This window comes from Tursiops truncatus, chromosome 9 (assembly GCF_011762595.2).
Source record: "Tursiops truncatus isolate mTurTru1 chromosome 9, mTurTru1.mat.Y, whole genome shotgun sequence".
Lineage (NCBI taxonomy): Eukaryota > Metazoa > Chordata > Mammalia > Artiodactyla > Delphinidae > Tursiops > Tursiops truncatus.
Window position 1 is genome coordinate 7,900,934 of NC_047042.1, and position 288,358 is coordinate 8,189,291.

Sequence of the window (288,358 nt, forward strand, 5' to 3'; positions counted from 1 at the left end):
ACTAGAGAAAGCCCTCACACAGAAACGAAAACCCAACACAGCCAAAACTAAATAAATTAATTAATTAAATAAAAAAAAAAGAGTCATGTACCTCAATGTTCATTGCAGCACTATTTACAATAGCCAGGACATGGAAGCAACCTAATTGTCCATGGACAGATGGATGGATAAAGAAGATGTGGAACATATATACAATGGAATATTACTCAGCCATAAAAAGAAATGAAATTGAGTTATTTGTAGTGAGGTAGGTGGACCTACAGTCTGTCATACAAAGTCAAGTAAGTCACAAAGAGAAAAACAAATACCCTATGCTAACACATATATATGAATCTAAATTTAAAAAAATGGTTCTCATGAACGTAAGGGCAGGACAGGAATAAAGACATAGATGTAGAGAATGGACTTGAGGACACAGGGAGGTGGAAGGGTAAGCTGGGATGAAATGAGAGAGTAGCATTGCCACATATACACTACCAAATGTAAAATAGATAGCTAGTGGGAAGCAGCTGCATAACACAGGGAGATCAGCTTGGTCCTTTGTGGCCACCTAGAGGGGTGGGATAAGGAGGGCAGGAGGGAGACGCAAGAGGGAGAGTGTGTGGGGATATATGTATACATATAGCTGGTTCACTTTGTTATACAGCAGGAACTAACACAACATTTTAAAGCAATTATACTCCAGTAAACATGTTTAAAAAAAATGTAAATCCTAATCTTAGGCTATATGTAAAAATGAATTCCTGTGAATCAAAAACTTAAATAAAAACTAAAAGACTCATAAAAAAAACACACAAACAAAAAAAACCAAAATGAGGGCAATTACAACTATATAGGATAATGTTTCTATATTATGTTGCAAGTTAATATAAATATGGTATACATTTGGATAAGTTAATAGTTATATTAACCTATTATGCATATCATGAATCTTCCATGGTAGGTGCCTGTTTTTGTCAGCTGAGGCTGCAGTAACAGCGGATCATAGACTGGGCGGTGGGTGTGCTATCTTGTTTGGACGGGGATGACAAATTATACTCAGAGACTAAGATCATCTTTACCAATGGTTCAGTTAACATAGATTAGCTGTGGGAGTTATAATTTCACAAACAAATAGCACATAGGATAATGTCTCAATAAGCCAATAAAGAGAAAATATGTTCCCAAAAGATAATAGGTAAATTCCACTATTTTTTCCAGGCAAGGGGATATGAATAAAGTCCAAATTTAGTTTGAGGTGTACATTTTCTAGGAGTTATGGTTTCACGGGTGAGGCAGCTTTCGCAACTGAGAGCTTAGGTCTAGCTGGCAGAGCAAAAATAAAAGTCCGTTGTTGCTAGAGCACATTGCTAGGGAATGAGGACCTGGTTTTGGTGGGCAGGCTAGGCTGCTCAGAGAGGTTATTACTTCAGGGACTCTTGCACTGGTTGCCACTGCCCAGGAGGTGTGCCTCGCCCAGACAGGATCCAATGTCCCTTTTCCTCCTGAGACTGCTGCACTGGTTTAACACCACTGCTGACCAAGAGTAGCCTGGCCACGGCAGTAACAAGTGTCTCAATGTCTTAGGAGAGCTAGACCAGCCAAGAGTAGATTTTGCCCCAAACGAAACTCTCCGTGTTTATAATCTAAATGTGTCCCTTGCTACAGTTGCTTCTCCATGAGTTTTTATCAACAAGCCCCCAGCAGGGCCCCTCAGCAGCTGAGCTACTGAGTGCATATCAGTGACAACAGATGAGATGATGACATTCTGACACAGATGACTTCATTCTTATATCAAGACAACTTCACTTCTAAAAACAGGTCTTTTGTTTTTGTCATAAACAAGTGGCTTAAAACAACTTCACTTGAGTCATAAACGGGTGGGTTTGAAATCATATCAAACCAATACACCACAGGGACTTCAAAAGCAGATACTGATTTCTCACAGGTCCTTTGTGATCTGGGCCCTTTGGTGTGAGGTTTTTCCTGCTGGGTTCCCATCCCCTTTGTGATGTGGGCCCTTTGGTGTGAGGTGGTGAGGAGAGGAAGTCCCAGCTCCAGGCACAGCGGGGTCAGTTCCTGGTGGCGGCTGTCTTCCTGGCTTGCAGAGGGCCACCTTCTCCCTGTGTTTTCATGGGGAACAGAGCTCTGGTCTCTTTCTCTATTATAAGGGCACTAATCCATCACGGGGATCCCATGCTCATGATCTCATCTAAACCCAATCACCTCCCCTAACACAATCCCTCTGAGGGTTAAGGCTTCAACATATAAACGTTGAGAGGGCACAAACATTCAGCCCATAACAATAGGTGTAGACCAGGAGTCAGGACTTTGAGATTCCTAAGCATCTTCACACATATTCAGATCTCCTAGAAATCTAAATAACACTGGGTGTGGCAGGTCTAGGGGGACTTGAAAGGGTTTGAAAAACTGCGCTTCTGGGCCCACTTCCTCCAGGGAAGACCATACCCTCCAACCCTGGGTGAGGGCCCACTCACCTAGATCAGGCACTGGCAAAAACATGGGGACTTTGTTCCTTCCCCACCCCTACCATCTCCTCCCCCCTCCCCTTCCCATCCCTTCCTCCCTCTCCCTCTCCTGCCTATCCTCTTCCCTCCCTCCTTACCTCACCCCTCCATTCAGTGGACACTTCTCCTTCCCTTTTCCCTCCTCCTCCTCCCAACTCCTTCTCCTTCACCAGATTCATACTCAGGATCCTAAAACTGAAAGGCATTCTTCACATCTGGTGGTGACATTCCATATGGAGGGAGGGAAATCTGCTCTCAACAACCACAGCAGCTCTAGGGTCAGAGCAGCCTCACTTGGAAACAGGCAAGGCTTTGGCTTGGTTATGTCTGGCATTGGAGGCAAACAGTTTATATTCCCATCACATCCCGGCTATTACTTGTCATTTTACATTTTTTTAATAGCTATCAACATTGTACTAGGAGTTCTAGCCAGGGAAATTAGGCAAGAAAATGAAATTAAAAGGTATACAGAATAAAAAGAAATTTTTATATATTTAAAAGCCCTAAGGAATCAAATAAAAAATTGGCTAGAACTAATGAACAAGTTCCCTAAGGTTACAGGATACAAGTTACCATACAAAAGTCTATTTCATTTTTGTACCTTAGCAATGGTCAATGAAAAAATTAAATTAAGAAAACAATTCCATTTATAACAGTATCAAAAATAATCAAGCTTTTAGGAATATATTTAATGAAGGAAGTGCAAGGCCTATACACTGAAAACTATAAAATGTCAAAATAAATGAAAGAAGATCTAAATACATGTAAAAACATCCTGCATTCATGGATTAGAAGATTCAATAACGTTAAGATGACAGTACTCTCCATGTTGCTTTCCAGATTCAACACAATCCTCCACAAAACACCAGCTGCCTTTTGAATAAATTGACCAGCTTATCCAAATTCCAAATGAAATTGCAAGGAATCCAATCCAGCCCAAACAATCTTGGGAGAAAAAAATTGGAGGGCTCACACTTCTCAATTTCAAAACTTCATACAAGCCATAAGACAGTGTGATACTGGCATGAGGCTAGACATACAAAACAATGAACAGAATTGACAACCCAGAAATAAATCCTTGCATATAGGTCAAATGATTTTCAACCAGAGCACAGAGACAATTAAATGGCATAACAATAGTCTTATCAACAAATGACGCTGGGACAACTGGACATCCCCATGCAAAAAAAGGATTTAGGTTCTATCTTACGCCATACACAAAAATTAACTCTACATGGATCATAGATGAAAATGCAGGAGCTAAACATGTAAAATTCTTAGGAAAAAGGATAAGAGTAAATCTTCATGGACTTAAGTTAGGCAAGGATTTCTTAGATTAAAACACCAAAAGCACAAGTGAAAAATTTTAAAAATAGGTAAATTTGATGTCATTAAAATTTAAAACTTTGTCCTTCAATGGATACCATCAAAAAAATAAAAAGACAGAATAGAAGAAAATATTTACAAAATCACACATCTGATAAGGGACTTGTATATATATTTTTACAATTCCATCAGATTTTTAAAAATGCCTGAGACGTTTACATGTGAATTATTTTTCTAATGTTAGAATGCGGTGAAGATTTTATTTAAATTTTTTACTTTTAAATTATTTTTACTTATCTTTTTACTGTGGGGAAATATTCTGCTATTTTATTGATGATTTTTTTCTTCTGCTTTTTTCTGTTTCTGCAGAGATTCTAATTATTGTTAGCTTGCTTATAGTCTTTCTACATCATTCTCATCAGTGCTATCCCTTTGATTTCTGCATTTTAAAAGAGATCGATTCTGTATTAATAATCATAGCTAAGATTTGTTATTGTGAATTTATGGTGTGCCAGATACTGGGCTAAGCTCTTAAAGCATTTATTTATTTATTTAAGCATTTATTTACTCCTTATCATAAATATATAGACAAGGAGCACTTTATCTTATTTTGCAGATAAGGAAGCTGAAACAAAGCACAGATAAATTCTTTGCCAAATAATGCAGTCAGTGACAGGGATTTGAGCACATGAAATTTGCCTTTAGAATCTGTACACTTGCTCACACTTGCTGATTATAGCATTACCCTTGGATCAACAAGAAACTGGAGTTTTACTAGAGTATGGATCTTTCTTCCTACTGCCTGATATGTTCGTTTTGTTTTCTTGTATTCCTGTCTTATCATCACCAGCATCTTTTATGACATGAGCTAGCTCTGGCATACTTCATCATCCACCTTTTAATATCTGTTGATAAGTAAGGTAGATAAATCCAATAATTTGCTTCCATCTCCACAATAAAAACTTTTTAGATTGTTCTCTTTTACTTCTCTTTAGGGCAATGGTTTTCTTGGATTAATCATATTTTGAGTCCCCATTCTGATATTAAATATATTTATCTAAATATCAAGGCTGAAAGTTTATCACTTGACTTGCACTGTGGTGGGAGTTATCTGTGTTGCTCAGGAAACCACAGCAGTATAGAAGCCCATAGACTGAGACCTTGATTCTGCAAGACTTCATGAGAAGGATTCTACCCAAAGTGAGTTTTCTATTTGTTTATATAGTTTTTCTGTCCCTTATTTACACACTTAATCACTTAAGACCAAAAATACGCTTTTTTAAAATCTAATTTTTATTTTATATTGGAGTATAATTCATTTACTATGTTGTGCTAGTTTCAGGTGTACAGCAAAGTGATTCAGTTATACATATACCTATATCCATTCTTGTCCATATTTTTTTCCCAGATAGGTTATTACAGAATATTGACTAGAGTTCCCTGTGCTATATAGTAGGTCCTTGCTGATTAACTATTTTATATATAGTAGTGTATGTTAATACCAAACTCCTAGTATATCCCTCTCCCCCTGCACCTTTCCCCTTTGGTAACCATACATTTGCTTTCCAAGTCTGTGAGTCTGTTTCTGTTTTGTAAATAACTTCATTTGTAACATTCTTTTAGATCCACATATAAGTGATATCATATGATACTTGTCTTTCTCTGTCTGACTTACTTCACTTAGTATGATAATCTCTAGGTCCATCCATGTTGCTGCAAATGGCATTATTTCATTCTCTTTTATGGCTGAGTAATATTCCATTGGATATAAGTCCATAGCAGCACTATTTACAATAGCACGAAAGCAACCTAAATGTCCTTTGACAGAAATGGTTAAAAAAGATGTGGTACATATATATATAAATACAGTTTTAAATTTAATTCCCTTCTGAAGGCTGCTCATCATACTGAAGTGTCAGAAAGCTGTCTTCAATTATTGGCCTGCCTTGTAATTTGGACAAATTTGAACCTTCATTCACTGCAAAGGCTGGTTTGCCTTCCATTGATATCTTGATCTCTCACGTGGGGAAAAGCGTAGCTGCAGCCTCTTAGTTGAGAATTTTTAATATTCAGCTAAGGATATCAGAAGGTGGGGTATTGAGTTACGGCTCACAGACAATTGTAGATCATTTAGCTGCTTATTTCATAGTCTTGGGTTGTCCAATGTCCATTGCTAATCGCACACATAGTCAAGTGTGTTCTTCCCTGGTACTAAACCCCCTGATTCCAGGTAGCTGAGGAGTTAGTTTTCAAAGGAAACTGGCCTGACCAAAAGACCAATTTTCTCCTCAGGGCAGGTAAAAAAACCACCAAACCTGCCTTGGGAGTTGCCCACTCCTTCAGATACTCACTTTGTTTCCTATATCAAACTCTGCAATACTGAAATAATAACAAGTGTACCGCAGGTGGTTATGAAAATAAAATTTTAAAAATATTTATAAAGTTCCCAGCATAGTTTCTAACTTGCGAAAATAAACAAGGGAAATCTATTATTTGATGGTTATTACCATCCAATAAATTAACTTAAAAGGAAACTGAAAAAGAACTATTAGTATGGAGCCTTGACTGAATTAGTTACTGAATCCTTCATAAATCAACTAAAACCTGACAACCAATACAAATGATTTAAGATCATACAACATAAATCCATACCAAGGCAACAAATGTTTGTAGTGGCATCCCCTGCACTTAGCTGTCATTTTATCTTTTCTAATCATATGCATATGCATTGGGTAAAATTGTCTTAATGGGAGACTGATCTCTTTTTCACAATTTTTCAAAACCAAGGTGGGTCTGTCTTGAGGCTCCCGGGGGGTAACTGTGGAATTCCAGGTATGACAAAGCTTCCTCTCAGTCCTGTAATTCCTTCAACTTAGCTACCACTGTCGCGACCAATGTTTTCACACCATGCTTTATAATTTACTATACAGTTTCTTATTTAATTCTTGCAACATCCCTCTGAGATGCATATGTGTACCTGTATCTTTCATATGAGAAAACTGAGACTCAGAGACATTTTGAGTTTGTCAATAAGTGAGGATAATTATCAACAAAAGCCAATACATGAGGGAGCCAAAATTTAAATTCAGTTCTGGCTGACTCCAAAGCTTATGCTCTTACATATTCCTTATTTCCTTTCCAAGGTCAGTTAATTACACATGCTCTCAATTATCCTAAAATCACCTGCTCTTATGTCCTGTACCAGGAACACAGCACTGAATCCATGGCTCTTCCTACTATCTGACTCCCCATGGTAGGAAGTGACCACTTGTCTTAGGTCTGGACTTCATATGCTGAAGTTCAGGAAATCAAATTGTAAGTTGATTTACAGGTAAGCAAGCTCCAGGTGAGTGACTCAGACTAACAAAGTTTTCAGGATCTGACTCACCTACTACAATGTTGTCATTAATGGCATGTCATTAATGGCAACAAGCATTTTCTTCCTGTGGGTACCAATCCCCTTTCTTCACACATGGAACTGTTCTCAGTGGGGATGGCCACCGAAACTCCAGTGCAAAGGCCGTTTGCCGAAATTGGCATCTGAGTGAAGAGATCTGCATTTCCTCAAAGTATATGTGTGGACATCTCTGAAAGTCACACAAATAAACCTTTTCTAATATTTCAGAAAATAACCTTAGAGTCAGGGTTGTTTAGATACTACTTATAACCTTGGGAAGTTTTGGTGTAAACAAAATAAACCAGAATTATTTCACTAAAACTTTATAGAGACAACAAAAAACCCCAGGAGTGATAAATAACATCTAACTTTTACAAAGTGGGCCAGGTGTGATTCTAGACACTTGATATATACTACCTCATTTAATCCTTATAACAATGCTGGATTGTAGTCATTTTATTAACAAGGAGACTGAGGTAGAGGAGCATTAAATGATTTGTCTAAGAGCACACAGTAGTGGGAGAGAGAATTTGAAGCTTGGTGGTTAATGCCAGGGCTCTTAATGTTAATCTCTACATTGTGTCACTCCAGGGATGGAATTAACAACGGGTGAAAAAGAAGATATACAGACGGCAACATACACATATGAAAAGATACCTAATCGTAAGTTAACATTAGGAAATTGGAAATTAAAACAACAATGAGATACACACCCATTAAAAGGGCTAAAAAATTGCCTACCTCAAATGCTGGGAAGGATACAAAGTAACAGAAACATTCATTCATTGGTAGTGGGAATGCAAAACGAAGGATATTTGGTTGTTTCTTGCAAAAGCAAACTGGTACCATTTGATGTAATAATTGCACTACTATCAATCTACTCAGGTGCTTTGAAAACTTTGTCCACAGAAAAACATACATAGGACTATTTATAGCAGGTTTGTTCATAATCACCCCAGTAGAAGCAATCAAATATGAATGCATAAAGAAACTGTGGTATATCCATACAATTGAATACAGCTCATCAATAAAAAGAAATGAGTTTCAAGCCACAAAAGAAATGGATGACTCTTAGATGCATATTCTTAAGTGAAAGGAGCTAGTCTGAAAAGGGCACATACCCTGTAAGTTCAATTAATCACATTGTAGAAAAGGCAAAACTATAAAGAGAGTAAAAAGACCCATGTTTTCCAGAAGTTCTTGGGAAGGGCTGGAGGGAAAAATCAGTAAGCACAGGGAGTTTTGAGGTGAAGAAACTATTCTGTATGATACTGTAATGGGGGATATATGACATTACACATTTGTCAAAATCCATGTAACTTTACAACACAAGGAATGAACCTTAAAAGAAGCAAATAAAAAAAACCACCACCACCAGTTTGTATGTTGAAGGATACAGACAAGAATGCGTACTGTGAAAAAAGAACCTAATTTTATTGTGAATATATAAAGCATCCTCGCCAGAGGGGGTGAGGAAAAAGGTACTGACCCAAGTGACTTTGGAAATTATGGGTTGTAAGACTAAAGACCAAATAATCTTCACAAAAGCATTGAACTCTCTTGATAAAGTTATTTCCCACATGGGAGTGTGTTAACAATTCTGATACTGGTATACATGTATGTTTTAACTGAACAATTAAGAAAAAGGGGGATGGATAGTGTGACCCAAATTTCTTACAGTTAGGGTGAGTGGGCAAGCAAGCAGAGGAGGCTAGAATGATACACACAGTAATATATAAGAGTTGGGGAAATCTGTAAGAATCATACTTAATTGTATACTGATGGTTAAATATAAAAAAAAAGTGTGTGTGTGTGTGTGTGTGTATGTGCGTGTGTGTATGCATGAATAAGTACTCACATATTCATTTGCTCTGTCAGCTGTGAGGGCCTAAAAGAAATGACACTCCAGTAGCAATGCATACACCTAATGCTCAGACCTTGATTTCTAAAATCATTCTTCAATAAAAGGAGCCAGATTTCCTTGAAGAAAAGGCTGGATCTAAGATTTTAGAACTGGGATAGGAAATATACAAGATAAACCTGGAGCATCTGATGGTGCCAGGAAGCAGGGAAATGTTAAGACAGAACAAAACATAAAACAACCCTTTATTGATGGGAGTATATCAAAGAGACAAAGAAACCAACTGAAAATCTTCCAGTGGCCAGTGCTGCAACAATTTGAATAACAAAATAAAGTAGTACTGGATTGTGAATTAAACCTTTCCAATTATAAATCAATTGGAAATGTTTAAAATCAATTGGATTATGTGATGATTAGTTTAATAATGTCAACTTGACTGACCACTGTGTGCCCAGACATTTGGCCAAACTTTATTCTGGGTGTGTCTGTAACTGTGTTTCTGGATAGTATTAACATGTGAATCAGTAACTAAGTGGATTGCCATCTCTGATGTGCATGGGCATCATCTAATCAGTTGAAGACCAAAATTGTTTCCTGGGTAGCTTTGAACAAAAAGGCTGAGTAAGAGGGAACTCCTCCTGCCTGACTGGGTCTTTTTCTGCCTTTGTACTCAGACTGAAACATTGTTTCACACACACACATAGCCCCATTTCTCCTAGACTTTAGCTCCTGGAAACCATCACTCTACTCTGTTTCTATGATGTCAGATTTTTAATTTTTTTTATTTCTACTTTTAAAAATAAATTTATTTATTTATTTTTGGCTGCGTTGGGTCTTCGTTGCTGCACGCAGGCTTTCTCTAGTTGCGGCAAGCAGGGGCTACTCTTCGTTGTGGTTCACGGGCTTCTCACTGCAGTGGCTTCTCTTGTTGCAGAGCATGGGCTCTAGGCGCACAGGTTTCAGCAGTTGTGGCACGTGGGCTCAGTAGTCATGGCTCGCAGGCTCTAGAGCACAGGCTCAGTAGTTGTGGCGCACGGGCTTAGTTGCTCCGTAGTATGTGGGATCTTCCTGGACCAGGGCTCGAACCCATGTCCCCTGCATTGGCAGGCAGATTCTTAACCACTGCACCACCAGGGAAGTCTGAGGTCAGCTTCTTTAGATTCCACATATAAGTAATATCATATAGTACTTGTCTTTCTCTGTCTAATTTCACTTAGTATAATGCCCTCAAGTTCCCTTCATGTTATCTCAAATGGCAGGATTTTCTTCTTTTTTATGGCTGAATAATATTCTATAGTGTGTGTGAATATATATATGTGTGTATATATGTATATATATATTCTTTATCCATTAATCCATTGTTTTCATATCTTGGTTATTATGAAGAATGCTGCAATGAACATGGGAGTACAAATATTTCTTTGAGATCCTGATTTTATTTCCTTTGGTTATATACCCAAAAGCGAGATTGCTGGATCATATGGTAGTTCTATTTTTTTTTTTGTTTTTTGAGGAACCTCCATACTTTTTTCCACAGTGGCTGCCCCAATATTGGTTCTCACCAACAGTGCACAAGTGTTCTCTTTTCTCCACATCCTTGCCAATGCTTGTTATCTCTTGTCCTTTTGACAGTAACCTTTCTATTCTGGCCTCACAAAATGTGTTTGACAGTGTTCCCTCCTCTTCAAGCTTTGGAAGAATTTGAGAAGGACTGACATCGATTCTTCTTTAAATGTTTTGTAGTGAAGCTATCTGGCCTTGGGCTTTTCTGTGTTGGGAAGTTTTCAATTACTGATTCAATCTTCTTATTTGTCATTTGTCAGTTCAGATTTTCTGTTTCATCATGTTTTAGTCTTGGTAGGTTGTTTTCTATGTTTCTAGAAATGTATTCATTTCTTCTAGGTTGTCTCATGTTTTGGCATGGAATTGTTCATAGCAGTGTCTTATGATCCTTTGTATTTCTGTGGTATCAGTTGTAATGTTCCCTCTTTCATTTCTGATGTTATTTATTTGAGTCTTCAATGGTTTTTTTTTCTTAGTCTAGCTAAAGTTTTGTCAATTTTGTTTATCTTTTCAAAAGCCAATTCTTAGTTTTGTTGAACCTACCTGCTGTTTTTATGGCCTCTAGTGTTCATTTATCTTTTTCTCTGATCTTTGTTATTTCCTTCCTCATGCTAAATTTGGACTTAGTTTGCTGTTGTTTCTTTTTTGGGGGTCCTTGAGGTATAAACTTAGGTTGTTTATTTAAGATCTTTCTTGTTTCTTAATGTAGGCATTTATCACTATGAACTTCCTCTAAGAACTGCTTTTGCTGCATCCTGTAAGTTTTGGTATGTTGCTATTTTTGTTTGTTTCAAGATTTTAAAAATTTCCCTTTTGATTTGTCTTTGACCCATTGGTTGTTCAGAAATTGTTTAATTTCCACACATTTGTGAATTTTTCAGTTTTTCTCCTCTTACTGATTTTTAGTTACATATCGTTGTTGGAAAATATACTTAATATGATTTCAAACTTCTTAAATTTCCTGAGACTTGTTTTGTAACCTAACACATGATCTATCCTTGAGAATATTCCGTGTGCATTTGAGAAGACTGTAAACTCTTTTTGAAGGTAATTTCAGCAATTGTTGAGGAGTGATTAAATATTCATCAATCAAAGGGGAGCCAATAAGCATTATGTCCCTCTACCCTTCCTCACTTGTCATCGCTTGTAGTTGATACATCTTGCAGAACCTCTGTACCATAATTTACCTCTCATTCTCATCCTCACCTACTCAGAAACTCTTTCAATATTAGGTAAAATTCTTCGCGGTAATTCCCTGAATATTTGATTTTGACAAATATGCTCTTTGGATTCAGCAAAACAAACTGAGAGTAGATTTACTACTTAATAAATGTTACAGAAAACTGTTGGCAGGCATTTGATATTTACAGACCTTTATTTTGGTACATTTATGTCTCAGGACAACTCATGACCTTGTGCCAAAAGTACTGAATGTCCACATTCTAAAGAGCATATGAATGATTTGGGGTCACTGCTTATTTTTGCATATTAGGATTTAGAAATTTCACGGAGTGGCAGTATCCATTGTGTATTCAATATTCAAAGTCACCTCTCTATAGAAATTATAAGAGTTGTGGTAGATAATCCTAACGTTATTGCCTCTATTGGCTACCATTCCTGCCTAACCGTTAGGATTCTCATCAGTGATTTGGAAGAATAAGTGAAATTTCCTCAGCATGTAAATATCATGCATATATTCCACAATATTACATACCAAGTTTAGGGTCATGATTAGACCAAAATGGTAGCCATGTCAGGAGAGGGAGTTAGCAGTATGAAACTTATAACATCTCTATGAGAACTTTTCAACATAGATGCTTTTCTACACACATTCTCAGATGTGGATGCAATGTTTTTCCTTTTGGGGTTTGCACATTTTACTTTTTGTTTAATTTTTTTCTTCCAGTTTTACTGACATACAGCACTGTATAAGTCTAAGGTGTACAGCAGAGTGATTTGACTTACATACATCACGAAATGATTATCACAGTCATCTTCACAATCATGAAATAAATATATCACAAGAAAAAATATATTTTTCAATTTTAAAAGCGATATTGGGGAAAATGTAAATTTACATGTAAAAGATCAGGACAAGATTTTTGGGACCCCATTCCCTTATTCATTTCCTAATTTATTTATTTTATTTTGCTTTATTCCTCCTTGTCACATAAGGAATAAAAGGCTAGTCTATTTAAACAAATCCTCACGTGGAAAACAACTGGGAAGTATGGAAAAAATATATATCTGGTAATTTGAAACAGAATCTTTCTTCATATGTTTCTGTGGGCCTAGATTTACTACACTTATCTATAGTAGTATATCTAGAATCACACTATATACAAAAATTATTTTGAAGATTTCTTACAACCTTATAATAGAAGATTTCTTCCAGTACCCAATAGTGAGGAACGTCTTTTAGAGCCATACTTGAGAGGGGGTGGGCACACTATATACAACCTAATAATATATAATGTAATATCTGGTTCTGATTCTGCCACAAATGAAGTAAAATTCAGCTAAATGGTGAAAGGAAGGAGGCCACTTCTAGCAGACAGTCAGAAAAGACCTCTTTGAGAAGATATTTGAACAGAAGAATAAATAATAATTCTCCTGATATCGTGGGGGGAAGCATTCCAGGAAGACAAAATATAAGTGCAAAGATGTGAGGCAAGAACCAGCCTGGACGATCAAGGGATGGCTTGGAGTGGCCGGAGTACAGGGAGATGGAGGTGGTTTAGGCAGATGTAGTCAGAGATGGTCAAATACCAGACCACAAGAGTTCTAGTGACCAAGGAAAGACTTTAGATTCCTTCCTAAGAGTAGGCAATATTGAAAGATTTAAAAAGAGAAGTGATGTAACTTGAGTTTGTTTTTAAAACATCACACTAGCTGCTTTGTGGAGAATAAGAATAGAAAATTGAAAAAAATAGTAGAAGCAGCGTGATCAGTAATGGTGACTGATTTGTCTAGGATGCTATTGGTGGAGGCGATGCAAAAGATCAAGTTCTGGAGGTACATATAGTAGAGCCAAATTGTCTTGCTGACAACTGAATGTGGGAGATGAGATTGAGAGAAATCACAGATTTTTTCTAGAACTTTTGATCTGAACAACCAGACAATAGTTATGTTTTGTCACTGAGATAAAATGACTAGTAGAAGAGAAATTTTAGGGAAAAATCAGATATTCAATTTTGGAAGGGTTTATTTTGAGATGGTTTTAAACATTTAAATGGAAACAGTGGGATAAGCTTGGAGACCAGGAAAAGGGCAGGTACTAGAGATATAAAAATGGAAGTCATCAATATGGTATACATAAGGCACACTTTGCCATATTCTTGACCATACAATTTAAAAAGAAAATGTCGGTAATATGAGTATAACAGGATCATTGTAGAAAGTTAGAAAATGAAGATAAGCATTAATGAAAAACTAAAAATCACCTAGTTGATATTTTTTCCAAAAACTAAGTCATTTCAAAATTAGCTGCCTTGCTTCTCCTTCTCCTTCTTCTTCTTCTTAATTTAAAATGTACCTATGTGATTTTAAAAACATTTTTATTGAAATATAGTTGATTTACAATGTTGTGCTAGTTTCAGGTGTACAGCAAAGTGATTCAGATATATATAGGTGTGTATATATATATATATATATATATATATATATAATTTTCCATTATAGGTTATTACAAGATATTGAGTATAGTTCCCTGTGCTATACAGTAGGTCCTTGTTGGTTATTATTTTATATATAATGGTGAGTATATTTTAATCCCAAACTCTTAATTATATGATTTTTTAAATTGTGGAAAATTGAAAAACTCTAAGAAGTAAACAAAGTAGGATAATGAATCCCTGTATACCTTTCTCTCAGCTTCAACATTTAATGATGTGCTGTCATTCCCTTTTCATTTATGTCTCTTGTCCTTCCCATTGTTTACTTTTTGGTTTATGAAATATAATTTACATAGACTAAACTCACCACACTTCTGCAAGTTTGGCAAATGGTGTGGGGAACCTTCCTACCTCTTTTGGGATCTGATATCAGGCCAACATTTTGCAAGGATGCCTACTTTAATGACTCCACCCAAAGTGGAGCCACCCTAGTAAAGCATTTATATCTCCCTTACCCTACTTGGGTTCTGACTCTCCTCACCCAGAAGCCCTCCTACATAGATACATGCCTCAATCTGTTCTCACAACTAACACCCAGAGTCAGGAAGCTCACGTGGGTGGTGCCCCCCACCTCACTCAGCCCTGAACACACATCCAGGACCCTCTCCTATGTGGGTACCCCTACCCAACCCAGTTCTCACACCCACATCCAGGACCCACTCCCACGTGGGAGTCCCCCACCCCTGAGCTCTGACACCTGCTCTGTTTCATCATTCTTCCTCTCCTGCATCTGGTAGCATGGATGCCTTCCCACTGTGTCCTACTTAATGGCTTTAGGAACTGATTTTTTCAGGAGAGGATGAGGAAGAGGGAAAGGAATAGAAGAAGATTGCCCATTACCTTTTGAATAATTTTTCCATTTTTGAGAAAATACCATCAGTATGACCCCTATGTCTCCTGCAGCCTTGTTTTATTGAGATATCATTGACATACAGCACTGTATAAATTTGGGTTATATAGCACAGATTTGACTTACTTATATCATGCAATGATTAGCATAATAAATTGGTTAACATCAATTATCTCATATAGATACAAAATGTATATATACAATTCCATTTTATAAAACTCATATACCTCACCTCTCTTGCAGTTGGAACGAAAGCATAGAACCAGCACTCAAAAGTCTTGTGTTCCCACACAAAACTTGCACATAAAAAATGTGAGGGCACAAGAGTTATGAGGTATTTCCATTTTTAGAGTATGTGTTTGAGTTGTGGTGGATGCAATAGCATTATGTCTAAAAAACGTACATATCTTAATTAAAAATACTCTGTTCCTAAAAAATGTTAACCGTCATTTGAGTTTCAGAGAGTCGTAATCTTTTTGCTGGTGGAGGGTCTTGCCACGATGTTCACAGCTGCTGACTGATCAGGGTGCCAGTTGCTGAAGGTCGGGGTGGCCGTGGCAGTTTCTTAAAATAAGACAGTAGTAAAGTTTACTACACTGACTGACGCTTCCTTTCATGATTGATTTCTCTGTAGTATGTAATGCTGTTTATAGCATTTTACCCACCGTAGAACTTCTTTCAAAATTGGACTCAATCCTCTCAAAACCTACCACTGATTTATCAACTAAGTTTATGGAATATTCTAAATCCTTTATTGTCATTTCAACAATCTTCATAGCATCTTCACCAGGAGGAGGTACCATCTCAAGGAACCACTTTATTTGCTCATTCATAAGAAGCAACTCCTCAACCATTAAAGTTTTATCATGAGATGGCAGCAATTCAGTCCCATCTTCAGGCTCCACTTCTAATTCTAGCTCTCTTGCTGTTTCCACCACATCTGCAGTTACTTCCTCCACTGAAGTCTTCAACTCAAAGTCATCCATGAAGTTCAGAATCAACTACTTCCAAATTCCTGTTAATGTTGTTATTTTGACCTCTTCCCATGAATTACAAATGTTCTTAATGACATCTAAAATGTTGAATTCTTTCCAGAAGGTTTTCAATTCATTTTACCCAGATCCATCAGAATAATCACTATCTATGACAGCTATAGCCTTACAAATTATATTTCTGAAATAATTGGACTTCTAAGTTAAAATTACTCCTTGATCCAATGGCTACAGAATAGATGTTGCATTAGCAGGCATCTCAAGAATCTCATTGTATATATTCATAAGAGCTCTTGGGTGACCAGGTGGATTGTCAATGAGCAGAGATATTTTGAAAGAATTTTTTTTTTTTCTGAGCAGTAGGTCTCATCAGTGGGCTTAAAATATTCAGTAAATCATTCTGTAAAAAGATGGGCTGTCATCCAGGCATTGTTGTTCCATTGATAGAGCATAGGCAGAATAGATTTAGCATAATTTTAGAGTGTCCTAGGATGTTCAGAATGATAAATGAGCCTTGTTTTGAGCTTTAAGTCACCAGCTGCATTAACTCCTAACAAGAGCCTCAGCCTGTCCTTTGAAGTTTTGAAGTCAGTCATTGACTTCTCTCCAGCTATGAAAGTCCTAAATGGCATCTTCTTCCAATATAAGGCTGTTTCATCTACAGTGAAAATCTACTTTTTAATGTAGTCACCTCTGTGAATTATTTTAGGTAGATCTTCTGGATAACTTGCTGCAGCTTCTACATTAGCATTTGCTACTTCACCTTGCACTTTTATGTTATGAAGATGGCTTTTTTCTTTAAGCCTCATGAACCAACTTTGTTAGCTTCAAAGTTTTCTTCTGCAGCTTCCTCACTTCTCTCAGCCTTCTTAGAACTGAAAAGACTTAAGATCTTGCTCTGGATTAGGTTTTGGCTTAAGGTAATGTTGTAGTGGGTCTGCTCTATCCAGACCACTCAGCAATCTCAGCAATAAGATTGTTTCACTTTCTTATCATTCATAAGTTCACTACAGTAACACCTTTAATGTCCTTCAAGAACTTTTCCTTTGTATTTACAACTTGTCTAACTATTTGGTGCGAGAGGACTACCTTTGGGCCTGTCTTGGCTTTCGACATGCCTTCCTCACTAAACTTAATCATTGCTAGCTTTTTAATCAAAGTGAGAGGTGTGCAACCCTTCCTTTCACTTGAACACTCAGGGCTCATTGAAGCATTATTAACTGGTCTAATTTCAATACTGTTGTGTCTTAGGAAATACGGAAGCCCAAGGATAGGGAGATAGTCAGGGGAATGGCCAATCAGGGGAGCCATCAGAACACACAAAACATTCATCCATTAAGTTCACTGTCTTATATGTGCTTGGTGTGTGACTCCTCCAAACATTTACAATAGTAACATCAAAGATTACTGATCAATGATAAGATGCTCAACACCACTAATTTTTAGGGAAATGCAAATTAAAACTACAATGAGATATCATCTCACACCAATCAGAATGGCCATCATCAAAAACTCTATAAACAATAAACGTTGGAGAGGGTGTGGAGAAAAGGGAACCCTCTTGCACTGTTGGGGGAATGTAAACTGATACAGCCACTGTAGAGAACAATATGGAGATTCCTTAAAAAACTAAAAATAGAGCTACCATGTGACTCAGCAATCCCACTCCTGGGCATACACCCAGAGAAAACCATAATTCAAAAAGACACATGCACTCCAATGTTCATTGAAGCACTATTTACAATAGCCAAGACATGGAAACAACCTAAATGTCCATCCACAGAGGAATGGATAAAGAAGATGTGGTACATATATACAATGGAATATTACTCAGCCATAAAAGGAATGAAATTGGGTCATTTGTAGAAACGTGAGTGGACCTAGAGACTGTCACACAGAGTGAAGTAAGTCAGAAAGAGAAAAAAAATTGTATATTAATGCATATATGTGAAATCTGAAAAAAATTGGTATAGACAATCTTATTTAGAAAGTAGAAATAGAGACACAGATGTGGAGAAAAATCATGTGAATACCAAGAGGGAAGGGGGTGGTGGGATGAATTGGGAGATTGGGATTGACATATATACCCTACTGATACTATGTATGAAATAGGTAACTAATAAGAACCTACTGTATAGCACAGGAAACTATTCAATTCTCTGTGGTGACCTAAATGGGAAGGAAATCCAAAAAAAGGGGATATGTGTATATGTATAGCTGATTCACTTTGCTGTACAGTAGAAAGTAACACAACATTGTAAAGCAACTATACTCCAATTAAAATTTAAAAAAATAAAATAAAAGCTTATTGTAAACATAAAAAAAAGATACATGCACCCCAATGTTCATTGCAGCACTACTTACAATAGCTGGGACATGGAAGCAACCTAAATGTCCATCAAATGAGGAATGGATAAAGAAGATGTGGTACATATGTACAACGGATTATTACTCAGCCATGAAAAAGAATGGAAATAATGCCATTAGCAGCAACATGGATGGACCTAGAGATTATCATACTAAGTGAAGTAAGTCAGACACAGAAAGACAAATATCACACTATATCGCTTATATGCAGAATATAAAAAAATGATACAAAATAACTTATTTACAAAAAGAAATAGAGTCACAGGTGTAGAAAACAAACTTAGGAGAGGGATCGATTGGGAGATAGGGATTGACATATACACATTACTATATATAAAATAAGTAACTAATAAAGGCCTACCATATAGCTCAGGGAACACTACTCAGTACTCTGTAATGACCTATATGGGAAAAGAATTTTAAAAAGAGTGGATATATGTATATGTATAACTGATTCACTTTGCTGAAACTAACACAACATTGTAACTCAACTATATTCCAATTAAAAAAATTTTTAATAAAATAAAATAAAATGAAAAAAAGATACTGATCACAAACCCCATAACAAATATAATAATAATGAAAAGTTTTGAAATATTGTGAGAATTATCAGAATGTGAAGCAGAGACACAAAGTGAGCAATTGTTGTTGGAAAATTTGTACTGACAGCCTTTGTTGACATGGGGTTGCCACAAACCTTTAGCTTCTAAAAAAAAATGCCATGTCTGTGAAGCACGATAAAATGAAGGGCAATAAAATTAGATATGCCTGTAAACAGTCCCTCCTGTAAACTTGCATAGAGCATTGTGTGTGGATGAGGTGTTTACATGTTTTTTTTCACGAGTTCCTTGAGGCCCTATGTCTTATTTATTGCTGTATCCTTGAAATATCTCACAGAACTGCTTGGCTCAGCAAATGCTCCGTTAAAATGTTTGTTGCATTGAGTAGACAGAAGAAAATAGTGGAAAAAGTTGCCTTCTGTCGAAGAAAGAAGCCATGCATTCATAAATAACTAAGGCAATAGGAGACAGCAAAAATGACTTAGTGGTGTGCTGATACTCATGTACTAAACACATATGGTATATATTACACGTGTTTTGTACCATGAGAAAGGGGGAAGTTCATTTAATAAACATTCACTAACCACATACTCAGTACCAGACAGAATGCCAGGAATAAATCAGGCATGATCCTTGCCACCCTGGAACGTGGCAGGAGAGGTTAATCAATCCTTGACCTCATTCGACAAATGCTCTCCGAGTAACAGTGTGGAGGACGTCCATGGATATGTTCTCACCTCAGGGAATTCATATTCTTACGGTTTCAGTGGTTATTACTGGCAAATGCTTCATGCTAGAGGCAAGATTTATGATGACCTTGATATGTTTTGAAGAGTTGTAAATAGGACTTTTTATTATTAGTATTATTATGATTCAGAATGAACCAACACAGAGGTTCTTTAGGATGGAGTTCTAGAGCCGGAGGAAACACAACCCCCAGAGGGACTGGAAGTGGGAAAGTTGGGCCAACACTAATGCAAGCGTTGTTAGGAGGAGCATGTGATAGTCAAGGGCATGAAATGACCGTGTGGGTCTTCGGGGCTATTGTGGGTTCTGGGATCTAGAGGAGCTGTGATAAAAGAATGCCATCGGGGGCTTCCCTGGTGGCGCAGTTGTTGAGAGTCCGCCTGCCGATGCAGGGGACACGGGTTCGTGCCCCGGTCCAGGAAGCTCCCACATGCCGCGGAGCGGCTGGGCCCACGAGCCATGGCCGCTGAGCCTGCGTGTCCGGAGCCTGTGCTCCACAACGGGAGAGGCCACAACAGTGAGAGGCCTGCGTACCGGAAAAAAAAAAAAAAAAAAAAGAATGCCTTCAGGACATTATTCTTCTTGTTTTATGGCCTGGGCTTCACACATGAGCAGCGTCCTGTGTGTGAAATCGTGACATTATGAGCCAGAAGAACTTGTCTGAAACAAACAAAATAATAGCCTCTGAAAAAACATCCTGACCAGCTGCAGCTTGTGGTTATATAACCTGAGTGGAATAAGCCTGGTAGACTACAGGGTCTTAGAACTGGGAAGCTGGAGCAGCAGCCTAGGGGTATACGGATCTGCCGTAGGACAAAGAGCTTCTTTGCATGTCAGAGAAGGTCCCCCTGACCAGTCCCCTGCCTTTTCCTCCAACCTCATCTCTCATAGCAACAGACCATATTCTAAGCTTTGACCATGCCCAGTTGTTTCAGTTCCCCAAGATCACTGTGCTATTTCTACTGGAGAACCTCTGGCCAAACCTCTCCAGGAGCCACCTTCCCATGTCATAACCGTGACACTCCTATTGGACATTTAAACTAAGTTTTTTTCTCTAAAGTCCTTTTCTGACAATCCAAGGAAGGACTGATGATGACACATTTGTGCACTCATTTTTATCCTGTATGGAATTATATCATTGGCTTTGTGATACCCTATTGCAACTATTTGCTTTTCCATGCTCTCTCTCGGCTTCTACATGTCAGCAGTGACGACATATCATATGCATTTTTATAATCCCAACAATTAGCACAAGGCCTGGACATCTAGAAATCTCTGTTATTTTTTGTTGTTTAAATGAATGAATGAGTCACAGCTTGGATGATAGTTTTTTGTTTGGACCGTATACAGAATTCCTAGATGAGGTTGTTTATAGAAGTCCAGGGCTCAATAGAGTTCTAGTGTTTTGAGGAAATTTACTGATACTTTGGAAAAGAGAATCGGGCATGCAATAAGACTTTCACGCCTCGATGGAGAATTGCTTCATTTTAGATGGACAAACAACATTATCAAATTTATATGACTTGATTACTTTGATTTCTGTGGCTCAACACATTAAAAAGAATGACCTCTAAAAAAATTTATGGATAAGTGGATAACTTCAGGGAAAAATATGATACCTCGTGTTTGGAGGAGGATTGCCAGGGAGCATTAAAAAGTGTAGCACAAAGGGAAAAATTGTAGTTGCACCACTTCTTGCCCTGTTGTAAGCAAATTAGCTTTAATGATATCCTGTTTTTCTTACAGAAAATACAGGATCTCCCATGGCAGGGCTGAATGCCAATGCAGACAAATGATCAGCACATAGGAAGCAAGTTGTTCCACTCACTTCAAGTAACTTCTCTTATTTCAGTGAATAGAGGAAAAATAAAAAAAATCAAACTAGCACAGTGTGTACCTAGAGAGACAAGCAGCTGAGTAGTAGTACCAGCAACAGAAATTGTACAATGAAGCAATGACAGTGTAAAAAATTAAAGGATACCACGCTATACAGCTATTCAGAAATTATTAGGAGGATCGCACGGTTTTCCAGCCAAACATTTGCAAGTCACTGTCACATGTAAAACTGTTATAAAAACTGTGCTTATTATGAGACCCTTTGAGAAAGGATCTCTGTACAGAGGAAAACTGACTGAAGGATGACTTTCACATCCCCCTGGGGCCTTCCTCATTTCAGACCAGACTTACATGTGGACCTGAGCAGGCCAGCTGCCCCATGGTTCCCCCAGTCCTACAGGGGGCTTCTGTTCCTGGAATATCTACCAGCAGTACCCCATCCCTCATCTCTTCCATGCAGTCCTATGGAAACTTTATGGTATTTATAAATATTTTACTTATTTATTGGTTTTAGGCAAAATCAAAATGTCTCTGCTGCAAAAACCACTGGGTGAAGTCAGCTGCGTCTGGGTATGAACTCCTCAATGGACTCTTTTGAAGTCAGGGTCTACTTCTCCTGCCTCAGACACCCAGCCCTGCCCTCTGCACACCTGATTTCAGAACTTCCACTACCTCCATGCAACCATGTCTGGGCCATCGTGCTGGGCCCCAGCTCTGAAGGAGGGTAGGCTCACACGTCTGTCATTCTTTTGATGACCATCCCAAATCATTTGAAGAAGAAATCAGGATACAGATAATAATAAAAGATGTAGACCTTTCTTCACTGCTTATATTTTTAAGATAAATAATGGTTTTCAAACTTATAAGTGAAGGTGTAATTCTGAGTAAGTCAATTTTATCAGTTAATGTTATTCTAGACACCACGCATATACAGTTGACCCTTGAACAACACGGGTTTGAACTGCAGGGGTCCACTTACACGCGAGTTTTGTTTTCAAAGATACATACTACAGTACTACCCAATCAGTGGTTGGTTGAATTCATGGATGTGGAAATTTGGATATGGAGGGCAGACTGTAAAGTTATACCTGGATTTTCAGCTGCAGGGAGGGTTGATGTCCCAGCGCCTACCTTGTTCAAGGGTCAACTGTACTGCATTTATTTATCTCACAGTTATTTTATTACAGACACAATTTTAAATGCGAGCTTGTAAATGAGGGTCCAACGAGCCACATCACATTTTAAGGAACGAATCTCTTTTCTCCCCCAATTTAAGTAAGCAGAATTATAAAGTTCCAGAACTTCTCAGTTGTCAGTATATTCTCTTTCAGCATGCCTGGCCCTGGGATCCCACGCATGTTTCCCCAGACATTCTGTGATCGGTCATCCTTAATTCTGTGATTGTAATATGCTACCTTCACTATTACATATTTAATCAGTTTCCTTAAAACAACAACAAAACTTTTTATTGTGAAGTGAATCCCACATATTGAAAGGTTTAAAAAATAAACAGTCAAAAAAAATGCCAGAAGTACAGATCAATAAATCATCACAGAGAAACACCCATGTAACCATCACCTAAGTAAATGCTCAGAACATGGCCCATTGTGGCCCTGGATCACTACTCCCTCTATTCTGAGTTCTTCTCCTGTAGTGCTGCTTTTCTTATTTTCAAACTTTGTTTCCCTTGAGTCATACAGGGTGCATTATTTTATGTCTGGTTTCTTTCACTTAATATTATGTCTCTGGGTCTCATCCAAATTACCCCACACAGAAGCAGTCTGTTCACTTTCATGACTAAATACTATCCTATTGTATGTATATACCACTATCTATTCTACAAATATCTGTAGACATCTGTGTTGATTTGGGTTTGGAGTCATAAAAAAACCTTCAATTACCATTTTTTACATGTCTTCTGATGCAAATGTGCATACTTTTCTCTTGGGCACGTACCTACTAGAAGTGGAATTGCTAAGACATAGTAATCATATATTTTCATATTGAATAGTTAATGCCTAACTGTTTTCCAAAGATTCTGTGTTAATTTGTATTCTATCCAAATTTCCTTTATTCTTTTATTGAAAACTGCTTTTTCTTTGTTTAATGCTTATTTACCATTTATAATTTACACCTCTGTAATTTTAACTGGAGAATTATATATGCTGAAATTACAAAAAGTTTGCAAAATAAATAGTTGTGACATTTTATCCTGTATGTATGAAAATCAAAATTCAAGGAAGGAAAAAGAATATCCAGGGACTGTCTTTCGATTGAACAGATTTCATCTTCCCAGCTAGATTTTATAATTCTTGTACTTCTTAGTAGCCTCTGATACTCTAATACTGTGTGAAATAGTATGTGAGTACATTAGATGTTTTCAGTGTGGGACTTTGTTTGCTCTGACCTTACAAGCTCCTCTGTGCATAGAATATATAGAACGTATCTTCCAATTCTATACACACAACACAGTTTGGTTGCTTACCATATAATTTTGAGGGGCTTTTCAGCTGCTATTACTAACAGTATTTTTTTTCACCTACCCACTGTCTATTTTCCAATGTGAAAAACCCAAACTCCCGAAACTGTGGTAAAAGCAATTTTAAACATTTCCTTCAGATTTGTTTCTTCCATGTACATATTTTTTGTTATGTTGTTATGTTGGCTATGGAAAAATAATAAAGTATTTTTTAAAGTGGTTTTAGGATTTATTCAATTAAGAGCAGTTGAAAAGTGGTTTCAATGCTGAGAATACTTATAAAGACAATTCAATTCTGCTTAAATACAGGCAAATTTTAGATTTTATTTTCACATTAGCATTAAATACTACAAAGAAACTATTTATAGTGCAAAGAACCTATTGAGAAAGTTTATCATTTTCAATTATGTAGCATGTTTGCTTTGACTTCTGTTCTACTAGAACTCAGTCTCTCTGATGTGAAGACAGTGATCACTGGCAATAAATAGAGGGATGACTATTGAAAACAAAATGGTTTAATAAAACTCACTGTTATAAGCACTGAGTCCTGTAATGATGAGTGGGAGCCAAGTGTTAAAACCTTATAAATGAGGTTTCAGCTCTGACATGCAAAGAGCTCAGAAGTCATCATTCTCATCCTTACACAAGAAAAAGCCGAGCAAATTACAAATGAATGACTTTGCTTGGACCAATCAAAGAATCTTGACCACAGGGTGAGCCACTACCCTGAAATCTGGAGAGACAGGTGAATACAGAGAGCCACACCTGATATCTGCCTACCTGGAAGCTACTGGAGCCATACTGGGACATAAAAGGTAATTTTGAACAATTGCTGAAATCTGAGCTATTGTGAAAGTGAGAAAACTCTGCGGCCAGTTTTGGGGGTCCCTTACATTTTCATCAGTTTCGCTTCCAGGAAACATATTAGATTCTCATGGTACAGAGCCAAGAAAACTACTCTCCTGTATCTATCAGAGAGAAGTGTGAAGTAGTCAGAGACTACCTCACACTAAACATCTTATGCCCTCTCTAGCCTTCCTGTCTCGGCTGAGGGGGAAACAAAAGTAGGAAACACTAGTGATGGTCACAGTCCAGGGACAGGGACACATTAAAGACTGAGATTTATTATAAGGTTATTTATTATTTATTTTGAGATTATATATTATTTCATTATATATGAAATAGATAAACCCACTGCCACAGTGGAGACTTTAACACCCATTTGACAGTGTTAATAGATCAAGCAGTTCTACAATTTCTAAGAATATAGTCAACCAAATAGCACCATCAGTCAACCGGACCTGATTGACATTTATAGACTATGCCATCCAACAACAGCAAAATACACATTCTTCTCAAGCTTACATGGCACAGTCACCTAGATAGACCACATTCTGAGCCATAAAACACATCTCAACACATGTAAAATAAAGAAATAAAATAAAGTATATTCTCAGACCACAGTGGAATGAAAGTAGAAATCATTAACAGAAAGATAACTGGCAAATATACAAATATTTGGAAATTAAACAACATATGGTTTAACAAAGAGGTCTCAAGAGAAACACACCTTTTTTTTTACCTAAATGAAAGTGAAAATATAACTTGTTGAAATTGATGGAATGCAGTGAAAGCAATGCTTAGGGGGAAATTTATAGCTTTATATGTACATATTAAAAAATAATAAATATTTATGATCAATAATCTAAGCTTCCACTTTAGAAAACTAGAGAAAGAATAGCAATTTCAACTTTAAAGCAAGCAGAATAAGAGAAATAATGAAAGTTATAGCAGAAATCAATAAAATTGAAAACAAGAAATCAATTCAGAATATCAGCAAAATCATAGTCCTTTGAAAATATCAATAAAATTGACATAGCCCTAGCCAGGAGAGTCAAGAAAACATGAAAGAAAGCACAAATTGCCAATATCAGAAACAAAAGAGGGTCATCACTACTGATTCCATACACATCAAAAATATAACAAAGAGATATTATGCACTACTCTATTCCTACAAATTTGATTACTTAAGTGAAATTGGACAAATTCCTTGAAAGGCACAAGTACCAAAATTCATAAAGGAAAACACAGATCATCTGAATAGGGCAACGTTTATTAAAGAAATTGAATCAATAATTAATGATCTTTGATAAACGAAGCAGCAATCTAGATATTTCCACTTGTGAATTCTACCAAATATTTAAGGAAGAAATGATTCCAATACTCTATAATCTCTTCCAGACAATACAAGCAGAGGAAACGCTTCCAAACTCATATTATGAAACCATCATTACCTTAGCAAAGAAAACAGATAAAGACATTAAAAGAAAACTACAGACCAATATCTTTCCTGAACAAATAAGAGCAAATTGAATCCAGAAAGGTATAAAAAGAATTATATACCATGACCAAATGGGACATATTCCAGATTTCCAATGCTGATTTAATATTAAAAAATCAACTGTTGTAACCCACTGTATCAACAAGGTAAAGAAGAAAACTCATAAGATCATATTAATTGATATATTAGGAGCATTTGGCAAAATCCAGCAACCATTCATGATATTTTTTATAGCAATTCTCAGTGAACTAGAAATAGAAGTGGAGTTCTTCAAGTTGATTTTAAAAATCTACAAAAACCCTACAACTAACATCATATTTTATTGTAAAAAACTGGATGCTTGCCCTTAAGACTGAGAAAAAGACAAGGATGTCCCATCTCAACACTGTCTTCAATTTCTTACTGGAGAAACTAGATAGTGCAACAAGACAAGAAAAGGAAATAAAAATTCACATATTGGAAAGAAAGATATAAAACTGGTTTTTTTCCACATATGACATGATTGTCTATGTAGAAAACACAAAATAATTGACTTTTCTATGTATTTGTTTGGCTAAAAAGTTCGTTCAGGATTTTCCGTAACATCTTACTGAATAATTGGAATTCGAAATTAGAAATGGAATACCATTTACAATGCACCAAACAATGAAATACTTAAGTGTAAATCTAGCAAAATACGTACAGGAACTATATGCAGCAAACTAAAACCTGATGAAAAAATCAGAGAAGACCTAAATAAATGGAAGGATATTCTATGTTTATGGTTGGGAGAATCAATTTTGTTAAGATGTCAATTCTTTCTTCCACATTGATCTGTGAGTTCAATGTACTCCCAATTAAAATCTCATAAATCTATTTTATAAATATTGAAAAGCATTTTAAACTTTATATGAAAAAGCACAAAACCCCAAATATCCAATACTATACTGAAGATAAAGAACAAAGTTTTAGAATTCACATTAGCCTATTTCAAGACTTACTATAAAGCTCTACTAATTATAACAACATGGTAGTAATAAAAAGTAAATACATAGATCAAAAGCACAGACTATAGAGCTCAGAAATAGGATATCTGGCAAATGAACAGAGGTGATTCAATGGAGAATTTATAGTCTTTTCAAATGGTGTTGCTGGAACAATTGGACACCCACATGGAAAAAAAATGTATCTAGGCACACACCTTACACATTTTGCAAAATTTAACTTAAACTTGATCATAGACTTAAAGGTAATATGAAATCCTGTAAAACTTCTTGAAGACAACACAGGAGAAAATCTAGGTGGCATTGAGTTTGGCACTGAGTTTTTGATAGAGCAACAATACTACAATACATGAATTTAAAAGTGAAAAAGTTGGACTTCATTAAAATTAAAAACTTTGGTTTTGAAGAAGACACTGTTAATTAAATGAACATAAGCCACAGAATGGGAAAATATATTTGCAGCACATATATCAGGTGAAAAAGTGTATCTGAAATATACTAGAATTCTTAAAACTCAACAATAAGAAAACAAAAAAGAATGTTTTAAAAATGGGCAAAGATCTGAGCTAACACCTCATCAATGAAGATATTCAAATCGCAAGCAAGCATATGAAAAGATGCTCAATGTCATTTGTCATTTGGGGTTTACTTCAGTAAACAGTAATTAGATACCACTACAAAACTATTAGAAGGTCTAAAATTAAAATAAACAAACAAATCCCCCCCAAAATGACACTGCCAATTGATGATGAGGTTGCAGAGCAATATGAATTGTCATTCGTTGCTGGTGGGAATATAAACTGATGCAGCCACTTTGGTAGTTTCAGTCAAAGCTAAACATACCATATGATCCAGAAATCACACTCCTAGGGATTTACCCAATGAGTTGCAAATTTCTGTCCACACAGAAACATGCACCCAAATGTTTATTGCAGCTTTATTCATAATCCTTCCAAATTGGAAGCGACTAAGATGTCCTTCAATAGGTGAATGAATAAATAAATTGTGGTATATCATGCAGTGGAGGTTGTTCAGCAATAAAAAGAAATGAGCTATCAAGTCATGAAAAGACCTGGATTAACCTTAACTATACATTGCTAAGTGGAAGAAGTCAGTGTGAAAAGGCTAGATACTCTGTGACTCTGATTATAGGGCATTCTGGAAAAGGTGAACCTATAGAGACAGTAAACTATCAGTGGTTGGCAGGGGTTGGGGGTAGTACTGAATAGATGAAGCACAGTGAATTTTCAGGGCAGTAAAGCTATATTACATGATACTGTAATGGTCAAAACTTGACATCACTTATTTGTTAAAACACAGAAGTTTATAGCAGAAAGAGTGAACTTTAAAGTGGCAGCCAGATTTCTCACTGTTGGAGTGGGAATTTACAGGTAAGTAAGCAAAGGTAGCTAAATGATTTATGTAGTAAAGAATTAAGATGTCAATATAAACTCATGTTTAGCTTAATATAGATATGGATATTTACATATAGAAATACCTATAGATGTGTGTATATACACAGTACTATACACACACACATTTCCTTGGTCTATCAGACATGAGGGTCTAGAAGCAATGACACCCCAGTAACAGCAAACCTCAGGATCTTGGTTTTGTTTAAGGGCAAGTAATAAGAATAGACTGAAACTGGCTTTAAATAAAAGGTCATTATTCCAAGCCTTTGAGAGACTCAGTTGGTGTGTGTTGGCATGAGTACACCAGGAGGATCTCCACTCTGTTGTGGGGTGTGCTCTGAAATCAGATGACCTGTGTTTTAATTCCAAATTTTCTGTATTTTAACTGTTTGACTTTGAAGCATTTGCAGAACCTCTCTAAGCCTCACTGCAAATTGAAACTATAGCAGTGTCTGTGGTGTATGGCTACTGTGAACGCCATATGTGCTTATGGCAGTACATAGGATTCCTCATCCCACAGTCACTGAGCAGGTGCCTCAGTGAAGGGCTGGATGACCATGGTCAGAAACACAGATAAACGACTCCTGCTCTGATGGTCAGGTAAGTACTTCATAATATTATGTTTATTAATATTAAGTGATACGGTCTGAATGTTTGGGTCCCCTCCAAATTCTTATGTTGGATTCCTAATACCCAGTGTTCGGAGATGGGGCCTTTGAGAGGTGATTGGGTCATGAGGGTGGAGCCCTCAGGATTGGGGTTAATGCTTTTACAAAATTGGCTCTACAGAGCTCCCTAGCCCCTTCTACTACACAAGGACACCGCAAGAACTCAGAAAGCAGTCTGAAACCTAGAAGAGGGTGCTCACCAGAGCCCAACCATGCTGGCACCCTGAGCTCAGACTCTCAGCCTCCAGGACTGTGAGAAATAAGTGTTGCTCAGTCCCCTAGTCTGTGGTATTTTGTTAGAGCAGCTCAAATTGGACTAAGGTGGTGTTTTAAAATTTATTAGATTCCTTTTTACTGTTTGAGAAACATTACCACTTGTCCTAGTAATTGAATGCAATGACCGTTAATTAAGCCTTTACAACATGGTTTGACGACGTACAGAATATAAACACATAAATGAAATGGTCCTCAGAGAGCTCGAAACTTGCTAAGGAAATAAAATATTAAGAGACTAGAAGCCTGAGTGTATGAACTTTTAAGATATTTGAGCTGCAAGGAATTGGAAATCCAAATTAAACTGGTTTCATGGTGATGAGTTTTGTTGTTTCCCATAAGCAGGCGTCCTGATGCTAGGTGTGGAGTTTTCCTTCCAGGGCTTTCCTTCCACTGCCCTGCTGAGCTCCTGCCTTTAGGCTGAGAATAAAACAATTATAGCAGTTTCAGAGCTCACATCAAGGCAACACTACTCCCAGAAGAACAGAGGCTATCTTTTTTTTTTCTATTTTTATTTTATATTGGAGTATAGTTGATTTACCATATTGTGTTAGTTTCAGGTGTACAGCAAAGTGATTCAGTCATATATATACTGCTATCCATTCTTTTTCAGATTCTTTTCCCAGATAGGTTATTATAGAATATTGAGTAGAGTTGCCTGTGCTATACAGTAGATCCTTGCTGATTATCTATTTTATATATAGTAGTGTATATATGTTAATCACAAACTCCTAGTTTATCCCTTCTCCCCACCTCTCCCCTTGGTAATCATAAGGTTGTTTTTGAAGTCTGTGAGTCTGTTTTTGTTTTGTAATTAAGTTCATTTGTATCATTTTTTTTAGATTCCACTTATAAGTGATATTATATTATATTTGTCTTTCTCTGTCTGGCTTTCTTCACTTAGCGTGATAATCTCTAGGTCCATCCATGTTGCTTCAAATGGCATTATTTCATTCTTTTCTTATGGCTGAGTAATATTCCATTGTATATATGTACCACATCTTCTTTATCAATTCCTCTGTCGATGGACATTTAGGTTGCTTCCATGTCCTGGCTATTGTAAACAGTGCTGCAATGAACATTGGGGTGAATGTATCTTTTTGTATTATGATTTTCTCAGGGTATATGCTCAGTAGTGGGATTGCTGGGTCATATGGTAGCTCTATTTTTAGTTTTTTAAGGAACCTCCATATTGTTCATAGTGGTTGTACCAATTTACATTCCCATCAACAGTGTAGCAGGGTTCTCTTTTCTCCATACCCTCTCCAGCATTTATTGTTTGTAGACTTTTTGATGATGGCCATTTTGACCAGTGTGAGGTGATACCTCATTTATTCAGAACAAGAAACATTTTCTCAGACTACTCAGAATCTTCCCCTTTCAATTCATTGCCAGATTTTATCAGTGTGCCCTTTCCTGGACAGCCCCCATCTCCAGGGGAAATCCAAGCAGAAAGAGGCTTCAGCTGGCCCTTCTTGGGCAATGCACAGCATCACGTGATTGGGGATGTCACAGTAACAGAGCCCACTGGCAGGAGTGTCCAGACTTCATGGCCTGCTGAGAGTGGGAGCAGCCTGCTCCTTAGGATATAGGATACCCAGCATTCATAACTTCATGCTGCTCCTCATTTCACATTAAAAATGTCCACCTCCAAGTGAACATATTCACTTTCTAGTCTAATGGAGAGTTCCAAAGTCTCATCCAGTTTTGGCATCCAAAAAACCAAGTTGATAATCTGGCTTATGAGACCCCACTGTCATGTTAGAGCTTCGTGTTGGGTTCCCCAACCTGCAAACCCAGCATGTCTGGTGTTGAAAGAACAAGTAGCAGCAAGAAAATTACTCTGATATCAGACAACACGAGAAACAACATACTCCGGTCAGTGACTTGCTGCCGTCTCCTTGCCTCATCGCAGAGTAGACGTGAGTTCTGTTTACTCCGAGAATCTCCACTGCCCGGTGGCCTGTGTGGCCCAGCTCTGTCCTGGGAGGGCTCCCTTGGCCTATTGGGCTCTGCCAAGGGGTCTGATGACCTCCTGAGTTCATCTTAATAGCCTGGCCTTGTTGGTCAGTGCACGGGGCTGACAATGGTGCTGGGCTGGGGCTCGCCTTAGGAGTCACACAAGCAAGGCTTGGATGGCTTTGGCCCTGTGAAGCCTTAAAATGCTTTGTGTTTGCTTCTAGGTAACCAGACACCTTGTCTAGCCTCTCTTTTGAGTCTGGGAATGTTTGTCTCTCAGCAGCAAGCTGTAGCGATCTATCCCTTTAGAATTAAGTTCAATAGACTCTACTTTCTTCTTGCTATTGTTTTACCAAAGAGCCTGGAGTCAGGACCAGTCTAAGTGATATCTTCTTAAAGAGCCTGACTGGTCCTCTGACAGTAGACAATGACCAGTAGGAAGGGCTTGCAAGGGGTCAGATTTGATTCCTGCTCAATCCCATCTCCTGCTAAAATATAATTAATTTAATTGGAGTATAATTGCTTTACAATGGTGTGTTGTTAGTTTCTGCTGTATAACAAAGTAAATCAGCTATACATATACATATATCCCCATATCCCCTCCCTCTTGTGTCTCCCTCTCACCCTCCCTATCCCACCCCTCTAGGTGGTCACAGAGCACCAAGCTGATCTCCCTGTGCTATGCGGCTGCTTCCCACTAGCTATCTATTTTACATTTGGTAGTGTACATATGTCCATGCCACTCTCTCACTTTGTCCCTGCTTACCCTTCCCCCTGCCCGTGTCCTCAAGTCCATTCTCTCTGTCTGCATCTTTGTTCCTGTCCTGCCCCTAGATTCTTCAGAACCTTTTTTTTTTTTTTTAAGATTCCATATATATGTGTTAGCCTACAATATTTGTTTTTCTCTTTCTGACTTACTTCACTCTGTATGACAGTCTCTAGGTCCATCCACCTCACTACAAATAACTCAATTTTGTTTGTTTTTATGGCTGAGTAATATTCCATCTAACATGAAATTTTACTAAGGACCAAGAGTGGTGTTTTACTAACCCTGAAAGCCTTCTAATTACTTAGCTTTCTGTCTTTCTTGAAAAATAAATTCCACTGGCAAGGAGGTCTTTCTTAGTCTTTCTTTCCTTTTTGCCTTCAGATATACCATCTTCAGTCCAAAGTTGGCTCTTTCTTTGTATAATCTTAGTGAAGGCTACAGCTAGGCAATACACGCTAATGACAACATTGAACTTTACCTGAGCCCCTGTGCCCCCGGAAAGCATGTGACTCCCGCTACCCTGCCCTCTCATGTTCCCAAATGAGACCATCTCTATCCTTCCTCATGACTCTGATAAGATTCACAGATGGCTCCCGTCTGCCTGCCTTAAAACCCTCATTTGTTTATTATTGGTTGTTCTCCCTGTTGCAATTGCCTCAACACTATCATCTCCTCATTGTCTGGCACAGTTTGTCTTCACTCTAACAGCCCGAGACGTTCCCACTACATTCCCGAATGCAGCAGCGCTTTGTTTGGCACACGGTACAATGCTTCAATCTGTTTCCCAAGCTAGAAGGAGCTTACTGTCCCCGGCCTGTCTCCTCCATTCAGTTAGCTTGACATTTTAGAGTGTATTAAGTCAGCATCTTCAAAGCCCAGTTTTAAATTCTATGTCGACATTGGGGTTTTGAGTAGCAAGTAATAGAAACTCAAAGGTAAATTGGAGTAAGTGATAAAAGATATTTATGAGTTTATCATTTGGGAATCCAAGATAGAGATGCCTCAGGATGCTGTCAGCCAGGGGCTCCAGGAATGATTAAACTTGGAGGTCTACCTTCTTGTCTGGAGTCTTGTCTTGACTTCCTTCGAGTCTTGACTAGCAGAAAGATGCTCTGTGTCACATCTGTAGAGGTAAACAAAGACCAAGCAAATAAGAAATAGCAAAGGCTATTTATTCAGAGCTTGTTATAGCAAGGCAGCCAGCCACCATCATTTGTGTTCTGGCAAATACTCAAAGGCAGATAGGGGAGGGGGATAACTTTATAGTGGAAAAAGGAGAAGGCTCAGGGCTGCCCTGATGGAGGCTGTGGCCCTGGAGAAGCTGGGGCGGCTACTAGAAGTGGGGTACCCCATGTGATTGGTTCAGGGTGCATACTTCTGTCTCTCTGCTTGGTCCTAAATTGGAACTCAGGACCAAAATTAGGAAATTTTCAGTTACGAATCGAGTCCTGGTCACGTGGGATTGTCACAGGGGTTATTGTTCAGCTTCCTGGATTGTCACTAGAGACAGAGACTTCCTACAAGTCTGACTCGTAGATAACAGGCTGACTTCTGGGGCTGGTTACTGTAGATAATAGGTTGGTTACCTGGGCTGGTTGCTGCAGGTTGTGAGTCAGAGTTCTATTTGTATATATTGTCTGGCCATCGTCCATTTGCATATTTAGTTTCTCTTATCTCTACATGACAGCAGGTGGAGAGAGAGGGAAGGAGGAGGAGAAAAAGGAAGGGGACAGGAGCACAGGACAGGAGAAGAGGAGAGGAAGGGAAGAGAGTGGGAGGGAAGGGGAAAAAACCAAAGAGTAATTTTGCTAGAGGCCATGGAAAATATCTTCCTGCATTGATTTGGCTTCAGTTGGTTTGCTAGCCAATTCCCAAGCCCTCTGATGAGGGGCAGGGTGGCTTATATTTACATTCATCCTGCGGCGGGGTCTGAGAAAGAGATTGTACTTTCCTGAGCAAACAGGCTGCATGGGGTCAGGGTACATAGCTGAACAACAGAAGAAAAAACAAAAATTGTCCTAACATTTTGCCTTTCTAGACAGTTTTTAAACTTGTACATGTTAAATAACTCAACTTTAAAACTCTGTCATCAACCACCTGGAACAATTTTGGATAGGAAAAGGTGTCATGTCTAGTTTCCCATTTTCAGAGGAAGTCCCCCTAGCACTGTTACACATGGAAGCATTTCAATTTCTAAATATAACGGCTTGTTACTATTTACATATGGGGTGATCCATGGGACTCTGGGACACACAGATTTTTCTCATGAAACAATAGATGTTGCCTAAGGCTTCTGAAGTTCCTCCACATTTATTTTGTTGTTACAAGTTTTGATAAAAAAAAATCCTGTAAATAATCAAATCCCTTGCAAAATACTTTGGTAAACTTAAGACTCCCTTGTTAAATCTTTCCTTATTTGTGCTAAAAAAAATTATAAAGGACACAATTACTATTAATGGACTTTACTGTGTTACTATTTACACTTTTTTAAAAAATAAACTTATTTTATTTATTTTTGGCTGCTTTGGTTCTTTGTTGCTGTGTGGGGGCTTTCTCTAGTTGCAGCGAGTGGGGACTACTCTTCGTTGCAGTGTGTGGGCTTCTCATTGCGGTGGCCTCTCCCATTGTGGAGCACGGGCTCCAGGCATGCGGGCTTCAGTAGTTGTGGCACGCGGGCTCAGTAGTTGTGGTTTGCGGGCTCTAGAGTGCAGGCTCAGTAGTTGTGGCGCACGGGCTTAGTTGTTCGCGGCATGTGGGACCTTCCCAGACCAGGGCTTGAACCCGTGTCGCCTGCATTGTAGGCGGATTCTTAACCACTGTGCCACCAGGGAAGCCCACTATCTAGATATTTTAATAAAAGTATTTTGATCATGGAAATGAGTGTTATCTTATTCCTTTGTATATTCACTAGTTTAGAAAACTAGTTAATGACCAGCATCAACAACTAAAATATAGGTTTCTCTTTAATAATATCTAAAAATAAAAGAAAAAAATTATTCTTAAAAAGAATTGGAAAATAATTTCAAATCTGCATACCAATTACAACTTAGGGATAATATAACTATTTCCGTGGCTGTATTTAGGGAGATAGCTGATTCCAACTCTAAGCAGTAAGGCATGTACATATAACATAAAAAAGCACAGCATGAAGTTGAGACATTCAAGTGGTGTATATTTATCAAAAATTATTTCCAAGCTTAATGTTATTTGGAGACCATAACATGTTTATCTTCCGCCCACCACACGCAGATGTGTGCATTCACGATATACATAAAACAGATGGAAAATAAAAATAAATGCTGAGTTTCTGGCTTTGTCTTATGTGTCAAATTGCTCCCAGATGCACACACAGGCCTCGGCTGGCTTTCCCCAGAATGAGTATGGTAATTTGCTGTCATCAGCTATGCTCTGTGTTAAGGATCATCCAGAATGTCTTCCTTACTCCTTCTATCCCTCTAAGACCAATCTCTGCCCCCCCTTCTTTACTACAACCAAGAATACTTCTGAAATTCTTTTTAAACCTGTTATCTTAAAGAAGCACTAAATTTAATATTTCTAGATCATCTATAATTTGCCAGGGGCTGTAGTAGCTGAAGGGGTTTTAGAGACAAAATAAACACAGCACATGTCCTCTGGGACCAGTGTGTGGGGTGTGTGTGTGTCTTGGTGCACAGGGTAAGTTTTGTGAGCCACATCAGGGCATAGAGAACAAACGGTCCTGGAGGCTGGCCCCTGAGTGTTGGGAGTCACTGGAGGGTTTTAATTCTGAGAGAAAATAGAGATGAGGGAAGAAACCAAGTTTAGAGAGAAATGTAGGAAATATTCATTCATTGGTTCACCCATACCTTCAACAGATGTTAGGGATAAGCGCCAACTAGTGTAGTCAGAGAGAATGTCATTCTGAGACTGGAAGGCTCAGAGATACCAGGACAAATATTGAAGACACATCTTGAGCAGCCGAGAGTCCGCCCTGGGAAACCTTGTTTGTAAAACAGTGGGAGATGGTCCAAGGGCTGTGCACATAATGGGCTGTGGACGGTCCAGAGAGAGATAATAAATGTGAATAAGAGGAAGATCTTCATGCAAGAAAGGTCCAGTAAGTAGAATGTTAATGGGTGGGATAGATGATTTTACTGAAAGAAAATTTGCCTCAGAACAACTTGGCTAACTGTAATAGGACCTAGAGATATTGGATTAAAAGTAAATTATACTCCAATAAAGATGTTAAAAAAAATTAAAAAAAAATAAGTTGGTCAAAATAACAAATTCCGTTTGATTGCTATTTTGGAACATTAAGATCTTCTCTATTACTGTATGTTTTAATTCATTAATTCCTTTATTCCACCTTTATCTATTGAATGCCCACTAAGTGCCAGACCCTGTGTGGCCGAAACTCGGCCTCTGTTCACTGGTGTCAAATAGAAATGCGGAGACAGAGTTTTGGGTGAAGTAGAAAAGAGCAGCTTTTATTGCTTTGCCAAGCAAAGGGGGCCACAGCAGGTTCATGCACTCAATTAACCTGATCTGCCCTGCAGGGGATAGTGAGGAGTCATATAGTGCTCAAGGAACAGGGCGTGGTCAGCTCATGAGCATTCTTCTGATTGGTTGGTGGTGAGGTAATCGGGAGTCAGCACCATCAACCTTCTGGTTCCAACCGGTCTGGGGTCTCCGTGCTTGTGGGAAGCATACAGTTAACTTCTCCCACCTGGTGTCTGCAAAATAGCTCAAAGGACATGGCTCAGAATATTATCTACAGCCCTTGAGGAGGAACTAAAGTTCCTTGACGTCGTTTAATGGCTAAAGTATTATTATTTTATCTTGCTTGACTGACTTTCTGCATTTCTCCCTTCTCTGATTAAATTTATCCTTTGACTGAAGTTTTTCTACAGACGAAAGGCAGGCAGAGGACATGGGTGGAGTCTCTTCTGGGAAAGCTTCATAGGGCCTGCTCGGTTACACCTGTTCTAGGCCTGGGGGACACATTCATAGATAAAAGAGACTACCTGCTTTCATAAAATGAATTTTAGGCAGGAAGAGAATATGTAAGTAAGATTTGATATAAAGTGTTTTTGTATTTGTTACTTCATCAGCTAGAAAAAAGGAATTAAGAGAAATGAATGAGTACTCATCACACAGTAATTATATGCCAACCCTAGTGACTTTATTTATGTTTTCGTGGTTTACGTTCAGTAAATCTAAGGTGTAGGTTCTATTATGCTGACTTACAGTAGAAGAAACTAAGCTAAGCCTCAGATAGGCGTATTAATCTAGAAACCATTATCATTAAATGAAAGCTCATCAGGGTCACTGGGAAGGATCAACGCAAGACAATGGGGGAGCAGGAAGGCACCGCTTACAATGGAAACAGAACTGTGAGTTAACCCAGGAATCAAGGTAACACAGGGCCTGCAAAAATATTACAGAGAAAATTGATAATATGTTACTAAAGATATTAAAGAATATTACAATTAATATTGAGATCATCCATATTCAAGTATGGGAAGAGCCAAAGTCACCAAGATATTACTGGTGGCTAATCCATCTGTGATCTAAACATTTCCAAATGAGTAACAGGAATTAGTATACATGCATTCTAGAACACACTTAGGATAGTAATACTCCAAGAAGAGACCAAAAGTTTATGAAAGAGATGCACAAGGAAGGTGGACTTAACCTGACATATATCAAGATCATCTTAAGGCCATAATAAGATTAACTTAGAGACTGACACATGCATCAGTGAAGCAGAGAACCAAGAAAAAGATTGTATAAATGGATAAATATATATATATATATGTAATCTATACCTCTAAAATTTTTCATAGAAAATATAGTAATATATTTTATGATCTTCTGTAAAGGAAAGGACGTCTTAGACAGAGTAGAAAAAGCACAACTCATAAAGAAAGAGAAGGAAAAATTAGTCTAGACCAAAAACTAATACTTCTTTTTGAAAGACATGCTGTAAAGAAAGTGAAAAATAGCAGGTAGCTGTTGGGGAAAAGATATTACAACATATGTAATAAGCTGGTAAGTATCCAGAATGTTAAAATAACTCATGGAAATTAATTGGAAAACAAACAGAAAACCTCACAGATAAATTGTTGAAATATGAACAAGAAGTTCACGTGGGAGGAATTCTGAGTGACTCACAAACATCTGAAAAGTCCTCAGTCTCGCTAGCAATCAGGGACATGGAAACTCTGCCAGCATTGAGAAACATCTCCCCCAACTTAGACTGGCAAAAAGACAGCAATAAGGTAATAACAAATGCTGCTGAAGATATCGTTAGTTATTCTGCTTGCTCGAGGGCCCACGGGTTGGTACACTTTGGGAGAGCAATTTAGAAGAATCCAGAAAGTTTGAAGGGCAGATACCCTAAGCCAGGCACTTCTGTTCCTAGAGGCATCCTCCAGTGAGTCTTGTTCACAGCAGCCCTGATGTTGAGTGTTAACGTTGTCTGTAAACTGTAAACCTTGGGAATAATCCAAACATCCATTGGTGGAGAATGCTTCTGTGTTGGGTATTAAGAAAGCACAGGGTTCCTTGACGCCCCATGCTTATCCATCATGTGGCATTTGTCTCCTTGTGACCAGAGCCACGTCATTCAATGAAGGTCCGTCTCCCCAGGACAGCACGTAGGACGGCTTGGGAGGGCCATACGCCCCCGAGTAGACACGGCTTATTTCAGGGTGGAGTAACACGGAGTCTACCGTGTTACTGCCTACTTGATGGTTTTGCGTTTTGGAAAGCAGGTGGTGGGCAGGTTAGGAATGTGGAAGAGACAAGATAGTGAACTCAGTTTAGAAGTGCTGCTCTTGATGGGCCCGGGCATCTCATGGGAGATTTCCAACAAGCATGGAGTTTGTGGGTTTGGAGCTCAGCAAAAGAGCCTGAGACACAAGTTAAGTGTGGGAATCACTAACACACAAGGTGGGGTGGGGCGGGTATGGATGGTCATTAGAAGCCATAGTTTGAAAACAATTGCAAGGCATATTAACTTTTGTGATTGTGTCCTGAGGGAGATGTCTGTGCAATTTAGACAAGTCTTCGGGTTTTACACTTTTGGTCACAGACTAATAAGGTTTGATTTCCTTCCATCTTCTCTCCCTCCTACCATCCTTTGCAAATACCTGGCCATGTAAAGGCCAAGTGCTGTGATGTGCAAAGGCCAAGTGCTGTGATGTGCCCAGACTCTGCAAAAGGTGAGCAAGGCTTTGAAAAACCAAAGAAATATATTCTCAAGTTCCACTTTTCCTCTACCCATACACCCCTCAGACTCAATGACAAAGAAAGGAGTTTGGTGATTTGAGTAACCAACAAGAACAAAAGGAAATTAAACTGGTTATAACTGAATTTGAAGTTATGTGAATCAGGTACATTTACTGGGAAAAAGAAATATTTTGAACATGAAGTTTCATACTAAAAAACATTCATAAAGAGTCAAATTTTTATACTCCTGAAAGTGAAGGAAAATGCAAAGGATTTTAATTTTTCCACCTGTGTGTTGATGTCTGAGTGTGATGCATAAGGCAGTATATAATAAGATTCACATAAGTGAGGGTACCAACTCTATGTGTATGTTCTGTGTATGGAGGAATGTCTTTTCCATTGTCCCATGAAATGCTGGTGGCATATCAGGAATAACACGTACATCTGAGTCCAAGTGGACGTTAGAGCTATCATTTTGCAACTATCGTTTTAAGCCTTTAAATGCAAGACATGATACCTTAACGAATCCTGAATATCTCCCATCAAATTCTCAGTCTTACTGTTGTTAAATATTAACACCAATACTATGAATCACATTTTAGAATTTAAAAACACTTTTAACTGCCCCATCCTCATGAAAATCTGAAAAGGTAGGTAGAACTATTTTTATGGATTTTAGAAACACTATATAAATACTTGAAAAAGTTGGGTCACCTTCCAGAGTTCCTATCCAGGGTGAATGTGCAAGCAGGGTTACAACCCACATCTTCAGATTCCAAGTGCCTCCCACCATCCATGAAGCCTCCTAGCATCCTCAAAGTGTTGCCTATAGCAGCTTCCACTGGAAAAACGTCTTGAAAATCTTCCAGTCAAAATATATCCCATATGCTGATTATTGTCATATAATGTGACAGCCCTCAAATTATGAACCAAATTATGTCACCAAAACTTCAGGTATTCATCAGTTCCTTAGGTCTCCAAAATAATTTTCTTGAAAAATATTCAAATAATAGTTAGATGCTGACAGAGGCCAGTGAAGTACCTCATTTGTCATAATCTTGAGAAAAAGAAAAGTTTCAATAGGGGTGAAAACAAACCCATTCAAACACTCCCTGGTTGAGTGCTGTATCCAGAAAGACTTGACTGATGTAATCCAAGGAGCTTTCATTCACGCACCCCAAGGGCTCCCTCTGCGGTGGTGCCTCAGGACAAGTGGGACATGTTGAGGAAGACCCAGGTAGAGGAAAGAGCCCAGGTCTGGCAATCAGGAGATCCAGCTTCCAAGCCCACCTGTCCAGGTGCCCATGGGTAAATCACTTTCCTTCTCAGAAATTTGTTAGTTTGTTGATTGTCCACAAGATTCATAGATCAAGAGTTAGAATTATATGAATTTTGGGAACCAGACCTTAATGTGTCTATCTTCCCAGCAAATAGTGGTGTGCCTACCAAGGGGGATGAAAACTCCACTCCATTGTAGGCTGGGTACCACAGTAGGTGTTTGCTTATGTGATGGATGATGTCATTTGATATTCCCTCTCTCTATCTCTTTTACTCTCTCTCCTCCCTCTTTTTTGAGAACTCAAACATCACATACAGAGGAGGCACTCAACTCACAACGCTCTCCTGGGTTATCTGGGCTTCCAGAGGGCAGCCCATAGGACCGTTGCCAACCATTTGATCTCAAGTGTCTTGAGTGCCTGAGGGTAACAAACTGCAACAAGCTCACGACCAGGTCCCTTCCTTCCAGTCATCCCAGGATCCTGGGGTACGGAGACACTGTTTTGAGTCTAAACATCCTAAATTAAGTGTTTTGAGCTGTTCAAATTTTATTCCATTTAAATAACACCTTCAGCTAAGGGCATTGTGAGGGAAAGCACATGTGAACACAGCCTCTGATTACACAGTAGAGGCGGCACACTGGGATGCCATTGTCTACTCTTCCAACTGTTCATTTTTTACATAAATGGTAAGTGATATATGCATTCAAACATGGAGATTTTTATGACAGGGCCCAGGATGGAGGTTGCTTTGGTGCAATCTAAGTGTGTTGGTAGAGTTGGGAAAATATAAATATATATATGAAGTATATGTGACATATATTTTATTCATTAATACTTATAAGTACTTTTCAGTAAGTTTTCTTATGAAAATTGTCCCTGATTCACCTCATATTTTAACAGAAATGCATCCAACTAAAGCGTACAGGGCAATGGGAATATCCAGATATATAACATCTTATTCTTGAGGCTATTAAAATAAAAAAGTAATAATGTCAGTGTTTGGAGTATTTCCTAAATGCCAGACCCTGTGCAAAGTGCTCTGTCTGTGTCGTTACTGATCCCACACAACTATGCAGGTCGATATTTTTATCCCTGCTGTTGAAGAGGAGAACCTTGAGCCAGATGTACAAATATAAATACAGAATGCCAAATTAAATTTGTTTTTTGGGTTTTTTTTTTGCTTTTCTTTTTAAAAAATTTTTAATTGGAGTATAGTTGATTTACTATATAGTTAGTTATATACTATATATATACTATATATATAGTTATATATATATATATATAACTATATATATAGTTATATACTATATATAACAACTATATAGTTATAGTTGATTTAATGTTGTGTTAATTTCTGCTGTACAGCAAAGTGATTCAGTTATATATTCTTGTTTATATTCTTTTCCACCATGGTTTATCACAGGATATTGAATATAATTTCCTGTGCTATACATTAGGACCTTGTTGTTTATCCATTCTACATATAATAGTTTGCATCTGCTAAGTCCAAACTCCCAATCCATCCCTCCCTAACCTCCCATTAAACTTGAATTTCAGAAAAACAACAGATCACTTTTTTAATATAAAAACGTCCCATGCTGTATTGGGGACATACAGAAAAATACTGTTTTGTTTTTGGTCTGAGATTTAAATTACCTGGAGTCCTATATTTGATCTGGCAACCTACGCTCAGGACCACAATTTGAGTTTCTCTCCCTCATATCACTCAGCTTGCTTTAGTGAAAAATCGAGATTTGACCTGTGTTTGCCTGATTCTAAAACCCATTCTTTTTTTACTTTCCAGCCTATTTTCCTTTAAAATGGAAATAAATCAATACAAATCTGAGATGTAGATAGAGAAAAAACCTGGTCCTGTGACAACATTTCTGTTTTTGCATTTCAATGGTTAAAATAACCCACATCTTTGGTCTTTAGTTTCTGAAGTTGAAAGCTGCCCGTGGGCTTCATTCCATTTTTTTCTTCACTTTATCTATGAGGTCACTATCTTTCACATTCAAAGTTAACTCCAGATGTCCTTTTCTTTTCCTTTAAACCATGAAATAATATTATGCTTTTCTATTAGCCTTTGATGATTACATCAGAACCAATGGATTTTCTGAAAATGAGAGATTCAGTACAAGGATGATTCAGTACAAGGTACTGAAAAGGTAGGTAGAACTGGTGTGGTCCTGGCCACACCAGGGTTTATGGGCTATAAATGTCTGTCCTCTGGTGGGGAGTTGGTGAGGCCCCTGCAGTGAATCTTTGAGACCAGTTTCCTGGTGCCCTATGCTAGGAAAGTCATCCTGTCCAGTTGGCTGGAAGGTAACTGTGGTTCTTACTTTGGATGCAGCAAAAACAACAACAGCAGGAATCTTGCCTCTTCTAAGTTTGAATTTTAAATCTTTTAAAGTAAATTTTAGGGTAATTTTATTTAACTGGATTAAACCTTCTCAAGTCTGACCTTTTTCTTTTTATCTATTTTCTCCCATGTCTCAACATAGACTTCTGATGTTCCTGTGAATCTTGCTTTATGGAGGATGAAATGGTGTTGATAAAAGTATTTTACCTGATGGGTTTTGCACAGATCTGTGGCTATAGACTGAATTGTGTCCCACCATTCCCCAAATTCATATGTCAAAGCCCTGACCCCCAGTGTGACTGTATCTGGAGATAGGACCTTGAGGATATCATTTGGTTAAATGTAGTCATAGGATGGGGCTCTCATCTGATAAAATTGGTGTCTTTATAAGAAGAGACACCAAGAGGGCTTGCTCTCTCTCCTTCTCTGTCCACCAAGTGAGGACACAGTGAGAAGGTGGCCATCTGCAAGCAGGGGAGAAAACTCTCACCAGTAACCCAACTGAATTGTCACCTTGATCTGGATTTCACTAGCGCCCAGAACTGTGAAAAATAGGCTTCTGTTGTTTAAGCCACCAGTTTATGGAATTTTGTTATGGCAGCCCAAGCAGACTAACATAACTGTCCTTTTAGCTGGCATGCCATACTCCCAATAAAAATAGGTTCTTGGCATTTTGTCTTATTTATGGCTTATATGCTTATCCAACAGTCTTACCCTTAGGTTGTATCTCTATTTAAGACCAAATTGATATACTTCTTTACTCATTTTATTTATTCCTTTCTCTTTTGTTTCTTCTTTTCTCCAAGAAATGTTTATTGAGTCTCTGTTTACTATTAGGTGCTACATTTGGTTATGGCTTAAGCTATATCAAAGAATAGGATCTATCATTTATGAAACACAACAAAAACCATATTCTGTGTTATATGTTCCACATGAGTAATTAATTTATTCTTCTCAATAACCTAGAAAGAGATATGTATCATAACCCCTTTTTACTGGTGATAAAACCGAGATCCATTGTCTCAAAAATAGCATTTATTGGATCCAGAATAAGAACCTGATGCAAATGACTCAAAGTACCCCTGTGGCCCTGGAATGGACTAACATCCAGACAAAAAACAACGCTCCAGAAAGGAGAGGAAAAAATCCAAAACAGAGAGAGAGAAGAAGAATTTTCATAATTCCTTTTTATCTTTCCACCTAAATCTCCAGACGGGACGAAGAGGGAAGGAGAAAGAAGAGAGGAGATTTGTTGTGTCCTCCCCAGGGGTCCTGTGTCCTGTGTGAATCCTACCAGAGGAGACCACAAAAAGGGCTGGTGGAGCCAACATCACCAAACCCAATTCTGCTTTGCACAACCTTGTTCATATCACCTCTTCTTTTCTCTGTCTTCCAAAATCTCTCCATCCACTTGAACACTTCCTCTGACTTTTGTTTCCCAATTTAGTCTTTCCAGGCAATTCCTTCCCCTTCTCTCTCTGCTCCCTACAATGAACAATGATCCGTTGCCTTGTCTTCCAAGCTCCTTTCTGAATTCCCTTCCCATTTGAACTGGGGAGATAGGAATGCATCATAGACATAGGGTAGGTGGCCAACCATGGGAATGGCCAGATGTGGAAGCTGGGTGGGAGCTGGAAGAGGACAGGGGTTCTTTGTCTGCATGTGCCTCTGAACATGTGCATTTCCACAGCTCAATGTATTGGCCTAGATTCTGACATCTGGTTAACCCTCTTGTCTCTGCCACTTCCAGTCACTTAGGGCTCACTGTAGACTCTTCCTTTTCCTTTGGACAGTTCTTTTTCCCTTGGGTCAGTCTCTAATACCACTCCTGACAAGAGGAAAAATAAATAAAATCAATAATGCTGTACTTTCAGTGAAAGAATGCCAAATACCAGATACAGCCTCCTGAAATAATTTTTTGTATTAACTGAGCCTTATCCTCTTTCCATCCTTTCCACTCTTTCACTACTTTGTCATACTTAAATCTTTAAACATATTGTGCAATAAGTATTACAAGAATTCCCATTTTTCAGATGAGGGAACTGGACAATAAAGCAAATGATTAATGCAGCAGACTCAGGTTTTGAAACCCAGGCTGTCTGATTTTGCAATAGTGTACCCTAACTACAAGAAAATGTACTCATTTGGTCTTGTGTCCCTGTCCCAGAAGATTCTAACTTGGAAATTATAGTAGCATCTACCACTCTCCTCTCGCAAATAATAACAGTTTCCCTGCCACTAGTGTGTGAGCCAATGCAAGGCTTATTTTCCTGATTTATAAAATTGGGATAAGAAAACAGATCCTACACGGTTACTTTGAGTTGAGAGTTAAAAATGTATGTGAAAGTGCTGTTGCAACCTGTAAGTCATCCACCCACTGAGGGTGAAACACCAGATCTTTCTTCATTCAAACATTACCCATGTGGATTTGTGAAAAAGAAAGAATGACTTCATCCTGTTCAATCACTGTTAGGCTTGATGGGATAGTAGATAAAAAGAAGTAAAAAAGGATTTGTTGTGTAAGAAGTATGCATTTCCTCTTTATGGTTATTAATTTGTCTGCTTCTTTCTGTGCAGACACTTAACTGTTTAGTCAGACCACACATAAATCATTGTGTCACTGCTTGGGTTCCTGCAAATATGGGGCTGATGGCTTGGCTTGCCTTTTACCTGGCTCTCTAACTTTAGAAGGCTACGTCTATGTGCAGGGTAGAATATACAACTAGAACATGGAGGTATCACTGACTTATTTCTGGCACCAGGCCTCTAACTGGAAAAACTGAAAATTATTAGGAGGTTTCAGTGCTTTAAAAGCATATAAAGTCATAAGTTACTCAATTCTGAATCTAGGGACAACAATATACTTGGGTATATATTAAATCCTAACTCACTTCTTCCCATTTACCTTTCTTAGTCCCAAATAAACGTGATCATCATAATTATTATTTATAAGAACATGGAATGAGTTGCCTTGGATCAAGTGAATTTTTCAGCACCACATATTTTCAGAGAGTCTGGGTGATACAAGTTTAAGTTGTTCTGCAGATGTGTCCTGCAGTTCAGCCCAATGTACAGAGTTGCTTTAAGATGTTAACTGGGCCACGGTGCCAAGCAGCCACTACAACCTAAAAGTGAGCCTGTAGCACTGAATCCAACTGGACTTACTCAACCCTTAGCTCTTGGCCACTTGTCTTCTCCACATACTCCCCACATTCCAACCTGCTCTCAATTATTCTGGCTAAAGCTCTCAAAAATTATTTCATCAGTTATGAACAATCTCATCAGTACTTTGCATCACAACAGTGAACTTCCATCCTTTCTCTGTGGTTTCTATTGTGGTCAGGTCCTCTGTCCCGAGTGATGTTTCTCCCTATAAAGTCTACTGTAGGCAATGTCCCCCACTCCTACATGGGTCCTTCTCCACTGGGTGACTAGGACCCTAAAAGCAGGACCCACACAGACTTTAGGACCCATAATTCTAGATCAGCTGCATTATTAACTCTTGTGCTTTCACTTATATGAGGGAGAACTTTCCCTCCAAGGACAAGAGCAGACCTGCTAGGAAGAACTGGAAGCCTACCTCTTCAACTGACAGCTGAGTGACATTGGTAACTTATGTGATGAATCTGGTATATGATTTTCTAATTTGCAAAATAATGTTCATTACACCTACAACCTAAAGTTGTGTAATATAATAAGGAACAGAGGAAGAGGTCAATGGGGATGAGGAAGTCAAACGACACTTTTTTAAAAAATAAATTTATTTATTTATTTATTTATTTTTGGCTGTGTTGGGTCTTTGTTGCTGTGCACAGGCTTTCTCTTTAGTTGCGGTGAGCAAGGGCTACTCTTCGTTGTGGTGCGTGGGTTTCTCATTGCTGTGGCTTCTCTTTGTTGTGGAGCATGGGCTCTAGGCGCACTGGCTTCAGTAGTTGTGGCATGTGGGCTCGGTAGTTGTGGCTCACGGGCTTATTTGCTCCAGGGCATGTGGGGTCTTCCCGGACCAGGGATTGAACCCGTATCCCCTGCATTGGCAGGCAGATTCTTAACCACTGTGCCACCAGGAAAGTCCCAAATGACACTTTTTTTCACATATATTTCTTGCATCTCTGAGCAGTCGCGGCGATTCCAGAGGGCACAGACCATGCCTTATGCGATTAGGCATTCCCAGTAACCAATGCAATCTTGGGGAGAAGACACAGTCATACACTCAAAATATGTCTGCTGTTGCCTCAAGCTACCTGTTGAGCCATTGCTTAGCAGGAACAAGGGATCTGTTTCTTCTTTATGCCGAGGATTCCATATACTGGCCCCTCATTCTTCTAGCATCCATGGCTGCTTGGTCATGTTTCCTTGGATCCACCAAGGGCTTTATACTTAGCTACACAACAATAGTGACACAGCTTGTTCGCAGAGTCTCAAAGACTTAGACTACCCACCTACATCAGAAATGGCATAAATGGTGCAAGTACAATTAATTTTAGCCTTTCTCTCCCCCTGCCTGCCAAGTCTTCATACTTGGTCAGATAAGTGTTATTTTTTTTCTCCCACACTCCTTCACTCTATCAGTTATTTTGTTATTGCCAACCCCCTTCTTTGGGCACCTCTGATTAACATTTAGAGAATGCAAAATGATAGAGAGGGTGAAATCAAATTCCTCTGAAAAATGGCATCAACAGCAGAAGAAAAACAACATTCAAGGACCTACAGATCCATGGCTCGGAGAAGCTGCAGTAAGGGATGGGCTGGACAGAGAAACGCCAGGCAGGAGGCAGTGTCTGGGGTCGTGTTCCCAGGGATGCAGAAGCAATCCATGAACTTCCCTTCCCTTTATGTACCTGGATTGCCTTTCTGTTCTTCAAGCACTTGGATAAGAATTGGGAATTTTGTTTGGAGGAAGCTTCCTGAAAGTTCTTCACTGGTCAAGTTTAGCGTCAGTAGTCTCTGGAATGATACAGAGGAGAAGCCCCAAATGTACTTCTGATGACTTCCGTGTGATGGGGCCATTCCCATGGCAGCATCAGCCAAGGTCCTGCTGAGACTGGAGAGCTTCTTCCTGGGCTCCCCCTGACAGAAGTTCAGCTCAGGAGCTGGAGTCTGTATTTCAAAGCACAAGATGTGCAACAGCAAGATATACCGCCCTCAATGAGCCACGTGTCTCCTTATTCCACGTGATGCAGGCAGACAGGCACGAGTCCTGCTTTCACTTTGCAGACCTTTCTTCTCTCCTATTTTGTCCCCTCTTCTGTTAAAATGAGGCTAATAGTACTTTTCCTGGCCTTCCTTTACCTCCTCTACCCCAGAGTTTACAGTTCCGCCTTCTGGATGACTTCTGTGACATGACAAGTGTGGTCGGCATACCTTCCCCCCTAAAAAGACTTTGTGCTCCTCGATGGAGGAAATGGTCCTCATTCCCTCATTATCCCCGGGGCCCACCATGCTCACTCTGTAGGTGCTAACGTGTCCTCCCTTCCTGTCCCCATTTCTACCCACTGAGGGGCAAGAAACCTGAGAAATATATTCTGCACCTTGCTGAGTGTAAGCTCTCTAAAATGTCACCACCACATCTGTGGGTACGACAAAGCTGAGTTTATTTATTCTTTACCATGAAAAGTAATACCCACCTCAACTGGGTCTTGATGCACCTTGGAGGAGAATGCATCAAGGGATACATTATTGAGACTTTATTGTCTAGGGTAAGACAGGTTTTTTCATGCAGGAGGCTGGTCAAGGTTGGTCAAGAGTCAGGACACGATAGTTTGGGATGGGTGGGCACAGCAGGAAGAGGTGTTAGCAGGAAGGGGTTCAAAGAGTCTTGGATAAAAACTATCAGAGGATGTTTTATTGAAGAGAGGTCTTCCAGGAAGCTCCTGGACTGGAGAAAAAGTTATTTTCAGCATGAATCTTTCTGAGTAAGAGTTTCCTGGAATAATAAACGTGTGCTGATGAAGACGGCGTGTCAGTTGTATTCCTGTAGAAAGGATGCTGTGTGGGGTATGTAGATCCAGTCCTCAGCTCTCACACTGTACCTGCATCGTGGAGGAAAACTCCAAACAAGGTGCCTTCCTGGGAGCCACAGGGATTTGTTTTACTCAGGTAATTGAATACACTTGACAGTAAATGATTAATATTCCCAGTGAAAATGAACCATGAACAGCCAATGACTGTAATTTCTTTTATATTTTGCTCAAAGATGAAGAGGTTAGGGAGAGGGTAGGAAGGTAAAAGAAAAATCAACATATTTTGCTTGAAATGAGATACTGATTATCTTTCTATATTGTAAACCCAGTCACGTTGTTCCCTTATGTGAAGACCCTGCTTCACATACCATGACCATCACCATTTTCCAAGCTCAAGCAAAGGCACTGGGGCTCCTTCACCACCTGCCTTTGCAAGTTTGCAGCTCAGCCTCAAACAGCTTCCCCAACAGGATGATGTGCTTCAGATGCGACTTCCTACATCTCCAAGTTGCAGGATATAATCGTCTAGTACGTGGCTCCTGTTCCTTCTGCTGGGATATCCTTTTCAACGATCCTCACACTTTCCTGTGAAGTACAGCTTAACCCCTCCCTCTGCCAGACCCCCTCACATTTGTACAGATTTGCATCACAACCCTAAGGGTACATTAATGGGTATTTCACGTATCTCCTCAGACACGGGAGGCTGATCTCCTAGAGCGAACAGATTGTCTCATTCATTTCAGTAGCTCAGCCTGTTGAAAAGGAAATGATCGTTGCTCTGGACCTTGAAATGTGATCGAGAGTTGGCCATGAAAAAAGGGGTGGGAATGTACATTTGATATGGATTCATCAGTGTGTGCAAAGGCAAGAGACTGAGCCCTTAGGGAAGAGTGGATGGCTGGAGGAACATTGAATATGTGAAGGAGTAACTGACAAAACAAATAGGGGCTTGATTTTGTAGAACTGTATAATAACATGCTAAAACTTTCAGTATTTGGCCTGTAAGGAAACAAAGAACTACCATGGAAACAAAAACAACAGTTTTTTAAAGTGATTTTCCCCTTTGCAACTTAAGGATAATGAAGTGGCTTGTTTACGAAATTATCAAGTCAACAACAACATCCTTGACTGAGGCTAATGTATGCTAAGGAATGAAATAATGGTGAATCACAGGGCCATTTTCAGAATTTCTTGCCCAGTCTTCTAACAGCCATAATCTTCACGATAACAATGTTAGCTACTGTTAATGGAATCCTAATTCTGTGTTAGCTCTCGTGTCAGGCACTGATATTACAAGATTAAAAAATGCAAGGTCCCCGGCTGTGGAATTTAAAAAGCACTGTGTGGTCATGAAAATAATCCACGTGGGACACAAGCTAGAGATCCTTTAATCCCATGCTGGAGACGTGGAGACGGCAGCCTAGGATTCATGCCTGAATCTCGAGGTCCAGCAGCGCCTGAGCACAGGGACACAGGCCAAGAATGGCCTGATGGTCAAACAGAGGGGTGGACCAAGGTACAGGGTGCATTTGGAAGCGGCAGTTCTGTGTGGGTGGGAAAGTCTATGTAGAGGAAAGACAGGTTTGGCCAACTTGTAAAAGAGAAGGGGCTGCTCTGTTAAGAAGTTTGGGCTTTACCCCATGAGTCTGTGCTTTTCAATTGCTTGTCATGACCCAGGGTGAGTCATGAAAAGAAGTTATTAGGCCGTAACAAGTTTTAAGAGGAAAGAGAATGCAATAGAATAAAGTAGACTGGAATAGAAGATGTCAAAGATCTTTGCAAATGGTCAGCCTGAAAACATTGTTTTGTCAGTTTTGTTTTCGTTTCTACACCTCGCTGTTTCCATATCTGCATGTTTCTATTTTTGTGTGTTGCCACGTCTGTATGCTACCATGTCCACAAGTTTCTGCATCTGTGTGCTTTCTTGTTGGTGTGTTTCCCACGTGTTTCCTTGTCTGCATGTATCAGTTTCCATGTCTGCACATTTCCTGTGTCTGTATGTTTCCAGCTCTGCATTTTCAGTGTCTGTATGTGTTTCCACCTCTGCATTTTCCTGTGTTTGCATGTTTCCCATGTCTTCATGTTTCCTGTGTCTGTGTCTTTCCACACCTTTGTGTTTTCACATCTGCTTTTTTCCATGTCTGTGTGTTTCAGTTTCCATGTCTGCATGTTTCCATGGGAGCGTTTCCTGTGTCCGCACGTTTCCATTTCTACATGTTTCCACATCTATGTGTTTCCCATGGTATGCATGTTTCCACATCTACATTTTCCCATGTCTGTGTGTTTCCACATCTGTGTGCATCCTGTTTCTGAGTGTTTCTGCATCTGTGTGTTTCCATGTCTGCATTTCCACGTCTGTGTGCTCCTGCACTTGAGCGTGCAAGTGTTGGTGAAGATCATTTGGAAGCCACTTGGGAAGGAAACTGGAACTCGTAAAAAGGGTTTTCAATGATACAGGAAGAGCCATAACCAGACCTGCACTTTAGGAAAACCACTTTCCCTGCTCTGTACAAATGGCAGACATTTTGAAGATTATTAATGTATCCTTGGTTTTAAAATAGATACACAATCTAGATGAAACCTTCTTAATTCAAGAGGCCCTGCCCCAGTAGTTAGTGGTGATGGGTGGTTCCTGCCTCAACTGCCTTCCTTCAGCTTCAAAGGCACTGCAGTGAACCACTCTGTAGTGACTTAAGGTCATAAGAACCTGTAAAACACTGATTTCAACTTGGGTTGGCCATTGAAGAGTCAGTTTTAAAATATCTTTTTTTCCCACGTGATGACTGACTGGCTGGTCCATCACCATCTGCCTAATATGATTCTTTCCGTGAGACAGATATACTTGTCAATCGAGGAAGAGAAACACAATACTAACTACCTCTAAAGATGTCAAATTCCTTCTTGTGATTAATTCATATTATTCAGGCAGACCTTATGACACTTTTCAACTTTTAGTTTGAACTGAAATTACAGTAAAGTCACAATCTGGATCAGAACTGTAACTCTCTTAGGGTTCAGACTACTCGGAACTTCACTGCATTCACTCATTTATTTAGTCATTCAGGAGACATCTACTGAATGCCTTCCATATGTCAGCTGTTATTGTCTATAGAGATATAGCGATAAACAAAGAGTGGCAGAAAGTACATTGTTAAATGGAAATATGTATTTTTCAGATGATGGTAAAAGGCTCTGGAGAAATGAAAAGCAGTCTGAGGGTTAGGGAGTGCTGCATCTGGGGTGTGGTGCAGAATGGCTGTTCTAGATATAGAATAGATGTGTTCAGAGGTGTCCTTATTCCTAAGTTGACATTTGAACAGACGCTTAAGAGGCAGAGGTAAAGCTTCTGAGGCCACAGTGGTTCAGGGGAAGAGAAAAGCAAGTATGAATGTCCCAAGTGAGGCAGGGGGCTCCTGAGGAACAGCTGCACACCTATAGCAGACAGAGGGGCCATCTGAGGACAGAAAGTTGCAGAGGAGCTCGGGTAGTGTAGCTGGGGCCTTGGCAAGCAGGCCCTTCCATGTTCTGATGCTGAGAACGTGGCGTAACTAGGAGACCATACATTTCCTTCTCAGTCTGAAATTCTAGCACACTTTATTTTCATTCATTTCTTATCAGATAAAACCAACACAGTATATTTGAACGCACTGATTATTTTGGGGGTATCCAGGGGGACATTAGTTTTCCAGGTCCAGGACTAGGTGTGAAGAATCAAAGTTTTCTGTGATGGGAAAGAATGCCATGCAGGGATACATTTTCCATGCAAATTCACAAAGGCAGATTTGACATTTAATCCTTACAACGGTAATAGTCTAACACAGTTCTATTCACTTTTTCCATGGAAAGCATACAAAATTGTATAGAAATATCCCTAGTCCAGATAAATGGTCTTTGTAATAAACTCCACTTCAGGAATTTAGGAAGAATCAAGCAATACTTATAAGAACGAGATAAGAAGAGGATGGGTTACGGTTTCAAGTGAAACTTCCCTAGAATTGTTTTGTTTTTCACTTTGTATGTGAGTTAGCAAGGTGGTTCAGAACATTGCAGGAACCATTTCTTTAAAATATGTGCTTAGGGAGGGTGGGATTCCAGAAAGCCAGATGTTAATACTAAATCGCCTTGACCTTGACCTAACCAGGAAAAAAACAAACCAAAGCGAGACCTGTGTGGAAGACCCCCCCTAAGCCTCAGCCCTCCTAGCTAGAAGAACATCTAGAAACCCACTGTGATTAGAGTCACCCCCTTGTGGACTAGAGGTTTCCCTCTTGGCCAGGGTGGGTGCATTGGCTTCCTGCCCCTTGACCTGGAGGAGAGCTCTCCAAGAAGACTTGAGCTCTAGTGTGGTCTCTCTGGGGAGCCAGATGGAGATTGTGTGGGAGCCTGGCCTGGTTCCCCAGCATCAGCTCTATCATCTTTAGCAGGTTACCAAACACCTGCTCTCCAGAGAGCCACAGGAAACACAAGTATCACCACATACACGCACACACATGCACATATATACACACATCACACATATACACACTTGTACACCCACACACTCACGTATACACATACACACATACAGACACATATTACACACATACAGACATGCACATGCATCCAGCACACACACACATCACAACATCATACACACATCCACATACCTCACACACACTTGTGTACACACACACCATACACATACACATACAAACACACATCCACACAAAAAAATATTCATTGCAGTTAGTTCTGCGTTGTGTTCACAGCATATACTGGACAAAGTGTTCAGGCTGGGCAGGACAGAGGCTGGGATTCTGCTTTTTGTCCTCATGGAGGGGAGGAGGATGTAGGGACAAGGAACTGGGTGACACCTGTGTTTTGACACAACATCTAGGATGAGTAACACCATTTTAGACTCTAAGCCCTGAGCCTGGTCTAACCTCATCACTGCTGTTTTTATGAGCTTAGCAGTAAAGGCGCTAAAACTCTACCCACAGAATAATCACTAAGTTGTAAGATCCCACAACTGACAATAAGTAGAAAGCAAAATCAAAGTTTCAGACCTCTTCAACATCCTGTGGATGAAGAGAATCTGGGTGGCTTCATCCCCACGTTTTTATTTATGTGATTATATAACCATTTAACTTGTACTTGTGGCAGAAATGGTGCCAAGTTACAGTGATCAAAAAGACAGATACCATCTCCTGTAACCTATGGCCTGTGGGGACTGAAATCCTCTCTGTCTGACAGTGTGTGTCTCTTTGCATTTAAACCATACACTCACGTCTATCACCTCGTCAGGCCCTCGTGGGGAAGGTGAGAGTCAAGTCAATTTACACAGGCCATAACTGGAAAGGCTAAGATTCCACTGACAAATTCAGATATGCTTCACCCTAAACTTTGTGCTGAGATGGCACAAAAGGAGAGTGTCTCATTTGTACCTGTGGATTTTAATTTGTGGAGGTGCCTGGGTGAGGACATGGAAAGGCCAACGCTATTAAAAGAAAAATGTGTGACTTACATTTCCTAAGAGGTGGGAGCATGCCATGCCACACAGGGCCACATGGTGGAAGAGCCAGTGTCAGTCAGGAGGCAGAAGGAGTGAGGAGAGAGAATAAGAGCTGTTATTGGAGTTTCCTGGGAAAGATAAGGCAGTCAGAGTAAACAATTTAGGATTGGCGAGTCTGAATCATTTCAGAGGGCTTCGGGCCATAGTGGTGGTCTCTGGTTGTCTGGTACCTGGTCCTGGGATGATTTAGGGTAGGGGAATATTGGCTTGGTGTGAGAGAGTTGGCTAAGTAGATGGTGGGTGCTCAGATCAGCCTGTCTGTACAGGAATGACAAGTTCTGTTTGTCTGTGGCAAGTTGGAGCATGAAGACAGATGTGAACACTTAGGCCCTGTGATTAACTGGATAACAAATAGACATACAAAAATCTAAGAAAAACACAGAACTGAAAGTAATGAATTTGGGGGGAAAAAAATGGTCTTTTCAGTTTGGAACTATAGGTGCCTGACGGCCACACAGAGGGTGGTACCAGAAGGCATCTAGAAATGTAGGTGTGGAGGTCAGAGCCCAAGAGATGGAGATGTGGGTGGGGAAGTAATCTGCTTACAACATTGCCTGAGATGGACTGGCTCTAGAACAACCCTGATGGGAGGAAGAAGTGCGGCTTTAATTGTGGAACTCAGCCCTACAGTGCTTTTTTCCAGGTCCTCTAACATTTCTGTGGCTCTTCTGTAAAATGTCTGGGAGGTCAGCAAGGCTTCTGTCAGTGTTTATTGTCCTTGTCCAGCAAACATCATGCTACATAATGTCCTACTAAAACTAAATGTACAATATTTAGGAAACTTGGAAAAACTTACCAGAATGCAGAAATCCCTAAAAATGTTTATTTCTCAATTTGGACACACTAGGCACATGCTGCCTTCATATTTATTTTGGTCTAACTTTCAACATATAGGGATTGATGTTGCTACTGAGGAAATGTACAACAGGAGGAAACTGAAGGCAAGTGAAAAAGGTGCATTTGTATGACCAACATGCTCAGGGTCAACTCCAGGAGATGGACATTCTCAGGGTACACTTGTACCATGATCTGCCATCCAGAATTCTGAAGGTGCTATAGGACCAGGACTCCCCCTGCCTTAGACACTGTTGGATTCACTCTGCTTCATTCTTATTCTCCTGCTGTCCTCTCCTAGACACAATGCTGGTTCTCTCACCTGTACTTAAGTTATGGTTCCCAAAGTTGATGACAAATTATACCTGATGTTTTCAATTAGGCTTGCTGCTCCATGTTTCAGAACAAAAGAGGTGTAACAACAACTACAAAAACTGGGCTCCAGCCCTATTTGCAGATTCCTTCTAAATTTTCTTCCTACTTGCTCTTAAAAATAGTTGTGAGCTTCAGCCTATTTTCATATCCTCCCATGAAAACTTGCAATTTTTTTTTACTCTTTAATCCTCTGCCTCATATATGCAGCATTATTCTTCTGTACTTGGTTACCAGTCAGGAGATTCTTTCAAAATTTTTTCACAAACACAGTAAGTTAAGCAAAATGGGAAGACAAGAGAAAGATGTAGCAGATAAAGGAGCAAGATAAAAACCCACCAGACCAAACAAATGAAGAGGAAATAGGCAGTCTACCTGAAAAAGAATTCAGAGTAATGATAGTAAAGATGATCCAAAATCTTGGAAATAGAATGGCGAAAATACAAGAAACATTTGACAATGAGCTAGAAGAACTAAAGAGCAAACAAACCCAAACAATTAAGAAAATGGTAATAGGACCATATCTATCAATAATTACCTTAAATGTAAATGGATTAAATTCTCCAACTAAAAGACATAGACTGGCTGAATGGATACAAAAACAAGACCCTTATATATGCTGTCTACAAGAGACCCACTTCAGACCTAGGAACACATACAGACTGAAAGTGAGGGGATGGAAAAAGATATTCCATGCAAATGGAAATCAAAAGAACGCTGGAGTAGCAATTCTCATATCAGACAACATACATAGACTTTAAAGTAAAAGCTATTACAAGAGACAAAGAAGGACACTACATAATGATCAAGGGATCAATCCAAGAAGAAGATATAACCATTGTAAATATTTATGCACCCAACATAGGAGCACCTCAATACATAAGGCAAATACTAACAGCCATAAAAGGGGAAATCAGCAGTAACACAATCGTAGTAGGGGACTTTAACTCCCCACTCTCACCAATGGACAGATCAACCAAAATGAAAATAAATAAGGAAACACAAGCTTTAAATAATACATTAAACAAGATGGACTTAATTGATATTTATAGGGCATTCCATCCAAAAACAACAGCATACACTTTCTTCTCAAGTGCTCATGGAACACTCTCCAGGATAGATCACATCTTGGGTCACAGATCAAGCCTTGGTAAATCTAAGAAAATTGAAATCATATCAAGTATCTTTTCCAACCACAACGCTATGAGACTAGATATCAATTACAGGAAAAAAAATGTAAAATATACAAACACATGGAGGCTAAACAATGTGCTACTAAATAACCAAGAGATCACTGAAGAAATGCAAGAGGAAATCAAGAAATACTGAGAAAAAATGATGATGAAAACACGACAGCCCAAAACTTATGGGATGCAGCAAAAGCAGTTCTAGGAAGGAAGTTTATAGCAGTACAATCCTACCTCAAGACACAAGAAAAATCTCAAATAAATAACCTAACCTTACACCTAAAGCAATTAGAGAAAGAAGAACAAAAAACCCCAAAGTTAGCAGAAGGAAAGAAACCATAAAGATCAGATCAGAAATACATGAAAAAGAAATGAAGGAAACAATAGCAAAGATCAATAAAACTAAAAGCTGGTTCTTTGAGAAGATTAACAAAATTGATAAACCATTAGCCAGACTCATCAAGAAAAAAAGGGAGAAGACTCAAATCAGTAGAATTAGAAATGAAAAAGGAGAAGTAACAACTGACACTGCAGAAATACACAGGATCATGAGAGATTACTACAAGCAACTATATGCCAATAAAATGGACAACCTGGAAGAAATGGACAAATTCTTAGAAAAGCATAACCCTCCAAGACTGAACCAGGAAGAAATAGAAAATACAAACAGACCAATCACAAGCACTGAAATTGAAAATATGATTAAAAATCTTTCAACAAACAAAAGTCCAGGAGCATATGGCCTCACAGGCAAATTCTATCAAACATTTAGAGAAGAGCTAAGACCTATCCTTCTCAAACTCTTCCAAAATATAGCAGAGGGAGGAACACTCACAAACTCATTCTATGAGGCCGCCACCACTCTGATACCAAAACCAGACAAAGATGTTACAAAAAAAGAAAACCACAGGTCAATATCTCTGATGAACATAGATGCCAAAATCCTCAAAAAAAAAAAAAATACTAGCAAACAGAATCCAGCAGCACGTTAAAAGGATCATACACCATGATCAAGTGAGGTTTATCCCAGGAATGCAAGGTTTCTTCAATACACATAAATCAATCAATGTGATACACCATATTAACAAACTGAAGGATAAAAACCATATAATCATCTCAATAGATGCAGAAATAGCTTTCAACTAAATTCAACACACATTTATGATAAAAACCCTCCAGAAGGTAAGCATAGAGGGAACTTACCTCAACATAATAAAGGCCATATGTGACAAACCCACAGCCAGCATGGTTCTCAAAGGTGAAAAACTGAAACCATTTCCACTAAGATCAGGAACAAGACAAGGTTGTCCACTCTCACCACAATTATTCCACATAGTTTGGGAAGTTTCGTCTCCACAGCAGAGATGAAAAAGAAATAAAAGGAATCCAAATCAGAAAAGAATGTTTGCAGATGACATGTTTGCAGATGACATGATACTATACATAGAGAATCCTAAAGATACTACCAGAAAGCTACTAGAGCTAATCAATAAATTTGGTAAAGTAGCAGGATACAAAATTAATGCACAGAAATTTCTTGCATTCCTATACACTCGGGTCAAAGAGGTCACTCCTGAACGTGAGTCTACACACTGTGTCATCCATAGAGAAATGCTGGCTAGCTGAAAACTATCACCTGAACTTAACGTTTTGCAGGATGTGATTAAAACTATCAACCACATTAAAGTACATGCCCTTAACTCACGTCTGTTTGCGCAGCTCTGTGAGGAGATGGACACAGGGCACACACATCTTCTCTTATACACAGAAGTGAGATGGCTTTTTAAAGGTAGATCACTGGCCAGAGTTTTTCAGTTGCAAGAGCTGCTCCAGAGATTTAGAAAAACAGTCACCACTGGCAGCACATTTCAGTGGCACAGAATGGATCGCAAAACTTGCTTACTTGTGTGACCTATTTAACCTGCTCAGTGAACTCATTCTGTCACTTCAAGGGAGAATGACACTGTGTTCAAGTTGGCAGATAAAGTGGCTGCATTCAAAGCCAAAATGGAATTATGGGGCAATGAGTGAACACTGAGATTTTTGACATGTTTCAAACATTAGCAGAGATTTTGAGAGACTGAGCCAGCGCCTTCTTTTTCCCAGCTGGTTCTTGATCACCTATTTCTGCTTTCAAAAGAGTTTGAGCATTACTTCCCAACCACAAAAGACTCCCAAACTGGGAAGGAATGGATCTGCCACTCATTTATGAATATGCCAGGTGAATCAACTTTGTCCGTGCTAGAGGAGGATCAAGTACTTGAGATCGCAAATGACAGTGGCCTTAAAAGTATGTTTGAGACAACTTCAAATCTCTATGCATTCTGGATTAAAGTCAAGACAGAATATCCTGAGATTGCCACAAATGCACTGAAAAACCTGCTTCTATTTCCAACATCCTATCTTTATGAAGCAGGGTTTTCTGCAGTGACAGCAACAAAAACAAGATTACGGAGTAGGCTGCATATAAGCAACACACTTTGGGTGTCACTGTCTCCCATCAGCCCTAGATGGGGCCATCTAGTTGCAGGAAAACGAGCTCAGGGCTCCCACTGATTCTACATTATGGTGAGTTGTATAATTATTTCATTATATATTACAATGTAATAATAATAGAAATAAAGTGCACAATAAATGTAATGCACTTGACTCATCCTGAAACCATCACCCCCACCCCTGGTCCATGGAAGAATTGTCTTCCATGAAACTCGTCCCTGGTGCCAAAAAGGTTGGGGACCACTGCTATAGGAAGACACCAATTCAACATCCAGAGCAACCACTGTGACAACTATACGAAGAGATACACTCAAAAACATATGTAAATCAAAATAGTTCTAAAAATATTAAGTAACTAACAGGAAAGGAGAAACTGAGGAGTGAGAATGAGAGAAAACAAATAGAAGGCAAATAATAAAATAAAAGAATTAACGATTTTCATATCAAAAATTACCTTAGAGCTTCCCTGGCGGTGGTGCAGTGATTGAGAGTCTGCCTGCCGATGCAGGGTACACAGGTTCATGTCCCGGTCCGGGAGGGTCCCACATGCTGTGGAGCGGCTGGGCCTGTGAGCCATGGCCGCTGAGCCTGCGCGTCCGGAGCCTGTGCTCTGCAGTGGGAGAGGCCACAGCAGTGAGAGGCCCGCATACTGAAAAAAAAAAAAAAAAAATTACCTTAAATGTAAATGGTCTAAATGTACTAACCAAAGAACAGAAAGATTAAAACAACACACACAAAAAAACCAAAACAAAACAATAAAAACTCCTCACCTATAGTCCATTTAAACTCACTTCAAATTCAACAACAGAGGTAATGGAAAGTAAAACAATAATAATAAAAAAAAAAGATATGCCATGCAAACATTACTCAAATCAGAGCAGGAGTGGCTATATTAATACAGGATAAAGTAGACTTCACAAAAAATAAAATTACTAAGACAAAGAGGCACATTACACATGAAAGAATGAATCCACCAGGAAAATATGACAATCCAAATGTGTACACACCAAGCATCAGAGCCTCAAAATACATGAAACATAAAAGGATAGAACTGAAAGAAGAAATAGACAAATCCACAATGACAGTTGGAAAACTGAACATCTTCCTCTCAGAAGTTGATAGAACTACTAGACAGAAAATCAACAGGAATACAGAAGGTATGAATAACAAAATCAACGAACAAGATTTAATCAAAATAAAAACATGACACTCAACAACAGCAGACATCTTTTTCCAGGATTTACCAAAATAGACCATATTTTGAGCCATAAAACAAATCTCAACACATTTAATATAATTGAAATACTGCAGAATGTGCTCTCTGACCACAATGGAATCACACTAGAAATCAATAGCAGAAAGAAAACCAGGAAAATCTCTAAACATGTGGAGATTAAACAATGCACTTATAAATAATCTATGGCTCAAAGATGAATTATCAAATAAAATTTTAAAAGAGAGGAATGAAAACAAAGCATATCAAAATTTGTGGGATGCAGCTAAAGCAGTATGACATAGAAATTTGTAGCATTACATGCTCACATTAGAAATTAGGAAAATCTCAAATTAATGACATAAGTTCCTACCTCAAGAAACAAGAAAAACAAACAAATAAAATAAACTAAAAGCAAGCAGAAGGAAGGAAATAATAAAGATAAAGCCAGAAATTAATAACATGAAAAACAGAAAAAAAATAGAGAGAAAGCAATGAAACAAAGAGCTGGTTCTTTAATAAGATTAATAAAATTGACAAACCTCTAGCAAAACTTACAAAGAAAAAAGAGAAATGACATAAATCAGGAATGAAAGAGAACTATCAGTAGTGACTCTTCAGAAATTAAAAGGATAATAAAAGAACACTGTGATGTATATCATGATACTTCCAGTATACTTGAAGATGCAAACTATCAAAAGGAGAAATAGACAAACTGAATATGCATGTGTCTATTAAAATTAAATCAATAGTTAATAATTCTTTTTTAAAAAGCATCAGTTTCAGATGGTTTTACTGGTGAATCCTTTCACACATTTAAGAAAGAAACAGTATGAATATTACAATATTGCTTTTAGAAAGTTGAACTAGAGGAAGCACTTTTTTAACTCGTTCCATGAAACCAGCGTTATACTAATACCAACACAAAATGAGAACATTATAAAAATATAAAACTACACACCAAAGTTTCTCATGAGCATAGGTGTAAATACAAATTGGTAAATTAAATATAACAATGTATAAAAAGAATTATATGTCATGACCAAGTGGGATTTATTCCAGGAATGCAAGTCTGGTTCAACATTTAAAAACTGTCAATGTAATCTACCTCATCAACAGGCTAAAGAAAAAAAAAAAACACATGATCATATCAGTTGATGCAGAAACAGTATTTGACAAAATTTAAAATCCATTCATGATGAAAATTTTCAGCAAGTAAGGACTAAGGGGGAATTATTTCAACTTGATCAAGAGTATTTACAAAAATCTATACCCAAAATTATACTTAATGATGAACAACTGAATGTTTTTTCCTAAGATTGGGAATAAGACAAGTTGTCTGCTATCATCAATATAGTACTGGACACTGCAATAAGGCAAGCAAAAGAAATAAAGGCATATATAATGGAACATTAGAAATAGAACATATCTCTATTTGCAGATGACATGATTGTTTAATCAGAAAAATTATTCAAACTCTATAAAAATACACCTAGAAAATCCATTATATTTCTATACACCAGTACATGGGCACCAAGATAAAAAATATATATAATTGCATGTATAATCACCTCTCCCCAATGTAAATCTAACAAAACACATCACTACTTTGATACTGAAAACTACAAAGTGGTGATGAAAAAAATCAAAATACATCTAAATAAATGGAGATACATGTTTATTGACTAGAAGACTCAATATACTAAAGATGTAAATTCCCCCAAAATTGATCTGTAGACAATGCTATTCATACCAAAATCTCAGAAGGGGCTTTTGTAGAGAGAGATGAGTAGAAAAATTTATACTGAAAGACATAGGCACTCTTGACCTGGAAGATTACAGTGGGAGAATCACTGTACTCAATATTAAGGCTTACTAGACAGCTGTAATATTTCAGACAATGTAGTGTTGGAGCAGTGATGACTGGGAAGAAAGAATGGAAGGGTGTCCAAGTTGATTCTGATGCACAACCATTAGCTACACCCTGAAGTCAAAATGACCTATTATGACATTCTGCATTTTGACAGCTGATTCTGACCTTCCTTAACACTCTGCCTCTTGCCCCTCACTCCACAGGCCCTAGCTCAGACTGGGACACCATACACTTGTATCTTGGTGAGGTGCACACACCTTCCCTCCATCCTCGTTTCTGGTTGGAGATCCATTCCACATTGAGGAAACTGGAGGTCCTTCAAAGACCCACCCTGGATATTGCGTCCTCTATAGAGTCTTATTTTGAATGCCTTAAGAAGGCAGTGATGACTTGCCCTGTGTTTTTACTCAATAAGCAGAAACTATTTTTTGAGTGTTTCTTACTGTATCTCCCTATTTTTGTATTGTAAACAACACAAAGAACACGCTGTCTGATGGAGAGGCATCCAACTGATCTGGTCATTTGGGTGTGGAGTGATAAGTGACAAAAGAAGGCTAAGGGAGCCACAGAAGTGTCTCTTCACTGGTCCAGAGGATCAGGGAGGACCAATGAGAATTCTACAGCTCCCACTAAAACATGCTCCATTTTTCTGTTAAAGTGGCTCTGTCTCTACTAGTGAGTTCCTCAAAGGTATGGCTTTTGTTTATTTTCATCTTGGCATCCCTAATGCTTACAATATTTCCTGGAACCTGGTAGGTTCCTGAAGGACTCACATGTATTTGTTGAAGCAACGTGGAATCACTTGGTAATTGGACATTCTGGATTGAAGACCTGAAGGTTGGAAGGCAGCACCTGGAGCCAGCACCATTGGGTGTTCTGGAAAATCCCAGCATCTGTTTCTCAAGTCTGCCTGTACCACAGCAACTGCAAGCTGACCACATCCAACACTGATATCTGTAGCTGTGGGGAACTTTTTACTCCTACTGTCTTCCTGTAAAATCCTATAAAACATTTCATTAGGTTCTGAGTTTTCTCTCTGGGGCTGCACGACACCAGCCCAGCTCTCTTTGATATAACAGCCCTTAAACTATTTTAAGAAAACTATTTGGAGTTTCCTCCTGTCCAGGCCATACTCCCTTAAGTCCCTAATAATTGTTTGTGTGGACCAAAAGGAAAACAAATTAAAACATGAAGGCTTTATTTTTTTGACATATGTTCAAATAAGAAACATGGTGTAACTGTACTACTCTTATGGGTCGTTTCCAGGGAATTCCTGCTAATTCACAGGAATGTCACCCTACAGTGACCTTTTTGGTGGTTTGGTAATTAAACTTTCTTACACAGAGCCAAGAAAATTTTACATTATCCTACTTTCTACTGTTACAGTGTGACCTTGAGGTCCCAGAGCTGAACTAGAGTAGCATTCCTTATTCTTGTCCTGGCTGTGTTAGAAAAAAATTTCAGAGATAACAGGGCCCCATACTCTCATTTTACAAATGAGGAATACAAATTTCTGGAAGGTTAAGAGACTGGAGGTAACTAAACGAGGACTCTGTTAATAATCTGTAATACTGAATGTGACTCCTATCTTCCCCATCACACCACTGAGCCTCCATGAAAGGGAGTTCATCCTGTCTCATATAAATATGTGAAAACAATTAAAGTACCTCTGTATACTTATATTACATTAAAAATGGTCATCAAAATGCTATTTTCTTAAATAACTTTGACAAGTTGAGTTAGGAAATTTATAGGTTTATGGTATGATAATTTAAGATGAAAAAGTGATGTTGAAAGCTATATAAATTATTTGATTTTGGAGCCTTACAAAGGCTGTTGACCTGCATTATATTTGCACTACTACCCTCTTAATTTTAAAATTAACTCAAGCCAGACTGAGATTTCCTCTATCTTTTTTATACTAAAGTCAAACACATTGGACCATGACTGTTATTTACTTTTATTGTTTGTTTGTTTTGGATTATTTTTGTTTTGTTTCTTTTTCTCTTTTTCCAAGAATTAGATAGTCTATACCCAGTTTTAAAACTCACACTAGGGCTGTATATTCATGATAAAATTTGTGCCTTATTGAAATATATTGAAACTGAAATTCATACTGGTTTATAAAGCGAAACGATTGAAACTGTGATGTTAATATGCAAATGCATAGAAAAATGAATCTTTCCCAAATCTCCAGTCTTCTGGGTTCACCTTTGCTCCAAGGGCCAGATGAAATTACAGGAGTCCTGACACCACTTATCTGTGGAATGTCCTCAGGGCATCTCATTTTTTCCCCTGGGTTCCCAACCAGGTCAGACATTTACTTTCTCCTAGGGATCCCTGTGCCCCCTCCCCCTGCAGACCAGGGCTGAATTGGTGTTTGATGACCCCTGTGCCTACTGCCTGCTCCAGAAACCTCTATTTGCCTTCGAGCGAGAACACAAGTGTGGTCTAAACTCATTCCACAAGCTGTCACCAGTTCAAAGTTGTTCAGTATAGAAAATGTAGGAACAGCATGGACATTATTTTTAAAAATTAATTAAATTAAAGTAGCCATTATAGATAAATGGTCTTGAGGTCAGACATCACAATGGCTATAATTTTCAGTCACAGTATCTGTAGGGGAACCATTTCAACAATGTCCGTCTGTATCCCTGATCTTTTCAAGCTCATCCTCTACCAGTGGAGTGAATTCCCTTACCTCTCCTTTTCACTGGTTCTCAAATATTCTTAGAACTCCTTTCTCTGGGATCTAGCCAGAGGGAACTCCCAAATTAATATATATGATCTCTCTCAGTCCCTGTGTCCAAAGAGGTCATTCTTTTTCTTCAGCTTATGTAGTGTCAGTTTCTTTTTAGACCAGCTAAGATTTTTGCTCTTCTACTAACTTTTTTCCCTAAGTAAAAGCAATTTCCTCCCTTAGATGAATTTTATCATTCCCCAAGGATAGGAAAGCAGCTGGAACATACATAAATATAAATTAAAAAGATATAAATTTAAAATATTAAATTAAATTAAATAACCACTATAGCCTTGAGGTCAGACGTTACAATGCAAATATATATAAATGTTTTCTTCTTACTAATTTGGAAGCTGCAACTACCTGCCACTGTGGCTAACATGCTCCCAATTTCACACTCGGAGCCACTTCTGGTCATTTATAGCATCCTTTCCCACTAAGTCTGAATATGGTCTTAATAAAACTATCCAAGCTGTCATGCTCAAATAACCAAGGATATAAGACTTTTTCACCAACCGGATCTCAGTCTTTTTCTGGATTGTCTTTGTGACCCAGTGCTTAATTTGATGCTGGCAGATTTCTTTACGTGTTAGTGTTTCCCTAAGGTTTATGCTATTCAATTTCCCAGGAAACTATTACTCATCAGCTTTCTTTCCAATTACTGTTAAACTTATTTCCACACTCCTATCTTCCCCAAGGATCTATGTCTGTGTTATTCAATATGGTAGGAAAAAAACATAACCAATACACTCTAAATTTGTCATTGCAAAATGCATGATAACTTGACATTTACTGTAATGGTGATTAGTTTTGGTTTACTTCATGTGGTCATCTCATTCTCAGGCTAAGAGTTTGGACTGGGTGATGGGCTGGCCACTCATCTCAAGTCCAGGGTGGAGGAAGGCAGGGAACTCCCAGGGACAATCTTGGAGATGGAGTAGATGAAGGAGATGCTACCAATCAGGAGGCCCCTGGAATCAGTGCTCAATCCTGGATCGTAGAATCATTTTCATCACTGCTTTAGTCATGGTAGCAATATAATGCCAGTCAGTTTAGATCTGGATGGTCTGTGTAGTGGGATCCCTGACACTCCCGTCTGTCTAAGTGCATAGCCTTGACTCATTTTTTATTTAATCTTATAATAGGGAGATTGAAAGTTTTGACTTAGTAATCCATCACTGCACCACGGTGGGGTGTGACTGTCCATCATCACCCCTGCTCATACTTCTCTGCTGGGTGGTTAACACCATAACCACGCATCAAAGCCCTCAATGTAGGAACATTTTGCTGCTCCTTGACCTTAATGACCTATTTTCTATTATTTAGTTTTTCAATTTCAAATTTATGAGATTGGTTTGCTTCTTAGAATCAATATTTATATTTAGTATGGCAATGCTTTTTATTTCATTAAAAGTTTTTATAAATGAGCTAGTCTTTTGACACTGATGGCATTTCAGAATTAAAATGATTTCTGATTTTCCTTGTTTTCAAACTTAATTCTCACATTTGTCTTCTATATGTTCTCATATCCATTGTTCTCATCCAGACATTCTTCTCATCTAGGATAATGAAAATAATACACTCCTGGTTAGGGAGCTCCTGGTTCACTGCCTCTTTTTGGTCCACTTCCAAATGCTGTCTCAGGCTTCTTCTCACGTGAGTTCTTCTGGGAAAACTGGACCAAAATATGCATTCTTAGTGGGAGCTATATTTTCCCCAATGAGGAAAAATTGGTTCTTAGGTGCTAAAACAAATCCTACATATATGCATACAATATGAAAAGAGGTATACAGTGTATCTGTGGCATTAAGTTTTGGGAAGGAGCTATTAGTAAAACATACCTATAGGGATTCCTTAGGGGGCAATAATAATGATAACAATAATGATAATACAGAAATGCTACTCCAGAAAATGTCACTTGAAATACAGATAAATCATGACAAAACTATAGCCAATTGATTTATCCCATTGCACTTATGGGCAGTTTTCTGCATTGGGTTGTTAGCTCTTCTTCACTGGGATGGGCACAATCTTGCTATCTTGTTTCTCTCAGTATTTTTTGTAGTGAGTCTATGTCCAGCAATGTTTGCAGAAGGAAAGAGGCTGATAAAAGCTTGCTGTACAATACTTTCTCCAGTATATACTCTTCCATTCTCCTATTTTTAAACTCCTAATTTATTTTATATTTTTAAACTTTTCTCTTTTTCTTTAAAACTAGGGCTGCTAAAACATATCTATAAAACCAATGACAAGAGTATATTAAGGAGTATATATTGGTCAACTTTGTGAAATACTGCTAACAGGTCACATAAAATGAGAACAGAATTGACCATCAGGGTTTAGCAACACACAAGTCATCAGTGTCCTTTCCAAGAGCACTTTCACTGAAGTAGTGGAAGTGAAAGCCTAATTAAAATGGTATAAGAGAGAATGGGAAGAAAGAAATACCAGTTTATAATCCTGCCAACAATATATGAGATCCTGCCTAGAATGACAGAAATAGTCATGTCTTTTGCCCAGCCTCACTCAAGTTATAACCATCCTCAACTTTTCTATTTATGTTATCTTCCATATTTAGTCAGAAACTCTTCTATTAATATCATCTGCATTTGGTAACTATTTAAAAAAGTTTTTTTTAATTCAAGTATAGTTGATTTACAATGTTGTGTTTGTTTCAGGTGTACAGAAAAGTGATTTTTTTTTTCTGTCCTCTCTAATCACTCTGTATTTTTTACCAGTTCCTCCTCTTCTTGACCTTTTAATGTTTGAATGATCCAAGAGTCAGCTCTTGGTTCTATTTTCTTCTCTACCTACAGTCACTTCCTTATAGTGTTATCCACGATACTCTAACCTTTCCCAAATTTATATCTCCAGCTCACAACTCACTCTCAGATGCCAAACTTCTCTCTCAGAGAATAAAACTGTATATTTGACATCTTTACTTGGATGCCAAATAGTTATTTTAAACTTGTATGAACACATTCAAAACTATGTTCCTAATTTTTCTTCAACAAACTGTTTTCTTGTCAGACTTGTCATTCAAGTGATGGCACCTCAAACTTCTGCTTGCTCAGGCTAAAAGTCTTGGGGTTATCTTTGACTTCTGTTTGTATTTACACACCACATACATTCTCTCAGAAAATCTTTTTCTGCTTAATCTTCAAGTGCAGGTATCCTCCACTTTCTGAAATTTCACTTTTATGAATGACCTCTATTAGTAGGAATTGGCTTTTTTTGTGAAAGCAAAAATCCTCTTTGAATTTCTTTTGGTTAGTGAAAACAGGTATTAAATTCTTTCTTTAATGAATTTTCAATGGAATTAAATTCCTCCTTGTCCCTGATCAAAAAAAAAATATATATATATATATATAGAGAGAGAGAGAGAGAGAGAGAGAGACTGCTTACCTCAAAATAGCAGAATGAACATTCTTCTCAAGTGCACATGGAGCATTCTCCAGCAGAGACATTATACTGGGCCTTGGGCTTCCCTGGTGGTGCAGTGGTTGAGAGTCTGCCTGCTGATGCAGGGGACACGGGTTCGTGCCCCGGTCCAGGAAGATCCCACATGCCGCGGAGCGGCTGGGCCCGTGAGCCATGGCCGCTGAGCCTGCGCGTCCGGAGCCTGTGCTCCACAACGGGAGAGGCCACAACAGTGAGAGGCCCGTGTACCGCAACAAAAAAAAAAAAAGTGTACTGTGCCTTAACAAACTTCAATACATTTAAAAGAATTAAAATAATACAAAGTATGTTCTCTAATCAGAATGGAGAGAAAAACATCAACAACATAAAGAAGTTTGGGGGAATTTAAAAATATAGAAATTAAACAATACATGCCTAAATAGCCAATGTGTCAAAGAAAAAAATCACAGTGGAAATTAGAAAATACTTTGAGATGAATGAAATGAATACACAGCATGCCAAAACTTGTGAGATGCAGCTAAGCAATGCCTAGAGAGTCATTTATAACTGTAAACACCCATATTTAAAAAATAAAAAGTCAGAAATTTATAACCAAAACTACCATAGGGCACCAGGAAAAGTGGAACAAACTAAAACTAAAGCAAGCAGGAAGATGGAAATATAGAATAGAGTGGACAATAGTGAAATAGAGGATAGAAGCATAGTAGAAGATCAACAAAATAAAAGGGTGATTCTTTGAAAAGATCAACGAAACTGGCAAACTTATAGCTGTACTGACCTGATCAAGGAAAAGAGAGGAGAGAGTTCAAATTACTGAAAAGTGAGAATTTAAAAAGAATACTATTACTGACCTTACAAAAATGAACAGTATTACAAGGAATAGTATGAACACCTTCATGCCAACAAATTAGATAAACTAGTTGAAATGGAAAAATTCTTAAAGAGATACAAAACATTGAAACTGATTCAAGAAGAAATTGAAAATGTGAATATATAAGATGTTAAGTTAGTAGTAGAAACTTACCTACACACAAAAGCATCAGTCTCGATGGCTTTACCGGTGAATTTTACCAAGGCTTTAAAGAATAGTTAATACCTATTTTTCACAAACTCTTTCAAAAATTAGACAAGAAATATTTCACAACTCATTCTATCAGCCCAGTATTTCCTTGATACCAAACCATACAAAGACAGCACAAAAAAAAGAAAACTACAGGGCAACGTATACATGAACATAGATCCAAAAATTCATAACAAAATACTAGCAAACCAAAATCAACAACATAGATAAAGGATGGCAAAGTAGGATTTACCCCAGGAACACAATGTTGGTCAAATATTTGAAAATAATTAATGTAAAACATTATATCAGTAGAATAAGGGACAAAATCACATTATTTTCTCAATAGATTACAAAAAATAACAAAAAGCATTTGCCCAAATCCAATAGACTTTTATGATAAAAACACTCAACAAATTACAAATAGAAAGGAACCTCCTTAACCTGATAAGGGACATTATGAAAAACTCATAGCTGACATCATACTTATGGTGAGAAAAACTGAGTGTTTTCCCCTAATATTAGGAACAAAATAAGCTCACCACTTCTATTCATCATATTGGAGTTTTTGCCAGAACAATTAGGCAAGAAAAGGAAATAAAAGGCATTTATATTGAAAGGAAAGAAGTAAAACTATCTCTATCTTGAGATAATGTATATATATAAATCCTAAAGAATACACTAAAAAACTATATAACTAATAAATGAGTTCAGCAAGCTTGCAGAATACAAGATCAATACACAAAATGAATTGTACTTCTATGCACTTGAACAATTTGAGAAAGAAATTAAGATAATTTCATTCATAGCATCAAAACAAATGAAAAACTTAGGAAAATATTTAATAAAACAAGTGCTTCATGTGTACTCTGAAAACTAAAAATACTGTTGAAAGAAATTAAAGAAGATCTCAACAAATAAGAAAGCGTCTCACGTTCATGTATTGGAAGGCTGAACATCATTAAGATGTCAGTATTCCACAAACTGATATAAAGATTCAGTGCAATCTGTATCAGAATCCCAGCTAACTCCTTTATAGAAACTAACAGACTGATTCTAAAATTTATATGAAATTTCATTGGACCCAGAATTGTTAAGACAATCTTGAAAAAAAAAAGAACAAATATAGGAGACTCACACTTCTGGGTATCAAAACTTATTATAAAGCAAGGGTAATCATGAGAGTGTGGTACTGGTACTGGCACAATGATAGACTAGTAGATCTATGGACTAGAATTGAGAGTCCAGAAATAAGCCCATATATGTATGGTCAACTGATTTTCAATTAGGGTGACAAGAGCATTAAATAGGGAAATGATAGTCTTCTCAAAAGTGATGCCAGAGAAAACTGGATATCCATATGCAAAAGAATGAAGTTGGACCTTTACCTCAAACCGTATTAAAAAATTAACTCAAAATGGATCACAGACTTAGATTTAATAACAAAAACTATAAAACTCTTACAAAAAACACAGGAGTAAAATCCTCATGGGGTCTTAATTTTGGCAAAAGATATCCCCTCAAAAGCACAAGCAAAAAAAAGAAAAAAGTTGATGAGTTGGAATTCATCAAAATTTAAAACTTTGTGCTTCAAAAGACATCATCAAGGAAGTGAAAAGACAATTCAGAGAACTGAAGGAAATATTTGCAACTCATATACCTGATAAAAGACTTGTATCTAGAAAAATAAAACCATTTACAATTCAATAATAAAAAGACAACCCAGTTTAAAAATGGGGAACAGATTTGAATAGACATTTCTCTAAGGAAGACATAACAAATAGCCAATAAACACAAGAAAAGTGTCAGTGAGGATTTGGGGGAATTAGAACCCTAATATACTGCTGGTGGGAATATAAAATGGTGCAGTCACTTTGGAAAACCATCTGGCAGTTTTTCAAAGGGTTAAACATAGAGATACCATTTGAACCAGCAGCTTCACTCCTAGATGTATACCCAAGAGAAATGAAAACATGTCCACACAGAAACTTGTCCATGAGTGTTCACGGGAGGATTATTCATAATATCCTACAAGTAGAAATAACCCAAAAGCCCATCAAGTGATGAATGGATATCTATACAATGGAATGTTATTTGACAATAAACAGGAATGAAGTAATTGATACATACTACAACATGGATAAAGCTTGAAATCATTATAGTAAGTGAAAAATGTCAGTCACAAGAGACCACATATGATTCCACTTATATAAGATGTCCAGAATAACCAAATCTATAGAGACAAAGTACATTAGTGGCTGCCTACCTATGGCTTGGAATAGGATGATGTGGTGTGAAGGACAGGTAGTGACTGGTAATGGGTACAGGGTATCTTTTGGAGGTGATGAAAATTTTCTAAAATTGATTGTGGTACTGGTTGCACAACTCTGAATATACTACCTTTGTACCGTTTTACAACCTTTGAATTGTACACCGTATGGGTTAATTGTACAGAATGTGAATTATACATTTCAATAAAGCTCCAATTAAAATGACAAGGGTCAAATTTTGGGATATAGTAATAGCTGCTAGAAACAGTCTTGGTAGCTAGCATTCATCTGGAATGCTCAGAACTGTATGTTGAATTGCCATCATTTCTTCAGTTGTAGAGACAAATGAGTAATCTGTGGTCACCCAGGGTGAAGGAAGAGCATCAGTATGTTTACAAAGACAGTATCTTCTTATTCCTTTGTTTCTGCACCAGATGAGCCCCTTAGGAACCTAAATTTCAGGGACAGAGTTGTCTCAACAAGAAAGAGGAGCCTCTGCAGTAAGGGGAAGGCGTCCCTGGACCAGGACTGAGGCACAAGCCTTCAGCTCTGGCTCTTACACAGATGATGGGACCCTGAGCAGTGATGAAAAACTCACTGTCTGATTCTACACCTAGAAAATGTAAGAATTGAGCTAAATATTCTCTAGAGTCCCTTCCAACCATGAAAATCTTGAAAGAGTAACCTACTAATTTTCTGAGAATCCACACTCCACTTCCCACTCCGCTGCACGGGATGTTGGTACGTACTTTCTGTGGCCCTCTGACATAGCATTGATACTTTGCTGTTGACATTCTGGCATTTAGTTTATTAAAATGTAGTGTGGTTTTAAAGCTAAATATTGCCGTGTGACTCACATGCTGAACCCTTCATTTAATTTCACTCCATAAAAAAAAATGTTAGCTTCCTGCCCCCCTTCCTTTTCTGTAACCAAAATTCCTTCCATATAAGATAGTAGAGAAGAGAGCATCTAACCATCTCGAGATTTGGTCTCCTGAGAGGCAAAGAACTTTTAAAATGATAAACAGCTTTTAATTCATAGGCACCATGCTTTCTGAGAAACTATACATTGCAAGTTTTTTCAAGGACGATGTCTCCTTCATATGGGTGAGCCAAGGAGTTTAGCTTACAGACTAAAGCAGAGGAACAACTGACAAATGTTCTCTAGTTTGAACATGGAGGGGTGACATTTTTGCTTGGCTCAAGGCTCAACTGAAAAATCTGAAAAACATTTTCACGGGACAGCTCAAAGAACGTCACTTACACAACAACACTTCTGTGAACTTTTTATATGCTCCAGGTCCAATCCTAAAACGATGTTATATGGGCTTTGTAACAGATGTAAGCCAGACTTGGAGAAGTGACAGAGACCTGTGGGCTTGTGCTTAAGGCCTCAAAGCCAATTCCCTTCTTAGAAGTTCACTAATCACAGAAGGCAGTTTTAGCAAACAGACAAAGGAACAATCATGTATTTTGCAAATAGCAACTTGCAGCAACTGAATAGCATCTCTGTCCTTGAATTGAAATTTCTGAATATTATTAATAGAAATAACAGGAAGAGATTGTTTTTGTACTGCTTTTCTCTTAGAACTACAACTCCTGAACCTTGGAAGCTCAGTTTGAATTATATCTCCTTAGGTATACGATAAATAATTACAAACCCTTCGTCCTCCTCTGAAAGGAGAAACTAAACTTGCCTGTCTTGTAATTCTAATTAAACCAGAAAGAAAGCAATATATTCTTGTTTAAAAATAGTACCAATCTTTCCATCTTTCTATTTCTTCAAGAGGAGACTGGCATGCCAAGTTTCTTATCACTCTCCTTTAAGATCACTCCTTTTTGAATTTATGAGACAGATAGAATAGCAGGTTTATCCAGTTGAGACTGGAGTTTCTCTTGCACAGGCTTATACTTTTCCAGGACTGGTCTGATCACACTGGCCGAGGAGCCTGTCCTTATGCAGAAGTCAGGCTTTTTGTGCCAGTTGAGGTCTTGTGTGAATATATCTGATTGGGGCCTGGAAATCACGTGAGCCCCTAGGTGATGCCGAGAGTCAGAGTTGAATGGCATCCACTTATGTGAATGAACTCAGAACCACAGATGTGGCAGGGATCTAGAAATCACCTGGTTGACCAACTCCCATTCTCTCTGAAACCTTTTTAAAATCTTACTTCATATACACAAATAAATACTAGTGTCTTTATTTCATTTAATTACCCTTGTACTGAATTCAGTTTTTTCTGAGGCATGTGCCCTGACCTTTCCTCACAGTCCCACAGTCCCAGTAGCCTTTCCCCTAATTTTGCAACTGTTTTCAGTTGTTTGTTTGCTCGTGTTTCATGAGCAGAACGTTGGGTTTTGTTTTGTGATACTATCACGTCATAGTGAGCACAGCCCATATTAGTTTAGTGCCTTTATCGTAAGGATAGAGAGCTTGTTCTTACCAGTAGAAACACACCCTCCCCATCATTTTTTACTATATGGTACTAGCTTCATTATTATTGATGTTTTAATTTTATGAGCTTCAGTTGTAACTTGGAAGGCCTGCATTTTTTTCTAGTTGGCCATTTCTGATACACCTAATTATCCAGTTCCTTGTACAGTGTATATTGTCTCACTAGTGTTAGCAATGACAGGATAAGGATATTTCCTTTATATGCCCTCATTCTCTCCCTTCTATTACCCAAATTTACATTTAACTTTGTACCTTGAAGTCTATGTATTCCACTGTGACTTTATTCATTTTAAGTGACAAATATATTATACTTCCTATTATAAAAGAAGAAATCATTTTACATCTTTCTCATTTATGCTTCCAAATTTAAATGGACATAATAATTATACATATTTAAGTCTATGACACTTCCTTTCTGTTCTTCAACCATAACTCCCACATTTGTTTTAGTCCTAGTGCTACAGTCAAATAAACTCAATGTTCCAATTCCGATCTTCTACTGCGTTTTACCTTCATTACTTAGGTGGCTGAAGTTTATCCTACTGCATTTTTTTCAAGAAGGACTCAGGAGTTCCGCATTCCCTGAATTCTCTCATGTTCAAAACTAGTCAAAATACTTAGCTTGATCCCTAGAAGACTTTGTAAGTGTTGTTCCCTGTCTCCCAAAAGTCAGTGTATCTGGGAAATCTGAGGTCAGTGTTACTCTCCCCTTAGATTACTTTATCCTTCAGGATGGTCATGTTAATCCTTTACACCTGAACAAGGATTCTAGGGTATATTTCCATGTTGATCATGGAAAAGATGAAGTCTGAGAAGTAGCAGGAGGTCAGATCATGTCAGTTATTTTATACCATCTAGAATAAAGGTTTTGATTAAGAAAATCATGGGAAGCCCTAGACGGCTTGGAGCTGAGTTGTGACATCATCCAGCTGTGAAATTGGACCCAGTTCAGCGTTCTGAGGGCACATTCATCTAGGTCTGGATTCACACCAGGCTCAAACACAGGGGGTCTGATCTGCAATGCACGCAGGACCGTAGGAGCTCTTCATTGTTGTCTTAAATACAGGAACACACTCAAAGAGCATAGCGACGGTGTTCTGCATTGCTTATTTTTAACTTTTATTTTGAAACAATTATAGGTCCACAAGAAATTGTTTAAAAAAATATACAAGGAGGTCTTGTGTACCCTTCGCCCAGTTTCTACCAGTGGTATCATCTTCCACAACTGGAGTGCAATATCAAAACTACAAAGCTCCTTTGATTTCCACCCAACTTTGTGCAGCCCCCGTGTTGATGAGTCATAGTTCATAGTATGGATGGTCCATCACAGTTTCTTTAACCATTCTTGTTGGAAAACAGTGGCTTGTTTCGAGTTTGGGCAGTGATAAATAAAGCTGCTGTGAACATTTGTGTACGTATTTTTGTGTGAATGTAAGTTCACATTTTTCTGGGTTAAATGCCTAAGATTACAACTGCTAACTTATACATCTAGTTTTATAAGAAACTGCCGTACTGTTTTCCAGACATTTATTTGTCTGTTGTTTCCAAGGACTTGGCCCATTTCTTTTCAAGGGGTAGAGTTAATGCGTACAGAGCTGTCTGTAGTATTTTCATATTATCCTTTTAGTTTCTCCAGGATCTGTAGTGATCTCCCCGTTCCATTCCTGCTATTGATTTGTGTCTTTTCTCTTTTTATTTTTTTCAGTCTTGCTAGAGATGTATCAATTTTACTGATTTATTTTAAGAATCAGCTTTTTCTTTCATTGATCTTCTCTATTGTTTTCCACTTCTCAATTTTGTTGATTTCTGCTTTTCTTTATTACTTCCTCCCTTCTGCTCAGTTGAGTTTATTTGCTCTTTTCTTTCCAGTTTCTTAAGGTAAAAATTTAGGTTATCTTGGTTCCTTTTCTCATTTCTAATGTAAGCATCAATAAAATTAATTTGCCTTTCAGCACTGCTTTAGTTGTGAGTCATGAATGTTTTCTATATTGTATTTTTTATTTTTATTCACTTCTACGTATTTTTTTAAACAAAAAACCTGATTTTTAAAAAATTGAAGTATAGTTGATTTACAATGTTGTGTCAAGCTCTGCTGTACAGCAAACTGACTCAGTTATACACATGTATACAGTCTTTTTTTATATTCTTTTCCATTATGGTTTATCACAGGATATTGAGTACAGTTCCCTGTGCTATACAGTGCTATTCATTAGGACCTTGTTGTTTAGTCATTCTAAACGTAATAGTGTGCGTCTACCAACCCCAAACTCCCAGTCCATCCCTCTCCCTCCCCCACCTTTAGGCAACCACAAATCTGTTCTCTATGTCTATGAGTCTGTTTGTTTTGTACATAGGTTCATTTATGCCATATTTTAGATTCCACATATAAGTGATACCATATGGTACTTGTCTTTCTCTTTCTGACTTACTTCACTTAGTATGATAATCTCTAGATGCATCCATGTTGCTGCGAATGGCATTATTTCATTCTTTTTTTATGGCTGAGTATACACAATGGAATACTACTCAGCAGTTCTATGTATTTTTAAAATTTCCTTTGACATTTCTTCATTGGTCCATTGGTTATTTAGAACCATATTGTTTAGAACTGTATTGTTTACTTTACAGGTTTTTGGAGATTCTCCAGTCATCCTTCCATTATTGATTTCGAGTTTGAATTCACTGTGGTCAGAGACTCTTCCTGTATTATTTCAATCCTTTTAAATTTGTTGAGACTTGTTACATGGCCTAGGATATTTACTACCTTAATGAATATTCTGTGGGCACTTGTAAAAAAAAATGTTCTGCTGTTGTTGAGTGGAGTGCCCCATATATGTCAGTTAGATTCTGTTGGTTGATTGTGCTGTCCATATCTTCAAATTCTCACTAATTTTTTGTCTAGTAGCTGTGTCAGTTGCTCAGAAGGTTGTGCTGAAGTCTGCATCTATAATTGTGGATTTTCTATTTCTTCTGTAAAGATAGTTTTGCCAGATATATAAATTATGCAGTTGGCAGTTTTTTGTTTCAGCACTTGAAAAATATTTTGCCACTTCTTTCTGCATCCATGGTTTCAGATGAGATACCTTGTCATTTGAATTGGTGTCCCCTACAGGTAATTTGCTACTTCTCACTGGTTGCGTTTAAAGTTTTTTTGTTCACTTGTTTTTAGTTTTCAGAATTTTAATTATGATATACCTACGCAAGCTTTTCTTGTCTTTTTGTTTTTTGAGATTTTTTTTTTAACATCCTTATTGGAGTAAAATTACTTTACATCACTGTGTTAGTTTCTGGTGTATAACAAAGTGAATCAGCTATATGTACACATATACCCTCCCCTCTAGGTGGTCACAAAGCACTGAACGGATCTCCCTGTGCTATGTGGCTGCTTCCCACTAGCTATCTATTTTACATTTGGTAGTGTATATATGTCAATGATACTCTCTCACTTCATCCCAGCTTACCCTTCCCCCTCCCCATGTCCTCAAGTCCATTCTCTACGTCTGCGTCTTTATTCCCGTCCTGCCCCTAGGTCCATCAGAACTATTTTTTTAATTCCATATATATGTGTTAGCATATGGTATTTGTTTTTCTCTTTCTGACCTACTTCACTCTGTATGACAAACTCTAGGTCCATCCACCTCACTACAAATGACTCATTTTTGTTTCTTTTTATGACTGAGTAATATTCCATTGTATATATGTGCCACATCTTCTTTATTCTTTCATCTGTTGATGGACACTTAGGTTGCTTCTATGTCATGGCTATTGTAAATAGTGCTGCAATGAACATTGTGGTACATGTTTCTTTTTCAATTATGGTTTTCTCTGGGTGTATGCCCAGTAGTGGAATTGCTGGGTCATATGGTAGTTCTATTTGTAGGCTTTTTAAGGAACCTTCATACTCTTCTCCATAGTGGTTGTATTAATTTACATTCCCACCAACAGTGCAAGATGGTTCCCTTTTCTCCACACCCTCTTCAGCATTTATTGTTTGTAGATTTTTTGATGATGGGCATTCTGAGTGGTGTGAGGTGATTGCTCATTGTGGTTTCAATTTGCATTTCTCTAATGATTAGTGATGTTGAGCATCCTTTCATGTGTTTGTTGGCAATCTGTATATCTTCTCTGGAGAAAGGTCTGTTTAGGTCTTCCACTTATTTTAGTATTGGTTGTTTGTTTTCTTGATATTGAGCTGCACGAGCTGCTTGTATATGTTGGAGATTAATCCTTGGTCAGTTGCTTCATTTGCAAATATTTTCTCCCATTCTGAGGGTTGCCTTTTCATCTTGTTTATGGTTTCCTTTGCTGTGTAAAAGTTTTTAAATTTCATTCGGTCCCATTGTTTATTTTTGTTTTTATTTCCATTTCTCTAGGAGGTGGGTCAAAAAAGATCTTTCTGTGATTTATGTAAAAGAGGGTTCTGCCTATATTTTCCTCTAAGGGTTTTATAACGTCTGGCCTTACATTTAGATATTTAATCAACTTTGAGTTTATTTTTGTGTATGGTGTTAGGAAGTGTTCTAATTTCATTCTTTTAGATGTAGCTCTCCAGTTTTCCCAGCACCACTTATTGAAGAGGCTCTCTTTTCTCCATTGTATATACTTGCCTCCTTTATCAAAGGTAAGGTGACCATATGTGTGTGGGTTTATCTCTGGGCTTTCTATCTTGTTCCATTTATCTATATTTCTGGTTTTTTGCCAGTACCATACTGTCTTGATTACTGTACCTTTGTAGTATAGTCTGAACTCTGGGAGCCTGATTCTTCCAGCTCCGTTTTTCTTTCTCAAGACTGCTTTGGTAATTCGTGGTCTTTTGTGTTCCCATAAAGATTGTGAAATTTTTTGGTCTAGTTCTGTGAAAAATGCCATTGGTAGTTTGATAGGGATTGCACTGAATCTGAAGTTTGCTTTGGGTAGTATAGACATTCTCACAATGTCGATTCTTCCAATCCAAGAACGTGGTATATCTCCCCATCTGTTGGTATCATCTTTAATTTCTTTCATCAATGTCTTATACTTTTCTGCATACAGGTCTTTTGTCTCCTTAGGTTGGTTTATTCCTAGGTATTTTATTCTTTTTGTTGCAATGGTAAATGAGAGTGTTTCTTTAATTTCTCTTTCAGATTTTTCATCGTTAGTGTATAGGAATGCAAGAGACTTCTGCGTGTTAATTTTGTATCCTGCTACTTTACCAAATTCATTGATTAGCTCCAGTAGTTTTCTGGTAGCATCTTTAGGATTCTCTGTGTATAGTGTCATGTCATCTGCAAAGAGGGACAGTTTTACTTCTTCTTTTCCAATTTGGATTCCTTTTATTTCTCTTTCATCTCTGATTGCTATGGAGACAAAAACTTCCAAATCTATGTTGAATAACAGTGGTGAGAGTGGGTACGCTTGTCTCTTTCCGGATCTTAGTGGAAATGGTTTCAGTTTTTCACCATTGAGAATGATGTTGGCTGTGGGTTTGTCATATATGGCCTTTATTATGGTGAGGTAAGTTCCCTCTATGCCCACTTTCTGGAGGGTTCTTATCATAAATGGGTGTTGAATTTTGTCTAAAGCTTTCACTGCATCTATTGAGATGATTATATGGTTTTTCTCCTTCAATTTGTTAATATGTTGTACACATTGACTGATTTGTGTATATTGAAGAATTCTTACATTCCTGGGATAAAATCTACTTGATCATGGTGTATGATCCTTTTAATGTGCTGCAGAATTCTGTTTGCTAGTATTTTGTTGAGGATTTTGGCATCTATATTCATCAGTGATGTTGGCCTGTAATTTTCTTTTTTTGTGACACCTTTGTATGGTTTTGGTGTCAGGGTGATGGTGGCCTCATAGAATGAGTTTGGGAGTGTTCTCCCTCTGCTATATTTTGAAAGAGTTTGAGAAGGATAGGTGTTAGCTATTCTCTAAATATTTGATAGAATTCACCTGTGAAGCCATCTGGTCCTGGACTTTTGTGTGCTGGAAGATTTTTAATCAGTTTCAATTTCAGTGCTTGTGATCAGTCTGTTCATATTTTTTATTTCTTCCTGGTTCAGTCTCAGAAAGTTATGCTTTTCTACGAATTTGTCCATTTCTTCTAGGCTGTCCGTTTTATTGGCATATAATTGCTTGTAGTAATCTCTCATGATCCTTTGTATTTCTGCAGTGTCAGTTGTTACTTCTCCTTTTTCATTTCTAATTCTGTTGATTTGAGTCTTCTCCCTTTTTTTCTTGATGAGTCTGGCTATTGGTTTATCAATTGTTTTTATCTTCTCAGTGATAAACTCCAGGAAGCACAGAGAGTCCCGTACAGGATAAATACAAGGTGAAACACAACAAGACACTTATTAATCAAACTATCAAAAATTCAATACAGGGCTTTCCTGGTGGTGCAGTGGTTGAAAGTCCACCTACCGATGCAGGGGACATGGGTTCGTGCCCCAGTCTGGGAAGATCCCACATGCGGTAGAGCAGCTAGGCCCGTGAGCCATGGCCGCTGAGCCTGTGCTCCGCAATGGGAGAGGCCACAACAGTGAGAGGTCCACACACCGCAAAAAAAAAAAAAATTCAATATAAAGAAAAAGGAAAATATATTAAAAGCAGCAAGGGAAAAGCAACAAATAACATACAAGAGAATCCCCATAAGGTTAACAGCTGATCTTTCAGCAGAAACTCTCCAAGCCAGAAGGGAGAGGAGGGACATATTTAAAGTGATGAAAGGGAAAATCCTACAACCAAGATTACTCTACCCAGCAAGGATCTCATTCAGATTCAACGGAGAATTTAAAACCTTTACAGACAAGCAAAAGCTAAGAGAATTCAGCACCACCGAACCAGCTTTACAACAAATGCTAAAGGAACTTCTCTAGGTAAGAAACACAAGAGAAGGAAAAGACCTACAATAACAAACCCCAAACAATTAAGAAAATGGTAATAGGAACATACATATTGATAATTACCTTAAATGTAAATGGATTAAATGCCCCAACTAAAGATATAGACTGGCTGAATGGATACAAAAACAAAGCTGTATATATGCTGTATACAAGAGACCCACTTCAGACCTAGGAACACATACAGACTGAAAGTGAGGGATGGAAAAAGATATTTCATGCAAATGAAAATCAAAAGAATGTTGGAGTAGCAATTCTCATGTCAGACAACATAGACTTTAAAATAAAGACCATTACAGGGAAGAAGAAGGACACTACATAATGATCAAGGGATCAAACCAAAAATATTTAACAGTTGTAAATATTTGTGCACCCAATATATGAGCCCCTCATTACATAAGGCAAATGCTAACAGCCCTGAAAGGGGAAATCGACAGTAACATAATAATGGTAGGGGACTCTAACACCCCACTTTAAACAATGGACAGATCATCCAAAATGAAAATAAATAAGGAAACACAAGCTTTAAATGAAACATTACACAAGATGGACTTAACTGATATTTATTAGACATTCCATCTAAAATCAACAGAATACACTTTCTTCTCAAGTCTTCATGGAACATTCTCCAGGATAGATCATATCTTGGGTCACAAATGAAGCCTCGGTAAATTTAAGAAAATTGAAATTGTATCAAGCATCTTTTCCAACAACAACACTATGAGACTAGATATCAATTACAGGAAAGAAAAACTGTAAAAAGTACAAACATATGGAAGCTAAACAATACACTACTAAATAACAAGTGATCAGTGAAGAAATCAAAAAATACCTAGAAACAAATGGCAGTGAAATCACGATGACCCAAAACCTATCAGATGCAGCAAAAGCAGTTCCAAGAGGGAAGTTTATAGCAATACAATCCTACCTCAGGAAACAAGAAAAATCTCAAATAAACAACGTAACATTACACCTAAAGCATTTATAGAAAGAAGAACAAAAAAATCTTAAAGTTAGCAGAAGAAAAGAAATCATAAAAATCAGATCAGAAATAAATGAAGGAACAATAGCAAAGATCAGTAAAACTAAAGCTGGTTCTTTGAGAAGATAAGCTTTTCTTTTGATTTAGCCTGATTAGGACCTGTTCAGCTTCTTGGAAATGTAAACTTATGACTTTTCTGTGTTTGCGAAGTTGTCACCCATTATTTCTTCAAATACTCTCTCAGCCCCACTCATTTTCTCCTGTCTTTGTGGCATTACAAAGGCACAAAGTTTAGGCTTTATCTTAGTGCCCCATAGGTCCTTGAGTTTCTATTCATTTATGTTTCATTATTTTTTTTCTCTCTGTGTTCAGCTGGGTGAATTCTACTGATCCATCTTCAGGTTTACTATTTCTATCCTCTGTCATCTCCACTCTACTACTAGCCCTATCCAGCAAATTTAATTGTTTTTTGTTATCATATTTTTCAGTTCTACAATGTCATTTGGTTCTTTTCTACAAATTCTATATCTTGTTGAGATTTTTCTCTTTTACATTTGTTCCAAGACAATTTGTAATTGATTGTTGAATACGCTTTTTACCAATTCTTCTTTTAAATCCTTGTCATCACATTTTACAACTCTGTCATCAATTAACTTAGCTTTAGTGCCCAGATCATCTCATTGCCCAACATCAGGTGTAGCCAAGACTCCCTGGACCTGAGTCATTATTTGACATATGAGGCAAGGAATGTATGACTATCACATTTGACAAAAGATGAGACTGAAGTTCAGAGTGGTGAAGTGATATGCTCCCCAAAACCCATCTAGTGGCAAAAATCATACTAATAGTTGTTATTGATTAATCAGTTCTCAGGCCCTGAATATGACTGTTACATGTCATCTTAAGAAAATCATTTCAGAGGTGGGAAAACTGCAACGCTAGCAGTAGCCTTGTTGATACCACTACTATTCTCATTTTATAGAGGAGGAGGCCAAAGCTCAGAGAATAAGTAGTAGATTAAAACCCAGAGAGGCTGGCTCTAGAGCTTACCCTCTATGCTGGGGCATCAATCTAATAATATCCCATAGATAACTCTTTTCCCCATAACCCATGTGTCAGTGGACATGCACTGACTGATTCTGAGTGTATACATGTGAATGACACATATTTCCCTTGCCAACCTGTTCTCAGTTGAGCTTCTCTAATCGGGGAGAAATGACAATCTTTACTTCAATATTGTTTTCATTGGAAATTCTAACAAGAATGAAGAAAAGCTTTCTGTGACCTTCCTTCCACCCAAGGTATCCGGTCTTCCAAATGTGTTACTATGGGGCTTCTTGACCAGGGTCGGTGGGTAGAGGTTTTTGGGGGGGTGGGGAATGCCATGTCTCTAAAATTGTAGAAGACAAATGACATCATTAATCTCACTAAGGTCTAACTGCAATTTAGCATTTCATTCCCTTTAAATATAGACAAAAGAAAAACACAGTAGTATCAACAATGCCAGTCACCACAATGTCACCACAATTGAAAGTAGATATATTTTTACATCTGATGAGTTTTGTTACAAAGATCTCAACTACATAATTGCTACTTTGAAATTATCTGCCATTACTCGACACACCTCTAGGTATTATGTTGTACACACATATATTGACTTTATACAAATTCTGAGATGATCTCTTTATTTCAATAGAGTTAATTTCCATTGTAACGCCATGTATTTTGTTTTATGTGTTTAAACCCATTATTCTGAGAGGTGTCCCCAGGCTTTCCCAGACTAACAAAACTGGGTTCAGTGGAATGAATACAGTTAGTAGGAAAAATTCAGATTAAAAAATAAATCTCAATCTCTGTGAATTTACTGGTGTGATCATCTGAAAATCAGATTTTTCTGCCATATCTCTCTCAAGTGCCTGTTTCATCGGGAGCTTGTCAAATCATACGTATTAATTTGATTTAATATTCTAAAATGTCTTATATTTTAAAAGTAGTATTTTATATTTTGAAAAAGAGAGAAGAAAGGATTAAAATAGTATGAACAAATAAAATTGGTTTTTATATAGACTTTAAGCTTAGTTTCTAGGAAATTTGCTTCGGTGCTTACAGTAAGCTTAGTGTGACAGATGAGTGGAACATGAACTTGGAACCACATCATTTACTGGTCATTTATCTAGTAACGTTTAACCTTTGTCTTCACCTTAGCATTTTGAGCTTCCATACCTCTGGATGGGACCAAGCCCATGACTGGTTGATGGTAAGACTGCAAAAACCCAAGTGTACTGCAGGGCATTTTAGGACAGGAGTGACCTTAGCGCCATACATGTGCTATCAGCAGTGAAGATGGGAACCCGCAGAATGGTGGGGAATGCACTTGACCCAGTCCTGCTAATGGCGTCAGGAATGGATAAAAAGTCTGGTGACTGGGGCTTCCCTGGTGGCGCAGTGGTTGAGAGTGCGCCTGCCGATGCAGGGGACGCGGGTTCGTGCCCCGGTCCGGGAAGATCCCACATGCCGCGGAGCGGCTGGGCCCGTGAGCCATAACCGCTGAGCCTGCACGTCTGGAGTCTGTGCTCTGCAACAGGAGAGGCCACAACAGTGAGAGGCCCGTGTACCGCAAAAAAAAAAAAAAAAAAAAAAAGTCTGGTGTCAGTCCAGAGTTCTTCCTACTTTTCATGTTGAGGATAAAAATAATTTTACCAGGGTCAACGAAGAGCTGTAGGATTGATTTTGTTTGACCTTGGTGTTGGAGCCCTCTGAGGTTTCAGGAAACAAATAACCTAGAAACTTCTGACTTAGCAGTTACGTAGCGGCCACTAGCCAAAGCTCACCTACCATCGTTGTGAGCTGGGCAGTTGCCACATTTGCTGAGTCCTGAATGGGGCTGAAGTGGACTGGAGTTCATCAGCCTACCTTTAATTTGGGATGAAGATTACTGAGGTTGGGGGATAGGAAATGAAAAGCAAATAGAAAGCAGCCCTCTTTTCAAGAAAATATTCCTTTGCTCTGTGTTTAGATACTTCCCTTTACTCTGCTCCTCTCTCTGTATTTTTAGTCAAGGTGTGCCCTGTCCTTAGATCTGAGGTATGCTCAAATAATATGTCACCAATAATTAACAAAAGGTAAAGCTCAAATTATTTGTATCTCAATGTATTGGAACACACTCAAGGTGGATGTCGCTCTAGCTCATGTCCTATTTAAGAAGCTTTTTAATGATGAGCTCCACCTCTGATTTGATGAAATGTGGAATCTTCTCTCTCTACCACCTCTTCCCAGACAGTCTTCTGTGGACCTCTTCCCGCCATGTTCTTGGAGGGTGGGAGAGAATCATCTTGCAGGATCTGTGTGCTGGGCTAATGCTGGAGATGTGCCACCTCCTTAGGGACTCTGGGTGCACACTGTGTACAAAGCCCTGATGGGGCTTGTTCATTCCATAATTTCTGTGGGACACGTTTGACCCAAAACAAATTTTTAGTAGTGCATCTTCTGGCATCTTGTGGGTATGTTCTGCAGAGCACACAATAGGAAACATCCTTCTCTCTGAGTATCTGGGTTTACATCAGTCTTGTCCCATAATGAGGTGGGAAGAAGAGATGCAAATATTGGGGAGAAATTTACATTGTTAATAGGCATCCTGCTTGGAAATGTACATGTATTCACAATCCCATTTAATTCAGATAAGGAATTTGGGAAAGAAAGCCATATTATCTCCTTTCTCTCTCCTTCCCTTTTTGGGATCAGCATTGGCAATTTGGGTGATTTTGAAATCAGATCATTTTGACTGCAATATCACTAAGGCAAATTGGATGCAGGTTAAGTTATAATTATAACTTATAATCTGGACTGCACTTGTTCAGAGAGGCTGACACATCAACTCAGTCAAGCACTCTGATTCTTCCAATTCATATTTGGAGAAACATTGTCATATGTTTCATTAATAATCACTTACCAAATTGTCCTAAGATGCTCAAAAGCAGGGACCGGGTCTTACGGTCATGCCTGGCATGGCAAGATGCAGTCATTGTAGTGGCACAGTCAACTGTCCCTTCACATACACACTTGGATTGAAGCATTCATTGAGTCTCAGGTTTTACAAAGATAGATGCAACTAACAAGCTATCCATTGCATCCATCACTATGAATGTTGATCCCTTGCACAGCATCCTTTGGAGAAGGTTCTGTTCATCTCAGTAGGAAACACTCCATGGCAGGGAAATGTAGTCTCCTGAAGCAGACAGCTGTGTGTTTCATTGATCTGCCTTCATGGGAGAAAACAACACTGGTTTTAAAGGTGAAACACCAGCATTTATGGTCCAGCTCCTCCACTAATTGCCTGCATAGTTCGAGGCAAGTTAATGTAATATCTTTGAGTTTTGATGATTAGCTCAGAAAATCATCCCTGAAGTGAAAATTGTAGCAAGCACTTCCCAGTTGTCAGAGGATCAAATGATGCACACAGAGAACAGCTATGAAAAAACTGGTAAAGAGCATTTTCGAGGTAGATCGTAATTACTAAGATGAATTTGTGGGTGATCCTCATTAATATTCCCTCCATGTTAAAATTCCTTTCTTCTTAGCCATGCATGGCAAATAGGTCTAATTTCACTGGCTACCTGAAACAGTGGTCTGGAAGTTTCTTAATCCACATCAATGGGAAAATTGTTACAAGCAATGGAAGTATTTAAAGAGACGGTAGAAGGTTTTCTATTAGGACAATTATAGAAAACAAGGTTAGATATCTAATGAAGTTCCTTTTCAGTTGACACTTGATTCTATGAAGGCAAAGACTGCATTCCATGAATGCAAAGAAAATCCCCAGGCAGCATTTGTGTCAGAGTGAAGGGATGCTGTCTCTCCCCGTGGAAAAATTTTCCACTATTCCTCTGATTAGCTGGTGCCCCTTCTCCCCTCAAGCTTCAGTGTGACCATCATTTCCATGCTGCAGCTTAAAATAAGACTGCAGGAAATTCAGCACTCTCTTGAGGATTCATGTTTTCTTGTGCCTGAGGTGTTCATTCTCAAAAAGGGTTTGATGCTACTGCAAAAATATTGCAGAAATCTGTCAAAGAAACATCTGAGTATGCAAGCCTTAAGGTTTTGTTCTTCAGAATCTTCATCAACCAGTTGTGTCCAGCACTTTAATAGTGCCTGATGGTTGCATGTTTTAGTTTGCTAGCATGAGTGATCAGTAAACAAGATAGAGTTCACAAAGTTTAATGTTATTAAACTGCTTTCTAAACAGTCCTCTTATTTACGAGAAATTACTAATCTGGTCGGCACCCAGCATTTATCGTATAATCCACAGTGTTTAAAAATGACTGTCACAGCCTCATCTGAAAAAAATGAACTGCCTGAAATATATTAAAGAGAATTTTTTTCTTTGATGTTCAGCTGTAGCTAAAAGAATGTTGAATCATGAATGTTTAAGAATGATTTTGGAACAATTATGGAAGTTGTCAAGACCAAACCTTACAATTTTTCCAAAGAGACCTTTCAATTTAGAAACACGATCTTGTTGCCTGTTTCCACTCAGTTGCCCAATTATAAAGTTGTGGTCCTCTATATTCTCCGAATTGCACCATGAGCTTCCTTCCTTGCAAGGTAGCCTTTATTTCCAGAGGTGATTCACACATCAGTGGAAATTGTCTTCCTCTCTCTGAATGTCATTCAGAAAGGGAGAGGGTTGGACCACGTGGAGCCCCTGCAGCTCCAACATTCTCATGGTTTTTCCCAGCGATGCAGATAAACGCAGATCTTAGCTCAGAGCGGATATACAGAAACATCTACAGGCACTCACACAAGCAATTTTTGTTATTCCAGAGTTGGGTTAAAGTCTGATCAAGTTCTAAGTTGTTTGTAAAAGATCTTGGGCTTTGGGAGAAAAGCCGAAGAGCTTTCCTGGTACAGCTGATCAGTGGTGACTGCCATTCATCCCAACACAGGCCCCAGGACAGTGTTGGGTGGTGCCACCTCCCACAGCCCAGGCCCAGGGCTGAAGACAGATTTCCTGCATGGCCGTCTGAGTCAGATCCCATCCTGGAAATAGCCCCTCTACCACATCGCAATCCTCTCACATTCTCTGCCTCCCAAGGCTCAAAGCCCTCATTCTGTACTAACTGGGGCTCCAACATCCTTTACTTGCACCATTAGAGGAGCAGCCAGACTGGCTTCCCTGTTCTCAGTCTTGGGCCCACAAATCTAGCCTCTACTGAGTAACTGAAGTGATTTATATAAATTGAACATCTGACCATTTCCTCCTCCTGTTATATAAAAGCTCCAGGGTTTCCCTTTCCCACAGGACCAAGGCCATGTTCTGGGCACGTGCCTGCGGCCCCTCATGGTATCCTTCATTCATCTAACTCTGCAGGGCCACCGCTTCTCCTGCAGCATTGCGAGGAGAGTCAATAGAGAGGATGGTCAAAGCCTGGGAACTTGGGAAATAATGTTATTTGTTAGTTTAATTTACCTATTGCTTTTTTAAAGAGCATATGTAATGAAACCTGAACACAATTATTGCCTGGCTACAAATGGAGTGGGAGTTGGTAGAATGAACCTGAGAATGTAGCTTCAAATCCAGACTTCCCCCATTTACTAGCTGTGCAGCTTCTGCCGAAACTCTTATCATCCCTAAGCCTGTGTTTCCACATTCACCCAGTGGTGATGACACCAGCATCTGCCACCAGGGATGTTTGAGACTTCAGATGCACAAAACAGACAACAAATGTGGGTTCTCATGTTGCTATCACTTCTCTTCTCTTCTTTTATTTATGATAAGGAATACAAGCCAGTGAAATCCTTTGAAACCAAACATACATGTTATGAAGCTTCGAGCATCCTGATAGATACACCCCCAAAAGAAAAATGCATGAGTTATGTTGTTCATGATGGTTAGTCAAATTTTTTAGGAAAATGAACTTCCCTCACTGGTAAATACCCATATCGGAAGCTTTTGCAGAAAATGCAGAGCTGTTCTGCATGGAAATACTCTTCTACTCATGATTAAAATTGAGACTGAATGATAAACTGTGGAAGTGAGAAGGCCATTCATTGGGCTGGGCTGGGCTGGGGTGCGGGGATGGACTAATACCCTCTGCCCCATAGCTGTCCAGTGCTCTGTCTGGCCCCAGGGTGAGGTTTTGAGGCCGCAAAGTGAAATGAGACACAGTGAGCCTCCAGGGTGTGAGCTCAGGTAAGAGCAGCTTGCTTAACCAGGACCCACAGATGATTTTTTTAGCATACAATTTTTTTCCCTAAGAAGCTGCTATAACTAATCTACTGTTTATTGTGTTTGAACCATCTGCCTGTCACTCATGCAATATGAGAGAGACAGGGTGTGTGCATGCACATGTGTGTGTGTAACTGTAGCCAGAAACTCTGCCAGCTGCCCTCCATCAGTCAGTCATTATAACTGAAGCTTCATGTCATCAGTTATATCATTCAACCTGTTCAAATTAAATTCTGCTAAAATGACATCATCATAATGGAGCTCAAGGAAGGAAAACAAGTATGAACAAAAGTTCTTGTGCATGCCTCACGTCACGCAAGATGCTGTTCTTCATGCACACACACAGCCCCAAAGTCAAGACGACATTTCTGTGGCCGTGCATCTGGGGGGGTTCCAGCTACCCGAGAAAATTCTCGGGACTCCACCTCTGGTGAGTGCCCACTGAGATGACAATAAACCCTCACCATAAATGAGCCATGAGAGCCACTTTGCAGGGCGATATTCTTCTGTCACTGAAGTCTCAGAATCCACGAGGGGACAACACACTTCTGGGCCTGGAGGGGCTGAATGGGGAGGTGGGCCTAAGGGAGGTTTGGGAGAACTCACTCCAGGAAAGAACTGGAGGAGCAGATGGGCAGTGCAGTGGGTGTTTGGTTCCTCACCAGCCAAGATGTCACTCTTTTTTGAGACCAGAATCCAGAGTAAGAACTTTCTAGATTTCTGGAACTTGGCAACTTCTCCATCTTCACTGGCAGTTGTATATGTACTGATGAGATACAGTTGTTATCTGTAGTGAGTTAGCTACCTGGCTTCTTCCTCTCTGATATGCTCAGTGGTTTATTTTGCCCTCAGTATCCCCAGAATGTACTTTCTCCTTATCTCTTTCATGTAATCTCCTATTTATCCTTCAAAGTCTAGTTAACACTGTGATTCTGTGTAATATCTTTTGTTTAAACATCTTCATCCTTCCCTAGAACATGCTGGGTTTTCTCCCAGAGCCCTAATGCCTTTCTATATTTACTCTCTTAAAAACTTACTGCACTGGATTGGATGCTTTTAATGTTCTTCCCCTTCTTGTGCCAACCATCTCCCTGCAAACCCCTTGCCCCGCAAAGCAGGATGCTCACTTCCCTTGGTAGAAACCTGGAGGAAAGTGACTAACTTAGATCACCACTGACATCACCTTCAACCCTCAGGACCAAACAGTCCCCGAGGGAGGTACAAAAATGCATTTTGATTAAGATATGAAGGTTGAGATTTAGAAAATAGAAATATGCAAAAATCACAACTATTTATAACCCAATCACCTGAGAAGAACATCACTGCAATATCTATAGCTAACTAGATAATATCTTGAAATATCAACAATGATGTCCTGTTCTTTCCTTTCTGTGTATCATCCTTCCCTGGTGGTTCAGGGCAGCAAGAGGCAGCAAGAGGCTTTATGTACCATCATGGAGACAGGGTTGGAAACAGTTGAGACATTGGGCCAAATGCTTGTCTTTTATTCCCAGAGTTGATTCTTAAAGCATAGATCTGAAATCCACAGTTCTCAGTGACAGACAAATGGGCTTTTTGAGAGATAGTTTTTATTTTTCAAAAAAATTTAAATTGAAGTATAGTTGATTTACAATGTTGTGAGAATTTCTGCTGTACAGCAAAGTTATCCAAGAAGTTAAAGGTTTAAAAGACTTTGTCTAAAGAAGCTATACCATGAATGAGAGAATGAATATAGTAGGGTGCAAATGAAGTTTTTCCTTTACCTGTCTTATAATATCTGCATATTGCAACTTTCATAAGTTGCATAAAAAAGAAACACACATAAGCTGAAAAGTATAATAATGTAATGAACACAAATAAACCCACCACTGGACACAATAAATAGCACATCACTCACACCATGCCTTTGTATAGGTACCCCTCCCTTACTGACCTGCTGCCTGCAGCACAGTCAGCCACTCTTTCTCCACTTCCATTGTGTTGCTCTGAAGAAAGAATTTATCACATGTCTCTTTTACTACACAGGTGGCAGCGGGTAGAAGAATACTACCCACTCAGCTCCACTGTAACTGGGTGGGGGAACCTGTGGGGTTTTGTTGGTATTTGGCTGGAGTAGGGCAGATACTGTCAAAAAAGTTTTCTATTGTTAAGCCACTGTCTTAGTCAGCTCAAGCTTCTATAACAGAATACCATAGACTGGGTGGATTAAACAACAAACATTTATTTCTCTCAGTTCTAGAAGCTAGAGCTTCTAGATCAATGTGCTGGAAGATTTGGTACATGGTGAGGGCTCACTTCCTGGCCTGCAGACAACCACCTTCCCAGTGTGTCCTCACATGGAGGAGAAAGGGATCACTCTCTCCTGTGTTATAAGAGCACTAATCCCATTTCTGAAGCCTCCATTTTCAAGACCAAATCACCTCCCTAGAGCTCTACCTCCTAATACCATTGCATTGGCGATTATGGCTTCAACATATGAATTTTGCCGGGGCACGTTCAGTCCATAGCAAAAGAAAACAGACATTTTAAGGAGCTTTGTTTTCGGTGTGTGCCCATTGGCAGTTCCAGATTGAAGGCTCCTGCTGTTCTCCATCTAGGAAATGTTAGAGGCAAGAAGAACTTGCCATCTGGACCCCTCAAAGGCAAGTTCTATCGCTGAATTTTTTTCCTGCTCATGAGTCATTCATCACTGTTTCTTTATATAGCTGGTAATTTTTTGTTGAAAACTAGATATGGTAGGTAATATATTATAGTAAGCCTGGACACTAAGACCCGTCACAATGTTTGTTGTTGTTTCTTGTTTGTTGACTTGGCTGAGTGAGTTCAGCGAAGCTGACTACCCAGTGTGCAGGGGTTAATGCTGCTCCTTGAGCTGAAACCTTAGCCATGGGCATGGTCTCTGAACTGAGATGACAGTGGCTTCAGCTGGGCTCTGGTCCCTGACTCACCACTAAGTGTCTGGCTGGCCTGCCTCTATTGTCTCGTGTTCACCTATTAGCCTCCACTAATTGCTAGCTGACTACTACATTGTTTTCAACACATCCTGGGCTACAACTTTTTTTTTTTCACAGCCTGATCCGATTAAAGTTGGGCTCTTTGCAGGGACAGGGTGTTCACAGTTCCTGAAGCTTGTTTCAATGCCTGGAGGGCAATTCTTTTTCTGGATTTCTTTGCTAAATATCTAGCTGGACTACCATTTCACCTGATGCTGCTAGCATCATGCGTCTCCAGCCTCCTCTTAATTGCTCACCACTAAGATCTCTGTTGTTTTTGACAATATCCATAGGCATGAACTTCCTCACACACTATCCCAAATAAAGTCAGTCCCTGTAGGGAATGCTGCAGAGCTCTCTGTTCTTATAGCCTGCCTCTTCCCCTGAGCAGACCTCTGTGCCAGTGAACTGGGCCAGAGGCAGGAGTGGCCCACTTCTCCTTGAGTGATGCCTCTGATCTTTTCAAGTTGCCCCTCCCAACACAAAGCTTCCACCCTATGAGTAAGAAGAGCTGAAGGAGATCCAGGCCTGGCATTGTTAGACCATTGCACTTGGATAGATCTGCAACCCTGAAAGTGCGGATGGTGGATAAAGAGAGCTCTCATTCTCTTGGCTACACCCACCTGGAAGGAAGCTTCTATACCCAGAAGCTCAGGGAGATGATGGATGCCAGGAGACAACTGTATCTCTAGGCAAGAAGCTGGGGGAGTGGGACCCCTGTCTCCCTGGTCACTCCATGTGGACTTCAGTAGTTGTGGCACACGGGCTCAGTAGTTGTGGCTCACAGGCTCTAGAGTGTAGGCTCAGTAGCTGTGGTGCACAGGCTTAGTTGCTCCACAGCATGTGGGATCTTCCCACACCAGGGCTCGAACCCATGCCCCCTGCATTGGCAGGTGGATTCTTAACCATTGTGCCACCAGGGAAGTCCCTGCCTTTGTTTTTTTTTTAATTTTGCTGACATCTTCTTTTTATGCCTTCTATAATTCTATCATTTCTCTCTCAGCATATGAATTTCATTTTAGATGATGAAGATGATGATGATGGTTATTGTTAGTTGCCTTAGCATTTGCAATGTACATTTACAATATACCTATAACACATGGGTAGTGCAGGTACTTTATAACAGAAGATTCCTAATTCCTCCTTACTGTCTTTTATAACATTATCACTAATTTCATTTATCCATAAGCTATAACAAGCTAGTATTATTCTTTTGAGCAAACTGCTTTCTTTTAGACCAATTAAGAATACAAAATTTTTAAAAATTATTTTACCATGATTTCTTCCCTTCCTAATGCTCTTTCCTTCTTTATGTAGATACAAGTTTCTGACCTTTATGATTTTCCTTCTCTCTGAAGAACTTCTTTTAACATATCCTATAAGGTGGGTCTATGTGACAAATTCCCTCAATTTTTGCTTGATCAAGTCTTTATTTTTTCTTCCCTTTGTTTCTTCAAGAAAGTGTGTAGACACCTCTAGCTTTGGACCCTGGATTTTTTTTTTTTTTTTTTTTTTTTATGGTACATGTTGCCTCTCACTGTTGTGGCCTCTCCCGTTGCGGAGCACAGGCTCCAGACGCGCAGGCCCAGCGGCCATGGCTCACGGGCCCAGCCGCTCTGCGGCATGTGGGATCTTCCCGGACTGGGGCACGAACCCGTGTCCCCTGCATTGGCAGGTGGATTCTCAACCACTGCGCCACCAGGGAAGCCCTGGACCCCGGATTTTTAAGTGTCAAGTCAGTTCACCCTGGGTCTCTGGCTATTCATCACTTGCAGTTTAAGTACTGGTTCCAGTTGTGGCCTTCTGCTTGCAGTAAGCTGTGATTCTTGCTAACCACTTCTTTCCACTTTTCCAGGCAATTAGGCCTGTGATGGATGAGGAAGTGTTAGCAATGTTCAGTTTGGTTTTTTTTTGTTTGTTATTGTATAGGCCTGAGTGATAACTTCTAAGCTCATTACATGTCAGACTGGAAACTGGAATTCCATACATTACTTCTTAATTTTTATGTGTTAAAGTATAGAATCATTATCTTTTGTGATTTTTTTATTCTTTAAAAATTAAAATGTCCTTGTTTATCTCATATGTTGATATTTTTCCTTTTAAAAAATTTAGAAGTGTTTCATATTTTTTCATATTCAGTTCCAAAACAATCTGGATGATAAGTATTAGGAGAGATTTATTTAAAAAATTGATTTTAATTATAAAGTGAAAATATAATTTGGGAAGCAGCTATGGAAATACTTTAAGTATTTCTTTCAACATTACTTTTATGGCAATATGATTGATGAGGTTCATGCTTAGAATTTCATTAAAACCACAGCAAAGTTTGGGAAGTTTGAAAAAGCATAATTCCTCCCTCTTACCTAAAAGTTCTCTTCTATTACTGCCCACAACTCTCTGCAACCTTCCCAATTCTTACCTTCTGCATGTTGCTGGTGGTTGTGTCTGTCTTTGACTTTCACTCTCTGTGGCTCGTATGGAAATTAATGGGCATTTAAACACTTATAAATTCCCAGTGTTAAACTGAATGCTTTTGATATTGCCAAATGTCTGCAGATGGTTATTAGCCATATTAATTTCTCTCTGAATATCTCCTTTCTTCTTAAAAGTTGCATCACATTGTCACAGTTTGAGGTCTCATTACAGTGACAGAGAACTTGTCTCAATGTGTTTGCTCAAGATATTTAACGTAATTAACTTGTATTTTCTTTGGTTACAATGACCAGTTACTAAAACCTACAATAAAAGTCCCCCAAACATAATCCAAAGTGTTTGTGAAATGATTGAGATAACTGTACTGCTCATTTGTTTTCTGATTCAGTTATTTTGACCATTCAAACAGACCACATGGGCAACTGATCTTCCTCTTTGCTAATCAGTTTGAAGTGAGATGGCATGAAGTACATTATTCTCTGAAAATAATTTTGGTTTGTTCATTTCAGCCTTTTAAAAAGACATAGGAAAGAGGCATCAGCATCATTGGTGTTTCATACCACATTGTCCCCCTGCTTTAGACTCCTTTCTCCCAAAGCCATCCACACACAAAGGCAGACACAGGCCTGTACTGTAGGGTTTTGGCAAGCTCTGGCGCAACTAGCCTGGTTTCCTCAGTTATAATCTAATGCATTGTGAGGAATAAATGAGATGACATGGGCACAGTTACAGAGGTGACCCCACAGTCTCCTGTGTTTCTTCTCCATATGACTGCCAGGCACTCAGCCTTGTGCTCATTTGTTATTTAGGGAATATCTAAAATGTTTCATGTGCTCAGAGAATAGACCCAATTTCTTTTGATATGAGCAATGTTCATAAGGTTTAATATGGCAAAGGAAAACTGCATTATGGACTGTAAACTGAAAGCTTGTGCTTTGACAACTATCAAGCCTAAGAGTAAGAATAAGGCCACTGGATTGGGTGATCGAATTTCAAATTATGGCTGAGTCATTTACTGGCTGTGTATACTTGAGAAAATTTCTTAATCTCTTTAGATTCAATTTTGTTACTTATAAATTGAATTAATTTCCCTTCCCATCTTTTGTCTAAAATTATATAAAAACATTTCTGGAACTGGTATAGTACCCAGCTCATGCTAAATACTCAAAATATTGGTCTTGTTATTATCAAATTGTTAATAGAAGCAATTATAATAATCATCATAATTTTTTCCGGTAATATATAAGAGAATGGGAATTACTAATCAAACTTTATTCTCTAAAGGATTAGACCAACAATTTTATATTTTATCAAACTACAATTATTGTAAAATGAAGATAAATTAATCATGGGGATCCAAATTCAGCAGAAATATATTAAAATGTAAATTCTAACATAAAGGCTAGAATCACATCACTTTAAGATACATAAGGAGAAAACACATTCTTTTCATTTAAAACAATCCATAATATTTGCTAGAAAACTTTGACAAACTTAAATTTGTACTTCTGAATAAAAAGTTGGCAAGAATTGATTCAAAACAATACTTGGCTTTTGAGCTTATAGTAGAAGTATCCATAGACTGGGAATTGGAACAAACCGGTTTTTAGTCTGTTTATGTCTGACTTTTGTCAAGCTACTTAAATTTTGATGATTTGTATTCTTTAACCTTTTATGAAGACAAATTTTTCTCTATTTGCTGCACAGAAAAGCTTTGGATAAACAAAGGAGAAAGCAAGTTACAGTTTGTCCTTGGACTCTGCTGTGAGGCACAGAGCAGAATTTCAAAGCTGCACTTATTATTTCAGGTCATATTCTAAAATATCCTAAAGGACAATAACAGAATGGTAATCTGAGACCAAAAGAATGAAGGACTTTCCCTACAGAGTCTTACTTTCCAGTCCTCATACTGAATTATATTAATCATTCTATCTTCAAGGTCACTGATTCTTTCTTCAGCCTGCTCAAATATGCTATCTAACCTCTCTAGTTAAGTTTTGATTTCAGTTCTTGTACTTTTCAGCTCTGGAATTTGTATTTGGTTCCTGTTTATCATTTCTCTTTATTGATATTCTCAATTTGTTCCAACATCACTCTCTTGATTTTCTTTAATTTTTTGGTCAATAGTTGTCTTTAGCTCTTTGAACATATTTTAAGACAGTTGATTTAAAAGTCTGTGTCTAGTAAATCTAATGTTTGTGCTTCTTCAGGGACTGTTTGTGTTAATTTCTCTTTTCCTGTGAATGGGCCATACCTTCCAGTTTCTTTGTACACCTTGTAATTTTTGACAAAATTTGGGTGTGTTGAATATTATAAGGTAGCAACTCTGGAAACCATGTTCTCCCCCTTCCACAGGGTTTGCTGTTGTTGATTGTTGAAGTTATAGTCTCTCATGTGTTTAGTGACTTTTCCAAAATATTTTTTGCTAAGATTATATTCCTTGTTGTATGTGGTCACTGAAGTCCCTGTTCTGTTATCTTTAGTAGTCAGCAGTGACTTGGTAGAGAGTTAATGAAATGCCTGGAGTCTAAAAGAAAAAAAATTTTCTCCCAATCTCAGATTGGCTCTGAGCTGGACACTCCTTCAATGTTGAGCCAAGCCATGTATATCCCTACATTAGCCTTCACTTCCTGCCTGCATGGAGCCCAGAGGGTAGACAGAGGTACATGCCTAAGGTCTACTCAGTTCTTTTCTGAGCATGCATCCAGCCCTGAGCATGTATGTTTCACTTCAGACTTCCCAATATTCATTCCTGATTCCTTTGTTCCCCCAAAGAGTCCTCCTCATCAGCCTCCTGTTTCCTAGGCTTCTGGTAATTTCTGCTGCTTGCCGTACCCACTATCTTTGCCCCTGATACTTATGGGTACTATATGTCTTAAAGGCTTTCATTAGACGACACCTGGAAAACCACTCCAGCCCAAGACCCTGGGGCATGGGGGGAACTAGGGGAGTAAACTAATGCACCACAATATGCTGTAACTGAGACTTAGATGCCTCTTTCTTCTTTAAGCTCTCCCTTAGCGGTTGTAAGGTTTTCTTTAGATCTCAGAGTTCTGTAAGAGTTGATTCTGTCAGCTTTTGGCAGCTTCATTGCTGCTTCAGGGGAGGGATTGATTCTTGGAGCTTCCTACTCCACTATTTATATGATGTCATTTCCTCTTCACTTTCAAGGACTAGTGTATTACTGGAAAATCTGATTCTTTAATAAATCTAATTCATGAAATAACAGTTAATGTGAGTTCCCAGGCTCAATTTATACACATTTCATACTTTTCTATCAAGTGAATCAGAATATGTAAAGCTATAATTTATGCATTAATTGAAATTTTGAGCAGGTCAGAACCTTAGAATCCATCTTGCTGAAATCAGATTACTTACAAGATGCGGAAACTGAGAGCTGACAGGAAAGTAAATCATCTCTTGATACTTTGGATGCTGGTACTAATTTCCCTTCTCTTGTGGCATAATGTTCTCTGCCAACCACACGAGTAGTATATAACACAGACCATGAGAAAAATATGTGACAGCCTTTGTCTTTTTTGAATATATGGAGGAAAACTAGGGGCAATAATGATGAGAAGATAGAGGAAAAATCATTTATGTACCTCAGAAGCCATGAGAGCCAACCAAACCTGTAATGAAAATAGCCTAAATGAAGACAACAATAGAAGCTTTTAAAAGAATTATTAAGTTGTTCGTCTTGGTTTTCCAAAATGACATAATGCCGCGGTTGGTGGAAATCTCTTTTGTTTTGCTCTTTGAAGAATGGATGTACGGCTTTTATATTGTCTGTGGTGGCAACAAATCATTACCTTAAAATAATGATTTGGAACTAATAAGTTTATTTATTTACTAAGTAATGGCTACAGCATCATAAAAAGAAAGCTATTATGTAAAAGACAAAAGAAGTTCCCCCATGCTGCTTAAATGTGGTATAATTAATAATTATTAACATGTCATTCAAAAGCAGAACATACTTGTAAACAGCTGTTACAACCTATAGAGCTGCCTCCATTTGGAGTTCCTAATTATCTTCTAACAACCATTAAAAAAGGAGGTGGAGATGCTTATGCAGATTTAGTGACAAAAATACGTAGACTTGTAAAGAGTGATTCTGATAAAGTAACAAAGATAATATCTGGAACTGATGATAGAAACTAAGCCTATGTTATATTTATATTTCTACGTTTGGTTGGCTTATTCATTTATGTTTGCATTCATTTATTAAATGTTTAGTAAGCACTGTACTGGGAATTTCAAATTCAAGAATAAGTTCGATGTCATTTTTGTCCAAGGCAGCCCATAGAATAAACAATTGCAATCAATAAATGTGTCTTCAAACCAAAGGTGATGTGCTAAATTGCCTGTTCTTGACTGGGCCTCATTACCCTCTCCTTCTGCCTTCCAAAACAAAACTGGGAATTGCACCGCCCAATATTTCCTTCAACCTGTGGCTCTGCACTTGAGAGCACCAATGGAAGGCGCTCCCCTAAGGTGTGAACAGAGAGATCATTATTCTCCAGGGGCCAACGTGCAGGGGCAGGTGTCTTCCCAGCACATTCTCAAGGACCATGTGCTTTGCTATTGTAGCCCAAGGAAGGTGGTGGGAGTTCCCTATGTGTGGGAAGCCTACAGGTTCCCAGTGAGTTCCTGAGAACCAATCACTTTCACTTTCACTTTGACCTTCACTCTCCCAGCTCTCCACTTGAACCCTAATCTCTGTTCTGAATCGACAGGGATGATGCATTTCTGTTTATAAACCACCCCTTATTTAAAGAGACTGTTAATTTAACAAAATGGCTAACTTGGGAGATCCAGAGAAGGAATGCTTGGGAGATCCAGAGAAGGAATGACAAACGTGACATTTGATCTAGACTTTGAAGAGTTTCTAGAAAGAGAAGAGAAGTGGATAATGGCTCCAGGTGGTAGAGACTGTGTGAAATTCATGGCCTCTCAAAAGAGCAAGGGGTTTTGAGTGACTGAAGAATAGTGTGCAAGGGCATCCTGGAGAAAAAGCCTGCAAAGCTGAGCTTGCCCAAGATCATAAAGTATCTCAAGTGCTAAGACAGGCAGTTGAGGTCTTTCCTTGGGAACATATGATCAGAAATGCATTTTGAAGACTTTGCAATTGTTCATGTTCAGATGTGTTGGTTACAAGAATTAGCAAAATTAGAATACATTATGCCCAGTTAAATTTGAATTTCAGTTAAAAAAATAATTTTTATTAAAAGTATATCCCATTCAACATCGATGACACTAGAAATTGTTTGTTGTTTACCTAAAATTCAAATATAACTGGGCGTCCTGCCAACCTTTTACATAATTAGGGCCTTTATGTGGCCTGGATTCCCCAAAACCAGGGATAACAGATTCTTCAATTGTTTGCTGTAGTTATAGATCATGTTGATCAGTCATCTTTTGGCTTTGAAATTGTTTCTCCGTGGACCTCAAGTCAAGAAAAAAAGAAAGGTGGATTTGTTGTTTGCCTTAGTTTGTTTCCGTTGCTAACAAATTACTATAGATTGAGTGGTTTATAAACAATAAACATTTACTTCCCACAGTTCTGGAAGCTGGAGTTCCAAGATCAAGGTGGCAGCACATTTCCTGTCTCATGACAGCCCTTTTTCAGATTTATAGATGACCACCTTCTTGCTGTGTCCTCACATGGGGGAAGGGTCAGGGGATCTCTCTGTGGTGTCTTTTATTAGGGCATTAATCCCATTCATGAGGGCTCCACCCTCACGATCTAATCACCTCCCCATCTCCTAATACCATTATATTGGGGGTTAGGTTTCAACATATGAATGTTAGGGGGACACAGACATTCAGCCTATAGCATAGGCTTGCCTGGGAAACACTGGTTAAAACCTAAGTTCAAGGCAATAGACTGTGATGTAGGAGAAGTCAACCTTTGAACCTGTCTTCTCCCATCATCCTTCCTTCTCCTAATAATCAGTAATTGCTTACAATCTGGGTTATCTTGCCCATAGATTACTTATTAAATAATCACCAGGTGAAGAAATAGTTGTAGTTAATTTATTAAAAAATACAAACGCATACACCCAGGAGCTCTATGATTTTAGGTAACTTTCTTAATGTCTCTAAATACCAATCTTATAATATACACACTAGGCCAGTACTTGTGGTCATTATTTGTTGTTTTATATAAACAATACCTATTTCCCATCCTTTCGGTAACAACAGCAAGATTTTGCTTTAGAGGAACCACCAATTAATTCCCTATGCTAAAATTTACAGTTTGATTAAGACTGTCTTTTTCCCAGCTCCAAGGTGAGCCTTCATTGGCTGAAGTAAGTCACTTTATCCTATGCTTTTGGCCATGAGGAGGGTTCTGGGATGGGCATAGTGCCCAGTTAGGATCAACAAGGTATGAATAGAGGTTTACTGCATTTCCAGAAAAGAAGAGGTTCCTCAACCCACCTTCCATGTGAAGTTGGGAGGCTGTAGTCCCAGTGGCTATTGGCAGCCACTTTATAACCATGAGGGCAGATCCTGCCTAATGTTGCAGCCAATCCGGGGGAAAAGGAGCAGAGACATTGAGGGGGAGGAGAACTTGTGTCCCACTCACTTTCTTTGAGTGCTAGGTCAAGGCTTAGGTGAAGCCCCCTAGACCATTTTGTTCTCTGACCTAATGGTTTTCCAGTTTTACTTGGGTGACTTGGAGTCCAGTTTTTGTCTCTTGAAGTAGAAGTATCCAATCTCCCAGATACGTGGGAGTAGTCGTATCTGCCTTGCTTTTCTTTAATTGTTCGAAACAAATAAGATGTTACCCCCTTAAAGAGTAATTCTTTTTCTTAGTATAAATAATTATTTTAAAATATAAATTTGTTTTTGAAATACAGCACATTTGATATGGTTTCCAAAGATATTCACTTACACTTTAAATGTGTCATTTCTCCTCTTTATGAAAAGTTTAAATTGGATATATGGATACATTAAAGGGCACTCTAAACCTTAAAATAATATAGGAATGGATAATACTCTTCATTTATTTTGCAAATTGTTAATAACTATGCTATATGCAAGGTCGTGTGCTGGGTGTTCCAGCTATAGGGTTGAACAGGGCAGATAGACTTTGAAACACTACCTAAAATATATCACATTAAAAGGGCGAAGGATAGAGTACAATGGTAGATTGGACAAAAACATCAGCAGAATGTGGATTTTTACAAATGTGAATGAGATGCAGATGGTCAGGCCATTCAGGAAACCGCAGGTCATGACTGGGACTTTTCCTTAGGGCACACCTGGACATGTGTTAGCAGAACACTGCTGCTTCATGAAGGCACCCACCCTCGGGGCAGAGATAGAGCTATGCCAGCCCAAGACAGACGGGCATGACTGCATTCTAGGACAGTAACATTGCCCAGCAGAATCCACCTGGGTAATTGCATGAGTCAAAACTGACTCGTCAGGCTTCCCTGGTGGCGCAGTGGTTGGGAGTCCGCCTGCCGATGCAGGGGACACGGGTTCGTGCCCCGGTCCGGGAAGATCCCACATGCCGCGGAGCGGCTGGGCCCGTGAGCCATGGCCGCTGAGCCTATGCGTCCGGAGCCTGTGCTCCGCAACGGGAGAGGCCACAACAGTGAGAGGCCCGCGTACCGCAAAACAACAACAACAACAACAGAACAACAAAAAAACTGACTCGTCCATGACTGGCTCTGGTTACAAGAAATTAACCTTTTTGAGTTAATCAAACAGTACCCCAGTCTGGCCCATGGGTTAGGGCATTCTCCATCATGCTTTAACTTCATCATGTTTTTCTTCTTCTTCCTTTTTTTTTTTTTAAATAAATTTATTTATTTATTTATCTTTGGCTGCATTGGTCTTCGTTGCTGCGTGCGGGCTTTCTCTACTCTTCATTGCGGTGCGCGGGCTTCTAGTTACGGTGGCTTCTCTTGTTGCAGAGCACGGGCTCTAGGCGCGCAGGCTTCAGTAGCTGTGGTGCACAGGCTTAATTGCTCCGTGGCATGTGGGATCTTCCCGGACCAGGGATCGAACCCGTGTCCCCTGCGTTGGCAGGCAGATTTTCAACCACTGCGCCACCAGGGAAGTCCCTGTTTTTCTTTCTTTAATGTGGCCTGAGAAATTACAAGGAACACAGCCCCCAAACATGAGGAACCATGGATAGCTTCCATGGTTATTTTTGAATTAAATTATTTTTATTAAATAATTAAATTAAATTAAATTAAATTAATTATTTTTGAATTAAAAAGAAATATAGCACAAAGTCTGCCATGGTTTTCTGCTTGTTTCTTACAACAAGTGGGGGAAAAAAATCAACCACACAGAATTATTTGATCCTCTCCTAGCTTGGCACACATCATTTACAAATGTCTGTACCCCTGTCCTTCCAACCTGGCCTGCCAACTTTTTTTAAAGGAGAAGAAGAAGGAAAATAAAGTAAAGAAGATTGTCCCATTCTGCTTTAATATTTAAATTATGGCCACAAAGACAAACTTTACCAACTGCATGCCCTTCCTTCCTGCAATGCTCAGAACACTGGAATAGTCAAGGCCTGGGATGTTCTACCCAGACCCAAGCCAAACACTCAGAAACACCATTTTCACAAGGGCTTTGCTGGAAAGCCTTGATATGAACAAGCCTGTTGGAACACTTTACTAAGGTCAAATGATTGACAGCAGCGATTGTGAAGCTGACCATGTTTCAGAACATTCATCTTCCCCAGGGATATTTTTGAACATGTAGTACATGGTTAGTGGGATGACTGAGTTCATGTTGAGCTTGAATGTTTCAGTAAATACATGAAGTTATGTGGCCGTGTCTGTAACACTTGAGATAAATGAGTTAAGTGACCCCCACTGCCCCGACTTTGCCCGCAATCAACAGGACACACACTCTGAGAAAGTATCTGTGATGGTTCTGGTCAATAGGCAAATGGTAATTGAGATGCTAAGACGCCAGAAGGCATGCAATGATTAGGTAGAGAGGAAACATGCATGAAAACTGTTAAAACTAAACCTCAGGAAAGCCAGATTTAGTGGTTGGGAGACTCCTCCCCAGGGCAGGGGTTGCCCATGTTTCTGCTCATCTTGTGAGCACCCATAGCTTTTTCTGGGGACTGCCTTTCCAAGAAGGTACATCGAGGGAACAGCCTAGGAAGATAGAGACTGTTTTGCCTGAAGCAAAGGGAAGGTTTGCCTACTGATCAGTGTGTCAAATATAATGTCTCCCCCAGGGCAGAGGGCAGCTGGTTTCTAGTCTATTATAAAAGATTGGGGTTCCCTCATCTTGGGGCTTTTCAACTATGATGCAAGCAGGCCATGTGTGCAGCACGCACCTAGATTGTTTGCCTTTACCCTGTGGGACTTTTGGGGGGAGTAAGGAGAATAGCTGCACGCCTGAATCACAGGGAAAATAAATATTCCTTATCTGGTCATAGCATCATGAAGACTATAGGCTATTAGAATGTTTATTCCAGGAACATCCAGGCTTAGTCAGTGTGTGACTAGGCAAGACCTTGCAGTGCTACATCTCTAGGTATCTGTGAGGTAGACATCATGGAGATTGGGTTTTCCAGGTCCCAGAAAATTCCATTACCAGTCATGCTGTTGAACCAAACTCCTCATCTCCTTCCTGATGAGCAGGCAGGCCTAGAAATGCTTGTACAATTCATCTGGTCCCTGGTATTTGTCAGCTGGGTGCAAAGGCCGTGGCTAGTAGGATAACCTTGCCAGCATGATACCTTCAGAGAGCACTGGACCAGAGTCTGTGACAGCCATTGGCCCTCTGCCACTCACTTGGATAACATTTGTAGGTTTAGATCTTGGGGGAATCTATTCTCCTCACTTGGCTTCTGTTTCTATCTGAAAGTCTTTCTGAGATCTGTGGTTTTCAAAACCACCTTGAGTTGCAGAATTATTTATTCAAGCAAAATCGAATGTGAGGTATGACCCCAGAGAGCTGAGGAACAGACGTGGCCTGGCAGGTGGGATCCTGACTCTTCCTTTCCTGCCTCTGCTTGGTCTTGACTTCTCCTTGTGATGTGTGCCTGGAGAAAGTGTCAGAGCACCACAATGCAAGGGCACTCAGGGCATTGCTCGAAAGGACTAGACGTCCCCAGAGGGTCCTTCAGGCTCTGACAGTGTCTGCTTTGCAGATACACGAATCCCATGAGAAAATGAGAGTGCACAGTTTGTCTGGGGGATCCATGTGGTTTTTAAGAAAGAAGACTGACATCCATCAGGCTGAAAAGCCATGAGTCGTTCATGGGAATCAAGTTCTAATTTGGAGGTAGGCTACTAATATTTCTCATATTTTAAGTTGTACTATTTAAGGGTTTTCTCCCTGCCCTTTCATGCATCCCTGAATTTCTCTCCTTGGACCATAGGGCTCTTCCCCTAACTAGACAAGAAGCTTAATTCCCTGGGGGGAGGAAACTGTCAGACAGACGCAGCCAACGTTGGGTGTTTATAATCAAGGGTCTCAACCTCCGTAAGATTTTGAAGGATGTAAGACACAGTTTATTTTTCTCCTTCTTCGAATAAATGAAAATCTCACAAGCTAAGGGAGGGAGGACAACTGAGGCTTGGGTAGGAACTGCTCACTCATGGCAGAGTGCAGCCTGGCTCTGTCTGACAGGAATGGTTCCTGTCTGTCCCCAGGGCTGTGCTTTGTGCTCACCTTATAAGGATGATCCATGGTCAGTGACCAAAGGTAATTAAATGGCCCAGGAATGAAGTGTTTTTGCTCTGGGCACGTGGAAAGGTAAAGGTGGAGCTTCATACCCCACCCTACCAGTATGGGAGTGACAGAACCCGGCAGAGCCCCACGTGGTGCAGCAGTCACAGGGGCGCCCACTCCTGCACTCCCCCGGCTCTCATGTCACATGGTGCATTTTCAGGGTTGAGGCTCAGTCTTCAACAAGCCGCCCACCATCACACTGGCTGGAAAGGTTCTTGTCCTTCCCACCTCCTTCTGCTCCTGTCACTGCTCTTGCTTCAGTTCTTGCATAGTTGGTTATTTTTTGAGCCAACAGTGTCTCACTCGCAAGTGATGGGGATGCAGCCAGGGAGGAAGGTCCAGGGGATCACTGAGACATGGATGGTCTGTCAGCACGCCGCGCCCTGGCGGCTCCCATGTCTTTGCTCTCACGCTAAGATGCCTTTGTGTGCACGTCTCTCCTTCAAAATCATACGGTAAGGCTCAATCTTGCCTCTTTGGGAGACTTTCACCTCTAGGCAGAATAAAGGTCGTATAGGTTGTTCAAAACTGCTAACTGCACCTCTCTCTGTGCCAGGCTCTGGACTGATGGGGAAGGAGGAAAGTGATGCACCCCTGGCTGAAGAAGCTCCCAGACCGGAGGAAGGTGGTGGAACACAGGCATCCTGCTACACTCTAAATAGTTTTCTTTTAAAAATCAATATTTCTCTTTTTACTCTTTGTGCATGGTGCATAAGAGAATAGAGGAGTTGAATGTCTCTAGTTCCTAAACATCAGGGGGAAGGCATTTGGGCGTGAGTGTCAGGGAGCTCTCCCGGTTTTCTTCACTCTTTTTCTACATTGCAATGAAATATAAGACTAGTATAAAAGAAAGTATGTGACCTATGTGCATAGTTCAAAGGCCAACAACATCCCTTCATCACTGACGACGCCTTTGAAACTCTGCTGGTTGCTTCTGCCCCCAAGAGTTAGCTACCCTCTTGGATTTTGTGTTAATTCTCTTCATTCTTTTAAACATATCTCCATTTTATTTGTATACTTTTGTAAACAATAGATTATTTAGTTTTGTCTGTTTTTTATTTTCCGTTATATAAATCATGTCTTCCTGTATGTCTTCTTTGTGCCGACATCTACTCTTCATTATTAATTGCTTTAGATTCAATTATGGTGACACTACATTCACTTTTCAATGATAGATTATCCAGTTATATGTGTCTGCATCAGGGTCTTCTCCTCCCAACTGCAGATGGACATTGGGGTGCTTCCCGTTTTGCTAATATGGGCCATGTCCCTGGACATGCACTTATGACACTTTCTCTAGAAGGCATGCCTGGAGGTGCACATGCTGAGCCATGGGATAGGCACACCCTCCACCCTAAGCCTCATTTTAAGCGATGCTAGTTACTGGTGTGGATGCATCCTGTGTGCCAGCCGAGACCTCAGCCAGAGAGCTCACCATCCATTCCCGAGACTGTGAGTGCTGGGTAGCATCCTGCCATGTGACTCCTCCCTGATCTCAGCCTTCTTCCTGCATACCTCCCATTCCCTTTCCATTCCCTTTCCCTTCTCTCAGTCCCTTTGACTCCATTTCAGACTTGCCCTCTCTGAATGGCGTCTCTGGGTCGGTTCCTCAGGTGAGTGACTTTGGATCCGGTACGTCTTCAGGACTCTGTCTTGCCGTGGGTTCCACATTCTATAGAAAAAAGAGATAAGGAGTTCTCCCACCGTTGTTGTGACTCAGACCCTGCAAACCTGCAGCCTAAGAAAGGTCCCATTTATTGGTGAATCCACTTGCCTTGGTCAATAATTTTAACATACAGTAATTTCCCCAAAAATCTTCAGTTATCAGAATCTATGGTTTGATGCTGAGGAAGGAATCCGCTAGAGCTCTTTTAGGTGAAGGGACAGAATAAAAATAAGTATCTCTCCACAACAAGTTAGACTTAAGCTGTCTTTGGAATCATTGAGTAAATCAAAGGCAGACTCAGAGGAAACCACATGACCCATGGAAAAACAAGCTCCACTTACCTCTCCCCTCCGGGACTGTTGGGGTTTTCCAAGGCAAGAACTGACCACTTGTGAAATGTCTTAACTTTGAAGTTCAAGGATGGATGGAATGCCAGTCCAAGGTGGCATGGCTCTGGGGGTGAAGGAAATTGATATATAAAGAATGGGAAGCCTTTCTATGGCAATTGCTCGTCTTTTTTCTTCTGTTGTGTGTTTTGTAATCATGTTTTGTAGCACAGTATGTGCTTAGGCTGATCTTGGGCTGCAGGAGACTCACGCAAGCCTCCACACAGCATGTAGAATGCAGCACAGGAACCACGGGAAAGGCCCCCGAAGGGATAGAATGTGTCACGAGGCCTTTTACAAAAGGCCATAGAAGTTGACTGGGGAGGAAGGACTGCCTATCAGTGGATGGAGAGGTGGGAGCCAGTAGAATTTTCCAATAAAGATTAAACCCACTCAAGCTCCATTTAGCCCTGATACAAATAGGCTAATGATTTACCCCAGCCATCCTTCTGAGACCCTTGGAAATGGAATGTGGTTTTGGTCCTACTCATTCATTTGATTTTTTCAATGGCAAAGAAATTAAATTAACACTGAGAAGTGGTAGCCTAGTTCTCATATCCTTTTATGCACCAGGATCGGATCCCTATCTCTCCAACCAGCCTTGCCCATGGGGGGCACTGGGGATTGTCTTACTCATGGTCATGAAGCATGGTTCGGTCCTAAAGTCAATGCAAGGGGAGAGATCAACCCAGTTAAGGGGTTTCAAAGTTTGACGTGCTATAAAATAAGTTGGCCTGCAATCACTGCCATGCTGGGAGGCTCTTGAAGACACAACTCTTCCCTCTTTGGACACCAGTGTCCAGAAGCTTCCAGAAGGCACTAATTAACCACATTTTTAAATAAAGAAAACTGAAATTTACATCTGATAGAACAATCTGGCTTCAGGGTCCCACTTGGAAGCACTGGGCAGTGCTGGAGCAATTTAAGGGAGATTTATAACTTATTCAGCTTTAGACTTTTCCTAGTCTTCACAGAAGATGTCAAAAAGCCATTCATTAATTCTTTCTACTAAGTTAGTGGAGGCTCTGCCTCACAAAGACTATCAGCAAAGCAGAAACAAAAGGTTTGGTTGAAAAGTATGTAAAATTTTCACTTGTTTTCTCAACTCAATCTGAGAAACTGGTTGGAATTGCCCACCTAATGGGTTTTCTGGCACACATTTCAGATTCTTTGTTTCAGGAAGACCAAATCAGGAGATGGTTTGCTTTGCTTTCTCTGTAATTACTACTACAATTGACATATTTCCTGGATCAAACATCGGACCATGTTGTCTTAAAAGTATGTGTTACTGTGAGAATGCAGCCCAATAACTGAATGGAATAGAAAAAGAGCAGAACTCTGAGGAAAGAACACTGAAGGGGAGACCACGCTTCTGAGAGTCTAACCCTCTCCTTGCCGGAACCAGTGTCAGCATGCCCCTCCCTGCTGTCAGCCCAAGTCTCAGACTCTGTCAAATGAGGATGATATGCCAGGTGATTTCCGGGGTTCCTCCTGAAGGGGACATTCTGCCATTCTAAAAGAAAGATTATTTTATTTTAAATTTTTATCCCAACACTATTTGCCTTGAAATGACCCAATTACTATTAATGAAGGCTTATAATTTAAAGAAGAAAACCTAACTTTGTTTGAGTTCAGTTTTCATTAATTTAGAGCCAGCACATGCCATGTACTATCAAGAGGCATGTTAATAATCAAGGAAGAATAATAAAATTTCCAATTTAAGTTAGTATTTCACTTAAACAAACATCCAGTGAGCACTGACTATGTACCAGGAGCCACATATTCTAGAAAAAATAAATAAGCATTAAGCACAGCTCTTTGAAGAAATGCATATCTTTACTCATATCCACTTGTCACATACCAACTACGATATAATAAGCTAAGGAATTTTTTTTACATCTTTACTGGAGTATAATTGCTTTACAGTGGTGTGAGTCTCTGCTTTATAACAAAGTGAATCAGCTATACATATACATATAACTCCATATCTCCTCCCTCTTGTGTCTCGCTCCCACCCTCCCTATCCCACCCCTCTAGGTGGTCACAAAGCACTGAGCTGATCTCCCTGTGCTATGTGGCTGCTTCCCACTAGCTATCTATTTTACATTCGGTAGTGTATATATGTCCATGCCTCTCTCTCACTTTGTCCCATCTTACCCTTCCCCTTCCCCATGTCCTCAAGTCCATTCTCTATGTCTGCATGTTTATTCCTGCCCTGCCTCTAGGTTCTGCAGAATTATTATTATTTTTTAGATTCCATATATATGTGTTAGCATACGATATTTATTTTTCTCTTTCTGACTTACGTCACTCTGTATGACAGACTCTAGGTCCATACACATCACTACAAATAACTCAATTTCATTTCTTTTTATGGCTGAGTAATATTCCATTGTATATATGTGTCACATCTTCTTTATCCATTCCTCTGTCGATGGACACTTAGGTTGCGTCCATGTCCTGGCTATTGTAAATAGAGCTGCAATGGACATTGTGGTACATGACTCTTTTCAATTATGGTTTTCTCAGGGTATATGCCCAGTAGTGGGATTGTTGGGTTGTATGGGATTTTTATTTTTAGTTTTTTAGGGAACCTCCATACTGTTCTCCATAGTGGCTGTATCAATTTACATTCCCACCAGCAGTGCAAGACTGTTCCCTTTTTTCCACACCCTCTCCAGCATTTATTGCTTGTAGATTTTTTGATGGTGGTCATTCTGACTGGTGTGAGATGACACCTCATTGTAGTTTTTTGTTTGTTTGCTTGTTTTTTTTGCGGTATGCGGGCCTCTCACTGTTGCGGCCTCTCCAGTTGCGGAGCATAGGCTCCGGATGCGCAGGCTCAGTGGCCATGGCTCACGGGCCCAGCCACTCCGTGGCATGTGGGATCTTCCCGGACCGGGGCACGAACCCGTGTCCCCTGCATTGGCAGGTGGACTCTCAACCACTCTGCCACCAGGGAAGCCCCTCATTGTAGTTTCGATTTGCATTTCTCTAAGATTAGTGATGTTGAGCATTCTTTCATGTGTTTGTTGGCAGTCTGTATATCTTCTTTGGAGATATGTCTGTTTAGGTCTTCTGCCCATTTTTGGATTGGATTGTTTGTTGTTTGGATATTGAGCTGCATGAGCTGCTGTAAATTTTGGAGATTAATCCTTTGTCAGTTGCTTCATTTGCAAATATTTTCTCCCATTCTGAGAGTTGTCTTTTCGTCTTGTTTATGGCTTCAGCTAAGGAATTTATAATCAAGTTTTATTCCACTTCACTGTGTCTAGAGAATATTAAAATGGATTTTCACTGGGAAAAATTTCTTCCCCCTCAATCCCAGATGGATTGAGAGGAGGGGCTGGTCAGGTCCTTTGGGGTCTGAAAATCATCCAATTTGAGGCTGATCATGAAGGAAAAGATTGTGGAACTATGAATATAAAGTTAAGTACAAAAACAAATATTTCAGTAGGGTAAGGGTAAAATTACCACAAATTAAAAAACAAACAAACAAAAAAAACTTTAAAGATGACAAGTACCACAAACATCACAAAGTCCAGAAAATAACATAGTATTCCTTCTGACATAACCCTAGAATAGCTTTATTCCATATTGTTATTTGAGACTCTAACCACTTAGTCACATGCATTATTTTTCCACAGAGGGAATAGAATGACAATTCAGACTTTTATCTAAAAAGTTTGATCAAAATTTGATTTCAATTACTGGATAGTTTGAAAGTGTTTCTCTTAGCTGCACAACTGCTTGTGGTCAATTTTATATAAATTTTCGGCATTGTTGTCAAACATGGTAAAATGTCTGCCAAGTATATTTACATCTGAGTAGTAAGAGTTCAGAGTTATTAGTTTTCTTATGCAATAATTGATTTTAAACAGTCTTTAATTGATTACTCTTATTAACTGGAGAAGTGCAAGTGCAGCATATAATTTTTGCAGGATTGAACAACATTGTATAATCCGATTACCCTTATACTACATGCATTAAATTTATAATGAAAATGCAAAAGTTTTGCCACTGGGATACTTGCATCTTTAGCCTGTTTGGCCATATTGGGACAATTTTGTATGACCTTTTATCTCAAATTCCCAGACGTCCTCAGGACAAGATGCTTCAGATCTGACCTGTTAGATGCATATAAATCATGAAGCATTCAAACAGAGACCTACATCCTGTGTAGGTCTGTGCCCTATAGACAGGATTCTGATCAATTCTGTTTTGTATGAGTTACCATCATAATGAAAAAAATCATCTTAGCACAATTATAAACATGTAGGCTTTGTTCTTGAGTCTATCCTTTCCAGGAGAGAGCTTCCTAAGATCTGGTGAGAACTTAACTTTCTGCTCATCGTGATACATTTCATGGTTGAAAGAATTCCCCTCAGACAAGCTTCTGAATCTATATATTTCAAACAGTTTCCTTCTACTACCCACGTGCTTCCAGTGTTGAGTGCTGTAGGACACCAATTACATCATGATAAGACGTGCTGTATCTTCGGGTCAAAATTCTGGGTGAGTTGGCACTGTGGGAAGGAGTATTTCTCAAAGCTATTTCCACACAGGGCACAGGAAGGGGAAGGGGTAAAATCCCAGATCCTTAACCCAGCAATGCAGCAGGAGTGAAGGGCCAGGGATGCTCATTATCTATCACCTGAGGAGCAGCACAGTGGGGACAAATAAGGAGGAGGGTCGCGTGCCTGCTCAAGTTCTAAGAAATGAGCTAGTGTGGGGTGTGGCATGTGTTTGGTACTGGGACTTCTGATCCATCCTTCCAGAGTAGCTGGAACTTGGGAAAATGGCTTCCTGAGTTAGTGGATAGAGATGTGTCTCTAGTGAGCTGTTGCTTTTGAAGAGAAGGTTCACAATGACTTGGTGTGATGATTAAAGAGAGTGATGTTATACAGAGAGGTGGATGGGGGAAACCTCTCTCTTCATCCTTCATGTAGGTGAACTGCTCTGAACTGGTCATGGAATGACATGCACTGAAGCAAATGGATTCCACTGGGACTTCCAGGACATGGAGTGAGGGACCTCCTGATCGTATAACAGTCCACAACTTGAGGCCAAGGGATATCCTGCTGAGAATGTGATTCCAGCTTTCACAAGGCAATACTAACTGGATATGATCTCTTGGAATGAGTAAATTACTTGGTGTGGTTCTTGAGATTATCATGGAAGGGTGACACCATTGATGGGAGGTCTTTATGCATAAGCTAAAGGTGTGGGATAATATAATTTGCATATTAAGAAAGTGTTCTAATTTTGTACCTCCTAGGTGAAATGATGCTTACATGTGGCATTATTTGTGAATTACCACATGAGTAGTGATGGATCTGTTCAATGCCAATAACAAGGGTCTACCATGGACAGGGACTTCCATGAACTAATTAATAAACCCACAATGATCCTATGAAATGGGGATTGTCTCCATTTTATCAATTACAAACATAAGGCTGAGAGAAGTAGCTTTCTCGAGCTGTGTTGCCTTCTGACTCAAACTTTAGGGCTCCTTCCACTATGAAGGTGAACAGCATCTCTTGCCTATATACATGGAGCATGATACAATCCCTAGAATAATTTTCTGTGATGACCTCCTTTGCAATTGAATATGCACTATGCTAGTACGTACAATTATGTAGTTCTATATTTGCAATCAGAATACTTAACTGAAAAAAAATCCTTTCCATCTGATGAACAAGTGATTTTTACAGGTAGTTGAAAGTTTTCTAGATTGAATTACTAAATATCAAAAAGACAGCTCACTGACCCATCTTCAGGCCACACCTACCACGTCTCTAAATGATATGCAGCATTTTGATTTAATGGAGGAGAATTCTGTCATGAAGGATGACACTCATCATCACTCAATGGTCATGGTAACAGTTAAATATGCCCACTGATCTGAAAAGATCCCTATAAACCCAGAAAGCCCCATAGCAACCCAGGACACATACAAGGAAACCTAAGGTAAAGAGTTGGTATCTGCAAAGGCCGAGAGAAGCCTGTCCTACATCTACTCTCTAGGTAGGAGCTTTTATCCACCTCCTGGGTTCTTCTGGGGCTCTTTACGTTCTGGAGTCGTGTGGAAATCTGGAAATTCTTAGGTCGTTTTGACCTTTCTCAGAAGGAAACAAGCAAGCTGGCAGGACGCTTGCTGCTGTGATCTCCAGCCTGTTTCATAATACTGACTTCCTAGAGAGAACATCTTCTCTGACCATAAATTTCGCTTGGTTTTGTAGGAATCATGGCAATTATGCTCTTGATTCCTGTATGCAGTGTATTCTCAGGAAGGCCCCTCCATGTCTGTGCAAATAAAGCTGCAATACTGTAATAGCTAAATGTACGATTTTCCTGAAATTTGTGATTAGTCTGAATTTCAGGACTGAATTTCATGTCAGTAATAGCCTTTCCTACCAAGGTAAATTTGGCCGCCAGTTATAAACTTGCTGGTACAAACACTCTGGAGAAGCCTTCACTTTTGTTTCTGTTGTTGATATCAACAACAGAAGTTTCCAGTAAGAGCAAAAGGTAAAAACGTCAAGTTAAAGAGAGGTCCCTGGGGAGATTGGCTAGCGCAGGGCTGATGAACATTTCCCGTAAAGGGACTGAGAGTAGATATTTTAGGATTTGTGGGCCTTAAGGTCACTGTCACAACCACTTGACTCTGATGCTGTAGCACGAAACAGCCATAGATGATACATAAAGGATGGGCATGGCTGTGTTTTAATAAAACTTTATTTACAAAAGCTCCCCCCATGCAGTCCCCTTTCCCCCTGATTCTCCACTTAAGAATTCTGCATTACAGTTGGCTGGTTCAGAGGCACAAGGCCTATGACACATCCCTCCCTCCAACTCCAAAACCCTGCCAAGAAATCTGAGAGCAGTTCCCTAAGTCCTCAGTGCTGAAAGCAGGAGGCCACAGTTGCCAAGCAGCTGATACTTCGCTTTACCCAGAGCCACAGCCCACAGAGGGTAAGGGCTGCCCGCACTCAACAGGGAGCTCTTCTTCCTGTAACCTTTATTACATCACCCATAGTAAGAGGTTGAGAGCTTTGCTCTGGGGGATAAAACACAGGTAAAGGCTGAAGGACCCCAGCAGGACTAATCCAGCATAAAGGTATCGAGCCTGAAATATTTTATGTAGCTCTTATCCTAAAAGAAATCCTACTCTTAATCTTCACATCTCATTTGCTCAAAAATACATCTATCTGTTAATATATGCTATTTTTATGGGGATGTAATGTACAGCATGGTGACTATAGTTGATAACACTGTATTGCCTATTTTAAAGTTGTGAAGAGGGTAAATCTTAAAAGCTCTCATCACAGGAAAAAATATTCTGTATGTGTGGTGATGGATGTTAGCTAGATTTACTATGGTGATCATTTGGCAACATATACAAATATCGAGTCATAATGGTGTACATCTGAAACTAATATAAAATTTATGGTCAAAAACCTAAATTTCAGGCTTCCCTGGTGGCGCAGTGGTTGAGAGTCCGCCTGCCGATGCAGGGGACACGGGTTCGTGCCCCGGTCCAGGAAGATCCCACATGCCCGCAGAGCGGCTGGGCCCGTGAGCCATGGCCGCTGAGCCTGCGTGTCCGGAGCCTGTGCTCCGCAACGGGAGAGGCCACAACAATGAGAGGCCCACGTACCACAAAAACAAAACAAAACAAAACAAAAAAACCCCCTAAATTTCATATAAGTAACAACATTTCCTACAAAGTAACTTACCATGCTGGTCAAGAAAATAGAAGAAAAGAGGGGGAGCAAATAAAGAGTACAGGGTCTTAAAATCAATCACTGCTTTTTTCTCATTTTAAATATAATACATGACATTGGCTAAAATTAGGGAAATATAGAAAAACAGAATGATTATAATAAAAAAATAATAATTTACCTTACAGTGATCCATACTAACATTATATTGATTCCTCCCAGTTTTTTAGCTACCTAAATGCATCTTTATTATTTTGCTTTTTCTACATACATTGATAACATATCTATTGCCTTTTGTTACTGAAAGAATAGTGATCTTTTGTGAGGTACATACTTGGCTTTCTTTCTGCATTTACAAAGAAAAGAATTTATTCCAAAATAAATAGATTTAGAATACTTTCTTGCTCGTTTCCTTATGATTTGTACTTTTTAAAGCATTTTTTAATGCTTTTTTACCTATTGAGGTCTGGTGTTTCTCTTCCAACTTCCATGAGCTCTTTAAATAATAAAGATATCACATGTATGTCGTATTTGCTGCCAATGTTTTGCTAAATCTGTTTTTACTTTATCAAAATTACTTGCTAGTTTTAAAGCTGATTTTAATTTTTATGCAAACAAAACTTGATTTTTTTCAAGAACTGCTAATTGAATACACATACAGCTCACAGATGATGTTTGACATTGCCCTGCAGCTCTAAGGAACTGGAATATCCTCTGATGCTGGCCCCTGTGCAGGTTGGTTCCCCTCCCTCCTTCACCAGGCTGCCATCCCCCTAACATCTGAGCTTCAGCTCAGACACGACCTTCAAGAAAGCTGTCCCTGCTCATCAGACAGGGTCCCAGAGAGTTATCACAGTGGGCAGCTTTTGCCGAAGCATTCCAGCCCAGACAGCAAAATCCTTGAATTCAGAAGAGGTGCGCCATGTACCACTTTATCATGGAAATATGTATTATATGAAGACATGAATATGATCATTTTTTAAGTGTCATTTTGTCACTTTGAAATAATTCCAGGTTTGCTGCAAAGTTACAGAAATAGTTCAAAGGACACCTGTATGTCTATATTGATAATTTCCCACGTTTTTATTACTAATTCATTCTCTATCTGTATTACAATATGCACATACCTAGTAACATTTTGTAACTTTTTATTCTGATGTAATTCCAAAATTACACAAAAGTTGAAAGAGTTGTACGAAATTCTTCTGCATGCCCTTTACACAAATTCGCCGGTTGTTTATGTTTGGACTTATTTACTATGTCTTTCACTGTTTTTCCCCACACACATACACATTTATTCTTTTTTTTCTGTTAAAGTAGAGTTGATTTGCAATGTTGTATCAATCTCTGCTGTACAGCAAAGTGACTCAATTATACACATATACACATTCTTTTTTTTTTTTTTTTTTTTTGCGGTACGCGGGCCTCTCACGGTTGTGGCCTCTCCCGTTGCGGAGCACAGGCTCCAGACGCGCAGGCTCAGCGGCCATGGCTCACGGGCCTAGCCGCTGCGCGGCATGTGGGATCTTCCCGGACCGGGGCACGAACCCGTGTCCCCTGCATCGGCAGGCGGACTCTCAACCACTGCGCCACCAGGGAAGCCCTACACATTCTTTTTAAAAATATTCTTTTCCATTATGGTTTTTCCCAGGAGATTGGATATAGTTCCCTGTGTACAATAGGACCTTGCTGTTTATCCATTCTAAACGTATAGTTTGCATCTACCAGCCCCAAACTCCCAGTCCATCCCTCTCCCTCCCCTCCTCCCTCTTGGTAACCACAAGTCTGATCTCTATGTCTGTGAGTCTGTTTCTGTTTTGTAGGTAGGTTCATTTGTGCCATATTTTAGATTCCACATATAAGTGATATCATATGGTATTTGTCTTCTCTTTCTGAGTTACTTCTCTTAGTATGATAATCTCCAGTTGCATCCATGTTGCTGCAAATGGCCTTATTTCATTTTTTTTATGGTTGAGTAGTATTTCATTGTATATATGTACCACATCTTCTTTATCCATTCATCTGTCAATAGACGTTTAGGTTGTTTCCCTGTTTGGGCTACTATTAATAGTACTGCTGTGAACATAGGTGTGCATGTATCTTTTTGAATTATAGTTTTGTCTGGGTATTTGCCCAGGAGTGGGATTGCTGGATCATATGGCAACTCTATTTTTATATATATGAGGAACCTCCATACTGTTCTCTATAGTGGCTGCACCAACTTACATTCCCACCACCAGTGTAGGAGGGTTCCCTTTTCTCCACACCCTCTCCAGCATTTGTTATTTGTAAATTTTTTGATGATGGCCATTCTGACCAGTATGAAGTGGTACCTCATTGTAGTTTTGATTTGCATTTCACTAATAATTAGTGATGTTGAGCATATTTTCATGTGCCTACTGCCCATCTTTATGTCTTCTTTGGAGAAATGTCTATTAAGGTCTTCTGCCTGTTTTTCGATTGGGTTGTATTTTGTTGTTGTTGTTGAGTTGTATGAGCTGTTTTTATATTTTGGAGATTAAGCTCTTGTCAGTCTCATCATTTGCAAATATTTTCTCCCATTTAGTAGGTTGTCTTTTTGTTTTGTTTTTTTATGTTTTCCTTTGCTGTGCAAAATCTTGTAAGTTTGATTAGGTTGCATTTGTTAATTTTTGGTTTTATTTCTATTGCCTTGGGAGACTGACCTAAGAAAACATTGGTACAATTTATGTCAGAGAAAGTTTTGTCTATGTTCTCTTCTAGGAGTTTTATGGTGTCATGTCTTATGTTTAAGTTTTTAAGCCATTTTGAGTTTATTTTTGTGCATGGTGTGAGGGTGTGTTCTAACTTCATTGATTTATATGCAGCTGTCCAACTTTACCACTTGCCAAAGAGACTGTATTTTTCCCATTTTATAGTCTTGCCTCCTTAGTTGACCATAGGTGTCTGGGTTTATTTCTGGACTCTCTATTCTGTTCTATTGATCCATATGTCTGTTTTTGTACCAATACCACACTGTTTTGATTACTGTAGCTTTGTAGTATTGTCTGAAGTCTGAAACAGTTATGCCTCCTGCTTTGTGTAATTTAGGATCTCTGTTGCCTTATTGATTCTCTGTCTGGAAGATTTGTCCACATTGACGTGAGTGTGGTGTTAAAGTCTCCTACTATTATTGAGTGTGGTGTTAAAGTCTCCTACTAGTATAGTCTCCTACTATAAAGTCTCCTACTAATTGATCTCCTACATCAATTTCTCCCTTTATGTCTGTTAGTATTTGTTTTATGTATTTGGGTCCTCCTCTATTAGGTGCATATATTTTAACAAGTTTAATACCATCTTTTGTATTGATCCTTTTACCATTATATAGTGTCCTTCTTTATCTTTCTTTATGGTCGTTGTTTTAAAGTCTATTTTGTCTGATATGAGTATTGCAACTCCTGCTTTCTTGTCATTTTTGTTTGCATGAAATATCTGTTTCCATCCCCTCACTTTCAATCTATGTGTGTCTTTTGCCTTAAGGTGCATCTCTTGTAAGCAGCATATTGTAGGCTCGTTTTTGTTTGTTTTTCTCCAGTCTGCCACTCTATGTCTTTTGATTAGAACATTCAGTCCTTGACTTTTAAGGTAATTATTGATACATCTGTATTTATTGCCATGTTAAACCTTGTTTTCCAGTTGATTCTATGTTTCCTCTTTGTATCTTTCTTTTTTTGTGTGTGTGGTTTGACGATTTCCTTTTATTTTATGCTTGTGTTCTCTTCTTTTTGTTTTTTGTGAATCTATTGTATGTTTTTGATTTGTGGTTTACTCTGTTTTTCAAGCATGCTAACCCCTTCCTATATCTGCTTACTTTAGACTGATAGTCATAGGCTTAAACACACTGTAAAAATAAGAAAAAGAAAATAAATCTGCACTTTCTTACTCCCCTTCCCTGCATTTTATGATTTTGATGTCCTTTTTACATCTTCATGTTTATCCTTTTGCTGTTCCTTGTGTTTATCATTGCTTTCACAAACAGGTTTTGCCTGTGTGCTCTCCCAGGAGGTGGGGGGCAGCTTTTGGCTTCTGGCTGCGGGACCCTCAGCAGCAGCAACCTGTGCCTGCTCAGAGGACTGTGCCCATCTCTGGACTCCAAGGTGGCAGCAGCTGCGCATGCCTATCCCTGGAGCTCATGCAGATGGTTCTGTGCCACCCGAGAGCACGTGGAGAAAGAAGCTCCTGTGGCAGGCTTACCCCTCTCCTCGCGCACCCCTCAACAATGGTCCCTTGCCTCTCTGGTGGACCCAGGCTTCTTCCTGTACTCTCTGGGTCGTGGTACACCACAGCGTAACCCCCTCAGACTGTCTTCACGCAGCCAGCCACAACCCTCTCCCCAGGGTCTGCCTCCGAAGCCTGAGCCTCAGCACCCAGCCTGCGCCTGCACCAACAGACAAGCATCTCAGGCTGGGGACTGCCAGGCGGCACTACCATCTGTGCAGGTTTCTCTCCGCTTTACCCTCAGCACACCTGTTGCTGTGCTCTCCTCCAAGACTCTGAAGCTCCCCGCTCTGTCCCCGCCGGTGAGGGGACTTCCCAGTGTGTGGAAACATTTCCTCTTTCATAGCTCCCTCCCAGAAGTGCAGGTCCCATCACGATTCCTCTCTCTCTCTCTCTTTATTTTGATTCTTTTTTCTTTTGCTCTACCTAGTTACCTGGAGATTTTCTTAAACTTTTGAAAGTCTGAGATCTCTGCCAGCATCCAGTAGATGTTCTGTGAGAGTCATTCCACATGTAGATGTATTTTTGATGTACTTGTGGGAGAAGGTGAGCTTCATGTCCTACTCCTCTGCCATCTTAATCTGAGCTCTTCCACATTTTTTTTAATCTCTAGGTAGTATATTTTTTTAATTTTTATTTTATATTGGAATATAATTGTTTTACAATGTTCTGTTAGTTTCAGGTATACAGCACAGTGATTCAGTTATACAGGTACACACATCTATTCTTTTTCAGATTCTCTTCCCATATAAGTTATTACAAAACACTGAATATAGTTCCTTGTGCTACGCAGTAGGTCATTTGTGTAGTTTTTGGGTTTTTTTTTTAGATTTCAAATATAAGTGATATCATATGATATTTGTTTTCTCCGACACATTTATTTTTATTTATGTACATGTGTATTATTTTTGTCTAAATTATCTGAGAGCAGCCTGGAGCCATCATGCCACTGGCTCCTTAACACCTTAGTGAGAACTTGTTATGAAAAGGGCATTCTCCTAAACAGCCTCAGTATCAGAATCAAATTCAGGAAACTTAATGTTGACGAACACTTTTTTTTTTTTTTTTTGTTTTTTGCGGTACGCGGGCCTCTCACTGTTGTGGCCTCTCCTGTTGCGGAGCACAGGCTCCGGACGCGCAGGCTCAGCGGCCATGGCTCACGGGCCCAGCCGCTCTGCGGCATGTGGGATCTTCCCAGACTGGGGCACGAACCCGTGTCCCCTGCATTGGCAGGCGGACTCTCAACTGCTGCGCCACCAGGGACGCCCCGACGAACACTTTTTTAATTGACAGATCTTATTCAAATTTTGACAAACGCCACAATAATTTCCTTTGGAGCTATTTTCCTTGTCCAGGATCTAACCAAGAATCTCCTCTATTCTGGAACATGCTGCAACCTTTCTGCATCTCTGGTGACATTACACTTTCTGAAGAGGATAGCACAATTGTTTCATAGAATGTTTATTTCATAGAATGGGCCAGTCCATTGATTCTTCCTGGCAGATTCCTGTGCGCTTTGTCAGGGATGTCACAGGAGTTGTGCTGTGTCCTTCTGGGAGGGAGCATCATGCCAGGTGCCCCTCACATCAGGTTGTTCTGTGATGGGGGCTATTCACTCTGATCACTTAGTTAGACTGCGTTATGCCAAGTTTCTGCACTGTGAATGTCTACCAACGTGATTAGTAGGTCCTTTATGAGGAGATGCTTTGAGACTACCTAACTCTCCTGTTCATCAGGCAACTTTCTCCCACTAGTTTTTGTATCCATGATGCTTCCCGTCTGACTCAGCTATTACCATGTTGTGTGCAAAGTGGTGACTTTTACCTCTATCAGTTCTCTGAAATTTAGGAGTTGGCTTCTGCCGTAAGGAGGACCATTCTTGCCTTCCTTCTTGGTTTATGTGTGCATGCATATGGTTAAAAATATGAAATATATGCAGCCCCTCTTCCTGGGGTTTTATTAATACTCTCAAGAAGTGATATAACATTCTTTTTCTCCGTTTTAACGATGAGGAGGCTGAGACATTGATAACTGCTTATGGTGGCACGTTTTATAAGTAGTCGAGCTAGGATTCAAACCTGGAGGGTCTAGTCCCAGAATCCAAGCCAGTCAATTCTCTACCCGTTGGGATTTTGAGGATTGTAAGTGACAGAAATTCATCTCAAATCAGCTTAGGTGGAAAAGAGAATTCATCCGAGAGACACCAAGGATCTCATCAATCCAGGTAGGTGTTGAAGCACCCAAATGTGTGACGGCAGTGATGCCACCAGGTTCAGGAACAATGACCCAGGGATGCAGGATAGCACTGAGTCTCTCTCGTTTTCCCTTCTCTCTGTATGTGGCATCTTTCCCTTCCCTGTACTCCAGATTAGGGCAAGTCCTGGGTGACATGGCCACCAACATCTCAATTCATCTTTCCCACAGCCCAGATATCTGCAGTAGGCCCTACTGCTTACCCCAGTTTCAGATTTGAAAATTTTAGGGAAAACGCTAAAGGAATCATTTAGTAAATGGTGGAGCTTGGAACAGGTTTTTACTTTTTGCCCCTTCAACTGTGGTTAAGGTACCAGGTCAGATAAAAAATGTCTGCTCCCACAATGTAATTTTATGTCAATGGAGGAAATTGGCTGGAATACAGGACAAAACTTCATTTCTGTCCAGACCTGGGTGGGAGGTCTGCAGAGAAAACAAGACAATCTCCCTTTGTGCATAGAAACAGCAAAGGAAATGCTGACCATTCTTATGTGTGGGGTGTTTGTAAATTAGCTGATCATAAATAGGAGAATTCGTACATATATATATTTGTATGGTTTTACGGGACACAGGTGAGTGATGAAGTGAAAACTCAACTATAAAAGCAAGTATAACAAATTTCAGTCATATTAAATGCCACATATTATAGGGTGCTATTTTAATTTTTTCAGTGATTCCATAGCTTTTAAAATTGTTGAATTAAATAATAAGAACTAAATCAACCCAAAAAGGTATCACAGTTTTTATGGAGTTTTATGATAATATTTTCATTTAAGAATTTTGAACACTAAATTATTTAAAGAGTTTCCATGCAAGGAAATGTATTTTAACTGCTTGTTAAATAAAATCCATTATATTTATAAGTAGCATAGTGAAAAACCACACTATAATTTGGTGTATTTAAATGTATTTTAAAAATGCTCTGATACCTGTCAGACATAATTTTCAAATTAGGAAAACTAATTCATTCTGTAGAATTACCATGATTTTTGAATCAGCACATGGGAAAATATTGTCTGATGAAATGTTTTCCTCTATTTTTTAGCCCAAAGGCATAAATTAAAATTTTTCATATATGTCATAAATTTAGTCAATCCCCCCAAACACACTAAAGTATAACCTTAAATAGAAATTATGATACCTAAGTTTAGAAATATTGGGACTATGTTAATATTAATGAACATACAGGTAGATAGATCATGGCATAAAGAGGCAGGAAGAGTCATTGTAAGATGATGTTTTGAATTATTTTCTGGTGTCTCATCCATCACTGCTTCGTCTTGGGCTGAGAGTCTGGGACACTCCCCTTCAGTGCCTGAGGGAGAGGATGTCACAGGTAAACTAGAGACACTGAAGCTTTTCAGATCTGAGAACAGAGACCCCAGGACCCTCCCTCTGTCTGGGCTCTGGGTGGGTGCACCAGCCTTGCAGAGCTTGTTGCCACCTGAGACATGGGTACAAAGACACTTCACAGGCCCAACTGGAATGGGAGCAATTGGAGCTGAAGGAATTTTCCTTAGGTTTGCACCCTTGCAAGTTTACTCTGCACAATAAGAGGTTGTAGATATGTAGTTACAGCAGTGAGGAACTGACAAAACCAAATAAACAATCTGTGAAACAGGGAGACTTGGGTAAATGATTCCCATTACTTGGATAACAGAAGCATCCTGGTGTTATCAAAACCACCCACAGTCCTAATGATGCCATCATCATCTTCATAAATACTCTACTAATCTTTTCTCTACAGATAATTTTAATTGGGATTTTCCTCTCACCCTGGGCCTAGAATAAAGCTGGGGAAATGGGGAGGGGAGTGGTGCTCAATGGCCCACATCTTACAAAGCTACAGATCACTGCACCCATGTCTCTTGACAAAATGGCCCTGACCAAGTCAACCCCACCCAGGGGCCCCAGGAACTCACACCTGCATGCCCATTCTAGCCAGTCTGGAGGGGCCTTCCAGAGCTAGCTTTGTGGCTGTCACGACTGGCCCACAAAGATGGGACCCCAAACGCTGGAGGTGACAGGGCTTGGAGGTCCTTTTCCCACACACTCTCCCTCTACTGAAAAGCAGGTGAGTCAGGCTCCTGAAAAGCATGAGGAAGACTGTGTCCTCTGCCTCCACCCCTGGAGGGTGAGGGCAGTGGAGCAGAAGAGTGGCCAAGACACCACCCTCATCCCTCAGGCCTGAAGGTGGTAGTGGGAGAGGGCTGAGATTTAAATCAGGTGAGCTGAGTACTAGGGAGGGAGGACACTAATGGCTGTTTCTTTGAATGCAGCCTGATTTTCCATTCTAGATTTGCAGACATTTTTGCTGTGTTTACATTCATTAACTTGTTCCGGATATACACAGGGGTTCTTTTCTAGCTCATCCAAACATCCACACAGTTTTAAGGACTTTATCCTAAGCATCCATGTTATTCTTTAGCCTCCAGACACTTATTTCTATTACTTTTTCAATATTTTGCCTCTCCTTCATTATCCCTGTCCTGGTCGCCTGGATGTGTGTTAAAATCCTGATATATAGTCAATGTTTCTGTCTCTTCTCTCATTTTCTTCAACTTTTTCTTCCTTTTTCATTTTGTTAAGTTTTTAAAATATTATTCTACCAATGATCAACCAACTGAGACTTCAAAGACGGTCACTGACTGTTCAGTGTATACATTTATTTTTACTCTACTTTTTATAATTTCTAAGACCCTTTTCTTACTCTCTCTGTTCTCCATCAAAGCCGCTGATCTTGTTCAGAACATACATCTTCCTCAGCCTCCCTACGGCACTCTCCTCTGCTTCCTGAGGCAGGTCTGTTTCTTCTGGGGTGAGCGTTCCACTGGGTCACCCTAGTCTCCTTTCCTGTGGTTGTTTTTCTTGGGTGTGTGGTGATCATAGATGGTCCATTTGTATCATGGGGTTAGTATGTCCCTAGGTTATGTTGATTGGGGGTATGCACTTGTCAACTTCCATTGTGAGCACCGGGGCTCACAGCAGACACCCCATGAGTTAGTGAGAAGTCAGGTTCCACAGAGGGTGTGTGGGGAAGGGGTGGAGTGCTTTGTTCTGTTCCCTCCCAGTGCATTTGTCCCTTCTAAAAAGTGCTTTTCTCTTCCTCTGAGCCGGTGTGAAGGTCTAGCTCCCCTCAGTTTCTGCTCACTTTCTCTCTCAGCTGTCTACCCCTGTCTCTGAGAACAGGTCTGCAGTTTAATCTGGGGTGGGCACCCCATTCTTACCTGTCTACAGCAGTCACCTCCGGAGTTTGTGCTCATGACCACTGTGGTATATTTTACCTCTGTCGTAAGATTACCAAAAGGCTTAAGCAAAGTCACCTGTGAAACACCGATACACGTCTGTGCCTTCAGAGGTCTGAAATTCTCTCTCCTTCTCTTCTGTCCAATTCCTACTCAATTTGCAACGCTCCAGGTCTGCATCAGCCTTAGCAGGTGTAATTTCCACACCTGAGAGAATAGGGTGGAAAGTACTGCTCCCATTTTGCAGCTGCGTAAAATGAGGTTTGGATAGACCAGTTGAGAGATGTGGAGTTTGACCCAGGCAATACCAGCTTGAATCTTTGATAATGTGAACTGCGGAGGGGTCACCCCACTTTTCTTTCTCTCTGGCACAGCTCACCTTCCTTCCTCATGAATCGTTGGATCCCTAGAGCATCTAGTTCCACCAGGCAGTAGGGACATGCCCACCTACCTCTGCTTACGACTCTTAAGAGGAAATGAGACATGGCATTACTCTAACTGGTTTGGAAACCTGAGCTTTTATCTCCTTGAATTTAAGTAATAATACATAACTTTATTAAAGAGTTTGCTGAGAGCCTCTATTGTCTAAAAAATGTTAAAGTACTGTGGAAATCCAAAGTTAGTACTATTTGGTATAAAATAAATGAATAGATAAATAAGTATAAATATTTTCATCCTCACTCTTCCTCTAAGAAAACTTTACCTATTATTTTCTCTGCTTTTCTCTCTGTAAATTTAGTTGATCAAATGTTGCCAACTCCCAGATAATCTGCTAGTTTTCTTTTCTTTTTTCTTTTCTTTTCTTTTCTCCCTTCTAATTTCCTTTTTCTTTTTCTTTTTTTCTATTTTCTGTTATTTTCTATGCTACTCAGTTTTTCACTTCACTATCATATTTTCAGTTTCTGATTCTAATCAGTTCTCTGATTACTGTTGAAAAGCACACACCAGGGGCTTTACTGAACCCAGGGAAATATTTGATAAACCCAGGAAGAAAGCATACATGGTATGTCTTCTAAGTAAGAGAAATCTTGCTTTCAGAGACCACTGAACAAGGAGATTATTCTCTTCCTGCTGAAACCAGGGTTCTCCATGCACCCCTCCTGACATTGCAGGCATCCCGATGCAGGAGCAGAGCTGCTGGGTATCTGTGGGGTGCACTTGGGAGAAGGGGATCCCTCTCAGTTGTAGAGTTGCTTGGTTCTGTATGATGACAGTTTGGGAACAGTGACAGCTTAGAGCTAGAGAAATATGTTCAGTGACAACATAGTAATGTCAGAACTTTGAGCAAATGCAGATGAAAACCAAGAATTCACAATAATCAACCCAGACGTCATTGTAAAGGAGAGTATCAATTTCTGCTAAAACAGATGCGATACATAGAAGAAAATATAGACAGAAGGATAACCAATGTCACAAGAAAAGTGTCTCTACTATTGAAGGCAGCTATGGAGGGTTTGGTGTTCATATCAAAATTGCATCATGTCTTAATCACAGCTTTTAGAAGACAGAGCCATGAGGAATTAACTGCACAAATCATTCTACAATGTGAATTCATTGTTTTCAAAGAATATTTTTATTGTCTTTATAAAGTCGTAGCTATACTCTGTGAATACACCAGAAGCCTAAGGGTCCAGGCAACGTCATCCCAACACACCAAGGGTTGACATCTGGGAGGGTCCATTCAGAAACTCAGGACATTCTAAGAGAAGGAAGAAATGTGGCAACATTTGTATTATATGTTAGAATTTTAATAGCATTTTTATACCTGTCATGTCGTGTGAATTTGGAATTAAGTAGGAATTTTTTTTAAGTTTATTTTATTTATTTATTTTTGGCTGCACTGGGTCTTTGTTGCTGTGCGTGGGCTTTCTCTAGTTGTGGCGAGCGGGGGCTACCCTTCCTTGTGGTGCGCGGGCTTCTCATTGCGGTGGCTTCTCTTGTTGCGGAGCATGGGCTCTAGACGTGTGGGCTTCAGTAGTTGTGGTGCGTGGGCTCAGGAGTTGTGGCTCGCGGGCTCTAGAGCACAGGCTCAGTAGTTGTGGTGCACGGGCTTAGTTGCTCCACGGCATGTGGGATCTTCCTGGACCAGGGCTCCAACCTGTGTCCCCTGCATTGGCAGGCGAGTTTTTAACCACTGCGCCACCAGGGAAGCCCCTGGAATTAAGTAGGAATTTTTTCTGCTTACTTTTCAGAGTCCTTATCTTATAGAAAAGAAGTCCAAGGCTAGTGGGAGTTGCCAAGTTGCCTAGAATACTGTTGCCAGAACAAGCAGGAAGCCAGCTTTTAAATTCCCAAGTCATCTCTTGTTTGTGTGGGGTTTTTTGTGAGTTTCCTGAGGCTGGGGAGATATTTAGAGGTGACTAACAATCTAGCCTAAGGGAACTCAAACATGACCAAAGCTGGTGCAAAGTGGTTAAGGAAGGTTGGATCAGCTGCTGCATTCATGAAATTGAAGTTACAAGAGGCAGACAAAGGAAATATTGTTCCCCATTGTCCTCTGGCTCTGTAAAAAGACTCCATCCAGGCACATGGAGCAGGGCACGCAATCCAATCAGCTGGACAAATCCAAACTTGCTCCCTCTGCCACCAACACCTGGGATTGCTCATTGACCACGGCAGTCTTCCCTCCTCTGTGCATCTGACCTGTGACTGTGTTGTCAGCACACATTGGCCAGTTCTGGTCCAGGCCTCTGAGGGGGCAGCAGTAACTGACTCAACACAGCCCTACAGTGGGGTGTGAAGGAAAGCTTCAATTCCAGTGGAAATCAGGATGCTGGGCAGAAACTGAAGCAAAGCTTCAACCTTTCATCACAGCCTCAAAGTTAGGATGTGAACAAAGCCTAGTGAGCTAATAGGTAACCAGCCAGAAATAATGGCTGAAAACTTCTCAAATTTGACAAAATACACAAAGTGCAAATTAAAGAAGTTGGATGAATTATAAACAGGATAAATCCAAGGAAAACGACACCAGAACACACCACAGTCAAACTTCTGATAACTAAAGACAAAGAAAATATCTTTAAAGCAGTGAAAGAAATGGCACCTTATTTATAGTGGAAAAAATAATTTGAATGGTAGGAAATTTCTCATCAGAAGCTATGAATGCCAGAAGAAAGTGGCACGCCATTTTTCAAGTGCTAGAAAAAAAGAAAATGGCAACCTAGACTTCTATATCCAGCAAAAATATCCTTCAGGAACAAAGGAGAAATCAAGACATATAAAGAGAAGCTATGAATATTTGTGGCTAGCAGCAAACATTATCAATATGCTTCCATTCGTAAGAATGGACATGACTAACAGTGAGCACTCAAGACAGGACAGGATGAGGTCTTACTTGCATCATTTTTTTACTCAAGGATTATCACCAAGCAACCCAATGGGGCCCTGTCAGGTGGAGAAGGGGAAGGAGGTCAGGGATAGGGCAAGAGGGCATTCGGCACAGGTCTGTCTTTCACAAATGTCCTACTAAAGCTTTGAGGTCATCTTCAAATCTGGTTACACACAAAGTCACAGAGAAACGGCAACAAAATAAAAATAAAGGAGATCATCATAAAGTTTTAATAAGTATGATAGCCATTATCAGATCACATGGCCTGCAGGACTCCATGAGTTAATATTTGATAAATCCTATAATTGAATTATCTTATGGTTGGAACCAGGCATTGTATTTTTGTGAAAAAAAATTAAAAAGAAATGTAGGCACTTAAAATATTATTTCTGAAGAGTCCTATTTCTGTTTTAGCTGTTTCTCCTTTCTATTCCTCCTCCTTCTGTCTCTCCTTTCTCTCTGTTTCTTTTTCCTTTAAAATAGTCATGGTCCAGGACTCTCTGGGCCTCTGCCTGGCTCTGGGTAGACTCCATCCTCTACTTACAGATATGGAGCAGAGGCCCAGAGGGTGATGTACCTTGTGCAAAATCACAGAGCAGTCAGCATATGGTAGACCCAGGGCAGGACTCCGGGTCTGGCTCACTCCAGAGGAGCCAACAGGCCTCATGGTTCTGTGTCTTGTCTATTCGGGACCTTGTATATATTGTACAAAGTTTGTCACTCTTCTCTCAGTTTAAGGGAGTTTGCAATGAATGCTCACCACTACAGAGAATCTAGGAAGCAGATGAGGGGAGAGGAGGAAGAGGTGGTCTCAGGACATGTGGAGCCCCTCATGATAGCTGTCATTCCTGTCCTGGTTAGTGTGGGAGCGCTGGACCCAAGGATGGGGCAGGGGATGCTTGTAGATCTGTGTATGTAGAGGGACAAGGAAGGAGCTGTCAACAGGGTGAGGATTCAGCCCAAGCCATTCAAAGAAGATGCTGGACCTGTGAATGCCTTCCCTTCTGGGGAAAGCAGAGACTTTCACCTCGAAGTGCCCACAGGTATTGCTCCTGCAGACAGTTACACCCGAATGTTCTGATGGGGCAGATGGTGGGGCAGAGGTGTTATCAAGCCTCAGGACTGGAGGTCTAGTCATCACGGTGGTCCAGCTGAGCACGCCTACCTGATGCTGGAAACCAGACGACAGTGACATTGGATCTCACACACCCCGTTCTGTGCTCTCACATCAACCTATGGGGAGCATTTAATTTTAGACCAGTTCTAGTGAACACCAAGTTCTTGACTGTTTTTCCCTTTTAGTTCTATTTTATTATTTCCAAATTTGATCTTGTTTTAAAGAATTCACATCTTCAGGAACAATGAATGAACATCTGTATGTCTTTCTCCTCAATTTGGCAGCCGTTAACATCATGCTGAATTAGTGTTATCTCTCTTCATAAGTTATATATATATATGCATACATATAAATATGCAAAATGTAAAATGTACGTACAAAAGGACACAGGCACATTCTTTTCTTTGCTAAATCATTTGAAATATGTTGCTGACATTGTGCCATTTCACCCATGAATACTTCAGTGTGACTTCTAAGGACAAGGATACTCTCCAAGGTGACTACACACAAGGAGCACACCCAACACATCCAACATTGAAATAGCAATATTCTAGTACATAATGCATATTCAAGATTCACAATTGTCCCAAGAATGCCCTCTGTAGACGTCACCTGTCTATTTGGTTTTGGCTGCAAGACTCAGTCACCATCACACAGTGATCATGTCCATACTGTGTGTGACTTCCTTTAACCTACACCTGTCCCCGCACCTCTTTCTCTTCCTCCTTTTCTCTTTTCTCCTTCCCCCCTCTCTCTTCTAACTTTCATGATGTTGAAATGTTCAAAGGGCTCAGACCATGGTTCTTGTAGAAGATCCTCGGATCTGAATTCTTGCCATTGGCCAGAGAACTGCACAGAAGACTTTGTATATTTCCACATAATTGCCCCTCTGTCTACCATTGGGGAGGCCAAATATGATCACTTAGTTCTGGAGGCATTTACCCAGGTTCTCCATTGAAAGATCCTTGGTGAGTAATAAATAATCCTCTAGGAAAACAATGATACCACCTTCCCAACCATGCAGCACACAATGGCTTAGCACGCCTGACAATAGTCACATCCATCAACTATTAATTGATGGCTGCAAAATTGTCATTAAATCTCCAAGGTCCTGTGGTGGATCATGTAAGGTCAATCCACAAGTGAGACTGTGCACACAAAAATAAATAAACTGTGTTCTCAAATGAAGCTGGATGCTTTTACTGGCTAGCTTCATGGATTACATCACATTTGTTACCATCTTTGTTTTAAATACTTCCCTTTATCGAGTTAGTCAATGACAATTTAGTCAACGGTCTCCATCTAATGGAAACAGCAGAACCCATCCATTCTGTGCTGCTGACAATTTTCATGTTCCCATTTGATGAGCACAGATGTCAACAGAGTTGGGAGGGGAGGTGGGCTTCTGAGCTGCGGGTTGAGGAACAGGCTGGAGCAGGCCAAGAGGGGAAGCAGAACGGCCCTTCTAGGCAAGGACAGAGGCATGTGATGGATGGTGTCTTGCTATCTGGGTTGAGGGGCTGGAGGCGTGTGATGTGGGAATGCATCCAGGCTGGGGCTGTGGGCAGGGAGGGGCACAGTGGGTCATGAAGGTCATGCTGAGGGCACGGTCTCACCCCATAGGCAGAGCCTGATTCTCAGACGTAAGGAGAAAACCTGGCTAGTCGTCAACTTCAGGAGAGAGGACAGATTGATAGGGAGAGACTGGGGAAGAGAGACAAAGGGGACATTCCCTCCCAATAGCCCAGATGGTCCAAAAGAAAGGGAAGAGAGTAAAATTCAATCTGAAGCTAGAGTTTTAAGTTACCTCCTGGAGACAGAAAAAGGTATGATTTGGAGGCTTTTCAATGTTTGAAAAAATGTAAAGTGTGAATGGAAAGCTCTAGACATAATGTTTAGAGAGAAGGACAAACAAGCCAGGTACCTCCTGAACCTGCACTGTGGTGACTACACTCTGGGAATCGTCACCACCAGGACAGAGCCCCAGGGTGCCACCCCTGAGCCTTTCCTCCACAGGTGTGTCCTGGAACTCACTGGACAATGCCCGAGCATTCCTCCCACTGGAGGTCCCTCCTCTCGCCCGCTGGGCCTGTTGCCTGCAGCCTGAGGGGACTGGCCACCACAGCCAGTCTCCTTCCCAGTCCTGAAATGGGAGAGTCCTTCTATGGGACACCACCACCATCCCCATGAGGTCACACTGTGACGGACCAGGGCTCCAGATGAAGACAAGGGTGGGAAAGGAGGGCCATGGGGCTGCTGGGAGTGGCAGATCTGTGGGTCGGTGCAGAGTTTCCTGAGCTCTGACACCCCGCTGACCCCACGCATGCACACACCACACACCACACACACACCAGGGAAAATTAATAAGGGGAAACCGCACTTAAAACGGATTTGGCAGGCCAGAAGGGGAGCGCTCACACCCACCAGGCTGAATCAACTGCAGACCTGACAGGAAGAGAGTGGCTGCGTTACCACCCAGCAGGAGGAAGGAAGAATGTCTCCTCCCCCGACAACAACCCAGCCAATGAGGGGCCTTCACAACTCAGCCAACGAAGAGACGCTTGAAATTTCCAACGGACTCTGTTTATGACAGCCCCTCCCACCAACTCTGCATTCTCTTCTGTAAAAGAACATTCTTCCCCTTTGTTCTCCAGACTGGCCTGTGGTTCGCCATTCATTGCATGTCCCAAATCGCAAGTCTTTGCTGTTTCTGAGTAAACCCATTTTTCTGGTAAAATAACTGGCTGTTTTATGTCAACACACTGTGCACACACCCCTCACACACATACCTATTCACACACACATACCACACATATATTTTTTAACATACTATTCATACATACATATTACAGTTATATACTCTATGCATTTCACGCATTTCATATGTGCACAATGACCAATCAATCACATCAATTACAAAATCGTGTGAGATTCCTTAGGTCAGGAGGATGCACGCTGGTGGGCTTCCCTCTCTGGCCTCTGCCCAGTCCTCCAGATGCCTGGACAGAGCTGCCCTGCTGGGAGGGTGTAGAGACCTGCACTGCTGGGCAGAGGGTGACCCGTGGGGCCGGCTGAGAGTCGGAAGGGAGAGACAATCCGCATGAAGGTCTGGCTCTGCAGCGATGAGCGGCCCTGCCCACCTCGGCCGGACCCTGGACGCGGGGCTGCTGGCTGTGGGTGTGCAAGGAGGGCACGCTCACCTGCACGGGGGAGCCAGAGCACAGTTGCCTTAGCAGAAGGAGCAACAGCGCAGGAAACTCTCACCGGGGCTTTGTAGGCTATGCTGCTCTTCCAGAAACGGTTTCCTCGTCACCTTTCACTCGCGGTTCTTCGGTCCTCACCAGGACCGATGTCCTGAGTGCTTTGCGCACAGCGGTGATCTGGACCTATCTGATTCTCGGGGGCCGGCTTCTGTTGATGGAGGACCACCAGGAGGTCTTGGGGCAGCCTCCGGAGGTGGCACACAAGGTGCTTGAGGCTTGATTATGGCTTTATAAGTGCTGCTGTGATGACGCACTCTGGTGATGGAATGTGGGCTTTTCAAAGAAAAAAGGCAAGCATGACCTTGATATAGTTTGTTTTCCTAGAAAGGCTGTATGTTTCCTCCTCCTGATGCCTTCTCTTCTGCCTCTTTCCTGCCCCCTAGTACAGTGACCTGGTGTCACCTTGAGGTCTTCTCTCCAAATCCCAGCACGCAGTCCCACACCCCTAGTGCAGGCGGGCCGTTGCCCACCCCTGCACTAAGAACGTGGCTCAAGAGGCCAGGCCATGACCGGGGTAGGACTGGGGCATCTGAAAGTAATGCCTGAGAAGGTTGAAATGACAAGAAAGTGAGGAGTGACACACGGGTCCAAGCAGAAGAGTGACGTGGTAAGACTTTAATTGATTTATTTTTTTATTGTGGTAAAATACACCTAACATATATTTACCATTTTAAGCCAACAACTCAGTGGCATTAAGTACCTACCTACTGTTGTGCAACCATCCATCTCCAGAACATCTTGTCTTCTCAACCTGAGACTCCGTCCCCATTAAACCCTAACTCCCCACCTCCTTCCCCAGCCCCTGGCGACCACCTTTCTACTTTCTGTCTCTATGAATTTGGCTATTCTAGGGACCTCACATAAGTGGACTCACACAACACTTGTCTTTATGTGACTGGCTTATTCCATTCATCATAACGTCCTCAGTGTCCATCCATGCTGTTGCATGGGTCAGAATTTCCTTCTCTTTTAAGGCTGACTACTATTCCATCTTATGTATATTCCATTTTGTTTACCCATTCACCTGTTGATGGACATTTGGGTTGTGTCCATCTTTTGGCCATTGCGACTAATGCTGCCGTGAACATGGGAGTGCAATTACCGCGTCAAACAGACACTTGATTAATTTTGATCCTACTTATCTCCTGATGCTTTTAAAGTGATAGATCTTCCTCTTCTTGAACATCCCTTGTTATTCGGTTTCCTGAAGTAACTTTCCCTACACCCACACACACCCAGTAGGCCTGTCAGGTCTACCTTCACAATACATCACTAGGCTGAAAATTCTCACTGGCCCTTTGTACCCCCGAGCACCGGGTCTGTGGCTCAGGGCACTGCGGGCTCCCAGGAGTTCTCTCCCTGAAAACAGCCTCCAGAGGCAGCACACGGGCCTCCCACCTCCTCCCTGCCTCCACAGACCCCCCGAGGCTCCTTCCTCATGTGGCTACAGGTCTCACATGCTAGCCTCTCATCCTCAAGGTTTCCAATGCCCATTTCTAGACCAGCTGCCCCAGGCTGGCCTCGCCTTTACCTGATTCACTATTTTATTTATAACCTTTATGTGGCCAGATACTACATCTGACATTTTGTATTAACCCTGCCTTTTATTTTCTGTATTTCTAATCTGGGGTTTGGCTGATGCTAAAGAGATTGCCCCTGCCCGCACCCTCAGGGCTAGCCAAGTCCTAGAGACAGGACAACTCACCAAAGAGCATACTTTTCAAAAGCAAACCAGCCGGGCTTCCCTGGTGGCGCAGTGGTTGGGAGTCCGCCTGCCGATGCAGGGGACGCAGGTTCTTGCCCCGGTTGGGGAAGATCTCACGTGCGCCGGAGCGGCTGGGCCTGTGAGCCATGGCCGCTGAGCCTGTGCGTCCGGAGCCTGTGCTCCGCAACGGGAGAGGCCACAGCAGTGAGAGGCCCGCGTACTGCAAAAAAATAAAAATAAAAAAAATAAAAAAGCAAACCAACAAATGCACAGGCCACATCCCCACCACCTCATTTATGGGGATCTCACAAGCCACTGTCCCTGCCCTAATCACCCCAGGGCCAGGTTCCAGACAACTAAAGGCAGCCCCTGTGCCCCAGATCCCATTCAGGTTACTCAAACTAGCCAATCCTAAGCCTGCTTGCCCTCCCTCGCCCATTCCTCCCCGCGGAAGCCGCAGTAAAGACTTCCTTCTCACGCTGTTTGCCCGCGACTGACCCTGCTGCTTCCCTGTGTGGCCCCTCCTACAAACTGTGAGTAAGAAACTATCTTTCCCATGGCAGTCCCTCCTGGTCTGTTGGCATTTGCTGTACCTAAATAATGACAAAATCTGCATTTTTTAAAAGATGCCTATTTATCTTTTGATTGTCTCCCCTACCAGAGTCTAAGGCCCATAAAAGCAAGACTTTTTTCTCTGCTGTACTTGGTTCATATTCATTGCTCAATACAATGAATCAAAGTTTGAAAAAAATTTTGCTGACCTCCAAAACCTCATTGGGAAAGCCTTTGTTAAGCACTCTTCTCATATCCCCAAGATTGGGCATCTCCTAAGGCCTGTTACCTGACACTCCGTGTTGCTCACCTATTCTTTTTTTTTTAATTGAAAAAAGAAATATATATATATATATATATATAGACATCTTTATTGGGGTATAATTGCTTTAAATGTTGTGTTAGTTTCTGCTGTATAACAAAGTGAATCAGCCATATGCATACATATATCCCCATATCCCCTCCGTCTTGCATCTCCCTCTTACCCTCCCTATCCCACCCCTCTAGGTGATCACAAAGCACCGAGCTAATGAAGTGAGAGAGTAGCATGGACATATACACACTATCAAATGTAAAACAGATAGCTAGTGGGAAGCAGCTGCACAGCACAGGGAGGTGCACAGCTCACCTATTCTTTGACCTTTGGTTTTGAACGTGCTACGTTCTGAACATGCACATTCCCCCAGAATTTGTATGTTGAAACGCTAACCCATGAGCACTGAGCCCTCACGAATGTGATTAGTGCCCTTCAAGAAGAGGTTCCAGGACTTTCCTCTCTCTTCCGCCCTGTGAGGACACAGTGAGAAGGCAGCCATGTGCAACCCAGAAGAAGATTTTCACCAGAACCGGGCCATGCTGGCACCCTGACCTTGGACTTTCAGCCTTCAAAACTGTGAGAAGTCAATGTCTGTTGTTGAAGCCCCCAGTGAATGTGACTCCTCTTACAGTAGCCCAAACAGAACAGATTCCAGAGTCTCGTCCCTTCCTGCTGCTTAGCTGAGCTGCAGGCCCATGGCTCTAACTGCTTGGTAAGCAGTTCTGCTGTTGGCCTTGTGTCCACGTACAGTCACTGGCCCTACCTTTGGCATTTAGTGGTGATGACCCTTTGGAGCAGAAGAGGCCCTTGTGTAGCATTGTTTCATTTACAGTTTACAGATGGTAAATCAAAGGCCCAGGGAGGGGATGTGACTTGACTAATGACATGCAAAATGCTGGAGCTTGAATAAAAATCTGAGAGACATCAGTGCTCTTTCCAAATATACCATTCTGCTTTTCTCGGTTAATTTGTAAAATCACTATAAAATGTATCTGTTTCCTAATAACAAATTGCTACCATCAACAGCAAAGAATGGTTCTGAAGCATGTTTGCATCTCTTACCTAAGCTCATAGATGTCATGTGGCTTCATGCTGCAATTCAGCATCTTCTCCTTTTCCTCCAGTAGGTATCTCCTGGAGTCTCCACCCCTTCATCACCTCGGGGCATGTGATGCCCCATGAGAGCCGTCCGGACCCTGACCCTTTGTGATCAAGTGCTCCGAATCCCCCAGCACTTTCTGTTGTATCTCTTCAGCCCAGGCTCCCAGGAGAAGGTTCTGGAAGACTGTCACTGCCTAGCCTATGTGTCAGCTCCATCTGATGCAGACTCATGCTCACCAGTCAGAGGAGCCTGAAAGCCATTCACAGCCCACTTAGCAGGATATGAGAGTTGAGAGGCAGAGAGAGGCTCCAGGGTGAGATGAAGGGCTGTCCTTTTAAGGCAGTGCAGCCGATAGTCTCAGGCTTGGTCACCTTCTAAGAAACCATGCACCATCCAGCAGCTCTCCCATAGCCAAGGGCACAAACTCTTCTTTCTGCTAGATTCTGCCCATCTGGGAACATTGTCAAACCTGTCGCCAGTGTAAGGAAAATTGCCTTGGCATCATATCCAGCGGACACCCTGCAGCTCTTTGCCTGCCAAATAAACTTCTGAACAGAGCTGTCTACACTTTCCCACTCCACACCTTCCTGTGCTGTGCTGTTCTCTCACAGCCACCAGTGTGACCTTCTTAATGGCTCCTGTTACCTGTTCCAGAGCTGCCAATGTCATTATGGCACCCTTAGGTTAGTCTTGAAACTGAGTTCCTCAAAGGTGCCATGTTCCTCCCCCAAACCCAGGCCCTCTGTTCTTGTACTTGTCTAGCAGGACTCTGGTAGGAGTGGTGGGACAGTCAGTGTCCTGGGAAAGAAGCTCCAAAAATAACACTAAGCTCTTCAAAGTCGGCTTCTAAGACCAGTGCCAGGAACACAAACTTCCACATGTTTAGCTCTTATCACTTCCAAAGATCTCCAAGCATATATATTTATTTTCAATCTCACTGCAACTCTGAGAAGTAGGTAGGGTCTTATTCCCATATTAAGTGGAGAAAACAGAGGGGTGGGGAGGTTTGGAGATCCCAAGTCACCCCAAATCCGATCACACTTACATCTCTGATAGAGATTCCTCAATACGTGTCTACGACATGACAGAGACCTCTAAGTAGAGTTGATGGATAAAAAGATGTGGGGATCTTTCTTAAAACAATCTAATCCTCCAAGAAATTTATGAAATGATCTCATCTCACCCAACTCTTCCATCCTTCGTTTCCCAGAAGATTTATTTGCTCTCTAGTATCTGCATGGGAAGGATAGAAATGTATCCTCTGTCAGCCTTTGGATCTCACTTGTCTACACCCTTCTTACTCTGCCACCTTTGTTTCCCTCAAAAAGACTGTGCTCATGACCACTTCAGTTCCTTTCTTCAGAATACCCACCCTATCCTTAAACATATGTTCAAATATTTCCCATTTTGAGACGCATCTTAATCTTTTTCATAAGGCTTCCTTGAATACTCCAGCCTCAACTGATAGCTCTTTCTCACAAAAGCCCATGTTAATGCATGTGCTTTCATAATAGGAAGAGTAAATTCAAATGCCTCCACCAGGGATTGGGTCCTTGACGTAAGCATGAAAAGCGGTCAGTGAACATCAGCAGGAATTCTTGCTCCTCTTTAAAAGCAACTCCTGGCATACATTTGGAAACACAGGCTGACCAGGCAAAATGCACATTTGATGTGGTTGCCATCTTGTTCCTATGCCCTGAGTGCCCTTCTGTTAGATGTGATCATCCACCTTCCTTTGTTCTGTCCTCTTTCATGAACAGAGTTGCTAAGTAATGAAATGTAGACATGATGTTGGAAAGGGAAATTCAAAATAACATCAGAAGGAATTTAACTAGGGGGAGAAATGTGATCAGAGTTATACTTGATGGAGTTGAATAAAGTGTCAGAGTTAACCATCTGTGAGACAAGAGACAGGTCAAAGGAGAGAACATTCGGTTGGGCAACAATCCAGGTGGGGCAGTGGAGACTCAAGTCAGGTTCGCTGTAATGGGTGTAGTGAAGGGAGGAGAAAAATTCAAAGACATTTTGTATGAACATTGTGAATTATCTTCACTGGCGATTTCAGGTGCTTAAAATTATTCATCAGGATCTGCATCCCAAAGTGTTTACAGTTATCCTCACAGTGGGTAGAAGACCTCCACTCCCTCTGAGACCCTCATTCCCTGTGAGGCAAGCCCAGTCCCTGGTTCTGGAACAGCCTTCCTCAGATAGACTGTGACAACAAGCACAGCATGCTCTCACCCTGTTCTCAACATCAAAGTCCAAACTACACTCTGTCCTTTCAGCACCAGAATCCCCAAACGCCTGCATGTACTTGCCTGTCATAACGTCCTACCACTCCCCCTTTTCTGAAAACTCTGTCAGCTGTCTGATGCTGGCTGGATCTCATTCTCACCTCATAGCCCTCCTCCAGCCTTTTATGACACCTGAAAGGTGGTTCTCCCTTGAGGACTCTGAGGCTCCTGCAGCCCCTCAGAAGAAGCTTCACTTTTCATCCCACATATCTCCGGGTCAGAAAGTGGGTTGGGGTTCACACGTCACCTCACGCTCTTAAAATAAAAATTCTTGAGATGAATGCTTCTCAACTATACTACCCCCCTTCCCCTCACAGCACAGGCCTTGAATCCCTCTCACTGCTTATCTCACAGAAAGTTACTCCCCCCACTCTCTTAATGGTACAAGTCCCACCATCATTCTGGGAGCCTACAGCGTGTATATGGATGACCTATTCAGACCTTGGCCTCTCAGATCCTGAGACCTTCACCTCCAAGAACCTTCTCATCAAGTCTTCCTCAATTGCCTGTTTCCAAGACTACCCTAGATTTTGTCACCACCTCCAGCTGCTTCACGTCTAGTACCTATGAGGAAGGCCTGCTGCTTGTCTACGATAATCTCACCTTCTTCCAGTTGACCTGTGTGTCTACTCTCCTTCTGAGTATTCCTCTTTTGTTTTTACCATCCATAAACCCTCTTCTTCAATTCTCTCATTTTTGTAGTTTATTTTCTATCTGACGTACAGTAAAATTCACTCTTTTTGGTGTACAGTCTGGTGTACAATGAATTTTGACCATTGCAGAGAAACATGTAAACATCACTACAGTCAAGATGCGGAACAGGTTCATCATCCCTAAAAGTTCCCTGACGTTGCCCTTTGTATTAAATCTCTCCCTTAGCCCCAACTACAGATCTGATCTGTTCTGTGCCCCTGTTTGACTTTTCTAGAATGGAAATCTAATCAGGATGTCAGTGACCTTAATCCATGGCAGAAATCACATTCACCCAGTTATTCAAGGGAGACATTTAAGAATCATCCTAAACAATTCCTTCTTCAGACCCTACATCTAATCAGTTATTGTGTCTTAATATTTCTGGAATCCCTTCTCCCTTTCAGTGAGCTAGGAGAAGTAAGAAAAAATAAGTTATAGGGGTTTCACACATAGGCAGCATGGTTTTGATATTGATGGTCATTATTCTTCAGTTTTACTTGAGGCTGAACACAGATTTTATCATTGTTGATGTTAGGAGAAAGAGTTGAGGAGGTTTAGAACAGAAAACTCCTAAGCTTTTTAGGCTGTAGCCTTCTTTTCGAAAAGAGAATATTGCTATAGTATTTATATGTGATATATTTTACTGGATTAATTCCTCATCAGGGGATTGTGATAACCTTTCACAATGTATAGCATTCCTATATAAATAAATATGGGAGCAAACTATGTGCTTTATTCTTCCACACGTTTTGTGGAATATTTTCTAGTGTGAATCTTACTATGAGTAAGATACCCCTTCTGTCTTGTCAGGAACTTCAGAGTATCCACAATCTCTCTTTTTTTAATAGAATTCTATTATATTCTTCTTATCCCATGATCTCTTACTGCTTGTCCATCTACCTTTTCACTCCCAACAGGTCATTTCTTACAGCTTGTAAGTAAGCTCAAATTTCCTCCCAATTATAAAGCAAAGCACTTCACCACCACCCCGCCCCAAAGCCTCCCCATCTCTCTTCTCCCTCATACTCCCTACAACCTTTGCAAGGGCTGTTTCTAGCCTGACTCGGTTTCCTCATCTTCCACTCCCTCTCTCTTCTGCATCCCAATTCTTCTCAGTTATCAGCATTACTCCACACTACCGATGCTCTCAAAGGCAGGAGTTCTTGATCTTAGGTCCACAGACCTTAGGAATCCATGGAAATAATCTGAGGGGTCCATGATTGGTGGAGAAAAGTATATCTTTATTTTCATTAACCTCCTACTGAAATATAACACATTTTTAAGTTGTGAATATAGGTAACAAACACAAAGGTATTTGCATCATTTTTGTTTTTGCCACAAGTATAGGTCAGAGATATATTTATATTGCACTATAGTTGTTGCAAAAGTCTCAAAATATCACTTTATCATTACTTTCACATGATGGTATTTAAAATGTTAATAGTACAAGTGTACTATTAACTAAGTGTACTATCTAATTGATCAAAGATAGTACAAGTGTACTATCTAATTGATCAAAGATCAATTAGAAATATTTTTACAACTGAAATTCAATTTCAATATGATTGTTTTATTTTGTAATGTTCGGCACCTTATTTTATTCATTTAGAAGCATTATTCTGAGAAGAGGTCTGTCGAGTGAGCATACTGTTGAAGTTTGGTGACACAGACATACACCATGTTTAAGACTCCCAGCTCCAGGTCAACAGTAAACTCTGTAATAATAATTTTACAAACATCAATTTAACTTTTGTCAAGCTTTATCATCCTTGACCCACGGGCACACCTCTTTCCTCAAATACCAGCTTCCCTTTCCCTGATCCCTACTTTCCTGTCTCCTTCTCCCATCCACTTTTCTGGCTGACATTCTCCATGTCTGTTGAAAGCTCAGGCTATTTCATATGCCTACCAAATGTCGGTATCCTCCTGAGCCGTCCTCCTCTTTTTTATTCAGTCCTTCTAACCATCATGTCTTACCCCACAGCTTTAATTACTCCTGATGAAGAGACAGGTCACAAAATTACGTTTTAATTCAGACCACTACCTTAGATGATCCAATGTCATCTGCACTCAACATATCAAAAACTGGGTCCAAAATCTTGCTCTGACACACCCTCTCTGCAATACACCTAACAGTGATATAGAAACCATCCTGTTCATGCTTTCCCTGAAGGCAAGTCCACTCATCCAACCAGGAAAACTTTCACAGCTTCCTCCTCTCACCGAACATCAAATCTGTTCTCAATTCCTAAAGATTCTACTCCTAGGTCTCTTCTAAATGTGTCTACATCCTTCACTCTGAAGCCCCACCCCCGGTCACCCTACAAAGGCTGCATTCCCTCCATCTACTTTCTTTGTGGCTGTAGTTAACTTTTTTTTTTTTTTTTTTTTTTTGCGGTACGCGGGCCTCTCGCTGCTGTGGCCTCTCCCGTTGCGGAGCGCAGGCTCAGCGGCCATGGCTCACGGGCCCAGCCGCCCCGCGGCATGTGGGATCTTCCCAGACCGGGGCACGAACCCGCGTCCCCTGCATCGGCAGGCGGACGCTCAACCACTGCGCCACCAGGGAAGCCCTGTAGTTAACTTTTAATACAAATCATCGTACAATAGTGTCCTTGGGAAAGCATATCGAGAACTTTTCACAGCACTCAAGACAAAGAAGACCATCTTCAAATGTCCCACAAGACCCCTCAACCCTTCTGTTCTGGGGGCCGGCCACGTGGCTCACCATTGTGGTGGGCCCCCTGCTTCCTCCCCACCCCAGGTCAATGTAGGTTCTTTCCTTCTTAGACACCACTCTCTCCAATCTACTCCCCATCCTACCATCAACCAATTAATTCAATCTAATCAGTGTTGGATTGCCACTTTTTTTTTTTTTTTTTTTTTTTTTTTTGCGGTACTTGGGCCTCTCACTGTTGTGGCCTCCCCCGTCGCGGAGCACAGGCTCCGGACGCACAGGCTCAGCGGCCATGGCTCACAGGCCCACCCGCTCCGCGGCAAGTGGGATCTTCCCGAACCGGGGCACGAACCCGTGTCCCCTGCATCGGCAGGCGGACTCTCAACCACTGTGCCACCAGGGAAGCCCTGTCTTCTTTTCAAAAAAAAAAAAAAAATCTAATATCACTTCTTCAGGGAAGAATTCCCTCCTGGTATCTCTGGGTTAGGGGTTTCTACTCCCCCTCTATATCGCCATAGCACATTGTACATTTATAGCACATTGGAATCTTGTGTTATTTAGGACAGTTGCAGTTTTATATTTATTTATATGTACTGTGTAATTATTTAAGCCTCCCTGCCTCCAACAGAGGGAGGCCAGTAATCTCTACGGAAATTGAGGAGATCAATCCATCTTGAGTTGGATCCAGAATGCCAGAGACCCATTCACTGGGTCATTATTTCAGCAAATATCTAGTCAACCTACAGGTGCAAACATCTAATCTTGAATTAAATATAAAATAAGAAGGTGGTTGCTAAGGAACAGAAGATTTCCAGCTTTGCTCTTTCATCCCCTAGGCTCTGGCACCAATTATTTCTGCAATGATCATTCCTTTCTTGGAAAATCCATCTTTAGACTTGCGTTTTGCGACTTCATGAGTGTGATGAAAAGTTCCATCACAAACAGTGCCCTGGAGGAGCTGATGCGTTTGTGATTTTCCTTAGGTAAATGGTTCAGGCAGCCAATTTGACTGTTTAATGTGTGAGGCATGCATAGCTTGCTCCTGAGTTCAGGGCTCTGAGAAAAAATGAGTAGAGTAGGTTATCTTCAAAGGTGTTATCAGGGTTTTAGACAGAAGGAAACAATAGACATGCCAAGTAAAGCTGTGATGTGAAAATTACTGTAATTATCAGGGATAAATAAATTTGAATTGGCAGATCGTCAAGGATAGCTCATGCTTGGCCCCATCTTCTCTCTTGCTTTCACCATCTGTGTTCATTATCAGGACCTTTGGAAGCAGAGCATGGGCATGATCCAAGGCAGAATTTTTTGTTGTTGTTATTGGGTTTTTGGAGAGTAGAAGGCATGACATGAATTATTAGACATACTCTTACAACTCTGAATCAATTAAGAGAGGACACTTCTAAAATCACAGCTAAGTGGAATCCTAGTGACTTTGTAGGTGCTAGTGAAAAATAATAGAGATCTGGGCTTTATACAGGTCTCCAGATAACCTTTTGCTTACCTTGTTCTCTTAGAAATACCACTTTCCTATCCTCCCACCTGAGGTCCAAGAACCGACTGCCCTCCACTGCAATTCTTGCCTTGATTCTCCTCTGCCTCAGAGAACAGGTCCTTCTCTGAATTCCCTAAACATGCCATTTCCTCACCTTCTGTCTCATCAAACTGCTTGTCTCTAATTGGCCCATTCTTCTTATTTCCCTCCTTTCAACTGCACGGACTATGGAAACTCCACGTCCTTTGTGTGAGGGGTTCAAAGAGCACCCCACGAGGAGGCCACCAGGAGGCATCTGAAAGGAAGAAGACACAGAAAGGGAAGGAAGAAAGTGCTGAAGAGAGGCCCAGACTTCCAGCTGATGTCTGCAGGTCGCAGGAGCGTTGGGGAGAAATAATCATAGTCAGGATCAAATCATAGGATGTTTGCAAAGTACCTGCTATGTGGGTCTGAACAAATGGTGGCCATTACTACTTTTATTTTAGTGAATGTACAAGGCTAAGGATGTGGCTTTGGCCATAGGTAACCCAAAGATCACCAAAACGAACCATGTTGTTGAAAGGCAAGCATAATACAGTCACGTGAAAATAAAATGTAAACAAGTCAGTTTGCCCCTTTTCATGGAAAGACTCATCTCCTCCGCCCAGAAATGGAAAACCTGTTGCTGGATTTTCCAGTGTTTCATTATTAAAAACAGCTCTTTGATATGGTTCTGGATGTGTTTAAAGATTTCTTCCTATTTACTTAGGTGAGATATCAAAAAGTGGATTCACTAAGCCTAAAGAATATAATTTTTAAGATGTTTGACTCATTCTACCAGTGTGTTTCTCAGATTATAACAGGCCCTGTTCATTAATATCAACGTTGGATCAGCTGGTCTTTTCTGATGTGCTAAGAAAAGAATCCCATTCTTAATTTACATTTGAAAATTTTAATTAATTTAATTTTTAATGTGTACTTCTAGCAGTGTTAAAGTTTAATTTCTAGTGAACTTCATTTTTAATTCCCAGTGACTTTTAACTTATTCATATATATTTTTTAGCCATTTGTATTTATTCTTTTATGCCTCCATTCTGGTTGGGGCAGGGGAGATATTCCTGATCTTATATATTTTAGACCTCTTTATGTATTATGTTTGCCTAATCTATAATATCTATTGAGCATTCTTTCTCAGTATGTCATATGTATATTTTATTTTTGAGTATTTTCCATTGTTTTTAAATTTGAAAGATTTTTTCCCATCAAAGTTCAGATACAACTGGGTCATTTGTAGTGACGTGGATGGACCTAGAGACTGTCATACAGAGTGAAGTAAGTCAGAAAGAGAAAAACAAATATTGGATATTAACACATATACGTGGAATCTAGAAAAATGATACAGATGAACCAGTTTGCAAGGCAGAAATAGAGACACAGATGTAGAGAACAAACATATGGATGCCAAGGGGAGAAAGCGGGGACGGGGATGGGGATGGTGGGGTGAACTGGGAGATTGGGATTGACATACATACACTAATATGTAGAAAGTGATAACTAATAAGAACCTGCTATGTAAAAAATAAAATAAAATTCAAAAAAATAACAAAGATAAAAGAGTTTAAAAAAAGGTCGGATACAAATCCATCCTTATTTTCTTCTAAAACTTTATTTTTATAGTTGCTATTATTTTGATGTTTTAAAATAAACTTATTGTTGAGACATGGTAGATAATAAATCTCTCAACTAATTTATTTACGCTTAGTTATCCAACTCTTCCCAGATCATTATTAAAACTCTCCTCATTCTGTGTGAAGTTCATCTATACTCAGGATATATAGTTTGGCTTCTATTGTATAAGTATCTCTGTCTATTCCTGTTCAGAATTCTAATAGTTACATATTAACAAGGTTGTTTAGGATCTAGTAGAGAACTACTATAAATGTTTTTGAAATTGTATACTATGTATTTTCCACATAAATACTAGAATAATCTTGGCAATTTTTCCCCATCCCATCTCCCAAGCGATCCCACTGATTGGGCCTGTGTTAAACACTAACTGGGAAAGGATTTTCACCTTTACAATATTAAGTCTTCCAACCCCTGGACATGCTCTTTGTTCACCCCACATGAACCCTAAACTTTCCTATTGAATGTGGTTCCACAGTACAGATCTATCTGTTACTGTAATTAGGAATGCCCTTTGTTTCCATTTGAATATCTTCATAATTACTGCTGAAATATACAATGAAGCTATTATTTTCCCTTTTTTTAAAAAAATTCTGATCACTATGTCTTACTCTGTAAAAAAAATCTAATGGTATTATTTGAGTATATTAAGTAAACAATTATATAATCATATATTCTGCAAATGATAATATTTATTTGTTCCTTTCCAGCACTTATTTCTTTTTCAACCTTGTTTCTCTTGCTAGCACTTCCGGAATAAAATTAAAAAGTCATAAGGATGCTCTTAACATTTTCTGATTACAATAAAGGAGTTTTAACTATGTTACAGCAAAGCATACCGTCTGTTGCTGTATGATAGACATTCCTAATCATGTTCCACGTTTAATAATTTTTTAATCACGACTAGATATCTGGTTATTTCAAGTTTCTTTTATTAGCAAAATTAACTATTAAAAGTGGTCTATCAATACAAAAATGTAATGTGGTCTCTTCATTCCTTAGTGAAAACCTACCTGATGATGACAATTAGTATTTTAGCATACTGTTTAATTCAGTTTGCTAGTATGTTCATCTATTATTGCCACATCTGTGTTCATGAATACATTTATCTGAATTTTCATCTATTGGATTTGTGTGAGGTTTCATACTATTTTTTTTCTTATGTGCTTTAGGGAAAATGAAACCACTTTTCTTACACAGCTGTGGTTAAAGGCAGGATTGTATCTAAAGTGCTTAGTCTAGTCCCTGACAAGTACTATCAGTAATAGCTTTAAAACAAAAAAATGTTACTTGTTTGAGGTTTATTCTAAAAGTAACAGATGCCCATTAAAGACATGTTTGAAAGTAGAATTTTTCACACTGTTAGCACCAACGGCAGTAACGTGTGGGCTTATCCCACCTGGAGCTTGAATATACAACATATCTTTAATTCCTTGGCTTAAAAAGTTTATCTTCTAGGGGAGATTTCAGATGTGAATATTTGCTTTAGTTGTAATTTTTCGCAGAAGAGGTGGGACAGCCTTTGTTATGCTTTGGCAACAAACAGCCTCAACGCAAGTTTATTTCTCTTCCCCTCATCACCACTCTAGGGGGGCTGGGGCCCAGCTGTGCACCATCCTCACTTTCAAGCCCCCTCTGAAGGGGCAGCGGTAGCTGAACCAGCTCACTGTCGTGTAGGGGAGCCAGGCTTGCAAGTCAAGCAACCGCCCCCGGAAATGCCCCGTCACACCTGCTGCCTGGAGATGTCGAGGGTCGGCGGGCCCAGCAGGTCAGGTGGCCAGATGGAGACTGGAGGTGTTTGCAGGATAGATAAAAGACAGTCAAGCCCCTCATCTCAAGGCAGGGAGTTTCTGCTCTGTCTCACAGGCCCTTGGCCTGCCCAAGGCCTCCCAGCCAGGAGTATCCTGTGGGATGCACGGGAAGAGGGTGAGAGCAGGGTCTCCTCCACCCTCGGCAGTAGACGGGCCTTGCCGTGCTCCACGTCCTGCCAGCAGCGCTCCTCTCCTGCAGACAGCACCCAAGTGCTCCCCTTTCCAGCAGACAGCCCCTGTCTGTGACCCTCTCGTGCACAGAGCTCCCCTTTGCAAGCACAGAGCTCAGGCTCTTTGGGCTCCGGTCACTTCATCTCCTACGTCAGCTCCCTGGATTGTCTCCTCGCTCCTGTGTGCTGTTGGAGCTTTTCTGGCAGCCCCCCTCCTCCCCACTTGGGCGCCCCCCCCCCCGCCCCCTCCGAGATCCCTGCTGTGGGTTCTCTGGTTTCCATGGCCAGGAGCGTCGCCCAGTCTGCACTTGCCCAGCCCTGACTCGGGTACACACTGTGTTCCAGCCTCGGTGCTGATGCTGCGGGTTTACCTGCAACACCCAAGGAGGTGATGGAGGGGAAGGGGGGGCTGCCCAGCTTCTCGCGAGAGCTTTGCTAGTTGAGCCCAGGATGTGCGTTGAAACCACACCTGGAAGAGACCCGAATCATGAGGCTTTTGGTCCTACTAACCCCATTTTCTCTCAGAATACAGGGACATAATTTTCCTGTTGGGAAAATGGATTTTCTTTTAATAAAATTTAATCTTCTTTTCTCCCTTAACATGAAACATTTGCTGGAGCTCCTTCTCAAAACTACGTGGCTGTAGGAAAGCAATCCACTCTGGAGTCTGACCTTTCTAGTGATAACAGTCCCCAAAGGTGTCCCGTCTAATTTCTGAATATGGAACCTTATTTGGCTCTTGCTTGACTCTGCAGATGTGATTAAGGTAACGATCCTGAGATGAGGAGATGATCCTGGAATAGCCAGGTGGACCCTAAATGCCGTCCCAAAGGGCCTTGACAGTGGAAGAGAGAGGGCAGAGTGGCTGGACGTGAGAAGTGTTCTGCCCACCGTTGCTCGCTTTGATGTTGGAGGTAGGGGCCACAAGCCAAGGAATGTGGGCGCCTCAGAAGCTGAAAGAAGCACGAAGATGGATACACCTCTTGAATGAACCAGCCCTGCCAACCCTTTGATTTTAGCTCAGTGATATCATGTTGGCCTTCTGACTCACAGCATGGTAGGATAATAAATGTATATTGCTTTGAGCGCCTCCATTTGAGATAATTTGTTATTGCAGCAATAGAAACGAATATAGGTAGATTCTTGCATTCTTCAGTTGATGAGAATCAGCCCTTTGTGTGGGAACTCTTCAGGTTTCTAGTGAATTAAGAAAAGGAAACTCTTCCTCATGGAGCCGGCAGCCTCAAAGGGAGATGAAATTCCAACACCTGTGCACTGGGGCAGAGGATGCATTTCATCACTGCCCATGCTTTTCGTTTACTGGAACAGGCCACTTCCCATCATGTTTAACTTGCAGAAAAGACCTCTGGCTTCAGAACCAGGCACATTCCCTTATCCTGACTCATGTCAGGGTGTGATCTCACCCATGCAATTCCCGGGAGACTGGTGGATTTTCTGGAGAGGGAGAGACATACTCCCAGAGCCAGTGACAAGCCTGAAGCCCATCACCCAGTGCCACTCCAGAAATTGTCCCCAGGATCTCCCGGGCTGTTGTCCACAAGTATTTTCACAGGTATCTTATTCTTACTCCCAACTAATCAGAGCATTGTATTCCCAGAGGCCATTCCTTTGGGCTGGCATGGCTGAGCCCTATTTCCCTGAGCCCCCAGTTACCTCCCCCAGCATCCCACCCTCCACCAAGTGGCAAGGTTCAACCTCTTGCACACTCCTGCCCTCACGGCATCTCCTTCCTGGCTGGGACTCTGCCTCTTTTCTCTCTCTCCAGCCTGCTGTCTGGCTTCAGGCTCTGGTCCTGCCATTAACAAATCTGTTCACTCTGCTTCCAAAAGTCTCTTTCTAAAATGAACTTCTGTCTGTCCCTCTTACTTCCAGGCCAGTGGTTCCCCATTGCCTGCAGGAAAATTCTAACTCTGTGGAGTTATTTATAAGGTTGTCTACAAACTTACTCATGGCATCCGCTCATGCCTGCAGCTCACCATTGCTGCCCCAACTCCAGCATTAATGTCCCATCCTGGGGAGCTCTTAACGCCCTCCTGATGTTATCATATTTTCTTACTTTGCATCATTGCCCTCAATGATCTTTCACCTGAAACGCAGTAGATCCCCCACCCTAATGTATCTTGTTGAAAGTGTGGATGTTCTCCACCCTCAGGTCTCTGTCTCCTGTAGGGAGCAGTGGCTGGTCTTTTGCAGCTGGGTGAGAACTTTCTTTGTGGTGCTCACAGGAGATTTCTGTCAGAGCTCTGTCATCGCTTGGGTAACACAACCGCAATCTCAGCTGTGAATCAAACAGACTCTGTCTCTTCATCTGTGAATTCCTCGGGGTGGAACTGGCAGCGTATTTATCCTGGTCTCCCCAGTGGCTTACACAATCTCTGGCATACAGCAAATGCTCCGTAAATGTTCACCAAATAAATGAGACCAAAAATAGGTCAATGAAAGTCCATCTGAACCCCTCTCTGAGCCTCAGTTCCCGGGTCACTTCTGTTGGGGAGGGCATGGCCCGAGGGACCCACTGAGGTAATCCTGCAGGCCTGGCAAGCATTCTCACTCCTCAGAACTCAAGTCTTTCCCAACAAGCAAACAGAGGTGTAAACAGTTCTTCCAAACTTTTTTTTTTTTTCATTTAAAAGTGGGTTAGCTCATCATTTTTATGTGATGTGTGGGAGTTGGAGTTTATAAACTATCAGGACATTAGAAACTTCAAACATTTCCATGGCCATACACTTTTGATACTTGTCTTCTTTTAAAAATGACTTGACTTAAAAGGGCTAATCCCTTTTTACTATGAGAATGAAGGAGAAGTGAAGGCCAAAGTTCAGGTTCCATTTGCTGTGATAATAATCTTGTGTTCTGATCTTAGTAGTATTTTAAATGTTATTTTTTCTTTTTGTTTTTTAACCCACACTTGAGGTAGCAGCTGATGCTCTTAATTAGAGCAAAGCCTGGGAGGGTAGAGGAGGAAACTGGCCTGCTAAGATGTCTCCCAGAAACTTGAGATGAGGGATTCGCCGAGGAGGGGGTCAGCTGCAGAGCAGGTCTGGTGGGTCTGGGGTCTCTGAGATCACTGAAGGGGTCATTTCCCTCCCAGTGGGCTCAGGCCTGCCTCCACCTTCTCACAGCATCCTGGGGATGTGGGTCCCCCATCATCTGCTCTGGTGGCTGAGTGCAGCTCTGGACAGAGAAGAAATGCTAACACATATATATGATATCGAAAAAAAAAAAGGTTCTGATGAACCTAAGGGCAGGACAGGAGTAAAGATGCAGACATAGAGAATGGACTTGAGGACATGGGGAGGAGAAGGGTAAGCTGGGACTAAGTGAGAGAGTGGCATGGGCTTATATATACTACCAAATGTAAAATAGATAGCTAGTGGGAAGCAACCACATAGCACAGGGAGATCAGCTCGGTGCTTTGTGACCACCTAGAGGAGTGGGATAGGGAGGGTGGGAGGGAGGGAGACCCAAGAGGGAGGGGATATGGGGATATATGTATATGTATAGCTGATTCACTTTGTGATACAGCAGAAACTAACACACCATTGTAAAGCAATTATACTCCAATAAAGATGTTAAAAAACATAATAAAAGCCCCCAGATGTGACTGAATTTCTATCTCCAAGCACGTCCAGTGCAACCAATGTGAGTGGAGAGCCGAGACCATGAACAGAAGGATGAGCAGCGTCCCACTCAAGCCCTTGGGTCCACGTTGCTACATCCATTCACAGGCTAGGAGGTCGAGGCTCTGGGGGGACCCACAACTTCTCCAAACGCAAACCAAGCTGGACAAGTGACTGGAGCTCAAATCCTGACGGTCAGACCGCAAAGTGACTGGCTGTTCCATGCTGCACAAAAGGGAAATTATACACTAGGGAAATGTCAGGGACGGTGCCTTCTTCGTCACCCATGTATGAGTCAGAATCCAAATGTAGTCTGGAAAAAGAAGACAAGATGCATTAAGGGGACCTCTGGGCTCAGAGACCCTACAGGGTTGGATGAGCAGGCCGAGGGTCACGTGCTCTGTGCTGGCATGATGGAATGTGCTGGCTTGGCAGCTGTCACAGGTGATGGTTAATGTCATGTGTCAGCGTGGCCAGGCCGTGGTGACCAGCTGCTTGGTCAAACACCAGTCCGGATATGGCTGTAGAGGTATTTCGCAGACCTGATTAACATTTACCATCAGTGGACTTTAAGTAAAGCAGATTACCTTCCATAATGTGGGTGGGCCTCACCCATTCAGTCAAAGGTCTTAAGAACAAAGACTGAAGTTTCCCAGAGAAGGAATTCCATCTCAAGACTGCAGCAGAGAAACCTGTCCTAGCTTCCACTCCACCAGACTGCCCTGCATACTTCCTTTTTGCCCATCCCCACAATCACAAGCCAGTTCCATAAAATAAACGTCTTCTTCCTCTCTCTGCATATATACATATACATATACATATATATACATATATATATATATATATATATATGATCACCATCTTCATGGTAGGAATATGCATAACTGAGAAATAAAACAGATAAATGTAAAAGTATACATTATCCTAAGAGATATCAAGGGAAGAAAACAGGATGTTGCTGTAGAGAAGGACAGGAGGGTACAGGATTTAGATGGGGCCATCTTGGACAGCTTCTCAGAAGAGCCGACTCCAAGAGGAGATGTGAACAATGCAGAGGTGCCACCTGAATCAAGAGGAGCAGAGGACCAGTGGGAGATGAATTCAGGCACTGAAAGGGGATCTGTACTGAGACTCCTGAAGGAGGCCAGGTCTGGGAGAACATCAGAGTGAAGAATGGAAGAACAAGGGCACGGGTGTTTTGTGGGAGCCAACCAGGTGCCAGGCACTTGGGGAAGCCCTGTACATGAATTGTAATATTAATTTAATCCTTGCAAATTCAGATGGGCTTTATTTATAATCCCACTTTATACATGGGGAAATTTGCCCCAAATCTCACAGCCAGCTTTTATTCAAACTCAATCTTGTTCAGTTCCAAGGCTCTTTTCCCCACTGTGTTGCCCACATGCAGGACACAACTAAATGCATTTTTATATTTAAATCAGCTGCTGGCTTTGTTTACAGTTAGGTTTGCAACTCAACTGTGATGCTCCAAGAGCAGATCTTCTCTTATTTCTGCCTGTAAGTTCCCAGATATCTCAATACAGAGTCATTTTCTGCACAGGCCAAACTGACATTCACTGTTAGATTAGTCTGAGTTGACGGCTAGGAGACGGCAGAGCAGTGCACCCCAGGGCTCCAAGTGGCTCTGACCCTGGGGGCTCAGGTCACACGCCCTCTGCATCTGTCTTCATCTAGTAGTGTTTGCAGCAACCTCTGTCTCCATACCTCCTGCCTCTCCTCTCCTCTCCCCAGCTCACCTCTTTGCTGGTGTCTGAGAGGGGTCTTTCCTTATAAAATATCTTCTCTTGGTTAAAACATTGCCAGGGCTGCCCATTACCAACATGAGCCAGTCTACTCCTTTTCCTGCCATTCAAAGCCCTTCCTAACCTCCTCTCAGATGATCCTGCAAATGGGTCTACCTCGCTGCGTACAACTTACATCTCAGACTCACCAGCTCTTTCATCAACATGCCCTTTCTTGTAGGTCTCCATGAGTTTACAGTGTTCCATTCACATACAATGGATCTCTCCCCTCCTCTGCCCTCCATTTCCCTCCCTTCTCCTCTCCCTCCTCCTTCCCTTCCCCCGTGCCCTCCCCTCCTTTCCTCTCCTCTCCCCTCACTTTCTCTGTCTTCTCTGCCTAGACGACCACTTTGCTGATCATCTGCAGCAGCCATAGTTCATCCCTTTATATTCTATCAACTGTGTATCCACAACTGTGGCCTAATGCTTCTCATAACGTAGTGAAATTATTATTTGTTGCATGTGGGTCTCCAGTTATGAGTTCTGAAAGAGCTGTGTAGTCCCATCACAGTGTAGACACTGTGATGAATGTTTGCTTTGAGTTTCTGCTTGGCGTTTTCCTTTGTGCACCATGAAAGACTCTGGGCTCATCATTTCTCTTCTCTGGAGATCTATGTTCTTAAATAAAAAAGCAGTGTCATAGGAAGAATGATTTCCACGGTCTGCTGCCGTGTTGACAGGCTGGGCCACCACTCCCTTGTCACTCCCTTCTTGGTCAACCACGTTTGGAGAGCTCACTGTATTTCGGAAACACCTTTAACATTCCCGAGAAAGATGGAAGTTGAGGGAGGGGGATTAAAAGAGTCCCCAGAAGCAGCAGAGCTTTGGAACCATCAACACTGAATTCACATTTGTTGCTCATGAAAGAGCAAATGTAAAGTGCAGTGCTGGCTGACTACAGAGTGTGGAGAGCTACTTTGTAACCTGTTTGGATTTGGGTTATATGAATCCAGCTGGCCAAAGGCTTCTTAGGGTTCACCTGTTGGGTTTATGGATGAGGAGGAAAGTGCCAGCATGAAGAAAGTCTGTCTGAGTGTCTTGCTGCTCCACCCAGTCTGGACCTGTCAGGCTCAGCTCCTCCACATATCTGAAGAAGAAGAACCTCTATCACTGGTGTCCATGGGCTACGTCTCTACATTTTCAGTTTTGTTTCGTTTTTAAATTTACATCGTAATATGATAGGGCCTGAAGGTGCCATACTAGTAACCAGCACAACCTCTTAATTTCAGACAGAAAGAAAATGAAGCCCAAGAGAAAATATGCCATCCCCCGAATCACACATCAACTGATGGGACAGAAACCACTTCCATAGGAAATTGGATGCCTCCCCCGGAGCCAGTGCTTATTTTGCTACTCCGTCCTCTCTCTTCTTCGCTTGAAATTCAAGAGTTTTCATAGTATTTCTTTACAATTACTAACAACTCTTCTGGCTGCGGTGAATGCTGTATCTGAATCAGAAAGTTGCAGGGCCAATGTTCTCTTGCCCATTGGCATGGACCCGGGCTTGAGTGGGGGTAGGCTGTCTACCTGGAGAGCCTCGGGTCCCGCTGCTGTGACCTTCAGGGCCTTTGTGGCCAATGGGTAAATGAGTGGCCCTGGCAGCCACATTTTAGAGACATTTTTCTAAGCCTTGTTAGTAATTCTCTTACGGGAATATGATATGTTTATAATTCCAAGAAGGTTGAAAACATGACCTCCTCAATTGGAGTACTTCTCTTTTCTGTGTCTGGCATACAAACAAAGCATGACTAGGAAAGAGAAGAGTTATGTTTTATTTCTCACCCTGATCTGACCTGGAATTGGAACACAGTGCTGGGGAGGGGGGAGGGGTGTCTAACTCATTTCAAATACCCTAAGTGATTTAGTGAAGTTACTGCATTAGAAATGGTAATAATAATATTAAAGATATCTACAACTGAAAAAAACACATTTCAACATGAGCGCTTGTATGTTACATAACTTTATCCACTCTAAAATGCAATGTTTGGACTTGACTTTTACAGACTTAGAGAAAACACAGTGACATTTCAGGAGATTGGGCCCTGGCATCATAAACTAAAGTAGGTGTCAGAGATCAGGCAAAATAGCTGGTCCAACAGCAAGCACTTACCCAACACTGCTGATTCTTTTGGCTTGTTTCTGGAAGGTTTTCTCTTTTTTATCTATTCCCTCAGGGATGTTTCAAAGAAATTGAAAGGAAACGTTTTTAAACCGTAAGAGCTAAGAGATGGGAGGGAGATTTAAAATTTATTTTAAATAATTCTGATGAAAAATTCTACTCTGAAATCTTACCTTTTATCTCTAGAAAGTGTATGGCACCCAATCCTATGAGTTTAAAAAATGCTGTGTAGTGCACCTTGGAATCTAAGTCCTAAGAGAGTCAATTGTGAATTTTCTCCAGTGGGAGAGCAGGGCTTCCCAAACTTCTGTCAGTATTCCCAGAAGATTTCACCCCCGGGCGGCTGTGTGTGTGTGTGTGTGTGTGTGTGTGTGCACTCAACTAAAGATTAAAATTATGTTAGAAAGGAAGATTATAATTTTAAAAACACCTTCAATCTCAATTGACATGATTATTTTGTTGGATACATCTGAACAAGGAATTTAAATTTCTCTTTCTGACAATATTGCAAACTTGATGTTACCAATATGCCTTTTCAAGGAGAATTTTTAAAACATATGTATTCAAGAAGAAAGTAAATTATGATAGAAGAAACATCTAAGATGCAAAAAGGAATGGAGAAAAAATTACAAGCATGCAATTATGCATAAAAGTAAAAACTAGCATGTAATACAGTAAATATTTATTACTTAAATTTATAATTTATATCATTTATAATATTTTATAACAATACTATTTTATAATTATCAATATTTTATTATTATAAAAGATATTGACTAGATATGCTAAATAAATGTTGACTACCTAAAATCACAATATTTATGATAGTTTATAATCTGTAGAGTTAGTTAGGAAATAACATGAATCTAAAACACTAGTCTAGTGTAAGCCATAAATCAAGAGAGGGATAATTGCAATTAAGTATCAGAAGGCCTTGTATTGTTTTGGGAAAAGATAAATATATTCTCTAATTAGACTTTGTTAAGTTAATCATGCATATTAAAATGTCTAGTGTATGCAAACAGAAAAAAACAACTTTCAAAATTAGTAGATAGAAAGCAAGGAAAGTGAAAATTTTAAAGAATGTATACAAGGAAGAAAAACAAAGTAACAAGGTAAACGTAAATGTAAACTTAAATATAACTGTATTCCCAATAAATGTAAATGACTCAAATTTTCTAGTTGAAGAAAAAGATAGTCGCTATTTTAAAAAGGTGTGGGGAGGAAACAAAGAAAACAAAGAAAGTTTGAAAGTAAAATAATGAAACTATTGTAGCGAAGAAGATTAACAGTGTGTAGTAACAGAACTGTCACAAAATAAATTCCTTAAATATTCTGAAATTTTGCTGAATTTTGAGAAAGGACTGATGCACATACTGAAGCTCACTTTCATGGGCTCACACATTTTAGATTAAAAAAAAAATCAGGTGATCAAGCAGTTAAGTCTATCTCATTCAAAACTGTGGAAGCAAAACATATTTAATAGAAGTTCTGGTAATCCTTTTCCTTAATGTGTGTCAGAGACCTCAGTGTTACTGAATCATGTGTACAAAGTTTTGGTGTTTTAAAGACTGATAAAACACAAAAATAGCTTAAATAGGTAGAAAACATATGCAAAAATTTTAAGTGAAATACTAGTAAGCCAAATCCAGCAATGTATTAACAGATGTTACATCTTAAGAAAGTTGGAATTATTCTAGAGTTGCAAAGTTGCTTCACTTTTAGAAAATGCATCAATAGAATCCATGCTTTTAAAAGAATAAAGGAGAAAATCCATGTGCTTGTCTCAAAAGAGTAAACAAAAGTATTACAAAATATAATTTTTTAAAATATTATTTATTATAGCTACACTTAATACTTAAAAGGATGGACATCAAAAACTAGCAAACTTATATGTATAAAATTATAATTTATTGAAAGAAAGTAAGGGAAACCTAGGTGAAAGGAGGGACACAGGTTTTCATGAAGATCCAGTGTTGGAAGGTAGGCACATTTCCACAGTGACTTATGGATTCAAGGTATCCCAATCAAATTCCCAACAAGATGTTTTGTAGAACCCAATGAGTTGATTCTAATTATTTTATGAATTCCTAATTAATATTAGAAGTGAAGAATTGTCTTCTCAAATATTAAGGTTCATGTTAAAAGCATAAGTATAGAACAAATATACCCATAGAACAGAATAGTTTGCAAAGAGACCCAAGCATATTTTGAAAATAAATATGTGACAGAAGTGACATTCAGACTAGGGGGGAATTGGAATGAGGAACACGGCGATACTGGAGAATTTTTTCTACTGCTTCAAAAAAATTACTTCTTAATAGATTAAATTCTTAAATAAGGATGCTACAGCTTTAAAACTTTTGGAAGAAAACATAGGGAAATTCTTTTATGACTTTCAGGAGGAAAATGAAGACATAAAAAATGTCTTTTTTTTTTTCAAGACAAGACATAAAAATGGTAATGAATAAGGAAAAAGACTTATTGACTTAATTATATAAAATTAAAGAACGTAAATCTAACATAAACACTGGTTCTGTTGTTAAGCTCAACAGGTGGTATATTGGTGTCTGTTTATTAATATTTAAATGGGGATGTGTAGTTTATATGTATTATATATGGTTTATATATTGTGTGTGTATTTCATAATAAAATAAAATAGAGAAAAATTAATAGTAAATTGAAGTTAATTGGAGAATGAATACATAGGAGAAAGGGGAACTGAACACATAGTGGTAGCCCAGCCCAATCATGAAACTCAACCAAAGGCAAACCGGCAGTCCAACAAAATCTGGTTCATTTATTACCTGATAAATGGTGTACCTGGTATTATTATTATCAGGCAGTGAGGGAGGCTGCACACTTGAGGGAATGTGTGATTTCCCACCAAACAAAGACCAGCATAGAGCTGTTACAGGATTTGTGGGAAGTTGGGGCTTAGGTGAAATTTGAAGGACGTAGGGTAGGCTTAAAGCAGATCAGGGCTCCTTTCCAAGCACTCAGCATCAGGTCTGCACTGCGAAGTGGACCCAGGGCCCTGCTGCCTTGGAAACTGCCAAGGAAAGAGACTTGGAATGTGATGATCAGAAGCCCCTTGTCTGAAGCCCTGCACCAGGGCTGGGGATTGAGATGGCGTCTATGTGTCAACATGACTTATACCCTCCAGACAAGAAGGAGCTTCATTCTTACTGATAGGATTTCAAACAGCCAGACTTCCATGATTTGAGAGAATGACATTCCTCAGTGAGTAGGAAAGCAACAGTCACTCAGAGAAGGGGATTGTTAGGACACAGCGTGGGTTTGGGAGAAATATTTCTTCTTGCTAAATTTTCCGCTGGATTTTCCTGTGTGTCTTATTCAAGCCTGATGAACATCCGGACAGATTTGTACAGTTTAACCTAATGCTTACTTCCACAGTAGAAAGAATGAGAAGGGGCAATGCATATCTGATAGGAAATGCAGATGGAGAAGTTAAAGATAACTAGGAAAAAGAAAAAGATAACTAGGGATGCACATTTTCAATGAGAATTTTGTATAAGTAAAGAAAACATTTCTCAAAGGATCACACTGAATCCTAGGAGATTAAACAAGATCATATCCACACCTAGACACACTAGAGTGGGACTTGGCACAGTCAAAAACAATGAGAAAAACTCCAAATCTTCCAGAGGGAAGGAAAACTTGTGGGAAAATGATGGTGTTCAAAATGAGATCAGACTTCTCATCAGTAAAAGCAAATGCCACACGATGTGATTACTATCTCAAGAGCGCCCAGGGAAAATAACGAATGGTATCTTACCGAACTAAAATTCAGGTGTGGGATGAAATAGGGGCATCTCCTCTACACAACATCTGGGGTTATTACATCTCTGCAGACCTTCAGTGAAATAAGTATTGAGTCATATTTCAGTAGGAAGCAAAGTAAATCCACAAGGCATAAAATATAAGACACAATGAACTCCCAGATGTGCTTCAAGCTGCCTTCCTGCAGAGTTTCATGAAGCTGGTGACCAGTGGAGAGAAACACAGAAAGGCAAAAGTAAAAAAGAAAATAATTTTATATTTAATTATAGGACAGCTTACTAACAATCTGTTTTATTTTGAAGTACCTGTAGGGCCTGTGAGATATGGATGAATGAAATCGGTATGCTGTATGTTTAAAGCAAAACAACCATAATAACAATAAACTAGAAATCAGAAATTCTTATTTCCATTGAAAATGATTCCATAGTTATGAGTACCATCTGATTTTCCTATGTCATGTTTGCATCTCTGGTTTGAAGTTCTTTGGTAGACTCATGTATCTTTGTGCTAACTTAGTCTAACATAGCCTTAACTAGTCCAGGAAAGAGGAAAATCTAGTTAGACTTTGCCGTTCATTTAATTCTTGCTCACATTACCCAAGTAAATAATTTTGCTATGTGACTTTTAAAAAGATAATTAGTCTCATATTGTTAAATTTCAAAGACTTCCTCTTAGCTTTTGAGGATAGATTTCTCACTAATGGAGAGAAAAAGGTACAGTGAGATTTCAAGATCTAGAATAAACTGAAGACAGCTCACTAGTGAGTTAGAGAGAGACAGCCCACCCCTCAGGCCACACTCCCACTTTCTGCCACTAGCCCTCCATGGCCCGAGAGCCAAGATTCAGAAAACTGGGTTGTGTGTAAAATAGGTTGTGGAATGTTCATAAAATTTACTGTTATGAGCACTTTCATGTTTTTAATCTCAGAAGTCTTTTCTTTCTTTCTGAAATATGTGTTTATATTGGAAGTCTTTATATATAAAGATAAACACAAATGTATTAAATTATTATTAATACTTTGTTTTGAAGAAAACCATATTTTCTCATTATGTTAGTGCTAGTTGTGTCCATAATCCTGTAAAAGCCGCAAAGGAGAAATCATCATCAGAAAAAAAGATATCTAGCATTCCAAGGATAAATTACCCAAATCGTGGCATTACTTGAAATATTTTACTGAGCCAGGAAATTTCTTATAATGTAACATTTATTTCCTATTAAGTATTTGTGAAAACATTAAATTTTTTATTGAAGTAATTGGTTAACCTTAAGAAATTCAGAAACTACCCATTATATGGCCTCTTAACAGAAAAATATATTACCTACATATTACTTTGCCCACAAATGTCTATGTATTTTAAATTATATATGTTATTTGATATTTTAAATGTTCTTTTAGTAGTTAAATGTTTACATAGTTTCATATTTTCTACTTTTCATATATTTAATAGTCCAGCTTGTGGCTATGCCTGGCATTTCACATTATGTTAGAGATACATTTATTTTTCTTATTTTAGGCTGTAGAGAAAATAGAACCCTTGTACACTGTTGGCAGGAATATAAATTGATACAGATACTGTGAAAGAAAGCATGAAGGTGTCTCAAAAAATTAAAAACAGAACGCAGGACATTATGCCCCAGAAATCCCACCTTCAAGTGCATATCCAAAGTAACTGAAATCAGAATCTCAAAGAGTTATCTTCACTTTCACGTTCATTGCAACACTATTCACCATAGACAAGGTGTGGAAACATCTAAATGTTCATTGACAATGTGAGGTATACAATGGAATATGATCCAGCCTTAAACAAGAAGACAATCCTTCCATCTGCAACAGCATGGACAGACTTGGAGGACATTATGTTATGTGAAATATGTCAGACCCAGAAGGGCAAGCACTGCATGATTTCACTTATATGAGGAATCTAAAAATAGTCAAACCGTAGAAATAAAGTGTAGAATGGTGGTTGCCAGGGGCTGGGGGAGGGGGAAATGGAGAGTCGTCATTTATCAGGTATAGAGTTTCAGCTATGCAAGATGAATTAGTACTTGATATCTGCTGGACAGCATTGTGCCTCTAATTAACCAACTGCACTGTGCACTAAAATCGTACTAAGTGAAGCAAGTCAGACAGAGAAAGACAAATATCACATGATATCACTTATTAAAAAGAATGATACAAATGAACTTATTTACAAAATGGAAACAGACTCACAGACTTAGAAAACAAATTTATGGTTACCAAAGGGGAAAGGGGGGGTGAGGGAATAAATTAGGAGGTTGGGATTAACCTATACACACTACTTTATATAAAATAGATAATCAATAAGGACCTACTGTATAGCACAGGAAACTTTACTCAATACTCTATAATAACCTATATAGGAAAAGAATCTGAAAAAGAATAGGTATATGTATCACTAAATCACTTTGCTGTACACCTGAAACTAACACAACATTACAAATCAACCATACTCCAGTATAAAATTAAAAATTTAAAAAAAAGAACAAAGAAAAAAAAACTTGTGAAGAGGATACACCTTAGAGGAAGTGGTCTTACCAGACACACAAAAAGAAACAAGCAAGTAAAATCCTGCAACGAAATTCTTCATATGTATACCTTTCAGCATCTGCTGAATTTTTGTTAGTTTCCTAGGAGTCGTTCCATTAGGTCACATGGTATGAACATTTCAACAACTGTGGCCCCAAATTCGTATTCCCACATTCAAGAAGGTGAACCAATTGCACACGTCATCAGGGAAGAATATTTGTTCCTGCCTCCCGTCATCCTCTCTTCCTTGCAGCCTGAGGCTCTGATGAGAATTTATCCACGGGTCCTCGTGGCACAGGCAGGAGGATGAAGCCTAAAGGGAATGTGACATGGGCAGGGGGCCTCCAGAAGGGCATCAGTGCATTTGGGCATCAGTTTTATTACAAAATTACTGACACTGAATCTACAGTGGGTGCTCATTTACCTGAGCCCCGGGTGGCAGTAGAAAGAATGTGGGCCCCAGGCTACGCACATCCCCGTCTACCCCAAGAAGCCATCTGGCCAGGCCATACCCTCGCTGGGTTCCTGTGTGGATCAGTGATAACAGGCAGGATATGCACAGCACAAGGTCTAGAACGTAAGATGGTAACCAGATTTTATTAAAGAAACGAAAGAAAACCTAGGCTTAGGGTCTATGGGAGAGATTGACAAAGCACTTATGAAAAAACTGAGTGTGGGGTTTTGTTATCCTGAAATGCCTTCCTCTGTCTGATCCAAGGCATATACACTGTGAAATTTAACACTGTATCACACACACACATATACATACACGCATACACACGCAGGCGTGTACACAATGCACACACACACACACACACACACACACACATCCACAGACATACAGAGGCAGAATATTTCCCAGTAATTGAGATGATGCTTTTTGATAATCTTTTATATTAAAAACAAAGCAAAGTAATTTTTCACACATATTGGATAATATCTGATTTACAGTATTTCCTTAATATTTTTAAGAGATTGTTGAATAAAAGCAGATGTCACTATCCTCCTCTTTACCCCCGCAAAATACCTCCTCAGCCACTAATTTTAAGGAGATTGGGGGATTGACCCCAGTTTTAGGAGGAACCCGTTAAATTCACCAAAGCATTGTTCAAGTCTACACTTCTCTTTACTTAATTTACATGCCTAGTAACATTTCAGAATATGAATGGAAGGTCACATTTTTCCAAACTCAGAACCTTGTTTCAAAGAAAAGCAAAGCTTCCTGGTACAGAAGATGAAAGGCTTGAAAAAAAAATCTTTTGATGAAGACTCTTTGGACATTAAATAGCTTATTAAATAGTGCTTTGATGAATTACAGTAAGTGTAAATAAATAAGAAACATATGGATTGGATTTCCTTTGAAATATAAATGGATTTGAATTTACAAGAAAAAGAACTGTTTTTTAACTCAACAAACAAACAAAACCCTAGAAATACAACATATGGTATTACTGCTCCAAGAAGTTCCCATGTCGATTTTCAATTTATATAAAACCTAATTATTAGGAGACAGAAAAAAGGCAATGATTTTGGATATTATTTAGTTATTATTCAAAATATATTGCTTGTGAATATACATTGTGTTAAGCATGTTGATGTATTTTAAGACAACACATGTTGTCATCTGTTAAATCTGACTTGAATTGTTCTCAGGTTGAATAAAAACACAATACTTTCTCTAGGTCATTAAAACTAGACAAAGCCCCATGACTATTTCATGGGTAAAAACTTTCCTGTCTTCTCTCCTGAAGAATTACATTATTATTTAAAACTTTCTTTAAAAAAACACAAGGGCTGGAAGAAAAAAAAAAAAAAAACATGAGGGCTGAAATTGGAGTTGTTTGGAATCAAGGTATTTTCCCTGCGGAATTAAGCCTCATCCAGCAACTCTGTTTCCAAATGAGAAGTACATGGAGCCAGCAAAGAAGCAGGAATGTGAGTTATAAATAAGTATGAAATAAGCCTGAGGTGCATTGGCCTGGCCCTTGGGAACTTTTACTATGGGTTGAGTTTTTGTCCTATCTAGTTTCCATTTCTTTCCTTCATGCAAATATTCATTTCCCATGTAATGCTTGGTGTAGCTAAAATTAGGTGAATAGGGAAAAAGAGTTTGGGCCTCCCAGAAAACAATAACAACAGCAGCAGCAATAATAATAATAACAGTGGTAATAATACAGAATGATATTAATTCCCCTTAGTGCCTACTCTTGCAGGCCAGTGTGATGATTTCATTTTTCTTTCCTTATTTAACTTTCACAGAAAACTTGTAAGGTAGAGGCTATTGTCTCCATTTTGCAGTTGAGGAAACAGGCTCATCCCGAGCTCCTGGCATCCTGAAATAATTATTGCTAATCTAACTCTAACTTAGTACTGTCATCTTAAGTGGGCAACTTAGAAACCCCCCTGCCTGGGTGGCCAACCTCGTATTTTCCTTATTTTTTCTGGCATGAATGCTCTATCACAGCCTTTTTGACCAACACACTCATGCTGGAGACTGCAGAATTAAAAGGGAACTCAGGGAGATACCAAGGGTAGGAAGAGTATTTTTCCAACTGTTTCAAGTTCTAAGTGTTATTACTTTAGAAAGCAAAACAAGACACCTGGTTATCATTCCCCTACCACCTGTGCGGTCCACCCACCTGCTATCTGTGTTATCTGCTGGTTCCTTCTAAACTTGTGTAAGATTAAGTGAGTTCTGATGCCAGGCTCAGTACCATGGATTTCATTTCAGGAAGGGAAGGTATGGCAGAAATATTCATGACTCTCAGGTGATCACAGGTAGGATTCCAGTTAGTGGAGACCATTTGTTCTTGGAAACAGCATTGTGAAAGGGCAAGGCTCCCCAAGGAGGCTCTCTGGTGGCTTCTTCTGAAGCCTGTGAAATTTCAGAAGGTTAAGTGGGGTAGCCTGGCATGGGTGCATGAGTTTATGATATACCTCTGACATCAACTCACAGCATCAGCAGAGAGTATGACCAAGTCTTTCCTGTGCACAGTTCATGACTGTACAACTGAAACGTTTCAGGATGTTTCAGAGTTGTTTTGGAAAGGTTATGTGGTTTTCCCATAAAAAGAAACAATCAAAAAAAGCTTTTCTGTTTGAAAGGAAAGGCCACGTTGACTATTTGAAAATACTGTCTGTTCTAGAGAATGTCTCTATTCTTTGTTGCAAACCCCCAATAATCATTCCCTTATATTTTTATGGTACTTTATAGTTTATAAACACTTTTATATGCATCCTATTATTTTGTCACCTGATCATATTAACACCTAGGTCGTAATTCCCCAGAATAGCTTTGTGATGTACCTCTACTGTCCCTGAGGTAGAGAACCCATCTTGCACAAGAGTGACCTCTGAGTGGCCAAGCCCAAGGACTCCACCGTAGGGTGAGTCACTGTGTGGTCACCTCTTGGACAGGCTGAGGAGATTCTCTTTGTTCTTAGCTTTGATGTATTAACATTTGTTAATTATGTAGAAAGAAGCAACCAAACCCTCTTTGAGGCTCTGTTCTCTTGTCTGAAACGTGAAGATAATAATGCCTATGTTCCAGGGCTGTTATGAGGAAGGATGGGATGGACAGTTGTGGAATCCCTTTGAACTGTGCTTGGGTTCTACACAGTGCTCTAGCATTTCCTCTTTGGGCCAGGTGCCTGGCCATGAACAGTGCATATTAGCTGAACAAATGAGTGAAGTGCTGTACAAATAATAGATGTTGTTACCATGATGATAAAGGTTAAATACATGAAGATCTAGGACCTTTAGTCATCATCATTGATGTATTTATCATTGAATTATTAAATGACCAGCCTTAAGTACCCCAAATGAACTTCGTGGTGTTACCCCTCACTAAATAAAAGTCCTGCTCCTCGGAAAATGGCACCACTATTGTTCAAGGTGGAAACCGAGGAGACATCTTTGAAGATTTTTTTTTAACCCCTAGATCTAAATCATCTGTAATCCTGTCAAGTCTACCTCCAAATTCCATCACAGTTAAAATTTTAAATATTTTTGTTTCTGGGTGTATTTAACCCCTTTATCTACTGCCTTGGCCATTGGAATCTAAACTCTAAGAAGTCTGGTCGTGCCGGAGTGATTTTTTTGTTGTATCTCCAGCACTTTGAACAGTGTCTGACATGTAGAAAGCAGTCCAATCATCATGTGTTTAAAGGAATAATAAATTGGTCATAATCTTTCTATAAAATATCAAAAATAGAGGTGTATTTATATAACTTATCTAGTATTTATCTCACTAGACTGAGTAAACAGTGTGAAAAGCAAATGTCATATTTTCATTTTCTTGCTAAGTACAAAGTTCTAACACTTCCCTTCCATGCAAAGATCCCCTTCTATCTACAGGACAGAAAAACACAAATCAGGGACAAACATATGTCTTTATGAGTTTACTTCCCAAATTGGAACGCTGTTGAGATGATGTCATCCTAGGGCACCTACAGAGATTTTGACTTACTTGGACACTTGGGGATATTGGTTATTGGCATTTTTTAAAGTCAATGTAAACTTTCCTCTCCAAATTCAGAGTCTCATGGCAAGTCCAGGGCCCACTTGCAAGGCTTGCTGGGTTTCTAAACAAAGCTGACCCAGGATAACTCCCAAACTTGGGAATTTGAGTTTTTAAAAAAGCCATGCTGAGACTTCAGCAAGTGAGGGAAACACAAAGGTTGTCCAGAAAGCATTGTCTGGCAGAAGGGGGACTCCATCCACATCAGCAGGTTGCAGAGAAGGGGAAGAAAAGGCTGAGGGGAAACAAGAACTAGCGCCTCCTTGTGGTACATATATGCAATGGACTATTATCCAACCATAAAAAAGAATGAAATAACATCATTTGCAGCAACATGGATGGACCTAGAAGTTATCACACTAAGTGAAATCAGTTAGACAGAGAAAGACAAATATCATATGATATCCCTTATATGTGGAATCTAAAAAAAAAAGAAATGATACAAATGAACCTATTTACAAAATAGAAACAGACTCACAGACTTAGAAAACAAACTTATGGTTACCAAAGGGGAAAGGCAAGGAGGGATAAATTAGGAGTTTGAGACTAACAGATACACACTACTATATATAAAATAGATAAACAACAAGGTCCTACTGTATAGCACAGGGGACTATATTCAATATCTTGTAATAACCTATAATGGAAAAGAATCTGAAAAAGAATAGATATGTAAAACTGAATCACTTTGCTGTACACCTGAAACTAGCACAACGTTGTAAAGCAACTTTACTCCAATTACAAAAAAGAACTAGCGCCTCCTTGAACTGTCACTTCAAACCAGGTAGCGCTTCATACTGTCCAGACAGACCACCTGTGCCACATGCCCTGCATGATGCTGTAGTGATAAACCTGTGTTACCAGAATGAACAGGGACAGAACCATAAAGATGAGGACTCACTGTAAGAAAAAGGAGGCTCCTTGGGTCCCTGCAGGTGTTTGAGGGGCAAGTGGTGCCCCGAGATAAACCTGTAGCCTCAGAGCCTCCCACACTGCTTCAGTCTCTCTAAAGACCCACACTCAGAAGACAAGGGTTAGAACCAGTGTTCATTTCCTCCTCCCATCTTTATGTTCTCTACTCTGGAAGTAATTTTTATTCATTGGAGAGAAATACGTAAGTAATGATATGAGAAATATCCCCACAAAGGAGTGGCTGGAGAGAGCTGGCTGCAAGCAGCCAATGTGACCACTGGTTCATTTCTTTCATTGCCCTCCCTTCTCTTCATTCAGTCACTCTTGAGAATCCGCTGTGTGCCAGGAACACAATATAGATATATTAGACTGAACTTATATAGACATAACAAAGAATCAAGACAGAGACTTTGCCTTTAAAACCCTCGGTCCAGTGAGGGAATGTCAATCAATGCAAAGACCATTACGACATAGAGTGATGTGTGAATGTCACCATGGAGGTAAGTGATGCACGGTGCGGTGTGGGGACCGGACAGGGCACTCTTTCAATTATTTCTTGCTGTTGGAACCTGGCTCAACGTGTATTTAGCCATCATGCCTTGCTGCTTGTTTGTTTGTTTTTCCTTCATGACTCATTGAAGAACTTGCTCTCAGAGTTTCCTGACACATACCTCCATTTTCTATCTATCTCCTTTGAAATGGCCCATCTACAGGTACCCATCTGTCTGGACCCTGCTTGTTAGGAAGGGCAGCATCTTAGGAGAAACACTTTATTAGGGGTTCCTGGAAGCCAGGCAGTATGAGCTGGGATGATTTCTCAGGAAGGCTGAAGCCATAGAAGAAACACTTCCTAATCCAGGAAGGAAGCCGTGGTTCCAGACAGGGAAGATGTGCAAGGCCAGGAGTGGGCAGGAATCTGCTCCCCGGGACCATAAGTCAGGAGAAGCAGGTCCTAATTGAAGTGCAGGGTGAGGTCAGGGCAAGAAGGTCAGAACTAAAGCCACTCTGCTCACAGGATGGAAGAGGCGTGTCTCTAAGTGAAGTTGGCTGTCAGCTCGGTGGGCAATGGTCCAGGACTGGGGCGGGGGGGCGGGGGACGGTTAGGAAAATTGGGAGAGTCATGCCACAAAGCCCCATGTCCAGATGCCAGTGGGTTCAAGAAGCCGTTCCCAGAGGAGTTTCATTCTGAGAATCTTTAATCCCATTCCAGTTATGGGTATGCCTCATGCTCTGTTCAGGCTTAGCACAGGCACCAGGACAGCTGGACCTGGTCATGTTTCCCATTAAGATGCTGTGCTGCCAGCTGGGGATGTCGAAACAGGGAACCAAGGCCAGGGACAAGGGACTCCTCCACCGCCCCCAGTGCCAGCCCATCGGCCTCCTGCAAGCCCTCCATGGCTCCAGATGGTCCACAGCCTACAGAGAGCAGTAGGTCATATTGATGAGCCCGATCTCAAGGCCCACTGCAAAGTGCAAACTGCCCGTCGAAGGTCGGGAAATAGGGTTACAGACCGAGGCATACTTGTGAATCCATGAAATATGGTGGTTTGAATTCCATTCATTTGTTCAACAAATATTTATTGAGAGCTTTATATGTCCCAGGAAAGCTAAAGCAGCAGTGAAGAAAACATACAAAGAGGAAGGGAAGACACAGAAAAACAGGAGAAAGAATGGTGTTTATCTTTGGAGGTGTTTGATGGATTTGGTGTCATTGTGACTTTACAGGAGGGCTTTTGAACTTTGAGGTTAGCCCTCACTCTTCCTCGCATTTGGGAATGACGAATTTGAGCAACCTCTCCGAGGCCTCCTTGCTATATATAAATACCTTTGTGGCAGAAAGTTTTAAGAAAGCTATAGTAGATTATACTCCCCAACATCTCCTTCTAGAAACAGCATGCCACTGGCCATTTGCTTCCAAGGGAGTCTGATTAAAATGTGACCTTGAATTTGGAATAGAAGGACTCGGTCGGAAGCCATGCCCCTTTCCTTTTGGAATCCACTTGGGGTCTCTTTGTCTCTGTTTTCTAATCTGTAACTCAGCATAGTGTTTGTAGACATCTGGCTGTACCACCACAGAGAGAGATAAAATAAGGTAGTTAATATAAAAGCACATTGTAAAGTACAAATTGCTACCCCAAACAGAGCAGCCTTAGTTGTAATTATTATTAACACCCTGCCTATCTATGTCAGCAATGACATATGAATAAAACAGAGAAACTGCCTGACAAGGGGAAGCTGCCTGACACATATTTCGGAAATGGACTCTTCAGAAATAAAATACAGAATGTGACTTTCAGATCCCTGATAAGTACAGCAAAAATGAGAACAAAATGTGGTTCATGACTCTTTATCCACTGGCGAGACACACACCAATTGTTTAGGAGAAAAACACTGAATGTTTAAAGCTATTTATCACACGTGTTTTTCTTTTTAATGAGGAACGTGGAAAATGTTAATCCAGTAAATATTTATAGACGGTCTACCAGGATTGTTTCTGTGTTAAAGATTCACAGATATAACCCAGTTACTATTTTCAAGAGCACATGGACCCATGAGTGATGCAGTAATGGGAACAGTCAAAAGCCCCGGAGGGGAGAGCTCCCCTAAGCTTTCCCAAGCTGCAGCTGCTGGCCTGGAGGAGCCAGGAAGGAATGGTATTTGGGCTGAGAGGAGGGGAGAAGGCATTCCCCAGAGCAAGCATCCCCGCAAGGGCATCTATCTTCAGGCTGTGCCTGGCTACCTTGCAGCAGTCAGACCAAGTCAGGCGTGGGAGGGGTGAGGGAGGGTGAAACAGGCAGGTAGGCCAAGATCCTGAGATAAACTTCTGAGTTTTCCCTGGGTTTCTCAACTATGTTCCCTTACCTGGTATGGCATAGATCCAGAGACAGGACTGGGGTGGGAGCAAACCTTGTATACAGGGAATTGTTTGCGAGCCCAGGCCTGAGTTATTGACAGCCGGAGTGAACGGACGCTGCTAAAAATGTGTCCGTTGGATCCACCAGATGGGAAGACTGGCCACTGCACTGCTGGGCTCAGGACTGTCCTCTCTGGAGGATAAACCTGGATGGTATCTCAAGAGGTGGTGGGCACCTGGCATGTGGGGAAGAGTCCAGTGGCTCTTGAAGTGACCCTGGGGCAGCAGCGTGGACATCCTTAGGGCCTGCGAGGAGTGCACATTCCCAGGCCCAGCCCAGACCTGCAGAGTCAGAGACACAGCACGCCCCCTGCACCTGGTCTGGGGAAGCTCTGCTCTCCTGTGCTTCCAGCCCTGCGTGTCGCAATAATCAACATGGTGCTTGGAAACCAGCCTGCGGAGGAAGAGCCACCCTGGGCCCCCTTCACCCCAGGAAATTCCTCCCGCTGGGGTCGTGCAGGAGGCCTAGACTGGGGATCAGCTGAGAATCACCAGGGGAGGTGCCCCCCATACGAGTTCTCCCTGCAGAAACCTTCAGACAGGCTGGGACAGTGTCCTCACAGCAGCCCTGTCTGTAACCTTGGGCCAGCCCCCTAACCTTCAAAAGCCCTCTTTTTCTCCTCTTTAAAATGGTGACCTAATAGGACCTTCCTCCAAGGTTTTCAGAAGAGCAAAGTGTCTTAGTGCCTGGCAAATACCCGGTGCATGTTAAGGATTTGCAAATGTTAAACGTTAGCATCATCATTGCATTAGTGTATCATGTACCCAGTGGTTCCACGGGCCAGACTGTGTGAAGCTGTAGGAGACCAAGGAGAAGCAGAGGGGCCTTCCCTCCAGAGACACCTTTAACCAGGAAACAGGCAAAGGGGTTTTGAGGAAAAGAGAATAAAGGCACCAACCGGAGTGCAGGAGCGTGCTGGCCAGGGGCAGCTTCTCCAGGAACCAAACACCTTCCACACCTCTCCTCCTGTCCCCACCACAGGCCTCGGTCTCTGGTTTGCAGACTAAGCCCTTTACGTGCATTTTACTTGAAAGTCAACTAATGTTTCTACCTGATTCTAAGAGTACTGGCCACTCTCGGCAGTCTACTGACCACTCACGCTGTACCTTGTCTACCTGCGGGAGAAGTTGTCAAACGCTGGGTAAAATTGGAGAAAGGACAACAGAGCCTCTTTTGCAAATGTCACCGGGCACTGGGTTTTGAGCCTTAAAAGAATAAGCATGTCACGTGTATGAGTTCCTGATCACCTTCAAAACATGGTATTAAGTTGTACTTTGCCAAACTTTCTGCACGGATCTAAATAGTGTGAATTATTTTTCTGAAATGATGCAGGGCTGGGCAAAGAGTAAGGATCTTATGGACAAGATGCCCCTCTGCAAGCATTTTTATACTAACATTCTCAGTATAAAGATAAAACATATTTATGAGTTGGAATTTAGAATTTTTAAGTGGAAAAATTACCCCAGTTCTAAGACAAAACTATTAATATGTGGTTTTATTTTTCTATTTGTTGTTCTGTATTTTAAATCACTTTCATTAATACCATCTATGACATAATAGACTCTAAATAAATAAATAAATGACCAGATGGACTTATTTCAACATGCTAAGCGTGATTGAGGGTGGGACCTTGCAAAGAGTCCAAGGAGCCCAAGGGGGACATTTCCTGGGAGTGGGTGACATCTCTCACCCACCCTGTGCTGTGAGGTAGGCTTGACTTTCATTTGTTTATGCGTTCACTGAGCAGTTGATTATTAAAATAAATACCACAAATGTAGCTTCAGGACAGTATTTCCTTTATATTTCATATATGTCAAGTGTTATTTTGCATACACATCACACATTTATATTCCTGCTGTTATGTTTTCTAAGACAAAAGTGCACGTTTTGATGATGTCTCCTTGCTTTTCAGCAAAAGTGTTGCCTACATTTTCAAATGATAACTTCCAGGCAAGTTAGTCTGTTCAGGTCTCTGTACAGTGGGAAGGTGGGCAGGTTCCCGCCAGCCTTTCCTAAGAACACAGATTCTAAAGGGAATGGATTTCACAATTGGAGGCATTCAGGGGGAGAAATCTCACCCAGGTTTTAGGGTACAGAAGCCTGGAAAAGAAGCAGAGCCCCCCCTGCCCCGTGAACACACCCGGAGCTGAATTTGCCCTTCTCCTGGCACTTTCTGTGTCTCCCTGGCCCCTGTCAGTACGAAGCTCCCAACATAAGGCTGAGGGACCAGAGACCTCCTGTCTGCACGTGATGCTCTGGGTTCTTGTTTCAGCTCATACTGTAAGTGAGTGTATTCAGTTCCATGTCTTCCACATTTTTGTACTTTTCACTGGCAACTTTTCTGTTTCAAAAGTCCCCCAAGCGCAATGCTGAGGCGATCCCTAGGGCTCCCCAGAGCAAGAGGCCGTGATGTAACTTATGGAGAAGTTCGTGTGTTAGATGAGCCTTGTTCAGGCATGAGTTATAGTGCCGTTAGTCAGGAGTTCAATGTTAATGAACCCACAATATATGTCCAATAAGGGGTCTTTAGACAGAAACACAAATAAAACAAGGTTGTATTTTAATCTGCTGATGAACATGTTGCGACCAGAAACTTGCAGGAAACTAACGCTGTATTTCTCTAGCCCCAACGACCCAATATTCATTGATTCAGTGTTCAGGGAGACTTTAATAGAATGTAACTGTCATGAATAATGAGAGTCAACTGTGTCTTAAATTCCTATATTGGAATATGGGTTCCTGCGTAGTTTGGGGCTCATCCAACTTAGTCATCTTCCCAACTCTCACTTACATTTAACATTTGAACTTTTTATGTCAATATTATTATTTATTTAATTTTTCACTTAGACACTCTTTCTGATAAATCCAATCTATTTATACCCCCAAAACACTGAGATTTGGTTTTCTCACCTCTTTTCTTTATTCTATTGGTTCCTTTGATTCGATTTTCAGAACTCTAATATTGTTTTATCAATCTGTTTCCCTTCATGCCTTCAACGAAATCTCCTCTACTTTCAAAACACAAAAGTGAATTACTGTATTCGTCAGAAAGGGCTAAGTCTTGCTGTAGGAATAAACAACGCCCAAATCTCAGTGGGTTGGAACAATGAAGGTGCTTTTCTTCTTATACTACAGTGTATCTCAAATCAGCTGGGGGCTCGCGCCACATCATTCTCACTCAGAAATGCAAACAGCAGGTCTCTCCCCGCCCCTACCATGGGTGTGTCGCTGTTTGTGCAGCAGGAAAGAGAGAACCCAGAAGTGACATATATCACTGCTTCTTACATTTCTTTCATCAAAGCAAGACACGGGGCCACCATCTCACGTAACCTTAGAACCGCAATCTGACCGTGTGTCTGGAAGAGAAATCTCAGCATCAGTGATTGCAGGCTTATCCTCTGGACACACAAAACCCATCCACCCTCTCCCCAGGTAAACTTAAGTAATTAAACCCGTCCTTTCCAGCATAATCCTCAAAGGCCAGAATTGCTGGGGAAAGAGGTGAAATAAAATCAACATTGAGGTACTAGGGGTTTTTCCTAGATGCCAGCACTGAAACCATTCATGATGACGTCTATTGGATGCGTTCTGATTGATTTTCCTCTCCAAAATTAGATTACCTAAATACAAACCATTTCTGCCAGTGTTTCGATAGTGCAGGACACAGAAGAACTGCCAACCTAATGCTGCTTCCCAAACTCGTGAACTTTCCAAGCCCCTTTATCTCTGAGAGCCATCCTTGCCTCGTGACCACTTTATAGGGTGCAACCATGTGCGTCTTGGACAGTTATTCTATCATTTTACCATTTTGTGTTTTCACACTTTCTCGTGGAGCAATCGGCCCGCACCAGAGGTCGTGTTGCCTGATTTCTGTAAATTTCAGCAATCGTGTTGGAGTCACGCTGCTTGGGTCACACAGACCCAGCCCCAGTATGTAACGGATTGTCTCTAGTTCCTCAGCTCCCACACCACCACCCCCCCGCGACGCATCCATGCTCTGGGGAGAAATGTTTCACTAACTGAAGTTGTTTTCAAGTTGAATTTTCACCAGTTGAATAAAATACATACTTAATTAGGTCATAGCCCTCTAGAATAAGCTTAAAGTACGCCTCTGGAACTAAAACAAGGTCCAGATTCCTTGGTTATATATTCCAGTCCCACGATAATCTTGTCCCTGAATGGTTTTCTGTCCTCATTTTCTACTAGTGACTCCCATCGGGGAGCCATAGTACACTCTACATTTTCATATTTGAACTAGACTTGGCCTGACTTTCACTTTTGTTACTGTCAACCTCTCCGCCAGGAATTGTTTCTGAACTGATTCATTCACTCAATCTTTCATTCATTCACGCATGCATTTATGCATTAACCTCAACTCAATTTACTCTGACTAGCACTGTGCTCAAAACTGAGGATACAGATATAAATGAGAGACAGTCCATTATGCCAAGAATATCTATAATCTTGGGAAAGAAAATTGACACCTAGTGAGCCAAGTTCAACTCCATAAATAATAAAACATATTCCTAGATGTCTGCCAGGACCAACCCAAATCAACGCCTTCCATTTTATCTTCTCTGACCACCCAAGCGATATGTTAGCCCGGAAAGCCTTGTTTTGTTTAAGATTAATTATTTCAACCTGTGGCTTTCTGCTCTGTGTGATTTTAGGACCCTTGATGACGATAAAATCTCTCTATATCAACTGGCGTTCATTGGATTCTAATTAAATATCAGGGGATTGAACGAATGCTTGTTGCAGAGTTCCTTCAATCAGTGATTCTTGAACTTGAGCAAGCATCAGACTCACTTGAGGGCTTGTTAAAACACAGAAGGCTGGGTCCCACCCCAGAGTTTCTGATTCAGTAGGTCTGGAATAGGGCCTGACAATTTGCATTTCTAACAAGTTCGCAGATGATGCTGGGGTCTGGGGACCTCACTTTGAGAACCAGTGTGGTATTGACCTTGGACAGCAGGCACCCTGCCTGCCGAATCATGCTCTTTCTTATGTCCCTTTGTGTATCCAAGTGGCTTACCCCACATTTCCCATATGGTAATGGAGCGGCATTCGCGTTCCCTGAGCTCCTTAGGTCTAGCTCGCCCTGTTTGCTGAGTATCTGACTTGTGCATCACGCTGGGCTGTGCACCAGGATACAAAGGCAATAAGAAGCCTGCCAGCCTTTAGGCAGCTCAGGAATCAGTGCATGGAACAGACACAGCCACAGTGAATGGCAATGAGATGCAACAGATGTGATGCTTTGGGGATGCCCGGGTGCTGAGTGCCAACCTTGCAAGGTTGATGGGATGTAGACAGATGAAGACAGAAGGGATTAAAACATAAACACAGAGTGTAAGTCTATACATTATTCCTTAAGTCCACAAACATTTCCGCAGCAGCTCCTTCGTACATAGTATTTTGCTGAGATGTTTTTAAAAGTAGTAAGCTAAACTCTTATCCCAACAGGATTCATTAAGCCCCACTGAGTGATTTCAATCTGGTTTGGTGAATGTTGCAATTGACATAAGTACTGTGAGCCACGAGAGCCAAAGCTTCGGGCTCCAGACAGGGTCCTGGAACAAAAGGCATCTCCCCTGTTGCTGATGTGCTGCGTTCCTCGTCATCTGAGCTGGTTGTGGAGTGATGTGAGGTTGAGCACCCTCCCTTGCTGGGACCCCTTCTCTTGCCTTTCCTCATGCTGCTGCCGGTGAGCTTGCGTGCGTCTCTCTCCGGTGAGGAACGTGGACAGAACTCACTTTCTTTTCACTGGTGATACACTTTCATCTTCTCACGGTCCCCTCGAAGGACTTGGGATAAATTCCCTCTGGAAAGGGTCAGCAAAGCCCCTAAGTTAGGCCATGTCGTTATTTCCTTTCTTGGTAGAGTTACTAGACCTGGTATTCTGAGAACTCCCTTGCGGGCCTCACGAATGCCTCCCCACCGCTTCTCCTGCATCTCCTTTGTTCTCTCGCGCAAATCGGATGTGGTGCATGCAGACGGAGCCCGCAGTGTTTCTCAGGGTGGATCTAGATTCCCACATAATCTTCCAGTTCCTGGAGCTCCCCATCCTGTCCCCTCCATGGAGAGCAAACATATTTATTCTATCAAGGGAAAAGTAAGATGGTATCAGAGATATTTAATATTTGCTGGTAAATATGGTAATTTTCCCTCCTCTATGTGTCAGCAGGCTTTCCAGTCCTGAAATCCATCATGTTACTTGTCAAAGCAAAACCTCATAATCCTCACTTGCATTCTCAGAACATCTAAGATATTTCCTGTGACAGTTTGCCACTCCGTATAAAGATACCAGATGGGCATTGCTTGTCCTGGAGGCATTCTGTTTTCCACTGTGTAGAATCTGCCTGTTGACTTGATTCCATCTGTCTGCTTGTCTGTTTTCCTTAATCCTGTTTCCTTCACGGTTACACACAGCATTACATGGTCAGTTGACACTCCATCCGTCATCTTTCGCCTTCACGACCTATCCCCAAGTTTTGCAATATAAGTCTGCCAGGAGCTCTGGTTTGCCTTGTGATTCCCTTGTTAACACACACATTTCTGAGGATCTTTTTTATTAGGACACTGAGCAATGCACTACCTATATCTGTGACACTGATTCAACGAGGCCTTTAAAGTCACTATTTAAATCAACACGAAGGCAAACTTCAAACACGACCAGATTCGCCCCAAATTAGCAAAAACTGATTTTACTTTAATTCAGTTTCTTTTTTTTTTTTTTTTTTTTTTTTTTTTTTTTTGCGGTACGCGGGCCTCTCACTGTTGTGGCCTCTCCCGTTGCGGAGCACAGGCTCCGGACGCGCAGGCTCAGCGGCCATGGCTCACGGGCCCAGCCGCTCCGCCGCATGTGGGATCCTCCCGGACCGGGGCGCGAACCCGCGTCCCCTGCATCGGCAGGCGGACTCCCAACCACTGCGCCACCACGGAAGCCCTTCAGTTTCATTTTTAACCTCTTTAGAAAGAGATAACAACTATAACCACCCCTGGAGTGTGTGCGTGTGAGAAGGTGGTGGAATTCAGGAGAAGGGAGGGCACTGAATTCGAATCTGAGCGTGAACTTTGGTCCTGGCTTATGAGTCTGAGAAGAGTTTATCAGTACTTTGAGTAGTAAGTCCTATAACCCCTACCCCTGGCCCTTTCAGACCAGAAATTCTTTGACTTTGAATCACAGAACTACTGCTTGAATTCCAATCAGTTGGAAGAGAGTTCATGAGGAATACATTTTGTTGGGCCTACACCTCAGGTGCTGTCTCAGGCAGAAGGATGGGAGGCACTGGAAACCTTAGGGGACGTGGAATTCCCGCCTGTCTGCAGCAGTACCGCGACCTGCATGCATGTTACCGTGAGTACTCATCTGGGTATCTACTCATCGGGGTAGCTCAGCATACCAGCTGTTATTGCTGAGGTCCGTGCAATTTATCTTCTAGAACAATTTTGGCTTCAAGGGGTTCAATGTGGGTTTCTCTCACCTTCCAACGCCCAGAGAAAATGTGAAAGGGACAAAATTGAGATAAATGAACTCTTTCTGCAATGCTGATTTCACAGGTGGTCACGGGTCATGAAGCAACAAGGTCAGAGTGCTACGGAGACACGGAGCGGGGTAAAGCACAAAGATCAAGCTCGCCTAACAAATACCCCTACTGAAAAATGCCCTTGACCTCCCACCGCCAGGCTCTGTCTCAGGTTTGCCTCAGACTCTGCTCATTTTGTTTGCCCTGTGGACACTTGGCCCCTGGGCTTTGGATGTGATGATTGATTCGATCTATCCCCACATTGCATAATTTTTAGGGAGTGGTCACCTTTGTCACTACCCCTTCACAGTCCTAGGTTCTCCTCTGACCTTTCTGAAAATGATAGTAAAAATGTTACCATATATTGATAGATATTGTTAGGTTCTTTCATGGCAACACTTTTGTTTAGGACCTTGGGTTTGGATCCTCTCTCAGCACTGCCAGACACATATAGTTGGCTCTGTTTTACAGAGTAAAGAAACTGAAGCTCAGAAAAAAATGAAGTGATTTTCAAGAGGTCACCCTGCCACGACATCCTGGCTTCAGGGTCATCCCCCGGCCGCGAGGCTCCATGTGCATAGCCCATACATCACGGCCCTGCTCTCTCTCTCTCTTTCTCTTTTTGCAAAACATTATCAATTTATTTAACTAAAAAGTTCATTTGATTTTTTTTAAGCGTCTGTTTTTACCCGTTTACACAGTATTAAATCCTGTGTTCTAATCTACATTTCTTCACTGTTATAATTGGAAAATAAGAATGGTCCCATTGACCACGTAACATTCTCCAACATTTAGTGTAGGATTCTAGATTAAAATTCTAGCTAAGATGTCTGCTTCCCGCCATGACTGAGTCACTGGCACTGGATTAACCGTCTGGCTTTAAACTACTCTAAAATTAAACAAAATATACAAAGCATCAGATATAACATTTTGATGACAGGTACCACAGAACTGTAATCCACGAGAGAAAGGAAACCCAGGAGGTAAAAGTCCCACAACCGCCCAGACTTTGGTCTGGAGGCATTTTCCAAACGACTGTATAAATATGTGGAACCCAGCAGAGCACAGCAGTCTCCTTTTTGTAGAACTGGACAAAGCTGTTTGTGAAATTTATATTTAAATGGACGTGTTTTCAGTTTCCACCTTTGTCATCCCGCCTTGGCCCTGGTGACTCAGTGTCCTGGCCCAAGAGTCAACCCACTCTTTATCCGCCCCTGCTGGCACCTGGTCACAACTTCACTGTATGCTCAGTAGAGACACTTCTCTGTACATCAACTTGGAAGCATCCTGGACCAGACAGGGAGGCACTTTGGATAGGACGGCAGAGCTGGGTTTGCAAGAGGACCTCGTTTCTTCTCGTTAACTGCGTTCATTGATTCACTCACTCTAACTCTTCACTGAGCACCTCCTGCAGGGCAGGCACTTACCTATCATCTCTGAAGGGCAGCGTAGCCTAGCGGTTAGAAGTTGTTGCAGACTCTGGAACTAGGCTGCCAGGGCTTCCATTCCAGTTCCACCTCTTTCCAGCTGGGGGATATTCACAGGTGATTTAACCTCCATGTGCCAGGATTTCCCCATTTTTAAAAGATTATTCCTTCGAAAACCTTGCAACGAGGACTAACTGGCTTAACACTGGTGTGTAAGTCGTAGGACAGTGCTAGGCACGTGGGAATATAATTTATATCTTTGTCATCCCGGGCTACATGCCTTCCTTTCTTTTGGCCCCTGGACCCAGACACTCAACCACTTATTTGGCATTTCCTTCTGGAGGTCAGCAAACCCCTTCATTGCAACATGTGGAAGACGGAACTCATTATTTTCCCCTAAACGGTTTCACCCCTGGGTTCCCCATCTCAGTGAACTAAACCACATTGAACCACGTGTGTCAAGATGGAGTCGCTGGGGTCATCCTCAACACCTGCATTTCCAACTCTCTCTGCAATCAACTGACCCTGCAGAGTTTATTTCCTTTATTGTCTCAAATGTACACACATTTTCCCATCGCCTCTGCAGGTGCGAACTTTGTTCAAAAGTCAACGTCTTATTCAGATTATGGTAACCATACTTGAAAAGTTCATTCTCCATTCTGCCCCAGAGGATCCACTTAAACCCTGCACCAGCCACCATGAAGGTCAACGTCACATTCAAATACCTTGGCACCTCACGCAAGACCTTGCAGGCTCCCGGTCTGCTCAGCCCTCCGTGCAGATCTTGTCACTCACCTATCACACTCCAGGGTGTAGGAGTGCTAAACAGCCTGGAGTTCCCCCAACTGTGAATTTTGGTTTTTCATTTTGTTTTTCTTTTCAGTACCGCTGCTCAGAAGCCCTTACACGCTCAGCAGGCAGCCTCTCCTGTCTGTCTTGAGTTGTCGTCTTGGGCCCTGGCTCCCGGGGCCCACCCCCTGAGCCCCAGTGAATTTTTTTCCAACTGGAAGCCTACACCTCACCCTTGGACACCACTCCACTCAGCCATGCACGTCCCCACAGCCCCTGAGATTATGTCGTAGGAGACTTCCTATTCTTAGGCATCTAAAACATTGCAATGACATTAAAAAAAAAAAGACATTCCCACAGATTTGATGAATAGCTGTGTGGATGGATAAATGAGCAAAAGGAAAGCTGGAGAGATGGATACACAAATACGCATATGAGAGGGTGGATAGAGTCACGGCAGGATCTCAGCACAGGCGGGCAAGGATGTTGGTAAAAGTCAGCGTTGCAGACACATGGGAGGCAGGTCCCAGGGACACTCTGAGCCAGGCTGGGGCAGGCAGAGCATGTGTAGGGATGTGGTGACGCAAAAGTTGGGGCCAGCTTACTGTGGCCTTGAAAGCCACAGACAAGAGTATGGAGCCCATTCCATCCTCAAAGGAAGGCATCAGATGTCTCTGTTTAGGGTATTATTTGATTTTTCAAAAGACTGTGAACTTAGACAAGGGATGTGAGAACCTACTGAATCCATTCAGTGGGCTGCATTTCAGGGAAGACACTGTTTTGGAACCAGGAGTAAATTAACATCATCTGAAAAATGCTCAGAGTTGAAAGAGCCTTCCCAACCCCCCACAGAGCGGAGAAGCCTCTGAGCATTTCCCTATTTGAACTCGAGATGGCTCATTTCCTGAAATCTAGATGGAATGCTGGCCTTATAACCTCAGCGAGTAAGTTGCAGGATATTGAGTAAACTCAGCCCTATCTCAAACATAACTTATTCAGACCGTGATAAGAACATTCTTGATCTTGAAACCATACTTTGTAAATCCCTAATTTTGCAAATTGGTTAGAAAATTGGAGCTGACTTTATGAGGAAGCAGAAGGGGTGCCCTGTTAGGTACTGCTATGTCTTACTTATGAAAATAATGGGGTTTCAGTAAATATAGGGAATGTGAGTACATCTCTTGGCATAGCTGTTGAGCCAAACAGTAATGACTTGCTGTATATTCAGGAAGCCTCTGAGCTCCAGATAAAGGATCCAAGCTCTGGCCTGTAGGGACACTGCTGAGCTGCTGTCCATTGTCAGCTGTTTTCCCTTTATTGACCCAGCATCTTTCAGTACGAATGTCCCGGTGGTAGCCCGCCTGACCAGGACTGAAAGAAGCAGGAGGTTTGCAGTTAATGGATTAAGGCTGAATTCTGAGTATCAGGCCCAGCTTCACAGGCACAAGACCTGCGATCTCACTGGGTCCCTCACTCAGAGGGCTCCACCCTTGGTTCAACGCTCTGCTGTCATCCTCTTGAGGTCCTTAATAATTTAAGAACAAGGGAACCCACATTTCCATTTTGCACCAGATCCCACAGATGACGTAGGCTTTCCTTCCTCACTGTAAATGGGAAAGTTTGGCCTTGAGAACGGGTTTATTTGGGCTTGTTTGGATCAGTTGGAATAATAGAGTCAAACGTGCTTCTGTGAATAGCTATGAAGTTCTATGCAAATGTTATTGCGACTCATTTATTTGTCTATCGCCATGAGTATTCAGTGTCCTGTGTCTGAGAGACATGGTTTTTCTGTCCTGGTTTGTTAAGGACTCTGAAAAGTCTTTCTCAACTGCCCCACCCCAGTCCCTTAGATGCAGCCTGCTTCAAAATGGAGAGGCACTGAGAGCTTCACCTGGCCCGGGTGCTGGCCACTCCCTGCCCCTTTACCTGGAATGCTGACTCACCTGAGTCCTCACTGCTGCCCTGACTACCTGACCCCAGGATGTTCTTCTCAGGCTTCTCATCTGCCTGCCTCTCTCCACAGACTGTGCTCTCGGCTTCAGCGTTTTGGGTCTCTGATTAGAAGGGCATACGCTTTCCTCTCAACAGCCCCCTGGAGACCTCGTCCCACAGAGCTCTCACCACTGCCACCCTGTGTTTCCCACACCCTTCACTCAAAACTCTTCTATGAGACTTTTCGTATGGTGTCATCACAGTAAGTACTAAATAAAGAGTCGATGAATCATTTCATGAGTCATATAATTCTGTTGGGGCTCGGTGCCACTTTTCCCTATTAGGTATATGACTTAGAGGTTCTCTATCGGAATGGATCATTATTACGGGTCATTGCTTATGATCCCTCACAGTGATCCTATTAGTCTATGATTCAGTTTGTAAGAAATGCTGGCTTTATTCCTGAAGGAAAACATTTTAAAATGAATGTTACAAAACGAATGTTGAGTGAGCCACAAGGAAAATGAGATCTTTGGGAAGAACCTGAGGGTCACTCCCTTCCACCCTCAAGGTCACCTCCACAGTGGACGTGACCACCGTCCCACCATCCTTGGCTTAAATGACCACCGTGGTCTTCTGATCCCTCCCTGCCGCTCTTGTTTCATCTGCAGCCCTGTCAGTGAGACATCCGGGGTCAGGATTTGGAATATAAATCCACACCATCATTACCCAGATTTAAACTCCTCACCCGTCTCCCGTACCTCCCACCCAGATTGAAATCCAAACTCCCAACCTTTCGCCCTGGTGGGGAAGCCTTGACCCCCTCCCACGTGCTTGGCCACTTCCTCCCCGCTCCCCCCCTCCACCCACGCAGGCCTTGTTCAGGCCCTCGGAGTGTCCTAGCCTTATCCTGCTATGTAAGTCACACGTGGTTCCCCTCCTTGGATTCTTCCTCCCACCGCTGGCCCTGCTGGCCACTCTAAGCCTTGGCGCCCATCTTTCTGCCACCTCGTCCTGGACCTTCCCGAGCATCTGTCTGATCTCATGCTCTACCTGCTTTTGTGTCCTTGCATAGATCTTAGTCATTGTTCAGGATATAAGGCATCCAGTGTGTAAATGTGCATCCATCTGGGTGTTGTATTTGTTCACAGGTCATCCAAGCTACCAGCCAGACCACCAACTTCAGCTCCAGGGCGGTGGACACCAGAGCCCTTTCTTTACCACTAATTATTTCCGACTCTAGTGCAGGACCCATCCAGTAAAGATGGGTTGAATAAATGAACGGATTTATTGATACAGTTGATTCAGTGCTGTGCTCTGAATCTACATGCATGAACCTTCTGACACTGGCACAGGAATTCAGACTTAGAAGTGGATGCAGCAGCAATGTTTAAGCTCACATTGTCAGGGGACCCAGGACCTCTAAGGTGAGGACCACTGATTCTAACCAACGGGCAATGACAGGAACCAGATTTATGCTTCCACCTGAAATGCTTTTAAAAAGTAAATAAAATGTATGCAACAGTGGTTGTCAAGACTTTGGACATAAGGCAAAAGAGACGTTGACCCCTGAGAAAGGGAGAATTGATGAGGTGGTCCCTGCAGTTGCCCCCGACAATTTCCAGGCCACAGCATAGGGAGAGCGACCAGGGTGGACTCGGGGTCTTTCTGAGATGAAGATGGAGCTGGGGGTTCAAGGAGGCTCAGGCAGCTGGGGTTTTCAGAGCAAGTCCCAGAGAGGAAAGAGATGTGCTGAAAGAGAGAACTCTGGGACCAGCATGGGTGTCCCCACAAGTCATAGCTAAGTCAGCCCTCACGTGTGAGGAAACTAAGTGCTCAAGGCCGGGCTCACATGGGGAAAGGATACTCCATTGCCACCAGTCAGTGTGAAAACCCTCTAATTCTCAGGACACTGAGTGTAGAGTCTCAGTGGTAGGGAAGCAATTATTAGCTCTGGTCTCACTTAATAAAGCAAGACCTGAAAGGAATAAGAATATCTCTATCATCTATCTTTCTATCTATCTTTCTATCTTTCTATCTATCTTTCTATCTTTCTATCTATCTTTCTATCTTTCTATCTATCTATCTATCTATCTATCTATCTATCTATCTATCATCTATCTATCTAGTATTTCTTGCCTTGGGAGGAAAAAACCATAGATTAGATGATTCAATATTTTCATTTCAGATTTTTGTTTTCTTGTGATTGGTTACCAGACCTGAACATTTTCTCTCTATTCTCTTCATTTTGTAAGCTTTCTAAAAAAAACTGCCAGATGATTAAGAAACTAGGATGAATGCATTGATTCTCATAAAATAAATGTTGACTTATTCAATAATTTAAATCAGCCTAAGCCAGAGGAAGAGCACCTGGGAGACTCACCCCCCACCCAGAAATTCCATTCGTCAGCTGTGTGCTGCCCGTCTGCACTTCCTGTCCTCGCTGGGCCAGACGACCCGAGGCATTCCTCAGCCTCTCTCGGGTCTGCTAGAAGGAGGGAGTACAGGAAATCCGGCAGGAAGGCCTCTTTTCAGCATTTCCATTCTTGTTTACAGGTCTCCGCACAGACATTTCTGGACCCAGTGCCATCCGGAAGGACTGCCAGGTGGTGAGGTGCTCTGGTGGTGGCACTTGTCACCAGGCTGGGCCCACACCAGCCTCTGCACCCTATGCCTACATGTGGCCCAGAACCCTGCACTGGCTCTCCCTGCAGACTCTTGCCTTGCAAAGCATCCTCCCCTTAGGAGAAGGAGATCCACAATGCATCAGTCACAGCAGCATACCAGGGCCACTTCCCAACAAAGGGGTCATGAGACCAACAGGCAAGAGACAGGTGACTTTAAAGAGAAAAGAGCAGGGTGAGCTTAAAAGCCCATGGCTCCAGAAGCTCCATGGGGTCAAGCCTACCTGATCTGAAGGTATAGTCCAACCACGGTGGGTCCACCTGAAGTTAACAAGGGAAGAGCTAACATTTACTGAGCTTCTACTAGACTCCACATGCTTCATCTAGCCCATCGCCTTTAACTTCACAGCATAAATGAGACAATGCCTATGACTTCATTCATGTGAAAATGAACAGAGATCCTATTAGCCTAGATGACTACCCTCAGACACAGATATGGCAAATGGAAGATCCTAGAAAAATTTACAGGTGAATCCTTTGCTTCAGATCAAAGCAGATAAAAGATAAATAGATAAAAGAGCTACAGATGCAAGGGAAGACCGCACATCTCTCTCCCAAAGTATCCCTGGTGATTCTCCAGGGAACCTCGGAGTTCCCCAGAATGCAGTTTCTAAACCACACTCTTATCTCCATCATGATGTTCAGCAGCAGGTCATGCTTGAACTGAGTTAGCCCCAGTGATGAGCATGGGACGAAGCATCATTTTCTTCCCCCAACCTGGGTGTCCCAATGGCCCATCCCCTGCTGGTGTCCCTGTTCCAGAAGCCTGCACAGCCCACCAGCCTCCCAGCACCCCTGGACCTGGGCCTGCCTTGTTCTACTCTCCTCCTCCCTTTGGTGTCAGCACAATTGGGAACCTGTATTGTGATTCCTTCTTCAGGTCCCACCCACAAGAGGTGCTCCTAAGATGTGCTGGGTTAAATTGTCCCACTGGCTCTCATGTCCACTGCAGAGGGAGGGTGTGCAGCAGAGAAGGAAAAGTGAGGCCTTCTTGTAAGATTACTTAGAGTCCTTGTTGTAAGTGGCTGCTCAATAAAGGGCTGAACACAGGATGACAAGCAAGCCTTCTGAGCCCCCAGAGGAACCCTGTCTTCAGTTCTTCACATTAAGCTCCTGAGCAAACAAGAAAAAACACGGGCTGGTTCACCTTGTGCGCTCTGGGGTGTGGGATAAGTAACCGATGAACTCAAAGGGACGGGTCTGTTGAAACAACGGCAGCCTCCACTTGGGGCCCCAGGCCCTGCCCCTCACTCTGCAGTGTTACTTCCCAGGTACACCGGCCACACTCACCTCCTCACCCAAACCCACACACGAACCCCTCACCCCGAGTAGGTACCCTAAAGCTCCACCTACCCTTCAGGGCCCATCAGCGGTCACTGAGCCCCATCCCACCCTCACTGCCTCTTCCTCCAGGTACGAGTCAGTGCACCCTGCTTCCAACAATCATGTCTTGCAGGCGAGTTCAGTATCAACTGGGAAATTCTCCCTGTTTTTTTGAATTTTATTTTATTTATTTTTTTATACAGCAGCTTCTTATGAGTTCTGCCCCTCGTCAAAGTGACCCCGATCGGCCGTAGCTTCCCGTGGTCTAAAGCTGAGTAGTGAGAGTGCCTGCGGAACGGAGCCAACACCCAACAGGAATGAAACAAAGGCCTGTGGGCCAGCCGGCCAGCCTGGCTGGGGGAGGCTTGGGTGCCAGGGCTGTGCCCAGGAAGCCACTGCTCCACGGACTGAGGTTGTCCGCCCCCATCCCTACCCGGTCCCATCCAACCCTCAGGGCTTCTCCCCTGGGCCAGAGACATGTGCATAACCCACCTGTGCTATCCTGGGCTGCCCACAGCCCTGTGATGATCCTAATGGGGTCAGCAGCTGCTACTGTTTTGTGATAACAGAGCAAACAACCTCTCTCTCGGGCATTCAGTCACCTCCTTCATGGAAGATTGCCCAGCAGGAGGTCAACGGAGGGACACTGTCCACTCATTAGGAAACCACATACTCTTTCTCCACCATACTTTGTCTTAATTTTCTAAAGGTCCTTCCATATTCCTGAGGCAAGGGGACTAGGGCCCCATCCATCACTTCACTATCCCAAAATGGTATGGATGGTTCTTTTCAAGGAAGCAGATCCTAGCTATCCAGTTCACCCAGTTCTCCCTCCTCAGTTCCTTATCAATTCATCTGTTTCATAATAGGGCTGTGAGCAAAGACCTCAGAGAGGTGACAGCTTTGGAGAAAACAAACTGAGCAGCTCCTTCAGTTTGGTAAAGATCACATAACAGGAATTGTGCTGGATGCTGGAGATGCAGGGATGAGTGATAGTTTCTCTATGCTCAATCGGCTTACAGTCCAGGTAGGGGGCAAACATATACCCAGTTATTTACCACAGAGTCAATTCTGTAACAGAGATCGGATTCACTCTGTGGGAAGGTCCACACAGTCTTGTCCTCATGAGAGAGGTAAACTGTGATCTAGGCCATGAGGCCTGCAGGATGTCACCAGTAAAAAGAAGCAAGTGGCATTCTTCCTAGTAGTAGAAGGCATAACAGAAGTGACAGTAGTTACAGTAGAGTGGTGCTGATATGTTAATAATGCTCATAGGGCTGTGAGCATCAGTATGGGCTGAGACCTGTGTCAGCAGCTTTGGGTGTGTTATTTCCTTTAGTCTTTGCAATACTCCTGTGAGGCACATACTGTAAAATTTTAGGTGATGCAAAGGCTTTGAGAATTTAAGAAACACTGCCAATGTTAACAGCTGTCAGGGAGAAGGTTGATGTCACACCCAGCCCTCATGGAAAGGCCTGCGAAACCTTGCTTGTGGCTCCCAGGATGGGAAGAGAGACCTCCAGGGAAAACGGAACAGTGAGCCCAGGCCTGGAAGCGTAGGGTACCGTGGTAAGCGACAGAGAGCCTGCAGGCTGTTAAGCAGGCAGGCGTGTCTTCATGGTCCTTCAGAGGAGCGAGGATTTTGCCCTTATCCCAGGAAAAGAGCATGGGCCAGGGGTTGGAAGGACTGAAATGCCACACATCCAAGCAGGTCCAAGCTTCAAGAGAGAATAAATAAATCATGGGTAGGGAGGATGACCGCTACATCTTAAAACTCAGGATTTCACAGAAAGAAGCACGGAGAGCACCCATGCACTTGTATTTCCATGTGTTTAAAAGCAAAAACTCACATGCTGTCGAGGCTACAATGCTATACTCTCTGAAGAAATGCATCCTCATTAGAGATCCCAAATATCAGGCCAACGAGCCTTCTGTTTAGAAATTATAGGGACACATCCCCCTACAATATTAGAAACAGGTAACCAGGAAGCATCCTGCAAGGCTGGACCAAATTACAAGAATGCTTTGATGGAGCCTTCTAAACACGCAAATGATCTGTTTCTCAATTTGCAAAATTTGGGCGTTTTTTAGACACACAATCTAGCACTGAACTAATCTTTTCTTGTTCATTTACTCAGCTCCTGTGTTCCAGATATTTTTTTCGTTGCGTCTCCGTTTCTGGTGCTCAGTTCAGATGCCAATCGTTTAGAAGAACACTGACAAGGAGACAACTTCCTAAGTTTCTTGAAATGCTTGTCTCTCCCCTGGAATCATAGGAATTGCCGAGTGTGTATGTGAATGTTTATGTTTCTAAGAAGAGGATCCAGTGTCTCATTAGATAGTCATAGTTCTGTGCTCTCTCAAAAGCCAAGAATTGCTGCCGGTAAGCCTGTTATAAATAGTAAATCTAGAGCAGAATGCCTGCCAAAGCATGCATGTCTTTCTCTTAGAAAGGCAAGGAGGGGAGCATTTTTATAATGTTACAAGCATATTCTTTGAAAAGGTGATTTATAGATGTAATAAATAGAGAATTGAGACCCACAGATACAGTTCACACTAAACAGGCCAGAACGCTCAGGATGAAGTTCTAAACTTGATGCTAACTCCCCATGTGGTCATAGATGATTCCTTATTCTTCCTGGGACTGGTTTCTTCATCTATAAGCCTGCAAGACTAAAACACATGGGCTGTAAATTATGTCCAGCAATTAAGTCTCTGTCTTTAAAGAATATGTATACATATATGGACTTTATACACTCTCTTTTTAAACTTTTCACATGCTGAGGAATTTGCTTGCTATTTACACTTACCTGCACATGTTTTATGTTACAGGTTCAACCTCTGAGGTGTCCTCACACTTCCTGTCCAAACAGCTGAATTTACACCGCATGCTCGACTTTGCACGCAAACTCTGAGTAGGGACCTAGTTCAGGAATGTTTACTTTTCCTTTTTTGCACAATATCTAGTTATTGACAGGCATTTAACTTTTAGATGGGCGTTCTTTAAATTCTAATAATGGATTTAAATATTTTTGAAGATGATAAAGAAATGACACATATCTGATAAAATGAAATGTCAGTGATCTCATAATTCATCTGGGGAGAAAACACAGGATGAAAAGGGGATGCAATTACTCACATGAAGTATGCCAGGTCATGCAGGCAGAGGCTGTCATCCCTTTTGTCATGGGCCTGGGCGCACCAGGCTAGATGTGTTTTGTCTTGATTAGGCCAACAATGGCTTAGTGTAAATCATTAAATGCTGATAAGCAAGTGCTTTGGAAGTGGGAAAGGTATGTAATTGCCCCCAGCGTCACGCTCTGCATTCCTGCCTCATTAGATACCTAAGAAAACTGGGGTTTGGCTGAAAGACACTTCGAGGATCTGCACTGGCTCACTTCACCCAACTAACCAAGTTCGGAGTCTGAAGCTTTCATAGCCACACCCTCTGAGACAGCCAAAGGCTCCCTGTACTGTCCTCTCTCCTCCACACCTGAGATATTTCCAATCAGTCATATTTCAGCCCCTCCTGGTATAATTCCCTATGACAAAACCTACTGGAGACCAAGAAAAGAAAGATAAATTTATTCTGGCTCTTTTCAAGTTGCTTTCAACAGTACATCTATCTATCTATCTATCTATCTATCTATCTATCTATCTATCTATCATTTATTTATCTATCTACCTATCTAGCTATCTATCTGTCATAGATCAAAATAATTAGCTTGAGAGAAAATCAAAGGGCAATGGAAACTCAGAAGAGGGAGAACTTGAGTGTAGGTAAGGGGCTAAGGAAATACATTTTAAATTTAGTTACTTTTCCAAAGTGTGGGCTTGTGTATAGAGAGATATAAGAAAAGAATACAACATTCTGCGTGAAAGGAGAAAGTAGGTAAATACATGGCTCCTTTCAAGGGAAGGGCATGTTCTAGGGGTGATCCATGGAAATAAAGTACAAAATAATTTGGGATCAGATTATCAGAACAAGAAGGAATGTGGATTCACATGGTAGCCAATGGAAACACATTGTTGTTCTGGTTTTTGTTTAGCTGGGTTTTTTAAAATAGAATATCCTTTCAGGAGGGTAAGCTGGCCTCATAGAGCTGGGTTGTGGTAGCAGGTGCACCCCCTTCCATATTAGTTAATTGTCCTAGGACAGGATGGTGAAACTCAAAAAAGTTTGGGAAGAGACACTTCATGTGGTAGCTAGGTACCTGGATTTGGGGCCAAGAAGGCCAGGTTAGAATCCTGGATCTAACGCTTTTTGTGTGATCTTAGGCTTTAATCTCTGCACCACCTCAATTTCCTCTTGTGTAAAATGGATGGGCATAAAAAACAAAATAAAACAAAAAATAGTACGGAGGTTACTTAAAAAACTAAAAATAGAATTACCATATGACCCAGCAATCCCACTACTGGGCATATGCCCAGAGAAAACCATACTCCAGTGTTCATTGCAGCAATATTTACAATGGCCAGGTCATGGAAACAACCTAAATGCCCATCAACAGATGAATGGATAAAGAAGTTGTGGTACCTATATACAATGGAATATTACTCAGCCATAAAAAGGAACAAAATTGGGTCATTTGTAGAGATGTGGATGGACCTAGAGACTGTCATACAGAGTGAAGTAAGTCAGAAAGAAAAAAACAAATATTGGATATTAACGCATATATGTGGAATCTAGAAAAATGGTGCAGATGAACTGGTTTGCAAGGCAGAAATAGAGACACAGATGTAGAGAACAAACGTATGGACACCAAGGGGGGAAAGCTGGGGGAAGGGTGGCAGTGGGATGAATTGGGAGATTGGGATGGCCATGTAGACACTAATATGTATAAAATAGATAACTAATAAGAACCTGCTGTATAAAAGATAAATAAGTACAGTAAAATTCAAAATAAAATAAAATTGAGAGCAGTAAAAAAAAGAACAAACGCCTAACTCATCGGGTTTTGTGTAAATTAAATGAGTTGACACACATTTAGAACAATGAGTTCTACATAATTATTAGCTACGAATTACTATTAATGGATTCCTCTGAAAAATAACCAAAGAAAACAAAAGAAAAAAATGCAGAGGACAATGTGTAGTTTACTTTTCGAAGAGTAAGAGGGGACTCCACGCCTGGGATCCTCTGTCCTCCTCCCCTGAGAACTTTGACTATTTCCTCTAAATCTACCACTCCCCTGTCCTTTCTCAAGTTCAGATCATTGTCTTGGTCTCCAGCCCAGTATGTCTGATTTCTCTCTTATCCATCTCCCCTGGACAAAGGATACAAACATCAAAAACTGGGCCTCTTGCATGGCAGGTCATTCCCCTTCGTCTGTACTCACACTTACACCACTGTGACTCAGGAAGTCGAGCCCTCCTGAGTCAGTGAATGGTCTTTCCATCTGCCCCTATCCCATAAGCCAAGAATCGGGGTAGGTCACCTCTCCTCACTTGCCACGTGAGACTGGCTTATCATTTCTGGGCCTAATCTATTTTACTCTCACTCTTCCTAAGCTTCTTTCCCCAACAGAACCCCAATTATCCCCTAAGTTGACCTGCCTCCTCTGCTCACAGGTTCATCCTGCATAAGCCAAGTACATCCTCACCTTCCTGGCCACCAGAGAGAATGGTAAACGATCTAGGCACCGTCAAACACATCCACCCCAGACTTCCCATCAAGACAGGATGTGAAGAAGCTGGACCATGAAGCACTACAGGGCAGAAACACAGAGAATATTTTCAGCACAGACAAAAGATGGTTCACTAATGTGTGTGTGAAAGTTCTTCAGTCATGTGTCAGGGACAGGGCAGATACCTGTGGTGTGATTAGACAGCTTGGCAGGTGGAAGTACAGCCCAAGATGTGGCTGGAAGGGCTTCCTGAGGCTCCACCACTGAAGCCTAAGTGCCATGCTTAGCCACATAAATTATCTTCCGGAAACTTAAATATTGGAGACCTGGCATCACCAAGATTTAGTACTTTACCTATCAACACTCAAAGACTTTTGTGTGTACAATTTTTTAAACTCATCCAGTGGCGTGTCAGGTGAAACCTCATAAAACTGTAATAAAACCCAGCTAAGCGATTTTCATGTTCCACGTTGGCTCAAAGACTAGGAGGACAGTGTTCTGGGATAGATTACTCTGGCCTGCTGACACGAGGCTCCAACCAGGAAGGCAGAGCGTGGAGAAACAGAAGGCAAGGCAGGGGTGGGAATGCAAACCTTCCCAGGTTCAGGCACAGTTCACTTTGAGTTTACAGTGAGGACTCGGGACATTTATCATCTTATCTGAGCACGTTTATCTGCTTCATAAGAGTGATGAGCTCACGTTTATGATTTTGTCTTGCAGGCTTCCCATGAGAACTGAATGAGGAGCCCATAAATAAGCGTTTATCTCTGTCTCTAACATAATTCAAGTTTTGTTAAACTGGAAGTTATAGTAAAACATAATTTCTATATGTCTGAGTAAATAAAACTATACTGCCACTCATGTAAGTAAAAAGATATTAAAAGAAACACATTCTGTGCCTGACCGATAAGTCTGGGATACACACACTCATTTTTAATAGACAACTTATTTGCTATTGTGTAAGCCGAGCAGTAGGGTGTGCAAATATAAATTATACTGCCTTATTTTAAAATATAAATGAAAATCTGACAATATTAATAGATATGAAGTACCTCATCTTGTAGTTCCTTTCATCTTTAAGCTGTGACGCTTTCTCATCTTTATTTCAACATTTCTCTGTGTTATTTCATAACAGAATGCAAAGTAACAGAAATCATTAGTGATTTTGTTCTTACCCTGCAGCTGATTTCTAAGTTTTAAGCCAGAATATTTATCAGAGATTATAAGAACTATTTTTGTAGAAAGAGACCATTAATTTTATACCTGTCTTTTTTTGTAATTAGGTATTTAAAACTATACATTTTTTGAGAACTGTTTAAGATGTATTCCATAATCTTTTTAAAGAATTTTCATCCATTTAAAAATATCTTCTAATTTTGATTGTGATTTTCTTCTTTGACTAACATTGTTTATTAATTTCTACCTATTTGAGGATTTTCCAGGTCTCTTTCTGTTATTTATTTCTAATTAATTATTGTGTGATCAACAAAGATACTCTGTATGATTTGAATTCTTTTAAATTTATGGTGATTTATTTTAAAGAGCAGAATATTATCTATTTTAGTAAATGTTTCACAGGCACTTGAAGAGAATGTGTCTCCTGCTGCTGAGTGAAGTTCCATAGATGTCAACTAAGTCAAATTCATTAGTGGCATTGTTGAAGTCATCTATTTCTGTTCTGATCACTTATTTATGCGGTTGGTGAAGAAGGGATACTCTGCCCTAAGTGGTACCAGAAGTCTGAACACGTGACACCAGCACCAGACAAATGAGGTGAGCCCTGAGTTATTAGTGACATATTCTCACAACTGGAGAGGAGGGCACCACACACCATGTAGGGCCATGTGGGGTTGTACTCGGCAAGAGAATGAACAACCAGGGGCTTTGGAAGGCAGGCTCTGTGGTAGCAGGAGAGTGGAATGACCCTTGATTCCTATAGATGACTTGTTTGGATAATTTTGCAGCCTGGCAGTAGGGTTAACCCAGTAGGTTGAAGACCAGGTGGGGAGCAGCTGGTCCAGTTTATAGGGGAACGAGTGGGTGGAAAGACTTTCCTGCTGGGTTGGGGGAGCGTATCTGGAGAGAGCAGGGGAGCTCATGTTTAGGCTTCTGGAGTCCTGTAAGGCTCCAAGATGCTGAAGCAACACTTGAAATTTTAGGTCTTACAATATGATATCCTTGCTGATTTTTTTTTGTTTGATTATTTTATCAATTGCTAAGAGAGGACTTTTGAAATCTCCAACCTAAATTTTAGTCTATTCTTTTTATTTTCATCCATTTATATTTCATGTATAGTAAAACTTCTTTATCAGACTTATTTATCCAATACATATTTAGAATTATGTCTTCTTGCTAAATTGACCACTTATCATTGTGTCATTTCCCTCATTATGACACATAACATTATATTTACTCACATCTGCACTGATATTAATTAACTCCAGGTTTTGCATATATGGGCTTACCTTGTTTTATGGTGCTTTACTTTATTGCATTTCACGAATAATTTGGTATTTTTACATACTGAAGGTTGTGAAAACCCTGCCTCAAGCAAGTCTTTGGCATCATTCTTCCAACAGCATTTGCTCACTTTGTGTCTCTGTGTCACATTTTGGTAGTTATTATAATACTTCAAATCCTACAACAGCAAAAAGATTATGACTGCTGAAGGCTCAGACGATGGTTAGCATTTTTTTTTAGCAATAAAGTAGTTCTTAATGAAGGTATGTGCGTAGTTTTTTTGACATAATGTTATTGCACACTTAATAGACCACGTTATAGTGTAACGGTAGCTTTTATATTTACTGGGAAACCTAAAAATTCATGTAACTCACTTTATTGTGGTATATGCTTTATTGCAGTGGTCTGGAACTGAATCCACAATATCTCCGAAGTATGCCTCTGTGGTATATCTTTTCCCCTATCTTTTCTTTTTACCCTATCTATGTCACTTAGTGTTTTTATTCAGTTTTTGTATTTTAATTAGAGTGATTGTGCCTTTTACGTTTAATTAATTATATACGGTTGACGCTTGAACAACACAGGGTTTACGGCTGGCTGCTAACCCTCTGCAGCAGTTGAAAATCTGCATATAACTTAGAGTCAGCCCTCTATATGTGCTGTTCCTCCTCATTTGCAGTTCCTCTGTATCCACCGTTCGGCATCCTTGGATGCCACCAGCCATGGATTGTGTACTACTGCAGTATTTACTATTGAAAAAGATCCATATACAAATGGACACTTGCAGTTCAAACCCATGTTGTTCAAGAGTCAACTATACTTGGGTTTGTGTTTATGTTTGTTTTTTGTTTTCTGCCTTTTGTTCTCCTCTTTTCCTCTTTTTAGATTCATTGAGTATTTTTTAGTATTCCGTTTTACCTCCTCAATTGGCTGCCTAGTTACAACCTTATTTTCTTGTATTGCTCAGGGTTTATAATTTGTAGCTTTCACATATCAGAATCCAGCTTTATGTACACTACCATTTCGCTTGCATGCGAATTTTGCTGTTTCTTTGCTATGCATTTTGCGTTGACAGATGGTCTGATTCTAAATCTGAAAATATTCAATATATTGCTATTATTTTTGTTTATTGTATTGTGTGTTGTATATTGCCTATCACTGTTTTTCAGATTAACATGTTATTACTTCTTAATTAAGCCTTTTATTTTGAGAAAATAATAGATTCACCTGCAGTTGCAATACAGAGAAATACCATACATACTTTATCAGGTTTTCCCCAGTAAGAGCATCTTGCAAAATTATAGTGAAACAACACAACCAGGATTTTGACATTTAAACAGCCAAGATGCAAACATTTTATCACTACAAGAGCCCTCCTGTGGCCCTTTGTATAGCACACTCACCTCACTAGTGTGCTTTCCACCTACATGCCTGGCAAACCTACTCCATCTCTATAATTTTGTTATTTCAATAATGTAATGTAAATAGAATTGTACACTATGTGACATTTTGGAACTATCTTTTTTCACTCAGCTTAATTCCCTAGAGAGTCTCTCATGTTGTTGCATGTATCAAAATTCAGTCCTTTTATCACTGAGTTGTGCTCCTCAGCATGGATGTACCACAGCCTGTCTGCACACAGACTTGCTGAAGGACATCTTAACTGTTTCCAGTGTGGGGTTCCTTCCAATAAAACGGCAATGAACATTCATATAGAGGTTTTGGTGAGAACATAAGTTTTCATTTTTCTGTGATGAATGCCCAGAGTGCAATTGCTGGTCGAGTGCAATCATATTGTATGTTTAGTTACTGTTTAAGAAGCTGCCATGTTGTTGTCCAGAGTGGCTGTTCCACTTTACATTCTCACCAGCATTTGGTATTGTCACTATTTTTTATTTTAACTGTTCTGATACGTGTGAAATATTATCCTATTGTGGTTTTAATTACCATTTCCCTAATGGTTAATGATGCTGAACATCTTTTAATGAACTTGTTCACCATCTGTACATCCTCTTTGGTGAAATATCTCTTCATGTTTTTTGAGCATTTTCTAATTGGATTGTTTGTTTTTCTTTACTACTGAGTGTTGAATGTTCTTTATCTATTCTAGATACAAGTCCCTTCTTAGATATGTGCTTTACCATATACTTTCCCACTCTGTAATTTGCTATTTTTATTCTCTAAACAAGGTCATTCATGAAACAAAAGATTTCCTTTTTGACAGGTTCAATTTATCAATTTTCCTTTTAATATGTTATGCTGTTTATTTCACATCTAAGGATTATTTGCATAGCCCTGGATCCTGAAATTTTTCTCCTATATTGTTTTTCCACAAAAATTATAGTTTTACATTTTATATTTAAGTGTGTGATTTATTTTGAATTCATTTTGGCATAAGTTTTGAGATGTTGAGATTATTATTATATTTTGGGCCTATAAATGTCCAGTGGCTCCAAAACCATTTTTTTAAGTTCTCCATTGTATTGCTTTTATACCTTTGTCAAAAACCAGGGAGGCATATTTGTGTCAGTCTATTTCTGAATTCTCTATTCTGTTCCATTGGTCTATGTGTCTATCCCTCCACTAGTAGCACAGCTAAATCCCCATAATCCTTGTAAGCACTGGGTGACTATATAGTAGTCTTAGAATCTGGTGGTCCTCTGATTTTACTCATTGTCAAAATTGTTTTCGCTCTTCTAGTCTTTTTGCCTTTGCATATAAATTTCAAAATAACCTTGTTTACAAAAAAATATTTTTGAGAATTTTATTAAGACTTTTGATAAACCTGTATAAAATTGGGGGATATTTTACATACTTTCTATTTTGAGTCTTCCAATTCATGAACACAATATGTCTCGTCAACCTTTAAAACAAAAAGGGTAAGCAGTTTAGCCAGCAGAATTGAATTTATTCAGGAATAACGGAGGAATTGCAATTTGAGACACACAAACTATGGAGAACCGTAGGCAAGTCTGGAAAACAAAGGAGAGTAGCATTCTTTTCTAGAGACAAGGAGGAAGTTGGGAGAGGCTATTTTGAATGAAAATTCATTGGAGGAGAGCAGGAGTTTGGGATTGTGTGGGTTTCTCATTGGCTGAGTTGTGGTTTCTCATTGGTTAAGTGGATATGGGACAAGGAGAAAATCTCCCTTCTTCCTCCTGGGGTATGTAAAGTAAGCTGCAACAAAAGGCATGTGTGTGAAAGCTCCTCCTTCAGGGCTTCCCAACTCTATTTGGAATGAGGTTTACCTTTATTCGTTTCACAGTCTGTCAATTTATTAAAGACTTTGATTTCTTTCACCAAAATTTTGTAATTTGCAGCAGACAACTACTGTAGAAGTATATACCTGTTATAACTTTTTATTTTATTTTTCATTATTATAAATGTCACTGTGTTTTAAACTTCAGTTTCTACATATTCATTGTTAATATATAGAAATGCAATTGATTTTTGCATGTGATCTTGTAATTATAACCTTGATGAACACACTTACTAGATACAGGAGGTGTTTGGTGTTTTTTTTTCTTTGTTTTTGTTTACTCAGAATTTTCTACATAGAAAACCATGTCATATGTCAACAAGGACAGTTTATTCCTATCTTTCCATTCTGTATATATTTTACTTCTTTTTTTTCCTTATTTCGGGAGTTAGAATTTCCAGTGCTGTGCTGAACAACAGTGGTGAGAACAGACATTCTTCTTTGTTTTCAGTTTTCAGGAGGAGGAAATGGACCATTAATATTATGTTAGCTGTAGATGAAACCACTTAGAATAGGCTGTTTATCATATTAAGAGATTTTTTTCTCTATTCCTACTTTTTGAAAGTTTTTATCATGAGTGAGTGTTGTAGTTTGTCAAAGTCACTTTCTGCATAAATTAATTTGATTTTTTTAAATTTAGAATGTTGAACCAGCCTTGAATATCTGCAATAAATCCTACTTGGTCATGGTAGGTCATGGCGTAAAATATCTTTTATAAATTGCTAGAATTGATTTGCTAGTATTTTTTGAGAATTTTTGCACATTACTTCATGATAGATATTGGTCTATACTTCTCTTTTTTTCCTACTGTCTTTTTCTGGTCTTTGTATTAAGGTAATACTGAACTCATGAGATGGGATCTCTACTCTTTCATTTTCTGCAAGAGATTGTGTAAAACTGGTGTTAATTCTTCTTTAAATGTTCTGTAGAATCTTAAAGTGAATGCACCTGGAGATTTCTTTTTTTGAGGGCTTTATGATTAAATTTTTAATTTCATAAATGGCTCTAGAATGTCTCAGGTTGTCTAACTTTGGTTAAGTTTTGGAACTTTGTGGTTTTTGAGAAATTGGTCCATCACTCTAGATGTTGAACTTATAAGTGTAAAATTGTTTCCAGTATTCCTTTTAGTCTTTTAATGGCTTCAGGTTCTGTAGTGATATTCCCTTTTTCATTCTGGATGTTGCGATTTGTACTTTCTCTCTTTTATGTTTGTCAGTTTTGCTAGAGGTTTATCAAGTTTCGAATATTTTTCAAAGAACTAGGTTTTTGTTTTATGATCTTCTACTGTTTTCTTGTTTTAAATTTCATTGATTTCTGCTTTAATCTTTATCATTTCCATCTTTCTGCTTGCTTTGGATTGATTTTTGCTTTTATTTTTGTAGTTTCTTGAGATAAGAACTTAGATTACTGTTTATGACCTTTCTTTTTTTCTAATGTAACAATTTTTTGCTGTAAATTTCCTACTCACCACTGCTTTAGCTGCATTCCATAGATTTTGATTTTTTAATAAAAATTCCATTAAGTTCAAAAATATTTTCTATTTTTTTAACTTTCTATTTGATTTGTGAATTATTTAGAAGTCTGTTATTTAATTTTCAGTTATTGGCAGTTTTTCCTATTATCTTTATGTTGTTGATATTTAGTTTAATTTCCTTAAGGTCAGAAAGTATGCTCTTTGGGATTTCAATTTTTCTAAATTCTACGAGGTTTGTTTCATGGGCCATGATATGGTCTGTATTGGTAAATGTTCCATCAGTACTTGGAAAAATGTATAAATATATGTTTTTATCATTGTGTAAAGTGTGCTATAAATATTAATTTGATACTGTTGATTTACTGTGATGGTCAGATATATACTTGCTATTTTTTCATCCAAGAGTTCTATACATTTCTGATTCTTATGTTATAAATTTTGCTTCAACCACTGAACATGATTTAAGAAACTCATGAGAGGTAGGACAGTCTATTACATTTACCTTTAATTTGTACATTCTAACGTTCTTCTTTCCTTCCCAAATTTCCAGACCTTCTTTTGTTATCATATCTTCTATGTTTAAAGATCTTCCCTCAGCTATTCTTTGAGGATAGCTTGCTAGCGGAAAGTTTTCTCAATTTTTCTGTGTCTAAAAATGTTTTTATTTCCTCTTCATTTCTACAGGACATTTTTACAGGAATTACAATGGGCAGTTGGTAGTTTATGTATTTCAGTGCATGAAAAATGTTGTACCACATCCTTCAGTCCTCCAAGGATTCAGATAAGAAATCCGCTATCATTCAAGTTGGTGCCCTTCACTTTGGTTGCTTTCAAGATGTTTTTCTTTGTCTTTAGTTGTCAGACATTTAATTATCATGTCTCTTCACATGGAATTCTTTGGATTTTTTTGTTAATTTCACTCAGCCTCTTGAATCTGTAAGTTTTAGTCTTTCATCAAATTGTGGAGTTTTCAGCCATTATTTCTTTGAATACCTTTTCAGTCTTCTCTTCTTCTTCTGGGACTCCAATCATATAAATATTAGCTTCTTTTTTTCAGTCTATTTTTCTTTGTAGTTCATATTGAGTAAATCTATTGATCTATCTACAAGTTCACTGCTTCCAATCCTCTGTCATTTCTAATCTACTATTGAGCTCATTTAGAGATATTTTTGTTTTACTTCTGTGATTTTATTTTTCAGTTCTGTAATTGAATTTGATTCTTTCTTTCTTATGATTTCTATTTATTTGTTGAAATTTTCTATTTATTAGTTTCAAAATAATTTAAAATTACTTGCTAGAGTGTTTGATTTTGACTACTTTAAGATTCTTAACAGATAGTTCTAACATCCGATTCATCTTTGTACTGGTGTCTTTACTCATTTATATTCTGATTTTTCTGATTCTTCACATGACAAGTAACCCTCAGTTATATCCTGGTCTTTTTTTTTTTTTTTTAATACTGGATCCAATTTAATTTCCCTCTCTTAGCAGAAACCCCCATGTTGAGGCGTGAGGTGGAGCATGAAGGCCAGGCTGGTGTGTATGCTCAGTTTCCCTATGGGCCCTGCCAACACCCTGGGGCAAAGTGGGGCACTGAGCACACTGCCTCATTACAGATGAGGACAGACATCTGGCTCCACCCTGACTCTGCTGGTGGAGAGCTAAGTGCAAGTGGGGCATCGACTTGAACCACCTCGCTTCCTTTGGGTAGGGGTGTAGGCCCACCTCCGCTGGACACTGCTGACACCAGAAGAAGGGACATGGGAAGTCGAGTGCCATCTGGGTCCACCTCCCACAGCCTGGCCTGCCTTGTTGATTCTGGATGGGGGTTGAGACTCAGAGGTTACTGGGCTCTGCTCATACCAAGGGAAAAGTGACACAGAGTGTGGACCCCCTCCTCAAGCCACCCAGTTCTGACTAACGTGTGCCAGGTAAGGGGTTGGAATCCTTATAGCCAGAGGACATGGGTCAGAAAAAACATGGCAGGACTATACGTTCTCATTAGTAATGTTTTCTGGGACTTAATTTTTCAATGTGCATCAAATGCCTTCTAAATACTTACATATTTTACCCATTATGTTTCTCAAAATATGTCCTAATACATAATCCAGAATAGTAACAATGCTATATTCCCAAAGATGGTCATTACAAAATAAGTAGTCATGAAAAATGAGACAAATGCAGCCTTACGGATAACATTTGGGTACACTGATTACATCTACAAGAGACATATGAAATCGTTAAGATCTATGAAAAGGTTAATAGTAACATAAATATTCATTTCAGAACGTTAATTAAAAGAAAGCAATGCAAAATCATTACTAAATTATTTCAGACATAAAAATACGTATGTTCTTCTTTGCATTCTTTTCACTTAAAGTCAGCAATTTTATAGGATTCAACTTAATAAATTAAGTTGAGTCTAAGAACTTTTAAGGCACTGGCTTATGTAAATAGAAGTATCAGTCGGCATGAGACAGGCTATGCTACATACCAAAACACTCCCAGTGGGTTACAAAGTAAAGGTTTATTTCTTGCTCCTGTTTCATGCCTGTTGTGAATGAGGGAAGATTTCTCTCCACTGGGCACGCAGTGATTCAGGTGAGGAGGAAATGTCCATGTCTGTTACCTCCAGGAGATTACAGGAAAAATAAATGATTCCAAATCATGCAACAGCTCTTAAAGCTTCCGCCCCTTAGTGGCAATGAACATGAACCCAGTTCTCTTTTCTACAAAACCATAAAGTCAAATGCTTTCTTTAAAAATTGAAGTATAGTTGATTTACCATGTTTTATTAGTTTCAGGTGTACAGCAAAGCTTTTAAGTTTTATACATATAAATTATATGTATATATATATTCTTTTTTCATATTCTTTTCTATTATACAAGATATTGAATTTAGTTCCCTGCACTATACAATAGGTCCTTGTTGTTTATCTGTTGTGTATATAGTAATGTATATCTGTTAATCCCAAACTCTTAATTTATCCCTCCCCCGCTTTCCCCTTTGGTAACCATACGTTTGTTTTCTATGTCTGTCAGTCTGTTTCTGTTTTGTAAATAAGTTCATTTGAATGCTTTTGAAGCAAACCACCTCATTGATCTTGTTTCTATCAACATTTTCAGTTTGCTATGTAAAGCAGGCTAAGAAATCCAGCATTTAATTATAAATAACCCCTTTTCTCAATAGCATAGATTCTTAAATGATCATCAGAAACCCTGTTACAGTTTTACAAAGTATACCTGAAAAATGGTAACCAGACTAGACCCATGGTCTGTCACTGACATGATAACAAGTCAGGGTCTTAGAAGTAGTACCGACAATTTCAACTGAAATTCTCCCTGCGTTTTACAAGCTTTTAACACTCTTAAGAAATAGCATGGTTTGTAGCTAATGTCCCCATTCCCAGCAATTTAGATTTATTATGCAAAGATGAAAATATAGCTGGTAAACTCATGTGCTTTATACCTCGTTTAAACTTGCACCAATTTACTCTATGATAATGAGGAAGCTGAATCTCCATTGGTATTTTGGATCAGTGGAAAGTTTTTTTTTCTGGGCAAGAGGATATTAACTTAGCTGTTGAGAAATGGCACGCTCAAACATTGCTTAACATGTGGAGTTCCAACTTGTTCAAGCTGCTTTCATTACATGTTTGAATCCCTTTTGGAACCCAAAGTAAGGTGAATAATACTTTTGGCAACTGCATGAGCTAAAGGTGGGTACAATCCTGACCTTTGCTCGATGGAATTTGATATCAGAAGCTTCAGCATATGGCCCATTTTCTTGAGTCAGCGTAATTTCACGGTAAAGGGAAAACCATTTGGCTTCTTTTTGGAATGCAGAACATCTCAGAATCTGTCCTGAGTGATCTGTGGTAGTAAAGGCTTTAGGAACAGAAGGGACTGAAGAAGAGAAAAATAAAAATTTATACAGAAACTCAGGGAAGATCACTGTGTGTCTGCACTAGGATAATGTCTTGGGGTCAGGGTCAGAAAGACACCAAAGACAAGGAAAGCAAATAACATCTAGGATTAAGAGAACATCTTGTATAGAGAATGGACTTGAGGACACGGGGAAGGGGAAGGGGAAGGTGGGATGAAGTGAGAGAGTGGCATGGACATATATACACTATCAAATGTAAAATAGATAGCTAGTGGGAAGCAGCCGCATAGCACAGGGAGATCAGCTCCATGCTTTGTGTTCACCTAGAGGGGTGGGATAGGGAGGGTGGGAGGGAGGGAGATGCAAGAGGGAGGAGATATGGGGATATATGTATATGTATAGCTGATTCACTTGGTTATACAGCAGAAACTAACACACCATTGTAAAGCAATTATACTCCAATAAAGATGTTAAAAAAAAAATCTTGTAAGCAAGGTTCTAACAGTACACTTGAAAGGGACAAGTGTGATGGAAGATGTTGTTTTATACCTTTCTGGCTGGCAAACTATTTCTGAAGTGTTTTCAGAGTATAGATTAAAAGTATATCCTTTTAGGGCTTCCCTGGTGGTGCAGTGGTTGAGAGTCTGCCTGCCGATGCAGGGGACACGGGTTCGTGCCCCGGTCCGGGAAGATCCCACATGCTGTGGAGTGGCTAGGCCTGTGAGCCATGGCCGCTGAGCCTGCGTGTCCGGAGCCTGTGCTCCGCAACGGGAGAGGCCACAGCAGTGAGAGGCCCGCGTACTGCAAAAAAAAAAAAAAAAAAAAAAAGTATATCCTTTTAGATTACTGCAGAGGGGTGGGTGGTAAGAGTCTTTTGGAAACATGATATATCACAGAAATTTTAAAAAGAAAACACATATAATGTATTCATCTTAGGAGCTACTCCTCAAATTAAAATCCCTGTTGTGTAAATAGTGCTTTATATATAGTATAAATATGAAGCATCTTTATAGCTATTATTCATGTATATAACATAAAATCATTGAATAAATTGAATATATATGTATGTAATCATTGGTTGTGATAGCAAAAAAACTAAGAACATATAAATACACATCACCAAGGAAGTACTTAGAGAAACTATAAAACATGCATGCACTGGAATATTATATAACAATCAAAAGAATGAATTATATCTATATTAACTGACTTTGGTATGCTAATTTAGTCATGACATATATTTAAAAATTAACTGCAAATAATTAAAGGGTACTGTTTGATAACCTTTGAGATAAGTATACACCCATGAAACCAATAACACAGTCAAGATACTGAACATATCCTTCCCCCCTAAACATTTCCTTGTCCTTGTTATAATTCCTCCAACTTGCCCTCCACCACCCCCATTTATCCCCAGGCAAGCATGAATCTGCTTTCTCCTCCCTGTAGAGTAATTTGAAATTTCTGGAATTTTGTATGAATGTAACCATACAACATTTATTCTTTTTGTCTTGCTTCTTTCACTCATCATAATTATTTTGAGACTCATCCATACAGCTTGTATCAGAGGTCATTTATTTTTATTGCTGAGTATTCTATTGTATGGATACAACCCAATTTGTTTACCCATTCACTTGTGGAAAACCATTTGTTTCCAATTTTTGACCATTACAAACAGAGCTGTTCTGAACATTCATGGCCATGTTTTTGTATGGATGGATGCTTTCATTTCCTTGGGTAAACACCTACCAGGAGGAAGACGTGTGATGCAGTTGGTGTATATATAACTTGATAGCAAACTATCACTGTTTTCCAAAGGGATAGCACCAGTTTACATTGCCACCAGCAGTGTACTAGAGTTCCAGGGCCTCCAAATTATTACCAACACTTGTTAGAGTCAGTCTTTTCAGATTTAGCCATTCTAATAGGTTTGTACTTGTGACTTTTCTTTACATTTCCTTAGAGACTCATGATACCAATCATCATTTTCATGTGCTTATTTACCACCTGAATATCTTCTTTGGTGAGTATTTGATCTATTTTTTGGTCCATTTTTATTTGTTTTTTTTAATTTTTTTTTCTTTTTTTGCAGTACGCGGGCCTCTCACTGTTGTGGCCTCTCCCGTTGCGGAGCACAGGCTCTGGACGCGCAGGCTCAGCGGTCATGGCTCATGGGCCCAGCCGCTCCGTGGCATGTGGGATCCTCCCGGACAGGGGCACGAACCCGCGTCCCCTGCATCAGCAGGCAGACCCTCAACCACTGTGCCACCAGGGAAGCCCCTGCCCATTTTTAAATTGGGTTGTTTTGTCATCTTATTACTGAGTTTTGAGAATTCTTGTTATATTCTATTTTTTTTAAGTGAACGAGGGAAAATTAAAAGCTGTATATACTACATACTCATTTGATGAAGAATATTACGGAAGGATACACTTTGCTGTTAACATTGTTTACCTAGGAATTTCGATATATTGAGAGAGGAGATAGGAAAAGAGAGTGAGTCAATGTCAGAAAAAAATGCAAAATATATTCACAATAAAAAAAAGAAACAGGCATTTTATGAAGATATTTGTGTAACCTTATAAAGAAGTGCATGAGGAAAGGATCAGAAAAATATTTATGGCAGTTGTCTCAAGATGGTGCAATTGCAGGTGATTTCTACCTTTTTCTTTAAATATGTTTGATATTTTTGAATTTATATAACTGAAAAACCAGTTTTATTTGCTACCAAGACAAAGCATCCATGAAATTAAAGGCCTGGGTCACTGGGAGTATAGTGATGATTTGAAGGACACTTGCAGGGCCTCAGAGAACACTGTGAAAACTTAGGTGGGCAGCCACAACATGACTGTTTAAGTACAGCTTCTACTTACCGGCTTCCATTTTTGTAAAGAAGAGCTTGGAGTCATAAGGAAGCTTAAAGACAAAATCATTATAGAAGTGCTACATAGTCACTTACTTTTCCACGTATTGGGTCCTTCATTTCGTAACAAAGCTTTCAGAAAATTGTGACTATTCCCTCCACAGATTCAAAGAACTGTTACTTCTGTGAACTCTGGGGCCTCAGATCCTGGATTTTCCACTCCAATCAGGTCTTTTATTTCCATAACTAGTGTAAGTGCTTGCATTCAGGTGATTCATTTGTCAGCTTTTGTAGTGACTCATTTGTTTGATTAATAAATAGGAAAAAAAGCTCAAGAGAGTTTTTTCTTAGATACCATGGCGATAGTTACTTTTAAGAAGTTAAATGAATACCAAAATGCAACCATGGTTGTTGGGGGTTTCCCTACATTTAACTATGTAATAGAAACCTTTTGACATGAATTCAACATCTAAAAGTTCTGGAATATCATAACTGAAAGTGACCTCCGAGGTCAAGCTGCCCAACTCTAAGACTGAGAGTTCCACAAGTATTCACTGAGGACCCACCTTGTGCCTGGCACTATCACAGGCATTTGGGGTAACTCTTTGACCAGAACTCATACAGTCTTGGATTTTCTTGATTGATAATGTTGTGAGTGCAGAGTAGGGAGAGAAAAGTAGGGGAAAAAATTGTAAATGTTATAAACAAGAACATCATACCATATGTTGGAAGGAGGAAAGTGTTATGGAGAAAATAGCCCAGGAAGAGGGGGAGACTGGTACAAAGTTGTAAAGTGGAAGTGTGCATTGAGAAGCAGAAGGAAGAGCAACGTGGCTAGAGTCATGGGAGAGGGTAACAGGAGACAGGGCAGAGAAGGAAGGGTAGGGAATTTCTTAAAATTGTAAGCAATTATAAGAGCTTTGGCTTTTGCTCTGAAAGACATGAAGAGTCCTTGTAAGTCTTGAAACAAAAGAATGATGTGTTTGGATTTTTGTTTAGAATGCCTCATTCTGGCTTCTGCCCTGTAAATCTACAATAGGGAACAAAGGTATAAAAGGCAACAACAGACAGGAGGTTACTTCTGATGATGGCAGCTAAGATGTAGCAGAAGAGATGCTAGGAAGGGATCAAAATCTAGGCACATTTTAAATGAAAGCCATGGTTATTTGCTGGCATTTTGGATGAGAGATAAACAGGTAGAGGGAATCAGTATCTAGAAGGGCAAAAGATTGTAGGTTCTTGGCAGAGAGAGAAGATAAATTGTAGAGTAGAGCGTCGTCTACTAACTATTTTCTCAAGAAAGTGCAAATGTTACTTCCACTAACATTTTATTGGCCAAAGTAAGTTGATACAATACTTCAAAGTTAAAACTTATGTTTATTAAAATACACCGTTAATAAACTGAAAATGTCAAGTCACAGAGGTAAAGAAGATGTTTGCCATACAAATAACCATCAAAGGAGCTTGTATTATGAATTTATAAGGCACTCTTTTGGATGGATATGGAGATATTTTATTTTCTGGATGAAGTAGGAAATAGAAGCTTTCTTAACTGATAAAGGTCACTAGCAAATATGAATATCACCCATCCTATTTACCAGTGAGATATTAGAAGCAGTCCTTTCTAATCAAACAAACTGAAGGCATAAGTCATATAAAAGAGATGTCATATAACTGACAATTAATTTTTTAAAGAATTGTAAAGAATCATCACAAATCAATAAGAAAGACAAATAACCCAGAAGAAAATGGTCAAAGTATCTAGAGGACAGTCCCGAAAGAGGAAATGCAAATGGTCGATAAACATATAAGTAGATGTGTCCTAACCATCAGGATGCTGGAAATTGAAACAATGGTGTGCTACTTCACACCTGACGGGCAAAGAGGAAATGTATGTCAGGATTAAGCCTGGGCTAACTTGTAGAGAAACATCAAGTCTCACCTTCGCTGGGGAGCAAATGAATTGATATCAAGACTCCGGAGAACAATTTGGCAACATCTAGTAAAGATGACTATGTGAAGACGTGTGGATCTATGAAAGCTTTAGAGAAATTCTTACTCGTGTGCATAAAGAATCTTATTTTTCTGTAAGACTTTTCTTTGGAGGATTCAAAACAAAACTAGCTAGGTCAAACAGTGAAATCTCTTCAAAGGCAGTGTGGGTGAGAGGTGGCCAGCCTCCCTAGTTCAAACCCAGAACTGTTCCTTATCAGCTAGGATCCTGGGCTAGTTCCTAGTTTCTCTGTCTCAGTGTCCTCTTCGGTAACACGTAGACGATGTCGATGCCTACCTGATAGGACTGCTATGAGTTCCGTTAGACAGTGCAGGAGCACTGCTTACAACAGATCCCAGCATGTAACAGTTTGATAAGTTGGGGTTAGCATCAGTGTAATCGTCCCGTGCAGCAATTAATATGCAGTCACTTGAGCTATATGGTTCAAAGAGGTAAATTTAAAGCATATAAAGCGTTGTGTGGACAAATCACATCGCACCACGTAGATCCGAAGTCAGGAAACTGTTTTTCTGTCAACTGCCAGATAATGAATAGTTTTGGCTTTGTGAACATAGGTCAAACTACTCAAGTCTGTTGTTGTATCATAAAGCAAAGATTATATGTCACACAGAGATGGTTCAGTTTAGTGTCTCTGTTCACATCTCTGCTCACTTTCAGCTCTCAGGTTTCTTATATGGATCCTTGAGATAACTACGTCTTTGACACTGGGTCCTGGTGAGAACTAAAGAGATGCTTCGCATAAGTATCTAGCATGGTTCCAAGTACATCACAGTTGCTAGGCAACTGTTAGTGTCTCGCTCTTCCTTCATCTGAAGAGGGACCTCGATCCATAAAACAGAGGCTGGAGTATTCTGGAAAAGTTCGTTTTTTTGTTTGTTTGTTTATTTTTTTGAGATGACAAAGAAGCGTGATTTTGGCCTTAGAAAGATTTCCATCAAAAATGGTTAAAATTAGTTTGGACATTCAGAGAGGGAGACATCGTCGTCAAGAAAATGGGCTTCTCCAGAGCTATGTTTTCCTTATTATTCTAAGCAAATGAGACTTTCTATTCCCGAGGCTGTGAAATTGTACTGGCAGGCTCATGAAATTAATCTTGCTAAGTATCCTCCAAAGTGTTTGCTCTCAGATTCTTAAGTGTTTTCCAGCCCCCTCACAAGGTGTCATGTGAGTTCTTGTACTTTTTAATTCATGAAACAGGTTCCCTAATTCTGCAGAGACCAGCAATTTCCATTCAGCATCCCTGGTCCTGTGGTCACAGACAGGTTCTTGCTTGAGTCCTGGGTCTGATAAGAATTATCCAGGGCAGCTCGAGGGGATTATAAAACCCTGGTTCCTTTATCTGATCAGCCCACACACACCTCACTGATGGCAGGAGGCCGTGGCTTAAATAAAGCTTCTCCTCCACCTTTGCTTCCCAAATCCTTTCTGACAGGCCTCTTAGATGCGCAGATGAGCTCTTCTGTCAGGAAGCATGGAGGAAGTCCGCTAGCCTTTGGCCATGCATAGCCATCCTTCAGGTTATCCCGTGGTCCCCAGGGGAGTGAGGCATCCCTTCCTCTGTGTTCTTTAACGCAGGCTTATATGTCCGTGGTGTGGTCTGCAAATCAGAAATCTCAGAATCAGCACAGAGGCGCGACAACATGTAACATTAGCTACAGGGTTGGTTTGCCCACCATTACTGGCAGGCTGACAGCCTCGCTCCAGCTCTTATGCTAGCATTTGCTTGACCTTTTGCTAGCAAAGGCAGGCTGAGAAGTGAAACTTCCATTCAGGATTCTGATTCCCTTGTGCCTGAGGCTGCCTGCTTCTCCCCAGGTCCCCAGGAAAACAGCCCCAAGACGGTTGTCACTGTTCTCCAAAGCCTTGAACAAAACAGCAGCACACTTCAGACTGTGTGGGAGGAAAGCTGTGTGAGTTTCATCCTCTCCCTCGCAGTCTCTACCTGGTTCCTCCAACTCTTCCTGTCTTTTCCCAGAGTCCCTCTCGTCCACATCACCATCATTTATCCTCCAGCTGGTCCTCGGGGGCCCTGGCCAACCCCTCTCTGGGCAGCAATACATCTGGCTGTGGACTCAGGTTGGAACTCCTGAAGCCTGGCTCAGCAGGGGAAGCCTGAGTTGTGAATGTGTTCTCGTCCAAGGCTGGGAACTCTTTGCTATAGAATCATGTAAATATAGTTAATTCCATTAAAAGCGTATTTCACCTTCAAGGTACAAACTTCCAGTTATAAGACGAAAAAGTCATGGAGATGTGACCTACAGCATGGTGACTATACTTATCATTGTATTGCACATTTGAAAGTGGCTAAGAGAGCTTAAAAGTCCTCATCACAAGAAAAACAACATTTTTTAAACTATATGAGGTAATGGATGTTAGCTGGACTTACTATGGTGATCATTTTACAATATCTACAAATATTGAATCATTATATTCTACTCCTGAAACTAATATTATATCATTAAATGTCAATTATACCTCAATAAAAAAATAACTAAAAATAGAAAGAGAAGGGTTTAAAAAAGCATATTCACTGAGCACCTGTTACACATTAAGTCCTATGCTTGGTACAGAGGAGAGCGAAACAAAGACAACTTGGCCTCAGCCTCCAAAGATGGCTTGTTTCGACAGGGAGGTGGTGGTGTCAGCCAGCAGTGCTGCTACCATGTGACAAGAGCAAACACACAGGCAAGGGTGAAGCTCAGGGAGGATAAATAAGAAAGTGATTTCCCACTTGGAGCAAGAGAGGGTGAAAGAGGGGAGATCTTCAGAAAGAAAGGTGATGTTGGTGGTTGTCTTAAGAAGACAAATGGACAGAGAAGATGGTGTGGGTGCTAATGTGAACAGAGACGTGAAGGTGTGTAGTGTGGAGAGAACCAAGAATGTGGAGGACAAGTGGCTGGAGATGACGTAAATCAGACAAGAGATCGTCATGCTGGATTGGCCACCACACTGAGGAATCCTGGGATTCCACCATGAAAGCAATGGAGAGACACATCACAGAGATTATTGAAGGAAGGTAGGAAGGGGTGAAATTAACCATGACGTTTAAGCTGATCTTACACTAAAAATAAAATTCTAAGTTTTTAAACTAGAGAGATTTGAAGTTTCTGTGTTCTGAACACAAAGGCATAGACTTAATAATACATTCAGGCTTGAGTTCTTTCTGGAATAAAAACTATCATTGCTTTTACCACCTGCAAATTTTCTGGAAAATGGCAAAACCTAATTGGAAAAATAGTCCCAATACTATTTCTTATTTGAAGCTGCTTGAATATCTTGTATATTTTCATCATCTGTTTAGCCACCTCCAATTTCCTGATATGGATTTGAAATAGCTTTGAATTCACATCTAGAATGTTTTGTAAATGTTTATATGGACTAAAAGTAGTAAAATTGGATGAAATGTAACTAGTGGCTAGTCTCTGAATGGATATTATATATATGATGTTATACTTGCAACTTCATGTTTTCAAAGAAGTCTGTGTTGTAGACATTGTACATACCAAATCTTCCCAAGTAATCACAAAGCGCATGACGGTATCCTCGTTCTTCCCACTGCAAGAGTTTCCTTCCCAGCATTGCTGAGAGATCAGCATGATGTTTACCATAACAATTACATGAGCTTTAGGGTGGCCAAAGGGAAGACGGAAAAACAATGCTTATTATATCTCACTTCCCCAAGAACATTTCACATAACTCTAAACCAGAAAAATGTTTTGCAATAAGAAGGGTTCTGTTTGTCAAATAATTTGGGGGAAACTTTTGCTTTCCAGTGGACCTCCCCATGTACATCAGAAGACTCAAAGTTGCTTCTCAGTTACATCAGGATTAACTGTATTTATCCCAGGATTTCCCAAGTGTGTTTAATCACAGAACCTTTTTTTTTTTTAAGTGACATCTTAAACCCCTCACAGAACTAATAATAAGTAAAATACATTCAATTAAATGCTTGAATTTAATCAGGTCACTAGGAAGAAAACCTTTTCCTGGCAATGAGTTCTGGGTGGATTTGGGGTAGTTCTATAAATAAGGTGGTATTGGAGAATGTATTTAAGTCACAATTTCCTTAAAAGAATCCAGAAAAATTCTATTTGACACATTGTTAAATACACACGTGACATTTTTTAACTCATAGCTCAGTGGATGCAGTTTTAAGAGGAACAAAGTACTATTGATCAGTTCTACAGTTTGGGGATATGCTGGCTTTTGGACTCAATCTGTCAGAGAACAATATTTTTCCCAAACTATAGAGTCTTCTATGCTTGGTGTGTCTGAGTTCACAGTCCAATGGGACCTGCGGGGCTTCTGCTCACTCACTTTGATTTAGCGGCACTTCCTTGATTGAAAGAGTTTATGAAAATATCCCCTTCTTACCATCTTTCATCCAAGTTCACTGGACTCCAGAACATGATGCCATATAAGACTTCTAAAACAGAAAACTTTCACGTGTCGTTTGTATGTGATGCAGAAACACAATGGTGGCTTTTTCTTTGAAGTACGTGCGCAGCTGACAAGTAAGTGGAGAGGAGGTTGGCTAGAGCCTGTTTCTGGATTCTCCAATCCAAAAAACACTTGCAAAAATATTTCAGCTATTTCAAAGGACTCAAAGTACTGCTGGAACTTCCTTTATTCTTCTTCTAATTCTACGCCTGTTTGCTGACTCAGTCCATGCATTTGGTTGAAGAGACCGTGGAGGAAACTGAATCATGCTTGAATACTCGGGGTTTCTAGCTCTGAAAATAGCTATTCCATAGGCAGAGAGACCTCTTTCACAAATTCCCATGAGGAAGCATGAGACCCAGGCTTAGCACGGCTCACTGCTGTGCAAGACCTTCCTGAAATGGCATCGTTTTGAGAGTCTGTTTATCCACCATGTCCTTACAGGTGGGTATTGTTGGACAGTCTTGGGATGTATCCAGATAGTGTTGGTGACATGAAGCACAGATACGAAACTGCCACTTTAGCTAGAGCTGAGTATGTTCTGGGCAAACTGGTTTTGGTACGAATGAGAAAGTGAGGGTTTTATCTGAAGAATGAGCACTGTGGACTAGTCTAGACAAATAACACAGAGCATGGATGGTAAAGGATCCTGAGCAGGGAGAGAGGTAGAGTTCCACTGACAAAATGTCACCCACTCTCAGATAACTGATGATGGTTAACAGTGATAAATTGAGGATGGGCTGTGTTTGGAAGTATGAAAATTCAGAGGAGGTCATAGAGAAGTCCTCCCATCGTCACCGTGTCTCAGCACTAGATTGGGGCTCTATGGAGAAGGGGTACAAGTGCTATGAGGGTTACTTGAAAGAATAAGTCAAGGATTTGGGCCTCTATCTTTCAAAGGCCAGCTTAATTTTCACTCCTTTATTGTACATGCTACAAGCATTTATTGAGCAACTATTGCATGCCATGCACTGGATCAGGCACTAGAAATGGAATTAATGAATGAAAGCTGGTCTTTATTTCCAGAGAGTTTATGGGCTAGTGGAAATGGGGACAAGTAAGCCGGCAATTATGGTTTAGGATGATATATTTCATTCTCTGGACAAGAATATGGACACAAACTGAGACCCATCCAGCCTTATGCGTCCAGGGTTGTTTCCAAAAGGAAACAAAACCTGTTAGGAATGTAAAGCTGAAAGGATGAGTAGAAGACAAAGTTAAGGAAAATGATGGCTGGTGTGTGGGCAGAAGGGGTCTGGAGAAGTCCTGCCATAAAAAACAGTGCCTGGAGGCTAAAGGGAGAACATATCCCAGCTGGAGAGCTGAAGTAATTCTGTCTGAAGGAGTGTGGGCTTCAGGGAGGAAGTGGTTGAAGCAGCTGAAAGGATTCTAGTCCTGAAAAGGCACTGCAAGCTATTCAGCCCAATGCATGCTGTGCTCCGGTTATAACCAATATCCCATGTCACTGTGATGGGTTGGATTGAGTCTCTCCCAAATTTGTATGTTGAAATCTTAACTCCCAGGACCTAGAATGAGACCTTATTTGGAAATAGGGTCATTGCAGATGCACTTAGTTAAGATGAGGTCATTAGGGTGAGTCTTAATCCTATATGACTGATGTCTTTATAAAAGCAAAAAAATTTGGAAAAAGAGCAGGAAGGAACACAGGGAGGACATCATATAAACAGGAAGGCAGAGACCAGGATGATGCTTCTACAAGCCAAAGAACACAAAGATTACCCAGAAAACCACCAGAAGCTAGGCGAAAGGCCTGAAACGTTCTCCTGCACAGCCTTCAGAAGGAAGCCACCGTGCTGACACCTTGATCTTGGTCTTCTGGCCCCCAGAACTACGACAGAATTAATATCTGTTTTTAAAGCTACCCAGTCTGTGGTGCTTTGCTGTGGAAGCCCCAGGAAACAGATATAATCATTAAAAACATGTTCTCATTCATGCTTCTTTATTTCTCCTACTGTTCTTTTGTGTATCCAATGCCCAGCCTTCCCTAATTTGCCTGGAGAATTCTTCATCCCCAAGATGCAGCATGAAGACAGCCAGCTAGCTCTTTCTATGTTCCATGTGTACCCAATATATACCCTCCTTATAGTACTTCACATCCTAGATTGTCACTACTCGTGTCTTTACCACTTAAGCCCGTCTCCTGGGGCAAGGCTGAGCCTTGTTTCCTCTAGCCCTCCTCTTGATCTTAGAGGATGATGAAGTGTTGACACCAGGAAATGTGTGTTAAATAAATTATTTGGAAATGGGTGAGATTTTTGTCTCCTCCTCTTTTCTAATGTGTGGAGATCATCTCCTATCAGGGGCCTCAGAACACGCAGCTCTTCCTTGCATCTGAGGTCAGTGGAGGGCCATAGGCTCCAGAGGGTTCCCTGAGATGTTGTTATTTCAGCTGAGCTCAGACATCACTGATGAGCCCCTGGATGTGGACACAGGTGCTGCTCCGGGTTTGCTGCCATCATCCCACCCCTGCTCACCTCCAGTCTGATCGTACATCTTCCTCTCAACCGTAACGAAACAAAAAGATGAACATAGACATTCGGGGGAGGCACTGGCTAGTGGCAATCTTCAAAGTCTCCTCACTTGCGTCTTTTCTCGATGACTCATTTTTAAGAAAAGGCATGAATGAGGACACTTTGAAGAAAACTCAGTAGAGCTTGGTGACTGATTGGATATAGATTCCAGATGGGGTCAGATCCGTCTCAAAGTGTTAAATCACTGGACGTTTTGAGTACATTAGCACCAAATACAGAAGATGCCGTGGCATGCATGCCTCTTCCAGCTGAGCCCCTGTGCACCTTCCTACCTGGCCAGCACAGACTCCCTGTACTCTTCAGCCACACAGGACTCGCTGGGCACTCCGGGCTCTCTCCTTCCGTGGCACTGCTCCCTCTGCCTAAGGCCTCCTGCCCTTCATGGCTGTCTGGGAAGTGTCCACTTACCACCAACTGTCTCACCCCAATGTCACCTTCTTTTGATGAGGTTCCCTCTTGCTTGTTCTTTTGGCTGTGTCATGTTCTTTTCTCAAGGTTCTGGCAAGAACCCACTTCTGTACTCACTCAGGTTTCTCCTGAATTCAGAGCCCAATGTCACCTTCTTTTGATGAGGTTCCCTCTTGCTTGTCCTTTTGGAGTAGACTCCTAGCCCTCTCACTCCGTGCCACCATCACCATGTGATGGACACATGGACTGTTCACCCACAGTCTCACACTAGGAAACTCTGAACTGATGGAGAAGAGGTGTAAGAGACAAACAGAAATTAAAAGAAAAACAAACAGACAAACAAAAAAACACCAGCTCGTTGCCGGTAACACCGGATTGGCAAAAACAACAGTTTTTCTGCATCCTTCCTCCTAGACAGAATGTATGCAGTTGGCCTCATATAATTGCAGACTTCCCTTCGAGGGGCTAAGCCTCCCTCGGGGTTCACCATGCCAAGGAGGCCAGAGTGAAAAGATCCACAGGTTCAGCTTGAAGTCAAGTCAACCAGAAATTCTGGGAAGGTCTGATGAAGCATGAGATAAGCCATTTTCCAATCCAGAAGTAGATCTGTGTGAGGAGTGGAAAGGAGAGGCTTCCATCCTGGCAATTGGAAGGCAGAGTTCCCATACTCTGGGTGAGGGCAGGAGAGTGGGAGAGAAGGGAAAACCCCTCCACACTTCTGTTATTCTCTGCAACAAAACCCTGCACACGACCTTCGTAGAAATTATCGCAATTTAAATTAAGCTCTTTGTTATTGTTTACTTGCTTTTTTTATCTGTCTGCTTCCCAAGATTATAAACTCCCCAAGAGTGAGGATCATGTTTGTCTTACAGTGCACAAACTTGATTCTTAATAAGTGTTTAATAATTATTTTGTAAAATGAACAGGTGAATATGAGCCAGTGGTCAGAGGTGGGAAAAGATGCCCAAAGGTGCCCTCCAAGGAGGGAAGAAAAGAGAAAGAATCAGTGTTATTTATCATTCCAGCCCGTGGAGTGAGTGTGTGAAAGAAAGGGCGCCTTGATAATGACCGGGGTTGTGCCTGATGCTGGGATGTGTGGAAGGACCAAGCTAAGTGACAGGGAAAGGGCTTGGAATGCGGTCATCTCCCCTGTGATGGAGCTCTGCTACGTTTGGTCTTGTTATGGCAATCAGCACAATTGTGAGCTCCTCCTGGGCTCACGGACACATCTACAGAGCTCATTAAAATGCAGGTGACAGCCCCTTTTCAGGCCAGGATGAGAGTCCTGGGGACTCCAAGGAGGAGATGCTTGCTCTCAGATTTCCTGAGGGTGAGTTTTCAGGGACCTGCACAGAAGACAGGAATGCCTGGGAGAAGGGGAAGCAGTGCGGTGGGGCTTAACCCCAAGCCCTGGAGCAATCAGCCCCAGCATCTCTGCCCTCATCTGTTGCCCTTATCGTTGAGCTTCCCATGTGAGATTTTATTTGAAGACAATGTTCAGATACAAAACATAGTTTGCAAACCATTTGGGTAGATGTCAAGGTCTCTGAAGTGTACATTGGTCAGTTCATCTTTCAGATGTAGCAGAAGCCCAATTCAAATTAGACCAGGCAGAAAAGATGGTGGATCAGAAGGACATCAGGGTTCTCACTGAGCCAGAGGAAGAAGCTCCAGGTGTCTGGGGACCCCGTAGATTGTGGTTAGGCTCCCAGAGGCACCTGCTTTCTCCTTAAGACAGCTCTTGAGAAAAGTGTTGGGAGAGATCTCCACTGCCCCTTTTTGTAGCAGTTCCTAACATTGGAGCCATCACCAATGGACCCAGTGCCTTCCCCTGCAGCTAGAGAACCAGGGCTCATTACCATGGAGAAGCACATTTATGCAGAAACAACATCTTGTCAGAATGTGGTGATGTGCTGCAGGAGTGAATAAGTTTCTGGCTACCTGTCTAGGTGGACCTTGTCCAGAGAGAGGCTTTAAAGGGGCTGGACCACAGCATCCCTGAAAAGTAGAACTACGTGAGAATCTTTCGTTTCTCCAACAAACATTGAACAAACTCCAATGCATATCGGACACTCAGAATCAACTCTGAACTGTCTTTGTTCATGGCTGAATGAGCAATGCTACCAACCTCATTTTTCCTCATCTGGTTTCCATTTTCTAGTTTTTCTATTTATTTTACTATTGGCTTGTTTCTCTCTCCACATTCCACACCTTTCTCTCAGAAGTTCACAGGTCAAAAGGTTGATATTAGTTTTCTCTTGCTGCTGTAACAAATTACCACGAACTGAGTGACTGAAAACAACTCCCATTTATTATGTCCAAGTTTCCATGGGTCAGACATCCAGGCACAGCATGGGTCACTGCTTCTCGGTTTAGGGTCTCAGGAGGTCAAAATGAGGGTGTTGGCTGGGTCATGTTCTTTTCTCAAGGTTCTGGCAAGAACCCACTTCTGTACTCACTCAGGTTTTTCCTGAATTCAGACCTCTATGGCTGTAGGCCCGAGGTCTCACTTCCTTGCTTGCCATCACCTGGGAGCCTCTGTGCTCCTTGGCCACCTGCATTCCTCGCCCCACTGCCCCTTCTGTCTTCATACCAGCAACAGTGCATAGAGTCCTCAGGTGTCAGATCACTCACACTTCTCCTTCTGCCATGTTGCTTGGCCCCAAGACAAAGAAAGGTCTCTGTTCTTAAGGTCAGAGGTGATTGGGCGCCCCTGGATAATTCAGGATAATAATTCCCTATTTTAAGGTCCATAGTCTCAGTTCCATCTGTAAAATCCCTTTTGCTTTGCAACCTAATGTATTAGTCAGAGTTCTCCAGAAAAGCAAAACCAACAAGAAACAGGATAGGTAGATAGATGAGGAGAGATAGATAATAGATAGATGGATAGATAGATAGATAGATAGATAGATAGATAGATAGATAGATGATACATTGATGATAGATGATGGAGAGAGAGAGATTTATTTTAAGGAATTGGCTCACATCCTTATAGAGGCTGGCAAGTCCAGAACCTGCAGAGTGAGCTGGCATAGTGCAGACAGGGAGAAAAGCTGATCTTGTAGTTCAAGTCTGAGGACCTTCTGCTGCAGAGTTCCCTCTCGTTCAAAAATCTGCTTCTAAGTGAGAGAGTGGCATGGACATACAGACACTACCAAACGTAAGGTAGATAGCTAGTGGGAAGCAGCCGCATAGCACAGGGAGATCAGCTCGGTGCTTTGTGACCACCTAGAGGGGTGGGATAGGGAGGGTGGGAGGGAGGGAGGCACAAGAGGGAAGAGATATGGGAACATATGTATGTGTATAACTGATTCACTTTGTTATAAAGCAGAAACGAACACACCATTGTAAAGCAATTATTCTCCAATAAAGATGTTAAAAAACAAAATCTGCTTCTTTGTTCTATTCAGACCTTCAACTGATTGGATGAGGCCCACCCACATTATGGAATGCACTCTGCTTTACTCAAAGTCCACCAATTTTAAATGGGAATCTGCAGCCTGTCATGCTGGTAATAATATAAGTGTTATAAGACTGCTTTTCTTGTTCTCATGGTTACACACATTTAGAGCAGTGTGTTTCCTTTGTCCTTTCTTTTGTTAAGAAAACGTAGCCTTTCTAAAAGAAAAAAGCAATCTCATTCAAATTGTCCATTAATTCTGTCAGCTTATATATTTTAGTCATTCATAAGTCTCTTCACAGAAAATACCTTCACAGAAACACCCAGAATAACGTGACCAAATATCTGGGCACTGTGGTCCAGCCAAGGTGACGTATAAAATTAACCATGGTACATAACAGGTTCACAGGTCCAGGGAATGTGGGTGTCAACAACAAGGTCAGACACTAACTGTATCACGTCAGACGCTAAAGGCAGGGTAGCACTTGGGACTTAGAATAACCCAACTTCCCAGGACAATGAATGGCCCACTCTGTAGTTCTACTGTTTTATTCTGACTGGTATGCTTGCCAGGACCCTCTGAAGATGGAAGGTTTGCCTTGAAGTGATGTGTCCCTGGGAGCAGTCTGGACGCCAGGGCTGCAGCTTCCTTGTCACCCTCGCATCCCCGAGGGAATGATGAAATGAAAAGGTGACAGAGGCCCCTCAGAGGCTGCACTAAAAGGCTCCAGCAAGAAAAGGTGAGTGGGATGGGGAGAGGACAAGTTGGACGGTCCTGAAAATGAGGGTCCCCTAGCCATACCACTTCCCGATCTCCAGCTGCTCTAGCAGGTGCCCAGGGCTTCCCCAGCTTGTCCCCTCTCTACAGACCTGTCTTCCCCTGCTCTGTGGACAGCGCTCCCTGCGGCCCGTGATGCAAGGGCAACATCACTAGGCCCTGGGACTGCCTATCTTACCCAAGATTCTTATCCTTAGAATATCCACAAAAGAGCTGCTCAATCCAAGACCCCTTACTGCTCGAGGCACCAGAATCCACTGGGACCCGCAGTCACCATCTGTTGCTCTTTTCTCTACAGTCTTCCCTTTATCATTTTCCCTTTTAATATGAAAACTACTCTTAGAAATTAGTTTTTAGTAGATACACTTAAATGATTTTATCTTAAGGGCATACTAATCAAAGCTATCAGAAGAGTTCTTAAACAATAAATTTGCTATTGACTCACCTGGAAGGTTGTTGCTATGGAAAAGCCACGTCCACTATCAGCTGTCCCCACCAGACACACCTTGGGACTCTCCTGCCCGGCTCCCCTCTCACCAGTATCCTTTTCAGCTCAGACAGCAAGTGAAGCTTTATTCCTTCTCAAACAAGCTTGTCACCCCAAGTAGCAGAACCGAATGTAGTTTAACAAGTGACGTAGTTTGAGTGACAGGGCTCCTGGCAACATGCCAAACTGAGTCCCATCCTGCTTCAAACATGTCCCAAAGCTGGAGACAACATAAATTAAAATAAACGATCATACACTGTCAGGTCCCAAAGGAAGATAAGGGACTTCCCAAACAACAGAAACGAAGGAGAGACGTGCAAACATGAGGGAGGAGACCTGGCCACACCATGGAGGAACAGCGGGGAAGCACGGAGGGAACCATGTTCAGTGACCGCCTGGGACTGAAGGTACCAGGGTCTACGCAGAACCAAGATCCCTAAAATGTAAGAAAGGTTTACCCTCCTGAATAAGAGGGAAGAGATTTGCAGCGATTTGACTGGAAAATGGGACAAGAAACCATCAGACTGATAATCTGAGACCCCAGGGATGGCCAAACACACATGGGGTCCAAATTTACCTGCCCCGAATGGTACAGGATTGAACTCAAAGCTGGCATCATCAGATCTCATCTCAGATAAGTGGAAATCATGGGTGTTGGGAAAAAGGTAGGTTCAAGTCCTGAATATTTTCCGTTAGCTTTTCCATCTCTGATCTTCCCTATGTTCTGCCTTGTGCCTGAGAGGGTTGGCCTGGACAAACCCCTGGGATTTCCCCACCCTCCTTAACCCCCTCCTTTCCTCCAAGGAGAGTGCAAAACGGCCACACAGCATGGCTATGGGAAATCCAACAGAGATTAGCGCCAAAACAAAAAAGTGAGACATGCAGGCATGGCTGTTTGTACTACTTCCTTGGATAACTTATTTTGCTAGAGCCAAAGCTAGGGAGTCATGGAGGATGGGATAAATTTAGTGTCAGAGGAGTCATGGAGATGACAAGTTAGGACCAACCCAGGAGGTGGCAAGGCATCTACTTCTGCAGTACCAGATGGAGCATTTTTACTGAATGCGGCCCCTGGAATCAGGTAGGCAGCCCAGTAGATGCTGAAGTGGTGAGTTCTCCCCCCACCTCCACCTTCTAATAGTCCTTTCAGGAAGGCACAGTTAGAATTGCATGCACCTCACACCACACCTGAACAATGAATAACACTCTCCCAAGATACACTATCAAATTTCAGAGTACAGAGGTAAAGAGGAAATCCCATGAGATTGTATTCTTGTAGAATGGCTTTAGAATGGCTTTAGACTTTTAATAGCACTATTAGAAGCAAGAAAATTATGGGGAAATGCTTTAAATATTCTTAAGTAAGACGACTTTTGTCATAGAAATCTGCATACAGTGAAACTAACAAGTGTGAGGATAAAATAAAGGCATTTTCGGGAAAAGAATTTTCATCGATCCTTTCTCAGGAAGCTTCTGGAGGATGTCCTTCACCAAAACAAAGGGTTAGACTCAAAAGGGAAAGATGTAAATTAGAGAAAGCAGTTGTCCAACTCAAGAAAGGAGTGAGATGACTTTCCAGGTTGTTGAAGAAGGAAGATCCTCAGATCACTGCTGATTATGGGATGTAAAGAGCAGCTGGTCCAGACTGGAGAAGGTCAGAGGACACGAGGAAGAGACCTCCCAGCAGAGTGGGGGGAGGTGGGCATGGGGAGGTGAGATAACATTGCTGTTGAAGCTGGAGCGTATTGAGAGCCATGAGGGTTAAATTAATGATAAATGCACAGAAAATTAATCAACTAGACAACAATCAAAAACAAATATTATCATCAGATTGACAGCTAAAAACAAAGTTCTTCAGAAAAGATCATTAATTATTATATTATGAGGCTAGATGCAAATAGTATTTACCAAATAACGTAAACACGATATTTACCCAACTGATATCATATTATATTTAATGCCTGAAGAAGTAAACCGTAAATGTGTCTCACAGAGGCAGAGGGCATGGTAAAGATTCATATTATTTGCCCAGTTTAGAGAGGAGGTTATTCTTCTTATTGATTTAAAAAATCTATATATTCTAGATATTAATAAAGACTTCACATATACATGCTGCCAGTCTGTCACCACCTATTGTTTTGTCTAAAGTGTCTCTCATAGATGAGAAAAGCTTTATTTTGCTATAATACTAATCGCAGCATGTATGCTACACTAAAATGTGCTCAGTACTGTTCAAATACTTTCATGTGTTGTCATCTGAAATATATTTTTACATTGCCTATAACATAATTTCCTAAATTTTCCCATGTTTACATTTTTGCTTTTCAATGTTATTTAAGAAATCCTCTCGATTTTACTGGTCAGCTTTTGCTTTGATAACAAACAATCCAAAAGCCTCACTTGTCTGAAACATTAAAGGATGATTTCTTATTCAGGTTTTAAGTTGGCAGCTGTCCAGCTGTTGTTCTTTGCTATGTGCCTGCCTCATGGTGGGATCCAGGCCTGTCTGGGACTGGCTCTTCTTAGGGCAGAACGGAAAAGAACAACCTAGAGACTGTGCAAATATCCCAAAGATCTTTAAAATGTCTGCTGTGCAGCAAGCCCCTTCCTCGGTCACACTTTACTACCCAAAGCAAGTCACATAGTCAAGTCTGACGGTTCTTGGCCCGGGATGGTACGACCATGTTACAATTTTCTATCACCTCAAAGTCACAGCACACTGGCCTACAGTTTCTTCCATTACATTTTTTTCTCGATAGAGAGGCACAATATTTGTATAGTATATACACGTGTGTGTGTGTGTGTGTGTGTGTGTGTGTGTGTGTGTGTGTGTGTGTGGTGTGGGCATGTACTGGGAGAATATACATGTAAATATATGTAAAGTCATTAATGTCCATTAGCCAAGGCCTGGGAAATGCACAAGCACTGTGTGGGTCCCACCTATGCCCTGTAGGATTTTATTTTGCTCCTTGTATCACAGTGGCCAAACCGGGTATAGCCCGCAGACACTTTCAATGGAAGATACTATGGAACTTACGAACATTGGTTTTAATTATAATACAAATTGGTTAGGATTACCACACTGCCAAGATTTTCTTTACCAATCAAATAAGATCAGGCAATTCTTCATGGCTTTTTTTTTTCTTTGTATGAGGGAAAGAAAGAACAGTTAATACTGAAATAGCTGGATCTCTTTGTTCCAAAAACTAAGTCATTTATCTCCCTCAAAACATTCTTAGTATAGTCATTATTTTCCTAGAGGTGCTATACATGTAATAATATCATTATATGTTCTTGTGGACCTGTTTCCCTGGGCAAAGAGAGAATCATTTGAAATGTCCTGTATGAAGTCTTGCAAAGGGGCACGGAGAGAAACACTGTGTTCCGAGGAAGTGGTCATTGGGGCTTTCTTTGTGAAGTGTGTGCCTTTTGTCGGGACGCTTAGCCTGGTAAGAAAGCCATGGCAATCCAATCATCTCATGACAGAGTGCAATTGTGTCAGACCTATTTGGAGAATAGCTAAAGGGCATATTCTTTTTCCTGTGGACTATTGATGTTTTATTCATGAATTCCGGAGAATATATGGTTTTGTATATTAAAAGAAAGTCAGAGAACAAAGAAAAAATTAAAACTACCCTAGAGTATCATGTCCTGAGTTGTGCAATCTTAGGCAATTTGTCTTTGTGGACGTAAATTTTAGCTTCTTAAGGAAAAATTAATAGAATAGATATTATTTTGTCTTTAAATAACAGATATTTAAAATATTTGTTATATTCTTCCAACTCTGCCTGCCTTGGGATCAGAAGAGGCACTTAGGCAAACTTTGCCCTGGCTGAGCTGCTAAGAAAATCACTGGAAGTTTCCCACTCCCATCCCCTTCATTTAGAGAATGTACAGAGCAGCAGATCTGGAAGGCATTCCTGCGAGAATCAAATTATATGATGTATACATCAGTGTTAATTAAGAAACAGGGCATTTGAAAAATTAGACATGTTCATTTCTTAATTTTGCCTATAAGGAGAAAATTGGATTAAGCCTTTGCAGATAAACATATACAAATCCAGTGATTATTCTTCCAGTCATTGCAGCCTTATCTCCGTCAAATTCCGGATTTTCAAATCAGTCCATTTGGACTTTCTCTGTCTGGTTTATCTCCATAGTAACATGTATGTTTTAAAGCTCTAGACGTCAGGTTGATGCACATCTGGTCTGGGTCCAGTGCCCTCTTCATCCAACGCTCTCTCATGCCTGCCAGTTCTCTAGTCATTTGTTTTCATCCTCTGTCATTTACTGAAATGGCTCAGACCCACCCTTCCTCTAAAAATGCATGTGCTTAGATTTGCTAGTGGATTGGAGATTGCCAAGGATTTACACTTAGAATTCTTACTGTATATGCAGATATTACACTATTCTGGCTCTGTTGGCAGCAATTTTAATAGATCCTCACACAGTAGTTCACACATTTGGAAGGAAACAGTTTCTCTTGACAGAATCATTTAGTTGTTTCTTCACAGAGCCAAGACTCAGGCATCCTGTCCAGAGGACCAGCCACTGCTTTGTGACTGCTCTGGGAAGATCTCACTTGAACTAGTTCTTCTCTTAATTAATACATCTATAAAGTTACCAAAAACACAAGATTTAGAGACCCTACAAGGAAGATCAGACTGGCCAACTTACCCCAGGACACAAGTTTTTTAAATTCAAGTCTATTCAAAAAGTTTTGTCACCAGGGGTTGGGGAGAAAGCATGTTATTTGAAGATTATGGCTCAAAAAATAAAAGTCACAATAAAATTCTTTATATACCATTGTACGGTCAGGACAATCAAGATGGCTGTTCTCTTGCTCTCCGTCCATCCCCTGCTCCACCAGCCCCAGCTTCACCTACACCCTACTCACGTGACTGACGTTCCTACATACTTGTCCCAGGCCCCAGCTAGTGATTGTTATCAAAAAGTCAGTGAGGGGCCTGCCCCTCTGCTGGTTTCCTTGGTAACAGTGAGGCAACCTGACATAATTCCCCCATAACTGGTAACCTCCCCCTGCCCCCAGAAGCGAACCGTTCCGCCATGTCCTGGCCACCACACACGCTGGGGAGTCGCTCCAGGACCTTGCTTCAGACGTGTAAGCTCCCCCATCCATTAAACCATTGATGTCTCTGTGGCTGACTCCTGGCTCTTTCTTCGGTCTCGTAGCTGGGCAAGCACAGGCTTTGCAGACCTGTGGGTGCAGCCCAACACCTATGATATCTACTCGATATCATCTCGATGCCACCATTATCACACGGTTAATGAGAGAGGGGTACTTTCTCGTTCTCTGCTTGATTGTTGAATGCTCCCTTCAGTTTGTTTTTTTCCCTTTTGTCATGAATTGTTTGTTTTAGACCACCAAGAATTACTATTGAAACAAATTTGATTTTTTTCTTCTTGTTTCCTGTTCTCACTCCTCTGTCTTATCGCCATTCACTCTCAAATGTTCCAGTCTACCTGCCCCTAGTGATATCCAATCCACGATATTCAAAGGATCAGGTAAGAGCTGAAAACTTTCCCCAAGCCCAAGGGAACCACTAATCTACTTTTTGTCTCCATAGACTTGACTCTTCTAGACAATTCATATTAATGTAATGACACAGTATGTGGTCTTTAGTGACTGGTTTCTTTCACTTGGCATAATGCTTTTGAGTCTGCCCATGTTGTAACATGTATTATTATTACATTTCTTTTTATTTCCAAGTAATATTTCATTGTATGGATATAACACATTTTGTTTATCCTTTCATCAGTTCATGGACATCTGACGTTTTGCCTATTATGAATAATAGTTCTGTGAACATTCATGTACAAGTTTTTGCATAGGCATATGTTCATTTCATTTGGGTATGTACCTAGGAGTGGAATTGCTGGGTCATATGGTAACTCTATGCTTAACATTTTGAGAAATAGCTAAATTGTATTCCAAAGTGGCTGCACAGTTTTCTGTTCCAATCAGCAATATATGTGTTCCAATTGCTGCACGTTCTCATCACCACTTGTCTTTTTCTGTCGTTTTGATTATAGCCATCCTGGGGGGATGGTGTGTAAAGTGATATCGCAATGTCGTCTTGATAGCGAATGATGATGTGATGGTGAGCATCTTTTCATGTGCTTATCAGCCATTTATATATCTTCTTTGGAGAAATGTCTACTCAGATCATTTGTCCAGTTTTTAATTGGGCCAGTTATCTTTTTACTGCTGAGATGTAAGTGTTCCTTATATAGTCTTGATATACGTCACTAAAAAAATGACTTGTAAATAGTTTTTCCCATTCTGTGGACTGTCTTCTCACTCTCTTAATGGTGTCTTTTGAAGCAAAACAGTTTCCAATTTCGAAGTCCAACTTACTTAGTTTTTTTTTTTTTATTGTATGTGCTTTTACCATCATATGTAAAATAACAATGTTTAACTCAAGGTTATGGAAACTTACTCATGATTTTTTCAAGGAGTTTTGTACTTTTAGCTCTTACATTCTGGTCTTTGATACATTTTGAATTAATTTTTTTTTTTTGCGGTACGCGGGCCTCTCACCACCGTGGCCTCTCCCGTTGTGGAGCACAGGCTCTGGACGTGCAGGCTCAGAGGCCATGGCCCACGGGCCCAGCCATTCCACGGCACGTGGGATCTTCCCGGACCGGAGCATGAACCCATGTCCTCTGGCATCGTCAGGCGGACTCCCAACCACTGAACCACCAGGGAAGCCCTGAATTAACTTTTATAATGGTATGAGGAAGGGATCCAAACTGATTCTTTTGCATGTGTGTATCCAGTTGCCCCAGCACCATTTTTCTAAATGGCTTTATTGGGGTATAATTAATGTACAAAAACTGCACATGTATACAACTGGATGAGTTTAGACATATGCATATACCTGTGAAACTATGACCTCAATCAAGGTAATAGACATATCTGTCACCCTCAAAATTGTGTCCGTTTGTGTGTGTGTGTGTATGTGTTGAGAACACTTACCATGAGATCTACTCTCTTAATATTTTAGTACACAATATGGTGTTGTTGACTCTAGGCCCTATGCTGTACAGCAGATCTCTGTAACTAACGTATCTTACATCATTGAAAACTTATACAAATTGAACATCTCCCCATTTCCCCCTCCCCCCAGGTAACCACTGTTCTGTTCTATGCTTCCATGAGCTTGACTATTTTAGGTACCTCCTGTAAGTGGAATAAAGCAGCATTTGTCCTCCTGTGACTGGCTTCTTTCACTTAGCATAATGTCCTTCAGTTTCATCAATATTGTCAAAAATGACAAGATTTCCTTCTTGTTTAAGGCAGGATAATATTCCATTGTGTGTATATACCACAACTTCAGAGTGAAACTAAAATATCTTCACCTGGCAAAAGTGGCCTCCTAGGTTTATTAAAGATTTTGTAGCCCAAGCTATGGTTTTACAAAATCTGCTCCGAAGACCATACATTCCAGCTATGCCTCAAATCTTTGCCTCTTGGCTCAATCCTTGCAATGCAAGGAAGTAGAGTCAGCATGTTGAATGAAAAAGAATTGTAAAGTCTAACCTAACTGCTGCATTTTCAGATAAAGAAAATGAAATGATGAATGCCTGTCCCATGGAATGTGCTAAGAACCTTTCATATATATTTTCATTTATTCCTCACAACCACCTGCCGGGGTAAATAAAATTGTCCACCTTTAAGAGATGAGTAGGGCTTAACTAATGGTCTAAAATTGCAAAGCCAGCAATGAAAGAAACTTAACAGTCACTACATAGGTGGGGAAAGATTTTAACACATAGGCATTTGAACCACTAAATTATATTGTCTCTCCGTTGAAGTCAAGAGCAGAAAGAAATATTATTGCCCAAATTAAACAGTAGGTTGGTAAAAAAATGGTGGTCCTGGAACTTGGATCTCAGGTGTTTTGTGCTTTTTCCATGACTGTTGTCATGAAAATGCGGTGACTGTTGAAACGGCTGCTGTCATTGGTCTTGTGACCAACCAGTTTGCTAATTGCTCTTATTTGTTCTGTAGTCACATCCCAAGATAAGTGTGCACTCTTATCAAAACACCTTTACAAATGAACTTATATTTTTATCTTGATGTGATTTAAATCATCTTGTTGCCTAAATGTAAAATTTTATTTACCGTAACATAGGGAATATACCTGAGGGAGGGAGCTGCAATTTAGTTAACAGTGGCAGAAACAAGATTTTAACTCATCCAGGTTGATTTCATGGCCTGAGTGCATAAACTGGTTGCTCCCACCATCTCTATTGGGATACGCAAGAGCAAAATAACCTACTATTCCCTTAACCAGGCTCATCATCTTGTCCCCTAAAATGTTCATGCTCATCTTATATTCCTTCTTCCAGTTTCTAGGCATCATTGTCTTTCCAGTTTTCCAAACCATAAGTGCAGTTGTCATCCTGTAAGCTTATTTCTCTCTCAATCCACAAATACAATTAATCAGAAAAGCATTGATTCTTTTGCTTATTTTTCAGTAATCTCTCTGTTTCACCCCACCCTTATTTCAGTGTCCCTGGCTCTATTACCCCTCATCTCCCAGATGAACTTGTTTGATCTGGGCTGCTTTAACTGACTTCTTTATCCCTCCTTTGCATCTCTCTCCAATCCCACATCCAGCAGCTTCCTGGGCTCTCCTTCTAGGAAACACAGATGATGATCTCACCCCATCTCTAGGGATCACTGCCGAGTTTCCACTGCCCAGAAAGTGTTTCTCTAACTCACTTTAGTAAAGGACCAGTTGGTTTGTTTTGGTTTCTTAAAAATTAATTCTCAGACCAGTGTGAGGTCCTAGTCTGCCTGACCTGTTCACAGCCTAAGCCACCCGAGACTGCTCACAACACCTACGGTTTCTCTGTAACCTGACAACTCAAGTTCATGGAATATGCACTTGAATGTCACAGCGAGGTCAAATGGCTGAGTTTCTAACATCTGCTCTCGAGGACACTGGAACTTATTTCATGGAAGCCTGGCATTGGCCTGGAGGACGCACTTTGATTAGCACTAGTTTAGGAGCTACAGCAAGAGATGATGTGAGATTTGGGTTCGAACCCTGGCTTGGCCGTGGAGCAAAGGTTGGGCAAGTCACTTAACTTCTCTAAGCTTCAGTTTATGTCTCTATGAAACAGGGATGATCTGTAAAGTTGCAGTGACAATTAGAGAGGATGAAGTTAAAACACAATGTCTAGCCCATGTTCATAGCAGCAGTTGGTCTTTTCATTTCCGACTTTCATACAGACTCCTTATCCTTTTCCCACCAATCCCTTCTCATCTGGCCTTTGCCTGAATATTTAACTTACTTGTCTGGTTTTCCCTCTAGAAGCACCCCACTTGACTTTTGCCACATCTGTACCTGACACATGATAGGAGCCCAGTGACGAATGAATGAATGATTGAATAAACGAGTGAACGGACAACTCATTTGAATGGAGTAAGTTCAAAAGGTTGAATAATGATCTCTAAAGCAAAAGTAGAGCTGATTATTTAGCTTTTGCTAAAATTGCTGAGACTATGGAAGCTATTGCTTTTAATTTTCAAGTGCCTCGTGTCAGCCTACACTAGTGAGACAGGCATAGGATTTAACCAAGAGAGAGCTTCCAATTGGAATGTAATTCACAACATGTAACCTAAAAGTTGCAAAATCAAAACAAACCAGGCAAGATGAGAATATGGATGTGAGCAAAGGCTTTTGTCCCTGCTTTGCATTTCTCAGTATACAAAAGTTTAAGTGAAAGTAATTTCACAGGCTATTCATTTAAATGCACATACATTACTCTGCCCCAGGGCACCACTATTCTCACTATTGTAACAGCCTTTTAACTACTACTGTATTTACCCCCTTGCAAACTAGAGTATTCTCAACACAGCACCTAACACACAGCTCCTTTGGCATAACCTCCCAACAATGCACCTCTCATTGTGTATAAGGACACACAAGAAACCCTCTGAGGTAGTTTCTCTTTCCTTCTGTCTGTCCTCACAGCTACTGGCCCTCCCACTGCCCCCCTTGCTGCGGCTTCCAAGCATAGATAACCATGTTCTGGCCCTCTGCTCTTTGCATTTGAGAATGTTTTCCCCTAGATTTCTACGTGGCTCAATCCCTTACTTTCAGATCTCTGACCAAATGTCATATACCACATATTTAAATTTGCCATTTCTTACTAAACCCGCACAAGCCCTAACTTCCTTCTCTGTTAAACTCACTAGTACTTCTCAGCATCTTGACCGTGTTAGTTCTCCAAGGCTGCCGTAACACATCACCAAAAACTTGGCAGCTTGGAACAACAGCAAATTATTCTTTCCAGATTCCATAAATCCACAAACAAGGTGTTGGCAGAATGGGCTCCCTCCGGAGGTTCTGAGGGAGGGTCTGTTCCATGCCTCTCTCTCCCGGCTTCTGGCAGCAGCTGGCAGCCTTTTGCATTCCTCGGCCGTGTCACTCCAATCTGCCTCTGTCTTCACATGACCTCCTTTCTGTGTCTCTCTGTGTCTCCCCTCTTCTAGGAAAGACACCTGTCATTGGATTTAGGCCCTCTCTTCCAATCCACAATGATCTCATATCAAGAACCTTAACTTAATTATATCTGCAAAGGCTCCTTTTACAAATTAGATTGCTTTTATTGGCCCTGGTGTACTGGGGAGTAGGATTGGGAACTATCTTTTGGGGGGACACATATCAACCCACTATGTTAAGTTATTTACTTATTTGTTTGCTCAGTCTCAGTCTCCCCTACCCCATTACAGTGTCAAGCCCATGAAAACAATGATTAAATATATATATATATATATATACATATATATATATTTTGTATTTGTGACTGGACCAATTTCTGGTGAACAACGGAAGCTTAGTATGGGTCAAATAAATCAAAGAAGAAAATGTGGACAAGATATAGAGGTTATCAGTATATTTGTAACCAGAAGTAGACAAACCAGGGAAGGAGTATTTGATAAAGGGGTCAGACTTTTGTGAAGTAATACAGAAAAGACAGGGGACCCTGAAGTCAAGATTGTTTGACAATTAGGGAGTGTTTGTCAAACGCCCGGTTGAAAGAGACATCAAAAGACACCTCCTATAGTATTTGTTTTTCTCTTTCTGACTTACTTCACTCTGTATGACAGACTCTAGGTCCATCCAGCTTACTACAAATAACTCAATTTTGTTTCTTTTGATGGCCGAGTACTATTCCATTGTATATATGTGCCACATCTTCTCTATCCATTCATCTGTTGATGGACACTTAGGTTGCTTCCATGACCTGGCTATTGTAAATAGAGCTGCAATGGACATTGTGGTACATGACTCTTTTTGAATTATGGTTTCCTCAGGGTATATGCCCAGTAGTGGGATTGCTGTGTCGTATGGTAGTTCTATTTTCAGTTTTTTAAGGAACCAACAGTGCAAGAGGGTTCCCTTTTCTCCACAACCTCTCCAGCATTTATTGTTTGTAGACATTTTGATGATGACCATTCTGACTGGTGTGAGGTGATACCTCATTGTAGTTTTGATTTGTATTTCTCTAATGATTAGTGATGTTGAGCATCCTTTCATGTGTTTGTTGGCAATCTGTATATCTTCTTTGGAGAAATGTCTATGTAGGTCTTCTGCCCATTTTTGGATTGGGTTGTTTGCTTTTTTGTTATTGAGCTGCATGAGTTGCTTGTAAATTTTGGAGATTAATCCTTTGTCACTTGCTTCATTTGCAAATATTTTCTCCCATTCTTAGAGTTGTCTTTTGGTCTTGTTTATGGTTTCCTTTGCTGTGCAAAATCTTTTAAGTTTCATTAGGTCCCATTTGTTTATTTTTGTTTTTATTTCCATTTCTCTAGGAGGTAACACATATATATGGAATATAAGAAAAAAAAAAAGGTCATGAAGAACCTAGGGGTGAGACGGGAATAAAGACACAGACCTACTAGAGCATGGACTTGAGGATATGGGGAGGGGGAAGGGTAAGCTGTGACAAGGTGAGAGAGTGACATGGACATATATACACTACCAAACATAAAATAGATAGCTAGTGGGAAGTAGCCGCATAGCACAGGGAGAACGGTTCGGTGGTTTGTGACCACCTAGAGGGGTGGGATAGGGAGGGTGGGAGGGAGGGAGACACAAGAGGGAAGAGATATGGGAACACATGTATATGTATAGCTGATTCATTTTGTTATACAGCAGAAACTAACATACCATTGTAAAGCAATTATATTCCAATAAAGATGTTAAAAAAAAAAAAAGACACTTCCTAGTGATCTGAATGTTGGAATTTTGTTGGTGCCTGTGAAGATATTCACATCACTTGCAAATATGTTCAAAATCTGAGGTGGGTTTTCCTTATGTATTCTGGTGTCTTAGTGGCTGTGTTATCACCTTATCAGGAGTGACAAGATAAAACAGATCAAGAAGGAAATAATTTCTGTCACTGGATTAGAACTCATTGACCTTGTTTCTTAGTAGTATTTTGTGGGCTCTCTTACCTGCTAGACCCATTGAATTGCCAGTCTACCTATACTAAGTGTCTGGTACCTGAGGACCATTGGGGCTTATCAGTGTGTATATTATCTGCAGACTATCCCTTTTAAACTGGATAAAAGTTTTCACTCTTATTAGTTGAATTTGCTAATCAACCCACACATTCTGTTGTGACAATTTGTAATATTTTTTCCATTGACAGTATCTAAGCAATAAACTTAAAATAATTCAGAAAATCAAATTCAGCCTATTCTTAACAGAAGCATACAAGTTATTTATTAATAATAAATAAACAGCACTTAGATATGAAAAGTAAATATGTAGAGGTATGTGTTTTAATAAATAATTATGAGAAAAATGTATTAAGCATGAGCAATAGTGGGCGTGACTGTCAGGCTCCATTTGCTGTTATGTGACTGTTCTTCTAATAAAGAAAAACATCTAATCGCTTATATGTGAAATATAAAATGTGACCCAGTTGAACTTATCTACGAAACAGAAACAGAGTCACAGACGTAGAGAACAGACTTGTGGTTGCCAAGGGTTGGGGGGGAAGGTGAGGCGGGGATGGATTGGGAGTTTGGGATTAGCATATGCAAACTCTTACACATAGGATGGAAAAACAACAAGGTCCTACTGTATAGCACAGGGAACTATGTTCAATATCGTGTGATAAACCACAATGGAAAAGAATATAAAAAAGAGTATATATATATATGTATAACTGCATCACTTTGCTGCAGAGTAGAAATTAACACAACACTGTAAATCAACTATAATAAAAAAATTTTTTTTTAAAGACAGACATCTACAAAATAATTCAGACACTTCAACCCTGAGCACAATGGAGATAAGTTTATTCTGTGAAAATACTTCAAGTATATGACCTTAAAACATTTTTTGATGATTACAGTGACATTTTTGAATGTATATATGGTATATAACGTACATAACCCAGATATTACCTGGTGCAGCTTTTACCAAATATAAAGTTGTCCTTTTTTTTTCTTTTTTTGTGTGCGGTACGCGGGCCTCTCACTGTTGAGGCCTCTCCCGTTGCGGAGCAACAGGCTCCGGACGCACAGGCTCAGCGCCCATGGCTCATGGGCCCAGCCGCTCTGCGGCATGTGGGATCTTCCCGGACCGGGGCACGAACCCGCATCCCCTGCATCTGCAGGCAGACTCTCAACCACTGCACCACCAGGGAAGCCCTAAAATTGTCCATTTTTTGAAAATACTTCCGTATTTGTAATTCCGTAATATGTAAACATTATGTATTTAGGAAAATAAATTGCTTTCTTAAAAGCTTAAAAATAAATAAACGCACATATGCTAAATAATGCGATTCAGTGGGAGCAATAAAGGAAAGAGGTTTTTCAGCCATAATCGGTAGACCTGCTGACAGAAGGAGCCCTGGTTCTTGCTTCTTGAGGGGCTCAGTTTCCCTGACCCAGAGCCTCCCCAGGGAAATTTCTTAGAGACTAGGGTTTACTCTCTCACCACCTAATCCTCTGCTCCTGAGGTAAGACTCAGAGAATATCCAAGTGAAAAGACACTCAGCTTGGGAGATACTCTGAATGATTAAGTTAGGTGAAGGGCCAACGCTTAGATAAGTGCTTATGGGCAAGTCTTGGAACTATTCCAATTTACTACACGAATATTGTAGGAATATTGGCTTCTAGGGAGGACACAAACAAACAACGATGACAAAAAGAAACAAAACAAAAACCCTTGACTTGGTCACATGTCACATGGCAATTTGGAATTTGAATTACATATATTTTAAATAGTAACATAAACTACTTTCAAATATTTAGAATAGCATATTGAAATGTCAGTGCTTTCTTTTCCACAATGCAGAAAAGCATTTTTGGAATCTATGAAATGAGGTCTACCAGTCTCTGTTTTTATTCTGAAAATGATGGTCTTTCTGCCTCGAAATTGGTTGTTGAACCTGTGTGTTTTCTGATTTTCTGTAACTGGTGCTTGTTCTAAAGGAGTAAACAAAGATTACTTCAGGAATCACATATGTGGTGAAGGAAATCCAGGATGTTAATGCAAACTGGATTTGAGATTGGGTCATCAACCCTCAATGGCAATTGAAATGTCTTCTCTCTGTTCTTACGTTTGAAGAGGACTTTCCTGACCTCACCAGACAACTTCTACAGCTACGAAATATAGCCACGTGAACGTAATGGGAAAAAAATTTTAATGTTCCTTTAATTAGAGAACTTTGAGAGCTTGCTCTAATATCACTGCTCAGTGTTTAACCTCACTAGAGGATAGATTTAGAGGTGTGTTCGGAACAGAACCAGACCGAGGAGTTGCAAAAGGCTGAGTGAAAGCTATTATTCACACTAAAAAATAAGAATGACAACCAGGTAAAGAACATGCTATTCATTCTCAGAAACCTACAGAATTGAAGAAATTATAGGCACCTTTCAAAGAGAAGAAATTCCGTAATCGTATTTATATATGCATATGAAAAGTTGATTCGTACAAAGAGTTGTACAAAATCACTGATTTGTGTATATAACGTGCCTTGAATTTGAACAACATGGGATTGAAAACCATGTGGGCCATTTCATTTTTCCCCTACCAGTTAGTAATCTGAGACCAACTGAAAGAAAGTCTTAGTGCTAAACAGTTGCAGTGTGCAAGTTCCCTCTGAGAGTAAACAGGAAGAGAGATGCAGCTTCCCAGGAAACCCAGCACTGATCAGATTGCAAGCCTCCTTCTGGAGGACAGAGCAGTTTTGGATCAAAACTTAAAAAAAAAGATGTTTATCTGAAATAAACTCCAACCCTTCCAAACTCATTTTTATTTTTATTCATAGTAAATAGCCTAGATGTTAGTTTAATTTTTAAAGTAATAAAAAGACCATTATTTTCTATCAGTGATTTATGATTCTGGCAAATATTCTAATCTTAAGCATTCCAAATCCATTATTTATATAAAATGGTATTATTTCCTTTTTTTTAGACCAAGGAAATAGATCTTGGTTTTAAGGAAACCTTGGCCTGGTTGGGCAAAATGATGAAATAAATAATAAACATCTGTGAGGAAAAATAAAAACAAAAACAAAAAAAACGACCTGACTAGGATTGCAGTCCCTAAACTCAAGTTCATTTCACTTACTGCTAACTCAGAACTGATAAAAAAAAAAAAAAAAAAAAAAGAGTCATCTGACCCTGTTTTACTTACTTCATTGAACAAATGCAGGATCTGGGGCAGGAAGACCCAGTCCAGGTCTTGGCTCTCCCCTTCCTGTGTGTTTTGACCAAATTACCTCCCTGGGGGAAAACCAGAAAAGATATCAAACTCACTGTGCTGTAAAGAGGAAGAACTATGGTAATGTCTATAAGTGTTTTAGAAACTGGAGAGTACACATCACTATGCTATTATTGCTATTACTCTTTTTATCCTGGCTAAATCACAAAGTAAAACCAGAATTGGCCATCTCTTGTGAATCATGTTGAATTTTCCAAAAAGGGAGCATTGGATGGCTGGATGCTGGAGTCTGTGAGCTGGAAAGATTTACATTGATCCCTGATAAAATTTAGAATGAGATCATTAGGCAGCTTGGGTGAGGACAGAAAAAATACATAAATAATGATAACCACCAATAACTTGCACAAATTAACTAGTAGTGAGGCAGGGAAATCCATGTGCTTCCTCTAGTGGCAGAACAAGGGAACATGTGGAATCATTCATTTTGCCATATTTTTAAACACAGAGTTTTGGAATATCTTAGAGGAAATGTGTCTTTGGAAAAGTGGGCAGGCTGTGATCCAATTAGTTGCCATTGTGTGTGTTTAAACATCGTACCAGGCAACACTGATGCTGGTGATGAAGGTGGAAAGAGAGCAGGGCTCTGCTGACACACAAGGGCGTCTGCAGTTGTTCAGGTCCTGCTTGAAATGTCTATCCTTGGGGGAAGCACACAAGCAGGCTGTATTGCTAAACTTCAGGTAATTGAATGGTGAGCCAGAGACCAATGAGATGATTCCACTTCAACAATCAAAATCATTAAGATCAAGAGATTAGGGAAAGAATAAAAATACTCACAATTAAACCTAGTAAGGCTAAATGTGAAGTTTTGTGTTAATATTTAAATACCAAAGCACTTCTGTGGTGCACGTGAGCAGGTAAGTCATATTTCTTAAATAAATTAATACATAAATCCATGAATGAGGGAGCAGAAGCATGGATGAATTTCACATGTGAAAGAAGAATTTACTTGATAGTAATTTACATTTAAAAATAAAACTTCTGAGAATTTTCATCTAAACAAACCCCTGGGAGACTGCGTACAAAGCAGAAGATGGGAAACCCAAGCCAGGCTTCGTCACAGGCAAAAGAGATTTGCAGAGGGGAATCCCTAGTTTGGAGAAGTGGGGAGTGTTCCGTGGTCTCTAAGCCAGAGCAGAACATGTTCAAGCTAAAAGATCAGCCTGACCCAAAGAAGCCCTGGTCAATGTTTTCCCGTCACTAGATGTACACGAAGAAGATGGGCCCCAAGGAGGAAAGGAAGCAAGGAAAGAAGGCGCCTTACAGACTACTTTAAATTATAAAAACATGGGCAGACTCTGCTGAAAATCATGTTCCCTTCCGTGTATATCGCTTGCTCTTTAAAGTTTAAAAGCTCTTCCCATATATGGCCTCATGGCCAACATCAAGGTAGCCCAGACAAGTATTCTGGAAAGAAGTTCAAAGACGAGAAGACGGAAGACAGGGGTCTAAATGTCTTTCAAGTTCCACATTCTGCTCCCTGGAGAAAATTGCCGTATTGCAGTGGTTCTCGAATGTAGTAGCCAGGCCATTAGGAATGTGGATTTTCAGGTCCCATGCAGACTAGTGAATCAGAACCTCTGAGGGTGGGACCAGCAGTCTGTTTCATCAAGCCTTGCAGGTCACTCTGATGTGTCAGAGGTGCAAACATCAGAACAGAAGTTAGACACGGAACGGATGAAGATAAAAATGAATAACAGATACATCAGTGTACCTGTCAAGGAAGAATAGGATCCTAGTCAGATGGTTTAAACTTCACAAAGCATAGAGTACACTTGACATACGAGACAGTTGCGTCACCTGCAAAGGTCACGCAGCCCATTAGGAGTTTAAACTATTAGGAGTTTCAAAACATATCCCGAATGACTACTGAGAATAGAAATAAAAAGTGCAACAACAAATAATAAATGGCAAGCTCTTCAAAATGCTAGGAATTTATGAAGGTCCTAAAGAGAGATTTCTCTGGCAAAGCAACACAGTTTTCTTTTTCTCTGTCCTGCAGTATTAAATCATGCTTATTTAATTCAGTAAGTTCAGATAAATAAGTCAAACTTTAGTGAAGCCTGAAAAGCAGTTTTTTTGCCTGTTGATCTGCTGAGAGCCCAGATGAGGCCCATCTTCTTCCTTCTCTGTTGATGTTTTTATCAGGCAAGAGTTCACTATGGTAATTATAGAAGAGAAAAATATAAACAAGTAAATATTTATTGTATTTCAGGTTTTATCTTTTATGGACACCATCCTAATAGGATGGAAATACCCTTCATGCTGATAAGAGCAGCCTGCTTCCCTGCTCCTCTATCCAATGCTTTGCTTTGCTTTGCTTTGCTGTTCCTGTTTGGATGATAAAATTTATGTGAATGAAAGATGCGTGTGCTGTTCAGGCACAGATTCTGAGCTCCCAGCGATGAAGTCAATGCCAAATAAACTGTGAGGAAGATACCGAACTTTTTCTAAAACTTAACTTTAGTTTGACTAATCAGAAAATATGATTTTAAGCATTTAAACACATTTTTTAAATCTGAGTTGTGAAGAGATATTTCAACATGTGATAAGCTCATAGGAAATGTAAATTTCATTTCAATATAAATTTACAAGTCCCAGGCAGTGACTCAGGGTGCAGGTTTACAAAACCTCCTGAGAAGAGGCAGAACAGATCTCAGACCAACAAGGCTGGATTGTACCTGCTTGAAGACACGTACACAGCTTTAAATAGGATGTGTTGGCCGAGAGTCTGATAATAGCCTTTCAGAAAAAAAAAAAAGAAAAACAGAAAAAAGACAGTCACAGCTGCAGACACTAATAAGCCAGTAGACTGAAGGCCTGTGATTGTTCCTTTGAAAGTGCTCTAGCGATGGCACACTAGACATGCTTCTTAGGTTACCCGCTTAAATTGCGTTCTGATTCTTTATTTCATCAAGGCTTGCTTTTGTTGCTTTTCCACATAGGGAAAGGAGAGCCCATGTCAAAGTACTGTGCATTCTAATATCCAGGATAAGTTTTATTTATTGTTGTGAATTTCCAACACTGACATTCCTGTTCATTTCATTTATTCATCCAAGCATGTCCTTAGTGTTTGTGGGGGGCAGGTGGGGTGCTTCCTGGGTTTCTCAGGTGGTGAGCTGGCTGGAATTGTTATAACTTAATAATAGAAAGTGACCCAGAAGGTGGACACAGCCCAGGATGAGACCTGCTGGGTCAGGGAGGATGCAGCATGTACCAACTGCACGTCGGAGAAGATGATGCTTGAGCTAGCTGATTCTTAAATGGCAAGTACAGTTCATCTAGAGTTTTGATTTGTTTCTGTTTGTTGTTTGTTTGTTTGTTTTGCTGGGGAGGGGCAGGTAGAAAAGGTCTGGGAGGCAGGAAAGGTAGAAGAGGGGCAGACCCCCAAGACAGATTGCTCCATTGTTGTGTGATGGGAGAGGGACGTCCAGAGCTGTGAAGCCCAGGCTCTGGCAGCCGTGCCCAGGGTGGCCAGAGAAGATGGGCTGCAGTGGCTCCCTGGGCTTTACTCACAGGCAGAGGGGCAAGGCGCTGGTCAGTGGAGGCCTGTGGAGCCGTTCACTTAGTGCTGGCAGGTAGAGATGCCTTGAACAGAGACTACCGTTAAACATAGCCACACATGCAATTTCAAATTTTTCTAATAGCCACACTCAAAAAATAGTGAAAAGAAGATGAAATAAATGGAATCATAGATCTGATGTAACACAATACATCCAAAATATTATCATTTCCCTATGTAATCAATTCAAAAGTTAATTAATATCATATTTTCCATACTTTTTTTTACGAAGTCTTTGAAACCCGGTATGTATTTTATGCATACAGCAAATCTCAGTTTGGCTGCTTAAACTCTCGTCTGAAGTACTCAGATTGCCTTAGATTTTGTAAAATTCACAGTTGACAAGTAGGCTCACCTACTCCAGTGTTTCCAGGATCCTTAATAATCCAGTTTTCTAATAACTGAATGTAGCATGAGCTTTTCAAATGTAAAGAAGATGACATTAAATACCATTACAATTGTAGTTACTTGGGGACCCGTCACATTTCCAGGGCTCAGTGGTCACCACCTGTGGTCAGAGGCTATTGCATGGGACCATCAGTGACAAGGGCTTAAACTGGGGAAATTGTAGAAGTCGAAGGATCTGCATGAGAGGGATCCTTGGAAGGCAAAATCGACTGCCTTTGGCGAGAGGGAAAGAGGTGTCAGGGAGGATGGCTAGGTGCTGACATGGCAAGAACACAGAGCAGGGTGCGCTCCTAGTGGAGGTTGTTTCTCCAGGAGAAGCCAAGAGCTAAGCAAGAGAGTGGCACTCGTGTCGGACAGAAGGAGTCCACGGAACCTGAGTGGACTGTCCAGCCCCTGTAGGACCAGTTCTCTGAGGAAAGATGGAGAGGAACTTTGAGAGTTTTCAGCAGGTGGTACTGAAAGGACCCAGGCTATATGGCGTCTTTGCTAAAGAAAACCTGCCATCTGAGAGACAGATCTGCTCTAGTACAGAGAGAAAGTGAGAGTTTTGAACCTGAAAATCAGGAGAAGACCCTGACCCAGGGTAATCTGACCTAAGTCCCACTGCTGCTAAGGCAGCTTGGTAGGTAACTGGCCAGTGCCATAGGACGATTTCCTAAGGCATAACCTTGTTCCATATTTATCTTCCATATTTACAAGTGTCAGTGCTAATAGCCATAAGCATGTAAGAAAAAATATTTAAGGAACATGCTGCTTTCTGTACCTATCCCTGATACAGTAGCTATGTACCTTATATATGTTACGAACAAATTAAACAGATATGAATGGTTGATCTCACTGAAGAAAGCTCTAGAAAATAGAAGTGGAATTATTTTTGTAAATGTAAAAGCTTACGTTTTTAAAATGTAAGTTATCATTAACTAGTACAGGAAGTCACTGAAGCTTTTTGGGGGGGGGATTATAGCAATAGAGAAATTCAATTTTAAGTTTGGATTTTAAAATTTCACATACACTGAATGTGAACTACTACTCTATTAAAAGAACTTTGGTGTCAATTTTACTTCAATAAAATGGTAAAAATAAAACTATTTTGATCTTCACAATGGAAAGATATATTTATCTTTTTTATTTTAATTCCATATTTATATATGGAAGTAAAATTCTTTCATCTTCATTGTACTGTTGTTCATAAGAAATCAGGTGTAATTATCCATAAACACTCCATTAAAGCTCCGATTAGAGATAGAATACGAGTACAGCAGAGGCAGACCTCGCAGGAACTTATATCCCATGAACCAAATCAAACAAAACAAAATATGATCTAAGTAGAAGGAAGGAACTGTTCCCTTAGATCCAAAAACCAAACTCTGAAAGAACAAGAACCCAGAAGAGCTTAGAGGTTCACAGGGAAAGACCTTGGGCTGTTAGTTGAATGTAAGCTCAGAAGGAGTAAAGGATAATTAGCTCTGATGGCTGAAAGCCTGGAAGGCGGAAGGAATGTCTGTGAGCTCGTTTTGTGCTTGGTGACAAGGCCACTTTGCCACGGGACAGGTAATATCAGTGTTCTCAAATGTTAACGAGCTCTTGTGTGGAAAAGTGGGGTTGTTCTGCGGGTCCCCACGTGGCAGAGAAGTAAGTTATGAAACAACTGTTGTCGAGGACTTCTGCTTCTGGGAAAGTAGGGGGACGTACTTTCTGATAAATACAACTAACAACTCTAGACGTTACATGCAAAACAAACAAAGAAACCCTGACAGGAGGCAGGAAGGAAGACCAGCTAGGGACCTCAGGACCCATGGAAGAACTGGAGGTGACGTCCCTGGGTGTCTTTTGCCCTCATAGATTCCAAGTTGGAGCTACAGTAGAAGGTAACCTGGAAAGACCAATGGGCGCAGACAAAGTAAATAAACAAAAACTCTAAGACGAGCTGGCTTTCTTTGGCGGGAGGACCTGGAAAGGCCTAGCAGGACAGAAGACTTTTAGACAACAAATACTCTACCGTAGCCAATAAACAAATAAACAAAAGCAGCTCACCCCACCCTAGCCAGCCAAGTCTGGGTGGCATCCTGTACCTCCACCCACACCAGCTGGGGGTGTCACAGAATGCAGAGAAAGAGCCAGGGACTTACATCTCCATCTTTCCTTTATCCCAACCTCCCCAGTGTCAGTGGCGACAACACGGAAAGATGAGATTTAGGACACCACCTGGCACCCCTCCCAGCTCCACCAGGATAATGTCAAAGCAGACCTCTTGGAAAATCAGGAATTTCATCACTGCCCAGCAGTAAGGAGACCACCTCGCCACCCCTGGTGTCAATGGAGGCCACAGGGGGAGCAGTAAAAGGCAACACTACCCCTCCTGGACAAGGTGGAATTAGCAGAGGCCTGATGGATATTGAGAACCCCTCCCCCAACCAGCAAACTAGGAGTCTCATCCCCCATTGGGTTGTCGTCCGCTCCCCTGGCAAGGTGGCCATGGCCCGCTTTTCCAGCTAGAGGAGTTTCAGATGAAGCCACTAAAAGAGACACAGAGTTAAATAAGATCCAGCATTTCATAACATAGTGCCAGAAATGTCTAGATTTCAATAGAAAATCACTGATCCTACCAAGAATCAAAAACATCTCAAGTTGAAAGAGAAAGTAAACCAATAGATGCTAAAAATAAGATGATAGAGATGTTAGAACAATCTGACAAACGTTTTAAAGTATCCATCATAACAATGCTTCACAAGGCAATTATAAACATGCATGAAACAAATAAAAAAGCAGAAATCTCAGCAAAAGAGGAAGATTTATAGTATGAACAGCAGGTATTACAAAAAAGGAAGTCTCAAATCAGTAATCTCAAGACCAAAGACCAAAATAAACCCAGAGCAAGCAGAATAAAGCAGAAAATAAAGATAAGCACAGAAATCAATGAAACTGAAAAGCGAAAACAATATGAAAAATCAATGAAACAAAAACAACAATAAAGTTGACAAACTTGTAGCAAGAATGACAAAGAAAAAAAGAGAGAAAGCACATTACTAATATCAGGAATGAAACAAGAAATATCACTGCAGACATCAAAAAGCAATAAAGAAATACTACAAACATCTCTAGCCACATAATTTTGACAACGTAGATAAAATGGAGCGATTCCTCAAAAAGAACAAAGTACCTCAACTCACTGCACGTGAAACAGATAATTCAGACAGCCCTGTCAAGTTAAGGAAATCAAATTAATAATTTTAAAATTCCCAAAAGATAAATCTTCAGGTCCAGATGGTTTCAGTGGAGAACTGTATTAGGATTAAGGAATAATTAATATCAGTTGTACACAGTCTTTTCCTAATATTAGAAAAGGAGGAAACATTTTCCAACATATTTTATGAATCAACATTCCCCTGATACTAAAACCAGGCAAAGACAGTACAAAAATTGAAAACTACAGATCAATATCACTCATAAATTAGATGCAAACATTCATACGAAGATGTTAGCAGTAGAATTCAGCAATATATGCAAAGAATTATACAGTGTGACTAAGTGGGGTTTATTCTATGGATACATAATTGGTGTTTGAATATCAATGTGATTCGCCACAGTATGACTAAAATAAAATTACATGATAAAATCAGTTGATGCAGAAAAAAATCATTTGTCAAATTCAATAATCATTCATGAAAAAACTCAGGAAAATAAGAACAGAGAGAATTTCCTCAGCTTGATCAAGAACATCTGCAGAAAATCTACAGCAAACATCACACTTAATGGTGATTGATTTTCCTCCTAAGAACAAGAACGAGAAACGGATGTCTGGTCTCATTATTCTTATTCAACATATTAGTGAAAGCTCTGGAAAGGAAAAGAAATTAACTACATACATTGGAAAAAAGAAATAAAACTATCCTTATTTGCAAATGCCTTTATCGTCTATGTAGAAAATCCCTAAGGACTCTAAAAAACAAAACAAAACAAAAACAAAAAAACTCCTAGAACCAATACATGAGTTCAGAAAGTCCACAAGATACAGATTAATGCAAAAAAAAATTGTATTTCTGTAAACTAGAAATGACATCAACATTTTAAATACAATACCATTTTAAATACAATACCATTAAAAATTGATGAATAAATGAAATATTTATATATAAGACTAACAAAATATGTCTAGGATTTGCATTCTGAAAACTTCAAAATGTTTATGAAAGAAAAATTTAAAAATATAAATAAATGGAGAGCCATACCCTGTTCATAAGTCAGAACATAAGTTCATAAGTCAGTATAGTAAAGATGATGATTTTTCCCAAATTACTAAACAGATTTATTGCAAATCCAATCAAATCTCAGCACAGTTTTTTGGTAGAGATAGACAAGAATGTTTTAAATATATATGAAAATGTAAGGGAACTAAATCACTAAAACAATTTTGAAAAACAAGCATAAAGTGCTAGAAATCCATGTACACAAATCAAGACTTATTACATAGCTACGTTAATCAAGATTGTGTGTTATTGTCAGACAGATAGACACACAGATCAACAGAGCAACATAGAGAATCCAGAAGTAGACCCACAGAAGGATGCCCACGTGGTTTTTTTCATAGATGCAAAAGTGATTCAATAGAGAAAGGATAGCCTTTCAAAAATGGTAGACTCGGGCTCTAACAAATGAAGTAATTGGACATCCATAGACCAAAAATAAAAAATGAACATTGACCTAAATCTCATACTTTACACAAAAATTAATTCAAAATGGATCATAGGTTAAATGTAAAATATGAAACTTTTAGAACAGACAGAAAATCGCAGGACCTCAGGCTAAGCAGAGTTCTTCGACCAGACACAAAAATATGATCCATAAAAGGAAAAAAATATATAAATTGGATTATATCAAAATTAAAAAGTTTGCTCTGCTAAAACCCCGTTGAGAAGATGAGAAGAAAAACTACAGACTGGGAGAAAATACTGGGAAACCATATATCCAACAGAGGACTAGTATTAGGAACTTATAAAACACTTTCAAAACTCAACGGTAAGGAAACAATCCGGTGAGAAAAGGGGCAAAAGGCATGAAGAGGCATTTCACCAAAGAGGATGTACAGATGGTAAGTCAGTACATTTAAATATGCACAATGCTAATAAAACCACGATTAGGTATCAATACATATCTATCAGAATGGCTAAAATAAAAAAGAGGAAATGCTGGCAAGGTCAAGGAGAAACTGGATCATTCACACATCGCTGGAAGCATGTAAAATGGTGCAACCACCCTGGAAGAACTGACAGTTTCTTTAAAACCGACACAGGAAGTGCACTCCTGGCATTTATCTCTGAGAAATGAAAACTTAAGTTCACAAAAAAACCTGCACAGTAATTTTACTCAAAAACCAAAAGCTGGAAGCAACCCAGATATACTGTAATGAGTGAATTCTTCCACAAACCAAGCTATATCTTTGCTGTAGGATAGCAGTGCACAACGAAAAGGAATGGATTGAATGCACGGAAGCACATGGATGAATCTCTAGAGAATTAAGCTGATTTTTTAAAAAAGTGCCAATCTTTTTACGGCTGAGTAGTATTCCATTGTATATATGTGCCACATCTTCTTTATCCATTCACTGTTGGACATTTAGGTTGCTTCCGTGTCTTGGCTACTGTAAATAGTGCTGCTAGGAACATTGGGGTGCATATATCTTTTTGAATTAGAATTTTTGTCTTTTCCAGATATATGCCCAGGAGTAGGATTGCTGGATCGAAAAGTGATATAAATGAGCTTATTTACAAAACAGAAATAGACTCACAGACGTAAAAAACAAACTTATGGTTACCAAAAGGGAAAGGGGAGGAGTGGGAGGGATAAGTTAGGAATTTGGGATTAACAGATATACACTACCATATATGAAATAGATAAACAAGGACCTACTGTATAGCACAGGGAACTACACTCAATATTTTGTAATAACCTATAATGGAAAAGAATCTGAAAAGGAATATATATATTCATATGTATATTTAAATATAATATATATATAACTGAATCACTTTGCTGTACACCTGGAACACTGTAAATCAACTAAAATCCAATTAAAAAAATAATAACTTTTTTGAAAGCAGCCATCTGAAAAGGTTACATGCTCTATGATTCTGTTTATATGGCATATTTCAAATGACAAAATCATAGAAATGGAAAAGCAGAGTACTGGTTCCCTGAGGTTAAGGAAGAGTTGGGGATGTGAGGAAAGTGGATAAGCTATTAAAGTGCATCATGAGGGATCTTATGATGTTAGAATGTTCGTATCTTGACTGTGCTAATGTTAATATCCTGTCTGACATATTGTACCATAGTTTTGCAAGATGTTACTATTGGGGGAAACTGGATAAAGAGTGCAGGGGTGTCTTTGTATTATTCCTTATAACTTCATGTGAATCTGTAATTATCTCAAAATAAAAATTCTAATTTAATTTTTTAAACTATAGAAGTTTCTACCAGAATATAACCTATTTAGTAAGATTACATATCAATTAGATCTCTAAATATCAGAGGTTTAAATCTTTACCTTTAAATTGCTTACACGTGATGATTTTTTTTAAAGCAGTGAAAATATAAAATACTACCACAACCATCACCACTAGTAATCATCTCAGTAGCAGCATCACCGATCACCACCGTCATGATCATCACTGTTATCGTCAGCAGCAGCATCAAAGGCACCTGCTAATTAGTGAGTATCAAAGGGTCAGAATTATCTGAAGTTGGGCTTGGTATTTCTGATAAAAAGTAAATTTCCTCACATGGAGATATTTAGACAGAGATTAGGAAATTGTCTTTCAGGCAGGTCTTCGAGAATATATATATATACTTAAATTATGAAGTAGACACTCTCTACTTCTAAGATTGCATGATTATACAAGGGTAATTATTAAACCATAAGTTTGGTAAAGTGCAAAACAAGAAGACTGAGAAAACATGAACAGAACATTCTGTCTGTTCAAGTACATACACTTCTAATGAGAGGGTCCTCCAACCACCCTCCTGGGAAAACCCAAATGACAGGGGCAGATGCGAGCACTGAAACAAGAAATGAATTGTCACTGTCATGTGGTCAATTAGTGGAAGAGATTGCAATTAACCCCGGAACTGTCACAGTTGCCTTTGTGCTCAGAGGTAAATGCACACCAACAATGAAGACAAACAATCATTACCTCGCTGAGGAGCTTAGATAGTAAGCAGGTCACCATCTCTCTTTTTGCATTTTCAGCAGTGGTCTGCAGCCTACCTTCAGTATCAAATTAAATATTTCAAAATAATGCACAGGGGTCTGTTCATTTCAGTGGATAAATGTAGATTTTGCAGAAGTACCTGAACACTAGGTTAGAAAACTAACCTCAAAATTATCCTGGATTTTTTCTTCTTTTAAAAATGCACTCTGTCCCCTCTCCTTAAGTGCAAAGCTGGGCATAGTGACTTCTTTCCAAAGACCACAGTATTGAAAGGGAGGAAAGAAAAGTAACTTTACAGTGGAGAAACACTGCCTCAGCCAGGAGGTCAAGGTTACCGTCAACAGGGACAGATCATGTTGATAAGTCATACTGAAAGGGCGTTTTACCTCTGTGAACTTCATCTCCCAAATCCATAACCTCAGCCTAATAATTAGGAAAATCATCAGATAAACCCCAACTGAGGGATAATCTACAAAAATCCTTATCCGTCCTTCTCAAAACTGTCAAGGTCATCAAAAACAAGGAACGTCTGAGAAGTTGTTCTAGCCCAGAGGAGCCTAAAGAGATATAACAGGTACATGTAATGTGATGGAACAGAAACACGGAATTGGGGGAAAACTATGGAGATCTGAATAAACTATAGACTTTAATTCATAATAATGGGTCAATATTGGTCTCTTAATTGCACCAAATAAACCATATTAATGTAAACTGTTACTAACAGGGGAAGGTGGATACAGGGTACGTGAGACACCTCTGTACTACTTTTTCTATTTTTCTGTAAATATAAAATTGTCCTAAAAATAAATTTCATTCCAAAATTTAATCTGGGCCCATAGATCGATGAACTCCAGTGGTCTCGTAGAAAAAGCGGTGTGGATGGTTCCATGTTTACTCATCTGCAAGAGGTGGACAATAATATCTCCTACTTTGTCTAGCTAAAGTCTGTAGGAAATATTCTACGTAATGCATTTTGTAGAGCGCTCTGGAAAAGCACAGATGTCCAATGAAAGGTGGTTAAGGGTCACAAAGACCATTTAGTACATGCATCTTCATACTCTGACCAAGTGTTTGTGCAACCTTCCGACCTCAGTGCGTCCGGCATCCTTTGTGTTTCATTCTTTCCTGTACTCCCAGCCTCAGGAATATCACTGAGACTGTAGAGCAGTAGAATTAAAAAGCATGGGTGTGGTCTAGGTATGTACCACTAGTTGCCAGTTCTCTGCCACTGGAGGCGCTGGGGTTCTCCACTCTGGTAATCCCACATGCGTGCATCTCCCCAGGCGGCTCTCCCTCCAGCGTCCTCAGGGGTGCAGACTGGATTTGGGTAGAGTGACAGGAAGCACTATGTCATGTGTGCAGACAGTTCCTCTTCTCACTGAGTGGCGCCCCTGTTCTTTTAGGAGCCCACATCCTTCTCCCCTCTCTCACAGCCACAACCACTGCTTCATGAAATCCATGTCGGCTCTGCCTTCTACGTGTATAAATCTGACTTCTTCTCAACTGTCCACGTTTGGTGACTTCTCCCTCCTGTGTTATTCCAGTGGCCTCTTTCCTTGTCTTCCCACAGTTTATGCTCCAGACAGGAGCCAGATGGTCCTCTGGGAACTTCGGCCAGAACCTGGGCCTGCCCAGCTCAGAACCCCACACACCCCGTGCCATCCCACCCTTCAGGGGATAAATGGCCCAAAGGCCCTGCAGAACCCTGCCTCTTGATTTTTCCCCGTGAGAGTCAGCTCACCCCACTGACCCTGCTACTGTGCCCCAGCACACAGGCACCCCCCAACAGGGCCTGTGCACAGCTGTGCCCCACCTGGAGGGTTCTCTCCCATTTATCCATGGGCCTTATTTAACTGAAGGCCTTCTCTGGTCACCCTGTTCTGCGTCTACAGCCACATCCTCCCGCCCTGCCCCTCATACATCTTCTCACATCTCAGGTGCCCCATTTTAGCCCTCGGTTTCATTTGCTCTCTATTACAATCCCCCCTCCCCCCAAGCATAAACTCCACAAAGGCCAGCATCCCTGTTTCACTGCTACCTCCTAAGGCCCTGCTGGATGCATGGAGAAAGCACATTTGGGAAGAAGTAGCTCTTCATCCCTGTAGGAAAGGCAGCAAGGTTCATATTCTTCAAATCTGGGTTATCGCACAGAGAATGCCTTTTCAGTTATTGATGCTGAAATCAGGTTGAATGTGATACGGTGATGGGGGCAGAAGGTAGAAAACAAAGAGCAGACATCCTGCCCTCCATAGAGACCAGAAAGTGAGCCTCCAAAGGGAAATAACTCACAGATGGAGACAGTGGACAGGATGTCGAAGGATCCAAGGACACTGAAAATGTGCTTTGGAAAACTTAACTCGCTAAATAAATATAAGCCAATAGCACCTTGTGGTGATTTTAAACTAGTTTAGAGCCTGCAATTCTCTCAGTGGCCATATATATTCTATTGTCTTTTCCTGAAGGGCCTTAGCACTTAAACCTCATTACGGTTTTCTGCCTTTTAAATACATCCCACATTACCTGAAAAATAAAATAATAATTATTATTGGTAAACTAATTAATTAATTCAAAATGTCTGCGTACATTGCAGCCACCTAAAACAATAAAGTACACTTGGGAGTGAAATTTGTGAGAATCTAATCATAGAAACTAAATTTGGGGGAAAGTCATTCAGAGGAAAGAAAATTAAAAACACATTAACTTTGAACTTAAGAATAATTCTTGAACTATACAAATGTTCAGATCATTTTAGCTTAATCTTTTGATAGGCATTTTTTGCTTTTTTGAGACGTATGTTTTAAAGTTTCCTTTTTTATGCATAAAAACCTCATTTGCAGACCCCAATGAGAAATCCTTGCTATTCTAATTTGTATGAGAGAATCCAGTGGGTCTAAGAGGAAGAATTTTACTTCAGAGTCCATTTTTTTGTAAATTAAATTAAAGTTGGGGCTTCCCTGGTGGCGCAGTGGTTGAGAGTCCGCCTGCCGATGCAGGGGACACGGGTTCGTGCCCCGGTCCGGGAAGATCCCACGTGCCGCAGAGAGGCTGGGCCCGTGAGCCATGGCCGCTGAACCTGTGTGTCCGGAGCCTATGCTCCGCAGTGGGAGAGGCCACAGCAGTGAGAGGCCCGCGTACCGCATTAAAAAAAAGTTGGAATGCATTTAATGAAATGTGGGAAATAAAAAGGGTGGAAAATGTGTTTAAATATAACCTTTTTTTCCAAGGAATGCAGATGTAATATGACTGCATATACAACTCATCAGCAGTTCCCACATACAGAAGCTAGCGGGTGTTATTTAAAACATGACTCCAGCAGTAAAGGGATCTTAAATCAAGGTTGAGGTGACTTCCTCCTGGAAAAGACTGGTCTGTCTTTACTCTCCTGCAGGCACAGATGTCTCAGGAGGAGGGCAGGCACCCCAGCAAGCCAACTCCTCTTCTCTTCTTCTCTTCTCTTCTCTTCTCTCTTTCTCTTCTTCTCCTCCCTCCTCCCCCCTTCTCCTGCCCCCCTGCCCCTCCTTCTCTCCCGTCTGTAAAGCAAATTGCAGCCTTGTTCCCACAGTTCACACAGTGACTCTGGAGGTGGGCACGGGGGTGAAAAATAAGCTTCAGATTAGAGTCCTGTGTTCACATAGGAGGTAGAGATGCCTTGGTTTAATCTCTCTCAGGCTCTGTTTCCTCACTGTTAAGTAGGTAATATTATACCTTCCTAGCAGAAGTTTTTGAATGCCTCATTAGGTATGGGGAAGTTTTTTGAACTTTAATATGCAAAGCAGATGCTTAATGTCTGGCATATATAACATAGTCATGACTCCTTGGTCACAGTGGCCTTCACTTCAGAAAACACTTTCTTTTGGTCATCAGTTCATGCACATGTGGCTCTCTAGAAAGTTCAGGTACAAATCAGGTCCTGTCCTGTCTGGGGAGATGCCTTTAAATGTTCCATGCAATGCTATCATGGCCAGTCACCAGAGAGCGCATAGTATCTTCTAGCTAATGGTACCAAGGAGTGAACATGCATTAACTCATCCATCCCTCACAAAACGTATGTGTTGTGACTGTCTGTGTTTTCAGATAAGGAAACTGAGGCTTAGAAAATTAAGAATTCAGTAACTCCCTCTGTGAGTCAATGGCAGAAGGGGGATTCCAGGTCAGGTTCCTCTGGTTCCAGTCTAGGAACTCCAGTTTTGCATTCTCACCTTAATCTCAACCTCTTCTCTTTCGGTGGAAGAGTTCCCTGATTCCACGTTGTGGAAGTTTCAGGAGGTGCACTGAGAGGAATGAGATAGAATTCGGTGGAAACTGAAGGAGGTAGGTAGAATCAAGTTCCTTTTCTCTTTCTCTTCCTCACACCCTCCAGGCCTCAGGTCCCCTGCCTCTCTGCTCCCTTCCTGCCCACTGAGGCCTCAAGCTCCTGCTATTAACTACAGTATCCTTCCCACTCTCTGCCTTCCTGCAGGCTCCAGTCTCCCTGGGCCATACCTTCTTCATCCTCCAGAGAAGTCCAGCCACTGAGGAGCTAAGTGCTGCCCCAGAAATATGAAACGTCTCATATATCTGCAGACTTTTGCATTGTGGCCGCCCTGTTCCCCTCCACACTAAGTCCCTTTCCCCTTTGGCCTGCAGCAAAGACACCTGTCTAAACTTCAGTGTTAACCATGTCTTTTATTTTCTGCATTTCTGAGATTTTGACACCTGGGGTCTTGCTAACCCTGAAAAGACTACCTCTCCCAGGGCTAAGTAATTCTTAGAAATTTTAAACAACTGAGTCCACACCACTACCACCTCTTCTGTGGGGCTCTCACACTCAAGGCCACTGACCCCCTGCCTTAATCACCCCAGGGGCAGGTACCAGACCACTAAATATAGCCCCTATGCCTCAAAGCTCACTGAAATTATTTAAACTAGCCAAACCAAGGTCTGCTTAATCTGTCTCACCTGTTCCTTCCCATGGAAACCACAAAACAGGTTTATATTCACGTTTACCCTTCACTCCTCTGCCCCCTGACCGACCCTGGTGCTTCCCCATGTGGCCCTGCATGGAGGGCAGTGCCTCCTGTTTCTAGGGATCTGTGGGCATAAGCTTCTTCTTTTATGACAGTTATGTCCGTGTCTGGGTATTTTACCACACCTGATTAAAGCAAATCCCAATACAATGGAAAGATCATCTGTCAAACCCAGCTCATGTATCTGTCCTATGGCAGGCCTTCCACAAACTCTGAGGCTGCATCCTCTGTGTACTCCTCTGTGTGCTGATCTGGTCCAACTTGGTGCTTACTTGCAGAAAGTCATGTCTGTGTCCACGTCTGGGTCTCTGCTAATCTGCCCACAAGATCCTCATGAGCGGTGAGGGCATCTTATACACTTAGAGGCCGTGTTCTTGACATACCCTCAGCTCAGATGGTTGCTTAATCACTATTTATTGAATAAATGCATGAGCTGAATGGTGGGGGGGGGGGATGCAGAAATTTGTGATTTTAAGTACATTTCTTCCTGTTTGGACTAAAGATTTAACTAAATGATCACTAACAACTCAATCAAGTTTTTCTTGGATACACACCGTATCTGTATTAAATTTCCTTTGCACGAAAGAAAGAAAACATTACTTGCTTCCAAGTGATGTCCTGTCTGGCCCCCAATCCATCAGAGTGGGAATGAAGCCCTTCACAATTCTCTGTTTGAAAGTTCACCCTGACCCATGCAAATAGTGTCCAATGATTCTCCGCAGAAATTAGAATAAGGGTTTGGAACATGACTTTTGATTTATTTCATATGTAAGATCTGAAAAGTTTATTTTTTCTCTGCAAACAATGCTCAGCAGCAGAATGAATTTGAGAGCATCCAAGAAAGCATATGTCTGCATGAGTTGTTTCTTGACAGGCGAAGAAGCAACCAGAGCTAACTGAGGCAAAACAAGATGTTCTCTTGGATGGCCTAACAGACAATCCTTCGGAGTGTACACTTTATTATTATTATTATTATTATTAGTCCATCACTGCCCTACTTCTTTTGTCTAAGCTTAAGGCAACATTCTCCCTACTTCTTAGTCTACTAGTGAGAGAAAACACTCCTGTTTTGAGTGCCACATGGAGATCTCATTTAAGCGTTTGTACTATTAAGAATATTTGCCTACTAGTGTGTATGCAAATTCCTGATTTCCATTAAAATAATTGTTTTACCCTCTCATTAGTAAAAGCTTTCCAGTTAATAACTTCAGTTTGCATCGTCATCTCATTTTATCCAGCCCTCATCCTGGAGGCGGGCTGGGACAGTTTTCCATTTTCCTTAAGAACATTTGAATCTCTGAGCATGATGGGTTGTCCAGTTGTAAACAGGACAGGATGGGCCTGATTCCATGTCTTTTGCTGTCAAATCCCACGTTCTTTCCTCTCTACTAATTCATGACCAATCGTTTATATTTCATCCTAGGCACTTGGAATTCTTGAATGGTCATTATGTGTTCTATTTGAGAAAAGTAATGACTAGGAAATAAATATGTCTGGTTCCTAGTGACCTCGGGTTCAATCCTCCACTTGCCTTTTTACATTTTTTACCTTTATTTAAATATATTCAGTCCCCTACTTGCTTACTTGTTTCATGTCTTAATTTCTACCTTCATTTCAGTATCCAAGCACCACAGATATATTTATCCATTTCATTCAACAAACAGTAATCTAGCATCTACCACTTTACCTGTGGGTCACATGAGTAGGGCATATGGACCAATGACAGCACAAATGTTTACCCTGATGGAACTTTGTGTCCAGAAGGGGTATCAATGTGCAAAGGGGGTGATGGACACACGTCATCAGCTTGTTACCACAGAAGTGCAGCAAGGGGTCATCCTGCCCTGAACCTGCCCAGCTTCAGTTTGGCCAGGAAAATATGTATAGGACTGTACCCCTGGCTAAGATCCTCTAGTGATTTTCTACTATTCACTGGGTCTGTTAACCGCTGGGAATCTGCTAAAACAGATGAATCTTCTAAACAAAGAAATGCACATAGGGGTATACACCCAGGATTTTGCAAACACTACTCAAGAGTTTTATGATCCTACAGACGTCCACTGAGCAAGCCTCACTAAGTATCCTCTGCCTACAGCAGAAGGTCCAAATGCCGCCAATCAGCATGTCGCTCCATTACGAGCTGTTCCTCAGACAGGGTCCCACTCTCCCCGGCCCCAGCCTCGGCGCAAACTGCTCTCTCTGCCCTGCATATCTTCCTCGCTGCCTGCAGATGGTGCTGGTTGTGTCGTCTTGTCTGAACCGGTGTCTTCATCTATAAAATTGGAATAATAAGAGAATCCACTCCAAAGGGTTATTGTAAGGATTATACGAGTGTATTAAAGGCCCCTGACTCACAGCAAGTGATGCAAGAAATGCTCTTTTTACTCATCCTTAAGGTCTCAGCCGGGCTGCTTCCTCCTCCACAAACTGTGCTCTGGCTCTTCTCCCTGAAATGTGGTTAGAGGAGCCCCTCCGCGCTTCCCCGCACCCTGTGCCCAGCTGTGCAGCCGTTCACAGCGTACGTAGCTCCCATCCTAATTCTGAGTTCCCAAGCTCAGAAATGCTGTCTTCCCCCTCTTGGTTCCCAGACAACCCGCTGCCGGTCCTCACTCAATAAATAAATAAATGAATATTGAATGAGGGGGCAACATAGAGAACACACATGGTGTTTCCAAAAATAAAGAGCTCTGCACGTCAGCGTGTCTGAATAGTGAAACATATACTCAGTTTAAATGATTTGCCAATCAGTGAGATCTTTGTGGCAGCGGGTAACTTTCCCCTAACCATTGCTTTCTAGCTTACCTATACTCTAGCAGTCAAGGAGTAGTGAGTATTGAAGGTTTTTGACAATATCCACGAGTCGATTTTGTTTTGAAGGCCCTGTGTGGTTACAAATATGAAAATGAACATACTCACCCACAATGAGCAATGGGTAATACATGCTTTGTAAGCAGAATTCCATTATATGAATGTACTTTATGTTAAAGGACAATAAATCCAGATTAGTTATTTTTGGCTGGAGCCCTCTTAACTTCCCTGCGTATGTGTGACAATTTCTGACCTTGCGACTAGAATAAATAAACTGTGTTTGGACCATCACTGCTATTGTATAGGTGAGGGACCAAGGATAAAGCATTTATTGCTCCAAATCTCTGTGTACCCATGTATAAAATGGGAATGATCACACCAAAATTAACACCATGGTATCCTAATTCAAAAAACTGGCATGATATAAAAGAATGAAATTGGATTTTTGTCATATACCATATAAAAATTAACTCAAAATAGATGAAAGACCTAAACTATAAAATTCTTAGACAGAAACATAGGAGAAGGCCTTCATGACATGGAATTTAGCAAAGATTTCTTGCATATAACACCAAAGGCACAGGCAACACAAGAAAAAGAGATAAATTGGACTAGATCAAAATTAAAACTTTGTGCATCAAAGAATTGTGTTATCAGAGTAAAATGGCAACCCACATAATAGGTGAAAATATTTTTAAATCATGTGTTGATAAGGGATTAACACACAAATATATAAAGAACTCCTACAACTCATCAACAGAAAAACTGATAACCCAATTCAAAAATGGGCCAAAGAATTGAATAGACATTTCTCTAAAGAAGATATACCAATGACCAAAAAGCACATGAAAAGATACTGAGCATCACTAATCATTAGGGAAATGTATATTAAACCACAAATATACTTCATACCCATTAAGATGGCTATTATAAAAATTTTAAAGAAAAAAAAAACCTGAAAATAAATGTTGACAAGGGTGTAGAGACATTGAAACCCTTGTGCTTTGCTGATGGGATTGTAAAATGGTATTGCTGCTATGGAAAATTGTTTGATGGTTTCTCAAAAATTAAGACTAGAATTACCATACCATCTAGCAACTGTACTCTTAGGCATATACATCCAAAGGAATTGAAAACAAGGACTCAAATAGCTACATGTATATTAATGTTCATGGCAGCACTATTCACAACAGGCAAAAGGTGGAAACAACCCAAATGTCCATTGATAGATGAATGAATAAACAAAATGTAGTATAATCATACACTGGACTATTCTTTAATCGTAAAAAAGAATGAAATTCTGATAAATACTACAATATGGATAAACCTGGAGGACTTTATGCTGAGTGAAATTGGCCCATCCTCAAAAGAAAAATATTGTAAGATTATGCTTATATGAGGTATCTAAGGTAGCCAAATTCATAGAGATAGAAAGTGGAATGATGGTTGCCAGGGACTGAGGAGAGAGAGGGAAATGGGAAATTGTTGTTAGATGGGTACAGAATTTCCGTTTAGGAAGAAGAAAAAGTTCTGAAGGTGGATTGTTGTGATGGTGGGACAATAATACAGATGTATTTAATGCCATTGAACTGTACACTTAAAAATTAGAAGTCAGACAAAGACAAATATCATATGATATTGCGTATATGTGGAATCTAGAAAACGGTACAAATGAACCTATTTACAAAACAGAAATAGAGTCACAGATGTAGAAAACTAACTTATGGTTACCAAGGGGGAAAAGGGAGGTGGGAGGGATAGACTAGGAGATTGGGATATATACACACTACTATATATAAAATAGATAACTAATAAGAACCTACTGTATAGCACAGGGACCTCTACTCAATATTCTGTAATGACCTATATGGGAATACAGTCTTAAAAAGAGTGGCTATATGTATATGTGATTCACTTTGCTGTACAGCAGAAACCTACACAGCATTGTAAATCAACTCTACTCCAATAAAAATTAATTAAAAAATGTAAATTTTTATGTTATGTATACTATGCCACAATAGTTTTTTTTTAAAAAGATGAGCATCTCATCTGTGTTCATGATCGTCTGGATTCAGAAAGTTTCACAGAAAACATTAATCAATATGTGAACAACTGAACCGGAAGCAGCACCGTGGCACATCCTTCCCAATTATGTAGCCATTCCAACACATCATTAACTCTTCCACTTTTTCTGAAGAGTTTTCTCCATTGTGGAAGGTGGGAAATCCTGTAGATGTTCATATAAGGACATCACTCAGAGTTAATCAGTTCTTGAAATCTTTTTCCTACTCTTCCATCTACACCCTTTGGTGGGTGTTCCTAGTATAAGACAGGTAGGGAAGGGGAAGGTCCTAAAGTTTCCGAACAGGGATAGATCTACACTGGGAAACTGCTGGATGAGGATGGTATCCTGGAGGACTTCATAGGATGCTACAGCCTGTTACAGGGATGATGGGTTGTGGTGAAGGCCAGAGGCATTCTTGGGGAGGTGATGGAGCAAGGTTGAGTGATGGCAGCCTGAGAGAGCTCTGATCTGGATTTTGTTTCCTCCAATAATGGGAATGGCTAATGAACTGGAAATGATGAAACAAGCTTTTGAGTGGGCAAGTGGAACCCGAGTTAGGTGAAGATGTAAAATTCAATTCAGACATGCAGGTCTTGTCGGATCTTGCCATAAGGATATGTGATGTGGCAGTCAACAGTGGGTGAAAATCATAGAAAATGAAAACATCTCAAAATAGAAAAATGTAAGTTTTCAAGACAGATAACTGAAGACTTCTGAAATAAACAAGAAAGAATGGATATAGATGAGAGTAGTAAGCAGATATGTGGTGACTACTTAGAAAAAAAATGTAGTGGTTTAAGTTCAGGCCTCACTAAGGTAACCATACGAACATTAAAAAATATCTTACTCCGGTGGCTTCCCTGGTGGCTCAGTGGTTGGGGGTCCGCCTGCCGATGCAGGGGACACGGTTTTGTGCCCCGGTCCAGGAAGATCCCACATGCCACAGAGCAGCTGGGCCCGTGAGCCATGGCTGCTGAGCCTGCGTGTCCGGAGCCTGTGCTCCGCAACGGGAGAGGCCACAACAGTGAGAGGCCCGCGTGCGGCAAAAAAAAAAAAAAAAAAAAAAAAATCTTACTCCATATGTGTACTGAGGAGCTGTTTTATTTTGTGGGTGCTTCATTTCACCCCTCCCCAAAAAGGTAGGTTGACTTAGAGACCCAGATGTACTAGGTTCAGAACTAGTTCATCTCAGTGGGCTCAAAAGGCTTATGGTCCATTTCTTATCTCCTTTAAATTATAATGTATTATTAGAAAATTTGAGATGTAGTAAGGACAACAGATCAGAAGACAGTTGCCATTAAAAAGATAGTTTTTCACTTGCAGTTCCCAAGAGGAGGGAGCCCACCTTGCCAGGGGGCCCACACAGGACAGTGCCAGGGTCAGTCAGGAGGCAGAGGAAGAGGGGGAAACTTGGGAAAGACCCTTTATTGTGATTTCTGCAGGAAGAAACAGGTGAGAAGAAAGGTAAGCAGGCTTAGGATGTCTTAATTTGAATAATTTCAGAGGGCTCTGGAGCCCAGGGACTCCCTTTGTTTGTCTGGTACCTGGCCCTGGGGTGATTAGAGCAGAAGGATATGGCCCTGTCCATCCAGGGTCAGCAGAGTCCCAAGACGCTCAAGCATCAGAAACACAGAAAATAAAAGACATGGTTAAGAGACCATCTGAACGGACTGAGCACCCTACAGACAAGGGAGACCCTGGGGGGCTAGGGCTGCACCAGGAATACAGTCAGCACTGATCCCCATGGCAACCCCTCCTCCACTCACATACAGATCGGGATTTGTTCATAAAACACTCATTTTGTTTAACTTTTCTCAGTGGGTGTGTAGCACAAGAACACATGCACATACTTTGCCCCACAAGCTTCTGAATTGAGTCCTCTAACCACTTCTTGGCTACATATTTTGTAAATCTTGTCAACCAATAACTTTGGAATTTGATATCTACATGTTTCAGCCAAAAGTTCCATTTTAACATCTTGTTACACTCATTCTAGGGTAATTTTTTGCATGCTCATAAAATATCAAGAATCATATTTGGCTCAAGTTTCTGTAACTGTAAAGATCAAGTGAACTGCTGTGTCCTTTAGTAACACTGTTGTTAGTAATGTTAGCAGTAGTATTATTTGTCTATTATTTGTTTTTGATGACCCCAGCACACATCTGCGGCATTCTTAAAGTTCCTCAGAGAGAGCCAGTTACTGTGGTGGCTACGATGAAAAAGCCCAATATGCAAGATTTTATCATAAAGATTTATTTGTGTTCCTCTACCTTCCCCTTATGTGAGATTATTTTCCTCTACAGTAACCAATCCATCACAAATGTCCTTGTGTCTTTGAATTTCCGATTTTTCTGCTTTTTCTTATATTTTTCTTGATTTAAAATAACATATGCCCATGAAGGAAAAACCACACATCATATAACTAAGAGAAAACTGTGTTCCTATAGTTTCACTCTCTGAATCAGTAAGACTGATGACAGTTCTTTACATTTTACATACTGTTCTCATTCATGATTAGCTTTATTATTTATTCATTTGTATTAAATAGTAGAATCACTGAATATCGAGAAATTAAGCACATTCTTTCTAGAGACCATGGCTAAGCCTAGGCTGGCATTGGAAGCAAGGAACTTGACCAGCGAGCAACTCCACGGCCCCGTCAGGACACCGCTGTCACCTCAGTGACACCGCAGATGCCTCACATGACTGTTGTGCACTTAGCTCGCCCTTCATACACTTTGTCTGGATGCGCAGCTGAACCTTTCCCTCGGGTGCTTCTGTGACTTGTGGACACCTCCGGGCTGGCTGCCCGTGTCAGCACCTCATAGGCCTGGCCCATGTGCTGTGGGTCTGTATTCCCAGTTCCAGGCCCAGCACCTGGGCAGAAGAGAGGATTCCTATGAATTCTTTTTTTTAAAAAGTAATTAATTAATTTATTTCCTTGGCTGCCCCGGTCTCAGTTGCAGCGTGCGGGATTTTTAGCTGCGGCACGTGAGATCTAGCTCCTCGACCAGGGATTGACCCCGGGCCCCCAGCATTGGGAGTGCCGAGTCTTACCCACCAGACCACCAGGGAAGTCCCTCCTGTGAGTTCTTGAGAAGCCGGGAAAGCCCAGCAGAAATGAAACTTGATAACGTATTAGAAGCCAGAGATTGGTGTGCAAGTCAAACCCAAGAAGGAAATGAGTCAAATGGCAGGGAGGACCGGACCCCTGACCAATTCCAGCACCTTGGTCAGAATCCTGGGCAGAATCCATCAGTACCCTGCCATGCCTCACGCTTTGCACTCCTTCAGGTCTATGCAAGAACTGTCGGCAGTCCTGAGCACTATTTTATGAGGTGCAGTGACACATTGGGATGTGTCTGGGGGAGTTGGGACCCCCATGGTGACTAGTTTCAGACTGTTGAAGCTGTGGCAGACATCAGGTAGGGTAAGGGGAGAATGCACTCACTGCCCAGCATCTGAGGAGATCATGTCACGTTGAGGACTGTTCCCAATTTGAGTGTCTTCAAAAGATACATTTTTAAGACATGACAAAATAAAATTGAGTATCCCATGAGAATAACTCCTAAAGAAGTAAGTTTTTCAAACACGGGATGACTACAAGCTCTTAGCATTTGTATTCACAAGCAGGTTGGGAAACAACCTGTGAGGAAACAATAAATGCAGCTTCTATAATTGGAGGAAGAGAAATTAAACAAACCGATCATATGATCTCAAACAGCTTTTCAATGCTATATTACCAAAATTCAGTGAATGATATCCTATTATAGAATATGCTTCTTTGTTATAAATTATAAAAACATAAATAATATTAAATAAAATTACTGATTAAAAAATCACCCATCCTCTCCAGTCAAAATTCTTCTCATTGCCCACAGTCCATTGCAATCTTTTCAAAAAATTCATTCTTTCAACAAAACTTCACGCTATCTTGACTGTGCAGACGTTGTTCGCATCCTCTGAGTCTGTCCACTGCCGTGGAAAATGTACCCCTGTGGCTCCCATCTCAAAGACATGCTACTCTTCTTCACAAGTGGGGACTTTCTCTCAGGCTGCAGCCTGCAAGGCGGGCAGTCCAGAAGGGCAAGGACAGCCCTTCAACAATGACCCACAGGAGGTAATGGATAAATACTCCAGCTTCCCTGATGAATGTTCCAGATGGCTCCTCAGATGGCCCCTGGTGCAACAGAGTCCCAGTTGCCTGCAGGAGTGACCTACTTACAGTGGACCTTTTATTAGCTTTCTATCTCCCTCATCTGTTCCCTGTTCCTGCTCTTGTACTTCTTATAAGATCATCTTCTGTGCTTAAGACCTTGTTTCAGGGTTTCCTTTTAAGTGAAATCCAAACTAAGACATCTATCACTGCCAGGTGTGGAGCTAGGTCCCAAGGGGAGTCAGTCATGGTCCCTGCTCATGAAGAATGCAGCCTATTTGGAGCAGAGAGATATCACGATATGGAGGGGCTGCGACAGCATTTGGATAAGGGCACCTGAAGCAGGTGTAACTGTCTCCACTCATGATGTTCTAGGAAGACTCACAGAAGTCTCCTGGAGCAGAGACCTCAAGAATAAGCAGAAACTGATGAGATTTATAACAGAGCAGCAGTGTTACAGGCACAGGGGTGCCATGTGCAAACAGAAGGGGGTTGGAAGCCACCATGCTACAACTGGGAATCATGCACAGTGTGTGTGGAATGCAAGAGTGGGATGGGGGTGATGCTGCAGATGGTGTCAGGGGCCAGGCGCTAGCTACGGAATTTCGTTGTTGACGTATAAGCAGTGGGAAGACTCTTGGAGGATTAAAAAAAAAATTTAAACAAAAACAAATAAGAACAGAATGATGTATTCAGAATGCCATTTTAGAGAAAGATAACTTTATCTGCAATGTGAAGAACCTGATCTGTAAGCAGAGAGATCAGACTAGGGTATGAAAATTATCCACCTGAGAAATGATAGGGCCTGATCCAGGTTAGGGAGAGAGGGAAGAGAGATAAGAATGTATTGAAGATACACTCAACACCACCTTGCATGGATGGAAGGGGTGTGTGTAGGCGTGGTGGTGGTAATGCATCAATAGAAAACATTAATACTGACTCCTAGTTTTCACTCTTGGGGGACTGAATCAACTGGAATAAGTGAGGAAGAAAAGATGGAGAAGATGAGATAACTCTTATATCTGTCAACTCGGAGGTGGAAATGTTGAGAAAATAGCTGGGTACATCTCTGCAGCCCAAAGACAGTCAGACACGGGCACATAGATTTTCCTTCATTCTCTGTACACAGGAAGTGAAAAGAGAAAGCATGTCAATAACTATAAAGAACATTGATTTAAGCATATCTGAGACATTATTTTAATGACTGCAAGATTTTCTTCTTTTTAAATTTGAAGTATAATTGACATACGATATTATATTAGTTTGCGATGTACAACATAATGACTCAATATATATATATATTGTGAAATGATCACCGCAATAAGTCTAGTTAACATCATCACCATATACACTTACAGAATTTTTTTAATTGTGATAAATTTTAAGAACTATTCTCTCAGCAACTTTCAATTATGCAATTGAACGTTGTTAACTGTAGTCACCCTCTTGTATGTTACATCCCCATAACTTATTTATTTTATGACTAACCCAGACCCCCGCCTCTGGCAACCAACAATTTGTTCTCTGTAACTATAAACTCTTTTTTATTTTCCGTCCACAAATAAATGAGATTATATGGTATTTGGTTTTCTCTGTCTGACTTATCTCACTTAGCATAATGCTCTCAAGGTCCATCCAAGTTGTCACAAATAACAAGATTTTATTCTTTTTTAATGGTTGAATGATATCCCATTGCATATATATACCACAATTTTTTTATCCATTCATTCATCAGTGGTCACTTAGGTTGTTTCTGTATCTTGGCTATTGTACAGAAAGCTGCACTGAACATGGGGGCGAATATATCTTTTCAGGGATAGTGTTTTCGTTTTCTTCAGATAAATTCCCAGAGTTGGAATTTCTGTATCCCATGGCAGTTCTATGTTTAATTTTTTGAGAGACCTCCATACTATTTTCCATAACGGCTGCACCTATTTAAAACTCCCAGCAACAGTGCACAAACGTTCCCTTTTCTTCACATCCTCACCAATACTTACTTGTTGTCTTTTTGATGATATCTATTCTGCCAGATACAAGGTGGTATCTCATTGTGGTTTTGATTTGCATTTCCTTGATGATTAGTGATGTTGTGCATAGTTCCATGTACCTGTTGGCCATCTGGATGTCTTCTTTGGAAAAATGTCTATTCAGGTCTGCTTATTTTTTAATCAGATTGTTTTTTTTATTATTTTTGCTTTTGTTGCTTTGACTTTTGGTGTCAAATCCAAAAAAAAATCATTGCTAAGACTTATGTCAAGGAGCTTAATGGCCTATGTTTTTTCCTAGGAGCTTTATTGTTTCAGGTCTTACATTCAAGTCTAAACCATTTTAGGTTAGTTTTTGTATGTGATGAGATAGGCATCCAGTTTCATTCTTTACATGTATAATTTTTTATTACATGAATATCCATCAACCTTCAGAAAATAGACATTTGGGGTGTTGCCAAATGTTTCAACATATAAAGAACACAAAAAATAACATTCTTGTATATGTGTCTTTTCCAGTTTGTGAAAGTATCTTCTGTAGATATACATTCATAGATTAGAATTGTACATGTTCAATCTGATATATACTGTTGTATCAATTAGTTCTCTCTCTCTCTCTCTTTATATATATATGTTTAGGGAGAAAGAGTTTTTAAGGGATTCATCTTGAATGAAGCAGATAAAACTTAGTCATAATTTCTTCCTTTTCCAACAGATGCCTAGAATAATTGTTGAACTGAGTTTTAAAATTCAATAATCTTTATCCACATTAAGACAAATAACTTTTTGTAAATAAAGTTATAATAAGTATAAAATAACATGAGAAATGTAAGAAAGTGCAGAAAAAAGAATGAGAACGAAAAACTAAACTGCCCCAATCCATCTGTTGACCATGTTACATGGACAGAACATGACCCATCAAGTTTGCTATCAGAAATCACGTTCTCCATGACTGATGAAGGCACTTGTTGGAAAAGGTGATTAAAGCTTAGAAGAAAGGGACAGAAGGGCGAGGTGGAAAGATCATAAGACCCAGGATAGCATTCCAGGAAATGTGTCTTTCATCACTGTGTGATTTTGGACAAGGTCAAAGTACAACCTCTACCTACCAAAGTGCCTGGCTTCTAGCCTTCACTAAGTTGTTACTCTCACTTCCTGTTGCTCAGAGAGATAAAACAAGCATCTGATATCATCAATGTTTTTGTAAACCAGGGAAAATATAGAGTCTCATGGTTATAATTGAATCTTAAAATGGTCACATAGAAAAATAGTCATAATTGGTTCAATTTTCTTGAATAATGTCATTATTAAAGATAGCATAATCTTCTAAACTCTATTTTCCTCTAAGCCTTTAAATGGTTATGATCTTCAGAAACTTCAGAAAGATGACGTGTTTCTAAATCTTTCCCTTTGGTCTTGGATTTTGGAAGAGCACAGATTTGTTGTCACACTAAATCACATTGATGTAATATTAAAAACACATTTTCTAAATGGGTTTTTTCAGCTGAAGATTTTACTTGGATGAAGATGATCACTTTTACCTTGAAGTTCTCAGATCCAGGAAAAGAGGCAAAAAGAGCATTTTATTTCTCCCTTTTCACTTAGACGGCTGCCAGCTATTGTCAAGCCCAACCTCTATAAGTCAAGCCTTCCCTGGTGTGACCGAAGTGGAGTCTCATTCTCTGTGTCAGAAAGCCTAGATGTTGTACCTCATATTGAGTTGGAGGGAGCTGACACCTCCTCCTAACCAAAACCAGACCTTGCTCAGAATAATGACCCACATGGAATGAGCACATTCTGTGTTGCATTACATGTCTTTCCTCACTCAGCTTTCATAAACATCCTAGGAGGTGGGTGCTATCATTATTCCCAGCTCACAGATGGAGAAAGCGAGGCACAGAGGTCAAGTTAACTTACCCAAGGTTTCCAGAAGCTGCAGCCAAGATAAGAACTACACTGTGTGGTCACCACATTTGGGCCTGTAAACCACCACTCTCAGCCTCCTCTCATGCCCTGCACGAAGTGAAGGAGTCGGTGTTTGCCTATGAGGAGAGGCCAGGGTGCTGCAGGAACACGCTCGCTCTTGTGACTCATCTTTCATTTTCTTTTTTTTTAGCTTTTAACATCTTTATTGGATTATAACTGCTTTACAATGGTGTGTTAGGTTCTGCTGTTTAATGGATAAACAAGACGTGTCACCTTTCATTTTCTAGAGCTCTCATAAAAGCATTTGTTTCACTTAAGCTTGAAAATGGTTCAACCTTTCAACCTTTCCACAGAGTGCTAAGTGAAATGGTGTGGCTTCCCACAGCCAAAAAAGATCCCAGAGCAGCAGTCAACAAGGTTAGTTCCACAGTGTCCATGGGTTGGAGGGGAGAGGGGTGTCCCCTGGGGGCTGGCAATGTTCAGAGCCCGGGCACACACAGGGGCAGAGCAAGCAGGAAGCCTCCCCTTTCAGTCAGAGCAACTCCACAAGGGTGTGCAGGTGTGTGTACCTGCGTGTGCACCTGCATGCCTGTATTCGTGTGTATTTATTTGCTCGGCAAATATTTATTGAGAATACCACTGTCCTGGGCCCAGAGTAACAACTGTGAACGTGTGACTGAGAGCGACACGCTTGCTTCCCTCAGGGGCCTCCCTGTCTAGTGGGGTAAACGACAGCTGTGGCCAGTGTTGTAAAGGTGAGTCGCAGGAAGCAAGCAATCACAAAATACCCAGACGGAGCTCAGCCAAATTCCTCTGCTACAGAACAAGCATAGGAGTGAGCACACATCCACCTATCTGCCTATATATAATCTTTATCTATCTATCTATCTATTTATCTTTCTATACCATTTGAGAAAATAACGCTTTGGCCTCAGATCTTTTCTTCCAGTGTGTGGTCACTGGTAGAAGGTTGACCTTGGTCAAGTTCCTCAGACTTTCAGACATTGTATTTGGTAACAGGAAATAGTAAATATCTCTTGCAGGAAAGTTATTTATTAAGTGAAAAAATATTTATAAAGCACCTGATATATATAGAGAGAGACAGAGACAGACAGAAAGAGACAGAGAGCGAGAGAGACAGAGTCAATTATTATCATTCACAGTATTATGTTCTGTACAGTCTCCATAAGGACTGAATTAGTGAACACAAAACCATTGGTCTTAGGGGAAATACAGGGTTTGGTTTCTGCAAGCTTCAGGTCACAACATTCTCCTCAACCAATCAATACACAACGTGTTTTATATGTGTTTCTGTTTGAAGCCTCCTTATTTAATAGTTAGTGTTTATTTATTGATATTGAGCACAAGGCCAACAACACTGGATCTCATCCCTGAAGGAAACTTATCTCCATAAGGCACATGGCAGCCTTCCTGCACTTAGGAACACCAGGCAGCACGTAAGTGCTGTTACCATTTTAAACAGCAGAATCACAAGTTTTAAAAAGTCACAAAATGTGTAAATGTGGTACTAAACATACCGTGTAAAGGGCATGCGTTCACAGTGTGAGAAACAATAGGGCCAGCACCTCCTTGTTCAACCCCAGCTGGGAGCAGGAGGCAGCTCAAAATTCCTCAGCATGTCTGCAAAAGACTGTGAAAGCACCATGAGTATTGATTTTGAGGTTACAAATTCCAAACTGATTTTACTAAGCAGTGAATTTGTACATGCTGAATCCCTGAATAATGAAGCTTGACTGTATTTCTTAATAAATAAGACCACTAAGGCTTTCCCTAATAGATCAGTGATCTGGTAATGTTGAAAAATCTTTTTATAAAGAACCAGTGGCAAGATAATTTTCATCTTTTCCCAAGTTATTAGTTTTGAAGGAAATCATTTTAGGAGATCTATTGTCTTAAATATTTTGATGCCCTCCTTTGATGATGTATTTTCAGAAATTGAGTACTAGCCTCTCGCGAGAACTGTATCTTCTCATCTGTACAGTGGCCAGGACTTGGGGAGTTGCCGTGAAACAGAAGGTGTCTCTGAGCTGCCGGATTTGCTTATGACGACGCATGGAACACAGAAAGGCGTCACAGCATTGGAATTAGATTTTGTTTTTGTTTTTTAACAAAGGTAAATTTATAAGATATGAATGCAGTTGGCTCCTCTTTAGCCTCTGGGTACAGAATCTGTCCCAGTTTATGAGGGTGAGCTGCATCCTCAATCTTCATAAAACCCCCGCTTGGTCCTGAGGAGAGCGGAGGCAGTTCTTCTGGCAAAACCAAGTGTTTGTCCACAGATGTCCTGTTGCAGAATAACTAGAACTAATGACTTTGTATTTATCCAGGCTGTAAAGTAGAACCTGCCCTCTGGGACCATGACTACTTGGATCCATGTCTCTATTTTCTTACCTGCCAAGTCACAAGGCCATATATCAGACTACAACACCCTGTACCTCCCTTAGAGACTGGGTTTAAAGCATACGGTGAGCAAAAAGAATGTCTGTGCTGACCACCCATTAGCCCTTAGAGCAATGAGGCACATAGGAGCAGAACTCAAAGGCTCTTTATGTCTGGTGGGCATGGCACTGGTCAGTCCCAGCATCACCAGTGTGGCTGCGCCTCAGCCACAAGCAAACGTTGGCTGTGAGACAAACCCAACATAGAAGGGAGCTGGCCCTTCCCCGACCCGAGAGGGTGGATCATTTAATACTAAGCGTCACACACTGAGAAGGTAGGGGATCAGCTGATGCTTTGCCTCTCTTGAGGAAAAGACTGAGTCAATCTTAGGGCAACACAAAGTAGAATGATGGGAAATCACCCCAATTCAGCCTGTCAGCAGACATTTATCAATGCATATAAGGCGTTGTTCAAGCCTACTGGAGTTTATAGTGACAAAGCAGACAAAGACCCCTGTTCTCCATTTGCAGCTGCTCCTATTTTAATCCATCAACAACAAAATAGTTGGCTTTGTCTTTCAGACTGGTGCAAGCTGAAATCAGAACATTGAATGTACAAATGTTCTCTTCTTTAAAACCTCTTCAGAAAAGTGTATATTTTAGAGGTCGCTTTCCAATCTAAATTTCCAAATCCCTCCAAGTATCAGAAGAAGAAGAAAGAAAGGAATAGAAGAAATATTTGAAAGAATAACAACTGAGAATTTCCCCCAAATTAATGTCAGACACCAAATGACAGATCCAAAAAGCTCAGAGAACACCAAGCAAGATCAATGCTAAACAAAACTACACCTAGGCATATCATTTTCAAATTACAGAATATCAAAGATAAATAAAAAATCCCTAAAGAAACTAGAAGAAAAAGACACATTACCTATGTTGAACAAAGATAAGAATTACATTTGACTTTTCAGAAACCATGCAAGCAAGAAGAGAGTGGAGTGGAAATATTTAAAGTATTGAGAGAAAAGAACGCCAACCTAGAATTTTATGCTCTGTGAAATTATCCTTCAAAAGTGAAGGAGAAATAAAGTCTTTCTCAGACAAAAACTGAGGAAATTTCTTGCCAGTAGACCTGCCTTGCAAGAAATGTTAAAAGAAGTTCTTCAGAGAGAAGGAAAATAATATGATCAGAAACTTGGATTTACATTAAAAAAAGGAAGAGCTTTGAAGAAGGAATAAGTAAAGGTAAAATAAAAACTTATTTTTCTTGTTCTTAATTGATCTAACAGGTGATAGTCTGTTCACAATAATGATGTAACAACCTATTCAGTAATGTATGCTTATGTGTATTTATCATGTATATTCATATGCTTATCTACACATATATAAGTAAAATGAATGACAGCAATGATATGAGATGAGACAGGAGGGAGGAATTAGGATGATTTTGCTATTACAAGGTACTCACACTGCCTGTGAAATGATATAGTGTTATTTGAAAGTGGGTTTGGGTTAGTTGTAAATGTATATTGGAAACTCTACGGCAACCACTATAAAAAGTAAAAGAAGAAGTATAATTGATATTCTAAGAAAGGAGGGAAAATTGAGTCATAAAATTGAATTATAAAACCACAAGAGGCAGAAAGTGTAGAAGAAAAAAATAGGAACAAAGAACAAGGGCAACAAATAAAAAATAGTAAAATAAACCTGGTAATATTAATTCATCTACAACAATAATTACTTTGAATGCTGATGCCCTAAATGCACTAATTAAGAAACAGAAATTGTCAGAGTGGATCAGAAAAGCAAGACTCAACTATATGTTGTCTACAAGAAACCCACTTTAAATGTAAAGACACATATAGATTGAAAGTAAATGGATTGAGAAAAATACACCATGCTAACACTAATCAAAAGAAAGTAGGAGTAGCTATATTATATTTCAGACAGAGCACACATCAAAGTAAGAAAAGTTATCAAGGATAAAAACAAAGGGCATTACCCTATGAAAAGGGGGTCAATTTTCCAAAAAGATATAACAATTCCTAATATGTATGCACCTAACAACAAAGTGTCAAATTACATGGGGCAAAAACTGACAAAACTGCAAGGAGAAACAGATGAATCCACTATCATAGTTGGGGACTTCAACATCCCTCTATCAAATGGACAGATCAAGCAGACAGAAAATCTGTGAGGATGTAGTTGAACACAACAATACTGTCAATCAAAAGATATAGTTGACAATTATATAATTGACATTTAAATCAACAACAGCAGATTTCATAGTTTTCTCAAGATCACATGCAGCAGTCACCAAGATAGATAACAATCCAGGCCATAAAACACCTTAACACATTTTAAAGAATAGAGCTCTTACAATGTCTACCCTCAGACCACAACTGAATTAAACTAGAAATCAAAAACAGACAGATAATCGAAAAATTCCAAAATATGTGGAGATTAAACAACACAATTCTAAATAACATGTGGATCAAAGGAAAAAACCTTCAGAAACAGTTAAAAGTATTTTGAACTAAATGAAAATACAAACACAACTTTTCAAAACTTGTGGGATGCAGCAAAAGTGTATTAGGAAGGTAATTTTAGCATCGAATGTGTATTTTAAAAAGAAGGAAGGATCTAAAATCAACGATCTAAGTGTTCACTTTAGGAAACTGGAAAAGGAAGAGCCAATTAAATCCAACATAATCAGGAAAAAAAGAAATAATAATAATTAGAGCAGAAATCAAAGATATTGAAAACAGGAAATCAGTAGAGAAAACTGACTAAATACTAGTTCTTTGAAAAGATCAATACAATTGATAAGCTTCTAGAAAGGCTAATGAAGAAAAAACAGAAAGAACACCAATTACTAATATCAGATATGAAAGAGAGGATATTGCTACAGATTAAAAGTATAATATAGGAATATTATGAACAACCTTATGCCCATCAACTTGATAACCTAGATGAAACGGACCAATTTTTTGAAAAACAAAATCTTCCCAAAACTCACAAGAAGAAACAGAGGATTTGAATAGGACTATATCTATTTTAAAAACTAAATCAATAATTAACAACTTTCCAAAACAGAAAGTACCAGGGCCAGATGAGTTTACTGGTGAATTCTTCCAGACGTTTAAGGAAGAAATTATACCAATTCTCTACAATCTCTTTCAGAGGATAGAAGCAGATAGCAAATGCTATGAAGCCAGCATAATTCTAATACCAAAACATCACAAGAAAACTACAGACCACCATGTCTTATGAACATAGATGCAAAAATCCTCAACAAAATGTGGGCAAATGGGATCTAAAAATGTATGAAAAGAATTATACAGCTCTACCAAGTGGAATTTTTCCCAGGTATGCAAAACTAGTTCAATTTTCAAAAATTAATTAATGTAATCCATCACATCAACAAGCTTAAAAGAAAAATCACATGATCACATCAATAGATGCAGAAAAAGCACTAGAAAAAATCCAACATCCATTCATGGTAAAAATCTCTCAGTAAACTAGCAATAGGAGAAACTTTTTCAACTTAATAAAGACTATCTACAAAAAGCCTATAGCTGGGGACTTCCCTGGTGATCCAGTGGTTAAGCCTCTGCGCTTCCACTGCAGGGGGGGCAGGATTGATCCCTGGTGAGGGAACTAAGATCCTGGTGGAGGAACTAAGATCCCTGGTGAAGGAACTAAGATCCCACCCCCACCAAAAAAAAAAAGATGATTAAAACAAAAAGTCTGTATCTAACAGCATACTTAATGGTGAGAAATTCAAAGTTTTCCCACTAAAATCAGGTGCAAAGGAAGGGCATACTCTCTCACCTTTCCTTTTCAACATTTCACTGGAAGCCCTTGCCAACACAGTAAGGCAAGAAAAAATGAAATATTTATACAGATTGGGGAAGAAGAAACAAAAATGTCTTTGTTCACAGATGAGATGATCATCTATGTAGAAAATCCAAAAGAATCAACAAAAAAACTTCTTGGAACTAATAAGCCATTATAGCAAGGTTGTAGGATGTAAGGTTAATAACCAAAAGTCAATCGCTCTCCTATATGCCAGCAATGAATAAGTGGAATTTGAAATTAAAAACACAGTACCATTAACATTAGCACTCCCAAAACTGAAATACTTAAGTATAAATTTAACAAATAATGTACAAGAGGAAATAAACATTTCTATATGAGGAAAATTACAAAACTCTGATGAATATTTTTTTTAAATAAACAGAGAGCTGTTCCATGTTCATAAAATGGTTAATGTCAGGGAAGTGTTTCTAAGCTCTGACCTCACCATTCCCTGCTCTAGAACTTGCCATACCTCCCTGTTGCTCACCTAATTAAGGAGAAGTTCCTCACAGCACTTCAGACTCTCCATCTGCCTTTCCACACTTGCTTTTCATCAGGTGTTTCCCTACATGTATTCTTGCTTCCATCAAACTGCCTATTCTTCATGGACCATGGAAACTCCTGCCTCCCTGCCCCCATCTAATTGCCATAAGCCCACCTAAGTCTACAGTCACCATACAGTCTCCTCTTCACTCACTCCCTTCTGCTTTTCTACCAACTGCCCAGCCCAGGTCTCTCCAGTGGCCATGCACTCCCACCTCTGTAGATCTCTTATGGACTTCCTTGAGCCATCATGAGGATGTTTAAGATAGTTGTGGAAGGGACTTCTGCACATATTTGTGGAGGTATGGCAGAAACACTACAGTAATTCGAAATCTTTTAGGGATGATACTTCGAGGTTATGCAAATATCCTTTTCCTCCTTATTTTAGCATTGCTAATTTTAGCGTTGCTTTGTGGATCTTGCCTGCAGTGATTGTTACTGTGGTGTGTTGATGGTGATTTTGTCTTTCCCTCCTTCCTTCTACATTTGTTATTTGAAATTCTGTAAGGGATGACTTTCCCTTATTTATTTAATCATTTACAGTACGTCCCCTACATACGAAAGAGTTCCATTCCAAGAGCACATTCGTAAGTCCAATTTGTTCTTGAGTCCAACAAAGTTAGCCTAGGTACCCAACTAACACAATTGGCTCTATAGTACTGTATTGTAATAGGTTTACAATACTTTTCACACAAATAATACATAAAAAACAAACACAAAAAATAAAGAAAACCTTTTTAATCTTACAGTACAGTACCTTTAAAAATACAGTAGTACAGTACAACAGCTGGCATCCAGGGGCTGGCATCGAGTGAACAGGCAAGAAGAGTTACTGACTGGAAGAGGGAGAGGAGGTGGGAGATGGCAGAGCTGAAGGATCGTCAGCAATAGGAGACGGAGGGCAAGCTGCAATTTCACTCATGCCTGACGTGGATGGCACAGGTTCTGGTTCCTCGCTGGATTCAATTCTATCTACCCTCTTGAAAAAATGATCCAGTGATGTCTGGGTAGTAGTTCTTTTTTACTCAACATAGATGACACAGTAGCACTGGATTGCATTCTGAACAGCTGCTGCAACCATCGTGTACCATTCTACATTCCGGTCCTGTGCTTCAAAAACTAACAGTGTCTCCTCAAACAAAGAAAATCCCCTTGCCATTTCCTGTGTCGTGAATCTCTTCAGTTCTTCAGTTCCTTCTTCTTCCTCTTGTGGCTCCACTCTCTCAATTATTTTCACGTTTGTTTCCATTGTTATCGCTTGGCGCTTCTTAGCTGTACCAGCTGCATCACCGCTGCTTTTACGCTTGCTTCCGTACATCCTGGGCTTGAAATAAAGACACTGTACTACTGTAAAAAGATACCGTACTGCTGTACTCTATGTAATACTATACAGTAAAGCACACAAAGCGCAACCACTAGTAGAGGATGCACATACGTGACAATGTATGCCAGACACGTGAACTAACACGTGATTGGACATGCAAACGCACATTACATCTTTGAAAGTTCACAACTGGAAGTTTCATATGTAGGGGACTTACTGTATTTTTATTAGTAGAAATTCATGAGTATTTATTTTATTTGGGGAGGTTATCCAATAATTTCATAATTGTCTTTGTTGTTGAAATAGTTCCAATTGGGGTTATTAGAAACTCTTTCAGGATGCTCCTGTGTCCCATTCTCTCTCTCCGTCTTCTATTCCTTTCTCTTTTCTGTTCTCTCTTTTTCTTTTCTTTTACCATTTCCTTACTTTCTGGCACTTCAAACATGATGCTTCAGGCTCATCTGTGTTGCCCCTGACCCAAACCCAGACTCAAACCATTTCTCCAGGGAAACCCAGTTCTTTTTTCTGGAGAATGGCATTTAGAAATTAAGTGCTGGGAGCTTCCCTGGGTGACGCAGTGGTTGAGAGTCTGCCTGCCGATGCAGGGGATGCAGGTTCGTGCCCCGGTCCGGGAAGATCCCACATGCCGCGGAGCGGCTGGGCCCATGAGCCATGGCCGCTGAGCCTATGCGTCCGGAGCCTGTGCTCCGCAACGGGAGAGGCCACAACAGTGAGAGGCCCGCGTACCGCAAAAAAATAAAAATAAAAATAGAAATTAAGTGCTGGTTATGTTAATTGCTTCTGAGATGTCACTGCTTCTGTGGTCCTCAGCAGACAGAGGAAAGAGATATATATATCCACACTACCCCACAAGTATACACATATCAGTATTCATTTCTGTAATAATCACTCTTTATATATACTGACATCTCTGGCCCTAATCTCAAGATCCCAGGATTCACAAATGCACTGTAATTTCAATATGGCATTGACTACATTTTATTATCATCATGGTTTTGATAGGGACAGAGTAAAGGAACAAAGTAGATGATTAAGTAGTTAATCCCACTAGGGGATAATAAATAGAGAAAAAGTATGGGAGACCCTGTAAGTTAATGATCACTCAAGAAAGTAGGCTTGCTTACCCACAAAACCAAACAGGCTTGCTTAACAAGAAAACCATACAACAGAAGCACAAGACATGACCCAAAGCAGTAAAGCAATGGTGGAATGAGACCTACATCCTGTTCATGGAAGTCAGGAAGTTAATGATCCTTGAGAGGGGCTTTTTCTGAATGATCTAAGAGCAGAAATATAGGGGAAAGGTGACATTATGCTGAAACCTGAGATGATTTACCATATTTTAGTAGATGTTACTGCCTTTTGGCTCATTTCCACAGTGCCATGACAGTCGAGTTGGGCCATATATGGTCAAAAACTCCTCCACCCAATGTGTAGCAATTACATTAAATGCACTTTTGCTAGGTCTATGTACAATCCCAAACAAATATCCCAGTGGATATATTTTTACTGGAAATGATCATGCTGATTCTAAAAATACATATGAAAGTATAAAGGCAGAAATTTCAAGAAAATATTGAAGTAGAAGAATGAACTTCAGTTCCAGATGATCACACCTGTTGAAATTCTGTAGTAATTATGACAGCATGGCACTAGAGCAAGTGTAGACATTGACCAAAGGAGTGTCTGCTTTATATGTCAATATAGAATTTTAAAAGCCACAGCGGAGACATAAAAGAGTAGAATTCAAACTGTGGAAAATCAAATTAGAAGATGGTGATGACAAACCTCAAAACCTCTACTCAACTTCAGAGATAAGAAGAGACCACACCTTTACAAAGTATTCAAACCAGGGAAAGAAAGAAAAAGATAGTTTATCATCCAAGTAGGGAAAATAACAATTTTAAGCCACTTTTTGTTTGCAATACTAAATATCACAAGATAATGGAGCAACAGCTAAAGATTTTAGAAGATGTAAGTGGATGATGTATCATCTCTCATGCATGCAGGCAAAGTGGGAACATTTTCAGTTGCAAAAGAATTGTAAAATAGAGCATCTGGTTATCATTATGCAGTGTATGTATGAGTATGTATACATGTATGTATATGAACATGTGTGTATGTACATGTATTGATGAAGAAATCTGACCCCATCAAATAAGAAATGAAAAAAAATTAAGAACTCAAATATGATGATATTAAGGTATGAAGAAACTTATATTGAATAACAAAACCATTTCAACACAAATTGCAAAATAAATATTGCCAGTTATGTCAGATCATCAAGGAACAAATAGATAATTCCTGTGTCACGTGGACTGTTTCAAGCAGAGAAAAAGATGTCAAGTTTCTTATTTATTGAATTATGTTAGCATAATCCTAAAGCTTCATTCATTCTACTTTCTGACAAAATAAAAGTTCTAGATAAAAACTGGGATTCATTCAGAAATAGAGATGCAAAAATAACAAATAAAATTCTTGGATATAAAATCCAGAACTGAGTTATGAGTAGGCAAGATGTATTCATGGATGAAAGAAAAGTTACATCTTGAAATGTATAAAAAATTAATCACACAAATAATTTTGAAAACAAAAATGAATGTATAGACAACTAATGGGTATTTGATAAGATTTAAATGTCATACTTGTTTAAAATAACAACAATTATAAAATGAAGTAGCACTATGTTTTCTTCACATGACAACATCTATCTCAAATCAAAGAGATTTCAGGGCTTCCCTGGTGGCACAGTGGTTGAGAGTCCGCCTGCCGATGCAGGGGACACAGGTTCGTGCCCCGGTCCGGGAAGATCCCACATGCCGCGCAGCAGCTGGGCCCGTGAGCCATGGCCGCTGAGCCTGCGTGTCCGGAGCCCATGCTCCGCAATGGGAGAGGCCACAACAGTGAGAGGCCCAAGTACCGCAAAAAGAGACTTCAGTTTCCAGTCTGACAGTAAGGAATTTAGAAGTCATCACTCCCATCCTCACAACAGCAACAACTAACAAAAGCTGAACAAACTGAAAATCAGCAATTCTTAGTTCCATTAAAGAATTGAGGTCATAGGGAAAGTTCCCCAGAAATTAGAGACAGACAAATGAATATAGGGAACCATAGCTTACTGGGAAGACAAGCCCACAGCTGGAGACAGTACTGGTAGGAATACTTTAAACTATAGTTGATAAGTTTAAAGAGGTTCAGTGTGGACTGGCTTGAGAGTTAAAATTCCCGAGGGTGCTCAGTCTTCAGAACTCCCCCCCACTTTCCGAAGTTTTACCTCCCATGAGGCACACCAAAACTATTTTATAAGAGCCTAACCCACCCGGGGTTTTACCAAAGCCTAACTGAATTTGGGGAAGGAAAATACCCAGTTCCAGCCTCCTCTAGTCTTTGGGGTAGGGGAAGAAAAACACACAACTCAGGTTCTCTAAAAGACTGACACCTAATCACAGGCTATAGAATCCTTCTCTTACCCCTGTCCTACAGCCACATGCATGGAGTATAATAACAGGGGCTATGATAAAATAAATGCATGGCTCAGGCTCTCCTTAGGGAGGAATCTCTAGGGAAATCCAAAGACAAAAGGGTGACCAAAACAAGGATACTAGGGAAATTTTAGTCTGTGACACCATAGCTACAGCAAACAGTAAACACAGTAAAGAGTAAGCCCAATTTTTAAGCAGATAAACATAAAAACTCACACTAAAGACCTACCTAACTTGGGGCTTCCCTGGTGGCACAGTGGTTAAGAATCTGCCTGCCAGTGCAGGGACCATGGGTTCGAGCCCTGGTCTGGGAAGATCCCACATGCTGCAGAGCAACTAAGCCCATGTGCCACAACTACTGAGCCTGCACTCTAGAGCCTGTGAGCCACAACTACTGAGCCCACATGCCACAACGACTGAAGCCTGTGCACTTAGAGCCCATGCTCAGCAACAAAATTAGCCACCACAGTGAGAAGCCCATGCACCACAGTGAAAAGTAACCCCCACTCACCTCAACTAGAGAAAGCCCCTGTGCAGCAACGAAGGCCCAACACAGCCAAAAAAAAACCAAATAAATAAATAAATAATTTTTTTAAAGGACCTATTTAACTCAATTAAATTTATCCAATTTTTCATGTCTGGCTTTCAACAAAAAATTACAAGGCACACTGAAAGGTAAAATACTCACACTGAAGAGACAAAGCAAGCATCAGAACCAGATTTACATACAACAGACATTGTGGAATTATCCTCCCAAGAATTTAAAATAGCTATGAAAGCAGTCTAAAGGCTCTAAGGAAAAAGTGAGCATCCTGCAAGAACTGATGTATAAGGTAGGCACAGAGAAAGAAATCCTAAGAAAGAATGAAAAGAAAATTCTAAAAATAATAAAACATTAAACAAAAATGAAGAACGTCTTTATTGGTCTCATCAATAGATTACACATGGCTAAGGAAAGAATGAAGACATGTCAATAGAAATTTGCAAACCTGAAATTCAAAGAGAGAAAAGAATGAAAATATGGAACAGAATATGAAAGGTCTGTGGGACAATTTTAAAAGGTGTGACATATGCATAATGGGAATATCAGAAGGAGAACAAAAGGAAGGAACAGAAAATTAAAGTGATACTCACTGAGAATTTTTCAAAATAATGACACACCAAATCACAGATACATGGAGCTCAGAAAACACCAGGCAGGATAAAAACCCATAGGCATAATCTACCTATAGGCATAATCATATTCAAACTTCAGAAAATCAAAGACAAAATCTCAGTCTCAAAAGAAACCAGAGGAAAAAAAATCTTACTTTACTTGCAGAGTATTGAACGTAAATGAGGATTAGAATTATATTGGACTTCTTTTCAGAAGCAATTCAAACAAGAAGAGTGTGAAATGAAAAATTTAAATTGTTGAAAGAAAAAATTCTCCAACCTAAGATTCTGTACCCAGCAAAATTATCTATCAATACTGAAAGAGAAATAAAGCCTTTCTCAGAAAAAACCTGAGAGACTTCATCACCAGTAGATGTGCTATGCAAGAATTTTTAAAAGAACTTGTTTAGAAAGAAGAAAAATGATTTAGGTCAAATCTAGATAAAGAAAAGAAAAGCCTTAGAGAAGGAATAAATTAAGATAAAATAACATCTTTTATTTTTGTTATTCTTTATTTTTTTTATTTTTTTGCAGTACGCGGGCCTCTCACTGTTGTGGCCTCTCCCATTGCGGAGAACAGGCTCCGGACACGCAGGCTCAGTGGCCATGGCTCACAGGCCCAGCTGCTCCACGGCATGTGGGATCTTCCCGGACCGGGGCATGAACCCGTGTCCCCTGCAACGGCAGGCGGACTCTCAACCACTGCGCCACCAGGGAAGCCCTATTTTTGTTATTCTTAATTGAGCTACCAAATAGCAGTTTGTTCAAAATAATAGTAGCAACAGTGTATTCAATGATTATGACATATGGATAATGAAGTGAATGGCAGGAATGTTTTGAGGGATGAGAGAGAGAAACTGTGAATATCTGTTATAAGGTACATGCAGTACCTGTGATATGGTAAACTGTTATTTGAAAGTGGACTTGGAGTAGTTGTAAATTTATTTTGCAAACTCTAGGACAACTACTTAAAAATGAAAAAAAGAAGTAAAATTTTTATGCTAAAAGGGGAGATAAAATGGAATCACGTAAAATGCTCAACTAAAACCACAGAAGTCAGAAAAAGAGAAGACAAAAAAAGGAGAAAAAGAACAAAAGCAATGAGTATAGAATAGTTACATTACAAATATGGTAGATATTAATCCTACTACATCAATAATAATTTTAAATGAAAATGGTCTAAAACACCAATTAAAAGACAGAGATTGTCAGACTGGATTGAAAAAAAGACACAAAATATGTTGTCTATAGGAAATCCATTTTGAATATAAAGACACAGATAGAGTAAAAATAAAGGATGGAGACGTATATACCATGCTAATACTAATGTAGATAAAACTGGAGTAACTATAACAGTTTCAAAGTAGACAGCAGAGCAAGGAAAGTTATTAGGGATAGAGAGGGGCATTATATAATAATTAAAGGGTCAGTTTTTCAAGAAGACATAACAATCCTTAATGTGTATGTGCCTAAATAAGAGTATCAAAATACGTAAAACAGAAAACAAAGTGAGAAATGTTGAGCCATTATTTTGTTTTTGTTTTCAGTTTAAATACATTGTTTGATTTTTTAAAAAATACACAGTGTTAAAACTGAGGAATCCACTAATCTAGTGGGAGACTTCAGTAGATTTTCTAAGAAATGGACAGGTCCAGCAGGCAGAAAATCAGTAAGGACATACTTGAATTCAACAGTACCATCTATCAACGGGATATAAGTGACATTTATAGATTATTTCATCTAACAACTGTGGAATATACATTCTCCTCAAGCTCACAACGGAACATTCACTAAGATAGACCATATTCTGGGGCATAAAAAAACACCTTAACATATTTTTTTTTAAAAAGCACCTTAAAAAATTTAAAATAATATTAATCATACAAAGTTTACTTTCATTCACAATGGAATTACACTAAAAACCAATAACAGAAAGATGGAACGTAACAAAATATTTTGAGTTTAAACTACACACTTCTATGTAACACATGAGTCAAAGTCTTAGAAGTTTAAACTTTTTTGAATTAAATTAAAAAATCTATAACATCAAAATTTGTGGGATACAGTGAAAACAGTGCTTAGAAGGAAATTTGTAGCACTGAATGCATATACTAGAAAATAAGAAAAATCACAAATCAAGCCAAAGGTCTCTGAGACACTCAAGAGTGAAATAATACAGTTAATTATTTTAATATCTGTCCAAAATGTCTTGGAATCACAGCTACCCAGTAATTGCCAGGACAAAAAAATCATGCATGAAAAATTATATATATATATATATATATACACACACACACACATATATATACATATATATACATATACATTAGAGGACAAAACAAATTACTCTAGTTTTATTGTCATTTCAATGAAAATATAAAGAGAAAGAGCTAGAACCAAGAACAGAATTAAGTATACTAGCTAATTAGAAAAAGTATACCCTTGCCAGTAATAACTCCCTAGCTAATACAACAAATTAATACTGTTATTTTCAATAACAGTAAAAACATAAATATAGAGAAAAAAACAAAGTGCCTATGACTTTGTGGAAAAAAAATCTTTTCTAAGAGCTATAAAAACTTGAATAAATGAGTAGATAGACCACTTAACAATAAGCAATAGCTTTAAAAAAATGGCAACTTCCCAAATAAATTTCTTTATTGAGATTATTTTAAAAGTAATATCTCAGGCTTCCCTGGTGACGCAGTGGTTGAGAATCTGCCTGCCAATGCAGGGGACACGGGTTCGAGCCCTGGTCTGGGAAAATCCCACATGCCGCAGAGCAACTAGGCCCGTGCGCCACAACTACCAAACCTGCGCGTCTGGAGCCTGTGCTCCACAACAAGAGAGACCTCGATAGTGAGAGGCCCATGCACCGCGATGAAGAGTGGCCCCCCCCCCTTGCCGCAACTAGAGAAAGTCCTCACACAGAAACGAAGACCCAACGCAACCAAAAATTTTTAAAAAATTAAAAAAAAAAGTAACATCTCAATGAGATATTTTGGTAATTTTATAAACTGATATTTATTTTTCTGTGAAATAAATATGCTTTACATATTTGTAGCTTTGTTGTTTGGTTTATATGTATTTGAGATTGCTGTCTTCTTGATGAATTGACCCTGTATCATTATACAATACTCCTCTCTAGTCTGTTAATTTTCTTTGTTCTAAAGTCTACTTTATCTGATATTAGTATAGATAATTTTGATTTCTTATCATTAGTGTTTGAGTGGTATGGCTTTTTCAATTATTTTATTTTTAATTTACCTTTATCATCTTACCTAAAGTGAGTTCCTCATACACAGCATATAATTCTTTTAACTTTTTATTTTATATTGGAGTATAGCTGATTAACAATGTTGTGATAGTTTCAGGTGCACAGCAAAGTGACTCAGCCATACATATACATGTATCCATTGTCCCATCCAGGCTGCCATATAACATTGAGCAGAGTTCCCTGTGCTATACAGTAGGTGCTTGTTGGTTATCCATTTTAAATATAGCAGTGTGTACTTGTTGAACCCAAACTCCCTAACTATCCCTTCCCTCATTCTTCCCCCCTGGTAACCATAAGTTTTTTCTCTAAGTCTGAGTCTGTTTCTGTTTTGTAACTAAGTTCATTTGTATCATTTCTTTTTAGATTCTACATGTAAGGGATATCATACAATATTTCTCTTTCTCTGTCTGACTTACTTCACTCAGTATGGCAATCTCTAGGTCCATCCATGCTGCTGCAAATGGCATAATTTCATTTTTTTAAATGACTGAGTAATATTCCCTTGTATATACATACCACAATTTCTTTATCCATTCCTCAAACCCTATTGATGGACATTTAGGGTTGCTTCTATATCTTGGCTATTGTAAACAGTGCTGCAATGAACACTGGGGTGTGTGTATCCTTTTGAATCATGTTTTTCTCTGGATATATGCCCAAGAGTGGGATTGCAGGGTCATATGGTAGCTCTATTTTTAGTTTTTTGAGGAACCTCCATACTGTTCTCCATAGAGGCTGTACCAATTTACATTCCCAACAGTGTAGGAGGGTTCCCTTCTCTCCACACCAGTACGCAACATATAATTGTCCCACGTTCTTTAATCTACTCACCAATTTCTGTCTTTTACTTGATGTGTTTAGATCATTAACAGTAAATACAATTATTGACATTGGGACTTTTATGACAGGTTTTTTTTTTCATTTCTTTGATTTCTTTTTCTTTCCTTCCTGTGGGTTACTGGAGCATTTTTAGAATTCAATTTTGATTTATCTGTATTGCTATTTATTTATATAGTTATTTCAATGGTTGTTCCAGATATCACATTATATACCCATTGTATATAAAACCACAGTCTACATGTGTCATCATTTTGCCCAAAGGAACTGTAGAAACCTTACCTCATTTTACCCTCTACTCTGCTTTGTTTATAATACAATTGTATGTTTATAATATAACTGTTTATTGTATTTACCCATATTTTTGCTGTTTCCAGAGTCGTCTTCCTTCCTGATGTTCCTAGAATTCTTGTTTTATCATATCTCTTTTGTTTAGAGAATTTTCTTTAGCTATTTCTGTATGGTAGGTCTTCTGGTGAATATATATATTTTATACACATATATATATATACACATATTTTTCTTTCCCGAGAATGTTTTGTTTTCCCCTTCATTCCTGAAAGATATTTTTACTTGATATAAAATGCTGAGTTGAGTTTTTCTTTCAGCACTTGAAAAAGGCTGTGCACTATTTTCTTCTGCCCTTCATGGTATCTAACAGAAATCTGCTGTCCTATGAATTGCCTTCCCCTTGTAGGTAAGGCTCTGTGTCTCTTTTACTGATTTCAGGATTTTTTTTTGCCTTTTTTTCTGGAACTTTATTATGTGCCATGATGTGGATTTCTTTGGGGTTTATCTTTTTGGGAATTTGGTCTACTTCTTAAATCTGTAAGCTTATGTCTTTTGCCAAATTTTATTTCTTCAAGTACTCTTTCACCTCTTGTTTTCTTTCTCCTCTCCTTCCAGGACTTTGGTGACAGGAATAGTACATCTTTTGTTACAGTCCGTAAGTCCATGAGGCTAGTTTTTTTTTTTCACTCTCTCTTTGCTGTTAGATTAATTTTGTAGATTGTTCAATTTTCAAATTCATTGATATTTTTTAATCTGTACATTCCATTCTGATGTTGAGTCTCTATTGGGTTTTTTATTTTGGTTATTAAATTTTTAGTTCCAAAATTTCCATTTGGTTCTTCACAACCTCAACTTATTTGCTAAAGCTTCCTCTTTTTTCATTGATGTCAATCATGTTTATAATTGCTTCTTGAAGCATTTTTCTGATGGTTGCCTCAAAATCTTTGTCAGGTAATGTCAAAGTCTGTCACCTTAGAGTTGACCTCCATGACTGTCTTCTTTCATTCAAATTGAGACTTTCCTGGTTCTTTGTATAAGTGATTTTTATTAAAATATGCATATTTTGGGTATGACGTTCTGAGATTTGGGATCTTATTTGATCCCATGTTTTAGTTACCTTCCTTTGACATCACTCAAAGGAGGGGGGAAGGAACTAATTCATTATTTCCAGGTGGGATTGGAAGTCCAGGTTCCCCTCTTTTTTCTTTCTTTCAGTTTTATTGAGATATAATACAGCACTGTAGAAGCTTAAGGTGCACAACATAATGATTTGACTTAAATACATTATGAAATGATTGTTGCAATAGGTTTAGTGAACATCTATCATCTCATATACATACAGCATTAAAGAAATAGATTTTAAAAATTGTTTTTCCTTGTGATGAGAACTCTTAGGATTTACTCCTTTTACAGTTTTCATTTGTTACCTACAGCAGTGTTGTCTCAATCAAGTTGTACATCACGTCCTTAGGACTTACTTATCTTATAATTGGAAGTTTGTACCTTTTGACCACCTTCATCTAATTCCCCTTCCTCTTACCACCAGTCTGGTAGACACAAATCTGATCTCTTTTTCTATTTTTAAACAAACATTTGTTTGTGTGTGTGTGTTTGTTTGTTTGTTTCTTTGTTTTGAAGTGCAACTGGCTAACACTATGTTAGTTCCTGGTATACAACATAGTGATTTGATATTTCTAAATATTTCAAAATTATCACCATGATAACTCTAGTTGTCATCTCTCACCGTACAAAGTTATTAATTATAATTATTGACTACGTTCCCCACATTGTAGATTTCATTTCTGTGACTCATTTATTTTGTAACTGAAAGTTCGTACTTCTTTATCTCCCTCACTTATTTCTCTCCTCCCCAACCCCCGACCCCTGGCAACCACCTGTTTTTTCTCTGTATCTATGATTCTCCTTCTGTTTGGTTGTATTTGTTCTGTATTTTAGATTCTGCCTATAAGAGAAAGCCCACAGTTTTTGTCTTTCTCTGACTTATTTCACTTAGGATAATACCCTCTACATCCAACCATGTAGTCACAAAAGGCAAGATTTCATTCTATTTTATGACTGAGTAATCTTCCATTATATATTTGTGTGTGTGGGGGTGGGTGGATGAGTGTATGTGGGTGTGTGCGTGTAAAAAACACCTTTATCTAATCATCTATTTATGGGCATTTAGGCTGCTTCTGTATTTTGGCTACTGTAAATAATGCTTCAATGAACATAAAGGTGTATATATATATATTTTTAAATATATTTATTTATTTGTTTGTTTTTGGCAGGGTTGGGTCTTCATTGCTGCTCATGGGCTTTCTTTAGTTGTGGTGAGCGGGGGCTGCTCTTCGTTGCGGTGCGTGGGCTCGAGAGTGCAGCCTTCGGTAGTTGTGGCACGTGGGCTCACTATTTGTGGCTCACAGGCACTAGACCTCTGGTTCAGTAGTTGTGGTGCACAGGCTTATTTGCTCCGAGGCATGTGGGATCTTCCAAGACCAGGGCTCGAACCTGTGTCCCCTGTGTTGCCAGGCGGATTCTTAACCACTGCGCCACCAGGGAAGCCCGCATATATATTTTTTTGAATTAATGTTTTTACTTTGTTTTGGTGAATATCCAGAAGTAGAATTGCCTGATTGTATGGTAGTTCTATTTTTAATTTTTTGAGGAGTGTCCATACTATTTTTCATAGTGATTGTATCAATTTACATTTCCACCAACAGTGCATGAGTGTTCTCTTTTCTCCACATCCTTGCCAACATTTGTTGTTTGTTGTCTTTTTGATAATAGCCATTCTGACAAGTGTGAAGTGATATCTCATAGTGGTTTTGATTGCATTTCTCTGATGGTTAGTGATGTTGGGCATCGTTTCATGCGTCTGTTAGCCATCTGTATGTCTTCTTTGCAAAAATGTCTATTCAGGTCCTCTGCCCATTTATTTTTAATTGAAATATAGTTGATTTACAATATTATATTAGTTTCAGATGTACAACATAGTGATTCAATATTTGTATAGATTGTACTCCATTTAAAGTTATTATAAAATGCTGGCTATATTCCCTATGCTATATATCACATCTTTGCATTTTATTTATTTTATGCATAGTAGTTTTTACTTCTTAATCCCCTAGCCCTGTTTTGCCTTTTCCCCATCCCTCTCCACACTGGTAACCACTAGTTTGTTTTCCGTATCTCTAAGTCTGTTTCTGTTTTGTTATATTCATTTGTTTGTTTTATTTTTTAGACTCCACATATAAGTGATAATATACAGCTTTTGTCTTTCTCTGTTTGACTTATTTCACTAAGCATAATACCCTCCAGGTCCATCCACATGGCTGCAAATGGCAGAATTTCATTCTCTTTCATGGCTGAGTAATATTCCATTGTATATTTACTATATCTTCTTTATCCATTCATCTATTGATTGACACTTATGTTGCTTCCATATCTTGGCTATTGTAAATAATGCTGTTATGAGCACTGAGGTGCATATCTTTTCGAATCAGTGTTTTCATTTTCTTCAGATATATATCCAGTAGTAGGGACTTTCGGATCATATGGTAGTTCTATTTTTAGTTTTTTGAGGACTCTCCATACTGCTTTCCATAGTAGCTGCACCAATTTACATTCCCACCAACAGTGTACTACGCTTCCCTTTTTTCCACATCCTAGTCAACATTTGCTGCTGCGGAGCACAGGCTCTGGATGCACAGGCCCAGCAGCCATGGCTCATGGGCCCAGCTGCCCTGTGGCATGTGAGATCTTCCTGGACCGGGGCACGAACCCGCATCCCCCGCATCAGCAGGAGGACTCTCAACCACTGCGCCACCAGGAAGCCCTGACTCTGCCCATTTTTTAATTGGGTGTTCATTTGTTTGCTTTTTGATGTTGAGTTGTATGATTTCTTTGTATATTTTAGATATTAACCTCTCATAAGATATGTCATGTGCAAAATCTTCACCAATTCAGTAAGATACTTTTCATTTCATTGATGGTTTCCTTTGCTGTGCAAAAGTTTTTTAGGCTGATGTAATCCCATTTGTGTTTTTTTTGCTTTTGTTTCCCTTGCCCGAGAATACCTATCTTCCCCCCAAAAACTGTTAAGACTAATGTCAAAGAACTTACTGCCTATGTTTTCTTCTAGAATTTTTATTGTTTCAGGTTTTACTTTTAAGTCTTTAACCTATTTGAATTTTCTTTTTGAATGGTATGAGAAAATAGTGCAGTTTGATTCTTTTGCATGTAGCTGTCCAGTTTTCCCAGCAGCATTTATTAAAGAAGCTTTTTTAGTCTGAATGTATGATTTCTGTTTGCTGTCCTTTTCCTGGTCCTTCAGCTAGAAAGAGTAAGGTTTTGGCGGGAGTTTTTTTGTCTGTGTCAACGGACATATCTGGGTTTCTGCCTTCTTCAACTCCAAGTCTGAGATATATGAAGTGAAAAGAAAATCCAGGTCACCATGGTGTCATTCCTTGGTTCTTGTGGTCTCTGGCCAGTATGTCCTCTCCTTTCCACTGTCAGATTCTTCCTGTGTTTGTTTTATGTGTAATCATCAGAGCTTTCAGTGTACTTAGGAAGCGGCATTACTAAAAGAATATCTGTACCATCTTCCTGGAACCAGAAGTCAAAATCTGGAAGCAGATTCTAGCATATGAAATATCATAAAGTGTACATAATGCTAGTGAAAATTAAAAACTCCCTCATTCCTAGGAAAACAACTGAATTTTTTTTTTTTTTAAGCCATGGTAACAAGTAAGCACCAGAACTGGTTTGAATTCTGTTTGCTCAGTTCAGTGACAACACACCTTAATCTAATCAATAAATGACAGCATAACACAGGAAGTCAGCCAGTTAGTGACCCCAGGTTTTGAGCGAGCAACAGCCTCCCTCCAGTGAAAACACTTCTTGAACCCAACCAGTCAATCACAGAAGTAGCCATACTTCTAAAGCTGTCGACAACCCAGACCCATCACTGTAACCAACACAACTCTGCTCCCGATCAACTGCTGGACCCAACACTTTATCTAAGAACTGCATTCTGCTGAGCTCTGTGACACTGTGCCTGACTGCAACAGCACTCCCTGACTTCAACAAGAAATGAATTCAGATTTTATTTTCCTGCTATTGAGTTGCAGTCTCTGACCTGGATAAAAGGTGCCTATAAATAGAATGCATATGAAAGCCATCCAAGGGAGGCCCTTTTCTGCCCATCCTTTTGCCTGGCCCCTTTTCACCCTCAGGAGAATTTAAACTGATAAATACCTTAAATTGGAAGAATTAATGTATTAAAATGCAGTAATCCATGGTTTGTATTTCTGTTTAACTTACACTTCTATTTCATTGAGCAGAAACATTTATTTCTCCCTTGTTCCATGTGGCTGTGTGAAGAAATGGACTCAAAGCTCTTTGTAAGACTGAATTTCCCCCTTTCTCTCTCTCTCTCTCTCTCTCTCTCTCTCTCTCTCTCTCTCTCATCTCTCTCTCTCCACACCTAGGCATTATTCCTAAGGAAATAGAATTAAATTAGGAGAGTTAGTAAGTCATATGTTTCAACCCAGTTCCCCCCAAAACTTGTATTAGGGAATATGGGAAAAATAAAGAGTTATTAATACAATTTTATAAATTTTCTAGATTTCTATTACTGCTTTTCTAGGAATCACATAGAAGTGGGGGCAAAGTTGGCAGTGATTGCACGGCAGGTTAGGTATCAGGGCATATCTGGAACAATACTATATAATGTTCCTCAAAATCACTTAATTAGCCTCTAAGACCCACCACTTCCCACTCATGCCCTGAATGGATTAGAAAAGATAAAGGGACTGAGCATCAGACTTATTGATTCAGCCCAGGTAAATCAGAACACGTCTGGCAAACTAAATGAACTTGAAGTTTTCTCTTTCTAGACCATATAAGTAGAAATGGGGATGGGATGAACTTCAATCCAAATATACATTTGTTGCCTACCCTTGGCTATACATTTGAAAGATATGAAGACACATAAATTAAGACCATGGTGTTAGTGAATTCACAGGGACAAGCAAACGTAGTAGGTGCTATAATTGATATATGTAATCCTCTAAAAGTGCAAAATAAGGAGACATAATTTCTGAATTGGCACAATATGGAAAGCTTTTAGGTGAAGTAATATCTGTAACTTGGAAGAATGGATAAAATTTTGACAGAACAAGCAAAATACACAAGACAGATAAATGTGAAAGAGTGATGTGTGGTTGCAGACTGGCATGTGGTCTTTTGTGGCTTGACTCACTTAATCTTAATCAGAAAAGACAGAAGATGAGACTGGACAGGCAAGATATAGCTGGATTGTAACTTGCCTTTTATGCAAAAATAAAGAAATTGGACTTTATTTGTAGATAATGAGAAGATATGGAAAAGAATTAGGTATGAGCACTCTTGCTATACTCTACCCTAGAAGACAGAGAAACCCACTGGGGAAACACTTTTCCAACAGTCCAGGTGAAAAATGAGCCATGAGTGTGGAGGTGTGTATGAGAGATATCTCAAGACAGAATCAATGGGAGCTAATTCACTTGGGGTTGAGAAGGAAGAAACACAGTTGAGAAGGAAGGAGTCAGACTTCCAGTCTGGGCACCTGGATGGACAATTAATCAGGCAAGAATCATTCTACTGAAATATAACTGAGCACAAAACCAGATAAAGCACTACCTATTATAATCTCACTTATCAAAATCTGTTATTCTACATCTGATATGTCCTTGCTAAATGCACAAGCTTTCAAACTCTAACATACATCATTAATCTTGCCTCAGCCAGCATTAGACAAAGATGCTAATCTGCTGTTGCCCATGACACTGCCGTGCACAGCTGGAGCTCAGAGTTCCCTGTGTTATTTTCCTAAAATGGA